General features: G+C 43.3%; 8 protein-coding genes, 1 long non-coding RNA gene and 1 pseudogene across 16 annotated transcripts; 5 read left to right on the plus strand and 5 right to left on the minus strand.

Annotated features, from left to right (window-relative positions):
* The first annotated feature begins 651 nt into the window (after positions 1-651).
* DMTF1 (cyclin D binding myb like transcription factor 1) lies at positions 652-56,725 on the plus strand. 4 transcript variants are annotated; one of them, XM_074942576.1, is made up of 17 exons: positions 652-791; positions 11,676-11,792; positions 12,814-12,936; positions 14,043-14,137; positions 16,227-16,341; positions 19,723-19,799; positions 21,352-21,509; positions 23,595-23,627; positions 24,840-24,949; positions 28,438-28,666; positions 30,243-30,394; positions 36,042-36,257; positions 45,502-45,587; positions 48,138-48,296; positions 49,991-50,374; positions 54,340-54,487; positions 55,379-56,725. In XM_074942576.1, the coding sequence occupies exons 2-17, from the start codon at positions 11,684-11,686 to the stop codon at positions 55,486-55,488; spliced, it is 2,304 nt and encodes a 767-aa protein (XP_074798677.1). In that variant the 5' UTR covers positions 652-791; positions 11,676-11,683; the 3' UTR covers positions 55,489-56,725. The 4 variants fall into 4 exon arrangements, with proteins under 4 accessions (XP_074798677.1, XP_074798680.1, XP_074798679.1 ...); XM_074942579.1 differs by having other exon boundaries at positions 14,049-14,137; XM_074942578.1 differs by having other exon boundaries at positions 12,817-12,936.
* LOC141987392 (E3 SUMO-protein ligase ZBED1-like) lies at positions 38,455-40,417 on the plus strand (annotated as a pseudogene).
* Positions 56,553-84,046, minus strand: TMEM243 (transmembrane protein 243). Its single transcript, XM_074942580.1, has 5 exons — positions 83,960-84,046; positions 82,640-82,950; positions 60,663-60,713; positions 58,849-58,953; positions 56,553-57,202 (listed from the first exon to the last, which is right to left on the minus strand). Exons 2-5 carry the CDS (start codon positions 82,715-82,717, stop codon positions 57,080-57,082), a joined length of 357 nt encoding a protein of 118 aa, XP_074798681.1. The 5' UTR covers positions 82,718-82,950; positions 83,960-84,046; the 3' UTR covers positions 56,553-57,079.
* On the plus strand, positions 65,429-66,838 carry MSANTD7 (Myb/SANT DNA binding domain containing 7; the record flags this gene model as incomplete). Its single annotated transcript, XM_074969771.1, is given in 3 exon segments — positions 65,429-65,978; positions 66,557-66,630; positions 66,632-66,838. Coding segments are annotated over 3 exon segments (831 nt in total), but the record flags the coding sequence as incomplete, so codon positions are not given.
* Positions 84,047-85,246: 1,200 nt separating the features above from the next.
* LOC141987401 (uncharacterized) lies at positions 85,247-105,527 on the minus strand. The gene is made up of 3 exons (XR_012639519.1): positions 105,516-105,527; positions 96,864-97,101; positions 85,247-85,559 (listed from the first exon to the last, which is right to left on the minus strand). It is a non-coding gene; the product is annotated as an uncharacterized LOC141987401 (long non-coding RNA).
* A 1,443-nt stretch (positions 105,528-106,970) lies between these two features.
* MEIG1 (meiosis/spermiogenesis associated 1) lies at positions 106,971-121,633 on the minus strand. 3 transcript variants are annotated; one of them, XM_074942587.1, is made up of 3 exons: positions 121,496-121,633; positions 113,424-113,595; positions 106,971-109,314 (listed from the first exon to the last, which is right to left on the minus strand). In XM_074942587.1, the coding sequence occupies exons 2-3, from the start codon at positions 113,559-113,561 to the stop codon at positions 109,186-109,188; spliced, it is 267 nt and encodes an 88-aa protein (XP_074798688.1). In that variant the 5' UTR covers positions 113,562-113,595; positions 121,496-121,633; the 3' UTR covers positions 106,971-109,185. The 3 variants fall into 3 exon arrangements, with proteins under 3 accessions (XP_074798688.1, XP_074798689.1, XP_074798687.1); XM_074942588.1 differs by lacking the exon at positions 121,496-121,633 and adding an exon at positions 120,743-120,878; XM_074942586.1 differs by lacking the exon at positions 121,496-121,633 and adding an exon at positions 118,356-118,544.
* DCLRE1C (DNA cross-link repair 1C) lies at positions 121,017-152,575 on the plus strand. Of its 2 annotated transcripts, none has more exons than XM_074942581.1 (14): positions 121,017-121,179; positions 125,070-125,121; positions 129,165-129,249; positions 137,889-137,948; positions 138,607-138,662; positions 141,219-141,320; positions 142,364-142,436; positions 142,898-143,038; positions 143,673-143,774; positions 145,747-145,883; positions 146,273-146,327; positions 147,574-147,662; positions 148,663-148,763; positions 150,119-152,575. In XM_074942581.1, the coding sequence occupies exons 1-14, from the start codon at positions 121,071-121,073 to the stop codon at positions 151,120-151,122; spliced, it is 2,166 nt and encodes a 721-aa protein (XP_074798682.1). In that variant the 5' UTR covers positions 121,017-121,070; the 3' UTR covers positions 151,123-152,575. The 2 variants fall into 2 exon arrangements, with proteins under 2 accessions (XP_074798682.1, XP_074798683.1); XM_074942582.1 differs by having other exon boundaries at positions 150,295-150,455.
* A 2,280-nt stretch (positions 152,576-154,855) lies between these two features.
* Positions 154,856-169,670, minus strand: SUV39H2 (SUV39H2 histone lysine methyltransferase). 2 transcript variants are annotated; one of them, XM_074942584.1, is made up of 6 exons: positions 169,615-169,670; positions 167,364-167,509; positions 165,569-166,240; positions 162,698-162,844; positions 160,686-160,815; positions 154,857-157,626 (listed from the first exon to the last, which is right to left on the minus strand). In XM_074942584.1, exons 1-6 carry the CDS (start codon positions 169,631-169,633, stop codon positions 157,520-157,522), a joined length of 1,221 nt encoding a protein of 406 aa, XP_074798685.1. In that variant the 5' UTR covers positions 169,634-169,670; the 3' UTR covers positions 154,857-157,519. The 2 variants fall into 2 exon arrangements, with proteins under 2 accessions (XP_074798686.1, XP_074798685.1); XM_074942585.1 differs by lacking the exon at positions 167,364-167,509 and having other exon boundaries at positions 154,856-157,626; positions 169,615-169,659.
* A 10,944-nt stretch (positions 169,671-180,614) lies between these two features.
* Positions 180,615-197,235, minus strand: HSPA14 (heat shock protein family A (Hsp70) member 14). The gene is made up of 14 exons (XM_074942589.1): positions 197,114-197,235; positions 195,408-195,488; positions 195,243-195,325; positions 193,302-193,350; positions 192,169-192,262; positions 191,969-192,059; positions 189,610-189,714; positions 188,526-188,687; positions 187,498-187,653; positions 185,685-185,787; positions 183,618-183,833; positions 182,889-183,062; positions 181,107-181,177; positions 180,615-180,763 (listed from the first exon to the last, which is right to left on the minus strand). The coding sequence occupies exons 1-14, from the start codon at positions 197,168-197,170 to the stop codon at positions 180,685-180,687; spliced, it is 1,521 nt and encodes a 506-aa protein (XP_074798690.1). The 5' UTR covers positions 197,171-197,235; the 3' UTR covers positions 180,615-180,684.
* Positions 197,236-197,595: 360 nt separating this feature from the next.
* CDNF (cerebral dopamine neurotrophic factor) lies at positions 197,596-215,079 on the plus strand. Its single transcript, XM_074952715.1, has 4 exons — positions 197,596-197,637; positions 208,637-208,764; positions 210,997-211,138; positions 214,527-215,079. The coding sequence occupies exons 2-4, from the start codon at positions 208,735-208,737 to the stop codon at positions 214,703-214,705; spliced, it is 351 nt and encodes a 116-aa protein (XP_074808816.1). The 5' UTR covers positions 197,596-197,637; positions 208,637-208,734; the 3' UTR covers positions 214,706-215,079.
* Positions 215,080-216,874: the final 1,795 nt, after the last annotated feature.

Raw genomic sequence — 216,874 nt, forward strand, 5'->3', positions numbered from 1 at the left:
CAGGGTTCACAGTTTGGTTCAATGGCTCTCAGCACCCCCACTAGAAAAACTGCTGCAGCACCTCTGTGCATAGGAAGTGCTGAGGGAACAATTTGTACAGTGGGGGTGCCGAGAGCTATTGAACCAAACTGTAAACTCTGTATATGATAAAAAGAAAAGGAGGACTTGTGGCATCTTAGAGACTAACAAATTTATTTGAGCATAAGCTTTCGTGAGCTTGAAGTGAGCTGTAGCTCACGAAAGCTTATGCTCAAATAAATTTGTTAGTCTCTAAGGTGCCACAAGTACTCCTTTTCTTTTTGTGAATACAGACTAACACGGCTGCTACTCTGAAATCTGTATATGATGGAAACCACAGCAGCACCCCTAGTTCCAGCACCTATGCACCCAGGGGTGGGATGGGGGGGTATCTCCTCTCAGCAGAGCCCACAGAGGAGTGGAATAGAGTCTCCCTTTAGCAGGGGTTGGGAGTGGGGGTGTTTCTCCTCTCAGCAGGACACACACAGAGGAGTGGGATGAGATACAATCTCCCCTCAGCAGGGCACAGAGATGGGGATGGTGTGACCTTTCTCGCGCTCTCCCCCAGCCCGCCCAGCTCCGTGAGCTTTGTGGCGCCGCGCCGCGGCGGAAGCCGGTGGGCGGGGCGGCGGCGGCTCTTCCGGCGGCTCGCTGGCTGCCTGCGCCCCGGCCCCGCTGCTGCCTCCCCCGCTCGCTGCCGCTCTCGGCGCCTCCATCCTGGTACTTCAGAGTCTCCATCCTGGTTTCTCAAGTGCCCGGACCCAAAACAGGAAGTAAGTGCGAGGGGACCCGCGGGCTGCCGGGGCCGGGAGCAGCCGGCCGCAGGGCGCGGCGGGAGAGCCCGGTGGCGGGGCGGCAGCGGGGGGCGGCGCAGCCCCTTCCTCTCACCGACGGCTGGCGGGGATAGGGAGCGGGGCTCGCCGCGGCCTCAGCTGCTGCTGCTGCCGCCGCCGCCGGGCGAGAAGAAGCCGCGGAGACAGGAAAATGGCGTCGGAGCTCGAATGGGACCAAATGGCGGCGCTGCCGGGCGGGGAGCAGCGGGAGCCTGGCCGGGGGGCAGAGGCGGCTTCTTCCCCCACAGCGCCCCCCCCGAAGCTGGGGGTGTGGGGGAGCAGCCCCCCCCCCCGGGGGCTGTAACTCCTCGCCAGGAGGGCGGAGCTGGTGCACGTGTGGGCGTGATTGTCACCGGGCGTGGGGGCGTTATTATTGCAACAAAACAGTGAAAATGGCAAAGCAGGTGAAATATAAAATGAAAAATGCAAAGTGGTTTTTTAAAACGTATGGTAGTGAAAGCGCCCCAGAGGAGACTCGTGGTGCGGGGGAGAAGGCGCTTACGGATTATTGTTTGCGCTTTCGGAAAATATTTTTTTTTTTTTTTTGCCTTTTTCCCAGATTTTTAAACTCGTGTCTTTAAATGTTAAAAGCCCGGCTGCAAAGCATGAGTAACATTTCTTCTTTCCTGGGTCTGGTGTTTTGTTTTATTCTGGTAGGTGACATGATTGGGGGTTTTTTTGGCAGTAGGTGTTACAGTAGGTTTCTGAAAGAGGAAATCTACAAAGAGTGAGGATTTTCACTTAAATATGGAAAATTGCCAGAACTTATTTTTTCAACTAACTTGATAATTATGCTTTAGCCATACAACCAAATGCATCCTGTTAGGAGAACATATGTATCCCTGTTTTATGGAAATTATTGTGCTTTGTTTTAGTTGTGTAATGAGTTCTGGCTATGATGATGCATAATCAAAACGTTTATGGTAAATGCAAATATATCCCTCACACCACGTCTCATTAAGCAATTCAAAGAAAGTATAGCAAAGTATATGTGTACACTGACTGAGGGAGTTACTGAAATTTTAGTTCCCAGTTAGAAGTAGATAAGGGCATTCACGTAACCTGACAAAGGTTATTTGTTGACAAACTTACAGACAGTGTAATGTGTAGTTTGATACATTGACAATATTCAGGTAATAAGCATCTTACAAACATGAAAGATGTAGTGAAGTGCCTTCATAATGAAGTAAAAAGATACAGCTTGACAATGACTTTGCCATGTAGATGAAGACAACTGTAAGGAAAACAAAACACTGGAGTTTGGATGATATGTGCTAGGGGTCGGCAACCTTTCAGAACTGAATGCATCCGATGAAGTGAGCTGTAGCTCACGAAAGCTTATGCTCAAATAAATTGGTTAGTCTCTAAGGTCCCACTAGTACTCCTTTTCTTTTTGCAAATACAGACTAACACTGCTGCTACTCGGAAACCTTTCAGAATTGGTGTGCCAAGTCTTCATTTATTCACTCTTTATTTAAGGTTTCGCGTGCCAGTAATACATTTCAATGTTTTTAGAAGGTCTCTTTCTATAAGTCCATAATATATAACTAAACTATTGTTGTATGTCAAGTAAATAAGGTTTTTAAAATGTTTAAGAAACTTCATTTAAAATTAAATTAAAATGCAGAGCCCCCCGGACCGGTGGCCAGGACCCGGGCAGCATGAGTGCCACTGAAAATCAGCTCGCATGCCGCCTTCGGCACACGTGCCATAGGTTGCCTACCCCTGGTATATGCCATCTGAACGTTGACTGAACTTTATAAATATAGGTTTCGGAGTAGCACCGTGTTAGTCTGTATTCGCAAAATGAACAGAGTACTTGTGGCACCTTAGAGACTAACAAATTTGTTAGTCTCTAAGGTGCCACAAGTACTCTGTTCTTTTTATACAAAGAAGAAAGGGTTTTTATATTTAAACATTTGTGTAGTCAAATAAAATCAAATTCTTCAGAGTGGTACTGTAAATAATAGGAGTATCAGCTGAATCAGTAATATCCCACAGAGGTGTGGATCTTGCAACAGTTATCAGGGCTGGAACCTGAAACTGGCTCCTTGCAGAGACAGTTGTAGGATCAGGGCTGAAATATTAACCATTTGTGTCAATACTTCAACATAGGTCACAGCACTCTTCTTATTTATAGAAGTTAATTCGTATGTTCAGCTATGCCTCTCAAAGCATCAGAGCTGTGGCTTTCCATTATCATAATTACAGTAGGTATAATACTGAACAACTTTTCATATTTGCCAGTGTATTATGAAATATTAATGTATCTAAAGGTGAAGAGACAATTTTGAACATTAATAAAGAGTTGTAATTGAAATACTTTTTCTTTAGTGTTTGTTAGTGTATACCAATCTATCAAGCTTTTCTTCACACCTATCCCGGTACTATTTGAGAGCCTCAGAAATGGCCAGTGGTCCAATTTTCCATTGTTCTATATGATGGATGAAGGCATGCTCTCTGCTTCATATTGCAATGGTTGGCTAAAACTGTGTACTGGCACACCAGTACATCTGGAATACCTCATAAACTATTGGTCTGACGCAGTATGGTCACTCTTATCTAGCCCAGTATCCTGTCTTTCGACAGCGGCCAATGATTTAGTTGGGGATTGGTCCTGCTTTGAGCAGGGGTTTGGACTAGATGACCTCCTGAGGTCCCTTCCAAACCTGATATTCTATGATTTTGTGAATGCCAGGTGCTTTAGAGGGAATGAACGGAACAGGTAATCATCAAGTGATATGTTCCCTGTCACCCATTTCCCAGCTTTTGGCACCATCCCTGCCATCCTGGCTAATAGCCATTAATGAACCTTTTTTGAACCCTATTATAGTCTTGGCCTTCACAACATCCTCAGGCAAAGAGATCCACAGGTTGACTGTGAATTGTCTGAAGAAATATTTCCTTTTGTTTGTTTGAAACCTGCTGCCTATTAATTTCATTTGGTGACCCCTAGTTTTTGTGTTAGGAAAAGGAGTAAATAACACTTTCTTATTTACTTTCTCCACACCAGTCATGATTGTGTAGACCTCTACTATATCCCCCCTAGTTGTCTCTTTTCCAAGCTGAAAAGTCCCAGTCTTGTTAATCTCTCCTCATATTGATGATTAATCTCTCCTTGTTCCTCCTTTGACTTCATGAAGTTGTCAATTTTATGCTGGTGTAAATTAGAACAGTTTGTCTCAACATGTGTCTACTGTACCTTTTATCTCTGTGATAACCCATCTGTAGAAATGTTTGTTATAAATGCTGCTTTTGAACTCAGTCGACTTCATTTCAAATCATTTAAAATAAATCATGACATATAGAGTGAATTTCCATAGAAAACCTCTTACATGGAATCTCTGTGTTTGGGCCGACACCCCCCCACCACCTCCACTTTTGCATCTATTTAAGAAGATTTCTTTGTGACAGATTTTTTTGAATCTGAAATACTTAACTGCTGGGTCTAAGTTTGCTGTTACTGCACCATATGCTATTTGGACAACCAGAAGCAGCCATTGTGAGCAAGAAGTCATCTTGTTTATGTAGTAGTTTTTACAAATATGTGCCAGGTGACCAGTGAAAACTGCTGATTATGATTGCATATGTATTTATTAACTTACTGACTTTTTAATGAGAACACATCAAAAGAGTTGATATAGCTTTAAAGTACAAGGTGTTGTAGGTTGTGTTATAATTAGGGCTGTCGATTAATCGCAGTTAACCCATGCAATTAAAAAAATTAATCATGATTAATCGCAGTTTTAATTGAAATGCTAAACAATAAAATACCAATTGAAATGTGTTAAATATTTTTGGATGTTTTTCTACATGTTAAAATATATCTATTTCAATTACAACACAGAATGCAAAGTGTATGGTGCTCACTTTCTATTTTTATTACAAATATTTGCACTGTTAAAATAAACAAAAGAAATAGTATTTTTCAGTTCACCTCAGACAAGTACTGTAATGCGCTCTCTAGCGTGAAAGTGCAACTTATAAATGTAAATTTATTTTGTTACGTAACTCCACTCAAAAACAAAACAATGTAAAACTGTAGAACCTATAAGTCCACTCAGTCATACTTCTTATTTAGCGAATCACTAAGAGAAACAAGTTTGTTTATGTTTACAGGAAATAATGCTGCCCGCTTCTTATTTACAATATCACCTGAAAGTGAGAACAGGTGTTCACATGGCACTGTTGTAGCTGGCATTGCAAGGTATTTATGTGCCAGATATGCTGAACATTTGTATGCCTCTTTATGCTTTGGCTACCGTTCCAGAGGACGTGCTTCCATACTGATGATGCACGTTAAAAAAATAATGCATTAATTAAATTTGTGGAGAATTGTATGTCTCCTAGTCTGTTTTACCCCCATTCTGCCATATATTTCATGTTAAAGCAGTCTCGGATGACAACCCAGCACATCTTTGTTTTAGGAACACTTTCACTGCAGATTTGACAAAACACAAAGAAGGAACCAATGTGAGATTTCTAAAGACAGCTACAGCATTCAACCTAAGGTTTAGGAAGCTTAAGTGGCTTCCAAAATCTGAGAGGGATAAGGTGTGGAGCATGCTTTCAAAAGTTTTAAAAGAGCAACCCTTTGATGTGGAAACTACAGAACCCAAACCACCAATAAAGAATATCAACCTTCTGCTTGTGGCATCTCACTCAGACGATGAAAATGAACATGCATCTGTCCGCTCTGGATCGTTATCAAGCAGAACTCATCATCAGCATGGACGCGTGTCCTCTGGAATGGTGGTTGAAGCATGAGGGGACATCTGAATCTTTAGCACTTCTGGCACGAAAAATATCTTGCGATACCGGCTACAACAACACCATGGGAATGCTTGTGACATTGTAAACAAGAAGCAGACAGCATTATCTCCTGGAAATGTAAACAAACTTGTTTGTCTGAACTATTGACTGAACAAGAAGTAGGACTGAGTAGACTTGTAGGCTATAAACTTTTACATTAATGCAGTTTTTTTTACATGATTCAACGTTTGTAAGTTCAACTTTAATGAAAGAGATTGTACTACAGTACGTATATTAGGTGAATTGAAAAATACTATTTTTTTTAAGAGTGCAGATATTTGTAGTAAAAAATAAAGTGGGCACTGTACACTTAGTATTCTGTATTGTAATTGAAATCAATATATTTGAAAATGTACAGAACATCCAAAAATATTTAAATAAATGGTATTATATTATTTAACAATGTGATTGATCGCATGATTTTTTTAATCTCTTGACAGCCCTAGTTAAATGTCGGTTACAATGGTGATAGCCTTGAATAACTACACTGATGTCCTATCGATTCAAATGTAGTTGCTCCAGTTTAATTTTACTGTATCTAATAGCATCTTGTAGCAAGAAATCAAACTTTAAAAAGAAATATATTTTTTACCCGGTGAAATTAGCAGTGTGGATCCATTGAAAAAGGACCCATTTGTGGCACTTGATGGGAGGACTAGATCTGAAATCAAGTTAGTAGGTAGAAGGCTATTGCCACTGCTTTGTTCATTTCCTGATGATTAAAAGGTCATATTTCTTCTTAAATTAGTTCAGAGTAAGCATTAGATCCAATAATGAGTGTATAAAAAGAGTTTCCACAGAACTTGCTGTTGTCCCCGGTACAGTTACATAGTGAAATCTCATGACTGAGAGCACTACAGAACTTTTGTTACTGAAAATCACAATTCTCAATTTTGATGACTTAATGTAAAATCAGCTTTGTCAGAGATTAGGTGAACCTACTGTACACCCCATAATTTTCTGAAACAGGTTAACATTACTGCACTGTGTAGTTTCAGTGGACTAGCTGCTATGAACAATAATCCCTGAATCTTTACTATCCATATTAAGAAAAAAAACATTAAAACAGTCTGCCCATAAGCATTGTTTAACCCACACAATATGTTCGGTTTCATAGAGAACTGTTTAAATCCCGTATGATTTTTAATTTGCAGCTAAGATTGTTCGGGTGCACTTCTTAACAAAGCAATCCATAAAATCTAGGAAATCACTTATTTAGGTAAAATTAGGGTCCAAACCATTCACATGCTATGTATCTTCACAACCACTCATAATAAATATTCGTACTATTCCCCTTTATCCACCCAACATTATATTATCTTCTAGTACAAACCTACACCCTTCCACATAGCACACAAAATCAAACACAGTATGTACTCACATTTCTTAAGTTTGTTTATGGAAGATGCATAAAAGGATGAGCAGGGTAGCAAACTGTATGAGAGATTAAAAAAGATGTTGTTTTGGAGATGGAAAAATTGTATGTTGGTAATGTCAAAATTGTAGATTATCAGAAATAATTATAGGGCCATGACTGTTTGTGCGTTTGACTTTTTTGAGTAAATGGATTGTGGATGGAAGTAGTTTTTGTGTTGGAAAAGATTTATGTTGTGTCTGCGCTGAAGGAACCTTAACTGTGGTGTAGTGCCAATGGTAAGATTCAGCAGTCATCGTGATAAATTGAAGACCTCCAGGAAGAATGTTTTCCCTGCAGTCAGTATCAAGGAAGTCTTCATTAGAATGCATTGTCTCCTGCAGCATCACTCTGCACTCTGCTGTGTTCTGTATAAGAATGGTAGTCTATCAGTGAATTGTCTGTCGGGGTCAGTAGTCAATTATAGTGTACCCATTCCTATAGTATCTGAGAATATCAAACAGAAGAACTTAGCCTAGGGTTAAAAAAGTAGCCATTAAAGTTCTGAAAGCTATTTATTTAATAAACACTTTTTCAGAATTGTTTAATCTTGAATTTCTGTTAGATTAGCTACCCCATACCTGTGGTATGTACACACTTGCACTCTATTGTCTGTCTAAATTTACATATCTCGAAAAAGTTTCCCTTACTTTCCCTTCACCTTTTAATCCACAATCTAAAAGAGTGCACTGATTGGAAGTGTTTCATGATATTCAGATTTGATTTTCCTTTTCAAGTTGCTTCACAATAATAGTTTTGCTGTTGGGCCCTCATCCAAACCCTATTGAAGTCAATGGGAGTCTTTCCATTGACTTCAATGCTCTTTAAATCAGGCCCTCGTTTAGCATGGTTTGGTTATAAATCATGGTTACCTAAGATCAGAAATTATGATTTCATATGTGCTAAACCTCAAATAGGGATGAAAGTGAAAGTAAAAAACCAAAACACTATCACCAACATAATTTTCTCTAGAAGATCTGTGCCTCAAGTCAGTATGTCCCCATCTCTTCTCTTTAGCCTTGACTTTGGCATACATCATTCTCAGGGGTAAGACGTTTGGCAACAAGCATGGTATTCTGCTGGGTCTTGGGTTTATGTTGGGGAGTGCTACCTTCATTGCATAATCCCATCTTGTCAGGTGACTCCATGGGGATTGGGCTCCATGGGGGTTTTGTGGTAGACAGGGAATAGCTGGGAACTCTGATGGTTACTGTAGCATCATCTTTAGCTGACTCTGAAGGTAGCCATGCAGATATTTCAGTGGGAGGAGGTGCTGCCCCAGTCGTCATTAACTTATCATATGGTTGCTGCTGCATAGCCATGAAAGATAAAGCAACAGTGGAGAGAGAGTTGCTGTCTCCTGTCTCTGCTTACCTTGGGGAAACTCCATTTCTTGAGGACTGTTGCATTGGAAGGCTGTACCCCACTCCCAAGATATTTCTTTCTCCTCCCCCACCTTCCAGACCTTCAGTTTGCTGGATTCTCAGACACCTTCTCTACAATTTTTCAGCAGCTTTACAGGGACAATAATGCTAACTGCTCTGCATTCTCAACAGTTACTCTACTCTCAAAGTTATATTGCCAATTTAGGAGCCTACCCCCATGCCAAAATGTCTCAGAGAGATCTTTCCACTGCTTTCCAACCAGTCCTAAATGCCCATGGGAAAGGAAGGGTGGCAGGACGGAGGAAACCTCAGCTGTCAGATCTCTTTATTCGGTTTTCATTGTGGATGCCTACAATAAAAACCCTGTTCTATATTTCGCAGCATTTATAGTGCTAGAACTTCCTCCCTCTCCAAGATCAATAAAAATGAGCCTTTAGTGAAACACGTGGTTGAAATTTGCTTTTACGTACAAGTTGGTCTCGTCTGTCTTCCACACTGTAGTGGGATCCATTGAAGTCCTGGAAGGAAAAACAGCTGACTTCAGAGAGAGAGAGAGAGTGTGTGTGTGTGCGCACGCACGTGATGGGGGGGGGAAATAATCATAAGCTAATGGCTGCTAAATAAGGATGCTTCATTTCAAGAAACTTTGCCGTGAGGATTGTAACTACAACACTCCCATGTGATCCCATTCCTGTTGAAAACTGTCTAGAAAGTACAAATGTGCTGTGGCAATAAAGAGTCCTATTCTTCCATCAAAAGAACAAGTGAGGAATTTTCCTCTGTTTGCCAACCTCTCAAACATTAAACTAAAGAATCAACATTCAAGTCTAAGGAAGGTATAGTCCACCCATTAGTAAAACGTGTTGAATATTTCTCAGTCTCCATGTGGGCTAAGGATGCATGTTCCAGTCCCTTAAAATCAACAACATAACTTTTTCAACAAATACTGCTTGCAGTTTAGTTTGCTCTAGGTTATCAACAGCATTCAGAATTCTCACCATAATGAAGAGCTAATACAATTTCATCCTAGGAAGCAACCATTATTACCCATATTTTAAATGGCTGGTTGTTTTAAAGTGGAATCCTTCCAACAAGCACCAGAATGGACTTGCATGATTTGTGACGCTTTCTAAGATGATGTTCATTCTAAATGCCAACGATGGTCTTATCCTCTCTAGTAATTACAGCAGTTGCTGACAGTCTTCAGTAACTAATTAGACAAAGTGATTCTGTCTAAAATAATAGTAGTTTCTTGCCAAAGCAATACCACTCAAGGAACTCTATCAATTTAAAATGTAGATTGTAAATGCCTTATGGTAGGGGCTGTCTGTATAAACCCTAGCACAGTGGGACCCTGGTCTGGTTGGGATCATCTGGAGGAGTTACTGTCAATAATAACCACTTATAAAACATGAGTTAAAAATTGTTGCCGGTACTATACCGCCCCTCTGACCCTTTTTCAGTGTTTTGGTTTTAGAATAACATTTTTCTAGGTTTTAAAAAAGTATTTTTCTGTCTACTGTTGCTGTGTGGAAGAGCCACTCACAAAAAAGAAAGGTGGGGGCTGGATGGGAAACGGTGGCATCCTCCTTCCAGTGACAGGTGTGGTCTTATTTAACATCCTAACTAGAGATCGGGAAGCTAAAGTAAACAACCCATTAATAAAGTTCTCAAATGAAAAATTTCACAAGTAGTAGAGAGGGCAAAGAAATAATATAAAGAAGACTTGAAGACCTTAGAAACATGGGCAGAGAGAGTACATGAGATTTGAAAAAAATGAAAGGTAATACATCTAGTGAAGAAGAATCCAAAACATTGGTATTCAGTGGGATAGAGAAACCTGAGAAGCACCTGCAAGAGACCAGGAGCTGTTAATGGACAGCAAATTCATCCTTCAGTATTCTATAGTAACCAAAGAGGCCAGTACATCTTTGGCTGCATATGCAGATCTATATTGTAGGTAAGAGAGGTAATTGTCCTTCCTAGTACTGGTCTGGTATGACCACAGCTGAAATACTGCATTCATTTTTGGGCACCCTGTTACCAGAAAGATATGGACAAACTGGAAGGAGTTCCGAGAAGAGCAACAGAAAGAAATGATCAGAGGCCTAAAGGAGTTTACTTATGAGGAAAGATTAAGGGTCCAATCCTTCAAAGATTTGCACACACAACTAACTTTAAGCATGTGAATACATCTTTGTAGTACTGAGACCTTGAAAAGAGCCAATTGCATATAGCTTGGCTAAGCAGTGGCTAAGGAGGATAATGTGATAGTCTATGCATGATTGAAGGGTGTAAACATTAAGGAAGAAGAGGAATTATTATTATTATATGGCAGATTGGGATATGAATAAGAGTAATGGGATGAAATTAGGAAAGTGAAAATCTGTACTTGCTGACAGTGAGATGTATTGTGGAATAGTCCCATAAAGGAAGTATCATAGAGTCATAGAATATCAGGGTTGGAAGGGACCTCAGGAGATCATCTAGTCCAACCTCCTGCTCAAAACAGGACCAATCCCCAATTTTTGCCCCAGATCCCTAAATGGCCCCCTCAAGGATTGAGCTCACAACCCTGGGTTTAGCAGGCCAATGCTCAAACCACTGAGCTATCCCTCTACCCGTGGAAGCCCTGTTAGTTGAGACTTCTTAAATTCAAGGGGATGAAGCAGTAGCAAATGCACTGTAGGGAACAGTCATGCACTGGCAGGAAGATGGACTAAATGATCTGTTAGGTCCTTTTATTTCTAATACTTATGATTCTTCTGATGTTTCAAATGAAATACTTTCTATTTAAATTAATAAAAAAGTCACTTAGGGAGCTTATGCAGAACCTGACTTCCCTTCTGAAAATGGCAAATGCACCTAAATTGTGAAGTTGGGCTCCTGTGTGCATATTTTAGGCACCTAGATAGCTTTGAAATGATCTTATAATTTATAGAACTGTATATGACAAAGGTACAGGAAAGCAGTTCTGTTGTGGAATAGTGTTTAAGCATGGATGAAAAGTCAAGTCAGGTATACTTTTCAAGCCTCAACTTGCTGAAGCCATACAATGAGTCAGTGTCAGAGCAAGGATAGAACCCCGGTCTCCTGACTCCCAGGTCTCTAGAGGACTTTTGCACTACTCATTAAATGCAAGAGAAAGAATATGTCATATATTGAAAGTAGAGCCTGCTCAAAGAAGACTTTAATTTTTTTTCTTCTGTTCAGGTTTGAGTATGAGCACAGTTGAAGAAGAGTCTGACACAGTGACAGTAGAAACCGTGAACTCTGTGACTTTGACCCAGGACACCGAAGGGAACCTTATACTTCATTGCCCTCAGAATGGTATAGAGAATTATACCAGTGTTTGTATTCTCTCTGTTTTATTGGTTCTAGTTATTTTGAAACCCTTTTCAACCTCCCTCTCCACCTGTGTCCCTCCAAGTGAGATGTTATCAGTTGGATTGTCTTTGTTGTCCATGCTGAGGTTCTGTCTGCTTTGGGCTAGGGCAGGATATTTTGTGTTCTAGGGCCTCCCTTTCTCAGGATTTCCCTTTAGCTCTCTTTAAAGCTCTGTGTAAGACCTTTCCTTTCAGATAACATTTTTCTTGGGTATGTTGTCCTGCTTGTTGTCAAGTTTTCCTTTCAGCTGACTTGAATTTTTTTAAGTGGCAGGTTCCTGGGCCATTGACTCTGTTTTTAGTTATTTCCTGAAACTAGTACAGCATCTCTTACACCTTTAACTGGTGCATTATAAAAGCAACATTTTAAAAATACAGATCTTGACTTCTTTTGGTCACACTGGATTATTAACACCTTTTATTTTATAATTTTACAAATCTACCAGTATACACTTTAATCCTACAGAGAATTTACAAACTTGCTTAACTTTAAGCACATGAGTAGCTGGTTGACTTCAGTGGGACTACTCACATTCTTGGAGTTGAGCACCAGCATGGATATTCGCGGGCTCAGGGGCTTGCTTTGCTTCTGAGAGCGATTCAAATGTTGAGACCAGAAGGGACCATTGTGATCTTCTAATCTGGCCTCCTGAACCACACAGGCTTTAGGACCTCCCTGGATTAATTGCTGTTTGAACTAGAGTATATCTTTTAAAAAAACATCCAATCTTGATTTTAAAATTTCCAGTGACAAAGAATCCTCTGGTAAGCTGTTCCAATGGTTAATCACCCACACTATTAACATGGTTTAGCAAGAGTGAGGTTCAGTTTAAATAAGAAAGAAAACACTTGAATGAGAGCACTGAGCAAGCTTTCACATGTTTGTTTTTAGCTTCAACAATGTTTGGTCAACACAAGGTTCATTATGTTAATAGAAAGGGCTCTGGATGTGTTTTTGTTACTAGAAGCTGATGAAGTAGACTCAGAAGACAGCACTGAACCTCCACACAAGAGACTTTGCTTATCATCAGAGGATGATCAGAGTATTGATGATTCTACTCCATGCATTTCTGTTGTTGCAGTTCCAAGTAAGTCACTGAACACTAATCAAAGTGCACATTATATTTATGTTCTGGCACTCTTGAAGCATTGAAAGACTTGCCAGAAACAGACAGGAGTGGAGGAGCTTCGTCTCTGCCCTAAACGCCAGAGGCGTAATAGGAACATGATGATGACCCTTGGAGCAAAAAAAAAATTAGGAATATTTTAGAACACTTTATTTTGTCAGTGTTTCTATCAATATTTTACACTTTAACCCCCATAAGTCATAGACCACTTTACAACAAGCTGTATACATACAGTATCAATGAAGTAAACCCAGCGGTTGGATAGAGAGGAGCAACCAACTAGCACACTGTACGACTCCGGGAGGCAGAGTTGGGAGGACACCAACGCAAACACTCTGTTCTTACTAAAAGAGTACAGGATCTTTATGTCCAAACAGAACAGTTGGGCTTTCCATGTTTGAGGCCATATCTGAAAGATCCACACATATGTAGAGAACTATGTGGTGCTTGAGTTATTTACCACAGTATGATAGAGAATTGAATCAAGCTTGTCAGGGTTTGAACCTGTGGTTCTAGTGAGTCTGAGTATTCCAAAACACTAAACTCTCTACTCTTTGGCTCTACTTTCTGTCCTGTTTATATGAAGTATAGTATCTAGAACTTTGTTAGGACTTTATTAATTGTTATTTTTACAAATGCAAACACTGTAATGTTGGAGTTACAGGAAAAATAAGCTTTAAAAGTTGCTGCCAACTGGTTTGAAAGTTATACACTAATAGTCATTGGAGAGTAATGAAAACAAAATATAGAACAGGAAAAGAAACCTTCGCATTGTGCTGTTTGCACCCAGTTATTTAAAACTAATTATATTTTTTGTTTTACAACATGAATCTACCAAAAGGTGGTAGATGTCCTAGTTGTACATGTCCTAGTTTTAAAATCCTTATTTGAACTTCATAAAGTGAAGTATTAGCAAGCATCTTCGTGTTTTTACTAGACCAAAAAATCAGTGTCAGAGCACGGCTTTATTCAGATTTGCAGACCAGGTACTGTGTTGTGTAAATCCTGTACTCTACATATCAGATATTCCAGAAATAAACTACACTACTAATTTGCATGTTTTGAAGTTTCAGAAAATGATCAGAGCTTTGAGGTGACCATGACTGCTACCACTGAGGTAGCCGATGATGAGATTAATGAAGGAACTGTTACTCAGATCCAGGTATGATAAAGCTTCAGGCTTGGTCCAAGGGCTTTTAATTAACTTGCCTCTGCATATTCATATTAAGAAGCAAAAAGTTTTGATTAAATAGTCACTGTGTGTTGTGTTTGTGAAACTGACCTACAGTGACACTGGTCTTGTTTAGAAGATTCTGTCCAATAAAAATACATTTTAATTTTTCAAAGGAAAACGTGATTTGGTGAAATTTTCTGTACACTGATTGGTGCAATAGGTTATGACAGGTGTAGCACACATGCTTTGGTTTGTTTTAGAGAGAGCCATATAGAAAGATAAGATGGCTGGGCTTTTAAATTTACCACTACTGCAGGTGTGGTGTTCAGGGGAAAATAAGTTTTACAATCCTTCTGGTAAAACCTTTCAGGTAGTACCATTGTCAAGAAAAAGAAATGTTTAAGCCTAAAAATACTCAGCTCTCATACAGCGCACTTCACATTAAAAAACAACTTAGATGTTGGGCCCAGTCCTTTTTCCACTGAAGTCAGAGTTTTAACTTCAGTTGGAGTAGGACTGAGCCCATTATCTAATTAATCCTCACAACACCTTTGAGAGTTAGGATAGTAAGTATTCATACCCCTATTGGGTGTGGAGTTTACAGCTCCCATCTCTCCAGAGAAGTTCCAGCAAGGATAGTTAGGGCCAAATGGACCTATTTGCGATCACTCTGCTCTCATCTGGCCACTGCCAGCCCTTTGGGGGCAGAGTTTTAAAATTCCTAGCTTCCCTGGAGGCTACAGCAATGCTTTCTGAGGCCTGGTCTGTACCTAAAACTTTGGTCGACCTAGCTACATTGCTCAGGGCTGTGAAAAATTTCATGCATTTTGTGATGTAGTTAGGTTGACTGAAGGCTCACTGTAGATGCAGCTAGGTTGACAGAAGATTATTCCATTTACCTAGCTATTGCCTCTCAGAGAGGTGACATACCTGCATTGACAGAAAAACACCTTCTACGCTACAGTTACACATTGCAGGGCAGTAGCTGTGCTTCTATAGCTGCTGTAATGTGTACATACCCTAAATTTCTGAATGTTTTTCTTTACTTTTCTTTTCCTGCTGTTGTAGCCTCTATTTAAGTTGCATATCACCTGCCTCCACTCACTACAAATACAGTTCTGCCATATCCAGTGTCTTCAAAACTACCAGTTATATTTTCCACCACACCATCTCACCTGTCTTCAATCTTCTGGTCCTTGCTAGTACTTTCCCCCTCTTATGTCTGCACTGTTTATACCCCATGCATGTCCTAACAAATTACAGTTTTAAGGTGGAGGTTACAGTTGGGTTCTAAACTATTTGAGTGTCCAGTTTTAATTGGATACTTTATAAGTTGTGTTACTAGGTTTTTTTTACAAATATTTAACAAATTGAATAATAAAATATACTAAAAATTAATAATGCAATGCTAAATGACAAATGTAATTGTCATAAAATTAATACATCAGCTGGACATAAATAGCGACTGATTTAAGCCAATATCTGAATAAAGAATAAACTTTTTAAAAGAAAATATTTTCTTTACAGGGCACAAAAGCTGTGTTGTTAGAGATTGTATGTATTCTGTTCATTTGTGAAGCTTCTTGTAAATATCAGTCATTTCTGATGATGGTGTGTAAAGTAGGCCCACTGCAAGGAGAGAAAGACAAGGGAAAACACAGATCTTAGTTTGTAAACCTTCACATTATGCAGAATATAGAGTAGCGGTGGAGGAGTGTAGATTACAGTAGATAAGCAAATGATTCGATATAGCCTACAATTAACAAAAAATAGAGTTTATATCAGTGCCATTACTGTGAGAAAATTGGTGTGCATTTTGTAAAGAATGATGGGGAAGAGATATTAGTTTAAGCTGGCCATGAGTATGTTGGGTAAAAGTGTTGTTTAAAAAGGGAAAATATCCTGGTAGTGCCCCACCTAAAACAAATACACTTTCTTAGCAGCCAGCAAAGTGAACTAGTATGACATAGCCATCTTTTTTTCCACTTTTACTTGCCAGGTATTGCATATTAAATTCAAGGTCGGGGAATGAATGTTAAATCGGTTAACAAGGTACTCTTCAATTCTTCTTTTCAAGATTCTTCAGAATGAACAACTGGATGAAAACTCTCCTCTAGGCAGTGAAGAAGTGTCAGCTGTTAGTCAAGCCTGGTTTACAACCAAAGAGGATAAGGATTCTCTAACAAACAAAGGTAGGATATTTAGGCCTAAATTCTCCCATTGGTTGCAAAAAGGTGAGCTGATCTGTATGATATGTGTGTGAGGGTACTTTTTAGGCTGCATAAAATGCCCTGTATTTTGGCGCAAGATGCCTGCATTCTTGTTAGCGGGGTGAAGTCTAAAGCTAGAAATACAGACGCTTTCCTTACTGGGCAATAGTAAGTCTTCCATTGTCCCAGACAAAAGACAAGATAAAAAGTGAAAGGGGATCCAGAGGGATAGAGAGAATGGCGACTAGGAGTAAAAGTGTTTCACTGTATGTTACCAGTAATTTCAAATTAAGTTATAAAGGAGAGTAAAAATAAGGAGGCTATTTATTTAACAAAATGAAAAATAATGCCCTATAGAATCTACTGGAGGTTGTGTATGTGGCCTCCTTATTCTCACCCTCCTTTAATTTTCCAGAATGTTACTTGAAACACAATGCTAAATTAATCCTGCACTTGATGTTGATGTACAACAAAAACATGTGATCAGTTTCTACTCCTCTTGTTCCCATCTTGATGTAGAGGGATAGAGTGGTGCCCCACCCCGATGTAGCTATAGTAAGGGAGGGAACAGGTGCTATAATGCTCTCACGAGTGGCAATGTTTTAGTAGCAGTAGTAATTATTTAAGGAGATCCTGCTTAGGGGCTTGGTAGTGTCTCAAGTCCTTTAAAAGCTTCACATGATTTAAACTTAGTGCTGCAGAGTGCTTCAGAACTTAGTTGTTCCACATTAGAGCTGGTTGAAATTTTTCATCAGTGTTTTTTTCAACAAAATTTGGCCTTTTAAGAAATATGAATATGTTTGTGATGCATTTTGAAACAATTTTTTGTTAGCTTTTTTTATTCCCTCCTCCCCCCCCCCCACAATTTTTTCCCTCCTTCTTTCAGTGGGGAGGAAAGGGGTGAATGAAAATTAGTTTCTTTTTTTTTTCCAAATAAAATTGAAACAAACTTTTGTGGAAAAATTTTGAACAAAATAAATATGGTATTGTTTCCTTTTAATTTTTCACAGAAACTCCATAGGTCTGAAGTTTACTGCAGAGAGAGGATGGCGGCTTGTAGGGAGGGAGCAATGACTGGGAAGCATTGGGAATGGGAACCTCAGAGCTGGGAGAAGGAAGAAGCTCCCATCATATTATCTGTTCCTGTCTATCACTTTCATTCACTGTCCTGATTGGATGCATGGTTGCTTTTAAGAGCCACTAGTTTCTAATCTCCACGGTGCTCAATTCAAGAACTGAAGTGGGCAGGGGCAGAGTAGCAAAGAGACTGCTTTCCATTTCTGGAGGCTGGGGGTAAAGTAGTTGAGACACCCCATGACAGTAGCTGGTAGACTCTAGGGTGAGGAAGCAGAGAGAATATACACCTCCTTTCCAGCAGCCAGTGGGGAGGAATATGGACTTCACATTTATCAAAGTCAACTAGCCTAGAGCAGTGTTCTCCAAACTGTGGCCAAAGGAGTTCTTGCTGATGATTTGGTGAAGAGCTGACTGGTCACATGCTGCTGGGTCTTCTCGTTTCCAGCTGTTCAGAGTGAAAGCACACTAAACATTTTCCTCATGTTCCTTTCCCCTGTAAGTAATTGTCATGGTTCCCACAGGCATGCTATATGGTCATGAATTGCAGGTGGCCTGTGCAATTGTCAATGGAGTGGAGGATTGTCTGTGTGATTGTGAATGGCAGAAGTGATGCTGGAACAATCTTTCCATTAAATTATAGCCCATATTATGAAAAAGTTTGGGAACCCCTGAGATAGTGGCAGAAACCTGTTGGCAGGTGCCACCTTTCTCAGAGAAAATATGCTTATAGGAATCCCAGGAATTCCCCCATCACGGCAGTTTGGAGGTGGAACCTGAGCTTCTCACCTGGGCAGTGTGTACCACCAACTTTTATGCCCCCGGCTAACAGGTGTCTAAATAGGTTTTTCAAGTCCTGTGTCAGATTATATTAAACTTGGCTTAAGTTGGCTAGAAGTAGGCAAACATAGCAAAGGTATAATATAAGGTTTCCTTTCCTCAATTTAGATGATATTCCATGTAAAGTGCAGCCCTGTCTCCTCTTCATGATGATTTATATGCTTAGATGGTCATGTAAATGACAAAGAATTGTAACTATAAACTATAGATGTAATTTACCTCTGGAACCTCATCTAGGTCTCTGTACGTACCTTGGGAGGAAGAGAAAGATTGGGGACATGTTGTAAGAACATTTTCCTACCCTGCAGGAACAGAATTAGCTATAATGACGCTACTTTTGATTTATAATTAGATTTCAGTAAGCAAAAGCTCTTTGTCAATTTTCTCCAAATTGTTTTGCTGGTAATTATCAGGCTGAGAAGGAAACACTTGGTTTTTCTGAGCAGAGATGGGCATGTAGCCAGCATTCAGTACCTGAAGTGGGTCAGGAGCGTATCCTTAATTACGTGTGATCTGTCACTAGTAAAGATGTTATGAGCACAAAAGAGAGAAAATATCTGTAGGCAAGAGTAAAGAGGCAGTTATTTTTAATGCCACTTGGCTATTATATCATGGTATTTAAGGTTTGCATTCTTATCTCTGAATAAAATTGAATTGGTTTTGCTTTTTAAAAAAAGCCAAAAGCTTAGATGGTATTGAAATTACTGCTTAATGTTTGTTTGTATTGATTTGCATTTTTATTCAGGAAATACAACACATGCAACGAGGCCTCAGTTCTGATTGTGACCACTAGGTACTAGTCCCAATACAGATAATAATGACACTGGGCCCAATTCTGCAAACTCTATTAGGCATAGAGCTTATTACCATTGACTGCATGGGGAGCACCAACAGCAGTTAGCACTACACAGGCATGGTTGGAAGTGATAAGGTCCATAACATAAGGCTGCAGTGTTGCCAAGTGTCACAATTTTATTGTGAGTCTCGTGATATTTGTTTTTCTTTAGGCCCTGGCTCATTTAGTCATGTAAATACATGAGAATCTCAGCTTTCATTCTTATTTAAAAAAAAAAAAAAAAAGCTTCCAGTCCTCATGGTTGCAGAAAAAAGCCTAAACACGTGACTTGAATGCACTCTAAAGATTAAAAAACCAGACACCAAATAGAAACAACCCCAATTTTATTTTTAGGTGGCTTAAAATCATCAGAATCTTGTGATCTTTTTTTTTTTTTTTTTTGAACTCTTGGGGTTGGTGATACTGAAGCCATCAAACATGAAAACTAGTTGCTTAGCAAATAGAGTAATTTCTGCTACATAATGGTTCTAATTAGTTTGTAACTACTACATGTTTTTCTTTGTTAATTACTTCAGTAAGGAAATAATGTATTCTGATTTCCCCCACCTTGCTGGCCTCCAGCATTGTGATTAGTTTGTCTTGTCCATTTTAAGGCCATAAATGGAAGCAGGGAATGTGGTCGAAGGAAGAAATCGACATTTTGATGAGTAACATTGAACGTTATTTAAAGGTAGGAATTACAGTACATTAGTCTGCTAGTTTAGCTGGTTATGCTGTTTCTACTATATCCTATTTGAAACTAACTTTCTGTAGAACTTCCAAAGAGCATGCAGATGGGCTTATTTTGATCATTTTATAGTAGAACTGATTATTGCCTGTCTGAAATACACAAAAATGTTTCTAATGCATAAAATCAGTAAATATAATTTTTATTGTAATCATACTTAGGGTTTAAGGCTCTGCCAGATCGTCTCATAACACTTCCAGTTTGCATGCTCAGAATAATTCATTGTAAAATTTTACATCAGTGTGCTCGAGTGGTGTGATCTTCCCTTGAACATGTGTAACTCCCATGGAAATCATGGCCACATCAAGAGAAGAATCTACACCTACAGAAGGAGCTAGATCCAGTCTTCACTAGGGCATGTGCAAACACCTCTGTGTACCTTTTCCAGTACTAACACCTACCTTCACAGGTATTAGAATTTATACTCACAAAATTGTGCACATGTACATGCCTTTTTTATTTAGCTTGGTCAAATTAAAGTCTCAATTCTTTCTTGGGTTAATAATAACCCTCTGGATTAACATTGAAATGGTTTGTGAAATATAATTTACCATACCTTCTCCCCATTTCTGATGTTTGCTTGTCTTTTTTACTTCACTTAAACTAAATTGGTCAGTTTTGTTTTTCTTTTATAATCAAGTTCACTTTCTAGTTCTCATTTGCTATCACAATTAAGCTTTGTTTGGGTTTCCATCAATGTAAAGAAATACCTTACCTTAAAACAGGGGTGCCCAAATACGGCCCATGGGCCGTACATGGCCCACCAGAGTGTTTCAGGCGGCCTGCTTCAACACAGTAATGATGGATCAGCATTTTGTCATCATGTTTACATCATTTTAGTTTACACAGTGTGTAAATAGACAATACTGTATATAGAAACAACCTATCTAAATACATACTAAACAAGCTGAACTTAAAATATAAATCAATACAGGTGACTTTAAATCTAATTAAAATATGTAGAATCTGTACACAAGGTTGTGCTTAGATTTATGTGGCCCTCCTGTGTAATAAGGTTGGGCACCACTGCCTTAAAATTAGCTTTACATTGATTGATTTTTTGTTATGAAAGCATTTCTTCAGATTGTTTGTGAAACTTCTTTCTCCTTACAAAAACCCCAGTGCATGAACTAAACAGTGTCAGTTTAGATTTATTTTGTGTGATATTCTCAGATTTGACATTGATTTTTTTTTTTTACCACAAAATATACATTTACTAGAATTTTCAAACTTGTATGGAAATTAGGCACTTAAATGCATGTTTGGGCCTCTGAATAAATGATCTGTTTTTCAGTGATGTTCTGCACTTATTTGGGCAAATATAGATTCAGTTGTCTAATTTAGGAATCTAAGTTTACAATTTTGACCTATAGTTTTATGAAATATCTCTCATGAATTTCAGAATAATGTACCAACCTTCTCATTTTTAAAAGTTCTGTTTGTCAATGATACACAGTTTTGTCTAAAATCTCTTTTTAAAATGTGATCTATCTAGGCCCGTGGAATAAAAGATGCCACTGAAATTATCTTTGAGATGTCAAAAGATGAACGAAAAGATTTCTACAGGACCATAGCATGGGGTCTGAACCGGCCTCTCTTTGCAGTTTACAGAAGAGTTCTTCGCATGTATGATGACAGAAACCATGTTGGAAAGTATGAAAACCTATAATGATGCATGGCTTGATTGGTATCATTAGGGTCATGTGTTTTGTTTTGGGTTTTTTATTTTATATGCACTTCAAGTAATGAAAATGACATTTTGGGGGGGAAAAAGGTAAATTCCTTTCAACTGAGAGGTAGTTGAGAAGCAAGACTAGAGGCTGTAGCCATGAGATTTATTAGGCCTAGGGGGAAAAAAAGTCAAGCTCCCTCCCTTTTTGGTTCTGTTGATATAAAGTCTTGTCAGAAGTTGTATAAGAGCTTCCATTGATCTCTAGTGTAGCCTTTGTACATGCACAGAGATGAATTACTGGCCATGCAGCCCATTGCTGTTGCTCCATGTTATTGCTTCAGCTATTTTTGTGAATTTATGGAATTAATTTATTGTATATTGAACACACAAGCAACCATGGTTGTTGTATTTGATAACACTGATAGCACATTTGTTAGCAAATACTATTTTACTTTTCTAAACATTGCTTTAACAAAGGTTAACTATTCTCTAAACACTCCTGCATTTTAACAAGTAGATAAACAGAAAACGTAGATGACTTGCCCAGGATGTCACACAAGTGAATGTTGAGTCAGCTTTAGAAATCAGTAGTTCCTGGCTCCTGGTACTGAGCTCAGTCTGTTAGAGAAGGCTGTTTCTCTAAATGGGAGGGAGATGGGGAATTAAAAGCAAACAAAAAAAATCATGGTTGGCTGATTTAATTTTGATGGTATAGCTCAAGAAGTGGACTCTAAAAAAAGCAATCTACAAACTTTTTTTTTTTTTTTAAAGAATGCATAGCATTTTTTTTAATGCTTTTTTGCATTAACCATTTAAGTTATTGAAGAACTTTCACAGTGGTGAAAACTTAGAAACATAGAACATTCAGATGAAAAGCCATTTCTCCTGCATCCTGCAGGTCAGTCCAGGCAGTGGATGCTAATGTCTCCTGCCAGTAGTTCAGTACATTTCCTTGTGTCTTTTTCCATCAGGTGGGATGATTCTTTTTGACCTAAGCTTTGCAATCTTTTTAGATTTCTTTTTCTGGTACTTTGTTTAAATCAGTGGGATTAGTTAGCTAGGTGCTAACAAGGGACTCATCTTGTTTTTCCTTCCTTTCTGTAACTTCCCAGAACTTTCTCTGAAACATGATCCCATTGCTTGTCCACTACTGAAGGGAGATGTATGTTCAAGATAAAAACAACATCCCATTAGAGGCAGGGATTTGTTGGCCAGTTATCTTTTCTGTGCCCTTTGCAGACACCTCGGATTTATATAAGACCTTCTCTTTCCTTCTTAATTCTTAGTCCCTTCCTTTCCATAATTTTGTATAAGAGCTTCCAAAGGACTGATCCTGCATCAGGATATGCTAGCACACTGTTCCATTGACTCCAGGGGAATTTCACATCGGTGCATGGAGCTGCATTGGTGCAACCTACTGTAGGATTGGCGCCTAATGCATCTGTGATCGTATTCACTCTAAAAGGATTACCAGGATGTGGAGAGCATTGTGAAGTGGGCACAGAACTAAAAGCCAGGCCATGAACTGCTGAGTACTAATCTTGTCTCTGACGTGATTTAGAGGGCAATTCATTTAATCCCCCTGCCTTGGATTCCCTAACTGTAAAGTAATGGAGATACTTATCCCCCTGGGGTGATGGATAGGATTTTAGTTAACGTTTATAAAGGTCTTTGAAGAGGAAAAGTGCGATTTGAGTGCTAAGTGTTAGTGGTGTTTATTGCCACAAATGTATCATTACGACAGTCACCGAATTAAGTAGAAGATGTGCTGTGAAGAACTAGCCCTTCTTTAAGGCATAAGTGGGCCTAATTCTGATTTCTTATACCTGAGAAGTAAGTCCATTGAAATTGAAGGAGTTACACCACCGTGAAACTAAATGTGAAGAGATCCAAATGTGTTTAGAAATGAACAAAGATAAATAATTTACCTTTAATGTGCTTTTAAATATTCAGATTATTTCCCTCAGTTAGAAATTTTCTTTTTGTTAACCATGCACAATGTACTACTAACAACACAAAAGTGAGTGTTTCTGTTCTAAGTAATGTTCTTCTTATTTATTGCATAGGTATACTCCTGAAGAAATTGAAAAGCTCAAGGAGTAAGTTTTGCATTCACAAGATCTTATCTAATTTATTTATAACAACAGTTTTTAAAAAAAGAATTTTATAAAGGTTTTACTATGAATATTTCAGTTCAGTGATCATAGGTAAATTGACTGCAATAACTCTTTTCTACAAAGTAGTAGTGCACCAAAGTAGTTTGAAGAGCAATGAAAGCCACTTTCTGGCCAATTCCTACTCGGATATATTTACAGATGTAAATACAGCACTTAGGCAAACTAAGATTGATGTATTCTATTGAAACCAATGATACTTCAGATTGTCATAAGTATAACTGAGAGTAGTTTGGTCTTCTTTCTTTAGAGAGCTTGAGCAGTGGTTAGCTGTAAGGATGGTTGAATGGTCAAGCATAAGATTCCCCTTATGAAAACAGATGTTGGGAGACTTCACCAAGACATCAGTGAGGGTCCTTGAATCTGGAATACACACCCTTGGTGTGACAGAACCAAGGATATTCTTCAGGCTTATCTGTTTTCCCAGGCTTTTCCTTAAGGATTGATTGGGTTGATTAGGATACCGCTTGCATTGATGGGAAGAATGGAGGATTTAAGGTGGGAGTTACTTTGTTTGGATATAGATCCAGTTGAAGTGTCTATGCGTTTTGTAAGGCACCTAGAGTTCCAGATGGGTTCATAATAAATTGAAATGAATAAGTAACCATGGTTAATATTTTAAGCCACTCTGAGAAGTGGTGAAGGAAGGGGAATGCATAAGCTTTAGAAATAGGAAAGTAGTGAGGCAAGATGCAGTGTAAACTGGCTTCCTGGGGAGGTGAGTTATAGAATTCCCAGTTTTTCAGCACCTATTATACCAGGCTTCATGAATATTCTCTGTACTAAATGCAAAGTCTCCCCATGGGAATAGATAAGAATTTGGAATGGGAGTCGGACCTTTCATCTGAAAATCTCAAAACATGTTTCAAACAATAATTAGTTAAGCCTCACAACATTCCTGTGAGGCAGGTAAATTTTACAGATGGATAAACTGAGGCATGGCCAGGCTAAATGGCTTCCAGCATAATGTGACAAATAAGCAGCAAGAATTAGGAATAAAACTTTGCCATTCTGACCAGTCCCATCTACTGTGGGACAGTGCTCACACTCCAGTAATATAACATTTATTATTGCCTACCACACAATATAGGTGTGTCAGTCATTTGAACAAAATGCTAACAGACTGTATTCACTTAGGTTAAGAATAAAGCATGGTAATGATTGGGCAACAATAGGCGCTGCACTGGGAAGAAGTGCTTCATCTGTAAAAGATCGATGTAGGCTGATGAAGGACACCTGCAACACAGGTATGGTATTATAACACACAGGTATGGTAGTATAGTGGTGTCAGTAAAGGATATTCTAGTTAAGGCTGTGTCAACTTCTCCATTGTTATCTCTTTCTGTTGTTTTTAGAGATTTCCTATGCTCTAGGAAATTCACTTCAGGCTGAGGCTTAGCATAAAATTTGGTAATTTTTTTATTTTAAGTCTTTTTATTTCTAATTTCAGGTCACAAAGGGCAAAAAAAATTACAATGTATATGTAACTTTTTTTGTAGGCTTTTAATAACAATCTTGAGTTCTGATGTTCCTATGGTACTTTTCATCAAGATGAATTACAAAGTATTTGATACATTTTAATCATAGGATTTTTTACAAACTTTCTCTCTCTATATATGTGTGTCATTTCACTCAGTGCTAAATTGTAGTTATTGCTGAATTAAAATGAAGAAACTATTAAACAGCACATATCAACACTGCACAATATTGTAGGACAGGAAATGAAATATACTTTATTTAAAATGAAGGGGAAAATTAGGTAGCCAGTATATAATTACCCACTTGAAATTTGGCCAGGACTCTGGATTTAATACCCATGTAATTTTCCCATGGGATTGTTAATGACACTCAAGGGCCCTGGAACTGTGGTTTTATGTCTCATCTGAAAGTCAGCATTTTTAGCAGAAGTACTTTGCATCATGCTGGAGCATCGTTTCAGTACTGACCCAGAGTGAATGTGGCACACAGACTGAATCACCAGCATTACTTCCTGTCGCACTGAGGCTTTTCCTTACATGTTTCGCATCCAAACACTGACAGCTGGACTGCTCAGTTTGTGAGATTTTATGATCTTGTACCATGAGGCGTTTTGACGGCAAGAGGTTAATCCATAATGTTGACTCAAAATCATAAGGATATTTTACTGCAGATGCAATGTACATGCTTGGATGCTATCATGATGTGTGCTGTAGAAAGCCCTAAAATAGGTTGATAACTTAACCACCACTTAATGTTAGGAATCAGTGACCCAAAACTGAATACACTGTTCCATAACAATCCCTAAATATAGATTGAAGTGCTCTTCAATGTGTTGTGATTTTTCTCCCCAGGGATCTGTCCCCTTATTTTCAGTGATGTCTCAGTTTTTTACTCAGTTTTACAGACAGGTTGACTTGCCTGAGATCACAAAGTGAGTCAGTGGCTATACTGAGATGAGAGCCTAATAATCATCTCATGGCTGGGTTTCTTTGCTTCACCACTGTCACTGTTCCAAGGAAATTATATTTTTGCCAGAGAGACTTGTGGAATTAAAGTTGTAAAAACATTTGTGAATCAGAATTCAAACCTTTACAACTTGGCTAATCTCCAGGTGTGTAACTCCTAACTAAGATAGCTAACTGGTGACCTAAGTTCTAGGTTTGAAGTCCCCTGCGGGAGGGGAGCTCAGTGGGGCTCCTGGATGTACCAAAAGAGGGTTTTTGGCCACTAGGATGTGAGGCTGGGAAAGACTCTTGGAAGGGAGTCTCTCCTGACCTGTCTGCTGGTATCTGCTTATCTGCTCAGTCTCGCATTCTTGACGTGACTTATTGTCACAGTCTCTGCCAATTCCTGATTCTTGTTTCAGGCCAGAAACAGCTTTGGCCAGACCAGTCGCACTGGAAGATAAGGCTGTGTGTGCAGAAAAATTAGCATTGAGCTAGAAGTGGCTTGATGCAGGGGTGTAAAGATTCATAGTGGGAGATGGTGAGGCTTCCCGTCTGTTAGTTGGGATATGGTGTGTGTCTCCTTCTGGTATTTCTGAGGAAGCAGTATCTTATTTGATTGAGGAGAGCATTAACATACTATGCTGATGGGCATACAAATAAATAGGTAGTGGAGGGAGGAACTTGAATGAGGAGGATGATAATTAGAACAGAGTATGCTTGGTTTTCGCAGTATAACTCCTGAATATTCCCATTTTTACTGCTGACAGGGGCAAAGATGTTGCCTTTAAACAATTAAACAGTTCCCTGCTGCAGTGGACCAATAAGCATTTGAATGAGTTAATGATGTACTGTTGGAACATCTGACCGTCAAAGCGATGTATCTAGTACATGGGGCAACTCCTATATTAGTCTAGGACACTAGGACTGTTTGATGTTATTGTGATGTTCCATTCTGGTGTCATCCAGACCAGTGATCTGCTAGATCACTCCAATCCTTGACTCTGGGAACCAGCCTTACCCTGCTCTGCTGTGAGAACCCCCACTCTTGAGCTGTTCACGCACAGCCTCTGGCATGTAAGCTTCTCCTTGGATTGTGCAACCGAATGACACTAGCCAGTATCTCCAGTCCCAGACACAACCCTAGGAACCTCCGTCTTGCAGTGTCCAGTTATGCCCGCTGTACGCTGCAAGCTTATATGAGTTCTTCAACTTAGCAAAGAAATTGATATGTACCAGGCTTGTTATCCCAAGGGGAGCCTCTGACACACTTCAAACCAAATGCACTGCTTCAGGTAGAATAAACAAAGAAATTTATTAACTATAAAGATAGATTTTAAGTGATTATACGTCAGATTTGGTCAAATGAAATAAAAGCAAAACACATTCTAAGCTGATCTTAACACTTTCAATGCCCTTACAAACTTAGATCATATAATATCGGGGTTGGAAGGGACCTCAGGAGGTCATCTAGTCCAGTCCCCTGCTCAAAGCAGAGCCAATCCCCAATTTTTGCTCCAGATCCCTGAATGGCCCCCTCAAGGATTGAACTCACAACCCTGGGTTTAGCAGTTGTGAGGTGGGGAATGCTCAAACCAGTGAGCTATCCCCACCACAGGCTGGCTGGTTGCTCGCTCTTTAGCCAGGCTCTGTCCTTTGATCAGCCCTTCAGTCTCTTGGTGTGGTGTCTGTAGATGTAGGTGGAAGAGAGAAGAAGAGCATGGCAAATGTCTCTACCTTTTCTCATGTCTTTTCTTCCCTATTGGCTTTGCCCCACCCCCTTCAGAATCAGCTGAGTATTACCTCACTGCAGTCCCAAACTGACCAAAAGAAGGGGGCTGACTCACTCGAGAATCTAACAGATCCTTTTGTTGTTACCTAGGCCAGCGTCCTATGTTCATGTGAAGCCTTGATGAGGTGTGAACTGCCTTTCTGTTCTTGGAGAGTTTTTGCCTGGGCTTGCTTTAAGCCATGAGGATACATTTTCAGCCTCATAACTATATACATGAAATTATATAACCTATAACATTACTGTAACAGCAATGCTCAGTGGATCATGAGCCTTCGGAAGACACCCAACATGACAAACTTTGCATTGAATACCACACAATCATTTTACAAGGATGAACATGGGGGTGCTGGGTGTTCCCCTGAGGTACAGTGCGTTACAGTTATGCAAGTGGTTAAACTCCAGAAAACTGTGAAGTGCCGCTTCCAATCACAAAATGCCGTATGGTTCCATATCTGCTGTGCAGATTAAGATGGCTTGTATTGTTAGTTAACTTGCATGTTTTTGTCCTTTATTTTGTTAGGAAAATGGACAGAAGAAGAAGAAAAGAGGCTAGCAGAAGTGGTACATGAGCTAACCAGCACGGAGCCAGGTGACATTGTCACACAAGGGGTATCGTGGGCTGCTGTGGCAGAACGGGTCGGAACACGCTCTGAAAAGCAATGCCGCTCCAAATGGCTTAACTATCTGAACTGGAAACAGAGTGGTGGAACTGAATGGACTAAGGAGGATGAAATTAATCTAATCTTGAGGTTTGTGTTCTCAGTTTAAAAAGTTTCATAGTAAAAAAGTGACACTAGTAGAATTCCATTGGGGTCCCTTTTGCTGATTTCCCAGGCACTAAGAGATCTCAAGAACACGCCAAAAATGGCTGCTGTGTTCACACTTCCCAGAGATTTCATATTGAACATTATTTTTGTTTTTGTTTTTTTAGTGAATTTTAGTGCTCGTGAAAGGTGTCAGATTGAAAGCCCTGGAGACTGAAGTCTTCTATTATTCCACAGAACAGGTACAGCACAGGCAGCGACCGTGCAAGCTTCCCACACGCTGCCCCACCAATGCGCTTCAGCCCTGAACTGGAGGGGAGTTCAGTCTCCTTGCCCATTCAGTCCTTGGCCTCTCTGCTGAGGTTGCCAACGAGGGTCAAGTGTGGTGGTGGTTTCTGTGATGTGGACATGTGTCCACAAGGAAATAAACTGAGACCACAATTTCATTTCATGTAGGCCACCAGATGGCACCACCTTTGGTCCCTACCTGAGTTAGAGTTGAACTGATAACCAAGTGGTGAAAGGCTCAATAGTCCCCTAGACACCTTCTGAGCCATTCAGTTCCTCTTCTGTTTTGAATACTTTTAACTCAGATTTTTCAGCCAGTCAATTTTTTGTTATGATTTGATCATTTTCTTGGGTGGCAATAAAAGGGGGAGACAGGCAGGGAATCCAAGCATGATTTACAGAGCACTAGTCACTGCTTTATGACATACATTCAAAATGATTAACCTGACTGATTGTAAATTACAATACATCCCGGTTATGTTTCTTAGTATTGGTGTGCAAATAGTATTGATGCATTTAGTCTCTCACAGTCTGTCCAGTCATTCATAATTCATCCCTTTAGGATTGTTCCTTTAGCTAGCAAGTGTAGTCAGTACAACTACTTGGTCTATGAAGAGGGCTTGTGCAGCTTACAGGCAAAAGCCCTTCCCCAGCATACTGTACAAATTGAAGAGAATTCAGAGATGATGATTATTCCTACAGATTGTAGTAGAGCCCAGTGTGCTAGATATTTGCTTACATATATGAAGACAATCCCTCATCTGAAGAACCTGGAGGGATTGATTTTGAGGAAAGATTTAAATAGTTAACTATGTATAGCTTACCTAAGAGAAATCTAAGGGGAGACATAAGTCCATACTAAGGAGAGATGGATGTTATTTAGGGTAAAAGAAGAGTGTAACTAGGAGTGATGGGGTGAAATTAAGAGAGTGAAAGCTTAGGTTGAATATCAGGACGTATTTCCTGCCAATGAGATGTATTAGGGGAATAGTTTCCCAAGGGAAGCGTTGCAAGCATCATTGCTTGGGAGGTTTAAAATTAGTCTGGACAGAGCACTACAATAGGTATAGAAGGAAGAACAACCTTGCATTGGTAGGGAGATGGACTGGATGACCTAATAGGTCTAATCCATCTCTGACATCTGTGATTCGCTTGACATCTGGCAGCATGGAGCCTTGGAAGCCTAAATCGGTTCTTGAGCAAAGATGTCTAACATCCCTTAAAGGCCTGATGGCAGCTTCTGACAGATTCCTGTTTTCTATAACCCTGCCAGGATAGCAGAGCTTGAGGTGTCCGATGAAAATGAAATCAATTGGGATCTACTGGCTGAAGGATGGAGCAGTGTCCGCTCACCACAGTGGCTTCGGAGTAAATGGTGGACAATTAAAAGACAGATTGCAAACCACAAAGATGTTTCATTCCCTGGTAATGTATTAGTTACACATTTTGTTCTCTTCTTTAAAGACTTCAGAAAGTCTGCTTCACAGGTTCCTCAGGAATAGGTATTGTTAAACCTAAATGGAGTTATGACCTTAAAATATTGTGAACTTAGTAATTATGAAAGATGCCATATTGACAGCCCTGGGCTTGACTCCTGGTTGTCAACGGAGCAGGGACAGAGAATGACAGTGTAAGCTTCCTCACCGCTGTCTGTCTGTCCTTTATCCTTGTGCTGGGCGGGAGGGGCGATTGCTTGAGTGAGAGGCTAGTTTAGTCTCCATGCTCATTTGTTCAGTCCTTGCTGTCCCTGTAAAAGCTTCCAGCAGGATGCCAGTTGTGGAAGGAGTTGTGCTGGTAAATGGACACCTGCCTATGACAATTATTAGTATTTATTATTTGTGTTACAGGAATGCTTAGAGGCCACAACCAAGAGTGGGGCCCCACTGTGCTTGGTGCTGTACAAACATATAGTAAGAGACCGTCCTTGCCTTAGACAGTTTACAATCTAAATAGACAAAATGAATCAACAGGCTGCAGTCCCCCTTCCCGTTCCCCACTCACCAGACAGAAGGCTATTTGCTCTCCAGGGTGGGGAATATCCACTGGTATCACTGAAGACTGAATTGAGTGTCAGAAAAGCAAAGGCCTGGGTCTGCAACCCTGTACATGTGAGCTGCTCCCACAGCTAGCTACACTAGGGATCACAGCTGGAACAAGAAGAGAAGATGGGTGGCTTTCTAGGAGCCATGTGCCACTTTACCTATAGATGCAGTAGAAAGTTTACAGTGGGGGAATGGAGAGTGAATCTGGTGTCTTGGAGCTTTCACCAATTGCACTGATCCTTTCTGTCCTGCAACCTCTTGAACTAGTCTGCTCCCATCTTCTGTAAGGGTGGGAGAACGTTTTATTTCTCTTTGCAATGTTATATGCAAATTGACACTAAGAATTGTTTGATTGAACTTTGAAAAATGCAGTATTTTTTTAAACAAATACTCCAAATTTGGGGTTTCTGTAGCTTGTTTATTATATGCTTATTTTTCAAACATACTAAAATGTGATAGATTCCTGAGAAATTGAGTTTGCACAGAGAGTTTAATATTTATCAGTTTTTTTCTGGATATAAACTAAAAGCTGACTAATGTGTTGACCTCTCTCTAAATAGAGATACATATTGTTGCTTCACAAATTCATAGAATCATAGAAATGTAGGGTTGGGAGGGACCTCAAAGTCATCTAGTCCAGCCTTCAACTCCTAGGCAGGACCAAGTATTCCTAGACCTAGATCGTCCCTGACAGGTGTTTGTCCAACCTGTTCTTAAAAATCTCCAATGACGGGGATTCCACAACCTCCTTTGGAAGCCTGTTCCAGGGCTTAACTGTCCTTATAGTTAGAAATTTTTCCCTAATACCTAACCTAAATCTCTCTTGCTGTAGATTAAGCTGATTATTTCTTATCCTACCTTTAGTGGATGTGGAGAACCGTTGATCACAGACCTCTGTATAACAGCCCTTAACATATTTGAAGATTATCAGGTCCCCCTTCATCATTTTTTTTTTTTAAGACTAAACATACACAGCTTTTTTTAACCTTTCTTCATAGGTCAGGTTTTCTAAACCTTTTATCATTTTTGATGCTTTCTTCTGGACTCCAGTTTGTCCATGTCTTTTCTTAAAGTGTGGCACTGAGAAATGCACACAGTACTCCAGCTGAGGCCTTAGCAGTGCTGAGTCTAGTGGGACAGTTACCTCCCATATCTTATATATGACATTCCTGTTTATAAACCCCACAGTAGCCTTTTTGGTAATTGCATCATATCGTTGACTCATATTCAATATGAAATCCATTATAACCCCCAGATCCTTTTCAGCAGTACTACCACCTAGTCATTCCCCATTTTGTAGTTGTGTGTTTGATTTTTTTTTTCTTCCTAAGTGTAGTACTTTGCTCTTGTCTTTACTGAATTTCATCTTGTTGATTTCAGACCAGTTCTCCAGATGAATTGAATTAGATTGAATTCTTTCTGTCCTCCAAGGTGCTTATAACCCCTCCCAGCTTGGTGGTATCCACAAATTCTATAAGCATACTCTCTGCTCTGTTATCCAAGTCATTAATGAAGATATTGAATAGTACTGGACCCAGGACTGACCCCTGCACAACTCCACTAGATACACCCTCCAAGTCTGACAGCGAATCATTGCTAACTACTCTTTGAGTATGGTCTGTCAACCAGTTGTGCATCCACCTTACAGTAATTTCATCTAGAGCACATTTCCTTAGTTTGCTTATGAGAATGTCATGTGGGACTATGTCAAAATCAAGATAGATCATGTCCACAGCTTCTCCCCTATGCACTAGACCAGTAACCCTGCCAAAGAAGGAAATTAGGTTGGTTTGGCATGATTTTTTTCTTGACAAATCCATGTTGCCTATTTCTTGCTACCCTCTAGCATGTGCCAACACCCTTAAGTTCAAAATTATTTCTGCATTTAAACAATTATGTTCATCCAAAAATATACCCTCCTCATCATGCTAAAGAAAACAGCTTTTGTGGGGGGACAGGAAAACAGAAAGGAGAGAATGAAAGAGGTAGAGGAAAACATGAGTACCGGACTTTGTACTTTAAAAGGTAAACTCTGCCTGATCCTGGGACCACTCCAATGCCTGTGTTAGCCTCTGCTCTGTATCTGCACTAATGTTCTGCTTAACAATAACAACAGCGGTGAGAGCACTGAGCCTTCCTCATCCCAACCACTTCAATGGGGTATTGACTCACTCTCCTGTACTCAGATCCATGCTTAGATCTGGATGTACTTTAGAAAATGAGATGGGTGAATACCATCTGATCCTGGTGACTTATTACTGTTTAGTTCGTCAATTTGTTCCAAAATCACCTCTAATGAAACCTCAATCTGGGATAGTTCCTCAGATTTGTCACCTAAAAAGAATGGCGCAAGTTTGGGAATCTCACTCACATCCTCAACCGTGAAGACCCATGCAAATAATTCATTTAGTTTCTCCGCAATGGCCTTATCGTCCTTGAGTGCTCCTTTATCATCTTGATCGTCCAGTGGCCCCACTGGTTGTTTAGCAGGCTTCCTGCTTCTGATGTACTTAAACAAAAAATTTGCTATTACTTTTTGAGTCTTTGGCTAGCTGTTCTTCAAATTCTTTTTTTTTTTTTTACCTTCCTAATTATATTTTTAAAATTTTAATACACAAATTTTAGCATACAAATATTTTATATTTTCGTCCTTTATAACAACACAGCACTGTAACCTGTTTGTGGTGAAAACAAATATAAATTTATTAACAAAGAATACAGATTCACAGATTCAAGTGAGTACTGAGAAAGAATAATGGAAGCAAAAATGGTTACAAATAAAACAAAAGTAAAACACACTTTCTGGAGACTAAAATTTAGGCTACAGTCCTTGTCTAAAACAGTCTGTCACTTGTGCTTTTCTGAAGCACTGCTGATTTTCTGTCATAACCAGGATCCAGATTTTCAAGAATACCCCTACACCATCAAAGGGGTTTCCTCAGTAAATAGATGATAAAGGGGTGCTTTTTCTTTCCTTGTATAAGCCAGTAAACCTTTGAAGTGTGTCCTTTTGAAGTGTACTCCCTGTTGCTTGTTCTCCTGTGTGCTGTCATGTTGAATTTACATCCCCCCAACCTCTTTTTCCTGTTGTCTTAATAGCAAATGGAGCTTCTTTTGTGTTGGTTCCACAATACTTAATTTACGTTAGAGACAGGAAGTTAGCTACCTTCCTTCCAGTCTGGAAGAAACCAGATTCTCCCTTTGTTTGGTTAAAGCATAATATCAGTAACTACCCATAATTCCTCTATAGTTTGAACACATACATTTCACAATGATAATAATGACCAGTGTGTCATCAGCTTTCATTTGATACCTCTGACAACATTTTTATAGATAAATTCTATGACAGCAGTGTTAGAGGAAGCAAGTTTGTTGGGCCTGATAGGAGTTGCTGACACAGAGTAGTGAATCACCAATGGGCCTCTTTGTCACAGTAGCCCACTTCCCAAGGCAGAGCTGGAATGGAGGCTGGTCTTTTAACGCATGCCAGCATAAAACACCCTCTAGTTCAGAAGGATTGTTGTTAGAAGGATAGAAAGAGAGCAAAGAGAGAGAGAATTTAGATTGGAGTTCGGATTTAAACAAATACTTAGATAGAGAGGAACAGACAGAGAAACAGAGAGAGAGTGAAAGAAGAACAGGGAGAAAGTCAGATGGAAAGGAAAGCAAAAGGCAAAGAAAGAGATGAATGGTTTCAGAGTAGCAGCCGTGTTAGTCTGTATTCGCAAAAAGAAAAGGAGTACTAGTGGCACCTTAGAGACTAACCAATTTATTTGAGAGTAAGCTTTCATGAGCTACAGCTCACTTCATCGGATGCATCCGATGAAGTGAGCTGTAGCTCATGAAAGCTTACTCTCAAATAAATTGGTTAGTCTCTAAGCTTTCATGAGCTACAGCTCACTTCATCGGATGCATCCGATGAAGTGAGCTGTAGCTCATGAAAGCTTACTCTCAAATAAATTGGTTAGTCTCTAAGGTGCCACTAGTACTCCTTTTCTTAAAGAGATGAATGAGACACAAGGAGAACAAAAGGTGGAGAACACAGACAGATAGGAATTACCAGACACTAACAAACCCATGGTTAATCTAGACCACTTTCCTGTCTGTTCTGCTGATTGATCTATCTGATGCTGGCCTCTGTCTATCCTTTGGGTTCTTTCTCCCATAAGAAGTACCAGCAATTGCACTCAAATTGTTTGTGCAAACAGTTCTGATAAGGTTCTCATCTTCAGATGACAAGTCTGCAAAGCAGATATACATCGCGTTCTTCCAGGGTCCATGCTGGCTGTGATGTCTCCTTGAAAAAGCGTCATCTTGTCCGGGACTCAACTGAAAAAAGCAAAGCTGGGCTTCATATGGAAGGCTGCATAGTCTCTCACAAGATTCATGGTGTCCTGGCCTTGCAGCATTTCCAGCCTTTATTATATGCTGGAACTCCCTGCTTAGTGTCTCCCTCCCAGTTCCTCTCTGGCCTTTAATCATTTGAGAGAATTGCCACATGGTCTTTGTTGCAAGTCAGTGAACAATAGCTCTGGCTTTAGCTAGGCAGATCAAAGAAGCATGAGCCTGAACTGTTCTTGAAATATGTTTATTCTGTAAATGCTCAGGAAGATCCCCATTTCGTATGGACACATGCCTCACCCACAGCCACTGAAAACATCATGGGATGGGGCTAGTAACTAGTTTTCAAAGGCAGCAGTAAGAGAAGCCATCTGGTTAAGAGTTTGTGGTCCTGTTCTCTGCTCTGGACGCTTAACGTATACCTCAACAGGGGAGCACTTACTCTTTTCCGTATTCCAGCGAGTGCTCCCTTTGGGGCGGAAAATCAGTGATGCTCTACTTGGATGGCTTTGATTACTTTCCCCACCAGCAGCACATGCTCTCTCAAACCTCAGGGGCTCTTGAAGTTACGAAGAGTCCAACGGGTGAGACCCTCAGTTTAGATCTTTCTCAGAGATCTGATGCACAGTGTTGATTCCAAATGCCCCTCTTCAGCATGTCTGAGAATGAATGTTCTTTTTCTCCCTTAGTGCTAATAAAAGGTCTTAAACAGCTGCATGAGAACCAAAAAAACAACCCAGGGCACCAGCTTTCGGAAAACAAATCTGGAAGTGGGTTATCAAACACTCATTCCAATTCAGGGGTTCAGCATGTACAGATTCGAGTGGCTCACTTGGAGGAGAATGCAGGCAACTCTCCGAGTCCTATGGCAGCTTTGCAGATTCCAGTCCAGATTACTCATGTCTGTAAGTAGTTGAAACTCATACTTGTTATGTCCTACAATAAAACCTAAAGGTTTCTTGTTTTAAGATGATTAGGGTCCTACCAAATTCATGGCCATGAAAAACGCATCACAGACTGTGAAATCTGGTCTTTTGTGTGCTTTTACCCTATATTATGCAGACTTCACGGGGGAGACCAGCGTTTCTCAAATTGGGGGTCCTGACCCAAAAGGGAGTTGCGGGGGGGGGGGGGTCACAAGGTTATTTTAGGGGGGTTGCAGTATTGCCACCCTTACTTCTGCACTGCCTTCAGAGCACCCAGTTCTGAAGGCAGCGCCCCGCCAGCAGCAGCACAGAAGTAACGGTGGTAATACCGTACCCTGCCTCCCTTACTTCTGAGCTGCTGCCTTCAGAGCTCGGTGGCCACAGAGTGGCGGCTGCTGACTGAGGGCCCAGCTCTGCAGGAAGCAGCACAGAAGTAAGAGTGGCAATACCATACCATGCCATCCTTACTTCTGCGCTGCTGCTGGTGGGGGCTCTGCCTTCAGAACTGGGCTCCTGGCCAGCAGCCACTGCCCTCCAGCTGCCCAGCTCTGAAGGCAGCAGCGCTGCCAGCAGCTGTGCAGAAGTCCGGGTAGCAGTACCGCAACCCCCCCACAGTAACTTTGGGATCCCTTCACAACTTTTTGGGTCAGGATCCGCACAGTTATAACACCGTGAAACTTCAGATTTAAATAGCTGAAATCATGAAATTTACTATTTTTAAAATCCTATGACCATGAAATTGACCAAAATGGACCATGAATTTAGTAGGGTGCTAAAGATGATGAAGAAATGGAAGTATCTTACAGCATTTAGGTCTGAGTGCCACTCGGATCTTGTGGTTATAGGACAGGACTGAGAGTTGGGAAACCTGCGTTCAATTTCCAGCTGTACCTCAATTTTGATATGTGACCCTGCACAAATCATTTGTAGATGACGATTATAATTGTGTGTATCTGTATTGCAGTAGCACCCAGAGGTCCCAGTCAGGGCCCCATTGTGTTACATGCTGTACACGCGCACACATCCAAGCTTACAATCTAATAATACCTTTCTCACAGGGTCTATACAGGTTCCTATGATGGAAAATACTATGTGTGTTATTTATTATGACAACAATACACAATAATTATCATGCCCTTAGCCCCTTCTACTCTTGTTCAGAAATCAATGAGTATAATGTTACTGTACATGACCTCCCTCGCACACATCTGAGACGGTGTCTGAAATGCTAGAAAACAACCAGCACTGGATATGTTAAAGGATATGCGTAACCAGTTCAGAGAGGAGGAGTCTGTACATTGCGCACACAGATAGTACAGGATTTTGCTTCTATTTTCAGTCGCATTCACCGTAGGGTAATGAAAGACTCTGACCCTGTCTGTATTAAGGAAATTCACATACTTCAGTATGTTTACTCTTACTGTGGATGTGCCAGGCTAACACAAAGCAGGGTTACACTGACTGCAGGAGTAAGACCCACGTTGTGTACATCTGCATTTTGGATTTGCACTAGTATGACAACTGTGCCATGGTATGCAGCAGAGCCAAATGGTTACTACAGTGCAGATTCAATGCCAATTTGAAGGACAAATGAGGATAGTCAATATTGCATCTATAATTTTTTTAAATGAAAATATATATACAACTTGTATGAATGTGCTTGTATTCCTTTGCCCCTCCATCATTGAAATACCACTTAGATTCTCAGATTGTAAATAATTCAGAATAGGGACTGTCTTCATATTAGGGATGTACAATGTTAACCAATAAGCATCAATCTTAACAGTAATGTATTCAGTTAACATTTAAATGCCTAATGTGCACATTGAAAACGCCGCAGCAGTAACATTTCATAGTATATGTGGAACTAGGTTCTGCATTGTTAGGAGTCGGGACCATTGCTATGAAACTGACTTCATAGGCACAGGAACTAGGAGTGCAGAGGTGCTGCAGCTCCCCTACGTTTTACATGGGGCTCTGCTGCTGGCCCAGGGTCCAGGCTGCTGACCCTGCACCCACCCTCAGCTGTGGCCCCAGCCTCAGCCCCTTTACCCCCTGTCCAAGTCCCCCTCTCCTGGAGACACGGCCACGCTCCTGGCCCCAGCTTGCGGGGGTGGGAGGGTTGGACAGGAGTAAGGGGGTTAGCTTTCAGCACCCCCACTATTAAAAATGTTCCAGTGCCACTGACCGACATCACACTTTGGTAGCATTAAACCTTCAAACAACATCATGTAGGTTATAGTGATTTTTGGTAAGTATGGTTCCATAGTGAAGATGGAGCAATCGAAAAGGAGTAATGCCTGGAATCATTTCACAAAAACAACCGAAGACACCACTAAATGTAAGCTGTGTAATATAGAGCTAGGGTGTGTAAACAGCACCAAAGCAATGCTGAACCATATGAAGCTGAAACATCCCTCTGTTTCATGTGAAAAAGAAGACAAAAATCAAGCAACGCTGACAGCGTTTGTTTCTGATAGTTCAAGAAAATGCAACACACAACATGATGAAAGATAACGGAGTTTTTGTGCACCATGATCACTACAGATATGCTGTCTGTAAGTGTCATTGAGGGCACAGGTTTTCGTGCATTGATGAGTTTTGTAGAACCTGAATACCACGTGCCTGTGAGACAGACTGTAACCTCGCAACTAGAGAAGTGCTATGAAGACTGTGTGAAGTCTGTCTGGGAAAAATTGGAAAATGCCAGTAAAGTAGCTTTCACCATTGACTGCCGGACAGCATTAACTACAGAAAGCTATATGACTGTCACTTGCCATTATATTGAAAATTGGGAGCTTCGATCCGCCTTCTACAAACCGAAAGTATAGCAGAATGACACATAGCGGAAAACCTTGCTGAAAAATTAAACACTACAGTGGAAAGATGGGGTCTGGCATGCCATGTCTTGGCATGCGTACACAATCATAGAATCATAGAATATCAGGGTTGGAAGGGACCTCAGCAGGTCATCTAGTCCAACCCCCTTCTCAAAGCAGGAGCAGTCCCCAACTAAATCATCCAATAATGCAAGCAACATTGTGCTCGCACACCAAGGTATGTTACATGGGAATCTGTCAATTGTTTTGCCCATACTTCGCAACTAGCCATAAATGATGGGTTTTCTTCAAGTAGTGTGGATCATGCTGTTGCAGCTGCAAGTAGACTAGCTGCGAACTTCCACCACAGCACTGTGGCTGCAAAAGCACTTGAAAGAAAACAAACACAGCTTCAGGGTAAGCGACACCATCTGATCCAGTCATGTAAAACTTGCTGGAATTCAGTAGATGACATGTTCGAAAGACTCAGTGAGCAAAGGTGGGCTAATAACAGCTGCGCTTTCAGATAGCTCTGTAAGAAAACAATCTAATGCCCAAATGCTTCAGCTACAAGATGAGCATTGGTAATTAATAGAGAATATTTTACCAGTACTTTCGGCTTTAAAATGCACTACAACTGCCATGTCTGCTGAACAGTCAATGTCAATTTCAAATATTTATTCAAGTTGCAACAATCTTCTCCAAACTCACCTCAGAAGCGAAGCTGCTGTCGAAAAGGGAAAAGTCGCTGATTTCAAGGCGGCTGTTCGTTGTTCTCTAGAGCATCACATGAAACCCACCAATCCTGCCAAACCTGCACTTATTGCCTCCTTGTTAGAGCTACATCATAAACACATGCGGTTTCTTTCGCCTGTTGTCCAAAAAGCAAAGCTTCTGCAACTTGCATCGATGTTAGAAATAGAAGAACCTCCAAGTGCTAGGGCTGAACCAAGAAGTGCTGAACCGGGTGAGCCAGTGCCATAAAAAATGTGTGAAACTCAGAAGAGTGCTATAGTGATGCTTTTAGGTGGTGATTATACCAAAAAGGAGAATGAGGAGAATGCAGTAGAAAATGAACTGTAAAATTAATTCAGGGAACTTTGTCCTTCATTGGAATGCAGTCCACTGGAGGGGTGGAAAGTCAATGCACAGCATTTTCCAAGGCTTGGAAAACTGGCAGAAAATTACCTGTGCATTCCAGGAATGTCTGTGCCTGCAGAACATGTGTTTTCCAACGCTGGCCTTGCTGTTAATCGGCTGCACACAAGACTGACACCAGAGTATATGAACATGCTAATTTTTCTTAACAAAAATCAGTAGTAGAGGTGAAATTCTAATCAGACTTTTTGTGGGTTTGGACGGCTAGGGATATTATGTAAAAAGTTAAACAAAAAAGTGGGTTTTACACACAAGATTGGCTGTTTATGTTTTTACTAAAGGCACTTGACAAAGATCATATATATGTGTGGTAGATTCATTGTGAACCAGTGGTGCTGGAACATTTTTAATAGTGGGGGTGCTGAAAGCCAGTCCCCTTACCCCTGTCCACCCCACCCCCCCCAAAAGCTGGGGCCAGGAGCAAAGCCATGTCTCCGGGAGCAGGGGACCTGGACGGGGTAAGGGGGCTGGGCTCGGGATCAGCAGCAGGGCCCCGGGGACATGGGGCTGGCAGTGGAGCCCTTGGTGCAGGGTGGCAGCCAGAGCCCCACATAAAATATGGGGGTGCTATAGCACCCCCCGCACTCCTATTTCCCATGCCTATGTTTTGAACTCGTTAACAGTTAAACGTTTAACTGATACAATTTTAATAGTTTAAACAGTTACTTTTGTTAAACACTACTTCATCCCTACTTCATATGTGTTTGTATGGTACCTAGCACATAGGGTTTGCAGCTTCTGGGCTCTACTGCAATGTAAGTTTTTAATCATTCTTTCGAATTTCTGGAAATTTACTATCTTTTGTTTTCACTTAAACTCATAAACTGTAAATTAATATTTTCTACCTCTTGTTTCACTTTGCCACCGCTGGGGCAAAGAGTTAAATATTGTTTACTGTGCCCCTTTTTTCCTTATTCTTTACGTTAGCTGTTCATTGGGAAGATCATTCAAAAGAATTACTGGGCATTTTAGTGTTTTGAATGTCCTTTTCAGAGGCAGCTAAGGGTAGGTCTACACTACCCGCCGAATCAGCGGGTGGCAATTGCTATATCGGGGGTCAATTTATCGTGTCTAGTCTAGATGCGATAAATCGATTCCTGAGCACTCTCCCGTCGACTCCGGAACTCCAGCACCGCGAGAGGCGCAAGCAGAGTCGATGGGGGAGCGGTGGCAGTCGACTCACCGGTGTGAAGACGCCGTGGTAAGTCGATCTAGGTACATTGACTTCAGCTATGCTATTCTTGTAGCTGAAGTTGCGTACCTTACATCAACTCCCCCCCCAAGTGTAGACCAGGGCTAAGAGTTCTTAGTAGTTCCATCTGCAGCAGATGAAATAGCATAAGACAAAGAAAAGGGGAAAAGAATCACATTCATAAAAGTTAGATGGAAACATATCCTAAGGGACAACAAGGCTGCGAGCTTTCAGCTAGAGAAACCAGGCAGCAATAGAAACAATTTAAGGATGACCTACAAATGAAAAACCAAAAAGGAGTTGTGTCCTCCTTTGCCGCTTTTGTTGTATTAAAAAAACTGTGTACCTCACTTAAAAAAAAAAAAATTCTATCTGGAAATAGCAGGAATGTCAAGTCTGGTTTTCCTGGTTCTGGTGGAGGACTTGCTGCAGGTCTCAGAGAGGTGGATTTGGAGCCAAGACATTAATTGCAGGGGAGGTGTTGATGTTCGGGTTTAAGATTCCCTTCTCTCAAACGTTCACTCAGGGCTTGTCTACACATACAGGTTATATCGCTTTAACTCTACTTCGTTAAAGTGGCACAAGCTCCCTGTATGAATACAGTGATACTGGTACAAAAGTGTGTATACAGCATAGCTTATTCCCATACAGGAAGGGGAATAGATAAGCTATACAAGTAGAATCACATTTACTTCCTGGGTACTTCTAATGTTGTTTTTCCCACCAGTTCTCCAGTCAGAGTTTTCCAAAGCAGATAAGACCTGCATTTCCAGTATAAAAAACAAACACTGGCAAGGTGCAGGGGCGTTGTTTGTGCATCATAAAGAAGCCAGAAGAAGAGCGCACACCCCTTTGTTTCTTTTTGCAGGTCTCCTTTAAAGTGAGCATATTTCTTTTGGCAGAACTGTCACACGACTCAAACAAAAATGCTGAAAAATGTGTGCTGCTGTGCTTCCCTGCTGATACAGTGCCTCGAAACGGAAGGTTTAGAACGTCACTTTTTTTTACCTGCTCCAGAGAGTGCAGGCATGAGTTCAGATTCTGTGCACTAATACTCGGGGGAATACTAATCCCAAACCAGTGGACAGCAGAAAGTGTCCATAATTCTGGAAACACAACTTGGCATGAACCGTGACTCTTGCTTCTCTCTCTCCCCAGATCAGACATTCATAGATTTTAAGGCCATAGCGATTCCCTGAATTAATTACTGCTTCAAGTCCAATAGCTGTGGTTAAACTACAGCATATAGTTTAGAAAAATGTCCAATCTTGATTTTAAAATTTCCGGTGACGGAGAATCTACCATAACCCTTGGTAAATCTTTCCATTGCTTAATTATCCTCCCTGTTAAATTCAGATTAGAAATAAGGCAAATTTTTATCCAGTTTCGACTTCCAGCCTTTGGATCTTGTTATACCTTTTTCTGCTAGATTGAAAACAACTTAACAAATTTCTGTTGCCCATGGAGGAACTTCTAGACTGTGATCAAATCACCCCTTAAATTTCACTTTAAGCTACGTAGATTGAGCTCCGTGAGCCTCCTGCTGCTAGGCATGGTTTCCAAACCTTTTAATCATCTTAAAGCTGTCCTCTGAACCCTCTACAATTTTTCAACAGCTTTCTTGAAGTGTGGAAATTAGAACTGGACACAATATTTGAGTAATGTTTGCACGAGTGCCAAATGCAGAGATAACATAAACTCCATTAGCCCTTTTGGCCACAGCATCACAATGGGAGCTCGTGGTCATCATGAACCCCCAAGTCTTTGTCAGACTCATTGTGGGGTAGAGCGTCCCATCCTGTAAGCATGGCCTATATTTTTTATTCCTAGATGTTTGACCTTACATTTGGCCAGACTGAAACACACATTGTTTCCTTGTTCCCCAGCTTACCAAGCAATCCAGATCACTCTGTGTCAGTGACTTGCACTCTGCATTATTTACCACTTCTCCAATCCTTGTGTCGCCTACACACTTTATCAGTAACGATTTTATGTTTTCTTCCAGGTCACTGATAAAAGTGTTAGAGTGGAGACAAAAACTGATCCCTGCAGGATCCCACTAGAAACACACCTATTCAGTGATGATTCCATTTACAATTACATTTGAAGACCTATCAGTTCAAAGTGTCACACGGTACCAATTGCATGCCGTATAGAAGTCTAAGGTACACTTACACTGCAGCTGGGAATGAGGCTCTCCGCTTAGGTAGACAGACTTGAGCTAGTGGGGTTAGCGTTAGTGCACTAAAAATAGCCGTGTGGATGTAGGGGCACTGGCAGAGGCTCAGGCTAGCCATCTGAGCTCGGACCCACCTGTCCCACTGGGTCTGAGTTCAAGTCGCTAGTCTGTGCCTCCGCCAATGCCCCGGTCTCCACGCTTATTTTTAGCACACTAGTTCGAGCCTCACCAGCACAAGTCTGTCTATTTGGGCCTGGCTCACTCCCAACAGCATTGTGGACATGGCCTAAGTGTATTACATCAACACTATTCATCTTTATCAACCAAACTTGTAATCTCATTAAAAATCTGAAGTTTGTGACAAGATCTATTTTCCATAAACCAGTGTTGCTTGGCATTAACTATATGATTCTGTGTTCATTCTTTATTGAGTGTTTTACCAGGAAATCCATCATTTTGCCCAGTGCCAGGCTAACAGGCCTATAATTAAGGCTACCATTTAGTCACAGGTATTTTTAGTAAAGGTCACGGACACGTCAAGGGCAATAAACAAAAATTCACTGCCCATGACCTGTCCATTACTTATACTATAAATACCCCTCAGAAAATCTTGGGGGGGGGGGGGGCGGACTGCTGTGAGGGGTGCCCCAGGGAGCCACTGCTGGGGAGGTGGCCACTGCTGGTGTGGGGCCAGTGGCACCAGTTGCCGCCGAGCAGCAGCTGCTCCAGCTGCCCAGGGACCGCTATGGGGGCTGCCAACAGCGGCTGCTCCAGCCACCTGGGGTCAGTTGCTGGGGGCCAGCCGCACCAGCCACTGCTCAGGTGGTCCCTGGGGCCATCGGTGTGGCTGGCTGCGGGGCTGCCCAAGTGGCTGACTGCAAAGCCTCTCCAGCAGCAGCCAGTGTGGCTGTCCCCAGGGCTACCTGGGCAGTTGGCGTCGGAGCCAGCTGCTTGGGTTGCCTTGGGGTCAGCCACACTGGCCTCCGCAGAAGTCACGGAGGTTGCGGAAAGTCACAGAATCCGTGACTTCTGAGACAGACACGGAGCCCTACCTATAATTACTTGAATCATCCTGATTACCCTTTTTAAATGTTGGCATGATATTAGCTTTTATCTAGCCCTCAGAAACTTCCCCAGTTTTCCACAATATATGGAAAATCAAAATTAACAGTCTAGATTGCTCCTCAGCCAGCTCTTTTAAAACTTGTGGGAAGCAAATTATCTGGACCTGCTGATTTTATAATGTCTAACTTTAGTAGCTGCTATTTAATAGCCTCCTTCCTGTTCAAACTGCTTGCAGTAACCCAGTGAAACAGTCAAGCTCCTACAGTATTAGCATTTGTACCTTCAGTAGGTTGCAGCCATTACATACAATGTGATTAAATATACTTGAGTGCATCTTGCCCTTCATCCGTTGGTGCATGTACACATTATAGGAGGACAGAGAGGAATGCAAATATAGGGCCAATTTTCAGCTGGTGTGGATCAACACAGAACATAACTGTATTGACTTGTCACTGATTTACACCAGCTGAGGATCTGACCTGTAGGGTGGTCTTATGGATACTTATTCCAGAATATGATTTCTTTTAAAATGTCATTACAAACATAAATCATGAGATCCCTTTAACGTCATTTTGTTTCTTGATCCGTATGCAGTTAATCATACTTTCTTCCCTCTATTTCCATCTCATGTAAGATGGTTTCTTTAAAGAGTATTGTATTCTAGATACAAACTAGAGAACCTTGCCATTAGTACTGCAGTCAGTTTTCTTTCTCTCAGCACTGGGATTAGCAATACCCTGCTTGACACCCTTCTGTGCTGACACATTTTGGTTTACATGTGGCTTTTTGATTTTTTTCCTACTCCCATAGCCTCAACTGATTCTCCTGCTGCTGCTGTCGACTCTGAGACAATAACACTAAATAGTGGAACACTACAGACCTTTGAGATTCTCCCAGTAAGTAACACAGAACTTGCCTTGCAAATCACACTTATTCATTAAATACGGTTAAATTGTTACATTTTTGTAGTTGATTTCCAAAATGGGGAAGGGAGAAGGGAGAATTTAATGGTGATTCTAAAGTAAACTTCTGTTACAAAATCCAGAGCAAAATGTGTACCTAGTTGTAATTAGTTAGAGCTGTGAAGGTTCAATATGAAATATTAACTCTTGTGAAACCATCTTATAGCAGGTTTCAGTGGCAGCCATGTTAGTCTGTATCAGCAAAAAGTAAAGGAGGACTTGTGGCACCTTAGAGACTAACAAATTTATTTGGGCCTAAGCTTTCGTGGGCTAGAACCCACTTCATCGGATGTGTGAAGTAAAAGATACAGGAGCATATATAAATACATGAAGGGATGTGGGTTGCTTTACCAAGTGTTAGGTCAGTCTAATGAGATAAATCAATTAACAGCAGGATATCAAGGGAGGAGATAAACTTTTGAAGTGGTAAGAGAGTGGCCCATTACAGACAGTTGACAAGAAGGTCTGAGTAACAGTAGGGAGAAATTAGTATTGGGGAAATTAAGTTTTTGTAGGTTTCAGAGTAGCAGCCGTGTTAGTCTGTACCCGCAAAAAGAACAGGAGTACTTGTGGCACCTTAGAGACTAACAAATTTATTTGAGCATAAGCTTTCGTGGGCTACAGCCCATTTCATTGGATGCATGGCAGAGGGGCATTGCTGGCACATGATGGCATATATCACATTGATAGATGTGTAGGTGAACAAGCCCCGGATGGTGTGGCTGATGTGGTTAGGTCCTATGATGGTGTCCCTTGAATAGATATGTGGACAGAGTTGGCACCGGGGTTTGTAGCAGGGTTTGGTCCCTGGGTTGGTGTTTTTGTTGTGTGGTGTGTAGTTGCTGGTGAGTATTTTCTTTAGGTTGGGGGGCTATATGTAAGCGAGGACTGGCTATGATATACATATGCTATATATATATGCTATATATGCCATCATAGGGCCTAATCACATCAGCCACACTATCAGAGGCTCGTTCACCTGTACATCTACCAATGTGATATGTGCCAGCAATGCCCCTCTGCCATGTACATTGGCCAAACCGGACAGTCTCTACGCATAAGAATAAATGGACCAAATCTGACATCAGGAATCATAACATTCAAAAACCAGCAGGAGAACACTTCAATCTCTCTGGTCACTCAATAACAGACCTCAAAGTGGCAATTCTTCAACAAAAAAACTTCAGAAACAGACTCCAACGTGAAGCTGCGGAACTGGAATTAATTTTCAAACTAGACACCATTAGATTAGGCCTGAATAAAGACTGGGAGTGGTGGGTCATTACAAAAACTTAATTTCCCCAATACTAATTTCTCCCTACTGTTATTCACACCTTCTTGTCAGCTGTCTGTAATGGGCCACTCTCTTACCACTTCAAAAGTTATTTCTCCTCCCTTGGTATTCTGCTGTTAATTGATGTATCTCGTTAGACTGACCTACCACTTGGTAAAGCAACCCACATCCTTTCATGTATTTGTACCTACTCCTGTATCTTTTACTTCATACATCTGATGAAGTGGGTTCTAGCCCACGAAAGCTTACGCCCAAACAAATGTGTTAGTCTCTAAGGTGCCACATCTTATAGCAGTGTATGTTTAATATTTTTATTTTAATAAAAATCTTTCTTATAAGTGGAGTTTATAACACAAGAGATCCTTGCTGGCAAAAGATCCCCCTATGCCTGTACCATTCATCCCATTATTGGTAGGGCACGGTCTCTCTCTACTATTACTCCTGGCAGTGGCAAATGGGAGCTCTGGGAGGCCATATCCTCACTGAACAGCTGTAGCAAGAGTGGCCTGTCTCCTTGTCACTCCTCTCTGGGAGCAAGACCAGGAAGTCAAGAATCTCTCCTTATCTTTCCCCTCATGGGATACTGGCATCTTTTATCTCCCCCCTCCTCCACCCCGGCGTTTTCATCTGGTCAGCCAGGGCCCAATCCAGCTCACATTGGGTCTTTCCATTGACTTCAATGGGAGTTGGATCATGTCCCAGCAGAGGGGCAGACAAGAATTAACCTATCAGTGGGTGGAAATTGCTGTATTCCAAGTGGATTTAGGATAGCAGAACTTGCTTTTACCAGAGTGAAATTTCACTATAAGATGTGTGAAAAGATTCTGCACCAACGCAGTTCAGGATTTTCACTCCAGTTTAACCATGTCCCCTTGTTAACTTTTCTATCCATAGCTGAACAGGAGAAGGGACTAAACAGAACCCTGCACTACCCTGTAGGAGAAAGTCCTTAGGGCAGAGAGACAGTTGCGAGGACCTCAGATAATTAGTTCTTCACTAATCTAGTTTATTGAAGAAAAATGAGGTTTTTACAGTTACTCCAATTAAATTGTGGTAAGTAACACAGGGAAGGAGTTATTTCAGTACTGTTTCTAGCTAGCTAAACTCCCCATAAGTGAGTGCGCTAAGAGCTTTAAACATGGTTCAGGAAGTGGGGAATTTTTGTATTGACTGTTTTTTCCCTTTCTTAGTCCTTCCATCTCCAGCCTACTGGAACTCCGGGCACTTACTTACTACAGACAAGCTCAAACCAAGGTCTTCCTTTAACACTGACTACCAGTCCGACAGTGACCCTGACAGCTGCTGCCGCTCCTGCCTCCCCAGAGCAGATCATAGTCCATGCCTTATCCGTATGTATCTTGAAGAGTTAGAATGCTGAAACATCTTGGGAAAAGGGTGGGCTAATAATTATTGCCTATCAGCTGCTGTGGTTACAGCAGGCCCCTAGTTACCTCTGTATGCTAAGGTTACAAAATAGTTCCCAGTGCATACACCTTTCTGACATGCTCATAACTTTCCATAATATTCCCTTTGGAGCTGAAATTTTCCATGCTCACTCTCTGTCTAGTCACAGGTAGAGTAAAATTCTTTTGGCCATTTTAAAATTATTGAAGAGTGAGAATTTCCCATTTGAAACAAACCCAACTCTTCAAACCACAGGCTGCAGAAAACTTGCTGAAGTTTAAAATTTGGCATGGGCATAGTCCTTATTGGAGATTAGTTGTTTGGTTGAAGATTAAACTGGTTTGAACGTGATGTCTCCCACTAGTGGTTGACCTCAACAAAATTTAAATCTGTTACCTACAACTTTTTATTTATAGGATTTTCTAAGATCTTATCACTGAAATCTTCACATCTGTGAATTAATTTATCCTCCCACAACCTTTGTAAGGTAGGGAAGTATTGTGACTGGTTAGCAGAGGGTGACAGCTGACAGATATTGGAAGTCACATAGGAAATTTGTTGCAGTTATAGAAATAGAACTCTGATCTCCTGAATCTAGGACTATTATTTTAACTGTAACCACTTAGCTCAAGTAGTATGAGCTTGTGCTTTTGGAACTGAAGGTATCTGGTTTGATCACTGCTGATGACTTTTCTGTCTCGAGTTAAATAATACTTAAGCTTATCACTATCCTCAGAATTATAGAATCATAGAATATCACAGTTGGAAGGGACCTCAGGAAGTCATCTAGTCCAACCCCCTCTCAAAGCAGGACCAGTCCCCAACTAAATCATCCCAGCCAGGGCTTTGTCAAGCCTGACCTTAAAAACCACAAAGGAAGGAGATTCCCCCACCTCCCTAGGTAACCCATTCCAGTGCTTCACCACTCTCCTAGTGAAAAAGTTTTTCCTAATATCCAACCTAGACCGCCCCCACTGCAACTTGAGACCATTACTCCTTGTTCTGTCATCTGCTTCATACATCTGAGAACAGTCTAGATCCAGCCTCTTTGGAACCCCCTTTCAGGTAGTTGAAAGCATCTATCAAATCCCCACCTAATTCTTCCCTTCTGCAGACTAAATAATCCCAGTTCCCTCAGCCTCTCCTCATAAGTCATGTGCTCCAGCCCCCTAATAATTTTTGTTGCCCTCCGCTGGACTCTTTCCAATTTTTCCACATCCTTCTTGTAGTGTGGGGCCCAAAACGGGACACAGTAATCCAGATGGGGTAATCCTCCTTTGTTACAAACAGCAAGGAAGAAATGTTGTCTAATAATGAGATCACAGGATGGAGATTCAGAACCCCCCGGTTCTAGCTGCAATTCTGCCATTGATTCACTTTACCTTGCTATGCCCCTCTTTTTTTACTCCTCCATAAACTAGATATAACAGTTTTAACCAGGTTGCAGATTCATAGAGTTGAAGGCCAGAAGGGACCATCAGAGCATCTAGTCTTATCTCCTATATGTCACAGACCATTAAATTTCACCCAGTTACCCATGTATTGACCGCAATAACTTGTGTTGGACTAAAGATAGGTGAAAAACCCACAAAGTGCTAAATACTATTTATTTTGTATCCTTTGTTAATACTTCTTACAGCCAGAACATTTGCTGAATGCAAGTGATAATGTCACAGTGCAGTGCCACACACCGAGTGTCATAATTCGCACTGTTGCTACTGAAGACATCTCCTCCGTAACCCAGGCAGAACTTACTGTCGATTCACACATTCAGTCAGCTGACCTGTCAGATCCTCCAAGTACCCTGGAAGCAGATACTTTTCCACATGACATCCATCAGTCCAAGCTGAGCAATGAAGAGCAGTCTGCCTACATTGACGATGACTCCTCCAAATTCAGTGGCAGAAATAGCACCGAACTGATAGATGGGGTGATGGTAAGAACTGAAGAGGAGATTTCAGATACAGACCTCAAACGTGAAGAGGATTCCCACTCCAATTTAACTGACACTTATGTCACTGAGGTAAGGAAGTGTATGATGGAAACTATCAGAATATGTGAAACTACTGCCTCTAAGGCCTTGTCTACACTACCCAGGTAAGTTGACCTAAGTTAGACTACTCCAGCTATGTGAATAACTTAACTGGACTTGACATACCTTAGGTCGACTTACCCCGTGTCTTCACTGTGCTGCGTCAACGGGAGATGCTCTCTGGTCGACTTACCGTACTCTTCTTGGAGAGCTAGAGTACCGAAGTCGACCAGAGAATGCTCTGCTGCCGATTTAGCGGGTCTTCACCAGACCTGCTAAATCGACACTTGCTGCATCGATTGCAGCAGAGTGGATCTCCCTAGTAGTGAAAACAAGCCTTCAGGGAGAGAGAAAGTGAAGGTTCAAGATAAAGGCCTGATGAGGAAATTAAGGTGTCCTTATGAATGTGTCAATAGTTCTGCTTTTTAATTCAGTCTTCTAGTGTTTTAGCTCCATGAGCATTTTGTGGAGAGGCTTTTTTTGTCTCAGAACTTCGTAAACCCTCACATGTTGGGAAGTGGAGGTAGTTAGATCAAGGCTAGGGTTTGGGTTCAGATTCAGTGGCACAGAAATCTCACAAGTGGGCTAGGAATCTGGACTCCCCAAGTCCTCATCTTGAGGATTTTGCTTTAATGAAGGTAGGTAACATAACATAGTGTGACCCAGCTAGTATGGATCAAAGCAGTGAACTGATGGTTTATGGTTTTAGGCGATAAACAAGCCAGCTATTTGTCTACCAAGTCACTGTCTTTTCTTTACAAATATATTGTGTGAGCAAGGGAGAGGTGAAGTACAGTATTTCTCACAGTCAACTTTTTACTCTACTAATCTCGCTAGTGTCCCCTTAGCTGCAGCAGACCTTTCATGACTTTTTTGCAGGATTTGATTGGTTAAGCGGAATAGTCCAATTATTAAATGCTCAAACACTTCAGTAAAGATTCAATTGTGAAACAAATTACAATCTCATACAGCTCAACATCTCAGATGCAGCCACTTGTTTATCTAAATAAATATAACACTGGAGCCATTGTATAGGCTTGATCAGGGGTGGGAAAACTACGGCCCGCAGGCCACATCCGGCTGTCCAGCCGGTTTAATTTGGCCCTTGAGCTCCCACTGGGGAGCGGGATCTGGATCTAGGGCTTGCCCTGCTCCCGCGCTCCAGCCAGGGAGTGGGTTCGGAGGCTGCTCTATGTGCGTGTGCCGAGGCTCCTGGAAGCAGGAGCATGTCCCCGCTCCGGCTCCTGCGTTTAGGGGCAGCCAAGGGGCTCTGTGCGCCACCCCCGCAGCTCCTATTGGCTGGAAACTGCAGCTAATGGGAACTGCAGGGGCAGCATCTGTGGACAGGGCAGTGCACCGAGCCGCCTGGCCGCACCTCCGCATAGGAGCCTGAGAGGGGACATGCCGCTGCTTCCAGGAGCTGCTTGAGGTAAGTGCTGCCCAGAGCCTGCACCCCTGACACCCTCTCGTGCCCCCAATCCCTTTCCCCAGCCCGGAGCCCCCTTCCACACGCTGAACTCCTCATTTCTGGCCCCAACCCGGAGCCCGCACTCTGAGCCAGAGCCCTCTCCCCCCCGTGCCCCAACAATCTGCCCCAGCCCTGATCCCCCTCCTACCCTCCGAACCCTTGTTCCCAGCCTGGAGCACCCTCCTACACCCCAAATCCCTCATCCCCAGAGCCTGCACCTCCAGCCAGAGCCCCCCACCCCCCCGAACTCCTCATTTCTGGCCCCACCCCAGAGCCCACACTCCCAGCCAGAGTCCTCACCCCCTCCTGCACTCCAACCCCAATTTTTTGAGCATTCATGGCCCACCATACAATTTCCATACCCAGATGTGGCCCTCAGGCCAAAAAGTTTGCCCACCTCTGGGCTAGATACTACCTTTTATACCAAGCCCATACATCTTGCATGTTCTTGAATTGGAAAAATTGATAGGGATTAAGTAACAAGAAATAAGATCAGCTTGCATTTTATTGGGCTTGTTAGAGTTTGTTAGGTTAAGTTGCACTTCCTCTTCAACAAACTATTCTCCAAAAGGGCTAATATAACAGATGCTACAATTTTTTTTTCTCACTCAGCCAGGAATCCCACTATAATTCAGACTGTTAGGTTTTGTTTCTGCAACGGTGAACAGATACGTACATTGAACCTTCTCTCTGCTGTTCTGAGGAGCAGGATCAGTACATCCTGCATACAGGCCAAGGCTACAGACTTTCCTCAATTTGCATTCTTTTTTTTTTTCCCGTTAGCTGAAATGGATGCAATAATAAGCTCTACATTTTAGGCAGGTTGAGAGCTCTATTTCAGCAGTTGAATCCTTGGATTGTCACACACAAATCAAAATAAGTTAAGTTACCATGTTCAGCATATAAAGACAAAAATGCTAGCAATTCAAAATCTCAACTTTCAAGACATTAGTTATGGGTAAAGGTATGAAAAGATGTTAGATTGTTTGTTTAATTATTCTCGGAAGAAAAAGCAAATCGACTTGGTAATTTTCATTTGTTTATCCTCCTAGCTAAATGGAAGTTTGGGGTCTGTGCAGTTTCACTAGTGGAGATAGAGGGGAATATTTTAGCCAAGAGGAGTACTCAGGAGTGGAGTGACTCTAAAAAGGCCTGTGTAAACTTCACTTTCTGAATAAGACATTTCTCCCTGCCTGCTGCCATTACAGTTGTGTCAGTGCATGGGAGGTATGGACTCACATTGCAGGGGTTTGATAACTATAGCTGGAAAAGTGCCCAGTTGCCTTTCCCTCTATCCCCTGTACCTTGAGGGCCAGCTTTTCAGTGCGGGCCTAGTAACCACTCCTCAATGTTGGAAGGTATGCTATGCTGTGCTTTCTGCAGGCTACTTCCTCACTGAATTAGGGACATCATACTTTGCACTAAGTAGTGCAAGCTAGGATCTGGTCTAATTTAGTGAGGGAGGACCCAGCTGTGATACATGCATCACATACATGCGTTCCTTCATACACTGCTTGACAGCAGCTGATAAGGGGTAACCAGCTGGGTGGCCAGCCACAAAGGTGGTACTAACAAAACTGCCGAGAGGAACAGGTTTTAGTAAAACTGGCTGGACCATCCTAGCTATCCCTCTAAACAAGGGCCTCTAGCCAGCCCCAGCAGTCTCCACGCCAGCTGTGAATCTGAACAATTCGGCTATTTTCATTCTGCCAATTCCAGTCACCCCTGCTGTTCTGCAATCAGCCTTTAGCTGACATCAGTCAAGATCACTCTTACTTAGCTGTGCTTAGAGTAGTTAAAACTTGACAGTGAAAGCAGCAGTTGTAGTTATGACTCAAGGAGAAGTGTTGGTAAGGTGTTAATTTTTTTTCTAACTTCCTTATTAAATTCACAGAAAGCAATTATAGTTGTATAAATAATTCGTGATTACAAGGCCAGAAAGGTGATTTAGTCTAACCTCTTGTGTAAACACAGGCCATAAGACTTGCTTGAATAAAGTTGAACTAGAGAATCATTTACCCCCAAAAAAGTCTTGATTTAAAAGTTTCCAGGGATCCATCCCAACCCTTGGTAAGTTTTTTCAATGGTTAAGTTACCCTCACTGTTAAGTTTGCACTTGATTTCTAGTATGAATTTGTCTAGCTTCAAGTTCCAGCCATTGGATTGTGTTATAACTGTTACACTGAAGAGCCCTCTTATCTACATGGGGACCAAAACTTGATAAGTATTGTAAATATATAATGTATGTCTTAGCACATCTAGAGAAGAGTAGCCACCATAGTGAGAAATTCAGTTTATAGCCATTGTAGTTCACTTAAAACAGTGCTTTTGAATATGTCTGTCATTTTCCGCTCCTTCTAACTACTGCTCGCTGTGAAAAAGATCTCAGCCACAGCCAGCACATAACTCAGTTTCTAGAAGCAAATGTTTCTGTATCCCATTATGGATAAACCTCTCGGATCTTATCCTTCAATCTCTCATCATGCAGGACCTAGGTTCTCCAGCCATAGAAGAACAAGTTGATCAGTCTGCAATAGACGATGAAACTGTCCTTATTGTTCCTTCACCCCATGGTTTTATCCAGACATCAGATGATATAGACAATGAATCAGTCTTACCTCTGACAACATTAACAGGTAATATGAGACAGTTGCTTAGTGCAATTGGCCTGAAACAAGATTCTTTGGTTCAGGGGTTCTTAATCATTGCACCGCAACCCCCTTCTGACAACAAACATTACTACATGACCCCAGGAGGTGGGACGGAAGCCTGAGCCTGCCACTCCAGGCAGAGGGGCCGAATCCCAAGGGCTTCAGCCCCAGGCAGGTGAACCTGAGCCTCACCGCCCAGGGCTGAAGCCAAAGCCTTTGACCTGCCGCCAAGGGGTGAATCCCTTGGGCTTTGATTTCGTCCCTGGGTGGTGCAGGTTGGGCTTCGGCCCTGGGCCCCAGCAAGTCTAAGCCAGCCCTGGCGACCCCATTAAAACGGGGTCCCAAGCCACTGTTTGAGAACAGCTGCTTTAGTTCAATATGGTAATTGAGCTCCTCTAATCATTCTGTGCATTATAGCCTTTATCTATGGAATCTTCATATAACTTACCTTCCAAATCATTGCTGGTTTGAAACTTTAGAAATAAGCCTCTTTAGATGAAAGAAGTTGGAAGCTTTTTTAAAAACAAGGAAGTCATGCATTCATCAGTTTTCCTCCACTGCACCAATGTTAAATGCCAGCTAATTAGTTTTAGACTGCTTATACTGTAGCTGGAAGAATGGTGATGGGTGGTAGCAGTTCCAGCCCTTGTGGAAACCACTCGGTGTGAGGTTTGAGTTAGAGATTGGTTTTTGTTCAGCGTGCAATTCTGTATACCTGCTTTTTAGAGGAAATTGTTTTGGAAAAACTAGAGTAGAGTAGCTACATTTTAATAGTTTTATTTAAACTGTTTCAAAGTACTACCTATGTGCTTTTGAGGTAAGTTTTTTTTTAGCAATACAATAAGTTTGTCCTTAACATGTTATGGCTCATTGCAGATCCTATATTGCAACACCATGGAGAGGGATCACACATTATTGGCTCATGTTTGGACAGTCCTGATTCTGAAGATTCAAAGGATGTTGAAGACTTAGTGAGTTGTCACTAAGAAGCAGTAATCATGTCTGCTTTCTAAATGAACCTGTTTGCATCATGAAATTACAGTTGCAGCCCTGTACCACCTTCCAAAGAAAGTAGTCAGTTCACATGTTTAAAACATTCTCAAGTTGAAATGGCTACAGTGCACTTTTACTGCTCATAAGACGATGTACCTCATTTGTAAAGGGGTACAGCAGCTAACTGAAGCCCCAGTTCAGCCAGGGGTTATTAAGAGTCTCAGTTGCACACTGCTAGGATCAGTCAATCATTTTGACCTGGCTGTTGCCCGTGTGTTGGACTTTATGCACCTTGAAAACTGGACGGAAACCAAGGACTGTAGCCCTTAGCTTGTTAGTGCAGCAACAAGAATTAGTTTGCACACATTTCATGGAGAGTGGATGAGGATTTCTGCACTTACTGGCTCTTCTAAAATACAGAGTTAAGACTTGTTACTTTTTCCTCCTGAAATTTAGCTGAGGATATCTCAGTGACTTGAGAGGGTGAGGGCAAGGGCAGGAGCAGCATTGCAGAAGGGGTCTGTTTTCCCAATCTCATTTGACGTACCAGTATTTCCAGCACATAGGACCCTAGTTACAGATGCTTATAGGGTTGTCTTTCGCTGTTCCTGTTCCTGAAGAGTCCATTGCTGGCAATGGATGGAGTTGCAGAAAGAGCAGAAGTGAAAGATTTGAACTTTTGGGGGTTTTTTAAAGTAAAAAAATAATCACTACAGCAAGTTCAATAAAAGGGAAACTGATGAGAAAGGGAAAGCTACGGAGGTCCACCAGCATCCCTCTAAAGCCTAGAGAACAAAAAAGCCTCTAACCTTCAGATGCCATTCCAAGTCGGGTAGAAAGACTGCCTAGCTATATTACACTTCCAGCCTCTCTCTGAAGGTGAGTTGCATGCAGCACATTAATATCTGGGCGATGGCAAGGAGGTGGTAGCACCCTTTGCAAGGTCTTGAAGAAGCAGCTCAGTAATAGTATGGGCCTATGTCCCTAAAGCAGTGGAAAGCAATTCTTTCGACCCTTCAGGCTCCTAGCAGACTGAGCAGCCTTCTAAGTGTGCATGTGTGTGTATGAGGGAAAATAACTCTAAATTATTTTATTTATTTCTGTAATTAGCTCTTCATAATCAGTTGGTCTTTCAGTCTGTGGTTTTGTTAATGTGAAATTAAGTTGTAGTTTCAACAAAAGGTTGCCTAGGGAACAGAAATAATTGTATAGTCAGTTTAAACAAAAATAAAGTATTTGTCTTCTGTAACTGTAAGATGCCATTTATTTATTCTGTTACAGATCTTTGCGATGCTGCAGTTATTTGTACAATAATTAAAAAAATGCCGTTTTTTCCAAAATGAAAAAGCTTGTGCCCTTCTGAAACATCAGTATAGTTGGAATGTGCATTAAGTGCAAAGTTAGCTCTTAAATAAAAGCAAAGTGTCATGTCCTATGGCAATAATTCTTCCCAACACGAGGGACTTTAGATATACATTTACATGAAAATCATGTACTGATTATCCCTGAACAACCCATTTCTTCATCCCTGTCCAGTTGATTATCCCCTTTGTTTCTAGGATGGAGCTAAGAACAGTCTTGCAATCATTTACCCACTTCATGGAAGTACAGGTTGGCACATATACATAACATGACAATAGAAAATAAGATATAGTAAATTAGATTCCTAAACTTAGGTTCCAAGTCTCCTTGTCGATACCAGTAGATCTAGAAAGGAGAGAGTGATTTTGCATTAGAAATAAAGTCAGGTATTTATATGTAAGATAAACAAACCATCTATAGTTCAGAGCAACAGTAAGTAACTGGGTGAAACTAAGAACTGCTAGGGTTTTATTTAACATCACCCCCTTTAAATCGGACTAAGGAGGAGAGAGCAGTTAATATAGGGAAACCTCACAGAAAACTAAGCACTAAGATAAACCACCCACCTTTCTCTCTCAGCATTCTTGTGGAATGCACTTCCACATTGCAGGGAGATACTAACCACTCATGTATTGCCTGCCAGTATCACAGTCTGCTTACTTACTGTTCCTATAGACTTAAGACAGTTTAATTTTGAGAAGTGTTAATTATGCAAGCGACGAGATGGGTGAGCTTGCTTTGCAAACTGTAAAGCCTGGTCCACATTAGAAAATTAGGTCAGTTTAACTATGGTGGTTGGGGTGTGAGAAATCCACACCCCTGAGCCATGTAGTTAAACAGCCCGAAGTCCTTGCGAAGGCAGCAATAGGTTGACGGCAGAATTCTTCTGTCTGCCTACCTACCCCACCGCCTCTCAAGGAGGTGGAATTACCTATGCTGACAAAAGGGATTCTCCTGTCAGCATGGGTAGTGTCTATACTTAAGCACTACAGCAGTGCAGTTGTAGCATTTTAAGTGTAGACAAGCCCATAGATACAGAAGTGTCAATAAGCCATTAACATTTAAAGTGGAGTTGTTATTTCAATGGTTGTTTGAAAGCTAGGAAATTCACAGTTAAACAAATTTAAAAGAGAAAAATCCCAGTAATGAATGCCAGAAAGTTTTTACATACTGGAGATGCCAACTTTAACTCTGTTTGCCTCGCTTTCCTGTGGCAGCTCCCACCAGTACAGAAGTTAAGTCTTGCCTGTTGTGTATGAAGACACACCATAGCTAGGGGGTCTACAGAATTCACAGACGTGAAAATAGTGTCATGGTCCATGAAATATGATCTCTGGCTGCCCAGCTCTGAAGGCAGAGCAGAGAGCGGGGGCTGCTGCTAGCAGCAGCAGCCCAGAAGTAAGGGTGGCAATCCCATGACCGCCTTTGGGTCAGGGCCCCCAGTTTGACAAACGCTATGGAGAAATCACACTCTTTAATGTAAGTCATGGCATAAATAACAAAATTTCGAGATGTGTAACACTCCATGAAATCTACTTATACTGTGACCAACCTGTGAAAAATGTGTGATTTCTCCGTGATTTAAGTAAACCCCTAACCGTAGCATGGTCTTTTGTTGTAGGATGTGACCTGTACACTCTATGTAGCAGGTGCATAGACAAGCCTATTGTGAATGTGTTAAATATTGGGATGTTGTGGCCTGGATGCTCAGGAGTGGACAATAGGATCACAGAAATTAGAACAGAAGATATTTGATAGAAAGTCTATCCCTCTGCACTAGCAGAATAAAGTCTGAACATAAGATATCTACCTTTGACCAATATCCAGTGCCTCACCAGATTTCAAGTGCACACATGTACTATAATCTTACAGCTGCCCTACTTAGAGGGTAGGTGTAGCTAGTTCACTACTGTATTATGGAAAACAAAGGATCTATTATTACATAAAATACAATTCTGTGTATATTTCACAATAAAAGTAGGAATACTTACAAGTATGCCAGCAGAAACACTACACAAGGAGATGCAGAAAGCAAAAAATATATTCACTGGTTTTGGAGGTAGTTGAGGAAAGATAAAAGCACTGATCAGAGTGACCTGTACAGAGAAATACAGAGAGATTAAATTTTTTCATAGTGTCAAAAAAAAAAAAAACCACACACACACACATCCACACCCACTCAGAGAAGCAGAGTTATGAAGTGACCAAGGAAACAGTTTAGGATTCCACTTTGGGTGTTTCACCCACCCACGCTGGCAAGAGGCATGAGAGAGGTGGGGGTATGAGAGGATGGAAAGGACTAGGGACATAGTTGTTTAAAAATTAAACATTAAGTACCTCTAACCACATAGGCACAATCCTTAGTAATTGTACAATAGTTCCTTTCCAGTGGCCCAGTACAATCCTCATGTCCATGTAGAAGGACAGATGGAAGTGGAAAATTCAAGGGTCACACACACAGAAACTTAAGGGAGAAAAAGCCATCTAGAACTTATGTATTAACCAGAATAGTGCTCCTTCTGGCAGTCCTGAAAGCTATCCTGCTCCCAGAGGACACTAACCATCCCTCATGGATGCAGGTCTTGCAAAATTATCTTGTACCTTGTCACCTCAAGGACCAGGTCCACATAACTGGGTTTAATTTTGAAGGCCAGTCAAAAAGTTCCAACTGGCTATATAGCATGTGGCTAGCCAAATGGCAAGCCAACTAAACCAAAAAAGTACTGCAGCAGTGTGTCTTACTCTTTGCAGCAGCTAATTTACTTCCGAGGTTCTGGTCATAATTTACAAACATGTAAATGGTCCCCAGCTATCTTCCAACTTCCCCACCTATGCTCCATCCCAGCATTATTGCTTGGAAGGGATGTTTCAGCTACATGTCTTCTAAGGCAGGGATCGGCAACCTTTGGCATGCGGCCCGTCAGCGAAATCCACTGGTGGGCCGGGACGGTTTGTTTACCTATAGCATCCGCAGGTTCGGCCAATCGCTGGTGGGCCAGGACGGTTTGTTTACCTGCAGCATCCGCAGGTTCGGCCGATTGCAGCCCCCATTGGCCTCGAACAGCGAACCATGGCCAGTGGGAGCTGCGATCGGCCAAACCTGTGGACGCTGCAGGTAAACAAACCGTCCCGGCCCACCAGCGGATTTCCCTGACGGGCTGCATGCCAAAGGTTGCTGATCCCTGTTCTAAGGTGAAGCTCAAGGAGTTGTGAGGCCGGAGGTTCTCTGTGACGGGCTTGGCATTCTATCCTGGGGTTGTTCAAGGATTCTCTTTCTCTGGACTTTCCAATAACAGGCTGGATTCCCTGAATATTCAGGCGCTACGCATCATGTTGGCTCTCAAAGGCAGGAGAGTCAGCAGCTACCATCACAGATCATGGAGTAGACTCTCATTTTTGTGAAAGCATTTGGTTCTTTCAAGAGCTGGAGGAAAGCACAGTGAGATAGCACAGCAATGGGCACCTCAAACACATGTAAAAATTTCACCCAGCACTAGGCAGTGCTGCTGAAGAGTTCCTTTCTCCCGTGGATTTGGGGAAACTCTATTACTTGTTTTAAAAAGGACTCCGTTCCTGTGAAGCGGCAGCAGAAAATAAAAAACTGCCAAAAGAAAATGGCATTCTCCCTTCCCTAAAGGCAAAGGGTCTCAAATTACTAGCAAGCCAGTGTGCAAAGGATGGAAGCACTTGGGGCTAAAACCTGCGCCCATTCAGGTCAGTGGAAGTTTTGCCATTATACTTCAACAGAATCAGGATTTGAAGCATAGAAAGCAAAGAAATGCAGTTTGGGAAGGTGAATACTTACTATTAGCAGCAAGGATGTTAAGCTACCAACAGCTAAGTTGATGATTCTATCCTGGAAGAAGGAAGAAAAGGAGAAAGTAACACACTTGGTTATCTGATTTATCATCCTAACATTTGATTAATGTGTGTATTACAGTAATATGTAGAGGCCCGGGTGCCATTGTACTATGCACTGTACATACACACAGTGTTTGAGGGTCTCAGCCCCCCAGAAGCTTACAATTTAAGTAGAAAAGACAAGCCAATATTTTTATATTCCATCCTTCATCTATATGCAGTTCTACTTTGAAATGTAACTACATCTCACTGGCAATCTTCCACTGTGTATTGAAGTCAGCAAATCTTGCTCTCAATGACAAAAACAAGCTGCTACTCCTTTCAACTCCTATAAGCCCAGCAGAGCCGACACCATTCTGAATGAGAGAGCTGGAGTCTGTTTCCTGTGCATTAACAGTGGATTTTTAATTTTTTTAAACCACCACTTTCCTGTGTTACCGGACCCTCACACCTGTATAAACCCACTAAAATAGCAGGATTGCACAGGGCTCTCACACACGCATCATTTAACCTGCAGAAGCTTTATTACTAGCAATGATGGAGGAGAGAACCCAGATTGAGACAGGTCTTAGGTCAAGTTTGTAGGGCTCGGGGAGGACCACCTACCATCTTTGTACTTTGAAACAAAGTGAGATCTGTTCCCCAAGTTAGACACCTACATGACTTGGTGGTGTTGGGGAACTTCAACTACTCAGACATCTGTTGGGAAAATAACACAGCAGGGCACAGATTATCCAACAAGTTCTTGGAATGTATTGGAAACAATTTTTTATTTCAGAAGGTGGAGACAGCTACCAGGGGAGAGGCTGTTCTAGATTTCATTTTGACAAATAGGGAAGAACTGGTTGAGAATTTGAAAGTGGAAGGCAGCTTGGGTGAAAGTGATCATGAAATGGTAGAGTTCATGATTTTAAGCAAAGGTTCTCAAACTGTGATCCGCGGACCACCAGTAGTCTGCAAGCTCCATTCAGGGGGTCCACGGATAGTTCCCTCTAAGGTGCGTGCCTGGGTGGCCGCACATGAGAGAATGAAGGGCCACCCACCTAATTAGTGGAGCTGCACAGGCGTGGCTCCACTAATTAGGTGCCTGGGCCCTGGAGAAGAGGCACATGTAAGGTGAGTGGTGGCCTTGCGGGGAATAGGTGGTAGGTGGGAGGGGGCAGTGGGGTGAGAAGAGGGAGTGGGGGGAATTTGGTACGTGCAGGGCTGTGGTGGCCAGAGAAAGGAGGTGACTTTCCCCAGCTCCAGGGCTGCAGCTGCCGGGGAGAGACAGCCCTCCTTCCCAGCCCCAGCTCGGGGGCTGCTGCGGCAGGGGAGAGAGAGCACATCCATTGCATTAGAAAGGTAAGACTAGACTACTGATATTAAAAAAGAAGTTGTGTGCTTTTATTTGTAGAACAAAAAAACATTAATTACTAAGTCTTTTTGTTAATAGCACTTTTATCCAAAGCGCTTTACACTAGTTAGCTAACAGTAAAAACAACATTTGGAAAGATCATTAAGTGGTCCACCAAGACCCTCCGCGATTTTCAAGTGGTCAGCAGAAAAAAAAGTTTGAGAACCACTGTTCTAAGGAATGGTAGGAGGGAGAACAGCAAAAGAAAGACAGTGGATTTCAAGAAGGCAGACTTTAGCAAACTCAGGGAGTTGGTAGATAAGATCTTATGGGAAGCAAGTCTAAAGGGAAAAACAATTGAAGACAGTTGGCAGTTTTTCAGAGACATTATAAAGGGCACAAGAGCAAACTACCCCACTGCGTAGGAAAGATAGGAAGTCTGGCAAGAGCCCATCCTGGCTTAGCCAGGAGATCTTCAATGATCTAAAAATCAAGAGAGTCCTACAAAAAGTGGAAACTAGGTCAAATTACAAAGGATGAATATAAACAAACAAGTATGTAGGGACAAAATTAGAAAGGCCAAGACACCAAACGAGATCAAACTAGCTAAAGACATAAAGGGTAACAAGAAAACATTCTACAAATACATTAGAAGCAAGAGGAAAACCAAGGACAGGGTAGGCCTCAATGGTGGTGGGGGGGGAAGAGAACAATAACAGAAAATGTGGAAATGGCAAAGGTGCTTAATGACTTCTTTGTTTCGGTTTTCACCAAGAAGATCGGTGGTGATTGGATGCCTAACATAGTGAATGCCAGAGAAAATGAAGTAGGATCAGAGGCTAAAAATAGGGAAAGAACAAGTTAAAAATTACTTAGACAAGTTAGTTGTCTTCAAGTCACCAGGGCCTGATTAAATGCATCCTAGAATATTCAAGGAGCTGACTGAGGAGATATCTGAGCCATTAGGGATGATCTTTGAAAAGTCATGGAAAACGGGAGAGATTTCAGAAGACTGGGAAAGGGCAAATATAGTGCCAATCTATAGAAAGGGAAATAAGAACAACCCAGGGAATTACAGACCGGTCGTCTTAACATCTCTACCCGGAAAGATAATGGAGCAAATAATTAGGCAATCAATTTGCAAACATCTAGAAGATAATAAGGTGATAAGTAACAGTAAGCATGGATTTGTAAAGAACAAATCATGTCAAACCAACCTGATACCCTGTCAGAGAAAGCTAACAAGCCTTGTGAATGTGGGGGAAGCGGCAGACATGGTATATCATGACTTTAGTAAAGCTTTTGATACTGTCTCCCATGACTGTCTCATAAACAAACTAAGGAAATGCAACCTAGATGGAGCTACTATAAGATGGCTGCAAAACTGGTTGGAAAACCTCTCCCAGTGAGTAGTTATGAGTCATGCTGGAAAGGCATAATGAGTGGGTTCCCGCAGGGATCAGTTCAGGGTCCAGTTCTGTTCAATATCTTCATAAATGATTCAGATAATGGCATACATAGTACACTTATAAAGTTTGTGGACGATAGCTAGCTGGGAAGGGTTGCAAGTGCTTTGGAGAATAGGATTAAAATTCAAAATGATCTGGACAAATTGGAGAAATGGTCCGAAGTAAATAGGATTAAATTCAATAAGAACAAATGAAAAGTACTCCATTTAGGAATGAACAATCAGTTGCACACATACAAAATTGGAAATTACTATCTAGGAAGGAGTGCTGCGGAAAGGGATCTGGGGGTCATAGTGGACCACAAGCTAAATATAGTCAACAGTAGTCAACAATAGTCAACCTGGATTTGTGCTGGAAATGGCCCAACTTGATGATCACTTTAGATAAGCTATTACCAGCAGGAGAGTGGGGTGGGAGGAGGTATTGTTTCATGGTCTCTGTGTGTATATAATGTCTTCTGCAGCTTCCACAGTATGCATCCGATGAAGTGAGCAGTAGCTCACGAAAGCTCATGCTCAAATAAATTGGTTAGTCTCTAAGGTGCCACAAGTACTCCTTTTCTTTTTGCAAATACAGACTAACACAGCTGTTACTCTGAAAATAGTCAACAGTGTAACACTTGCAAAAAAAAAAAAAAAAAAGTGAACATCATTCTGGGATGTATTAGCAGGAGTGTTGTAAGCAAGACACGAGAAGTAATTCTTCCACTTTATTCCACTCTGATTAGACCTCAACTGGAGTATTGTGTCCAGTTCTGCAAGCCACATTTCAGGAAAGATGTGGATAAATTGGAGAAAGTCCAGAGAAGAGCAACAAAAATTATTAAAGGTCTAGAAAACACGACCTATGAGGGAAGATGGAAAAAATTGGGTTTGGTTAGTCTGGAAAAGAGATGACAGAGGGGACATGACAACAATTTTCAAGTACGTAAAAGGTTGTTACAAGGAGGAGGCAGAAGAATTGTTCTTCTTAACTCTGAGGACAGGACAAGAAGCGATGGGCTTAAATTGCAGCAAGGGAGGTATAGGATGGACATTAGGAAAAAACATCCTAACCGTCAGGGTGGTTAAGCACTGGAATAAATTGCCTAGGGAAGTTGTAGAATCTCCATCATTGGAGATTTTTAAGAGCAGGTTGGAGAAACACCTGTCAGGAATGGTCTTCATAATACTTAGTCCTGCCATGAGTGCAGGGGACTTCTGATGTCCTCTTGAGGTCCCTTCCAGTCCTATGATTCTATGAGAGACACATCAGATTAGAATAACACTTCAAAATGGGGGTGGGGGGGAGGAGAAAGACAACATACAGAACTGCAATATGCAAATCATTAACAGGATAAATGTTTAATCTAAAGAGTTCCATAGAGGAACAGGAGGTTTGTTTGTTTTTAAGTCTGCCAGGACCTGCGTCAGCTGATTCTAGAACTCAGAGCAGAACAGGGGGACAGCTCCCTGTAGTTTAAGAGGTTACAGCTCCCTTCCCTGCTGTCAGCAACATTTGAAAGGTCATTGAAACTCTGCCCTGGTCAACACTAGGAGTTGAGGTCAAATTTACCAGCATTAAATCGATTTAACCCTGCACCCGTCCACACGACAAAGCCCTTTTTTTCCGACTTAAAGAGCTCTTAAAATCGATTTCCTTACTCCACTCCTGACAAGGGGATTAGCGCTGAAATTGGCCTTGCTGAGGCAAATTTGGGGTACTGTGGACGCAATTAGACAGTAAAGGCCTCTGGGAGCTATCCCAGAGTGCTCCATTGTGACCACTCTGGACAGCGCTCTCAACTCAGATGCACTGGCCAGGTAGACAGGAAAAGAACCGCGAACTTTTGAATTTCAATTTCCTGTTTGGCCAGCGTGGCAAGCTGCAGGCGAGTGCAGAGCTCATCAGCAGAGGTGACCATGCTGGAGCTCTTGCGATTCTGGGACTCCAGCATGGACTGAATGGGAGGTACGGGATCTGATCGCTGTATGGGGAGAGGAATCCGTGCTATCAGAACTCCGTTCCAGTTCTCGAAATGCCAAAACATTTGTCAAAATCTCCCAGGGCAAGAAGGACAGAGGCCAGAACAGCAACCCGAAGCAGTGCCGCGTGAAACTTAAGGCGCTGAGGCAAGCCTACCAGAAAATCAGAGAGCCAAACGGCCGCTCCGGGTCAGAGTGCCAAACATGCCATTTCTATGATGAGCTGTATGCCATTTTAGGGGATTCAGCCACCACTACCCCAGCCATGTTGTTTGACTCCTTCAATGGAGATGGAGGCAACACGGAAGCAGGTTTTGGGGACGAGGAAGATGATGATGATGATGAGGTTGTAGATAGCTCACAGCAAGCAAGTGGAGAAAACAGTTTTCCCGACAGCCAGGAACTGTTTCTCACCCTGGACCTGGAGCCAGTACCCTCCTAACCCACCCAAGGCTGCCTCCTGGACCCGCCAGGTGAAGAAGGGACCTCTGGTGAGTGTACTTTTTAAAATAGTATACATGGTTTAAAAGCAAGCATGTTTAATGATTCATTTGCCCTGGCATTTGGTGCTCTCCTGGGTATACTCCCAAAGCCTTTGCAAAAGGTTTCTGGGGAGGGCAGCCTTATTCTGTCCACCATGGTAGGACACTTTACCACTCCAGGCCAGTAGCACATACTCAGGAATCATTGTAGAACAAAGCATTGCAGTGTATGTTTGCTAGCGTTCAAACAACATCCGTTCTTTATCTCTCGGTGTTTTCCTCAGAAGAGTGATATTCATGGTCACCTGGTTGAAATAGGGTGCTTTTCTTAAGGGACATTCAGAGGTGCCCGTTCCTGCTGGGTTGTTTGCCTGTGGCTGAACAGAAATGTTCCCTGCTGTTGGCCACGGGGAGGGGGGAGGGGCTAGCCACATGGTGGGGGGGAGGCAAAATGCGACCTTGGAACGAAAGCACATGTGCTATGTATGTAATGTTAACAGCAAGGTTTACCGTGAAAGAGTGTACCCATCGTTCTATAAAATGTGTCTTTTTAAATACCACTGTCCCTTTTTTTTTTCCTCCACCAGCTGCATGTGTTTCAAGGATCACAGGATTTTCTCCTTCCCAGAGGCTAGTGAAGATTAGAAGGTGGAAAAAAATGCACTCACGATGAAATGTTCTCTGAGCTCATGCTGTCCTCCCACACTGACAGAGCACAGACGAATGCGGGGAGGCAGACAATCTCAGAGTGCAGGAAAGCACAAAATGATCAGGAGGGGAGGTGGCGGGCTGAAGAGAGTAAGTGGCAGGCTGAGGAGAGGGCTGAAGCTGAAAGGTGGCGGCAGCGTGATGAGAGGAGGCAGGATTGATCCTCTAGCAGCCTCAGGATTGAAACTAATATGCTCCAGCGTATGGGTGAGCTACAGGAAAGGCAGCTGGAGCACAGACCGCCGCTACAGCCCCTGTGTAACCAACCTCCCTCCTCCCCAAGTTCCATAGCCTCCTCACCCAGACGCCCAAGAACGTGGTAGGGGGGCCTCCAGCCACTCCACCCCAGAGGATTGCCCAAGCAACGGAAGGCTGGCATTCAATAAGTTTTTAGAGTGCTGTGTGGCCTTGTCCTTCCCTCCTCCACCACCCCTCCCGGTGCTTCTCTCCTCCACCACCCCTCCCAGGCTACCTTGGCAGTTATCCCCCTGTTTGCGTGACGAATTAATAAAGAATGCATGAATGTGAAGCAACAATGACTTTATTGCCTCTGCAAGCGGAGATCGAAGGGAGGAGGGGAGGGTGGTTAGCTTACAGGGAAGTAGAGTGAACCAAGGGGTCGGGGGTTTCATCAAGGAGAAACAAAAATAGAACTTTCACACCGTAGCCTGGCCAGTCATGAAACTGGTTTTCAAAGCTTCTCTGATGCGCACCGCGCCCTCCTGTACTCTAACCGCCCTGGTGTCTGGCTGCGTGTAACCAGCAGCCAGGCGATTTGCCTCAACCTCCTACCCCGCCATAAACGTCTTTCCCCCTTACTCTCACAGATATTGTGGAGCATACAGCAAGCAGTAATAACAATGGGAATATTGGTTTTGCTGAGGTCTAACCGAGTCAGTAAACTGCGTCAGCGTGCTTTTAAACGTCCAAATGCACATTCTACCACCATTCTGCACTTGCTCAGCCTGTAGTTGAATAGCTCCTGACTACTGTCCAGGCTGCCTGTGTACGGCTTCATGAGCCATGGCATTAAGGGGTAGGCTGGGTCCCCAAGGATAACTATAGGGCATTTCAACATCCCCAACAGTTATTTTCTGGTGTGGGAATAAAGTCCCTTCCTGCAGCTTTTGAAACAGACCAGAGTTCCTGAAGATGCGAGCGTCATGTACCTTTCCCAGCCATCCCACGCTGATGTTGGTGAAACGTCCCTTGTGATCCACCAGGGCTTGCAGCACTATTGAGAAGTACCCCTTGTGGTTTATGTACTTGCCGGCTTGGTCCTCCAGTGCCAAGATAGGGATATGGGTTCCGTCTATGGCCCCACCACAGTTAGGGAATCCCATTGCAGCAGAGCCATCCACTATGACCTGCACATTTCCCAGGGTCACTACCCTTGATATCAGCAGATCTTTGATTGTGTGGGCTACTTGCATCACAGCAGCCCCCACAGTAGATTTGCCCACTCCAAATTGATTCCCGACTGACCGGTAGCTGTCTGGCGTTGCAAGCTTCCACAGGGCTATAACCACTCACTTCTCAACTGTGAGGGCTGCTCTCATCTTGGTATTCATGCGCTTCAGGGCAGGGGAAAGCAAGTCACAAAGTTCCATGAAAGTGCCATTACGCATGTGAAAGTTTCGCAGCCACTGGGAATCGTCCCAGACCTGCAACACTATGCGGTCCCACCACTCTGTGCTTGTTTCCCGGGCCCAGGATCGGCCTTCCACCGCATGAACCTGCCCCATTAGCACCATGATGCCCACATTGCCAGGGCCCGTGCTTTGAGAGAAGTCTGTGTCCATGTCCTCATCTCTCTCGTCACCGCGCTGATGTTGCCTACTCGCCCGGTTTTGCTTTGCCAGGTTCTGGTGCTGCATATACTGCTGGATAATGTGCGTGGTGTTTAATGTGCTCCTAATTGCCAAAGTGATCTGAGTGGGCTCCATGCTTGCCGTGGTATGGCGTCTGCACAGAAAAAAGGCACAGAACGATTGTCTGCCATTGCTCTGACGGAGGGGGGGGCGACTGACGATATGGCTTACAGGGTTGGCTTACAGGGAATTAAAATCAACAAAGGGGGTGGCTTTACATCAAGGAGAAACAAAAACAACTGTCACACAGAATGGCCCCCTCAAGGATTCAACTCAAAACCCTGGGTTTAGCAGGCCAATGCTCAACCCACTGAGCTATCCCTCCCTCTGGTATTTTAGGTAAGACTGAATCTCCATTAAAGTTTTCAAGGTGCCCCTGACAGACCTCACCAAAACGATTGTCGGCCGTTGATTTCATGGAGGGAGGGACGGGAGAGCAAATGAATACAAAACAAATCTGGTCTATTTCTTGTTTTGATCCACTCCATCTCTCTTTTACATCTTTGCCTGGCAGCAGACGGTGCAGTAGGACTGCAAGCCATCCACATCTCCTGGCTGCCCAGCAGAAGATGGTGCAATAGGACTGCTAGCCATCCTCATCTCCTGCCTGCTCACCATAAGATGGTACAATAGGACTGCCTGCAGGACTGAAGAGAATGACCTGGTCGAGTCACTCCTAATTTAGTCCCTGCACCCATGTCTACCCAGGCGCTCCTGACTGACCTTACCGAGGCGGCCAGAAGCACCTTGGACACGATGAGGATGGTTTTCAGGCCTATTGCACCATCTGCTGCCACAAGACAATGGGTTGCTGCTGCTGTGTAGCAATGCAGTACCACGTCTGCCAGCACCCAGGAGACATATGGGGACAGTGAGCTGAGCGGGCTCCATGCTTGCCGTGGTATGGCGTCTGCACAGGTAACTCAGGAAAAAAGGCGCGAAACTATTGTCTGCTGTTGCTTTCACAGAGGGAGGGACGGCCTGATGACATGTACCCAGAACCACCTGCGACAATGTTTTTGCCCCATCAGGCGTTGGGATCTCAACCCAGAATTCCTGCAGCAGAGACTGCGGGAACTCTGGGATAGCTACCCACAGTGCAACACTCTGGAAGTCGACGCTAGCCTCGGTAGTGTGGAAGCACTCCGCCGAGTTAATGCAGTTAGAGCATTTTGTGTGGGGACACACATAATCGACTATATAAAAACGATTTCTAAAAAAACGACTTCTATAAATTCGACCTAATTTTGTAGTGTAGACGTACCCTCTGACTTCAGGTCTTGGCTAATTGATTCCTTGTCCATTGTTTGCTTCCACATGCATTTGGCATTTCAGTCTGTGCAAAAAACAAAGAAAGATGGAGTGGTGTTCTACCCTCTCCCCTTCTGTAGAATGAGGGGATGTTAAACTAGCCCCTACTCTAGTTAAATATAACTAAAAGAAAATAGAATGGCAGGGGGGTATTGCGGCCGTAGACCTGCTATCGCTGTATCAGGGAGTCTAGCTGAGTCTGTGTGTGAGACTGACATGAACACTTCTGAATTAAAAGCAGCACTGCCGTGAAGCATCCAATAGAAGTTGGTCACCAGGACCTCATGCAAGTCTTAGCCAAAAAAGTTTACGTGCCTCACTAGCTGTTCAGAATATCAAATGCCAGGGTGTGAAGCAGCATAGAACCAGCTTGTGGCACTAGGTTGGTACCAGCTGAGGGAAAGCTGAGTCAATTTATAAACCAAAAACCCATCCCAATGGGACTGGAATGTAAAGTAATGCAATGCAGGATTGCCTTGGTGGCTGCAGGCTGCAGACTAACAAACTCATCATCACCACCACTTGCAGGCAGTACCTACATTGTCCTGACATGACATATATCCAGCCACTGATCCTGCGTACAAAATCCCAGTCTAAAAAAAGGGTGCTTGTTTTAGAGGAAGCTTACCATCTCTCCCTCCACTTTCCCATTAAGCGCCCAGACCTCCCTCTGAGCTGCTAAGCTCTTCCACTGTGTCCCAACCGGATCTTCTCTGCCAGCACCCTGACTGGTTTTCAGATCCCCCACCATTTACAACGGAACCAGGATTCTAAAGATTAACACCCACACGGACACTTTTGTAACTATGTCTATTCCATGTCCATACAGGATCGAAGTGGAGCAATGACCTGTGGTTACACCATTACAGCTACCAGACCATACAGAAGCCGAAGGTATCTGGAACGCTTGGCTCCTAGGGGAGCACAGTGTAGAACACAAAAAGCAATGCAAAAGGCCACCTTGACTTCACAGGCTGTTGTCAGGGCCCAGAGCAGGCGTAAGCTCTACACAGCTGCTGTCACCTGTCACAGTATTAAGTGGGGATCTGTGTAGACCTAAATCAGAAGCATGCCACTTGCTTTGCACATGGGGCTATTTTGTCCCCCTTTCCCACCCGTATCTCACTCACACTCTTCATCTCTGGGCACAGGCAAAAGCATTCATCGCCTACTGAAGACAGTGTTTTAAATTGATGACTGCTTTCTCCTGGTGATGATTTTTTTTAATATAGGTTTTTAAAGAGAAAAGTAAAAGGTGAGAAGCGAAAGCCACTATTTTTGTGGGGCTTTCAAGAAACAAAATTTTGTGCCAAGAAACTATTCTCAATTCTGCCAATGTGTCATTGGGAGGGCAGGGGGAAGGGGAGGGAGGCACTAAGGAGGGGAGGGTATGGTGTATTCTGAGCTTAAGTGGTCATCAACAAAAGGGGACAGGTGCAGCCATTTCAACCAGCTTTCAAAATAAGCTGACCCATTTGCCTAAATAGAAAAGGATGCTCCTGGTAGAATGTGCAGGAGGGTGGTTGTGGGAAGAAGGGTTGGAGAGAAAATTAAAGTTTCTACTCCCAGAAATGTACAACTGCAGCTGCAACTTGTGTTACTTGAAGGTACTTTCAGCCATTCCAAGATTCACATTCATGGTGCCCCTTTATGACTAAAGGAAAAACCCAGAAAGGATAGTCATTTGTATCAAAGCAGCATGTACAAATCCCGTGAGAGATTGGGGCCCCTTTGTGCTGGGGCCATACAAGAACATTGTGAGAGACAGTCCCTGCCCCAAGGAGTTGACAATCTAAACAAACAAGACAAGACAAAGGCCGGGGGTGGGGGGGAGAGCAACTCGCCCAACAACAACACTACAGGTCAGCAGCAGAGTCAGGAATAGAACCCAGGTCTCCCTACTCCCAGTCCAGTGTCACAGCCATGGGGCCACACTGCCTCCTGGAATTACATTTTAGGTGCTAACCCAGGATGTGTGAACACACCGTGGAGAGCAAGAGGGAGCAGGGGAATGTCCTTCAGTCACTGAGCCAAGGGCACCTCGAGTTTCAGTGATGACAACCCTTTGGAAAGTTGGGGACTAGAGAAAAGAAACAAGAAAAATGGCAGTTTTCCCACAAACAAGCGTTTCTGATCCAAGGCAGAATTCAGTTTAATTTACATAAGACTGGCCATACTGGGTCAGACCAAAGGTCCATCCAGCCCAGTATCCTGTCTCCCAACAGTGGCCAATGCCAGGTGCCCCAGAGGGAGTGAACCTAACAGGTAATGATCAAGTGATCTCCACACTCTGACAAACAGAGGCTAGGGACACCATTCCTTACCCATCCTGGCTAATAGCCATTAATGGACTTAACCTCCATGAATTTATCCAGTTCTCTTTTAAACCCTGTTATAGTCCTAGCCTTCACAACCTCCTCAGGCAAGGAGTTCCACAGGTTGACTGTGCGCTGAGTGAAGAAGAACGTCCTTTTATTTGTTTTAAACCTGATGCCCATTAATTTCATTTGATGGCCCCTAGTTCTTATATTATGGGAAAAAGTAAATAACTTTTCCTTATTCACTTTCTCCACACCACTCATGATTTTATAGACCTCTATCATATCCCCCTTTAGTCTCCTCTTTTCCAAGCTGAAAAGTCCTAGTCTCTTTAATCTCTCCTCATATGGGACCTGTTCCAAACCCCTAATCATTTTAGTTGCCCCTTTTCTGAACCTTTTCTAATGCCAGTGGATCTTTTTTGAGATGAGAGGACCACATCTGTACGCAGTATTCAAGATGTGGGTGTACCATGAATTTATATAAGGGCAATAAGATATTCTCAGTCTTATTCTCTATCCCTTTTTTAATGATTCCTAACATCCTGTTTGCTTTTTTGACTGCCGCTGCACACTTAGTGGACGTCTTCAGAGAACTATCCACGATGACTCCAACATCTTTCTCCTGATTATTGTAGCTAAATTAGCCCCCATCATATTGTATGTATAGCTGGGGTTATTTTTTCCAATGTGCATTACTTTACATTTATCCACATTAAATTTCATTTGCCATTTTGTTGCCCAGTCACTGAGTTTTGTGAGATCTTTTTTTCAGGGACCATAGCTGAATTTGAACCTAGATGAAAATGGAAACCCTAGACCACTGCAACTTCCCTCTTATGATAGCAGGCAGAACTTTAACTTTCATGTTGAATAGTGCACGAGAGATCAAGACTTCAAAAATTTGGCAGGCATCTACCTGCTCACCAGAGACTGATATGAAAGTCAAGCATCACTCACTTGGGAGGTCCAGAGGCAGTGCCCCAGGGAGAAGGCTAGCTCCACTGTCACCCACAGCTAGGCACGTTAACCTGGCTGTCCCAAAGACCAGAGCTCTGGGATTCGCACTAGATGGAACTAACTTTCATGTAGGCCTTTGGCTAGCAGAGGTCTGAAGTGTCAAGCTCTCTCTCCTCCTAGCTGCTGAAAGGGAGAAGGAGCTTTCTGTCATCTCCCCTCCCTTCCTCCAGCATGGATCACTGTTGCCCACAGACAAGGGAACAGCAGTGGTGAAACTGACCAATCTTGTTAGTTTCATTCTGCTACTGCTGTGCAAAGCCAGGAACAGAAGCAATGAGAATGGAGCAGTCTGCAGCCACCAAGGCAATCCTGCATTACTTTACACTCCAGTCACATTGGGATGGGTTTTTGGTTTATAAATTGACTCAAATCCTGCAGCAATTGATGGTTTAGAGGACACACACACACACACTCACCCCTACCTCCTCTAGACCTGGCAAGTGGACTTTTGAAGCCCATTACACCAGTGCCAATTTATGTTAAACCAGGTAAGACGCATTCAGTTGCTATTCTATAGTAAAGCAGCAGCATTTCATACCAAGGTTTGAACTTTTCTCAAACCTACATTCGTTAAAAAGCAAGTTCCGACAGAATGTCTTGGCAAAAGACCAAAGGACACAAAGCGGAGGTGGGGGGGCATGTTAGGATACATGTCAGTAATGTCTTTTCCTGGAAATAAGGACTCAAATCTTGCCCCTTCCATCCAGCTGAACTCAGAAATGCTTTAATAGGGACACTAAGCTTCAGAGGAGTAACCGTGTTAGTCTGGATCTGTAAAAGCAGCAAAGAGTCCTGTGGCACCTTATAGACTAACAGACATATTGGAGCATGAGCCTTCGTGGGTGAATACATACGTGGGTGCATGCATCCGATGAAGTGGGTATTCACCCACGAAAGCTCATGCTCCAATATGTCTGTTAGTCTATAAGGTGCCACAGGACACTTTGCTGCTTTAATAGGGACATTGTCAAGTTTAGATTTTTTTTTTTTTAAATAAACTGGCTAATCTAAAACTCAAGTTTCTGATACAGCCCCCTTTAAATAGTATGGACAGGGTTTTTTTGGTAGGTTTTTCCTTTTTTTTTAAATTTTACATTTCCCCGCCTCCATGCTGATGTGCAAGGGTCTTTATAAAATGCCATCAGTCCTCCCCTCCGCTATGTGCATGCCTGCCATCTCTTCAGTGTCAGCTTTCCTGCTCCGATCATGACTGGCGAACATCCGCTTGCATAGGGGGCCCTGCAAAGTTAAGCTGCTCGGGCTTTGGCTTCAGCCCCGGGTGGTGGGGCTCGGGCTTCAGCTTTCTGCCCTGGACCCCAGTGAGTCTAATGCCGGCCCTGTTCTCGGATATATTTTGGCTGACCCCACCCCCCAAAAAACCTGCTCATGGCCCCCAGGGGCCCCAACGTCCCTGGTTGAGAACCACTGGTCTAGTGCAGGAGTCCTCCATCCTCCCCATATTGGGACACAACTAGGATGACCAGATGTCCCAATTTTATAGGGACAGTCCCGATATTTGGGTCTTTTTCTTATATAGGCTCCTATTACCCCCCACCCCCGTCCCAATTTTTTCACATTTGCTGTCTGGTCACTTTAGACACAACAATTCCTCCCCTTCAGCAAGGTGAGAGTGACTGTGACCCACTGGCGCTTGCATGCAACCTCCTAGCTATGACTCCCCAGCCTAATGCAACAGTTGTCAGACCATGGTCTATGGCCTGCCGTGGTCCTTGGGGCACTTGCTGATCAGCAGAGAGCCTGCTGGCTGATAGGACAACGAGTCTCCTTATCTCCAGCTGCTTTATTGAGAGACACTGAACTTTACTTTCCACACGTAAGCAGTTACTGAAGTTGCCACAGGGAAGTTCTGTGATTGCAAATGGGAAGGGAGGTATTCTAGTGGTTAACGCACAGAACTGGGTGATGAAGATCTAGGTTCTAATCCTGCCTCTAGCACAGACATGCAGAGTGACCCTGGGCAGGTCACTTAACCTCTGTGCCATAGAGTCCACATCTATAGTACTTAGAGATCTGCCCGCACTGTAAGCTCTGCAGGGCAGCGAGAGTCTTTCACTCAGTATGTACAGTGCTATGCACACCTACGGAGCTCAGTGCTAAATGTGCAGCCACCTCTGAGGTAAAACAGCTGCTCTGTTCCAACAGTGCACAGACCTGTAGAAAGATACCCTAACCAACTGAAGCTACAGGGAGATTTTCAATAGGTAGAATAGAGGCGTAATCCAGATTTGAACCTGGCTCACCGTACTCTTGCAGAAGCATGTCAAGGGATCACTGGGGGCCACAAACAGAAACTATTTCATGTCTCTGCTTTTGAGCCACATTGAAGATACTGTTTAAAGCACGAAGAGGGAAAGCCTCTCACAACAGCAGTAAAAGAACAAGGTCAGGCATCTCAGATTCACACAGTGGGAACTGCTATGAAGCTTTAAAAAAAGAAAACAGAACCCACGTGTCATGTTCCCGGCATGCACTCGAGAAGCTTGTTTCTCTCTAACAGTCTTGCAGAAAAGTTGCAATGCAACCCTGCTGTATTCCTTAGGATTCCGAATGAGAGAACAGAGAGAAAGCAGGCTGCTCACTAAAATAGAAAGGCACAACTCAACCTGCCTCTAGGCCAGCAGTTCTCAACCCGCGGCCCAATTAGCACACAGCTACAGCTCAGCTGTGTGCTTAAAAAAAAAAAAATACAAAATTTGCTGCTCTGATCTGGAAGGGGGAGGGGATGACTCAGGGGGAGACAGGGTCTGTCCGCCTGCTGGAGCGTTCCTGCTAGCAGGGGGCTTGGCAAGTGCCACAGGGGGGCAGGATGTGGGAGAGCGGATCTCTGGCCAGGTTTATCGGGTGCGGGGGGAGGCTCTGGGAACTAGGGGTTTGCTGGGATGCTGAAGCACCTCCAGGGTTCAGGTGGGGCTCCGCTCCTAGCCCTGTGCCAAGCACTCCGTTCCTGGTTCGCCGCTGGGGGTCCGGGTCCCAGCTGCCAGCCCCATGCGGCGATGTCCGGCTACCAAGCCCTGCACCCAGGGCTCCACTCATGGCCCCACTCTCTGGAGGGGTCTCTGGGTGAGGGACCCTGGGCATAAGGGACTATGGGAGGGGCTTTTGGGGGGGGGGGGGCGCTTTGGTTCTCAACCTGCAGCCCACAATGATAAATAGGTTGAGAACCACTGCTCTAGGCCAGGGGCATCAACCTTCGGCACGCGGTCCATCAGGGTAATCCGGCAGCGACCCGTGGCTTCCTGAAGCTCCCATTGGCCAGGAACAGTGAACCACAGCCACTGGGAGCTGCCGGGCGGGGCCATGCCTGCCAACGGTCAATGTAAACAAAATGTCTCGCGGCCTGCCAGCGGATTACCCTGATGGGCCCCATGCTGAAGGTTGATGCCCTCTGCTCTAGGCTGTCTGCACAACTAACTGCCACTAGATCCAGAGATCCCATGCTTCCATACAGAGTGCAAGCAGGATCAGGAAAAAAAACCCCTGAAATCTAAAGTGACGGTGACAATTTTAACACCATTTTAAACACACCACAGTATTAAAATGCAAAATCACGTCATGGTCCTTTCACATGGGCTGGGCTGAAAGAATGGTCATTGGCCAAGATTTTTCAACAGCAGCTAGTAATTTTGGGTACCTAACTGGAGGCTTTACGGGGCCTCATCGTACTCACCATTTTCTTAAAGTCAGGCCCCTTTAAAAGATCTCAGGTTAGGCACCCAAAATTAGCAGCTGCTTTTGAAAATAAAAATAATAATAAAAAAAAACTTGCCCATTCTGCCTACAGCCAGGGAGTTAGACAAAGCTTTTCCTTCTGTTTGTGTATCACAGTCTATTCAATCCTAAAATGATGAAATTGCAGGACATTTTCGTGCGTGTGTAATCCATCAGGCTCAGGCACCCATGAGACAGCTGGTCAAAGACTCCAATCCCACATCAGTAACTACAGAAAACGTGAAGTCAGACTGAAAGTTAAAGCAGCAACAAAGCAACAAACAGTCTGCCGGGAACAGTTCTCTAGCTTGTGGCCGGTTTAACAACTAAATCTAGCTGATTAACCAATTCCATTTCAAGGTCTAAATCCTCAATTCAGGAACGGTATTGGCAATACCTCCCAACATTGTATCAGCCATAAATTTTATTCACACACTTCAACTTTTTGTGCTGTCAAAAAAAAAAAGTTCAATAAGATTGGTCCCAAAATCATCCCTGAGGAGTTCTACTAGTAACCTCCCTCCGGCCTGACAGTTCACTTTTCAGTATGATCTGTTGCAGTCTCCCCTCCAAGCAGTTCCTTATCCATCTTTCAATTCTCATATTAATCCCCATCTTCTCCAATTTAACTAATAATTTCCCATGTGGAACTGTCTCAGATGCCTTACTGAACTCCAGGTAGATTAAACCTACTGCATTTCCTTGGTCTAAAAATATTAGTTACCTTCTAAAAGGAAGAGATCAGGTTGGTCTGGCACAATCTACCTTTTGTAAAACCATGTAGCATTTTATTCCAAATACTGTTCACCTCTATGTCCTTAACTACTTTCTCTTTCAAAATTTATTCCAAGGCCTTGCACGCACTTGAGGCCAAATTTACAGGCCTGTAGTTTCCCCAATCGCTTTTCCCTCCTTTCTTCAAAATAGGAACTGTATTAGCAATTCTCCAGTCATAGGGTACAACCCCCAAGTTTACAGATTCATTAAAAATCCTTGCTATTTACATGTGCCAGTTTCAATATTCTTGAATGAAGATTATCTGGGCCCTCCGATTTAGTCCCATTAAGCTGTTTGAGTTTGACTTCCATCTCAGATACGGTAATTTCTACTTCCATATCCTCATTCCCATTAGTCATCCTGCCACTACCCCTAAATTCTTCATTAACCTTATGAAAAACTGAGGCAGAGCATTTGTTTAGGTGTTGGGCTATACCAAGATTATCTTTAATCTCCACCCCATACTTAGTGGTCCCACTTCTTCTTTCTTTATTTTCTTTTTATTTATATGGCCCATTTCGGCTCTGCACAATCTTCCGATGATTCTGTGCCAGAGGAGCAAAATAAATCAGAGCAGGAGAGATCCAGAAATCCAGGTCAGGATGAATCCATGCCAGAAGGGGAGGGATTGGAAAGGGTCATGGTTTTGGCATTCTCGGCCAACTAAAGAAAAGGCTGCTAACTACAGGCTTTCACCCAAGAGTACCAGATGCTGTACTTTCAGTTAAGAAGTCTGAAGTTATGGTGCCATAATTCAAGCTTAGCCATTTTGTCCTGTACAATGGCCAAGTCCTACCAAACTCTGTTCCAGCAAATGTCAAGGTTTTAAAGAGACACCTGTCATGCCTTGGGGATCCCACAGCATTTTAATAAAGGACTTTGGTACCAGCAGTGCAGGGATCATGTAGGCAGATCCCACAGTTATCACACAACCCATCACAAGACAACTGGTGGGGCTGGAAAGCGAGGGAATGGGAAGTGGGAGAAGAGCAGCACCCTAATTGATATATGGCAAGTAGAGCAGTAGCTAGGCCCGGTCTACCTGATGTCTGCTTGGTGGCCCCTCAGCAGCTCCTGGTGAAAGTGTATCCATTTTATTAATTTCACAGCACATCACCCATGTCGCTGTCAGACTTGAGAGAGGCTGCAGTGCACAGGAACTCCTCACTTAAAGTCGCCCGGGTTAACGTCGTTTCGTTGCTGATCAATTAGGGAACATGCTCGTTTAAAGTTGCGCCATGCTCCCTCATAACGTTTGGCAGCCGCCTGCTTTGTCCACTGCTTGCAGGAAGAGCAGCCCGTTGCAGCTAGCTGGGGGGGGCTTGAAACCAGGGTGGGCCAGCAGCGCCCCCAACAGATCCCCTAAGTTCTGTGTGCGACAGCCACCCAGCAGGCTATCCATTGCCAGCAGTTCAGCTGTCCCTCCCCCCATTGCCGTGTGCTGCTCCTGCCCTCTGCCTTGGAGCCACCCCTGGGAGCCTCCTGCTTGCTGTGTGGAGGTAGGGGGGGGGGGTGCTAATATCAGAGTGTCCCCCTCCCCCAGCTCCTGTACCTTATGTCCACAGAGCAGGGTGGGGGGGACACCACAGGGCTCTGGACGGAGGGAGCTTGCTGACAGCAGCTGCTGTCTCCACTTGCTGATCTACTTAAAAAGGCAATGTACTTAAAGGGGCAATGCACATCTCTCTCTCTCTCTCACTCGCAGGCACGCACAGAGTGTGTGTCTCTGTCTCTCTCTGCCATGCTGTCTCCCCTCCTTCCATTCGTGCTGCCTTGCAGAGCATGAGGCTACATTAACTACAATGGGTTAACCCTTGAGGGCTCAGACGAGTGCTAGTTCATTTAGCAGTAAGGCATCCCCTGGGAAATATCCCACCCTCCGACTTCACCACCTCAACCCAGCTTCACAATCATCATTGCTGTGTACAGTATTAAATTGTTTGTTTAAAACTTATACTGTGTATGTGTGTGTATATATGTCTTTTGTCTGGGGAAAAAAATTTTCCTGGAACCTCCCCCCCCGCCCCGCAATTTACATTAATTCTTATGGGGAAATTGGATTCGCTTAACATCGTTTCACTTAAAGTAGCATTTTTCAGGAACATAACTACAATGTGAAGTGAGGAGTAATTGTACAGGAATTGAGAAGTATCCCGGTCAGTAGTTTGGAAGCCCAGTGGGCCTCCCAGGTTTCTCCTGCAGAAGCGACCAGAACACTTCATAAAGCAGCAGTGTACGAAATGTAGCTAGGTTTGTAAATTTGGGTACAGTTAGTAAACACAGTTATTTGGAATATAACTGTGTCTCTGTAGTTTCCTTATAATCTTAGCGTCATGTAAAGTGTAAGGCAGAGCCAGCGCCCGGAGGTATTCAAGTCTAGACATGGTCCCCCCAGATCAGATTTGAGTCATAGTGGAATTTTACCCTGTTTGCTGTCCATACTATATCCATCCTAAGGGTAAATGATGGACTTCAGTGCTAATAAAAAAAGGAGTGTCGGTGCTATATTCTCACACACACTTAAAGCACGGGATAGGAAGTTAATGTGGTGTGAAGAGTTTAAAAAAAAACGAAACAAAAAAACCCGGAGGCCCTGATCCTGCAATCAGCTCCACGTGAGCAGAGCCCTGTGCCCATGTTGAGCTCTTCAATAGGGCTCCGCACCAGGGTTCATTGCCGTGGCCTGCAGGATCACGGCCAAAGCCGGGGAGCTGTTAAACAGCAAATTGTAATAAAAACCCTTTCATTGTCTATTACCCTCCTAGATGAGGAAAAACAGAGCTGAAAGGGACAGATATCTCCTCTTAGATATTCACTGCATATTTACCCCTTACATTTTGGGCACCTCTGAAGTTAGCTTGACTGGCACTTTTTGGTTTCTCCAGGCAATGGAGAAGGCAGAACACAACTAACGCTCTTTCTGGTGCTAAGTTCAAGAGCCCAAAGGGTTATTTTTCCAGGGCTCTCACAAAGTCAGGAGCTGTGTATAATTTTGAATAAATTCACAGCTATCTAGGAGTTCTCAGCTGTCTCTCAGCTGCATGCCATGCCCACTCAGAACTTCGTGGCAGCAACAGGGATCGAACTCAGATCCTCCTGCTCCAGAAGGCCAGGCCCTACCACTTAAGCTACGAGGATAAACCATGAAAGACTAGGTATTCGGCCAAAGTCACTGTACTATAGAGTCATTCTCATGCTCTCTCTGTGGCCCTATGACTGGGTAAGTATTTATCCCTAGTGGAACTGTCACTGGGCCAGAGAGAGAATGACTCTGTAGTCCAGTGGTTAGTACACCCACCAGGCAGAGGGAGACCTGGCATCCAGTCCCCCTACTCCATTTAGTTTCATTTTTTAATCCAGAGTGGAACAACTTCAACAGGAGGGACTGAGGGAGCCCCATATCAGAATAGCCCAGAGGTTAGAGAACTGTCCTCAAAGGATTTGAGCTGTGTTTCCCCCTCCACTGGAAGCGGGGAAACATTACACCTGGGATGTGGGAGACCCAGGTTAATGCTCTACTCACTGGGCTAGAAGTTATGAAATGGGCACCCCACCTATTGAAGAGGACCCAATCCTGTAGGCAGCCTCTAAACCCATCAACCAGATTGGACCTGGCAAGCAATTTAGGTGTCTAAACACTTATCTTCCCCCAGTGCATGAATCACTCTGCGGCTCTGGACACCAAGAGTGAGGCAGCAGCGTGCAAGCCCAGAAGCAAAAACTTAGGCACAGAGGAAACTTTTACCCTGAAAACTTCGGCACTAAATTTAGCCACCTACAGGGTTCAGGGAGTTTTACGGATTACAGGGGAACCAAAACTGGGATTTAGGCTCCTAAGTATCTTTGCTGATCTGGGGCTTAGTTACTAGCAATATAAATAGCGTTACAAGAAGTTGTTCCTGCCACCTAGCATCTCCCAGGGGTCACGTTCAAAACATTTGACATTCTCTAATTAATCCTCACCAAAGCTCTATCAAGTAGGTATCGTCACCATTTCACAGGTGATGAAACTGAGGCAGGGAGGTTGAGCGATTTGCTCAAGAATTAATGCTGCCCTGTTCCAGTCGGCTGCTCAGACCACAATTCACAAATTCATCGTTATCTCAAGAAAAAGGCAGGACGAGAAAAAGAGTCAGGGGACAAATTTCTCCCCATTCCCCCAACGCTTTGAAATAATCCCACTAAACCAGAGAACTCTAAAGTAAATTTGCCATGGCAAAGTATTTTGCCAAGTTGCCATAGCACAAAGACCCCATTATTAGAAGATCCCACAACACTGAGCAACTAACACCATGTGCTAGACATATGCAGTTGGTAGGGTTACCAGATGTCCTGATATTAGGAGCTTTGTCTTATTTACCCAACTATATCCTCCCCCCGCAAAAACAAACAAACAAAAAACCAGGGTCATGATTTTTCACCCTTGCTATCTGGTCACCCTTGCAATTGGGCAAGTCACAGCCACATTACACAACACCACCACTGCACAATCACAGCATTCATTTTCAAGATGACCCTCTGCAAGGCACCCTATCGCAACTGCTGACATGGGACCCTACAAAGGCTCTGAAGAACCCTTCAAATTCTGCAAATAATCCCAGTGGCTCTGTGCCTTTAGATCAAACAACAAAATCTCTATTCAGCCGCCTGCTTTCCAGAGGCCCTAGTACATCTGTGAAGTGCCCCTGTGGGTGTGGAAATACTTCTTGCCAGAGAAAGTTCAACTTTTATTTAAAAAAAGGGGGTGGTGGGGTGCAATTAGTGACTACCAAGAGATTGAGTAAGCTACTTATTGCACATGAAAATGCCAAATACTGCTTTCCAACAAACTCTGAGTAATTCTACCTCTGCTTCAGAAAGGAGCCCTTCATTAGCCAGCTCTTGGAGGGGAAAGGGGGCAGCAGAGAGATCTCTCCAAAGCAGAATCAGGTCTTACCCTTGCTGAAGTTTCTCCAAAGAGAGGTCTGTTGTCCAGTCCACCCGTGCCATAGGTTCTAGTTGTATAGTCTTCCATTTCCTCCCCAAAATCGGTTGTGTCACTCACAGAGAGAGAGATTATCTCAAAACAAAACCACCCCCGTCTCAAGAGGCCTTAAGCCCATGGCACAGTATGTGTGAGCAAGAGTTATTTATGGAAAATACATCTCTCCTGGCTTTGGGTGCTACATACAACACATGGCTCAGAGCCAAGGATCCAAGCCTCCCCTCCAAGCCTTCGCTTTCTTCTTCATGATCAGAAGCTGCTGCCTGCCAGAGACAAACACAAACGAGAAATATTGGACCTAGGGCAGCCTGGTTGATTTATTACCGTGTAGTTCCCCTAATGGAACTAATCAAGGCTGTTAATAGGGAGACCGTGCCAGGAGTCCTTTTCTCCCCCACCTCCAACAAAAGCTCCATTCTTTTGGAGATCAATTAAACAAAGCTGCCTTTCTGCAACTGCTGCCCCTACCCCACCATCATGGCTCCAAGTTCAAGGCTCACGAGCTGGGGGTTGGCAGAGCGGTGAGTCTTGTGGGAAAGGAAATCTTGCCCCAGCTTCTTTCCCCTCCCACCGGATTCGCTTCTGGTGCTCAACCAAGCAATCAGATTAGACGAGGTGCAGGGTATTTATCAGAGAAGGGGGTGCCGAGTATATGCCAAAGGTTACAACAGAAAATAATGCTTTTCTTCCCCGCTGCTAGAACTTGTTTGCTGGGGGGAGAAGGGGGAGTGATTATATAAAAAAAAAATCCAACAGAATTTTATAATAAGAGGAAATTAAGTGGTTGATCCACGATTTCTGTTCCCCATCCATTTTAAATCAGGCCGCCACAGCCCGCAATAAACTTTGATTCATGTCCCACTTGCTTCTTCTAGTCTATAGTCAGACACGAGCTCCCCCAAGAATAACCCTTCTTTTCCCGGAGATCTGCAGCGGCCTGAGCAAAAGGGGAGGGAAAAGAGCCCGGCACCAACCCCTTTCCCCACCCCATTCATCCATCCCTTGAAAGATTGATTCGTCTCTTAAGGGAAAACACACAAACGCTGAAGACCAAAAACAAAGCAACCCCGATCAGAGAAACTGAAATACCAGACCCTCCTCTCCTCCTCCTGCCCCGACAGCGAACCCCCGTACATATCCCAAGCGTGAAGCCCACCCCCTTCTACACACAGGGCTGACCCCCCTCTGGGGAACATGTGTCCAAGACGCCACAATAGCTAACGTTCGGAAACAGAACGTTGGCGTTGCTAAGATTCCATCGGTGCTACTTACCCCCGTAGTGTACCCCAGGGAAGCTACAGCAGATACAAGCACCCCCAACCCTGCCCTTCACTGGTTAATATCCTTCCAGGCGCTGTCGCAAACCAGCCCTCCCCTACCTACAAGCCAGCCTCTCCCGTGATCTCACTGCCAGCTCGATCCAATCACAGGCAGGAGAGGACCTGCACTTGCTGCAATTCTTTATTTCCCAAGCTTGCAGGTTTGTTTATTTTGAAAGGGAAATAACTGTTTGGGACATTGGTACGTGAGTAGCTAATCAGTAACCGGGCAACGTGAGAGTCACATTATTTTAAGATTTTTTTTTTACCCTTAAGTTCAGCTTTATTATTAATAATAATTAAATTGATCATTGCTAATAGTAACAATACAATGATTTTCTGAGTATTGGTCTTTTCAAAATACATGCTGAGATGATGGCCCTATTTAGCCCATCTGTTACAATGGGATGACCCCTCTAGCTGCAAGGTGAATTTGACCAAGGGTGCCACTCCATGCATCTGATGAAGTGGCTTCTAGCCCATGAAAGCTTATGCCCAAATAAATGTGTTAGTCTCTAAGGTGCCACAAGGACTCCTCCTTATTTTTACTAAAGTTTATGCAGCTGTCACTCCTTTAAACTCAGTGGAGTTATACTCTGCTAAAACTGGTGTAACCAATAGAGAACTTGGTCCATGGTCTCTCTCCACTGTAGATTGTTATATTATTTATTGGAGAGAGATATAGTAGTCTGAGCACACATCTGGGAGCCAAGAACTTTGACCCTTGATACAGTGGTGCCTGGCAATCAAAAGAGAAAGATGATAAAATAATTTTGAGGTCTAATCTTGGCTTTGATTCTGACTGTCCCTCTGGAGCACTCAGGAAGTCACTAAGGTCCGGATCCTCAAAGGTATTTTGGTGCCTGTCTCCTGTTGAAGTCAATGGGCGTTATGTGCCTAAATACCTTTCATAATCTGGGCTTTAGGGCCTGATTCTCTACTGCCCTGCAACTTCTGTAGTCCTCCCTCTGGGAAAAATGCAGTGTTGCCAACCATTGTGGTTTTATCAAGAGTCTTGCAGTATTTGATGTTGCTGTTAAAGCCTCAGCTCTTGGAGGCATGTGATTATGTGAGACTCATTGTACAGTTTTAGTTTTTGTTTTTAATTTTTTTTCCATCATGGTTGTGAAGAAAAGCTTGAAAACATGAAGACTCAACATCAGAAGGCAAATTAAAAGAACCCCAAATTTATTATTTTTTAAATCTGATGCTTTTAAGCCAATCTCATGATTTTGGGGGGCCTGTGCCAAAGTGAATAATGTTGTGTAAAATGTTACCAGTGTGTGTATAACATGGTCATTGGCAAGGACAACTTGTTTTACTTTAATAAATGTAGTTGAGAGAGGGAGCGAATATTGCCGGGGCTGAGATTAGTGACATATTAAGTTTGGTGCTCAAATGTTCCCTTGACATAATTTTCTTCTTCATCCTAATAGACTCCTGTTTCTGACCCACTCTCAAATCATTGCTCTTCCTGTCCAGTCCTGGCCCTTTAAAAGACATCAGGGGATTTCTTGTCCATTAGGTGAATTCCACTGAACACCACTGGGTTCCTGTAAAAATAAAAAAGATACTTCATTCTTGCAGGACAGGAGGAAATGTAAAGGGTCAGGACTGTAGATGAGCCAGGCCAGAAAAAGGCCACCAGTAGCAATCAGCTGTTCTGTATCACTGCCTTTTCATGTGCTGTATTCAGGTCCCCTCTCACTGTGGACTCCAGAGCCCAAAGACCCTTCCTTAATCCATCTCTGTCCCTGCATCAAAGAATTTGTACATTTAACAAGCTCTTGGACAGCCCATCTATGTAGGTTCCTCTCTCTTGGTGAAGCAAGTCGCTTTTTTTGCATGATATTTCTTGTGGTTTTGTAAGGGGAAGGCTGTCGAGCAGGTACAAATCAGGTCATTGTTCCTAATAAGTTTCTTTGACTCAGTACAAGTGTTCTGTACACAGGAGCCACCCAGCCCTGTGGTATATTTGATCAGTATCTTGCATTAGCCACTTACAGTCATTATGTTAGAACATCAAAGCACTATAACTGGAAAGACAGATAAAGTTGGGATTAAATTCTAGTGATACTATAAAGTAAAAATCAAACTATCTTTTACCCTGCCTCTGTTCTGATCCAAAGTACAGTGAGAAAAGTCATTAATCTGGTATTCTCTTCCTTAACCTCTCTAGCGCTCATACACTGTTGACCAGTAAAGTGGATTTCTGAGGCCAGCTGGACACACTCTTCATGCCATTTTGATTCATTTGTAAAATTGCTGGCCAGAGAAAGGGGGGCCCTGGCTGATAGATGAAAAATGAAAGGTTGAGAGAGTGTTAGGTTTCACAGCATACACACAGAGAAGTTGGATAAAAACCTAAAATACTCTTGCTCGAAGGTTGCAATGTAATACTACTTTATTTCTTAGACTTCAGAACCTTGGCACACAAGGACCCAAAACAGAGAGAGACAGAACAGGCTGCTCTCAAAGGCAGCGATGTACAATTCATCCCCCTTACTCAAAGCTTGCTGGCACAGACTGACTCTGATTACATGCTTCCCTACAGAGCCATCTGCTGCAAGCAGAACCAGGAAGACCCCTGAGAATTTAAAGTGATAGATCACAATTATAACCGAGTTTTCAATACACCACAAAGAAGGGCTCTGTGGGGCTCTCATTAAATAAGTTGCACAGATAGTGCACTGTTAGCTTTTCTATGGTTATTCAGCTCTTCAGCTCTGGATAACATCTCTGGAGGGGTCTTTTGCACTGTCTAGATTAAATTAGACATAACGTGCAAGTATTTCATTTGATTAAGGAGACACAGGGGCAGATTCTTGGCCTTGCTCTCTAGCTGTTTTCTGCCTATCCTGCAGTGCAAGGAAGCCTTTAGCTTGGTGGATCCACCACTCTTGAGTGTTCCCAAAAGATATTTTTGTTGTTCCTATGCCCCAGCAATCTCCAGCTGCTGGGGTGGCCCTGTGATACTGTGGGCAGCCAGGCATATATTAGAGCAGCCCTGAAACTGCACTAAATTATGTTGCAGAGCCCCTTGGTCCCCAGGATCAGGAAGAGGGGGCATACAAATGGTTCAAAGCCATCTTGCCCCCATGCAATCGCAGTCATCCACCAAAGTACCTGGCCAAGAGTGGTTACCGTGACACCATCTAACAGACCAACAACAAGTAATGTATTTCTCCTCCTCCTACAGAACAAAATATACTGCAATTTTATAGTTGGGGATTAAATGTTTAAAAGCCAGGACATGAAATAATTGTAAGCAGTGTCAGGATGAGCTCCACTCTGACATCTGGTGGTGAGGTGTGGCAAGTTGAGAAAAAGAACTTCAGGGGCCGATCTCATTTGCATAGGCACACCCACCCCACCTAGAATGAGGCCATAGCTGCCCAAATGGTCACTTTGGCTGCTGTGGGATCCCCAGTGTCTCTGTTATTGGGGCAGGAAGAATAAATTGTTATTACCCTGATTATGGGAACTGTGCTTGGAGCTGTACTTGGCCTTTTGTTATGATGGAGGGACTCACCATCAACTAAGTAGCACTCACTAGGCAAGGGTCATGGGTTCCAAAACTCTGTGAATGGAGAGAGGCTGGGGACAAGTATTAATACTTGGTGGTATGGGCCCCTGGGTAAGGGCCTTACATGCTAATTGCACTTCCTTCTCTCTCCACTGTGGAATATCAGAGCTAATTTTGATTCTATTAGGAGTCTAGTTACAGGCTGCTGAGCTCACTTTGAGATAATGGTGTACCAGCACTGAGGCTCCCCTACTACAAGCTGAATTCACCAAAGAGCTGAACTGACTAAGAGCTGAAATCACTGAGCGTTGTGTTAAGTAGTGGGGGAGCCTGAAGATATATCGTGGAGCAGTTTGTGGGATGGCTGGAGTGCCTTGTGGACAGGCTGGTGGAGCAGTTCATAGGACGGCGGGAGCTGCTTGTAGGAAGCGGAGCAGTTCGTGGACCGGCTGGCGGAGCAGTTTGTGGGACGGCGGGAGCTGCTTGTGGGCCCCGGAGCAGAGCAAAGCAGTTCGTGGGGTGGCTGGCGGAGCGGAGCGAAGGCCTATGGAGCTGTGGGGCGGTCAGCTTCAGATCATGTAAGGTGCCCCTTACCTCTCCCCTCCCCCCCCATCTCCACCCAGGCTGGGAGGTAAAGCTCTGCAGATAAACTTTCGAACTCTGGGGCTGCCCTGACCAGGGACAGAGACTTTTGGGTCATTGGACTTTTGGGACTTTGGGTGATTTTGGGTTGCTGGACTCAAGAACCAAAGGAAAAGGGCATGCCCCAATTTGCTTGGGGTGGGTTTTTTTCTCATGGGTTGTGTTACGAATCCTGTTGGTGGTGTTTCCCCAACATAATGCTACATTGTTTCTCTCTGTTATTAAAAGGCTTTTTGCTACACTCAGACTATGTGCTTGCGAGAGGGGAAGTATTGCCTCTTGGAGGCGCCCAGCGGGGGTGGTATATATTTGTCCCAGGTCACTGGGTGGGGGCTCGAGCCAGTTTGCCTTGTGTTATTGGAATGAATCCTCTAGATATTGAACCCGGCCCTTGTTGCTGCCAACTCTGACGGGCAGAAGGGTTACATAATTATGACACTTTGCCCTTCTATCGGGCCATTCACTGAGTATCTCCAATACATGTGTATCGATTAACAAAATTCTGGACTTCAGGGGTCCCCTTCTTTAGAGTCGGACCCTGCAGCTGCTCTATGTATAAAATTCCCACTGAAGCCAATGAGAGTTGTGCACCTGGAGCAACTGCACAGCTAGACTGTTAGGTGTTGGAACCCTTTGGGTAGTAGAGCTCCTTATTAATATTTGTGCTTATTTCTAGAGAGAGGCCCAAACCATAAAGCCTGCATCCATGCAGCTTCTGTACTTCCACGAAGTTGGCCAGATCCCAGGTTTTACTTGGTCTATTACAGAGTTAGATCTCATCTGCATAGTTCATAAGCAGGCCCAGATCCAAACTCATTTCACATCTTGGGAATTGGCAAAGGCGATGCCAGAAAATGTAGTGGCACAGAGATCTCCTCCTGGTGGTAAATGGCAAAAGAAGGAAGAAACTCTTGATAAAACCACACAAAGTGGAAGAGCTGTAAAGCTGCCTAGTCATTTCAAAGACTGTATGGTTCATTGAAATCACTCAATTTCCAGTATGGGAAGAGCGATGTTATAAGACTGCTGTAGATATATAAAGAGCTCACAGATGAAGTGCCATAGATGGTGCTCAGGAATATACAGCATAGCTCTTCGGTTTTGTAGGACCAATACAACTTGTTACCACGGGTATTGCAAATGGCTTCCTTTGTGCAGCTCTTTACACCAGCTTCAACAGATGTGATTTTGTGCCCATGTCTATTTATCTGTAGCATAAACTGACAAAAGCTGTTTCTGTGCCACCCGCTCCTAATCTTATTTCAGGGCTTCGGCTTTGTACTGAAAGTATTTAAATAAAAAGAACTATGTTAGTCTGGGTCACGCTGATTAGAATTTACAAGAGGCTACCTTACTCTTAGAACATCCCTGTTGATTAGTAATCATAACATTCAAAAACCAGTAGGAGAACATTTCAACCTCTCTGGCCACTCAGTAAAAGACTTAAGGGTGGCAATTTTGCAACAGAAAAGCTTAAAAAACAGACTCCAACAAGAAACTGCTGAGCTTGAATTAATATGCAAACTAGATACCATTAGCTTGGGTTTGAATAGAGACTGGGAGTGGCTGGATCATTACACATCTTGAATCTATTTCCCCATGTTAAGTATCCTCACACCTTCTTGTCACCTTCTTGGCATCCTGATTATCACTACAAAAAGAAAAGGAGTACTTGTGGCACCTTAGAGACTAACCAATTTATTTGAGCATAAGCTTTCGTGAGCTACAGCTCACTTCATCAGATGCATACTGTGGAAAGTACAGAAGATCTTTTTATACACACAAACCATGAAAAAATGGGTGTTTACCACTACAAAAGGTTTTCTCTCCCCCCCCCCCCCACTCTCCTGCTGGTAATAGCTTATCTAAAGTGATCACTCTCCTTACAATGTGTATGATAATCAAGTTGGGCCATTTCCAGCACAAATCCAGGTTTTCTCTCCCCCCCACCCCCACAAACCCACTGCTGGAGATGGCCCACCTTGATTATCATACACATTGTAAGGAGAGTGATCACTTTAGATAAGCTATTACCAACAGGAGAGTGGTTCGGGGGGGGGGGAGGGGGGAAATTGTGCTAACCTTTTGTAGTGGTAAACACCCATTTTTTTTCATGGTTTGTGTGTATAAAAAGATCTTCTGTACTTTCCACAGTATGCATCCGATGAAGTGAGCTGTAGCTCACAAAAGCTTATGCTCAAATAAATTGGTTAGTCTCTAAGGTGCCACAAGTCCTCCTTTTCTTTTTGCGAATACAGACTAACACGGCTGTTACTCTGAAACCTATCACTACAAAAGTGTTTTTCTCCTGCTGATAATAGCTCATCTTAATTAATTAGCCTCTTACAGTTTGTATGGCAACTTCCACCTTCTCTGTACGTGTGTGTGTATGTGTGTATGTATATGTGTGTGTGTATATATATATATATAAAATCTTCTTACTATAAGTTCCATTCTATGCATCTGATGAAGAGGGCTGTAGCCCACGAAAGCTCATGCTCTAATAAATTTGTTAGTCTCTAAGGTGCCTCAAGTACTCCTGTTCTTTTTATCTAATCTAAAGTATTCAGCAAGCTCTAATTACCATAAGACCCAGATATCAGATAAGGTTCTCTGAGAAAGTGACTTAGCAGTTGCCACTTTAAAAGAAAGCAGGGTCTCTAGAAGCACTCTGGAGCCCTTTTCAGTGTGAAACTTTGGGATCCTATAGGGAAACAAAAGAGAAGGATTCTGAAGCTCTTGGGTTTCACATGGTTGGTATGAAAAGTAAGCAATTTCCTTCGCTCGTCAAGGCATGTGAATGTTCAGGAAGCAGGACACTCCTTGAAGTCAATGGGAGTTGTGCAATGGATTTTACTGACAGCAAGCAAAATCAGGCATTTAGCACATGAGGCGAGAGGCTGTTCTGGACTGACTAAAAGTGCAGCATGGCCCTCACAGTCTAGGCAGAGTGATAGGCTCTGGTGGTGGCTTATCTTGGTGTGCTCTGTGACCCCTAGCATAATTTAGACATCCCTGGGGGCCTGTCTACATTACAACAATTTCCCTGGGCTGCTCTTTTGGCTGCCAGAATCACTCACTGCAGTGCTGCATGCTGCAGATTCACCCTTCCCACTCCTAGCTTGGAGGAGCTGTAGGGCTGTCTGCCTCAGTTCCTGTACAGAGGCAATCCCTGGGCAGTGTATAGGGTTTTTAGAGCCTCTTTACGCTTCTTCGACCTTTTCTACATGGTGTAAAAGGCCTGGAATCATTTGTGGGAGTAGGAGACAAAGGGAGTATCAGAGGGAGCTGAAGTGTGTCAGGGCTTGAGCAAGGGAGCTGCAAAATGTTAGAGATGAGATGTAGGCTAGGATGGGACCATGCAGGGCTTTGAAGGGGAGGAATCTGAATGTGATAGGGAAGGAGACTGGACGCCAGTTAGACACTTGAGAAGGAGGTGAGAAGTGTATGTCAATTTCATGGTTTCATGTTCCATCCAGTATGTTCATTCTTAAACAACATACCCTCTCTCTACTTTAAGGTCTGGCATTTCACTCATGGACCCCCTGATTGTATACTGAATGTTTTAGCAGGTGACACATTTAGTTAGTAGGTAGCAGCTGATGCATGATGCATCTTTTGAACAGGTATTATATTGGACTCAGTAGATAATAGTTTATAACAGTTGACTCAGTAAGTGATGTGCCTGATTTAATAATATATCTGGCTCAAGAAATTATGTGTCAGCGTCAACAAGTGACATCTCTTGGTTAGTAAATGATGTAGCTGATCCCTCTTTCTCAATATCTGGATCATTAGGTGAGACATCTGCTTCTCTAAAAATGATCTCTTCTGCTGAGTGATTATACTGTATCAACGTCACCTCACTTTGTAAGTGAGAGTTGTGTGTATATGCCAGGGTTCTATTTCACTAGTTACTGTATTTGTTTCAGTGCAATGCAGTCACATCCTTTTAGAATGTTGAAATGAATGGCTCTTTGTAATAGCATTCCCTAGGGAAGGAAAGAAAAGAGTTTTAAGAAAAAAAAGAGTTCTAAAGTTTTTAGAGAGAGAGAGTCTTGGACCCAATCCTGCAATCAGATCTGTGTGAGCAGTTCCAATTAACATCAGAAAGGCTCATTGCTGGCACAAGAATGCACCCCATGGATCTGAATGCAGACTCAGGACCTCTCTGTTTAATTGCCTTAATTTTTGCCCAGTCCAACCAGTATGTACTTCTGTGTTTCCCAGACTTCTGAAATATAAGACTCCTTCTTCAGGAAAGTGAAACCAATTTGGAATCCCCTACAGCCTTGCCTTGTGTTGTTAAAGTGCTACTCATTTCAATGGATACATTTCCTGCTTCCCCAAAGCAGGAAGCCTTGATAATGATCTTCATAATCTATTTTTTTTCTTACTTGCTTAGATGAGCAGTAAAATATTTAACAATATGGATGCTGACAATTAAAGAGCCATCACTGGCATCTGAGTTAACACTGATGGCAGTTCATACCATGCAGCTGTTATTTCAGGCTCTCTGCTAACTCAGGCAGCCATCTCCATGCCAGCTGCAGTTTTGATGGGTTTTATTTGCAACTATAATAGCTTAGAGGTTTACTTAAAAAACAAAAACCTCACACTTGACTATATACATCTGTCCATTCCATAGAATCATAGAATATCAGGGTTTGAAGGAACCTCAGGAGGTCATCTAGTCCAACCCCCTGCTCAAAGCAGGACCATCCCCAACTAAATCATTCCAGCCAGGGCTTTGTCAAGCCTGACCTTAAAAACCTCTAAGGAAGGAGATTCCATCACCTCCCTAGGTAACCCATTTCAGTGCTTCACCACTCTCCTAGTGGAAAAGTTTTTCCTAATATCCAACCTAAACCTCCCCCACTGCAACTTGAGACCATTATTCCTTGTTCTGTCATCTGCTACCACTGAGAACCGTCTAGATGCATCCTCTTTGGAACCCACTTTCAGGTAGTTGAAAGCAGCTATCAAATCCCCCCTCATTCTTCTCTTCTGCAGACTAAACAATCCCAGTTCCCTCAGCCTCTCCTCGTAAGTCTTGTGTTCCAGTCCCCTAATCATTTTTATTGTCCTCCACTGGATGCTTTCCAGTTTTTCCACATCCTTCTTGTAGTGGACACAAAACTGGACACAGTACTCCAGATGAGGTCTCACCAATGTCGAATAGAGAGGAACGATCACGTCCCTCGATCTGCTCGCTATGCCCCTACTTATACATCCCAAAATGCCATTGGCCTTCTTGGCAACAAGGGCACACTGTTGACTCATATCCAGCTTCTCGTCCACTGTAACCCCTAGGTCCTTTTCTGCAGAACTGCTGCCGAGCCATTCGGTCCCTAGTCTGTAGGATTCTTCCGTCCTAAGTGCAGGACTCTGCACTTGTCTTTGTTGAACCTCAGATTTCTTTTGGCCCAATCCTCTAATTTGTCTAGGTCCTTCTGCATCTTATCACTACCCTCCAGCGTATCTACCATTTCTCCCAGTTTAGTGTCATCTTCAAACTTGCTGAGGGTGCAATCCACACCATCCTCCAGATCATTAATGAAGATATTGAACAGAACGGGCCCCAGGACCGACCCTTTGGGCACTCCGCTTGATACCAGCTGCCAACTAGACATGGAGCCTTTGATCACTACCCATTGAGCCCGACAATCTAGCTAGCTTTCTATCCACCTTATAGTCCATTCATCCAGCCCATACTTCTTTAACTTGCTGGCAAGAATACTGTGGGAGACAGTGTCAAAAGCTTTGCTAAAGTCAAGGAATAACACATCCACTGCTTTCCCCTCATCCACAGAGCCAGTTATCTCGTCATAGAAGGCAATTAGATTAGTCAGGCATGACTTGCCCTTGGTGAATCCATGCTGACTGTTCCTGATCACTTTCCTCTCCTCTAAGTGCTTCAGAATTGATTCCTTGAGGACTGGCTCCATGATTTTTCTAGGGACTAAGGTAAGGCTGACTGGCCTGTAGTTCGCCGGATCCTCCTTCTTTCCTTTTTTGAAGACGGACACTACATTAGCCTTTTTCCAGTCATCCGGGTTGGCTCCCCCAACCCCAATCGCCATGAGTTTTCAAAGATAATGGCTAATGGCTTTGCAATCACATCCACCAACTCCTTTAGCACCCACGGATGCAGCACATCTGGCCCCATGGACTTGTGCTCATCCAGCTTTTCTAAATGCCCCTATGTTGGCTTCCTTCATGCTCCTCCAGGAGGTGGCAACCCATATTTGGGGAAACACAGATGTACTTCATAAGTACCAGAATTTAATAAATAAAAATAATGAAAATATTTTCCTCCTCATTTAGAAATCTGTTCTGTCTGGTTCAACCTTTTCCTCTGAAATGTGGGTCAAGCCATGTTTCATGTATATCAGAGGAGATGGCGTGGTGGCCTAAGTTTCAGGTTTGTATTGGCTAGGTTCACTGGATCCATAGATATAACTCTCCGTAATGTTGACTCAACTCTTTGTTTTTCTGGGACAAAAAATCTGATCTCCTTTGAGAGCTGGGTAGGATCGTTTGGTCAAAACTAAAGTTCTGTCTGCTTTTCACAGACAAAAAAACATCACAGTGCTTGACTTTGCTAAAGTTTGCTCTGGTGTCCTTAGTTTAAAAAAATCCCCTCCTCCACTATTATTTAGCACACCTCTGCCCTGATTGTCTAACTAGCTGCTACCCTCCATTCCAGAAGTAGCTACATTTCATTGCTGAAGGGGTTCCTGGTTTTGTATGCTGAGCATGATCCATTGTCCACTGAAATCAAAAGGAGCTTTCGCGTTGTTTCCAAAAGAGGCTTGGGACCAGAGGCTGTCTGTTAAGAGCTTTGGTATCCCTACAGATGAACAGCACTATATACATATAAGACAGTACTTAGCTTCTCTTGCCTCTATTTTATTTATTCTGAAGGGCAGCTGTATGTTTTTTTCTGTACTCAGTCCATGGTGTTTCATTTGCCTAAAGATTTAATTCATCTTGTATATTAGTGTTTTGGAAGGACAGGGCTATACCAGGGTTAATTATGTATCACTGTCACTGATGCAGCTGCCTGGATAGTAAAACTAATTGTCAGATTCCAGAGAGGTGGAGGTCAGTTTAGCCAATCTCATCTTTATTTATGCTCTCCAACATCGCTCTCTGCCACTTCAAAAGTCCCTTCAATTAAGGCAGACAGCCCTCCAACCTGAAGCAAATACTCACCAGCAACCACATACCACACAACAGAACCACTAACCCAGGAACCTATCCTTGCAACAAAGCCAGTTGCCAACTGTGTCCACATATCTATTCAGGGGACACCATCATAGGGCCTAATCACATCAGCCACACTATCAGAGGCTCGTTCACCTGTACATCTACCAATGTGATATATGCCATCATGTGCCAGCAATGCCCCTCTGCCATGTACATTGGTCAAACTGGACAGTCTCTATGTAAAAGAATAAGTGGACACAAATTAGATGTCAAGAATTATAACATTCAAAAACCAGTCGGAGAACACTTCAATCTCTCTGGTCACTCGATTACAGACCTAAAAGTCGCAATATTACAACAAAAAGACTTCAAAAACAGACTCCAACGAGAGACTGCTGAATTGGAATTAATTTGCAAACTGGATACAATTAACTTAGGCTTGAATAGAGACTGGGAGTGGATGGGTCATTACACAAAGTAAAACTATTTCCCCATGTTTATTTCCCATCCCTCCCCCGCACTGTTCCTCAGACGTTCTTGTCAACTGCTGGAAATGGCCCACCTTGATTATCACTACAAAAGGTTTTCTCCCCCCCTGCCCTCCTGCTGGTATTAGCTCATCTTAAGTGATCACTCTCCTTACAGTGTGTATGATAACATCCATTGTTTCATGTTCTCTGTGTATATAAATCTCCCCACTGTATTTTCCACTGAATGCATCCGATGAAGTGAGCTGTAGCTCGTGAAAGTTTATGCTCCAATAAATTTGTTAGTCTCTAAGGTGCCACAAGTACTCCTTTTCTTTTTGCAAATACAGACTAACATGGCTGCTACTCTGAAACCTACTATTAATATTGTTTTCCTGTGGCAATTTCTCTCATGTTTTCAGCTCTGATAAAGGAACCACCACTCTTTCATTGCCCCCTTCCAAAGCATGTTCACCTTTGTGACAGTCTTGAGTGATGAGAATTGAGAAATCAGTTTTGCACCATTAATTCTGCCTCCTGTCCAGAGCTTTTATGCCCCTTCTGCTATTCCATTTGGCATGATTCTTTTTAATAGCATGAAGCTTTCACTGGATCTTTCTAACAAAAGAACAGAGGGCACAAATTCCTGGAGGATACCTGAGCTATTTTCTCCTACACTTTTGAGTCCAAGTAGAATGTGGTTACAATGACTCTAAATACTAACTTTTTGTAACAAAGGTCCAGATCATCCCTCTCTTGAGGAAATGTTCTGGAGGAGGAAATCTACACAAGGGTCTCCTCACTGAGATCCCACCTTATTGTCCCCAAAAGGGGCAAGGTTTGCCTCTCCCTGTGGAAAAGGCCACTGGGCTGGTCTCCAAACCTGGCACAATCCCAGAGATTCTAGATTGATGCTCCTCAGCTCCTGGCAGCATGGCTCAAGGACTCTCCAGGCTGCAACTGCCTCTGGGATCCCAAGTGAGGGCAAGCTGTATTATCTTCTGACTAACCTGTGTAGGACTGGAAGTAGAACATTGTGCATTTCTCCCAATTCCTGCAGTCATGACCACTCTTTCCCTGGCCAACTCAGTCTTCATCCCCTCCATCGGCATAGAGGCTGAGCAGAGGGGCATCTGCAGGGATCATGGTGCAATGTCGGGGTAAGTCCTTTTCCCATGCAGAATGGGGATGATCCATGTGCACCTCCCTGTGTGGATTTGGGGGAACAGTCCGGTCCATGGGCTGTTTCTAAATGTTATTGGGAAAAAAATAGTATTATCTTTTGAAATTCACAGCCTCAATCTTTATCAGCATCTGCAATTAGGAACTAGGAGTGGCTTGAATTGCCATCTGAGGGAGCCACTGATATTGTCAGAGTGAAAATGAATTGAAATTGAAAGGAAAAGCAGCAAAAATATTTCAAGCAGATTCTATTTTAACCCCCTTTCTAATCTAATGAAAGGCCCCCTCCCTCACTTACTTCTCTTATCCCCTAGTAACTTACCTTGAGTGCCTTTTACATGTTAAAAAATGTTTGAAAAATACAAAGAATTTACACACACAACTTTGAGTTAAATGGACTTAAATGTTAAAATAGACACACAGCTCCAGGACATTCACCTTTCATGTCAATAAGTTCACAAAATAGGAATGCTTCTTTTAAGTGTTTTACTTTCAATAGTTGATAACACCAACTAGAGATCAAATGTATAGGATTAGATCATCACTTGGTGGAAACTGGCATCACTCAGCCAACATACACCAGCTGCTATCCTGACCTGTAATCTTTAATTGTCTTTATGATGATACTGTAACATATAGTGGCCTTCTACATATAGGCCCCAAGGTCATCAGTGGGGATTTAACCTGAGAACTTCAGCACACAAGTCCCAACCTTTCATCATCTGAAATAAAGGAAAATTCCTTTAGCTGTAAGCACTAAGCTATTATAGAAAAGGAGTACTTGTGGCACCTTAGAGACTAACCAATTTATTTGAGCATAAGCTTTAGCTCACGAAAGCTTATGCTCAAATAAATTGGTTAGTCTCTAAGGTGCCACAAGTACTCCTTTTCTTTTTGCGAATACAGACTAACACGGCTGCTACTCTGAAACCTTTCATTTTGGAGAAAACTTTTAACAAGGGGTTTCCCAGGAGCCTCCTTCAAAACATCCCTGATATGAATGGAAAGAGATTTTTATAACTGTCATTAGTCATTTCCATACTTGAATTCCATTAGGAAACATACCTGATGACATATTTGGAGAAAAAACAAAACTTATGATATATCAATTTTTCACATTAGCCTACCCAGCCTGGCAGACCAGGAACAGTGCGAAATAACAACACACTTACTGTGAATCAAGTGAAATCTGTCCTGTTTATTTTAGAAAACAGTTTATTTTTGTCTAAGGCACTTTGACAGGTCACAGAAATAGAGATTGCGGACAAACAATCCCCATTTTGGGTTCAAAGGGCTTCTTGCAGATTTTGTTAATGTCTGTTCAACTACAGAAAGTGTAACTAACAAAAGAAAAGGCTCTCTCTTCAGAAGTGAAGGTTTGCCTCCAGAATTAGCTATCTCTGGGCCTATTCCCATCTTCTCTCCCATCCTTTATGCCTAGATACTTTGGCAATCTCTGCAATGAGGTCAGCTGCAAGGTTAAGCCCCCAATTATGAAGCACGAACTTTCCATATCAGAAAAAGCAATGTCACCAATTTTGCCCTAGATAACCACCGAAAGTGAACCATGAAAACTTATTTGTCCCTTATTGGCACTAATGTGCATGTTAATTGGCTGGCAGAACTGAAGTTTCTTGGATTATGTCTCTTCAGGCTCATGTTGCCTCAACAATTGTTCCCTAGTTTGGATAGAGGCTCACTCACTTAAGATGGGATCAATAATTTACACACATTGAGGAGAGAAGGGTAAAAATTTCAAAAGCACCTCAGTGACTTAGGAGCCTAAATACCTTTGGGAATCATATCCTTAGGCACCAATCTCTCATTGAAAGTTAATAGCGCTTAAGTGCCCAAAATCTGGATTCCTCACTCCTGTCTCTTCCCCTTCCCTGGCTCAGACAGCCTACAAGCACTCACCATTCCCTCTGGTGGTTAAATGCTATTATGCATTTAGTTTCAAATATATTGCTGTCATGACAAATATCAGTAAGTGAAAAGCAGATTTTCTCTGCTCTTTAAAATCTTATTTACAGTAGGAAAGCTATTACCCTGCAAGGATTACATACAAATGTACCACATGAAAAATTGCTTCTCTCTTTGTTTCCACTGTGCAGTATCAGACAGAGGATAACATGAAGCTTTTCAAAAATGGATGCCTAAAGGTAGGCCCCATAATTTATATTTAGGCACCTACATTTATATTTATGTCCTATTTTCAGAAGTGCTGATTGCAATGGCAGCTGCTGGGTACGCAGTCATATATTCAAGAAATAGGTCCATGTCATGTGGGAGGTGGTGGACAGGGAGCAGAGAAACAGGGAGTAATTCCATTGCTGAGGAGCTGGATTGTAAACTCCTCAGAGCAGGAAGTGTGTTTTTATAGGTGTTAGCTTTTGTACAAACACAACAGAGCTCCATTCCTGACTGAGGCCTTTTGGGGGCTACTGTAATATAAATGCTAAATAATAATGATAATAATAAACAGTCTGATTAAGTCCTAAACTAGTAATAGCAACCATACTGTAATTAAATGTAACATCCTTGTAAGGGGGAAAATACCAAAGAAACCCACCACAGTAGCATTTAACTGCAAAAAGGGGAACTACACAAAAATGATGAAGCTAGTTAAACGGAAATTAAAAGGAACAGTCAGAAGAGTGAAATGCCTGCAAGGCGCATGGAAGCTTTATTAAAAACACCACAGTAGAGGCACAAATTATATGTATACCCCAAATTAAAAAAAATAAAGAGTAAGAGGACTAGAAAAAATGCCACCAGGACTAAACAACAGAGTAAAAAGAAGTGGCTAGAGACAAAAAGTTATGCTTTAAAAATGGGAGTTAAATCCTACAGAGGAAAATAGAAAGGATCATAAACTCTGGCAAATCAAGTGTAAAAGTATAATTAGGCAGGCCAAAAAAGAATTCAAAAAGCAACTGCCAAAATAAAAAAAAAAACTGCTGTTAATTTTTGTAAGTCCATCAGAAGCAGGGAGCATGCCAAACAATCACTGGGGCCACTGGACGATTGAGGTGCCAAAGGAGCACTCAAGGAAAACAAGGCTGTTGCAGAGAAGCTAAATGAATTCTTTGCACCAGTCTTCACTGCAGAAGTGGGAGGGAGCTGAGCCATTCTTTTTAGCTGATAAATTTGAGGAACTGTCCCAGACTGAGTTATCAGTAGAGGAGGTTTTAGAACAAATTGATAAATTTAACAGTAATAAGTCACCAGTACCAGATGGCATTCACCCAAAAGTTCTGAAGGAACTCAAATATGAAATTGCAGAACTACTAACTGTGGTGTGTAACCTACTGCTTAAAACAGCCTCTGTACCAAATGACTGGGGGATAGCTGGCTGATTTTTTAAAAAGGCTCCAGAGGCAATCTTGGCAATTACAGGCCGGTGAACCTACCTTCAATACCAGGCAAATTGGTTGAAACTATAGTAAGAACAGAATTACCAGGCACATCGATGAAGACGTGTTGAGGAAGAGTTAACATGGCTTTGGGAAATCATGCCTCACCAATCTATTTGAATTCTTTGAGGGAGTCAAGTTACATGTGGACAAGTGTGATCCAGTGGATATAGTGTACTTGGACTGGACTTTCAGAAAGCCTTTGACAAGGTTCCTTACCAAAGGCTCTTAAACAAAGTAAGGAGCCACAGGATGAGACAAAAGGTCCTCTAATGGACCAATAACTGGTTAAAAGATAGGAAACAAAGGGTAGCAATAAACAGTTTTCACAGTGAAGAGAGGAAAATAGCAGCCCCCCACAAGGATCTGTCCTGGGACCAGTTCTGTTCAATGTATTCGTAAATGAACCGGAAAAAGGGTTAAACAGTGAGGTGGCAAAGCTTGCAGATGATACAAAATTACTCAGGGCAGTTAAGCCCCAAGTTGACTGCGAAGGGTTACAAAGGCATCTCACAAAACTGTGTGACTGGGCAACAAAATGGCAGATGAAATTCAATGCTGATAAATGCAATGTAATGCACATTGTAAAATATAATCCCAACTATACATACAAAATGATGGGGTCTAAGTTAGCTGTTACCACTCAAGAAAGATCTTGGAGTCACTGTGGATAGTTCTCTGAAAACATTTGCTCAATGTGCAGTGGCAGTCAAAAAAGCAAACAGAATGTTAAGAACCATTAAGAAAGGGATAGATAATAACACAGAAAATATCATAATGTCACTATATAAATCTATGGTACTCCCACACCTTGAATAGCGTGTACAGTTCTGGTCACTCCATCTCAAAAGAGATATATTAGAAGTGGAAAAAGTACAGAGAAGGGCAACAAAAATTATTAGGGGTATAGAACAACCTCCATAAAGAGAGATTGAAAAAAATGGGACTGTTCATCTGGGAAAAGAGACAACCAGGGAGGCAGGGCCGTCCCTACCTGTGGTGGTGCTCTATGTAGCCCAAGTGCCTGCACCTCCCTGTGGGGGGAGCAGCCACTCTGCTGGGGAGCTGGCCCCTCCACAGGGGGTGGGGGGAAGCTGCGCTGAAGGGCTGCAGGGCTGTGGGGGGCAGCAGCAGGGTAGGGAGGCCCAGGGCAGCATGGGGGATTAGCAGGGGGTCTGACACTGGCAGCAGGAGTCGGGCCCGCCCCCACCGCACTCACTGGTGGCAGCGGGAAGCAGAGCGACCTGGCCCCAGCTCGCTCCACTCTCCCAGCTCCCAGCCCTGTCGCTTGTGGGAGGGGGTTGGGAGGAAGTGGTCAGGCCCGCCCCCGCACTCCCCAGTGGCAGCGGTAGCGGGAAGCAGAGCAACGCGGCTGGGAACTGGCGGAGCGGAGTGGGCTGGGGCCGGGTCGCTCTGCTTCCCGCCGCCACCGCTGGTTAGTGTGGGGGCGGCCCAACCCCTTCTGCCGGCTCCTGTACCCCTGCTAATCCCACAGGCCGCGTTGCTCGAGGGAGGGAGCTTGGGGGAAGGGATGGAATGGGGGCAGGGCGGGGGTGGAGCAGGGGGGCTGCCTGGGGGATGGGGCTGGCCGCTGGAGCCAGTGCCACATATGCTGCATGCAGCTGCCTAGGGCACCATAAAATCTGGTAACCCAAATTACATGGTGCCCTACACAGCTGCGTATTCTGCATATGCCTAAGTAGTGACCATCTTTAAAAAAGGGAAGAAGGAGGATCCTGGGAACTACAGGCCAGTCAGCCTCACCTCAGTCCCCGGAAAAATCATGGAGCAGGTCCTCAAGGAATCAATTCTGAAGCACTTAGAGGAGAGGAAAGTGATCAGGAACAGTCAGCATGGATTCACCAAGGACAAGTCATGCCTGACTAATCTAATTGCCTTCTATGACGAGATAACTGGTTCTGTGGACGAAGGGAAAGCAGTGGACGTGTTGTTCCTGGACTTTAGCAAAGCTTTTGACACTGTCTCTCACAGTATTCTTGTCAGCAAGTTAAAGAAGTATGGGCTGGATGAATGCACTATAAGGTGGGTAGAAAGTTGGCTAGATTGTCGGGCTCAACGGGTAGTGATCAATGGCTCCATGTCTAGTTGGCAGCTGGTATCAAGCGGAGTGCCCCAAGGGTCGGTCCTGGGGCCGGTTTTGTTCAATATCTTCATAAATGATCTGGAGGATGGTGTGGATTGCACCCTCAGCAAGTTTGCAGATGACACTAAACTGGGAGGAGTGGTAGATACACTGGAGGGTAGGGATAGGATACAGAGGGACCTAGACAAATTGGAGGATTGGGCCAAAAGAAATCTGATGAGGTTCAACAAGGACAAGTGCAAAGTCCTGCACTTAGGACGGAAGAATCCAATGCACCGCTACAGACTAGGGACCGAATGGCTAGGCAGCAGTTCTGCAGAAAAGGACCTAGGGGTGACAGTGGACGAGAAGCTGGATATGAATCAACAGTGTGCCTTTGTTGCCAAGAAGGCCAATGGCATTTTGGGCTGTATAAGTAGGGGCATTGCCAGCAGATCGAGGGACGTGATCGTTCCCCTCTATTCGACATTGGTGAGGCCTCATCTGGAGTACTGTGTCCAGTTTTGGGCCCCACACTACAAGAAGGATGTGGAAAAATTGGAGAGAGTCCAGCGGAGGGCAACAAAAATGATTAGGGGACTGGAACACATGACTTATGAGGAGAGGCTGAGGGAACTGGGATTGTTTAGTCTACAGAAGAGAAGAATGAGGGGGGATTTGCTAGCTGCTTTCAACTACCTGAAAGGTGGTTCCAAAGAGGATGGATCTAGACTATTCTCAGTGGTAGTGGATGACAGGACAAGGAGTAATGGTCTCAAGTTGCAGTGGGGAGATTTAGGTTGGATATCAGGAAAAACTTTTTCTCTAGGAGGGTGGTGAAACACTGGAATGTGTTACCTAGGGAGGTGGTGGAATCTCCTTCCTTAGAAGTTTTTAAGGTCCGGCTTGACAAAGCCCTGGCTGGGATGATTTAATTGGGGATCGGTCCTGCTTTGAGCAGGGGGTTGGACTAGATGACCTCCTGAGGTCCCTTCCAACCCTGATATTCTATGATTCTAGGGATGGCCCTGTAGGGAGGACATGACAGAGGTCTATAAAATCATGAATGGTGTGGAGAAAATGAATTGGGAAGAGTTACTTCCCCTTTGACAAAACAGATGAACCAGGGGTCACTCAATGAAATTAATAGGCAGCAGGTTTAAAACTAACATAAGGAAGTACTTCTTCGCACAACAGATGGTCAACCTGTAGAACTCGTTGTCAGGGGATGCTGTAAAGGACAAAAGTATAAATGGTTCACAAAAGAACCAGGTAAGGTCATAGAGGATAGGTCCATCAGTGGCTATTAGCAGTGATGAGCTGCCAAAATCTTAAGAACCGGTTCCCTATAAAAAGTTCTGATTTAAGGGATGTGCCTCTGTCCTGCCCCCCAGGCTCGGTCCTGCCCCCTCCTGCCCTGCCCCAGGTTCTCTCCTGCCCCCCTGCCCTCCCCAGGCCCGTTCTCCATCCCAGGTGCCTGCTGGTGGCGCAGGAGTCCTGCAGCCCTTGCATCAGTGGAGTCGCTCCCGGCATGTGGGGCAACGGCTCCCTGCAGGCAAAGGCTGCCATCTTCCCGACTCCTCACCACGGGATGTGAGCGCCCCCGAGTGGCGGAGGCCAGACAGCCCCACAGCGCAGGAGCAGGAGAGACTAGGGGGGCTCGCCCCAGCATGCCCAAGGCAGCCCCCAGCCATGTCACCAGCCAGCCCTGCCCGGCTCCTGAGGCAGAGGAGGCTGCTGCTGCCAGGGGCCTGGCTCCCCGGTCCTACACAGCACCCAGTCACATGGTGCCTGATCTCCCTGCCCAGCACAGCCGCTCGCGCTTCCTGGGCTGGGCAGGAAGCAGCTTGGTGCTTCGCCACAGCTGCTCAGCGAGGCGGCATCAGATCGGCCTCTGCGCATGGGGCCCTGGTGCGGCTGCCTGGATGGCTGCACAGCGCAGGTACCAGCCGCAGCGCGGCCCCTGCCCCGAGACAGGACGCGGGGCCCCACAGTCCTTCCATAGCCCTGCACCCCCCACACGGTGCTGCTCCATCGACCCCCGTCTAGCACCAAGCCCCTTCTCCAACCAGGGCCGGCTCTAGGATTTTTGCAGCCCCAAGCAAAAAAATTTTTGGCCGTCCCCGCTTTTCTTTGTGCCCCCCCTGGCTCCGCCCCTTCCCCAAATCTCCAGCCCCGCCTCCTCCCCCGGGCGTGCCACATTCCCCCTCCCATTGCTTCCTGCGGCTCCCCCTGCAACCCCCCGCCCAAGCTCACCTCTGCTCCGTCTGCTCCCCTGAACACGCTGCGGCTCCGCTTCTCCCCCCTCCCTCTCAGGCGAGGGAGAGGCAGCGCATTCAGGGGAGCAGGAGGAGCGGAGGTGAGCAAGGGTAGGGGAGGAAGCGCAGGAAGTAACAGGAGGGGTAAAGGAACCGCTCCCCGCCCCAGCTCGCCTCTGCTCCACCACCACTGCCTCCCCCGAGCATGCCGCCGCTTGGCTTCTCCCTCCCTCCCTCCCTCCCAGGCTTGCCGCGCCAAACAGTTGTTTCACTCGCGGCAAGCCTGGAGGGAGGGGGGAGAAGCAGAGGGGCGGTGGCGCCCTCAGGGGAGCAGGTGGAGGCGGAGCGGAGGCGAGCTGGGGCACATTTTTAGGGGCGGCATGGCCGGCGCTGGAATGCCGCCCCTAGAAATGTGCCGCCCCAAGCACCTGCTTGTTTTGCTGGTGCCTAGAGCCGGCCCTGTCTCCAACAGCCCCCTTCTATAACACTGAGCCCTACACCATGCACCCTCCCTCGTGCCGCGAGTCGAGGCCCCCTTGGCCTGGGGGGCTGCCCCAGCCAAGCCCCAGCCTGGCTGGGACTTTCTGCAGTGGTGACTGCCTACCCAACCCCCACCCCCGCGCCCCGGCCCCTGACCGCCCCCCCCCCCGAACCTCCGCCCCCTCCAACCACTCCCTGCCCCTTATCCAATCCCTCCTCCCGGCCCCGGCCCAGCCCGCTTACCATGCTGCTCAGGGCAGCATGTATGGATGCCGCGTGGCCCGCTGGAGCTCACAGCCCCACCCCCTTACCATGCTGCTCAAAGCGGCAGGCGCTGCAGAGCTGCCCAGGAGCGCTCCACAGCGCTGGTGCCGGCGCCGCCGCATGCTGAGGCTCTGCGAGAGGGGGGAAGGCGGGGGAGGGGCTGGAGGAGCCTCCCCAGCCGGGAGCTCAGGGAGCCGTAACAACCGGTTCTAAAACTGCTTCTAAATTTAACAACCGGTTTGCGCGAACCAGCTCCAGCTCACCACTGGCTATTAGCCAAGATAATCGGGAACGCAACCTCATGCTCTGTGTGTCCCTAATCACCTGGTACTGGACGAGGGGGATGGATCATGTGACAAATTGCCCTGTTCTGTTTGTTCACTCATTCTGAAGCATCTGGCACCAGCCACTGTCAGAAGACAGCATACTGGGCTAGATGGATCGCTGGTCTGACTCAGTATGACCATTTCAATATTCTTAACTACAGCATTAATTGTAATCAGAAAATGGTCAATGGCATAATTTACTTCTCTCTCCCAGCTTGAATTATTTCCTTCTAATGTCACATTCTCATTCAACTGCTTAAAGCAGCGATTTTCAGCCTGGGATCCGCGGGCCGCATGTGGCCCAATTAGCACACAGCTGTGGCCCAGCTGTGCTAAAAAAAATTCAAAATTTGCTTCTCTGGTCTGAAAGGGAGCGGGGCTGGCTGTGGGGAGACAGTTTCTGGCAGCCTGCTGGAGTACTCTTGCCAGCAGGGTGCGGGAGAATGGGTCTCTGGGCAGTTTTGTGCGGGAGAAGGGTGCTCTGAGCAGTGAGGGGATGGGGAGCGCTGGGAACTAGGGGTTTGTGGGGGTGCTGCAGCACCCCTAGGTTTTAGGCTGCCCGGCCCCACACAGCGGGGTCCAGTGTCTGGCCCCGCACCCAGGGCTCTGCTCCTGGCCCCACTCTGTGAAGGGGTCTCTGGGCGGAGGCTGCTGGGCATAGGGCACTGTGGGGAATCTTTTTGGGGGGGCACGCTGTGGTTCTCAACCTGCGGCCCATAATGATAAATGGGTTGAGAACCACTGGCTTAAACCATAGCTCAGCAGTGGTGCTAGCCTCTCAAAATTCACCAGAACAAAATTAATGGAAGCCAACAGTATGTTGTTTTCCCATACTACTCATCAGCTTTGATTAGGGATTTCTATCCAACACCATTTCTTGTTTCCAAAAGGGTTAACAGTAAATTTAAGACTCCATGGGCCCAGTTCTAATCTCATTTACACCAGTATAACTCCAGCAGAACTCCAGTGAAATCACTAGATACACTGATGCAAATGAGACCAGAATTTGGCCCCTATGATTTATGAACACATCATTACAGAAAATGAAGAATACACTAAATAGGAACAAATTGTACATGTAAAACTATAAAGTCATAAATCCCCACCTTCATTTATTAAGAGTCTTTAGTTTTCACAAACAAAACTAATACTGTTCGTTATATATAAAAGACAAAATAGAGAATAGGAACATACATATAATGCATTAAAAAAGGAGGGGGAAAAACACACATTAAAATCCATTAGCGTTCACAATTCATATAATATAGGCTTGATGTTTAGGTATAGTCAAAAAAGGGACTGCATAAAAGCAGCATTTTCTTATTCAACAGATGCATTCTCTATATGTATTCCAAATCCAATATTCTTACTTCTCTGACAAGACATGCTGTGTTTTCAGTGGGGAGCTCTGTTTAAAAACTGATGACATTATATGCTCCCAAAATAAGTTTTTACTCCTTTTTACTGTTGGTAGTACTGCAGAGCCAATACAGTTCTAGGCGTGGGAGCTGGATTCTGTTCTGGCTCTCACATCACCAGAGTTCTTAATTGGGCAATAATTATAGAATCTTTACTTTTTGGTGACTAGAGATGTAATAAACTATAATGCTTATCTGTCATGCAGATAAGGAAATTGAGGCACAGGGAAGTTAAGTGACTTGACCACGCTGAGTCTATGGCAGAGCAGGGAACAGAAGCCACGGGTGAAATCCTAGATCAATTAAGACAATAGCAAAACACATTTTAACTTAAATGGCACCAGGATTTCACTCCAAGATTCTTGAGTCCCAGCTCTATGCTCAATCTAATGGATAACAACTTTACCTGTAACATAACTCACTTGAGTTAGATGATAATGTGGGAACCAGAAAGAACCCAGACTGATTGCCAGATCCCAGGTTGAATTTGCAGTCCATGTGGGTTTGGGAGTCCAGCTTTTGCATTATAAACTGAGTACATCTGATATGGACTAAATTTGAGATGGACATCACAATGCCATTTTGACAGTTATTTTTGCATGTAGAATCCAGAGGATTATATCAAAAGGATTAATGGAAGATAAGGAGCTACAGTAAACAGAACTAAAGATTGGAGCGTTATTTAATTTACATCAGTTCATGTAACCCACAGGTGCCAGAGTTTAATAGCTTTCATTGCATGGACACAATACCAAGCAAGGACAGCTGCAAAAAAATAAAATGGACTATATGATAAACCACTGCTGTTAGAATTCTGAGGTCTGAGCACCCTCACCAGCAAGTTGAGCAACACTGGAATCTACAGTTTCATTCATTTATGTGATCTTCAAAAGGATACAGCATTGTCAAAAATGTGATTTTTTTTTTTTTTTTTAATCCCACAGTACATTGCCCTTAAATTTTCAGGGTAAAGGACAGACACTTCTGCTTCTCTACTTCTAATACCACACCACAGAGACACAAATCTCTTTCTTTTATTCAAAATTGTGGTGTTTAGGTCTGGAAAAATATTAATCCATTTACTCTTTAGCTACTACCAGTATAATCCCATCTCTTTCTGTCACTAAAACCAGAATTATAATTGATGTACTTCCAAAAAGATATTAGATTTCACCTGACACCTTGCTGCCCAATATTTCCTTCATCCCATCATGTGTTTAACTCCTCATAATCCTCTTTAGTTTTTGCTGTCCAACATCCTGTATCGTTGGCTAGTGAATTTTACCAATTCACTAAATACTTTCTCCTTTAAGTCATGAATACTTATATTAATTAAAAAAACCCACAGAGCTGTGGGATACTTCACAATTTACCCCTCTTTGCTAAGAGAGAGAGATATTTATGATGACCGTTTCCCATCACTTAACCATCTTTTAATCCATAGCATGGTTTTGGCCCCTACTCCCAGGTCATTCAATTTCCTTTAACAAACACTAATCCTGGGTCTGACATTGACTCCCTCGTGATCTTGTGGATGTCACTTAACTTTTCCGCCTCAGTTTTCCCATCTGTAAACTGATGATGATAAGTTTACCTATTTATCTATCTCCCACGGTTGTGGTTAGAATTATTTAGCTACTGTCAGTAAAATACATTGAAGATGTAATGCACTAAATAATGATTAGCACTTCTAATTATATGGACCTCATCAAAAGCTCTGTGAAAATCCAGTGCTGAACATACATTATTACTCCTCCCCCCAAAAATGTTCAGCTGTATTTAAAAACAGCACAAATTAGTTCAGAAACCTTGTTTAATTCCTTACATTTTATATACATCAAATAGGTTAAAGCAACATACTTACAACAAACAAAAACAAAAACACTGTAGTTGGGATTAACAAAATTAATAAGCATAAACTTTCACTTTATGGACTTCTTTGTCTTCACATTCTCTTTGCTTGTTGTAATAATAGAAAGTATTGTCCCTTCTTTGAAGTTTCTTCACAAATCCTGTTTCTGGCCAACGATCCACCTGTAAACAGAATGAAAAGAATATACATTCATCTTCTGAACATGCTGCCACTGAGAGAAAACATCCATGCAGAACACATCACAGGAGACGAGATATCTTTATATGGATTGTATTTTGGTGAATAAATTGGTTTGTAGCTGATTGGTGCTTTATGATTAAATTGCTTAACTCTAATAAAGATTAAAAAACATAAAACATCAGAAACTAGTTTCTAGTCAAAGTTCTGTATGGTATAAAAACACACAAACAAAAAACCAGCAACACTTCACTACGTCAGAAGAGAGCATGAATGATCCAAAGGGGATGTGATGGAAACCGTAGCACTTGAGTAATCTAAAACTGGACTGGACAAAGCTGTTAGAAAATATGGTGTAGGGAACAGGAACCACCATTGTCTGGTATAATGGAGGTTATTAGACTTAACAGGTCTTTTCCTCTCTAATGTCTATGACTCCCCTTGATTACCCAATGGATGCCTTCCTTTTACTGTATAAACAAGAGTTAGTCATTCAAAAATCCAAATGGCTGAAAGATTCCACTTCTTGTGGAAGGATTATGTGCAAGTAAAAGGTTCTTCGGCACCTTTCTAAGCACGAAAAATAGACACATCATTAGTTTCATCATTTTCAAACAAACAAATGAGCCATATGTCAAATCAGGAAAGTTAGTGTCAATGGACCCAATCCTGCAAGGTGCTGAGCACCATCACCCATAGCCTTCAATTCAGTACTTCACAAGATATTTATTACATTGTAAAAAGTGCAGACATTCAATCCTGTTAATTAAAAAGCTTTTGGAAGTTTCTATGGCATTAGGTAAGCACCTGCAGCATGAACAGCTGCAGTATTTCCTATTGTCTTGAATCCTAAATATTAATTTCTCACTTCTGATCAGCAGGTATAGATGTCATTAGGGATATCAAACCAGATTGCATTTGAATTATATCTCATAAATGGTAGTTTTATTACTCAGCCTAGTATTTACATGTACAGATCTGCTGGCTGTTTGGGTTATTTTTCTAAACGTAAGTACCATATAATATTCCTTGTATCTCCACTCTTAGATCTTGTACCTTCCATAATATGACAGCAAAAATGAGCCATATTTCAAAATGTGATCAGTTACAATATAACTGATGCTAATTCCACCGAAGTTTGATATAAACAGAGCTCCATAGTTTTTAAGTTGGAAATTATTTTGTTGGGAGTGTCCCTCTGCCAATGGGATCATAGTTTGTTTTGTGGCTTGTACCCTGTAGCAGTCTTGACTTTTATCTTATACAATTTATTAACTAGAGGGATCCTACCATTCTCATTAAAAGATCTACCTAGACTTCTGTGTAAGTATTTATACTATACTCTTCACCACAGAATTTGAGCCCAATACAAAAGAACAAACTGCATCTTCCCTGTATCAGAGGGGTAGGCGTGTTAGTCTGTATCCACAAAAACAACGAGGAGTCCAGTGGCACCTTAAAGACTAACAGATTCATTTGGGCATAAGCTTTCATGGATTAAAAAAAAACCCACTGCTTCATATGCGTGGAGTGAAATTACAGATGCAGGCATACATATACTGACACATGAAGAGAAGGGAGTTACATTACATTACTAGAACCAGTGTTAACAAGGCCAATTCAGTCAGGGTGGATGTGGTCCACTCCCAATAATTGATGAGGAGGTGTCAATACCAAGGGAGGGGAAATTGCTTTTGTAGTAAGCCAGCCCAGTCCACACAAGAGATCCACTTCCTGGACACTACAGTGCAAATAAGTGATGTTCACATAAACACCACCCTATACCGGAAACCTACTGACCGCTATACTTACCTACATGCCTCCAGCTTCCATCCAGGACACATCACACGATCCATTGTCTACAGCCAAGCCCTAAGATACAACTGCATTTGCTCCAATCCCTCAGACAGAGACAAACACCTACAAGATCTTTATCAAGCATTCTTAAAACTTCAATACTTACCTGGGGAAGTGAGGAAACAGATTGACAGCGAGACAGGTACCCAGAAGTCACCTACTACAGAACAGGCCCAACAAGGAAAATAACAGAACACCACTGGCCATCACGTACAGCCCCCAGCTAAAACCTCTCCAGCACATCATCAACGATTTACAACCTATCCTGGAAAATGATCCCTCACTTTCACAGACCTGGAGAGGCAGGTCCGTCCTCGGTTACAGACAGCCCCACAACCTGAAGCAAATACTCACCAGCAACCACACACCACACCACAGCACACCACACCACAGAAACACTAACCCAGGAACCAATCCCTGTAACAAGCCCTGTTTCCTACTCTGTCCCCATATCTACTCTAGCGACACCATCAGAGGACCCAACCACATAAGCCATACCATCAGGGGCTCTTTCACCTGCACATCTACTAATGTGATAATATGCCATCATCTGCCAGCAATGCCCCTCTGCCATGTACATTGGCCAAACTGGACAGTCTCTATGTAAAAGAATAAATGGACACAAATCAGATATCAGGAATGGTAACATACAAAAGCCAGTAGGAGAACACTTCAATCTCCCTGAACATTCAATAACAGATTTAAAAGTAGCCATCCTTCAACAAGAAAACTTCAAAAACAGACTTCAAAGAGAAACTGCAGAGCTAGAATTCATTTGCAAATTTAACACCATTAATTTGGGCTTGAATAGGGACTGGGAGTGTCTGGCTCACTACAAAAGCAATTTTCCCTCTCTTGGTATTGACACCTCCTCATCAATTACTGGGAGTGGACCACATCCACCCTGACTGAATTAGCCTTGTTAACACTGGTTCTCCCTTCTCTTCATGCATCAGAATATTTATGTCTGCATCTGTAATTTTCACTCCATGCATATGAAGAAGTGGGGTTTTTTACCCACGAAAGCTTATGCCCCAATAAATCTGTTTGTCTTTAAGGTGCCACCGGACTCCTCGTTGCATCTTCCTTTACACCTCTATTTTCAGTAGGTAATAATTCAGCCATGCATTTTTAAAAAATTTAGTTCAGTAGTAACTTTTCAAAGACCACTTTGCATGGTTACAATAATATATGTAGGTAAAAGAAGCAGTAGCTCACCAATTTTAAAGGCTTGAGTGTGCCTATCGTACTGATTTAAAACATGAAACTTGGTGAGAGATTGGACACCAATATAGTTTAATTTGTTTCTGGTATTTTGAAAATACTTCAAACTGTTGATTTTTAAATAATGGAAGGTGGCAACAAGACATCAGTAGTACCAAAGGTTTTCTTTAATGCAAACTGTATATTTCAAAATAATGACATAGTAGGTCTGAATAGATTTTTAAAAGGGATTTTGAGGAACTGCATGATTTAGGAGGTAAATAATGAAATATAGAGCCTATCACCTATAGGTTTGTTAGTTTGAATCCAGAGTAGATTTGTAGCTGTCTGGCATCTGGTGACTAACCAGTAGCTTAGGTCATATGCAATGAAGTTTTCAAGGTACAGGATAGAGTTCTTGATGTTCTCAGTAGAGAAGTATTTGCATTACAACCACCTCCACCACACCCAGCATCAACTTTCTCTACTGTTGACATTTTCAAGAGAGAGGCCGAGTACTGCATATACAAGGAGTCTGAACCAACTCCCATACAATTCAATGGTAAACCTTCCACTAATTTCAGGGATGCTGGATGGAGCCCATGGATATTGAACAATCTTCTCATCCTTAAAAAGGGGATATATCACATCAGGGGGTGTACCCATTGGCAGAGTAGTGTGTGGAAGCTGGCCATGAGCTGCCCATGCCATACCTTTCACCAGCATTACATTCTTTTTTTTTTTTAATGAAAAAAATCTCCATTATGTAATAAAAGCTCTGACATGTTTAAGTATGTAACTGATGAAGAGGCAGCACATTGCAGGCTTGCTAGAGTTGCAGTGTCAAGTAAAATAAATGTATTTGAAAATCAGTTATTCTGCACTTCTAAACTACCTAAAGAACTAAAATTGAATTTGATTAAAAACAAAAGCAAATGAAAGGAAATATACTGTGTGCCTCCATTTTTATTTCACTATTTAATAGGGAATAGAGAATTAAAATACATAGCCCCTGTACAGTTACAAATCTTACCATATCAACTTGCTTCACTTGTTTATATTCAATTTCATCCCTGTATCCAGCTTGCTGAAATCTGTATAGATTCTCTATCTCATCTGACCATTTTTTGGCACGACTTATAGATTTTGGTTTGATGTCAGCGCTAGCCATGGCTCCAGGAACTCCACCAGATATTTTGCTGAAACTAGGTTTTAAAAATGATACATATAAAAACTGGAGCAAGCCATATTGTTGAAGTTCTACATAAAAATGGGTAGAACAAAACTGGCAAACATAGTAAACAAGTTATAGTCAGCCAAAAAAACAAAAACAAACCCACCCCACCTCAAAACCCCAACGTAAAAACTAGTATGTTAAAAATGTCCAGAATCACGTTAAATACATGCTGTTTTCTTGAGTAAATCCATATTGCCTGTATTTCAGTTTCCAGATATGTAAACTATTATACCGCCATTTTCCAGGGTATGCTCAAATTACTGATGACAGTGCTCTTTGGAATTCACATGGCTGAAGGGATCCCAGGGCTAACTCCACTGAAGTCAGCAGAGCTGCTCAAGGGATGAATTTGACCTAAGTTTCCAAATCTAGACAAATTTCAATATGTAACAGGAACCAGTTTTGTCTTCTAGTTCACCTCGTAATGTCATTGTATTAATTTTTTGAGTATATCTTTGTGACACTGAGCTAGAAAGGGTTAAGTGACTAGCAGGCTAAATGACCCAAATTCAACCTTTAAAGACATATTAGAAAAGTATATAAATGGTAACTAAGGCCATTCCTTATAAATAGCTAACAAAGCCATGTTAGATAGATCTTTGAAATGTAGACTTGTATTGTTAGAGAATTAGAAGAAGATACTGTTCATATTTGTCTGTTTACCTATAGCTGTTAGATGTTAACAATGTAACCAGAAGGTTCCTGTCCATTACTATATTTTATTGATTCAGAGATCAATAATTCAGAGGGAATATAACATTTAGATGAAACTTGGGTGTAAAAATGTCATTGTCAATATTTCTCTTTGAAGTTTGTAGTAAACTACATGTCTTAATGGCAGGACCAGCTCTAGGCACCAGCAAAGAAAGCACGTACTTGGGGCGGCACAATTCCAGAGGCGGCATTCCGGCCATTTTTTTTTTTTTTTTGCTTGGGCAGTTGCGCTCTCGGAGCTTGGGTCGGCAAATTTTTTGCTTGGGGCAGCAAAAAACCTAGAGCCGGCCCTGCTTAATGAATAATTACCTTATGCTGATGAATATAACTAATTACGTGTGTATACACAGGAAACAGGAATTTTTACATCAGAACCAGATCTGCTTAAGCTTGGTCTGGGGAAGCTTGAGTCGCAAGGCTGAGGTCTCCAGCTCTAGTGTGGATTACCCTGCTAATTCTCATGGAAGAATCTGAACAAACTCTATACATGAACTGCTGTTTGGACTAGAACCTGATGAACTTATTCTGGAAAGAACTTTTTGCAACTCAGCAGCTCACTATGAAACTTTACTATGAAACTGATCTAAGAACTTTATTCATATCTGTATGTATAACGATCTTTTGACCACAATACTCTCTTTTCTTTTTTAAATAAATCTTTTAGTTAATAAGAACTGTCTGTAAACGTGTATTTGGGTAAGATCTGAAATATTCACTGACCTGACATGTAATGTGTCCGATCCGTTGGGATTAGCACAACTTTATAGATATTGAACAAGATTTTCAGTAATCTTCCTCATATTTGACTTGGCTGTCTGGGTGGGAGCCCAAGTCTGGATTGCTTTAAGGGAACTATATTTTTGGCTTCTGGGTAATCAGTAAGGTATTGTAGAAGATGTTTTGTTGCTGGCTTGGTGAATCTAATGATTAGAATAACCATCAGTTTTGCTTATCGTCTGCCCCATTCTTTGCAGTTTGCCCTGATTGAATAATGAGCTGTAGCTCACGAAAGCTCATGCTCAAATAAATTGGTTAGTCGCTAAGGTGCCACAAGTACTCCTTTTCTTTTTGCGAATACAGACTAACACGGCTGTTACTCTGAAATCTCAGTGTGGCCACTCCAGGAACCAATGGTCGCAATCTTATTCTGCTAATAGAGAGCACTTTTCATTTATGCAGGAAGAAAAATACATCAAATGCTACAACATCTGATGGATTTCATTGGTCAATGGGCCAAATTCTTCTCACAATTACTTAGTGTCACCATGCTGCAGCTGCATAATTAGGAAGAGTTTGATGTATTTCCAAGAATCTAAGCCTTCATTTAAGAAAGTTTCTAGACTTGATGCTGATGAAGATAAAAATCCTGTTGGGTCATGTGCTCCCATGGCTCATAGGCTGAAAAAGAGTAGCAATTGACTACAAAACCTGCCTCAAAATCCTACACACAACTGAAACCCTTTATTTAGTATGTGGTTCAATTCAGAAGTCAGTCCCCTCAAACCACTACGGAAGAGAAAATAGGAGTTATTGCTTGCATGGCAGCAGTTATTTGGGAGTGGCTAAAATCTGCATTTGTATCTGGCATAATAATTTACAGTGGATTTTTTGCACAGAAAGACCATCAGCAATCAAGGAAAAGGGGCATAATCTCAGTTTGCATGGGGCTGAGTGAAGATCTGTACATAAGTATACAGACACTATGGCCCTTTTCCAAATATGCTGCCATATATGTGGGGTAGTTCAGCCCTCTACAATTATTATCTCTCTTTAAATGCCAATTGTCAATAATTACAAAGAGTTTTTCTCCTCGCACTATGGGACGCCACAATACAAATTAACCTACTTGGCACATATTGGTAGCTGAGTCTTGGAGATATTTCTCCTGATTGCACTTTTTTACTACAAAGGGAAACATGACCCAGTGTGAATTAATAAGCACTTTGGAATCCTTCTGGAAGAAAGATGTATAAATTGTAAGCTATAATATAGAACTGTTATACTGCTGACCAACTGAGCCTGCAGAGAGACAGACCAAAGGAATGCTAGCAAATGAAGTATATGATTGGATCTTAATGAGGTATTAACACTAAAGGTCTATTATGGCCATTAGGATTAACCATTTCTCTGCTAAATGATATATCAGGCTCATCTAGCAAATGCACTTGTCCAGTGCAACTGGATATACATGGCACATACTGACTATCCACTAATTCAAGCAGACTTTCCATAAAAGCTCATGTGAAAACACAGGCAAAACATACATATAAGGGCGCAGACAATAGAAGCTCGGAGCCTAAATACCTTTGAGGCTCTGGGCCAAAGTGCCAAGTCAGTGCATGCAAGTAAAAAACAAACATCACCATTTTCAAGCTGGTATGTCAAACCTTTTATTTAAGTTTAATAGATAAATCACTTATACTGATGTGCAGTTGAGACAGCCCAGAGTGATGTGTCAAAAAGCTCAATTTGCCAACAGACACCACAGGGTTACCATTCTTACTACTCTTCTAATTTAGGGGAAAACTGTGCAATTTCACATCCCAGTGTGTGGTACTGGGAAATACTTTCTCTGTAATGGCAATCACTGTACATCAATGAATAAATTCTGTAAGTGGTGGAATTCTGCATCTTCTTGGGTTATGTATAGTAGTCAAACACAAACATCCTAGAATAGATGCATGCGCACCATGAAGCAGATTACTACTTCTGATTGCCTGTGTTTTAAAAGTGTTCTGCTGGTTCCCACTTTCACCAAGTCTGTTATGTAACCACATCTCTCCCCCTATTTCAGAAAGGAAAAGGAAAGGACAAATCTACCGTGACACAAATCAGTGCATAGAGGTCAGCACCGTTTGGAAACCAGCCTATCTATCCTCTGAACCTTGTAAGTTCGTCTTATGTTTGAACATATTTATGGTACCAATACCCAAAGTAGGAGTCAGGTAGTGATGAGTAGAAGCACCACCAGCCAGGTCAGACCATTTCAATTCAGTGGGGCTCTACTGGCAAAGGAGTTGCCAAGGGGTGAGAGAGAGACAAGATAGAATCTGCCCGGATAGGACCCCACATTGTGTTTGACTCCCTGTTCTTAATTATATGTATTCTGATAGTGCCTAAAGATCCCAAATAGGGTTGAAGCCCTATTGTACTGGTCACTGTACACACACACAAGATGGTCAGACACACAACCCCATGCTCAGGGTGACCTTCTACCTGTGGCTGCCAGAAGTCAGGAGGGGAAAACAGGGGTGGATCTCTCCAAAACTGCCCTGTTCAGTACACTTCCCCTGAAGCTCTGCTACAGGCCACTGTCAGAGACAGGATAGTGGGATAGATGGGCTATTGGTCTGACCCACTAAGGCAGTTCTTATGAGCCCTGCCCTGAAGAGCTTACAATCTAAAAGACAAGATGGACAAACAGATATAGACAAACAACAAAAATACAAGGCATCAAAAGTACAGTGCAATTCTTTCTCGGTCCCCCTCTGCATAACAACCCCTGTCCCCGCCAACCCTTGCAGCCTTGCCAACTCCAAACATGCAAAATCCATGAGTCAGGCCCCACCAAAATCATGAGAGTTGCTTTAAAAAGCATCAGATTTTAAAGAACTGTAATTGTTTTCTTATCATTTGCCTTCTGAGCTGCTAGGAGGAACCCTTGGGTCCGCTTTTTAAGCTTTTCTTGGAAACCACCAGTCACAAAATTTGTGTTTTTTTTAAATGAAAGAGGAGACTCTCCCCTAAACCCATAACCACAGGAGCTGAAGCTTTAAGGAAAAATCTCCCCTTAACCCCAGGTCTCCAGGAGCTGTGCCTTTAAAGAAAATCCCCTCCCCCAGTCCCAGGACTCCAGGAGCCGGGGCTTTTTAAAGGAACCCCAAGGCCACGCTGCTCCCCTGAGCCGGGGAGGGAGGGGGCGTTCAGCAGCACCCGCTCCCCTCAGGGCTCCCGGGGCTGGGCGGGCTCCACCTGCGGTGAGGGTCGGGACAAGGGGCGCCGCGGGCCACTCACCAACGGTCTTGCCGGGTCGTTCCCTCCCTCGGGGCGGGCGCCGCCTCTTCAGGTCTGACGGCGGCGGTTGTGCGGTTGCCTAGCAACCTCCGGCGCTCGAGCCAGGCCGAGAGAAGCCTCCCCGGCGCTCCTGGCGGAGCCGGGGCCGACCGGCAGCGAACCCCGGGAGCGGGGCCAGTGCCACGAGCTGCGCACGCGGGGAGGGGCAGCGCAGTAGTTTGGCAGAGGAATAAGGACTGTAAGGCGTGCAGATGGGTGTGTGCTGTAAGAGACCCGTGTGTTATGTCTGACACAGCTCGGGCGGCTGGGGACCGTCCCCACCGTGCTCTCACTGCAGTCAGCCGGAGCTTTGCCATGAGCTGAAATTGGAAGATCAGGCTTCTGCATAGAGCTTGCACCCGTGCATCCCAAAGCACTAGGTAGGAAACGTTTCAGAGTAGCAGCCATGTTAGTCTGGATCCACAAAAAGAAAAGGAGGACTTGTGGCACCTTAGAGACTAACAAATTTATTTGAGCATAAGCTTTCCTGAGCTACAGCTCACTTCATCGGATGCATGCAATGGAGAATACAGTGGGGAGATTTATATAGAGAGAGAACATGAAACAATGGGTGTTACCATACACACTGTAACCAGAGTGATCAGGTAAGGTGAGCTGTTACCAGCAGGAGAGCAGGGAGGCGGGGAACCTTTTGTAGTGATAATCAAGGTGGGCCATTTCCAGCAGTTGACAAGAACGGGGGGGGGAGGGGGGGGGAAATAAACATGGGGAAATAGTTTTACTTTATGTAATGACCCATCCACTCCCAGTCTTTATTCAAGCCTAAATTAATCGTATCTAGTTTGCAAATTAATTCCAAATCAACAGTCTCTCCTTGGACTCTGTTTTTGAAGCTTTTTTGTTGAAGAATTGCAACTTTTAGGTCTGTAATCGAGTGACCAAAGAGATTGAAGTGTTCTCCGACTGGTTTTTGAATGTTATAATTCTTGACATCTGATTTGAGTCCATTTATTCTTTTACGTAGAGACTGTCCAGTTTGACCAATGTAGAGGGGCACTGCTGACACATATCACATTGGTAGATGTGCAGGTGAACAAGCCTCTGATAGTGTAGCTGAAGTGATTAGGCCCTATGATGGTGTCCCCTGAATAGATATGTGGGCACAGTTGGCAACGGGCTTTGTTGCAAGGATAGGTTCCTGGGTTAGTGGTTCTGTTGTGTGGTGTGTGGTTGCTGGTGAGTATTTGCTTCAGGTTGGGGGGCTGTCTGTAAGCAAGGACTGGCCTGTCTCCCAAGATCTGTGAGAATGATGGGTCGTCCTTCAGGATAGGTTGTAGATCCTTGATGAGGCATTGGAGAGGTTTTATTTGGGGGCTGAAGGTGATGGCTAGTGGCGTTCTGTTATTTTCTTTGTTGGGCCTGTCCTGTAGTAGGTAAATTCTGGGTACTCTTCTGGCTCTGTCAATCTGTTTCTTCACTTCAGCTCACGAAAGCTTATGCTCAAATAAATTTGTTAGTCTCTAAGGTGCCACAAGTCCTCCTTTTCTTTTTAGGTAGGAAATATACCCCTGTAAAGGAGGGAAGTGTTACCTGCCTTTTCAGCAGCGCAGCCGGAGGAAGAGAGAGATTATAACCAACATTTTCAAAAGGGCTAGCTCCGTTTTGAGGTGTTGGCGTTGTGGACATTTAGGTCTTGAATTGGGCAGGCAAAAGTTGTGCGGCCACACTTATTGGTCACTTTTGAAAATGGGAGTAAGTGACTTGACCAAGGTTATACAATGAGCCAAAGGCACCGTTGGAAAAAGAATGCATGTTGTCTGACTTCGTGTCCCCTGCATTAATCCCTCCCTAACAGATATAAAATTCGATATACCACCATGGTGATGACAGCAGCATAAATAGCTAAAAGATTAGTGCCTGACAATAATTACATTTTTTTCTCATTTTGAACAGGGCACTGAACATGCTGTGAACGGAGACAAAAGCCCAGATCCTCAAAGATATTTAGGAGCCTAACTCACAGGAGTTGGTCTGGGCCAAAGTAATAAAAACAGTGCACAGCAGTTCTTGAGAATTCAATAGTTTGCCCCTCACCCACAAAATAAACGGATGTCATAATAACAAATACTACTGGACAGTGTTGGAGCAAAACAATTACTGATATAACTTACTTATAATTCACAATTACTGAATTAGTTAGAACTACTCACAACCAATTACTAATGGATTAATTATAATTATTCATGATAGTGCAGTGTTTGTTGCTTTGTAAATGCCTAAGGCCGGGAATGAATTCCTAATGCAGTAATTATCCATACTCAACATTATTCAGTTACCAAGAGTCATTATTAATGATGTAGATGCTAAGGGTATCAGTTATTAATTACCTAAATTCCTTATTGATAAATCACTGCACTCAAGAGTGAGCGGGCCTGGAGTACACAGGCATACCCTTCTCCCCATCCTGCCTGGCGGCGAGGCCCTTCTGTCCCCATATTCACACGGACAGAGCAGCAGGTCCAAACCTCACGGCAAGATCCGGAGTAGAAAAACTTGAGTCATTTCTGTTACTGGCCCTTTAAGAAAAGGCCCCGCCCCGGCCTTTTGCTCATAGGCGGACGGGTTGCAAAGGCGGCTCTGTGATTGGTTTGGGCCGCAGCCAATGGGAGAGGTAGGGATGGTGGACGGACGGAGTCCGAGGAGCAGGGCTGCGCCATGAGCAGCTTCGGAGGCAGGATGCGGGAGTATCCCTGGCTGTCCATAGACCGCTTCGACCGGGAGAACCTGCGGGCGCGGGCCTACTTCCTGTCCCACTGCCACAAGGGTGAGGGCGCGAGAGGTCCCGCCGGCTCCGCGCGCCCGCCGCTTCGCTCGTGCTGCGCGTGCTCTTCCCTCCGCGCGCCCCTGGCGCCGCCCCGCTCCCCCCCCCCCGGGGAGAGCCTCCCCCGCCCCACACGGCTGGCGCCGCCGCCCTCCCGGGGGTGTCCTGCGTGGCGGCTGCTGCCCTCCCGAAGACCCTGTCATCCTCCCCTCCCCCGGCTCTGAGCTTCAGCTTCTCCCTTCCGCTCCCCGTCCCATCCCGGAATCGTTCCTCCCCCTCCCCCCCCGCCCCACTTCCGTTCGGAGCTGTTTAACCGCACCTCAGAATCCCTCCTCAGCGTCCTTAGGCTGTATGGGGCCCCTGGCAGTACTATTAGACTGGTGCCCTGTGTTCCACTGAAGGCAGTCCCCAGCCGGCCCCGGTGTGTCAAGGCGGCACAGGCACCACCCCCGCCTGTGGACCCCCAGAAACGCCCCCCCTCCCCCATTGCTGACACCCTTCGAGCTTCCTATGCAGGCAGTGGCTCAAGGCAGGCCTCGCGCTGTCACGTGGGGGTCGCATCTTGCCAGAGCCCAGGGCCCTCCTGCAGCCCCGCGCCATGCCTGGCTCACCGAGAGCCTGTTGACAGGAAGTACCAAGCGGTAATAACAATAATACGTGTGTGTGTACACGTGACAGAGCGTGTGTGTGAGAGACTGGGTGTTGGGGAGTGTGAGACTGGGGGACTGTGACCCGTGAGAGGCAGAGTGTATGTGGGTGTGAGAGCCAGTCTGTGTGAAAAGAACCGGAGGACTCGTGGCACCTTAGAGACTAACAGATTTATTAGAGCATGAGCTTTTGTGGGCTACCGCCCACTTCATCGGATGCATAGAATGGAACATAGAGTAAGAAGATAGACAGGTTTCAGAGTCGCAGCCGTGTTAGTCTGTATCCGCAAAAAGTAAAGGAGGACTTGTGGCACCTTAGAGACTAACAAATTTATCTGAGCATAAGCTTTCGTGAGCTACGGCTCATTTCATCGGATGCTCACGAAAGCTTATGCTCAGATAAATTTGTTAGTCTCTAAGGTGCCATAAGTACTCCTTTTCTTTTTAAGATAGATATACAGAGAACATGAAAAGGTGGAAGTAGCCATACCCACTGTAAGAGGCTAATTAATTAAGATGAGCTATTATCAGTAGGAGAAAATTTTTTTTTTGCAATGACAATCAAGATGGCCCATTTAGATAGTTGACAAGAAGGTGTGAGATACTTAACATGGGGAAATAGATTCAAGATGTGTCATGACCCAGCCACTCCCAGTCTCTGTTCAAACCCAAGTTAATGGTATCTAGTTTGCATATTAATTCAAGCTCAGCAGTTTCTTGTTGGAGTCTGTTTTTGAAGCTTTTCTGTTGCAAAATTGCCACCTTTGTGTGAGTCTGTGTGAGAGAGACTGTGTGTGTGTGTGTGTTAGGGAAGTGTGAGAGACCATGAGTGGGAGGAGTCCAGCTGTGGCCAGCAAGGGGAATGGTGTCCCAAATTTTTGGGTGCACTGCACAGCCACGTATGCTGCATTTGCCCTGGTTCCCGCCCCGCTCCTCCACTTTCCTGTGGCTTCTCTGTGTGGGGCTGTTGGTCTCCACTTCCCCATGGCCTCTCTGTGTGGGGCTGTTGATCCCTGCCCCTCCACTTCCCCTCTCTGTGTGGGGCTGTACCACTTTGCTCCAAAGTTTGCCCCGAGTTCCTGTACCCCAGAACTGTGCTGCAGCCCCCCCCCCACCCCGTTCCCATCATGTCCTTTCTGGGCATGTTACCCTGCCCACCACCCTAGTGAGACTAATTTGAAGTGTGTGTTGTTGATAATCAAGTAATACAGCTAATGCGAAAGTAGAGGTAAAATGTAACCGGTTGTATCACGAATGGAAAATTGAAAATCAGTTTCCCTTTAGCACTATATCCTGCTGCATTCTAAGGTTTTATTTTTTTAAAGAAATAATCATACTTTTTTTTCATGCCATGCACAAGAGTAACGTGTCATTGTATCTAAGAGGACGTTCAGACTGAATGCTGTATTGTGACCATAGATTTTTCTGCATCTGATTGGGGAGTCACTATTTTTTTTTTTTTTAATTTTTATCTTCAAGGGGGCAGGAATTTCTCTCCTTCCTTTGTGCAGAACAAACTTCTGTAGTGATGTACACTACATACACCTCAGGGCATTCTGTGCCAAAAAACAAATAAAAATTCTGCACACAATATTTTAAAATTCTGCAAAATTCCCGTTTCATTTGTCAATAAATAAATGCAGAGGCTTCAGCATGGCAGTGGGGAGCACTGGCCACTGGCTGCAGGAAGATGGGAGATCACCCTGCAGCCTCCCTGCCACTGGGACATGGACTCAGCGGTGAGGCTGCACCCAACTGTGACACAGCACAAGGCCTGGGCCTGCCCCAGAAACACCCTGGGGCGCTGCCTCTCTGCGCCAGGCACACCAGGTGTGGGGTAGGCAGAGTCAACCAGGCAGGATCCAAGTGTAGAGGGGCTCAATGTGGGGTGATCCAGGTATGGGGTGAGAGGATTCTGTGTGGGACAATCTGGGTGCAGGCAACTCAGTGGGGGACAGGGTATAGGTGTGGGGGGATCTGGATGTACAGAGGCTTGGGGGGGGGGGTTCCAGGTGCAGGGGCAATGGAATTCTGCAGGGGCTTCCAGGTGAAGGTGGTTGGGGCTCAGCAGAGGGGTCTGGGTGTGTGGCTTTAAGTGGGAGGGCTAGGGGAGTGGAGCTTGGTGGGGTGCAGGTCTGGGTGCAGCTAGTTGGGGATCAGTGGCGTGGGGGTCTGGATTTAGGGGCTCAGGGTGGTGTAGGGGTTGGGGCATCAGGGTGGGGATTTGAGTGCAGGGAGCTCAGTGGTGGGTGGTCTGAGTGCAGGGGTGGGGGTCCGGAGGCAGATGGTCTGGGTGAAAGGGGGTTTCCAGATGCAGGGGTTGAGGTTCAGTGGGGTTTGGGTATGGAGGGCTAGGGGGGTTCTGGATGTACTGGGTGAGGCTTGGCAGCGGTGTCTGGGTGTAGGAGGTCCAGATGCATGTGGGTTGGGTGGATGGGGGAGCAGCTCCCCATACAGTGACCCCTCCCCCCACAGCTGAGGAGCGATGGGAGCAGAAAGTAGGGATGGATGCGGAGCTTCCTGCACCTGGGAAAGGTTTCTGGGGGTATGTCTGACAGCCTCAGCCACCCCTTGCAGGGGAAGAGGAAGTCCTGTCTTTTCTTGCCTCCAGTCCAGCCGGGACTAGCAGCTGATCCTGGCTCAAGGTAGGAGCCACTGGCTGGGGTGTCTCCAGCCCCACGGTGACTTACTCTCTGCCAGCTGCTCTAGGTGCCTGAAATGATGTACCTGTGCCTCTAGAGAGTGGTGCGTGGCTCCTCTTGCAGCTTCCTTTTGCTTCCCCGTCAGAAAGTCATTTTTCTATGGGTAAGCAAAGAAATCTGTGGGGGACATGAATTCTGCGCATGCACAGTGGTGCAGAATCCCCCCAGGAGTAACTACAAAACCAGACTTCTTTGTATAAATCCATCGCCCTTATCATTGTTTTTGTCTGTGTCATGTTTATTTGGGGCTTCATCATGCAAACTTAAGTGGGACTGTTGGGGAGAATAAGCATTTGTAGAATCATGCAATGAACTCGCAACTGGCACAGGGCGTTGCCTTCATGGAGCTCATTGTAGGATCAGGGCCTGAGATTGTTAGCTCTTCACAGGGCGGGAATCATAGTCTTATTTTACTGTATAGCACTATGCTATAAATAATAAACCTACCTGTGATTTTTTTCTATTACTCTTAAATATAAAAGCTGTGATGTATGGTAACTTTAAAAAAAATAAAGTTGTTATGAACTTTATATCTTACTGTTAGATCACATGAAAGGGCTGAGAGCACCTTCCTTGAAAAGAAGACTGGAGTGCAGGTAATGGTTTTCACTAAAGTAATATCATTGGAACTTGTCCCTTAAGTGCTGGGGAAATTCAGGTCTACACACTTTGTTTTTTCTCAGTAAACTTTTCTTGAAAGATCACTGGGACCTGGAGACAACCCCACTGCTGTGGTTCCCCCCCCCCCCCCCCACCCCAGCACTTGCTCTTGCAATATGACACTTTCCCTTTGTTTCTCTGCCAAAGCTGTTACGAATTACACCTGATAGGTCACGCACAAGAACTGCTGCGAATTATACCTGATAGGTCACGCACAGTTCGAGTCTAGGCTGAGGCACACAAACAAAGTCCACAACTGCAGAGTTTCCAGAGACACTAAGTTTATTACGCTCGAGCGTGATGCCCCCCTGCTAGTCAGGAGGGGACCCCGAATGCAGGTTATACAGAGATTATATACCTTTTAGCAAAGCACATTGCCCTCGTGCATTGGAAACCTTAGCCAATAGACAAACCCTTCCCTTATCTACCATCTATCCCTGCTAGGTACGTTCACCATGCTAGACCATTACTTCAACTACACAACATGGTCTTAAAGCAATGCACCAGTAGCCTTTCTTATCAGGATGGGAGGCTCACATCAAGGCCAGGAGGCAGGGAGTTAGGAACAGACAAAGAACAGAAACCGGGAGTCGAGACAGGCTGGAAACAAGGGGGAGGGTTTTCACAGGAATGCAGTATCTAAGGAACGCTCCTCCTGGTGCACGATGTGCTTGCTTTTAGACAATGGTGGGCCCCAAACCAAAATGCTATGCTAACATATGCTAACTTTTCCTTAACAAAACCTACCCCAACCCTGCATTACCTAAAACAGCTGTGTTCCTACTTCTCTGATCAAAGTGGGCAAAAGTTCAAATACTACACATACTATGTTATAATTGGGTAGAAAAGTGTATTACATATTACAGTAATGTCCAGAAGCTCTAGTCAGGATTGGAGGTCCCATTGTGTCATGTGCTGTGCAAACACACAGAGTATACAATCTAATTTAAAACAAAACACAAGTAGGTATAACAATCTGAAGGAGTACGATGATGGTAACAGGGATATAGGTGGTTACATAGACTACGTACCTGCTCAACTTGCTGTTTTTGAAGATTTTTTTTTATAAGATCTGTGAAAAAATGCAGTATACCAACCTGAGTTCGGATTGGCTTCCACACAAATCATCCCATCTGAGTACTGATTAAAATCTTATCACATCATACATTCCATATATGGCACATTGTACAATTTCTAGAATACTTTTATTTGAGCTTTAAAACAATCTGATGGTTTGTATTTTGTATCTCTTTCCATATAAAGGTAGGTGTGTTTGCTACCGTAAGCCCCACAGTATCATATTCAGAGAGGGAAATAATTCTTAAAATGACCTAAATACTTTTTTTATACCTAAACATGTAATGACTTCTAGGGTTAGGTAAAAGTGAGTGCTGGATCCCATTTGGAATCTACCTGTACCAGCGATATAAAGTTTCTAGCCCTGCAGGGTTGTTAGATAACAGACTTTAAAATTGTGAATAAAAAAGCTCTTGCTGGACCAGGATGGAATCTACTTAAACTAATTCTAATTCACCTTTTCCACGTGGACTCTGTACATGGCAAGTCTGGTTCCTCATCGTACTAGTTTAGAGTATGTCAGTGCAGAGTTCTGATGGGAGTCTAGATGACATTATAGTCTGTGAAGGTGGTCCGGGATGGGAAGGGGACTGGGATTGAGGTGTACCTTTTGGCTCCTGCTGGTGCTGCTGCTGCAGAGGAAGTGTAGGTGTTAGGGAGGGTTGGGAGGAGGTCAGACTAGACAACAGTGTACAAAGTTAGTAAATGTGGATGATGTGGTGATGTTACCAGGGTCCAAAGGCTGTAAATATCCATTGCCTCTTCCTGCTAGGAATCTGGACCTCTTCCCATGGGACATCGCTATTTTGCCAGCCTGCATGGCTCGGGGGAAGGAGTACATGCAGCTTTGTACCAGTGGGATGTCTGAGCAGACACCCCTATGTTCAAGTGGCCTGGGCTGTATCTACCCCACTATTGCTGCTGTCTGGTGCTAGAAATCTGGAGCCTGCTTGGGTTGAGTGTAGTTTTACCCAGGAGCGGGTTCCTCATCCTTCAGGCCTTTGTTCAGAATCTTTTGAATTTATTTGTTGCTCCCTCACCAAAATGTGGGGAGCCACGGCAAATGTAACCACTTATTAAATTATATCTTCAAGACAATTGTCTACAAATTTCGCCTGACCACTGCAGTTACCTGCTCATAACCTTTTTTACTATCAACTAGATATGGGCCAGGATCCAAGCTCCAGATATGACCTTTGTATTTCTAAAATGACAGAGCTAAACTTTGGATTCTAAACTCTCTGAAACTCAGCAGTTCAAAATCCAGATCTGAATCTGAAGGTTAGGTTGATGTGTTTGGATTTGGCCCATTAAGGAGAGAGGAGTGAGCTGTGATCTCTGATCTAACTCCAGACCATTTGGGTTCAGATGCGTGCTTACTATTTTCTCCCATAATGTCCTCTGTTCCCTGTTACCAAGGCAACAGAGCAAATTTTGGCCCTTCCCACTCTGTCACTGTTTCTTCTTCCATACTAAGGCCAGGTCTACACTACAGCGTTAGGTGAACGTAAGGCAGCTTACGTCAACCTAATTGTCAATGTACGCACTGCAGCCTTGCTTCCACCGATGTAAGTGCCCTACTACACTGACATAACTCCACCACCATGAGCGATGTAGGGCTTATGTTGGTGTAATTCGGGAATGCAGTGTCCTTGTAGACATTGCCTTACTTGCATCTATTGGCTGTAATTCTTGTCAATTTCACCTCTCTTCTGGACCTGTGAAATTGACAAAAAAGCTGGCTCCTGGCTCCCCAGCGAGGCTGCTCCTGGTCTCCACTTCAAGCCGAGCTACTGCCTGGGCTCCCCATGGGGAGCCCTTCTGCCCTCCTGGCTCCCCACTCTGATCTGGGCTGCTGCCCTGGCTCCCTGCTCTGATGCAGGCTGCTACCTGGACTCTCGGCTCCCCACCAGGAAAGGGGCAGACCCACCAGGCTTCTCGGTTTTCTGTCAGGAGCCCAACTTCCCCCAGCAGGGAGCTCCATGCCTGGAGTCTGGTTGCTGCCTTGCTCCTGGTGGAAAGCCCGGAGGTAGCAGGGTTGGCTGCGCTGTTCCCGGTGGGGATCTAAGAAGCCGAGTGAGGTTGCCCCATTCCCAGTGGGGAGCTGCATGTAGAGCTGAGAGTCCTGACTCAGCCTCCCACACTGCCCCTCTTAAGTTGGTGGAAGCGCTCTTGGTGAGGACGCGCACCACCGACAGAAGAAGGGCAGTGTGGACTAGATCGACTTAAGTTTATAGAATAGACATCCCCTAGGTGTGAGTGGAATAGCAACAGACGCTTTCCTGGAGTACAAATAAATAATGTCTAATGTTTTGCCATTTCCTACCCTTGCAGTGATGTATTTTAAATAGGCGAATGTCACATAGCCATTTGGTAGTCCTCTGCTAAACTCTGTTGCTCCCTAGAACCCAAATTGGGTTTACAAGTTGGTAGCTTACTTGATCCCTTCTTAAAAGCGAACTGAGAAACTCAAGAAAGGAGTTAGAGATCTTATGGTTTTCTCTAAAGCCTGGAATGGTGTAAGAAACTACATTCTAATGCTCGAATTAGGTGTTTGTGATAGTTATCAACTATTCCAGGAAAGTATGGGGACCTTTAAACTCAGATCTTGATAGGTAAGCAAAGGAGGAAAGGATTTTTTTTTTTAAAGCAAGTATTTGTAAGTTTAGATACATGTCTTAGGAAGACCCACACACCTGGTAGAGTGACTCTGTTTGACCTGTGGTCTGCCTCCAGCCTGTGGTAGGACAACTTCATGAACTCTACTGCTTCTACGGTTCTGTTACTCCCCTTCTAACTAGGGGAAAGGTCCAGAGGATATGCGGAGTGGCACATGACACTTGATTGTTCCCTGTTCTCTATTTTGAAAGCCTTATTGATCTATTTTCTTCTCTCTGTGCAGCTTGAAAGTTCACTTGTACTGTTCACCGGTAACCAAGGAGTTGCTGCTGACTAGCCCGAAATACAAGTTTTGGGAGAATCGCATTGTAAGTTAACTTTTTAACATGAAAGCAAGTGTCATTGTTATATCAATAAAATAAAAACCGTCAGGATCTTATTAAAGGGGAAAAGGCAAAATACCACATTTATTGTGAATACAGAAAGAATCATAGTAAGCAGTTACTTATAGCTATAACATTCCATTCAATCTCATATTTATTCACACATTCATTCATACACAGACACACACACACACAGGTTCTGCAAGGTTGTTATCATAGTTACCAGCCTTAGAGTTGCTCATGCTAAGCCACTGGCCAGGTAGCCTGGACATGAGGAGGGAGCAGGGCCTTGTCAGATGCTCATCTGATGCTCCTGGAAGTTGGTTTGCAGAATCAGACCCCAAAGTTCTCACTTTCTAGAGTCCATTTTTATAGGAATTTCTTCCTATGCCAGTCTATAGGAATTGCTTCATCATGCTGTTGCTGAATCAATCAGCAGATGGCACATTCCTGATGGCTCCGTGCTGCCAGATGTTATCTTGTTCTTTGGTTCTCCCATTCTTGAGGCTGTTGGGTGGATTCCAGTCTGCCCTCCGGGGGTCCTCTGGTTATTTCCACTTGACGCCTTCTTCAGCCGATGGACACTGGATTCTTAGGCTGGCACCTCCCTGATCATTCAGTTATTATCCACACCAAGCATCCATCCACATACATCCTCTATCTCTATTTTAATCACAATTGTTAACAAAGCGAGATGAATACAGCAAAAAAGTCTCTGGGTGCTGTTTCTGTTACAGAGTATTGCTTTGAGTCTCTCTCTGTGTGAGTAGTTGTTGTTTACAAAGAATTGCTTTGAGAACAGACTCTGTCTTAGAATGTACTAACACAATTAGCAGCTTGCAAGTTTCACACAGAGAGGGAGAGAAACAGTACCAAAAACCAAGAGACCTCTTAATTAGTAAATACCCTGGAATTTAAACTATGGGGAATCAAACTCATTTGTGATTTTAATACAGAACTTCTTTAATATGATCCAACATAATTAATTGTTAATCAGATCAGACTTTGTTCCTCCCCAAATCCACCATATTGAAAAATATAATCTACTCCAAATTGTCCAAAGCAATAGTCTTTAAGTAGTGATGCTGGTGTCCAGTTCTACAATGATCTGTGGGTTTAATTTTCACCCCACGCCATGTCATCCCCTCCCCTTTCAGGTTATGTCTGCACTACAAATTACTTTGGTATGACTTATATCGCTCAGGGGTGTGAATAAGCCTCTTCCCTCCCCTTGAGCGATGTAAATCACACCGACCCTAAGCACCGGTGTAGACAACACTGTGTCAGCAGGAGAGCTTCTCCTGCTGACATACCTACCTCCTCTCATGGATGCAGGAGTTATTAAGCCAACAGCAGAGCTCTCTCCCATCGGCTTAGAGTATCTTCACCAGAAGCGCTACAGCAGTGCAGCTGCATTGGTGCATTAGAGTTGCTCATGCACTGGTGCAGCTGCACCACTGTAAATGATGTAGTGTAGATCAGTGGTTCTCAAAGCCGGTCTGCTGTTTGTTCAGGGAAGGCCCCGGTGGGCTGGGCCAGTTTGTTTGCTCCCACTGGCTGCAGTTTGCCACTCCAGGCCAATGGGGGCTGCGGGAAACAGCACGGGCCGAGGGATGTGCTGGCCGCCGTTCCCTTAGCCCCCGTTGGCCCGGAACAGCGAACTGCGGCCAGTGGGAGCTGCAATCGGCCGAACCTGCGGACGCGGCAGGTAAACAAACTGGCCTGGCCCGCCAGGGGCTTTCCCTGAACAAGAGACGGACCGGCTTTGAGAACCACTGGTGTAGACATAGCCTCAGTGTCCGTTGTATGCTCTTTGGAACAGCATGTTTGTTTCTATTCAGCCAGTAGTCCTATCTTTCTTTCCACAAACTTAGCAATTCTCTTGATTTTTCTTTTAGTTTCTCTTCCTCTCCTCTAAACATGATGCTGTCCTACCTTCCCTTATGTCTGCAACACTCTCTGCCTGCCCTGATTTATTTGTGTCCCTTCTTTTACTTCTCTCTTTCTCTTGGTTTAAGGTCTCCTTTTTTATGTGTGTGTGGGGGAATCTTTGAGGGAGCGCAGTTTCCCTCCTGCTTTATAATGTCTTCCTTCCAGCCTCAAAAGCTTCATATCATGATACAAAATCACCCCAGAGCCTATTTGTCTCCATGAATTTTAGCTGTAAACAGAGTGAATATAAACACTATGCATTGGGCAAGTGTTGGATTATATAAATGTGACCTACTTGCAGTTTGTCTTTTCAACGTGGCATTTAGCTACAATGAACACTCATCACACTGTCTAGATGGTACTAGTCTTTCTTTGTACTCGTATGAACCTGTATTTTGAAAGCTCCTCAGACAGGGATCCTGTCTTATTTGGCAAATGCTACCTTTTATAAAGTGCTGTAAAACCTACTGTATTCTTTATACTAAAGCATTATAAGTACTTAATATGGTATTTTACATATTTCACAGCATTGCATGTACATCAAGTTCCATTAGCTTTCTGTAACACTTTTATAGAAAGTTTTGTTTCTGTTACTTTGACTTTGTGTATCTTCAGTAATCTACAAACAAAGGAACTTGGTGACATACTAATATGATGGTTGAAGTATAGGATTTTTATTTATTTATTTATTTAATTCTACAATCTACCTAGCATTATGGGTTTTCAAAGTATACTGTACTAGGTTCTTATTTTTGAGGGAAGGTTACAGTAGGTGATTTGAAAATTTTAGGTTTTTTGCAGATTGCTGTATTTCTATGTAATATCTAAGATTATACATGGAGGTTTCCTGTAGTGCTACGTATTATCCTGATCTTCTGATTTTAAAACATCCTTGTAATAAGAGTTTTATAGTTGCACCTTCTAGATTTGCATGCCTGAGTACACAAATTTTAAAAAGCAGAGGAGTTGCCGATGTTGCTCCCTGTAATGACTTACAGTGTTATAGTGAACTGTGCAGCTAGAGCCCTGCATCTGATCCGCAATCTGCAAAAATGGTCCGTGGATATCCGATATGAAGCAGATATCTGCAGATTTGCAAGGCTCTGTGTACAGCCACTAAATCAGAAAGTAGTTGAGTGGGTGTCTTGTTCACAAACTTTGTCTCATAACAAATGGTAAGCTTTCTCTTTGCATCACTGTGCATTACAGTGTAAAGTTGATTAAAACTGGGTTGATATTCATTAGAATAGGAGAGCTGTTCAAAATATCAGCTTCTGTCTAAATAATTTTTTATGATTTGTGATCTGAGCTTGATGAGAAGTCTGAGAGTGTGAATAAGATATCTAGAGAGCATCTTTTGATCTATTGAGAGCTTAAAATTAAAATTGCCAAGAATATGGCCAGAAATCTATCCTTTACTTGTGCCTATGAAAGCAAACTTTCTTCTGCCGATCGTAAAACCATTTTTTGTGAAATTTAGATGCAAAACTTAGATTTCTGATAATTCCAGTGGGAAATAGGTTTATCTCTGGAGTGAAAAGAAAAAAGAAAAGGAGTACTTGTGGCACCTTAGAGACTAACCAGTTTATTTGAGCATGAGCTTTCGTGAGCTACAGCTCACTTCATCGGATGCATAGCATATCGTGGAAACTGCAGAAGACATTATATACACACAGAGACCATGAAACAAAACTTCCTCCCACCCCACTCTCCTGCTTAACAGCTTATCTAAAGTGATCATCAAGTAGGACCATTTCCAGCACAAATCCAGGTGTTCTCACCCTTCCCCCCCCCCCCCACACACACACACATACAAACTCACTCTCCTGCTGGTAATAGCCCATCCCTCTTTGAAACCTTTCTTTATAATGCGCATGATAATCAAGGTGGGTCATTTCCAGCACTAATCCAGGTTTTCTCTCCCCCCCCCCCCACACACCCCCCTCCAAAAACCACACACACAAACTCACTCTCCTGCTGGCAATAGCTTATCTTACAATGTGCACAGCAATAATCCAAGTTTAACCAGAACGTCTTGGGGGGGGGGGGTTGTAGGCTACCTTGCATAATGACTTAGCCACTCCCAGTCTCTATTCAAGCCCAAATTAATAGTATCCAATTTGCAAATGAATTCCAATTCAGCAGTTTCTCGCTGGAGTCTGGATTTGAAGTTTTTTTGCTTTAAGATAGCGACCCTCATGTCTGTGATTGCGTGACCAGAGAGATTGAAGTGTTCTCCGACTGGTTTATGAATGTTATAATTCTTAACATCTGATTTGTGTCCATTTATTCTTTTACGTAGAGACTGTCCAGTTTGACCAGTGTACATGGCAGAGGGGCATTGCTGGCACATGATGGCATACATCACATTGGTGGATGTGCAGGTGAACGAGCCTCTGATAGTGTGGCTGATGTTGTTAGGCCCTGTGATGTTGTCCCCTGAATAGATATGTGGGCACAGTTGGCAACGGGCTTTGTTGCAAGGATAGGTTCCTGGGTTAGTGGTTCTGTTGTGTGGTATGTGGTTGTTGGTGAGTATTCGCTTCAGGTTGGGGGGCTGTCTGTAGGCAAGGACTGGCCTTTCTCCCAAGATTTGTGAGAGTGTTGGGTCATCCTTCAGGATAGGTTGTAGATCCTTAATAATGCGTTGGAGGGGTTTTAGTTGGGGGCTGAAGGTGACGGCTAGTGGCATTCTGTTATTTTCTTTGTTAGGCCTGTCCTGTAGTAGGTGACTTCTGGGAACTCTTCTGGCTCTATCAATCTGTTTCTTCACTTCCGCAGGTGGGTATTGTAGTTGTAAGAATGCTTGATAGAGATCTTGTAGGTGTTTGTCTCTGTCTGAGGGGTTGGAGCAAATGCAGTTGTATCGCAGAGCTTGGCTGTAGACGATGGATCGTGTGGTGTGGTCAGGGTGAAAGCTGGAGGCATGTAGGTAGGAATAGCGGTCAGTAGGTTTCCGGTATAGGGTGGTGTTGATGTGACCATCGTTTATTAGCACTGTAGTGTCCAGGAAGTGGATCTCTTGTGTGGACTGGACCAGGCTGAGGTTGATGGTGGGATGGAAATTGTTGAAATCATGGTGGAATTCCTCAAGGGCTTCTTTTCCATGGGTCCAGATGATGAAGATGTCATCAATATAGCGCAAGTAAAGTAGGGGCGTTAGGGGACGAGAGCTGAGGAAGCGTTGTTCTAAATCAGCCATAAAAATGTTGGCATACTGTGGGGCCATGCGGGTACCCATAGCAGTGCCGCTGATCTGAAGGTATACATTGTCCCCAAATGTAAAATAGTTATGGGTAAGGACAAAGTCACAAAGTTCAGCCACCAGGTTAGCCGTGACATTATCGGGGATAGTGTTCTTGATGGCTTGTAGTCCATCTTTGTGTGGAATGTTGGTGTAGAGGGCTTCTACATCCATAGTGGCCAGGATGGTGTTATCAGGAAGATCACCAATGGATTGTAGTTTCCTCAGGAAGTCAGTGGTGTCTCGAAGGTAGCTGGGAGTGATGTTTGAAACCCCAACACTGCAGCATTGTGCTAAGTCATGAGAGTAGCAAAGTGAAACTGATCATCAGCCTGTTTTAATTGTCCAAGCTGAATGAAGTGTAAACAGTGTATCAGTATTAATTATAGTTTTAAAATCTTTTGATAGTCCAAGGTGTTATGAATTTCACTATTTGTGGTGTTAATACTACAAAAGTGACACATAGCTATTGTTCCTTACGTATCAGCTCCTTGCATTTTTGGCATATGTAGCTATATTTTGTGGCTAGGTAATGTACAAGTTTGATATACTTCTATGTATTTTGTTTAGATTTTGGCTAACTAGCTGGGAAATCCAACACCACAGCTCTGATGTACACAAACCATTAAATATTAAACTGTAAGATATCTGTGGCTTATAGACTCAGAGCTCACTCACTATCTGTTTAGCTTAACAAAGAGAAGGCAGAGGGGTGACTTGATTACAGTCCATAAGTACCTATGTCAAGGTTCCTCCCCCACTCTGAACTCTAGGGTACAGATGTGGGGACCTGCATGAAAACCTCCTAAGCTTACTTTCACCAGCTTAGGTTAAAACTTCCCCAAGGTTCAAATTAATTTTATCCTTTGACCCTGGATCTCCACTGCCACCACCAAACTCTAACTGGGTTTACTGGGAAACGTAGTTTGGACATGTCTTTCCCCCAAAAATCCTCCCAACCCTTGCACCCCACTTCCTGGGAAAGGTTTGGTAAAAATCCTCACCAATTTGCATAGGTGACCACAGACCCAAACCCTTGGATCTGAGAACAATGAAATAGAAGTTAAGAAATCCCCTCTGTAAAATCAGGATGGTAGATACCTTACAGGGTAATTAGATTCAAAACATAGAGAATCCCTCTAGGCAAAACCTTAAGTTACAAAAAAGACACGCAGACAGGAATAGTCATTCTATTCAGCACAGTTCCTTTCTCAGCCATTTAAAGAAATCATAATCTAACACATACCTAGCTAGATTACTTACTAAAAGTTCTAAGACTCCATTCCTGTTCTATCCCCAGCAAAAGCAGCATACAGACAGACACAGACCTTTTGTTTCTCTCCCTCCTCCCAGCGTTTGAAAGTATCTTGTCTCCTCATTGGTCATTTTGGTCAGGTGCCAGCGAGGTTACCTTTAGCTTCTTAACCCTTTACAGGTGAGAGGATTTTTCCTCTGGCCAGGAGGGATTTTAAAGGGGTTTACCCTTCCCTTTATATTTATGACACCTACATGGGGAACAAATATTTAATAATGGGCTCTTCAATCTAGCAAAGAAAGGTATAATACAATCCAGTGGCTGGAAATTAAAGATAGACAAATTCAGACTGGAAATAAGGTGTACATTTTTAATGGTGAGAATAATTAACCACTGGAACTGTTTACCAAGGGTCATGGTAGATTCTTCATCACTGAAAATTTTTAAATCAAGATTGGATGTTTTTCTAAAAGCTATACTCCGGGAATTATTTTGGGGAAGATCTATGACTGTGTAATACAGGAAGTCAGATGGGTCCCTTCTGGTCCTGGAATCTTTGAATCTATTTATCATAAAAAACCTAGAGTGATGTGTAGGCTAGTTGCTTAGCTAAGAAACTGGGATATCAAGTGTTGCAGCTCTTGCTTGGAGACATGATGGCCCCCACTCTCCCAGTTTTCCCCCAGTGTTGGGTTTTTAACCTGTAGAGGCCAAATGATCCTCTCTGGTTTTTGGCAGGAGAAGTTGAAATGCTTGGAAATACTGACCAGAACTGAACAGAAAATTTGAGAATAGGAGAGGAACCTAATTAGCAGTATCTTTCTCCCCATCAGTAGTTCAGAGGGGCTTCTATACATTATGTTAGTTTGATGTTCCAAGGGTATTTGGAAGGGGGATGGGGCAGAATAGGGGGGGATAACTCATCTCCATGGCATCTGCATGTTAATATGCAGAAATTCCAACAGCTTGCTGATTTCTGAAAAGCTGCTTTGTGGCTCCTTCCCTCAGGGGTGAGGGGATAGAGTCCAGGAATCAATGGGAAGCTAAAGGAAGCTGTGCTGATGTGGTGGTCATGATGCAGAGAGACATCTCCCCGGGAAAGGCTCAGGATCTGGGAAATTTTGATATCACTTGGCTGGGAGGGCTGCACTCCCTGTCTTCTGCACAGAAGACATACCCACCACACCCAACGACTTGATGCTTTGGGAACCCCACAGCCTCAAAACCCCACGGAGTTCATAGAATATCAGGGTTGGAAGGGACCTCAGGAGGTCATCTAGTCCAACCCCCTTGCTCAAAGCAGGACCAATCCCCAATTTTTGCCCCAGATCCCTAAATGGCCCCCTCAAGGATTGAACTCACAACCCTGGATTTAGCAGGCCAATGCTCAAACCAGTGAGCTATCCCTTCCCCCAAAAGTTCTCAGAGTAACTTGTTGGTGCCTCTTGGATTTTTCGTATAGGGAATGATATGGCCCTTAATGCAGAAAAACAATAAGCCACTCTCTGTTTCCAGCTCTTGTGAGACTTGTGATCAAATTGTGGTAGTTTATGTTGAAGCCCCAGCACCTGGAGTCATATTACTTTGTGAGATGCTTAACTTTTATTGTCAAATATGCTTCTAATCTGCAGGATTGAAGCTTGAAAACATGTCCCCAGTGTGTTGTACAAGTTCAAAACCCACAAGAGATGAAGAACTGAGCCATTTAAAAAAAAAAAAAAGTCCCAAGCTTATCTCATGATTTTTTGGGGGCAGGGGATAAGGGGGAGTCTGATTCATGATTGTTTGTTTTTGCAAGTTTTTTTTTTTTTTTAAACGCTTGAGGCTGGCGTCATTGCTTTCTCAGCCAAAAATAAGCCTTATAATACTGAGAGAGTCAACACAGCTTCTTAAAAATGTTGGAATGTCAGGTGTAACAGTGTCTCTTGATCCAGGTGTGCTTTGCTTAGTTAGCTTCCATCCATTACATATTTACAGTTGTCAGAATGTATTTTTTTTTTTTATTGAAATTGAAAGTACATGAGTTTTTGGGGAAGTTTAATTTGTTTTCCCTTTTCTGCAGACTTGGATTGTCTGCTGTGGGCATGTAGACGTTTAAGATGTCTGTGGCATGTCAGCCAACAGCTAGACATAATCATACATCAAACACCATGAGTACTACATTTTATGATGCATTTTTTCTGTTTGTTGTAGATTACCCTTGAAGTTGAAACTCCAACTCAGATTTCTTTACTAGATGAAGCGTCTGGTGAGGTAACCTTTTAAAAACAAGTATTTTTAACAACCAATTTAAAGTTTTAAAGAATTTTAAGTTCATACTTAAATAATAAATGTCACTTTTTTGCTCCCTTTAACTGGATAGAAATGAGATTCCCCATGCTCCAACCCATGTTTAGCTACTTAGAGACCCTTTCCCCACTGTGCCCCACGTCTGGATCACTTATTGTCCCCATCTGCTTAGTGTTGTTCTGTCTTTCTCTCTGCTGTATCTGAGGTCTCCAACCTATTCTTTCTTTTCTCATGATTTTTTCATAGCTCATTTCAAGGTTGGTTGAAACATATGCGCATGCACACAACACTTTGTCCTGCACATCCCGTCCGGGGCAAAACAGTGTGTTTTGAGATTGGTCCCTCAGTAAACAAGTTCTGAGGGTACAAAGGAGAAGGGGATTATGATTTGTCCTAGAGCATCTGTGGGAGCTTTACTCGGCTGCTTGGAGTTGCCCAGAAAATCACTGCCATACAAGGCCTGAGACCAGGGTGCGGGGAGAAGACACCCTCACTTTTCCAAGAGCACTTGAAGTGGCTACATAAATCAGTACACTTTGATCACTGTCACGTCCAGTGTCACCAGTATTGCCCCACAGACTGAAACTAACACTAAACTGTTAAAATGTCTCTTGATTTCTAGAAAGAAGAAATAGTGGTGACGCTTCTACCAGCTGGTCACTGCCCAGGATCAGTCATGTATGTGCTTTCAGTAGATTCTGCATATTTTTAAATGTACAGAACAGTTCTTTGTAGAAATAGATTCCATTTTTCTAGCTAAAATAAATTAGTGAAGATTAATTGCTAGTACTTACATTTATTATTAATAATATTATGGTTGCACCCAAACCCCCCCCTTCAGGATTGGAGCAGCATCATGCTGTGTGAGATCTACAAACATAAAGAACCTTGCTTTTTCTAGTGGTTATATGATATGTATATTCCTAGGAGCATGTTACTTTGCAGTTGCTATGTTCTGGAACCTTTTTTTAAGTAACAGATTTTTTTTCTGTGTGCGTTTTTGTCTTTTAGCAGATGCACTTTAGGGCTTTGGTTTGGAAAATATGGCCCTTAGGAAATCAGTTGGGAACTTGGATCAGTTGGTTTCAATTACCTAGTTTTTATTTAAAATTTCATATTGTGCTAGATAAAACTGTGGAAGTAGTTTCTGCATGCTGCCCCTGCCCTTTCCTTCTCTCCTCTCAGAAAGCCCCTTTGTTAACTGCTTCTGTAAACATTGTTAATAGGGTCCTACCGAGTTCACAGCCATGAAAAACACGTCACGGACCGTGAAATCTAGTCTTTTGTGTGCTTTTACCCTCTACTGTACAGATTTCATGGGGCCAGACCAGCATTTCTCAAATTGGGGGTCCTGACCCAAAAGAGAGTTGCAGGGGGGGTCGCAAAGTTCTTTTAGGGGGGTCGCGGTATTGCCACCCTTACTTCTGCGCTACCTTCAGAACTGTGCGGCCAGAGAACAGTGGCTGTTGACCGCACAACCAGCTCTGAAGGCAGCGCCCTGCCAGCAGCAATGCAGAAGTAAGGGTGGCAATATACCATGCCATCCTTACTTCTGTGCTGCTGGCGGGGCTCTGCCTTCAGAGCTGGGATCCCGGCCAGCAGCCGTCACTCTCCAGATGCCCAGCTCTGAAGGCAGCACTGTCACCACCAGCAGTGTAGAAGTAAGGGTAGCAGTACCGCAACCCTCCCTACAATAACCTTGCGACCCCGCCCCCCACCAAAACTTCGTTTTGGGCAGGACCCCTACACTTACAACACCATGAAATTTCAGATTTAAATAGCTGAAATCACAAAATTTATGATTTTTAATATCCTATGACTGAAATTTATCAAAATGGACCACGAATTTGGTAGGGCCCTAATGATTAAGTCTGACTTTGAACAATAGCATGAAGTCATAGCCTCTCGGTCAGGTAGCTCTGGAGGCAAGTGGCAGAACAATAATTTGTTCTGTGTGGAGGGGTGGGAAAACCATGCAAAATTAGGAATCATCATACATCAGTTTGACATGGCTTGAGTTGTAGGAGGGTTCCCTGCAAACAGCCAACTCCTGCTTCTGTTGAGGGCAGTGGGTATTGTGCCATTGACTTTGATGGGAGCAGAATTGGGTCCAAAGAACCCAGCCCTGAGAGGTGCTGAGCATTTGAGCTCCCTGTGGTTTCAATGAGAGTTGAGGAATTCAGCACATCTTCAGTTGAGGCCAAGATCTTTCTAGATTTTTAAGGCCAGAAGGAACAATTTTGATTATCTAGTCTGACTCCTGCATAACACAGTCCACAGAATTCCACCCAGTAGTTCTGCATCAGGCCCAGTAACTGGATGCCTTTCTGAAAGAAATGGTCTAGCTCAACTAATCTTGATTTTTAAAGAGGTCAAGTGATGCAGAAGCTACCATGTTACTTGATGAATTGTTCCAGTAGTTAATTACCATCATTGTTAAAAATCTGTCTTATTTTCAGTTTGAATTTCTATAGCTTCAGTTTACATAACTAGGTTCAGTGGCGGGGTCTGCTGGATGAAATAGCTGTCTAGCGTCAGATATATTCTCCCTAGTTAGGTACTTCTAGACTCTGATCCTATATTAAGCTTCTTAAATCGTACTGCAAAACACAGTTGACATCAGGGGTGTTTGCTTGGATAAGGATGGGAAATTCTGACTGCTACTAAAAGAAGGAAATGATACTTTTACCTGTTGTTTGGTTTGTGCGTGTGTGTGTGTGTTTTCTCTAGTTTTTCCTTGTTACAAGATTTTTCATTTGTCCCAGTGAGGCAGAACACACTTTTTTCCACTCCAACAAATAAATACCTTTCAGGACTGCAGCAGTAGTTAAAAAAGCAATGCAAGAACTTAGTAAAATAAAGCATCCTCTGCTGCAGTGTGATATTAAAATTAAACAACAAGTTCAAGTTTAGATTCAATGGTAAATTTCTGGGACTGGTGGCTACAAAAGGGCCCAAATTCTACCCTTGCTAATACCCGTGCAAACCCCGTAGTCTGCAGTGAGGTTGGACGTGTGTGAAAGCAGACTTTGATTCACTGGACCAAATTTAGTATTTTGTGGTTCAGTTTCTGTGAAATTACTGCAAGGATAAATCTGGCCCATTATCTTTTGTGCATCATGGGCTTTCTCTGAAACTCTGCATTTGCACAGATTTCTCCAAATAAAATTATCATAGAGCTCAACAATTGCAGTACTTTGTGTTGCTGTAATTAACTAGTGCTTTTATTTCTAGGTTTTTGTTTCAAGGCCAAAATGGCACTGTACTTTATACTGGAGATTTCAGACTAGCAAAAGGAGAAGCAGCTAGAATGGAGCTCTTGCATTCGGGGACCAGGTACAAAAATTCATAACAATCTTAAATTATTTTTTTCTGGTGAGAGTTCATCTGGCTTTGAAATTTAGAAAGACTTAGACACACTCTGGTCATGGACATTCAAGACTTACGACATCTTATTCCTTCAGCTCCCACGTAATTTGTGGTTTTAAAAATGTAGTCCTTAGCAAGGTGTTTCTATGATAATTGACTCAGAAATCATTTCTAATGACTCCACATTCCTCTTGATAATGAGGTGGCCTTCACGGACCTGAAAACTGCTGCCACAGAAGCTAGTTTAAAAAGATCACTATGTTAGTACTGTAAGAAGAATCTGAAATAAGTCACAGATCTAACTTTACTGTGCTGTAAAATGTACTAATACAATTACAGGTATTGCAATTTGAGTTATGGCTTATTTAAAATTTCTTCAATAACCTTAATATAGAACCTCTGAATCTGTGATTTTGATAACAGCAATGTTAATGACAGTCTTGCATGTGTTAAAGAAAACATAGGAAGCCCCTGTATTTCCCAAATCACTGTATCTTTAAAAAAAAAAAAAAAAAAAAAAACGAGGAGTCCTTGTGGTACCACAAGGACTCCTCGTCGTTTTTGCTGATACAGGCTAACATGGCTACCACTCTGAAACCTGTATCTTTAAAATCACCAATAGCTTGTTTCTATGTTTACAGTCTGTGTGTTCATACTGCACTTACGAGCTGAGATTAGCAGTTTCCCCAATGATATAAATATCACCATAAGTAATAGTACAATACAAGATCTGTGTGTTGAATTGGTATTCTAATACCTATTTTATATGGTGTTTGGACTACAATATTGAAGAATTGCTTGTACTCTTGCCCAATCTGTGGGCAGTTAACTTGTGTTACTAAAATCAGAGTTTAGAATCTGGTCTCTTGACTCACCATTTTCCATAATGGAATTCTTGTTTCCATTTTGAAATAGACAGAAATTTCTGACTAGATCAGTCAGTCGATGGGGCACGCCTGGGTATCGCGATGCAATATTTGACATGACAATATCTCAATTCTCTCTTTCAGAGTGAAAGACATTCAGAGTGTATATTTAGACACCACTTTCTGTGATCCCAGATTTTATCAGATACCAAGCAGAGTAAGTCCAATCGAGCTTTAGCTGGAGGCACATAAAGCCATTGATGTAATTAATCAGTGTTTTGTCTTTGTATAATCCTGAAAGGCAACAGTTTTTTTAAACACATTATCTAAAACAGTGTTTCTCAACCTTTTTGTGCTGGTGACCCCCTTTGGATTTAAAAAAATGAAAATTTAAAAAATTGTGACACCCCCTCCAGCCCCTCTCCCCGCCCCCCAAAATAGTGATGCCATACCTTAAATTCAGGGCTCTGGGCTGAAACATGTAAATTAGTTTTGTGTGGTCTCTTGTGGCATGGGACCCAAGGCTACTGCTCAGTTTGTGACCCCTGAACACGCCCTGTGACCCCTTCGGGGGTCATGACTCCCAGGTTAAGAAACACTGATCTAAAACATTTCTGAAGTCCAGTAACTTGGATACATCTACAAAGTTAAACACACAAACTTTTCTAACCTTTTTAGGAGGAATGTTTAAATGGGATATTAGAGTTAGTGCGAAGCTGGATCACTCTGAGTCGCCATCATGTTGTATGGCTAAATTGCAAAGCTGCCTATGGATATGAATATTTATTCACAAACCTCAGTGAAGAACTTGGAGTCAAGGTAACACTTTAATAATAACTGCTTTATAAACAGAACCTCAGTGCTGATTGTGAGCAGTATACTGACCTGGAAAATGACCATTCAGAGGACTTCTGCAGTATCTGAAAGGTTTGCACACTTTCATTCACTATACTAATGGTAACCTGGTAAATGAGCTTTTGTGGTGCATAGTAACAATGCCTACTAAACCACTTAGTGGCTGCTATCTACTCGGACTTCTGGGTTCTACAGTCAGAAGTTAATCCTGATTCTCCAAGAGACACATTCTGCTGTTTACCCTATGGCAGCCATGGGGTGCCCTGTAAGGAATTCTATGGTGGGGAGTTCCCTAGGCTACATGTGAGAAGTAAGATCCTGATATTGATGGGCAGTGGATGTCACTGAGCATGTTCAGGGAGTCCCTGTCCTTCCTAGAATATGTCTACCTGTTGTAGATGTTAGCCAACGACTTGCCAAATTCTTAGCTCTACTTCCCTTGCTGATAATGTCTGAGTAATCGCGCATTCTACTTTTCTTAGTCTCTGCCAGTATTTCTGGTAGCAGATTTACTCCTGAGGAGTGGTTATTGATCTAGTCCAAGTCCAGATTGTTAAATGCATGAAGCTACTTACACGACTCAATATATTTTCTTTAGGTCCATTTGAACAAACTGGATATGTTCAATAACATGCCGGAAATCCTCTACCATGTTACCACGGATCGGCACACTCAGATTCATGCATGTCGACATCCACGGGTGCGTATCATTTTGTAAATCAACTGTGAACTTCCTTTTTAAAATGAGTGATTGCAGACACTAATGTTTACAATATTAACCTTCTCAAGCAGAGAGTTCCCCGAGGAAACTCAGAGTGGCAGTACAGTACTGAGGGGAGTAAGAAGTTGAGCCAGTAGTTAATGGACTAAAGTAAAGGAACTGTTAGTCAAACAAGAAAAAAAAACTTAGTTTCATACTTAAAACCTAGTTGTGATACTTCCAGGGGATACCCAGGGCTGTGAGGCACCTCAGAAACCACCTGCCCTTAGCGTGAGGAAGCCTTGTTTGTGCCTGCTGGTGGTAAGCTCCCCAGCTCCACTGGTCATGGGCAACACAAGCACTTCCCTTTTAGCCTGCACAGGTTGCGCTCGCTCTCTCTACACGTTAGCAGTAGGTACACTCTAACCATCAAACCCTCCAAGTATCTTCCTGGAGCATCCAGCCCCTGAACCTTCATAGTATTCCTGGATTTGTGGCTTCCAAAAAGCAGTACACCCCAGCTAACCAGTTCCACTCAATCACCACTCTGCTTACCACACAACACTTACAGTGAAATCAAGTAGAAGATTATTTAACAAGCCACAGAGATTCAAGTAATAGCAGGTAGAAGTAATTGGAAACAAATGGTTACATATAAAATAAAATCATAACATGCGTTTTAGAACACAGACTTAATTAACTAGATGCTGTCATGTCTTGTAGCGTAATGCTCGCCCAAAGTCCTTTCAGTGTTATACAGCCAGGCTGGCTTTGACCTTCCTTTCATAAGACAAACAAGCAGTTAGCTTGTCTCTTTGGTGAAGGATTCAGGGTGTCTCTTGATACTCAGACTTATCAGAACAATCCTTTGTCCTTATTCCTAAACAGGACACCCCTTGCTGATTGTTTCTTCCTGTGGCTTGGCTTTCCTTGTTGATTTTGCAATCTTTTGATTAGCCTCAGGCTCAGTATAAAAATAGACATATGTGGTGAGGTGGGACAAAACACATATGACCTGACAGGGAGATAAGCATCTGTTACCATCTGCTTGAAAGGCATGTTGCTGAGGTATGTCACCTTCTGGTCACCTGCCTTAATCCCAAGACCTTAACATAATTTTCTGTATAGATTTCTTAAATATTATCCGTATATACCTTTTGCAATGATTATGACCAGTAGGCTACTGGCTCTCAGTTGAGACCTTACATGCCACCCTTTGGTGAATATGCATATATCTGACCCAGGGGATCCCTGTAAAACCTTCTGCACCCCCTATACACCTCAACAAATCCCAGGTGTCACTAGTATCTAGAGTAAAAACCCCAGTTTCCTTCTGGAGGAGGAAGACCAAATTCAGATTAAACAGGGTGTGTGTGGTGGTGGTGGGGAGGTTAAACTATTTATAGTTTAAGGCCAGAAGAAACCATCAGTTCATCTAGTCTGACCCCCTGTATATCAGGTCACCGACACCACCTAGTACCCACACGCTAAACCCAACAATGGAAATTGGACCAAAGTATGCCACAGGAGACTAAACTATTGTAAGCCAACGCACATAAAGCAGAATATATGATTACCTGCTCTGTGGCCAAGTGGTGTATGAGTGCACTTGTTCAAAAAGCTCATGACCCTCAGAGCCAAGTACAGCATCTTGAAGCTGAAGTTCTGAACTGGAAGAGGATAGATGGGATTAGACAGCCTACAGGGTCATTGCAGGCAGGGCCCAATACCACATCTGAGGAAGCCAATCTGATAATGGGAAGGAACCCAGATGGAATGGAGAGGACATAGTCTTTCAAGATTCTCATTCCAGTAGAGGTGGAGGAGGTTCGCTGGAAGGTTGGTCTGCTCAGGTATGGTATTGCTCATGTTCCCATTCAAATTGTACGTTAAGACCTAGTTAAATGACATAGGGATTGAAAGGGCATGATTGCATTGCCTCTGTTTTTCATTTGACACTCTTATCTGATAGGATGATGACTATCTTCGAGGGAATAGGTTGCCTTGTGGAATGACTTCCCGAAATGGAACCCCTTTATGTATAATTAGTGTCAAACCTTCCACAATGTGGTTTGGAGAGAGGACAAGAAAAACCAATATAGTAGTAAGGTGAGCAGAGTATTATCAAGGCATTTGGGTTACAAATCAAACCATTCTTTGCGTGCTCACTAATGATTTGCCTGAGTTGTTCACAGCTATTTAGTCATCTCTAGAATTTGAAATAATTCCAAAAGTCTGCTTAAACTGCAGCTAAAATAAGTTTGGCAATTTTGAGTTTGCTTATTATAGTAGAATGTGCTTACATAGCTGTTAACTGGTGAGTGCTCAAAGAAGTGCAGTTGAGGGTGCATATTCAGTATCCACTTTGCTGTGCCTTAAAATGGATTTCCTCAGAGCACGCTTGTTTCCCTTTTAATTTGATAGTGTTCACTTACTGATAAGAAACTTGTAACTGCTAACTGGAAAAGTAGTATTTATTTTGCCATGTCTGTTTATAGGACTGGGGAGAGTTCATACAGAGCTTGCTTCTCTTTTCACTCCTCTTACAGTGAGGTATGTACAATGGTGTTTGCTTCAGGAATGAATGTTAGAAGTAATTTTTGTTCACTTTAGAGTAGGGGTTGTTGCATTCTGACTTGTCAAGTTTTGGTACAAGTTGCCTGGTGATGAGAAGGACAGTATGTTGAAAAGATAAGGAGCAAAGCACTGTAAAAACAACCATGCTCCAACATAGTTGTGGCAAGCCCATGTTGTAATCCTGCCTAATACCAGGGCTAACATCATTTCTGTAGCAGTTATATATGATTAAGATCATTAAAAGGCCATACTGGGTCAGACCAAAGGTTCATCTCGCTCAGTATCCTGTCTTCTGACAGTGGCCAATGCCAGGTGCACCAGAGGGAATGAACAGAACAGGTAGTCATCAAGTCATCCATGCCCAGTCATCCATTCCCAGCTTCTGGCAAACAGAGGCTAGGGACACCATCCCTGCCCATCCTGGCTCATAGCCATTGATGGACCTATCCTCCAGGAACTTATCTAGTTCTTTTTTTAATCCTGTTATAGTCTTGGCCTTCACAACATCCTCTGGCAAGGAGTTCCACAGGTTGACTCTGCGTTGTGTGAAAAAATACTTCCTTTTGTTTGTTTTTAAACCTGCTGCCTATTAATTTCATTTGGTGACCCCTAGTTCTTGTGTTATGAGAAGGAGTAAATAACACTTCCTTATTTACTTTCTCCGCACCTGTCATGATTTTATAGACCTCTATCATATCCCCTCTTAGTCGTCTCTTTTCCAAGCTGAAAAGTCCCAGTCTTATTAATTGCTCCTCATACAGAAGCTGTTCCATACCCCTGATCACTTTTGTTGCCCTTTTCTGAACCTTTTCCAGTTCCAGTCTTTTTTTGATTGGGCTACTACTATAATTAAGCATGGCTGTTTTTTTTTTTTAAATGTTACAGAATACAAGACAAAACTGTTGCGTTTCTAATGGGAAACATCTAGGTATTGCATTTGGCTTGTTTATTCTTTTCTGTTGCTCTGGGGAGAGAACAGAGCATACAACTTTTCCGTATCCTGGCTGTCACTGTTGATCTAAATTGTGCCAAAATATTCTGTCTCTTATTTAAATTTATAGTTTAGTTGTCCACTTTGACATGGTTCCAAAATGTGAGCTGTGCTGATTGGTCAGCTTTGAGGCTCCTTTGGTGTATGTGCTGTGATATGCACTGCCATGGGGCAGTCTTACGAATATATGTATTTCAATGTAAGTAATAAGCTACTTTCCCCCTTATTTAGATTAAGGATTTCTTGGGTTATATCCGCCCTGTGAATGTGTATCCCAACGTAATTCCAGTGGGTTCAACAGCAGATGAAGTTGTAAAAATGTAAGTGTGGTTTGGCTGGTTGGTGTAGGGTGGTGCTTTGGTTTGACTGCTGTAAAGCAGATGATGGCAACCTGCACTGTGCCTCAAGCAGGAAATCTTCCAAATCTTCCATAGCCAGCATGATTTTCCTTTTCCTCCCATCTGTTCATACTCTCCTTTAGTCTCCTATACTCAACACCCTCATCCTGTTTGGTTTTCAAGGAGCTGTCATGTCTACATTCTGCTCTGTTACTATTCTTAAATGTGGTGTGTGTAATTCTCACCCACTTCTTACATATTTGAATTAGGTATATTCATTTTTAGGCATCCCCATTGATGCTCTTATGCTAGCTGTATTAGGGACATCCCTGTCCGCTGAACGTAACTCATACCGTCTCTCACCCCTTTTAGTAATGCTACTTTAGAGAAACTCAGTAGGACACTTCCTTTTAAAAATTAAAATAAAATCTCCACAGGGACTTGAACTCCTACCTTCTCTGTACAAAGTTCCAGTGTTCCCTACTATCACCAGTGTCTCTAATCCTGCCCCTCCAGCTGAGCAAATGCAGGGGTCAGAAGAGCTTTGCAATACTAGCACAGAAAGCTAGTGTTGGAGGGGAAAGGGCCAGAGTGAGGATCTTGATCTCTGTTACAGAGACCCTTTTACAAAGAAGTGTTTTTACTCAGCAGTATTGAGTTTCTCCGAAGTCTGGCTTGAATTCCCATCTTCCTTTCCTCCTGCCCTACCTTTGTGGCTGGTGCACACTTTTTATGCATTTAACTTGATAGCATCAGGAGTGCTGCCCTGTGATCCTGTTGAACTGCATGCTATCAAGGAAGCTATACATTTTAACCTCTGCTCCTGAAGTCATCAGTAACGTTAGCACCTTTATTTTAGTAGCTAGCATGAAAGCAGTGGTGTTGAAAGAGTTAACCAATTTACTTTTGCTCCTGAACTTCTTGCATAATATTTTTCCATGTCTGAAGAGTTCTAAAGATCTGTTTTCCTTGTTCTTATCAGCTTAAAGCCACTATGCAAGTCATACAGTATAAAGAGCGAGCCCAAATATAAACCACTTGGAACACTGAAGAGATCCAGAACAATGGACTTAACAGACACAGGTACGGAAAGAGGATCCTGCAGGGATGGATGATTATAGCAAAGGAGACAGGTTTGGGTCAGTGACGCATGCGTGGACCTGTTACTATAGTCCCAATGTCAGTTGAAAGTGGTATTTCTGGCCACCTCCATCTGATCAAGCACAGGGTAGCAAACAAGCACTGACAGATATGAAACACTGTTTTGTTGACTCTTTAGCATGTAGCTACTCCTGATAGGTGTTTTATAAATGCCCATGGAGAGGGGAAAATATAGATTCAAATGAAGTTGGGCTTCAGGTAATGTCAGGTCAACAGAGGACTGAATCTTTATGAAACAGGAAACCAGTGATTGAGGTTAAACCTGACAGTGCACTCAACCATTGCTGCAGGTTCTAAAGTGTCTGGCCAGGTGAGGTAACTTTTATCTTGATGTATTAAAAATAATTCCAACATTATTTGAACTGCAGTGACTTACTGTGCTCCCAGTTACAAAACCACTCTCTCAGTTTAGCATGAATGCAGCTCTCTCACCCATAATTATTATCCTGGTACTTGTGAAATGGGAGTTAGTCAGGAACAGCAGCAGCTTTTAAAGACAAATACTGTATCTGATCCACACAATAGTGTTTCCAAGGCTGTATTCAAGGGCTGCCCCTGCTTTCATAGCTTGTACTCGGTACTGCAGCTTGTTAAAAGATAGTTCACAGTTGAAATACATGAGCAGTTTTCTAAATTAAAAGCTTTTAATTTATAAGACTCCCCAATTGTATGACTTTTTTCCAAATAGATCTCAATGCTATCTGTGACTAAAGGACTCTGCACACAAATCTGTGTCGCTCGTTACAAGACACGCCGTCCTTCTAGATATGTTAAGGGGCGGTTCGGGGAAGCAACTTTTTCTTTCCCTCCTGTGCTCACTCAAGCAAAATAAACTTGTAGCTAGTGAGTGGCACACCTGTTCTCTTGAAACTACTTTCTGAGACGGAGATTGCTTGTTCTGTGCCCACAACAGGGCTGAGCCTGCAAATACTTATGACAAATAACAATACCCGGGGCAATCCCACTGAAATGCGGGTAGAGTCTTATCCATTAAAATGCTACAACTCGGCACAAGGAACCAGTTGTGACCATTGGCCAACGAGTCTATGATGATGGTTGTGATAAGTGTTTATTTACTACATGTTAATATTAATACAGATCTGCACAGTCATCCCCAGGCATGATCAATTGATTTGGTGTCTGTCTAGAGATAGAACTCTGTTTTAAGTAATGGAATTTGTGTATAAATATTTGACCGAGTTTGTGTAGTCCCTATAAATCCCTTTGCTAAATTCTCTAAGACTGCTCATTACGATCCTTTTTGCTCGTCTTGACAGATGAGGGCAGTGATGATCTCTTCGATACAGAATTGACTCCTGTAAGGCATAAGATTCCAAAACATCAAGTAGAGACAACGATGCCTGAGACAAAAGCTTCATCTGAAAATTCTGAAGGAAACCATAGTGAGAACCTGGGAAGTTACAAAGCAACCACTATGCCTATGTCTTCGCAGGTACACTTCATAGACTGTGAGGAATCAAATGGTGAAGATGATGATGATGAAGAATCTGAAAAAAATACAGTTTGGGCTCAAGTTGTAGTCCACAATCCAGACTCCACTTTGATACTGGGAAATCCAAATGAAGAAGCCCATTCAGACTTGACCTGTGCATTGACTAGTGGCCAGCAGGAGTCTAATGCAGATATGCCACAGTGGGATGTTTTCTTTAAGCGAGATATTAAAACGACAGATGATAGCTCTGAAAATGAGGACCATCCCCCATCTTCCATAGATGCTGGTAGGTCCCAGTCACCAAACTTGTTCAGTGATTCAGATAGTTTAAGTGATTCTACCCATATCTCCTCACAAAATTCTTCTCAGTCAACCCACATATCGGAGCAGGGCAGCCAGGGCGTGGACAGCCAAGCAGACACAGTGCTTATCACCTCCCAACAGGCACATGGTGCGGATTTCAGCTTTTTGAACAAAGGTGGGAGCAGGGTAACAGTTTCTGTGTCACATTTCATGGCCATGGATAATCAAACTGAATCCCATAGGTGGAAGCCTTTGGACCAAAATACACCTTGCCCAGATAATATTGACTCTGATTTGAAAGGGAAAAACCAAGAGATGAATGCAGAAGCTGGTGCTGCTGAAACACAAAACACACTAATTGAAGTAAATAATGAAAAATCGAAGACTCCTAACTCAGAATTGGAAAGAGACTCTCAGAGCTCCTCTGACTTTGAAATCCCTTCAACCCCCGATGCTGAGTTACCTAGACCAGATAAGCTGCATTATCTGTACAAGAAACTAGCAGCAGGTGAAACGATATACTGACTGAAGGGAATCTCTTCTGAATTTAGGAACTTCTCTTTAAAATATAGACACAGACACACGCACGAGTCAACCGAAGCTGTATTCAGAAGTATATAAAAATTGTACTTATCCCCACTGCTCTGTTTGGGGCAAACTTACTACATTTCCTTAGAAATCTCTCACTACTGATTGTCGAGACACTAGGATGGTGCTGTACATTTTTCCTCCACAGTGAACTCCTGAAAAGGAAGATATTCCTGTAAGAGAAATGAAAATGCTCTACTTGGTAGGAGGAAAACACTAAGCTGACAAACTGAAAAAGTTGTTAAAACAACAAGAAAAAAAGTGGACAGTGCATCTTAGGTTGGTGAGACATGCAGCTGTGCAGTAGAGAAGGGAAGGAGAAATAAACCAAAGAAAGTGAAAGGAGCACTAAGTGAAGTTTAGTTGAGTGATATCAAGCTGTCTTTAAGAGTCGGCAGGTAGCTAACCAGATCTTTGAATTTGTAAATATGTCTATATTGAAGGCAATCTTTATAAAGCTATTTTTAATAAACTTTTTATAAAACTCTTAACTCTGCACATATTTAACATAGGAGAGTGATTCTTTCAGAGAGCAAAGTACACTTGCTACTTCCCAGTCAACAGACTAGGAAAGACTGTAGTCTTAGAAATATACTGGATTTTGCTTACTTTTCAACAGACCTTGCAAATGGTTTGGGCCTACCCAGGAACTGTTGTTAAGGTCAAAAGGTAGATTTTTGGCTGTAAAGAACAATTTAAGTGAGATGTTGCAAACCAGCCGTAAACATCACCACCTACTCATCCTCTCGTCATTAGTCCTCCACAGCTCAGCTTTCAAGAAAAGAAAAGTTCCAAACTGTCTGTCTAGTGATTAAAACATTACTGGCTGAAAAATATTTCCTAATATTTAAACTTCTGTTTTCACACAAGCTGTTTTTCTTATTCTTCCATTTGGTTCCTGGTACATGTCTGCTTGCGTGTGTGGTTTGGAAAAGGTAAACTTGAAGCTGTCCCTAAGTGAATTTCAATGTATAATCACCGTAGTGCTGGGATCAAGTCTTGACGTAACCAATTCCTGTGAATTGTCACCCCCCCAGAGTTAGACTAGAAGGGACAATTAATAGATCATCTATTTTAACCTCCTGTATGTCACAAGTCAGTAAGTTCACAGAGTTACCTCTGTATGGAGCCTAATAATTTGTGTATGGCTAAAGCATATCTTCCAGAAAGGCATCCAGTCCTGAGCTGAAGATTCCAAGAGATAGAGAATCCTCTCTTTCGTAGTCTTCCAGTGGTTAATGACCTTTACACTGTTTAAAAAGTTGTCTAATTTAAATCTGACTTTGGCTTCCAGCCATTGGTTCTTGTTATGCCTTTTTCTGGTAGATTTAAGAGCTCTTTAGTACCTGGTGTTTTCTCCCTGTGCAGTACCGTAAAATTTAATAGTCGTCTCATTGTTTTCGATAAGCTAAACTGATTGGACTCTAATTCTCTCCCTGTAACACATTTTCTCCAGCCTTCAAATAATGTGTGGCTCTTTTCCGCCCCATCTCCAGTTTTTAGGTTTGTTTGACAAAATCTGTTTTCCATAAAAGGGTGGCAACTGTATTCCTGTCTTTTTAATTCTTTAGCAAATGAATCCTGAATCAGCTTTTCTAGTTTGCCCTGGATTCATGTCAAGCTAACAGGCCTGAATATACTGGTGTTATGCTACTTGTCTTTCAGTACTCACACACTAGCAGTCTTCTGAAGCGTTGGGTTGTGGGTTTTTTGTAATCTGGAGCTCTCTTCAGTGAATGCTCTAAATAACAAAGATCTGACAGACCGTCACTGTAGACCTTATGTCACGAACACCTGAAATGACCCCTACATTTTTTTTTTTACTCTTAAAACAGATTACGCTAGCTCCTAAACATGTACCCTCTGCTCTCAGCTAGGGAGCTGCTGTAGTGCTTTTTTGATTCTACTAAGTATTGGTTTTAGACTTTCACAGAGGGAAGTTTTGGCTTTTTTTCTTTCAATGTGTGTTAGCTCAAGCAAAGTTGTTCTGAAAGGGACAGGAGTCATTCAGGCTTTGGAATCTATGAGGTGTTCATGTTTTGAGTGGGGAGAGAAATAGAATCCATGAGACTGTGTGCTACAGGCCTCAGCCATAGCCAAGAGAGGAGCAACAGATAACTTTGAATATGAAGTAGGACTGACGAATCCACAGATGGGGAAAACAGATAAAATCCATGTTCTTATGCATAAGAAATAACTTACAAATCACTGAAAAAAAATTTCAGAAAAGTTGACTAAGCCTAATTTAGGAGCACCTGCAAACTTATCTATTCTAGGGTGCCATGCCCCTTCTGCTGTACACAGTAAGCTGTTGGAAAGACTCAGGGCAGGCAAATGTTTGAAAGCCTTGCTAAAATTCTACTTCCCTACTTGGTGCTGCTCTCAGATAAAACAAATAGCACTAAGTTTCAGGGAAGGTAGGCTTGTAAACAAGGTTTCACTGGAAGAGTTCAATCAGAGGTAGTTCCTGTCTCCTTTCATCTTAAACCTGTTGGCTGTGGGGGACTCGCTCTGTGTGTGTGGGGTGTCATTCTAAAGCTGTTACAAAATGCTGTATTTTCAAATGCCTCAGTAGACATGTATTAGGAAAGCAGTTTGAGCAAGTGATGCTGTAAGGCACAGCTGGAGAGTAAAAAGCACTCTTGGGATATGAAGTTGTGGCCAGGAGAAGATAAGCATAATTTTTAGGGGGGCCCTGGTTTAGCTATGGGATCAACTGAACTCAAAGTATGCAGCCCTGGAGAAAGAGACTGACCCCTCTTGCTGCAGAAGAATTCTGGTTACGCTGTGAGCCCCAAAGAATGTTACAGGGGTAAGGAAGGGAAATAAAGGGTTTATTTTTTCTGACCTGTTTCTCATGCTTTTAAGTAAAGAGCAAGGGTGTTTTAGAATCCTGTGCACATTTCTGTGCTGTTACACCTATTGTGTCCCTGAAGAGGTAAATTGTAAACTGAGTCCTCATCCAGCTGGGTTGTTCTGGGACAGGGGTCTCATCTCTCCTGGGTGGTGCTAGACTGATGATTATGTATGTTCTCAGCATGCCAGAGACCTCAATCTGGGTACAGGGCCTGGACTCCATTCAGATTCTGGAGACTTAAAAGCACCTTATGGATTCAGCATTTAGATCCTCTCATACCAGTCTGGTGTCCCTTTCAAGAGAGGGAGCTCAAATAAATCTAACTAGCAAACACCCCCCACCAGAGCTGGACTTTGATGCTGTACACTAGTAACCCACAACTTCAGACAAAGTAGTTGGGCTGTTATAGATGATCAGCTCACTAAGACCACTACATTCTCTAAACTTGCAGAAGTGTTATCAATTACTCATTTAATTAGAGGCAACTGACAAGGGGCTGGAGAGGGAAGAGAGTGAATTTACTGTTTTATCACACTGTATAGGGCTATGAATACCTTCACAGAAATGCTGGTAAAATGAGGTCACTCAGACATGCAAAAGTAATTCATCAGGACTTTTTCTGAGCTGCTAGCTAATGCTGTATGAGAGTACATGAACAAAATTTAAGACCTACAGAAGGGATGGTAGTTATTATACACTGCCAACAAAAGAAAAAATTAAATTTAATTTATTTTACCAAAAGAACTATAGGAAACTAACTGCTATTACAGAGAAAGATGTCACATTTTATGCAAAAGTAACGTTCCTGAGGTTATAAACAAATACACAGCCCCAACCCATAATGGAAATAACCAAACAGAGTTGGTATAACTGAGAACTTAAATACACAGTAGCTTTTGCTTGGTGAGGATGCTGCAGCATTTTTAGTTTTGCTACCTCAAAACCAGCCGGAAGCCAGTTAATAGGTTACCAGTACCCAAGTGCTATTCACACAGCTGCAGTGGTAACCATGGTAATGCCTACAAAAAAGCAGAAAAGGCCAAAGCAAGATTGGTCTAGGCTTGCTAAGAAACTGAAAACAGCTTTTTCAATGTCACTTTTAAAAAAAAATTAATGTCCAATTAACAGAAGGCAAATTGAAATGCACTGTAAATTGGTAAACACAAAACAAGCTTTGAGGTCCTAAATAAGTAACAGGATACAGCAGTAGACTTTATATCTAATAATTTCCTGTTACTTGCCAAGATTTGAATTCAGGAGAGGTAACACACAGCCCCTAGAGAAGAGCACCTGGTACTATACACACTGACTTGTAAAAAGACAGGACCTAAAATTCAGATTTTGACAGCTGTAAGACCTTTATCTACTTAAAATGTAGATATCTGTAATTGCCTATCCCTGTAGTTTGGTTAAGGATACCCATGAGCAGGGCCAAAGAGGAAGGAGCGGAGCAGCCAACCAAGATGTCTGAGGCCTTTCATGTGTCTTGTAGCGTGGACAGGGGGCAAGGAAATGAAATGAAGGATTACATGGGTGCATACAACCCCATTTATTGGGGCAGTATGTAAATGGAAGAGGAATGAATTTGGCTCAAACAATTTTTTTTTTTTTAAAAAGGGCATTTAAGATTCCCTTAAGATTTATAAAATACTTCTGTGGGAGACACCTGACTAATTCTATCCAATAACAATAATACCTTTAAAAATAACTAGATGCAGCAGTTTCATTCAAGTATGGACTCCAGGTAGCATAGCAATGTTAGATGTGTTTAAACCTAAGCAATTAGTATGCCATTCATTAAACAATATAAAATCATCTACTTCAAAATTATAAACTTCAGTTTACAAGCAGATACATAGCTTTGTACATTGCTAATAGCCCCAAATGTGTATGCCCAATCACAAATTGGATAAGCCTTGGTGTACAAAATTTCACTATCCTACAGAGAGCCAGTTCTGCAGTTCAAGTACATTTGTGCTTTTAAAATTAACAAATGATCATATTGTCCTTCAAAGACTCTTGGTGCAGTGCCAATAACAAACATGAAATTTAAGGCATATTTTTAACAAACCAACTAGATAATCATAGGCTGAACACTTGACCTCAACCACCTGAGCCAACAGCACTGTACCGTATAAAAGTAAGTAGCTGTCTTCATGATATACATCAAATGTCTATTTGATGAGAAACAGTTATGCCTGATCCCTTAAAGATTCTGTACATCGCTTCCAAGAAATATGCAATGTTTACAATCAATGAGAAAAATAAGACTTGAACTTTTGTCCCTGGAGTACAATTACTTTGTGGTTCCACCCATGGTCTACAACTAACTTAATTGCTGTTGGGTGCTTCTCTGAAGTCAAGAACAATTTAGCATTCATCATCACATTTTCAGTAAACATCTGATATTTTTGAAGATTAACAGAAAAAACAAATATTCAAGAAGCTGAAGAACAGTAAGTTTTTCAGCCTTTTACATTCAAGATTCAAAGAATGTCCTACTACTATCTACAGTAAATGGGCAAATTCACCCTTTCTGTAACTTCACTGAAGTTATGTTATTACAACAGGAAAAAAAAACAGGCATAATATGTTTAAAGTCTACCACTAGGTAGAAAAAATTCATAATATGTAAAAGTTTGTAACATAATAAAAGACAGCTGTTGATACAATTACATTGCTGGGATACTTTTATATCTATGCCATATACCTGGGTATCAATGCACTAGGTTCATGAAAGAAATATTGGCTAATTTTATTTACTCAATTCCTGTCTATCGCTTTCCAAACTTTCACCAATAATTTGTTTGTGATGACTACCCAATCTTGTGTCCAGCATCTGCTAACACTGATCAGTGTGCTTGTGTGAAGTTCCATGGACACTTCAAAAAAACAAAAGCCAAACAAACTATTTCTTAAGTGTATTCTATGAACTTTCATACCTATGCAGAATTTAATGGTAGTAGATCCCAATGGAGGATCAGGGCCCCAAATTTTACTGCTACTTCTTGAAACCTTTTCAGAAAAATGATAAGTCAACTATGATTTCTAGTACATCAATGGTATTAGATTTCCATTTCATAAAGCACAAGATATGGAACACCCTCATATCGAAATCAGCTCTTCACAGGATTGGAGTCAAACACTCACTTGAATATTCAACTTTGACTTCACATTAACATGCATCTCCATCAGCTCTTAAACCACAGTGTGCAAATAATTCCAAGGAGATCTAGTTTTTAATCCACATAGCCAGTTTTCATACTTAAGAGCAGTTGTAATATCACATCTCTTTCTTTGGCTAATGACATTTTCAAATACAAATTTAATGCTTTGTTTTCATTATACTGATTCACTCATATGTAAAAATACTCCAATTTGTAAGTATAAGTGAACTAGAACAGCAGTCTTCTTAAAATACATTTAAAAAAAGACACAAAATGAAATAATTTATTTGTAACTTTGGCTATTGAGAATTCAGTTGAGATACCCTCTGCAACACACAGCTCCACACTTGCACACAGTTCTGATCCTCTTTCTCGTTGGGCTGACAGCATCAGAGTCTGAAGTCACATCGAGAGAACCTAAACACATAAGAATATACAGAAACAGAATGGATGGTGGTTGGAAAAGGATATTATTTGGCCCTTGGCCATTATCTTTGAAAACTCGTGGCGAACGGGGGAAGTCCCGGATGACTGGAAAAAGGCTAATGTAGTGCCAATCTTTAAAAAAGGGAAGAAGGAGGATCCTGGGAACTACAGGCCAGTCAGCCTCACCTCAGTCCCTGGAAAAATCATGGAGCACTCAAAGAATCAATCCTGAAGCACTTACATGAGAGGAAAGTGATCAGGAACAGTCAGCATGGATTCACCAAGGGAAGGTCATGCCTGACTAATCTAATTGCCTTTTATGATGAGATTACTGGTTCTGTGGATGAAGGGAAAGCAGTGGATGTATTGTTTCTTGACTTTAGCAAAGCTTTTGACACGGTCTCCCACAGTATTCTTGTCAGCAAGTTAAGGAAGTATGGGCTAGATGAATGCACTATAAGGTGGGTAGAAAGCTGGCTAGATTGTCGGGCTCAACGGGTAGTGATCAATGGCTCCATGTCTAGTTGGCAGCCGGTGTCAAGTGGAGTGCCCCAGGGGTCGGTCCTGGGGCCGGTTTTGTTCAATATCTTCATAAATGATCTGGAGGATGGTGTGGATTGCACTCTCAGCAAATTTGCAGATGATACTAAACTGGGAGGAGTGGTAGATACGCTGGAGGGGAGGGATAGGATACAGAAGGACCTAGACAAATTGGAGGATTGGGCCAAAAGAAATCTGATGAGGTTCAATAAGGATAAGTGCAGGGTCCTGCACTTAGGATGGAAGAATCCAATGCACCGCTACAGACTAGGGACCGAATGGCTAGGCAGCAGTTCTGCGGAAAAGGACCTAGGGGTGACAGTGGACGAGAAGCTGGATACGAGTCAACAGTGTGCCCTTGCTGCCAAGAAGGCCAATGGCATTTTGGGATGTATAAGTAGGGGCATAGCGAGCAGATCGAGGGATGTGATCGTTCCCCTCTATTCGACACTGGTGAGGCCTCATCTGGAGTACTGTGTCCAGTTTTGGGCCCCACACTACAAGAAGGATGTGGATAAATTGGAGAGAGTCCAGCGAAGGGCAACAAAAATGATTAGGGGTCTAGAGCACATGACTTATGAAGAGAGGCTGAGGGAGCTGGGATTGTTTAGTCTGCAGAAGAGAAGAATGAGGGGGGATTTGATAGCTGCTTTCAACTACCTGAAAGGGGGTTCCAAAGAGGATGGCTCTAGACTGTTCTCAATGGTAGCAGATGACAGAACGAGGAGTAATGGTCTCAAGTTGCAATGGGGGAGGTTTAGATTGGATATTAGGAAAAACTTTTTCACTAAGAGGGTGGTGAAACACTGGAATGCGTTACCTAGGGAGGTGGTAGAATCTCCTTCCTTAGAGGTTTTTAAGGTCAGGCTTGACAAAGCCCTGGCTGGGATGATTTAACTGGGAATTGGTCCTGCTTCGAGCAGGGGGTTGGACTAGATGACCTTCTGGGGTCCCTTCCAACCCTGATATTCTATGATTCTATTTATTAGGCATTGCTATTGTGCAAGAAAGAAAAAGGTAGTCTCTGCCCCAAAAAGCTTACAATTTAAGACCCCAATTGAAAAGACCTATGCATGTATCTAGCTTCACACATGCGAGTAAGTCCCACTAAATTAAATGGGACTACTTGTGTGCGCGCAAAGTTAAGCATTAGTATAAATCTTTGAAGAATTGTTACCTAAAATTATTATTTACTAGTAGCTGAAAGCTCATGCTGTTGCATGGGTGAAATTCATGAAGTCTAAATGGCTGAGAATTTAAAAGGTTGAACAGTAATAGACCATGAACCCTATTGATGATTGAACCTGGAGAAATAAAGAGTTCTCAACCATGCTTGTATCTGTTTTCACTGCTTCACACTGACTCCACAGACATTTTAGGCTTCAAAGTAACAATCCTGGAATCTTATTGTACAGATTATTGTGGATTGGCTCTGAGCTCATCATGGATGATGCTGTATATGCTAGATGCTGTATAAACACAGACTAAGGTGGTGGTCCCTGCTCAAAGAGCTTGAAATCTAAAGTACTAAAAAGACAACAGGTGGATCTAGACAAACAGATAAGGAAGCAAAAGGAAGTAATGAGAGAATACTGGTCAGGGCAATAGGCAATGGTCTCAGCATACCAAATGCATAACTAGGGCCCTACCAAATTCATAGCCGTGAAAAACAGATCACGGACTGTGAAACCTGGTCTCCCCCCATGAAATCTGTATAGTATTGGGTAAAAGTACACAAAAGACCAGATTTCACGGGGAAGACCAGCGTTTTTCAAACTGGGGGTCCTGACCAGAAGAAGGTAGTGGAGGAGGGGGAGTTGCAAGTTTACTGTAGGAGAGGGGTCGCAGTATTGCCATCCTTCTGCGCTGCCTTCAGAGCTGGCTGGCCAGAGAGCAGCAGCTGCTGGCCAGATGCCCAGTTCTAAGGCAGCATCCCACCAGCAGCAGCGCAGAAGTAAGAGTGGAAATACCATACCCTGCCACCCTTACTTCTGTGCTGCTGCCTTCAGAGCTGGGTGGTAGGAGAGTGGTGGCTGCTGGCCGAGGGCCCAGCTCTGAAGGCCTCAGGGCAGAAGTAAGGGTGGCAATACCACACTATGTCATCCTTACTTCTGCGCTGCTGCTGGAGACAGCTCTGCCTTCGGAGCTGGGCTCCCAGCCAGCACTCTCCAGCCACCCAGCTCTCAATACATAAACCAACCTTTTTTTGTTTGGATTAAAAATAGTCCCATGCAGGGCTCTAATTTTCATTTAATATACTTTTATGTGCATAGGGATGCCGTGCATCATTCTTTAAACCTGCCCTGCACAGATTATTGACTGGATTAAGTGGGAGCTGGAAGGAGGTGTTGGCAGAACAAAGTGGGTAAAAACAGAGAAGAGAGTGGTGTCTCCAAAAAGAGGAAGTTAAACACTTTGATTTCAGCAAACCCATGCAGAAAATTGATCAGGCTGCAACAAAACCAGCTAGTACCATATATCCTGCACACAAAGATTTACACTGTACATACCTTTCATCTGATAATCAAAGGTGAGCTCTTCTCCAGCCTTGATGGTTCTCGTAGAAAACAGCGCTATCCGAGGAAGACGTAGATCAAGGTTATCAATGAAAACATTGAAGACCTGAAGATTTGGATCACACTGCAAAGCAAAGTTATAGTTTTGTAATTCAGGTGTACATTTGCTAACAAAATAGAACTGGCAGACACAGTGTAGGGAATGGTAAGTAAAACATATTGTGCGCTACTAGTGAGAAGAAAGCGACACTATAACAATTTAGGGGCTGAGTCTCCTCTCAGGTTCAGTGGAGTTACTTGTGATTTTTGCCATTGTAAGTCAACAGAATTACATCTGTTGAAACATCACTATTAAATGAAAGCAGGACCCTGTTAAGCAACAGTACTGACACCATGGCTGTGCGGGTATAGTACACAGAGAAGGTGAGTGAGATAATATCTTTTATTGAACCAACTTCTGTTTGTGAAAAGAGACTAGCTTTTGAGCTACACAGAGCTCTTCTTCAGGTATAGCACACTAAAACTATAACAACCTAGTAAAAAAAAGTTGAAGCTTGAAAGTGATGGCAGCTGCGTAGATTGGAGTGGGTGAATCAAAACAATTTCATGGCAATCTAAAGTAAGTTCAGACTTAAACAAGAATTACTAAAGGATGAAAAGGTGGGATTTCAATTTCAAGTTCCCCAGCAAGCTTACAAATGGTGCTGAGGAAAGGAGGAAAACTGCAGGGGAGAGATATGCTATGGAAAAGGCAGGAAAATTCCTTCTCTCCATTACTTACAACAAAAATACATTCAGACACTCTCCTCTTCTTCCTGTATTTCACAGAGGTTAATAGTTCATATAATTTTAATCAACAGCCAGGGGTTAAATTATGCAGTTATTTCCTATACTGTTGGTATTCAATTATCTGAAGAGAAAAATTTGTTTTGGGTGTCTGGAAACAAGTATTGAATATGCTGGAAATACAGATTATGATCCCAACTCTGCTATCTGATCTACTTAGGCAAACCCTTATCCCTAGGCTGAGTTCCAATGAGATCAGTGGGTCTCTGCTTGAGCTCAGAGATCCATCCACATAGATCAGATTTCAGGATCTGGACCATTGATCATGTTATTTTACATTTTAATGAAAATCCCTAATTCAGAAACTGCTGATACCTTCCTCTTAGGTAATTCTGAGCCTGAAAGAATAAGGAACAGTGAAAACTCTCTTTAGTTTTACTTCAACAGGTAAAATAAAATTGCTATTTAACGTGATGTCTTGTGGAGTGATCCTGTTAATAAAAACCAAACTTGCACTCCCAATGTTTGTGAAAACTAAAGAATAATTGTTGTTTCAAACATTGTCTTAAATCTAAGCTACTTTATATTCTTTCATATTTAATTTCGCTCCAAATAAGGTATGTATCAGTATTTCTTCCATCCTATTTAACTGATCATTAGGTTATGTTGTATGTCTAGAAAGATGCCTTTCTTGCAGCATCCAAGAAAAAAGCATTAATAAAAGTTAGGATTGTGGGGTTTGTGGGAATATTTGAGGCCCCTTTCATTTTTATGCACTCTGTCCATTCTGACAGGTTTCAGAGTAGCAGCCGTGTTAGTCTGTATCCACAAAAAGAAAAGGAGTACTTGTGGCACCTTAGAGACTAACAAATTTATTTGAGCATAAGCTTTTGTGAGCTACAGCTCACTTCATCGGATGGTACTTCTGTCCATTTTAGAATCCCTCACATTCATTGTTTCATAAAAATTTTAATTTAGACTTTTAAAAACATGAGACAAAGTGACATCAATTTTTCCTCAAAGATTTCAAGTTCACGTGACTGTGCTGCTGTAACAGCATTAATCCACTCTCAAGTCATTTTCTTCGGAGGGGGAAAAAGAGGTTGGTATGAAACAAGTCATTCCATGAAAGTTACGTGTTTGATATCAAGATATTTACAAAAGGAGAAGGCATTCTTGGTGCAACCTGGACAGTTCTCAAATACAAAAAAAGCCCTTACACTGTGATTCACAAAATGGGACACATTTCCATATTGAGCTGCATCAACCGTATATTCATCCGAGTCATAGTCCAGGTCAAACAAGTATGTATTTCCTTGGTTGTCATACAGTTGACCTCGTCTCTCTGCTTCTTCACTTGTGATCACCTAAAAAAAGAAACCTGCATCATATTATTAACTGTTACTGAACTGAAACAAAACCACAAAGAAGTTAGAAAAAACTTTTACATTTTCTTGAACAGAAGTAGGTAGACTTGTCTTTAAAAGGAAGTAAGAAGGTTGCTGTGTATCTGTAAGGAATAAGGAACACTTGAACATAGCTATTTAAATTGACTAATTACTGATTGTTTCTACAGAAGAAAACTGAGGAGTACTTGTGGCACTTTAGAGACTAACAAATTTATTTGGGCATAAGCTTTCGTGAGCTAAAACCCGCTTCATCGGATGCATGCAGTGGAAAATACAGTAGGAAGATATACATAGATATATACACACACACAGAACATGAAAAAATGGGTGTTGGTATGGCAACTGTAAGGAGACCAATTAATTAAGGTGGGCTATTATCAGCAGGAGAAAAAAAAAACCTTTTGTAGCGATAATCAGGATGGCCCATTTCAAATAGTTAAGAAGTATGAGTAACAGTGGGGGAAAAAAATTAGTAGTATTTATAGATAGTGACGGTATTTTCTCTTCAGGCAATATAATATTGGACAGTTTCCCTGGATATGTATTTACAGAAAAAGTGATGTTCCCATTGCTTTCTATACAATGTAGAATAAAAACTTATAAATATATAAATGAATATAAAATATATATATGAATATAAAAAGACCTGCTATAAAATAATTTATCTTTGCCCCCAACTTTTCTGAACTCCTCTATAAGTAATCTATATAACTACATTTTAGAGAACTTTAAATCACTGACTCCCTAAAGGAGGATGTGGTCATTAGACAATTACAATCTACCCTATCTACAGGGCCTTGTCATTTCTCCTAAAGAGTTTATATTTACTACTTAAACCTCCATATTACTTTTCTACCTGTACAAAATAGTTCACTTCAAGCAGAACCACAAAAAGGTTCAGGGAAGGTGGAACCAGTCATGTTCCCCCCAGTTCCCTCAGTGTATGAGAGAATCAATATATCAGGTTACACTTGTAACTTTAGCTACTCTCAAAACTTCTCCCCACTCCCTGCTGAGTTACTACGTATGGTACTAATTCTGTAATATAATTTACCTATGCAGACCCTAATGCCCAGATAAAGTCCCACTGATTTCAATGTGACTTTTTTGCAAATGGATCGCTTTACAGTACTGGGCTTATAGCTATATCTACACTACAGACTTTTGCCAGCACAACTATGTTAGTCAAAGGTGTGAAGAGTTGTGATCCCTGACTGACAGCAGTGCTGGCAGAAGCCCCTAGTGTAGACAATTATACAAGCAAAACTGCACATTTACTGGTATAGCTTATCATTAGTCAGGGATGGCCAGCACACATTAGCAGAATGGAGATATGCAGAAGCTGTCTGAAAGAGGGCTCCTGCTTCAGGCTGCAGACTATGCAATTTTATCCCCAGTCTTCTACTTTAAATATATACTTTACTTTTGTTATTACCAGAAAAAGATTTTGTTGTGCTAACTCTACCAGCAAAGAAAAATAGTGAACATTTTAACAATCCCTTGAAGATTTGGGAGCTTACCACTCAGTTATACCTTCCGAGTAACAAAGTATAATCACATACAGCCGGGGGAGGGGATAGGAGAAGGCAGCAAGGGAAGGACAAACAACTAATCACCACCTTCACTTGAAGTCCTGCCTCTCTCTCTTCCCCCACCCTCCAAAAAAAGTTTCCTCATAACATCACACAGGATTCATTCTATTTTGAGAAACTGATCTCCTGTACATTCTAAGTGAGTTTTTAGGAAGGACCTGAATGTGAATTGGATAGCTTGGGGAGGGTAAGCATAGAAGTAGCACACAGAAGAAGAAAGAAATAGCTGTGCAAGGGGACAAATACAATACTGATGCCGGCATCAGTTGTGGACCACAGATTGTTGGGGAGAGATGTAAGCACAAACTGGATCATGTAGAGCCCTGAAAGGAAGGACAAATTTAACCTGATACTTCACTGGTTCACGGTCGCACTGTGTGACTCAAGGGCCATGTCTAGACTAGGAAAATTCACTATTTTAAGACATGTTGTTATCTAACACATTTTAACTAACTATTTTAAACAGGACTTTGCACCTAGTGTAGACAGGGCAAGTCATTTTAACATGTTAACTGGTATTGACCAATACATTTTAAAGCACAACCTATTTTCCAAGTTTACACGTGGTGAAATACAAGGGCTGACGTGATCAGCATGACAAGTGATAAAAATAATTTTTGCAGTAATTTGGCCTGGGATGAGATCAGTATTAAGAGAACCTTAGAAGAGAAGGCCATAGTAGTCAAGATGGGAAGACAATCAGGATACTGACAAGGAATTTGATTGGCAAGAGGTAAAGAAGGGTCTGATTTAAAAAGAAAAAAAAAAAAAAATTGTGAAAGAAGAGACAAGACCTGGTTCGAAAAGTTAAGATATAATAAAACAATGCCAAGGATCTTTTTTGCACTACAGCCCCTTTGCATTGCTTTGGTGCAGAAAACACCCTGGGTCAGACAATATAAAGGTAATTTGACTTTCAAATGAGATGTCTTCAATGTATTTCATTAACAGCAAATGCATATTTATCTCTTATGTAACAGAATCCAAAAGTGTTGAAAAAGGAAAGAATATTTTTTAAAAGTGTTAGGAGAACACTTAAATCTTTTATTATATACTTATAAAATAATTTATCTCTGAGATAAATACATACCTCTCCAACATACTCCATCACAAATCTCTTTGTTTTAATTTTCTGGAGGGTTTTTACTCCCCAGCCACGTCCATTGTTAGTTCTGAAGATGCAAAGAGAATATGGTGTGCCTTTCTGTACTATCCTGTTAGGGCATTCAGGACCACATCTACAATATGAGTTGCATTCATAGATAGGCAAGCCTGGTTGGATTTTTAACTGCTTTTGTTTATTGTAAGCCAAGAAAAATCCAGCCTCTTCTGGACAACACTTCTCAGCAGGGCAATCAGAGCATTCACAGCCAGTTGTGATTCCATTCATTACATTTATTCCTGGAGCAGGTTTATATTCATTAATGTAGTAAAAGTCTAAAGGAGGGCCCTCAAGATCCACAGTGTTTTCTACAAGAATCATTCCTTTATGGTTCTTTTTCCGGTTGAGTTCTTCCTTCCATCTCTGTAGAGCTATTCTTTGTTTAGCCTTCTTTACTATGTACTGTGCTACTACAGGGTTCAAAGCTTTCATATGGTTTTTCAATATTACCGCTTTGCCTCGCTTTAGCCGAGATAAATATTCATTCTTGTCGCTATGGAAGTACTGAAGGAGCAATGGGCATTTAAGATTTTTCAAAGCTACCCAGGTATTTGAGGATTCTGGCCATCCTTTCCATTTCACAAGGAAGTACTCTGTGCCCTTGAAATAGAGAAATAGATACAGATTTAGCCATAGCATTTCCAACAGTTAACCAAAAATATCTTGAAAATAAAGTGTGGTTGTTCAATGATACAACTGCTTTGGTATCACATCCATAGTAAATAAAATTTAACAGAGGAGTGATCATCATTAAGGAGGTGGTAAAAATGCATAAACTGAGGAGCAGTCAAACTAACATCCGTAACACCCTCCTTATGATTGAGGCATAACACCACATAGTTAAATTCACAGCCATCTGGACCTAACAGTAGAAGATCAAGCATTTCAAATGCAAGGTAACTGGGTATGTACTTTGTGCACCACTTGTAAGGACATGGATAACCATACAGCTGGATAGAATGACCCAAAACAATAAAATTATACCAGCATGGGTTAGTTTGTTAGCACAGCCACAGTTAAGGTCATATATACTAACTTTTATAAGGAAAGAGAATAAAGTAACACCCTACACAGAACCAAAAAATAAATAAATAAATAAAAATCTAAACTTACTAAAAAACCTAACAGTACTATTTGTAATAGTTACACAAGCCATCCTAGAGGAATAACACAGTCAAAACAATTCTTAATACTATATTTACTACTAAGAAGAAGATGATGTATTGTAAAATGTAATTATTTCAAAGGGAGGTTTGTTTTCAAAGGGAATAGAGCAATAAGGTCAAATCCTTAAACCAGACACACACTGGTAGGTTTCTGCATGCACATAGTGCTTAACTGGGATCTGGCAATGGACCCAGTTGTAGCATGTGGCCTTAACTGTTCAAGGAACAGACTGCAGTACTAACAAGGAATACATACTGTGCTGTTGTCTAAGCACAGTAAGATTTGCTTTAGCACTGATATACAAGGGTCAGACATTTTGTGCTCTGTTATTAACATTTCCATTATTTCAGCAGAACCTTCCTTCCTTACAGAGTCAGAGCTAAAGAACATTTTATTTAGGCTTCAACATTCTGAAATATTTTGTTCAATGTCAGCAGCAGCATAACAAGAGCCCTCAGCTAGCCTCACACTTTAAACCTTAAGAAAAACTACTGCCTCTCACTTTCAAACTGAAATATTGATCAAATTGTTCTGTAAGACTAGACATTTATCTTACCTCTTCTACCTTGTAGTCACATAAATATTCCACCTCATAACTCTTTAGATTCCTGTTGGTGATTCCAAGGGATTTACATGTGAGATTTTCCTTCCTACATAATTCCTGGATGGTCTCAAGTGAAGCTAGACAAGGCACATACCAAGCTACAATAAGAAAATAGGATTCTTTACTAATTTAATGTCTCAGCTCAGTTGAAAAAAATTAAGCACTTGATTTTTAGTTTGCTCCCGAGCCCCCAGATTGTAATTTGTAAGAATTGTCCACAATATATTTGTAGAACTACAAATGTAGCACACAGGCAGACAGAACCAATGCTACTCCAGTTAAGTATAAAGTAAGCCTGTAATAGTTCTCTGCCTGAACCTCAGCTCTGCATATGATTCATAGATATTTAGGTCAGAAGGGACCATTATGATCATCTAGTCTGACCTCCTGCTCAACGCAGGCCAGAGAATTTCACCCACCACTCCATACTATGTGTATTCATGCAATGATTAAAAAAAAAAAAAAAAAAAAAAAAAAAAAAAAAAAAAAACTACCTAGGACAGTGCTTCTCAAGCTATCTGATGTGGGGGACCAGCAATTTTTCCCCCAATGTGTGCGCAGACCAGCAGCCGATGGCTCGCGGACCGGCGCCGGTCTGCGGACCACCACTTTGAGTAGCACTGACCTAGGACATACTAATTCTTCATAGGAAAAGATTCTCAGTATAGTTACCAGTTTTGAAACAAAACAGAAATAAATAATTACCCTGACCTGAAGGTACCCATGCTTTTGACTGCAGTTATGTAGAAGCCCTTCACTTTTTTTTTTTTTTTTTTTTTTTAAACAAGACCACGAAGTATCTGCAGTTAGCCAAGTGGAATCAACACTCTTGTACTTGCTATGCAACCATGGTGATTGGGATGAGACAAAGGCAAATCCCTCTTCCAGAAAGATCTCTGATTTCTTGTCAATTGGGCCAAATTTAGGAGGGTTACAATTTACATTGTAACTATTGTGAAGTTGTAAGGGTGCTGACTATGGAACAATAATTGCAACAGTTCAGAACTCTGTTAGGAGGGATCATCCAAAGTTTATAGCAAGTCACAAGTCTGGAGCCCAAAGCAACAGTTTCCCCCCGTGTTTTAGTAAGAGTCAGGGTGTATTTGACAACAGCTGAATTCCTTCCTCTGCGTGAGCAGGGGATTGTTCACTTGTGTCACAACCAGGACTGCAATTAGCACATAGCCACTGGAAAGGAGAGGAGCGGGAGAGACACTGGAGGTTACCCAGGCTGGGGGAGGCCTTGGCTATTTCTAACTTCATGCAGCAACCTCTCCCGCCAAAAGCCTCCCGCAGGCATAGAGCAGCGATGCCACCCCGTGCTTCCCCTAGCAGCGGACAGTGTCCCTCTCTCCCCCAGGCCCCACACTCTGTCCTCCCGCCCCTCCCCCCGTCAAGGTACGCCGACGCCCCCCGGGCACCCTACACTATCCCCGCACCCCTCCCCCAGGCACCCCACACTGTCCCTCGCCCCTCCCCCAGGCACTGCACGGCGCTGCCGCCCCCTCGGACACCCCACACTGTACCCTCACCCAGGCACCCCTCACTGTCCCCCCGGCACTGCACGGCGCTGCCGCCCCCCGGGCACCCCACACTGTACCCCCACCCAGGCACCCCTCACTGTCCCCCCGGCACTGCACGGCGCTGCCGCCCCCCCGGGCACCCCACATTGTACCCCCACCCCTCCCCCAACACTGCAGGCCGCCGCCGCCCCCCCCGGGCACCCCACATTGCACCCCCGCCCCCCCCGGCCACTCCACACTGTACCCCCACCCCCAAGCACTGCACGCCGCCGCCGCCCCCCCCGGGCACCCCACACTGCACCCCCGCCCCCTCCACACTGTACCCCCGCCGCCAAGCACTGCACGCCGCCGCCGCCGCCCCCCCCGGCACCCCACACTGCACCCCCGCCCCCCCAGGCACCGCACACTGTACCCCCACCCCTCCCCCAATAACTGCACGCCGCCGCCGCCGCCCCCCCCGGGCACCCCACACTGTACCCCATGCACTGCACGCCGCTGCCGCCCCCCCGGGCACCCCACACTGTCCCCCCGCAGGTTCCGCGGCCACCGGGGCCCTGCTGTAGGTCTCGGGGTGTGCGGGGGCGGAGGCCGCACAGACCCTGAGGCGCGCTGTAGGGGGGCAGCTCCTCACCCCCATCCCCGCTGACCCAGGAAGCGAGCACCCCCGGCCGGCCCCTCACCTCCTCGCCTGCCCGCCATCTTGCAGGGGGCTGCATTCAAACCCTGCGGAACTTGGGCCGCCGGGGAGGGCGCCAGCTGCAGGCTCCGCCCACGCCGGGATGGCCCCGCCCCTCCGCGGGTCCCCAATGCTGCACCGGCGGCGCGGCCCCGCCCCGCGCGCGTGGGCAGAGAACCCCTAGGGCGGGGGGAGGGAGGCGCCTCGCGACCCTCCCCCAGGCCGCCCGTCGCGGTGGGAGACCCCCCGACCCCCACCCTCCGCGCGCGCTCCCGGCCGGCTGGCGTCGCTCCCACGCGCACCCCCATCCCCCCTTCAGCGGTGAGCACCCCGCTCCGGGGAGGGGCTCTCTAAGGTGAGCGGGGGGGAACCCGCCAAACGCTGACTGGAGTCTCGCCCCTCCCCCCTCCCGCCCGAGCTAACCGGGACTAGCGCTGAAACGTGCTCTGGGGGAGTACGATCATTTGCCTCCCGTGGGGGCCCTTCGGTCTCGAGTCCAGCCCCGCTTCACCAACGAGCGCCCCCCCGTGTCTCTGGGACTGCCCGCGGGCAGGCCGTGTCCCTGGGCGGGGCTGAGCAGCTTTGGCGGGAACGGAGGGTGCTCGACCCCCGCCCCGCTTGACCGCATGGAAACAACGCTGCCACCCAGCCCAGCATCTCCTCCTCCTCCGCCGCCGCCGCGCCTGCCTGTAAACCGGCGTGTGCACGGACTAGCAACGGCCTGCTGCGGCCCAGTCCGTCGCCAGTCAGACCCGGCCTGCTGCCTTTCCTCCAGTGGCCCTGGTGGACCGCCTCTTCCCTGGAAACGCCCTGCGGGGCCGCGGGTTGTGTCCGTGCTCCAGACCCGCTCTCCGGAGGCTTGGGGAGAAGGGGGCTTCTCTTCTGGTTTGGCCCGCCTGAGCCCCGACACCTCCCTCCCCCGTGAGCAGGTCGGGGTTGGTGCGGCTCTGAGCAGGGGGTTGGACCAGATGGCCTCCTGAGGTCCCTTCCAACCCTGATGGTCTGAGACTCCCCGATTCACTGCTCTAGTCCAGGGGTGGCCAACCTCTGGCTCCCCACCCACATGCGGCTCTTCAGAAGTTAATATGCGGCTCCTTGTATAGGCACCGACTCCTTCGGGGCTGGAGCTACAGGTGCCAAGTTTCCAATGGGCCAGGGGGTGCTCACTGCTCAACCCCTGGCTCTGCCCCAGCTGCTGACCCCCCATAGGCGCTGACTTCCGCTGTACCTGGTGGGTGCTCGACCCTGCCCCCATTCTACCCCTTTGCCAAAGTCCCTACCCCCTTCCTGCCCCCATTCCACCCCCCTTCCCCCAAGTCCCTGCCCCGCCTCTTCTCCGCCTCCTTCCCTGAGGGCACTGCGTCCCTGCTCCTCCCCCATCCCTCCTGGAAAGTCCTAAGTGCTGCCAAACAGCTGTTTGGCGGCGGGAAGCACTGGGAGGTAGGCGGAGGAGTGGGGACGCGGTGCGCTCGGGTGTGGGGGAGGAGGGGAGCTTGGCTGCCAGTGGGTGTAGAGCACCCACTAATTTTTCCCTGTGGGTGCTCCAGCCCTGGAGCACCCACAGAGTTGGCACCTATGCTGCCCCCACTCCACCCCTTCCCGTGCTCTCCCCTGAGCCTGCCGTGCCCTGACTCCTTTTCCTCCCTGCCTCAGAGCCTTCTGCATGCCACAAAAAAGCTGATTGGGAGATGCAGGGAGGGAGGGGGAGGCACTGATCCATGGGGGCTGCCAGTTGGTGGGAGGTGCTGAGAGCAGGATGTGGGAGCTGATGGGGGCTGCTGACTTATTACTGTGGCTCTTTGGCAATATACATTGGTAAATTCTGTCTTTCTCAGGCTCAGGTTGGCCACCCCTGTTCCAGTCCATCTTGACCACAACCCACATCAGCAGGTGGAAGAAGAAGTGTTGCTGTTCTGTTGGACTCAAATGCAGCACTTCTTCCCCTTGCAGCCTGGTGAGCGTTGACACCATGTGCCTTGGTGCTGTTCACTCTTGTGCTCCTCCCCCTAGCAAGGTGGAGGACCAGCAGGGATAACCTTAACCACTTAAGAGAGCTGAGGGTGGGAATAATCATAAGATTGTTTTCATTTCACAGAGAGTTTGCTTTATTCACTGGTTTGAATGATTGACTTGTGGCTTGGCTGTTTCAGTTAATAAAAATAGTTCCAGGTCCCCTCATTTTTGGAGACTATATAACACCTTCATTTTCTGGTTGAAACAATGATAAGCATGAGCGTTGAGCCAGATTTTTAAAGGTATTTATGCACCTAAAGACACAGCTAGGGACCTATATACCTTTAAAAATCTGTCTCTTTTCCTTGTCCCCAGGAATTAAAGATTGATCTTTAATTAAAGATCATCCTCTGATGAAACCTCTAGGAATATGTCCAACCAAAATCGGCAACCGTATATGATACTTTTGCTCCAAGGCTCCTGATATTTGGTTGCACCAATGCTTTTGCCCACTTACCAAGCTTGCGGGGGGGTTAAAATAGGGATATTATGATCAGTGCTTCTGGATTTGTCACAGGATTCATTTAATAGTCAGTTCTGAGTAAAATTTTAAATATCTTATTGTGACATGCATTACAATATCCTTCCTTGCAAGAAGGGCTTGCTTTTGAACCAGGCTTCAAATTAATCCAAAACAGTGAAAGCTGGCAGTTCAGTAACATCAGGGTCTCTCAGAAATTAGATGCATATCCCATGGGTACTATTTTAAATAAATAACAGAGCCTTCTGCATTCAACGCACACATACTTCAGGAATAAATGGTGGCTGAAAAGTTTGCTTTCTACTGCACAGTTCATTTATATGCCACAACTCTCATTCTTACCATCAAAAAATGTTTGTTTTTTTGTTGGTTTTTTTTTTTTGAAGTAGGAAGTTGCATGTCTGGGGACAGGGAAGAGTTGTTTTAGAATTAAAAAAACTGTAAAGAAAAAGGTAGTCACTTTTAGGATCTACTAGCCTGTAAAATAAATTTCTACGGAAATGGTAGAAGTCTCAACACTTGGAACATGTAAACTAGCTGAATGTATTAGTAAATGTACAATAAAAAACAAACTTGCACTGACAGCAGGATGGACTAGGTCTGACAATTAATTATCTCTTACTCTGAAAATGTATAAGGTTGGGGTATCCTTGTGGGACAGTGTTGCTGCTTGTGCTGGGGTAGGTGCCAGGAATGAAGGTTTTAGCTTCTCTGAGACATTCAGCATAAAATATAGTGCATTGAAAAGGCACTAGAAAGTTAGCATTATTTGAAACTATTAGTTTATGGAAGGCACTTTGCTCCACAACTGATTGTTTCCTCTTTTCTCATTACCACAAATTCATCTCCTGTCCAGTCCTTTTTTCTTCCTTCCCTCCTTGTTTTGTCTCCTTCCTGGGTTCTCCCACTCCTTTCTGCCTCTGTCTTCCTGCACTTCGTTTGCCACTGGGCTCTTTCCACACCCAGAAAAGCATTTTTGCCCTATTATAAAGCCTTAGACCTGGGCAGTCAGTGGATAGGTACTGTGAAAGTAGAATGAATTATATTGAAATTATAATTCATTAAAGAAATGCTGCTTGAAGGGTTTGTTGAAATATAGTTGTCAGGAAGAGAAACATTAAGGAGTGTGAGACAATGGGTCCTCAAACTAATTAACTTAGAGCTCCTACTGAGCTAGGAGATTGGTAAACATTAGTGTGCAAATAAGATATGTATGTATATTTGTCAGTTTCTGCTTCCTTTTGTCTCTTATGTTAAATTGGCTTTCCCTTATCTGTTTAAATAAGTTAGCTTGAGCTTTTGCAGGAGGCTCACATATCTGGGTGCATTGGCAAAGCGCTTTGCTAATAAACAGAGTGGTCTGACAAATTTTGAGAGTCTTGAATCTGACTTTGACAGTACCAATTGTTCACCCAAAAAAAAAATTTAAAAGGGGCTTCCAATTCTTGATCTGTCCAGCAGGAAGGTCCTGGTATCATTCTGGGGACTCAGGTTAATTTCAGAATTCTTATTCTAGTAACAGAGCACTGACCTCCAGTTTGCTTGTTCATTTTTGGGGGGGTCAGGGGATGACAGAGGACTAAACCAGGGCAGAAGTCTTTGTACACTGCTCTACACATATATAAAGATTTTTATCAATAAGTTCAGCTGCCATTGAACAGGAAAGGAAAGGGATAAAAAGTAGGCAATTATTGCTTCTAACTGCAGGCAATCTGTTGCTTCTAAAAAACCTTCTGTGTTTGCTAAAGGAGACAGTCTCAGAGGATTTAGAAAGATTGTTTGTGAAAGAACGTATCTAAATTAGTTTATTCATTGTGCTTAGCCAAAGCTGGAATGCTGAAGCTGTTACAGGAAAAAGAGCCAAGATTTTGTTGGATTTTGCAGGACGTCTGTATGTTACCCACATTGTTAAAGCCCTGCTGGTCAATGGCATGAATTTCCCCACCAGAATTTCCAGACCAGACCAGTAACAATTCCATTATATTTGAATACCCTTCAGAAGAGGATCTATTTCCATTTAGCTAGATACCCTGACAAACAATAGGAGCGTATTAACAGTTGTGTCCCTACAATACAGTAAGTCTCATTGCTATTAGCTTAAACTAAAATAATCAGTTCTGTTTTCTTTGTCTGTTGCAAAGCTAAATACATTCAGGAATCACACAGCCACCTCTAGAGTAGGTGCACAGCCAGCACACTGCAGTGGTCGAGAGGTGCCCAGGGCAATTCATTATCTTACCCTGGGATCTGGTTGCCAGCTGTCTAATCTCACAAACCCAAACACCCCAAGGCCCTGCCCCCACTCACTCCAGCCTCTCCCCCCCATTGCTTGTGTTCCCCTTCCCTCACTCACTTTCGCAGGGGTGGGGGCACAGGCTCTGGGCTGAGGGGTGGGGCTGAGGGATTCAGAGTGTGGGAGGGGGCTCCAGGCTGCCTAGTGCAGGGGATTGGGTTGTGGGCTCCAGGAGGGAGTTTGGGTGTGGGAGGGGTTCAGGGCTGGGGCAGGGAATTGGGGTACAGGAGGGGGTGAGGGCTCTAGGAGGGAGCTTGGGTGTGGGAGGGGGTTGGGACAAGAGGTTGGGGTGTGGGAGGGGGTTTGGGGTGCAGGTTCTGGCCGGGCGGTGCCCAGAAGCAGCAGCATGTTTGGCAGGAGCTCCTAGGCTCACGGGTGGCCAGGTGGCTGTGTGCGCTGCCCCTGCCTGCAGGCACCGCTCCTGCAGCTCCCATTGGCTGTGGTTTCCTGGTTCCCAGCTCATGGAGTCCATGCCTGGGGCAGTGCACGGAGACCCCCTGGCCACACCTCTGCCTAGGAGCCGCTGCTGGACATGTCGGCCGCTTCTGGGAGCGGCACGGAGCCAGGGCAGGTAGGGAGCCTGCCTTAGCCCTGTTGCACTGTCGACCGGACTTTTAGCAGCCTAAAATCTCCCAGATTGGCTTCAGTAGCCTCTGGGAGATCGAGTTTTTAAGGTCTTATCCTAAAATTTTGTACACCACAAATGGAGCCCTCAAAGGATCAAGACAAATTTGCCAGGATTTCATCTGCAATTCATTCCACTGAGTCTAGTAACTACAAACCCAGTGTTTAGATTGCTAAACCATTATAGTCCATTTCTTGTTAGGAAGGTAGGAAGAATTATTGGGAACACTGATCAAGTGCATTTATTTCGCCACTGAATAAAAGTTTTAGATCGTACTATCTGAGTACCTTGCATCCAATGAAGTGAGCTGTAGCTCACAAAAGCTTATGCTCAAATAAATGTTAGTCTCTAAGGTGCCACAAGTACTCCTTTTCTTTTTGCGGATACAGACTAACACGGCTGCTACTCTGAAATAGAGTACTAGTTGTCACAGATCCACAGGATTGGTGCTATACCCCCAGCTTTGTAACAGGCTCTAGGAGGAATCCTTTCAGTATACCGGACCCCCAAGGGTTCTCACTCTTCCTCCAGGGTAGGCCATGCTACCTCACAGTCTCCTTGAGACCTGTGGGGTTTTAGCTCTCCTGATTCACACTGTGAGCTTTGTTCAGTGAGTCCAACTGACCGAGGCTGCTGGCAGAGACTTGTACCAAGTATTTGCAGTGACACTCAGATGGTGGTGTTAAAACAGTAGCGTTTATTAAGTCAGCTGGAACACAACATAGAAAGCCCTTGGGGGTTAGCACAGAGAACTGAAAGTTAAAGCATAGACCGGGGTGGGCCACGTCTGGCCTGTCAGACGTTTGGATCCAGCCCTCAAGCTTCTGCCAGGGAGCAGGTTTGGGGGCTTGCCCAGCTCCACCTGTGCCATGGCTCCATGCGGCTGCCAGGAGCAGCATGTCCCCACTCCGACTCTTACGCAGAAGGCCAGCCAGGGGGCTCCACACGCTGCCCCGCCCCAAGCCCCACCCCCGCAGCTCCCATTGGCTGAGAACCACTGCCAGTGGGAGCTGCAGGGGCAGCACCTGCAGACGGAGCAGTGCACAGAGACACCTGGCCGGTGCCATGGCTCAGCGTAGGAGCCGGAGGGGGGACATGCCACTGCTTCTGGGAGCTGCTTGAGGTAAGCGCTGCTGAGATCCTGCACCCCTGACCTCCTCCCACGCCCCAACCCCCTGCACCAGCTCTGTTCCCCCTCCTGCCCTCTGAATCCCTTGGTCCCAGCCCTGAGCACCCTCCTGCAGCCCAAACCCCTTATCCCCAGTGCCCCCAGCTGGAGCCCTCATCCCCCTGCACCCGAATCCCCTGCACCAGCCCAGAGCCCCCCCCCACACACCCTAAACTCATTTCTGGCCCCACCCCAGAGCCTGCACCTCCAGCCAGAGCTCTCACTCCCTCCTATACCCCAACCCCCAATTTTGTGAGCATTCATGGTCCGCCATACAATTTCCATACTCAGATGTGGCCCTTGGGCCAAAAACTTTGCCCACCCCTGGCATAGATCATCCTGGTTAGCCCAGAGCCTAACCAAGCTGTAGTGAACTCCCATGTTCAGGCTCTGTCTCTCTCAGTCTGACCTCCTTGGTCAGTTCCCAGGTGAGAGCCTCCTACCTCATCCCAGCAGCAACCTCTTGTCTCCCCTCCTATACACACTTTCCCAATCCTTTGTTCTTGAGCATCTTTGCTCAGCTTCCCTGCTAAGAAGCAGGGAAATCTATCTCCCTCTGGGTCATTAGTTGCTAGGTGTCAATGCCTGGTGATTGGCTTTTCAATTGTCTTCTTGGATTTTCCATTGATACGGGGTTGGCTCCGCCAGTCCTTTTTAATGACCCATTCAGACAGCTAGGCAACATTCATACCTGTATCTCCCAAACAGTCTTTTTTCCTCCACTGAGAAGGCTTTCAAAATATAGGGGAAACTGATGCACACATAGGCTTCATAAAAATTACAGAAAATTCCCAGTGTCTCATCTCTTCCCTCTTCGAGACCATTCTGAGCCGGGTCACTTGAACCAGTGATTCTGAATGGGGAACATCTGATGGGAGATTGGGCTCCTGTCTACACCTGCTATGCAGCTAGGTTAGTGAGCCCAGGCCTGCTGGAATTGATTCTAGAGGAGGGCTGGCTCCCATCTCAGGCATAAAATCTACCAGAGGATATTCCTTGTTCTTCTCCCACTGCCAGCACCACTTTCTCCCTGTCAAAGTATGGTTTCATCATATTGACGTGATCAACTTGGTGGCTGTGAGCTGGGGCAGACAGTTCCACCACATAGTTCACTTAATTGAATGGTTTGATAACTTAGAAGGCCCATCACAAATGGATGAGAACCATCATTTGGTCTTTGTGCCGGATGAGCAGGTATGCACAGAGTGGTCATACCATTTGTCTGAGGGTGATGTGCAGAGACACAGGTGTACCAGACCCCACATTTCTCCCATAAGCACCACAGAAGGGCTGACATGAAATTATTCCCCTGCTCTGTAAGGACCTCGCTGGGGAGCCCTACTCTACTAACAATGGTCAGCAGTGCGTCTGCCTTGCAAGAGGACAGAGCCACTGCCTTGAGTTTGCCACTCACTAGGTCTGCCACCACCAGAATGTATTTCTTCCCTGACCGGGTTGCCTTGATAAGGGGCTCCACAATGTCCATCGCCACCTTCTGGAAGGGTTCCCTCTACGATGGGCAGTTGTCTCAGGGCTGCTTTACACTTACTCCTACCCTCTGACAGGGATCACAGAACTTGCAGTACTGCTTGACTGCATCAAAGGTCTAGACCAGTATGTTCTGCAGCAACTTTTGCCTGGTGCACTGGATCCTCTGATGTCCTGAGAGGGGGACATCATGGGCCAGCTACAATAGCCTCTGGCAGTACCTCTAAGGAACCACAAACTGTCTCCTGATGACCCAAGCCTCAGTGCTGGGGAGGAACCCATTCCCTATACAGGAATCCGTTCTCCCACAGGAATCTTACCCTGCAGTCAGCCTTAAGAGAGTTTGCAGCACTGCAGCCTGCCATGGCCCTCAGTTTGTCTAAGGGGGGACAGGGGAATATCCTCCTGCAGTCCTGTCTGAAATTCAGCTGCTGGGGCAGGGAGTATGACCTGTCCCTCCTTGCTGGCAGGGACTGAAGTCACAAACCTCTTGGCTGTGCCTTGGTTTCCCCCTCTCTGTCTTAGCCCAATGCAGCCCTGTCCCAGGGAAGCACACTCTTCAGTCAGAAGGTCGCTAGCCCCAAGCTTGGTAGTGTGTGATTATGGGTCTGGACAGGGTGGTACTCTATGGTTCTGGCTCCTGGTAAGGACCAAGCCATTCTGGGCACCATCTGGCCAGTCATCCAGATAATTTCCCATGAGCACCTTTGCAGGTCCTACACCCCAGCCTTTGTGCTCCCTTCCTGGGCACCCCATTTCAGGCACATTCTCGCTATAGGCACCTTAACTGAGGGTCCAAGCTCCCCCTCAGGATTATTCACTGGGCACAAACTGATCTGGGTCCACCACATTGGGCCTTGCCAGCATCTGTGTCCTGGTACCCCAGACCCTTTTCCCAACCTCCTACGGGCATGATAAAGTGATTATGCTCCAGGGTCTGCTCTGCGTACACCCTGTGAATTGGATACACTGGGGCATGAGAGTTGAGACCAGAGGCCTGAACTTCACACTCCCCCAATGGAATAGCCTGGCTTGGAAGCCACCAAACCCAGCCCTCCCCACCTCGTGCCACAAGTACGCTGTCAGCCCCAGAGGCCTCGTTCCAAGAGGGTCTGAGGGACACAGGCAGCCGCGTAGCATCCTCAAGACCTGCTTCCCCTTCCAGCAGTGTGTCCTCATGACCAGGTTTCCCACTGACAGATTTGAAGTGGTGGGAGTTGGAGCTGAGAGCAAAGGAGCTAGCTGACTGAGAAGGAACGACCTGACCATGGGAATCAGCAAAAGCACCAGCGGAAGCAGAGAAAGCATGAACTGAATATGGAGCAGCAGAGGGAAAACAGAACCTATTGAGGGGTAAGAGGAGAAAGACACTGTGATGCTAATTCCCACAGGGAGCCTAGATACCAAATTGTTGCCTCAGTTCAAGGAAGGGATGGATAGAGATGCCTACGTCACAGGCTTTGAAAAGACTCGCAATTTGTACATGGTTGACCCTGTGGACTAGTTCCGCTGTCAATGCCCAAGCTTTAGAGGCATACAGCCAGATTGATAAATTGATACTGGGGACTCTAAACAGATCAAAAAAGGCTCTACTGCTTATGTTTGAATTGACACCTGAGGTTTATAGGAAAAGGTTTTGAGGTATGCAAGATACCCAGAGGTTCAGTCAAGGAGGCAGTTCTGTGGCATGACCTACCCTGGAGGAAGAGTAAGATCCCTTGGGGGTCTAGCACATTGCAGGGTTCCTCCTAGAGACTCTTCCAAAGCTGTGGAGATAGCACCGATCCTGTGTTTCCGTGACACTGTTACCCCTGTTTTACAGATGGGAACGCATCACAGTGAGTTTCAGTGACTTATCTATGGACAGATGGGAAGTCTGTGACAAAGCAGGGAATTGGGTGTGGGTCTCAAGTCTTATCCTAGCACCTTAAGCACTAGATCAGCCTTCCTCTCCAATCCTTATATTTGTGGCCCTTTAAATGTCAAGGTGAAGTACTACTGCATCAATCAGGGTTATAACTTTAACCATTTAACATTTCTCCCACTTGAATTGAATTGGTACTGATCTGAAATCAATGTGAACTGATATCTTTGAAAATTGCTGGTGCTAAGCCTCTCAACTTGGATCCCAAGTACTGTAAAAATTGCACTTGTCTGGTTAACTCAATTATTATACCTAGTGTACTCTGTAAGCCGCAAAACACACTAAAGTTTCTATCCACCATAAACCAAGTAGTGCTCTGAATTTACCGTACTAGGTTTGAAAAAGCTGTCTGCATCCATGCCATTAAGTATAGTGTGCATCAACATGTATATAAAACCATTTTATTGCTATTCCATAAGTAAACAAATACACACGAATGTCTTCCCTCATACAGGTTTTCCATGTAGTGATCACAAAGCCATTTGACATTAGCTTGAACAGCGAAATCTGCACACAAGACTCTCAACTCCAAAAGGGATCACACCTTGCCAGTCTTTAGAAGCAGTTTCATTACTCAAGTTTTGATACAACTTGGTACAAACTTTAAGGACCCAACTACAAACAGGTGACTGATTTTTGCTTGTTCACTGGTTGGCTGTTTATGACTGATGTATCAACAGTTCCAAAAGGGTCTATGTCTCTATTAGGTTAATGAGATAGGAAGCAGGAACCCCTAACTTAAAATCATATGATTTGAAAAGTCTTCATTCTGTAATAAACCTGTTACTGAATAATAAAAACATTTGGATGTGTCACTTTGGGAAACTTAAATATCGACAGATAGATGGGGATTTGCATTACTCTCTCTATTATCTGAAAGTTTGGGGTGACCTTTTGCATTTGTAACTTAAAAAAAAATAAATAAAAGATTTGGTGCTGAAATGCTGTTATCTAATTTATTCCAGTCTGCAATGGCTCATTAAAAGTATTTTTTTCTCTCCCTCTCTCTCACACGCACTCACTCACACACACACGTACATTTGGGAAACAAGCCAACAAAAAGAGTCTCCTTTCAAATGAAACTATGATGCCACTTCAACAGTGATGACTTCACATTTTCCTGTATCTTGATCTGTGCAGGTAACATGTAAGGATCCATCCCTAAGCAAGAGAGAAATAAATATTTACATATTGTACACCAGAAGTCTTGAAAATAGATCTTAACATAGCATATATGAAAAATTTTATTTAGGGACATCAAGAATCAACATTAACATGGCTTTTGGGAAAGGCAGAAAAAGATAAACCACAGATTCCCCACAAATTCATCCCCAGGTTGCAAGAGCCCCACAAATAATTAACTGCTGCTCTTTCTTAGAGAGAAAATATAATCAATTCTCAGATGAAGTTCAGCAGCAGAAAAAGTCTATTTCTCTCAAATGTAGTTTTCATAGACACTCAGTGAGTTAATGCACAGACAAGGAAATATTTGGATTTCTGGTACCTTTTCATAGTGAGAATAGTTAATATGTCATGAAGACCTCCTTCCTTTTTATCTAAATCCTGGAGTACAATCTGTTTAAAAAAAAATAATAATAAAAGGCTAAAATTGATTATATGCACTGATACAAAGTAAGCTAAGCACATGAACAGATCTAGTGTCCAAATTCCAGAAATACATTAGTCGTTAGGAATGAAATCCCTTGCTCTAACGTTCTAGGCCACTGCCCACTTGCCTATTCTGCTGATGCTGTCTCTCAAGTCTAGGATTTTAAAACAAGAACCTAAACTCAGCCGACAAATTGGAAAACAGTCTGATGAAATTCAGTAAAGACAAATGCAAAATACTACACTTAGGAAGGAGTAATCAATTACCCAAATACAAAATGGGAAATGACTGCCTAGGAAGGAGTACTGTCCTCTGGATAAAGAGAAGCAGTAATGGGCTTAATTTGCAGCAAGGGAGATTGATCTTGCATAGTAGGGAAAAACTTCCTAAGTAAGGGCAGTTAAGCACTGGAACATATTACCTAGGGAGGTTGTAGAATCTTTGTCACTGGAGGTTTTATGAACAGGTTAGATAAACACCTGTCAGGCACAGTCTAGATTATACTACTCCTGCCTAAGTGCAAGGGACTGGACTAGATGACCTATTGTGGTCCCTTCTAATCCTACATTTCTGTGATCCTAACTCTCCCAAATGGAGGCGACAAAATCACAAGTACTGCATTTTCCAAAAATAATCAAAATTGTACATGCTGAATGTTGTTTATTCTGTTCAGAATTTATTACTGGTAATTTAAGATACAAGGTAGGTTGCAAAACAGTAAGTCCATGTGTACGTGCAAGAGAGATCCATACAGGAAGGGCTCAATCCTTCTGTTGAGGTCACTTCACGTAATAGGTAGCTCCTTGAAATGGGAAAGGCTATGCAAGGTCTGATCCTGAAAGGGGCAGCGCACCTTCAACTCCCATTAATTTCAGTATCAGTTGAGCATGCTCATCACCTCTTTTGATCAGGTCCTAAAATACTCACTATGTGAACTTCAAAACACTCCCATTCCCTTCCTAAAAAGCTCAAGTTATGGCAAACCTTTGTCTTTGGCTACTAAGTGGTATGAAAGTACCTCCAGCTAGAGGTGATCAGCACCATGCAGAGTGCAGACCAACTAAGTGTGCTTTTTGTAGGAGGCATTTCTTCAAGGATTCTGTTGATTTGCAGTCAAGTGCTCTATCCACTAGGCTAACATTGAATCCTCGCCATTACTCATCCAGGGAGTATTAGATGTACCTGACTGATTTTTAATACTTCTGATTTAGAGAAGTTGAATACCATGTAACGTACTGTGTGTTTTTTTCCAAAGCAGTATTTGAAACTAAGATCCTATTCAATCTAGTTGGACTTGAATAGATCCTGTAGCACTGTGTGTGCTATTTACCCCACCATTCCTGGCCAAAAAGTTCTCTCTTACCACTGTGAAGTACGTTGCTGGGCTGGTTGCTTGCTGCATTTCAGCAGTGCTCTATATATGAGCAGCCTGCAAAGCACTTGCAGGATTCTTCAGCTTGATAAAGGTGCTAGGTAAAGGTAGAATTCCTTTTTTAAAAAATACTTTGCTTGGAAAGTCAGTATGATCTGTTTATGGGAATGATTTAAAAGCAATTTCTAGAGAGATTGGTGTAGGGACTTCCACTCCTCCCAACAAAAAGTCTGTTCTTGTACATCCACTGAATTTCCAAATAATTCACAGCAAGAATTTTATATTAACTTCTTGTATGTACTCACCTGTGCAAATTTGTCTTCCTTTTTTGCAGGACTTTTCCCTAGAGACTCATATAGTTCAAGACATACAGAGGAATTATTTCCTGGGGCAAGTAGTGTGTGCTGCCTTCGTGCTGGCAAGGGAGTTCCTGATGGAAACAGCACTGTGAATTTGTCAGTCCCCGATTCATCTACACCCTAACAAACAAGAAAAGCTGGCATGACATATCTAATCTCTGAACTTTACAGGAGTTCACATTTAAAGACATTTGAGTCTAGAGTTTTATTCAGCTCTACTCAATGGGAGTTAAGCTAGCAAAAACTGATTTTTAATCATCAGATGATAGCTACATACAGTGGTCTCTGCTTAAAAGTATAATTCAGCATTAATACTCACTACAAAGGCAAATGCTGCAGCATGGTAGTATCTGAAGCATTTCCTATTGCAGCTATAGGAAATACTGCACACAGAATGGTAAATTCAGCTATTATAGCATAGCAAGGATTTGATCCAAAGCCCAATGAAATCAACAGGAGTATGTCTATTGATTTTGATAGGCTATGGATCAGGCCCTACATATTGATTTATTTAGTAGGAAGTTGCAATGTAATTGCTAGTGCTAGCATGGTTATTGGAGACTACCACCACTGTAAATCAATGAACATAACATTTCCAAGTGAGTCACCACCAATATTGATCCATTTTTGCATTAGTGGAGTAACAAAGTTTCAATATTAAACTATGAGACTTACCTTAACTAGAATATCTTTGGCAGAACACTCAATAGATAGTGCCTCCTCCTCTAACGAGAGGTTCTCTTTCCCTACTAGGATCCCTGCTTCTGTGGCTGCCCCAATGGGAATGACCTCATCTGGTGTGATAGAATTCAGCAGCTCCACAGCTGGGAAAAGGTCTTTAATCAGCTGTTGTAGCTTTGGAATTCGAGCAGACCCACCACATAGAACTACCTAGAAAATATTATTCCTTAGTGACTTCAGAACTTTACAGAACATAAGTGAACATACAGCTACATTGTGGAAGGTTAAATTGGTCTCTAATGTTTAATGCTCTATGACCCACTGTGTAAAAAAAAAAAAAAAAAAAAAAAAAAACACACACACAACAGAAATACTACAATAAAAAAATATAAATGAATTATTTTTGCCTGACCTCTGGACCCTTAGCATTTGTCTCAAAAGAAAGGCAGCTTGCAAGCATGAAATCATTTCTGGAGCAGGCCTCCTATTGTATCAGTGAGCTAGCTAAAAAATAGCATTCCATAAAGAAAAAAAAATTGTTAAAGAACCAATTAACTTCCTCCCTTTCCCCCCAAACAACAACAGTGTCTTAGCAGAGGCCAACCTGACCTGGAAATGAAGCAAAAATTCATGACAGCCAACTATTTACATAAAACAGCGCTCAGGGATTTATCAAAAATGTTCACTTTTAAAAAAGACGTCACTTAACATTCCATTTTTATTCACTGAATTTAGTTTCCTTTTTAAAAATTTAATGTTACAATTTTCACTTTGTTTTGTGTTGACTCCTCTGCTCACCATTTCCTTTTGTTAGAAATTTTTTTTAAAACACACTACGCTCAGTTCAAACTTGTAGGCACTATTTTAAGTTAGCTTTTCACAGCTTTCAAACCCCTATAGGATTCCTTGATGTGCTCTTTTGCCTGAAGTTCCCATTCAAGGATCAGTTCTCAATGTGCTAAGAGCATCTGTTAGTTATTGCAGAACTTTATCTTAGATGCCATCCCTTCTCTACCCTATCACTGAAACTAAACAGACGTTACATGTGCTACACTGACTATGGAAATCCCAGTGGCATGTAGTATTATCCTTTGTGCTGAATAACTGAAAGACTTATTGGCCTCTACTATTCTGCAATATTACTGTAATCGATCTTGGGTTCTGCAATCAGAAGTACTGTGCAAATCTAAAAATTAAAAAAAAAAAAAAAAAAGAATTTACTACTACTACATAGTTACTTTGTACTTTACATACCTCTCCATCTTTAAGGTATTTAACTCTAGCTAAACAACTCATACTTCTGTGATTTGGGTAAATATTAACCTCTGCCTCACTGGCCCATTAAATTGGGTTAAGTGATTTACTCAGACGTGAACTAGAACTCAGGAGTTCCTTTAAAGACGTGCGAAAAAGCCCCTCTCACACACTTAGAGCACAATCCAATTCCCGATGAAGACAAATGCAAAATTCCACAGACTTCAGTGGGTGTTGGAACAGTCCCTTAGCCCTCAGTTATATGATGTACATGGTTTAAGTTTTAAGAATGTTTAAAAACCTAAAATAAACCTATGAAATTATAATAAATCTCCAAGTATATCAAAAATCTTTTAGACAACATTTTAGATAAGGTAAGTACAGCACCCATCCGAGCCTAGGCGTATAAAATATTAAAAATAAATAAATCATATAACTGATTTTAGTTTCCTTGAATTGATCAAGGATTTATCATCAATGTGCTACATAGATGAAAAGGACAGTTTTAAACCATAAGGCTTTAGTCACACTTTAGTTCTTTTATAAACCCAAAGTCTTGTGTGCGATACATTCTTCCCTTAATCTGAACACAACACCCCTCAGCAGTAATAAGAGCTACACACATGCAGAGGGTAAATTGTGCCTTTAACTAGCATGACATTTAGCAGCCAGAAAATGCTTCACATACAATGGTATACTTTGAGCCCCAGAAATTAACAGCTAATGGCTAATTCCTTGTTAATATATTCCCCAGGTGTTCTTCCAAATGAGTTCATAAACATCCTGAGAATAAAGATTAATTGTTACCTTGTTAATGTCATCTGCTGTAAATCCAACTTGTTGCAAGACTTTTTTAATTGCTTCTACACATTTATTAAAAAGTGGAGAACAAATCAGTTCAAATCTGGCCCTGTTTAACAAACAGAGAAAATGCTAAGTAAACAGCAAATACAATCTCTCAGCTGTTGGAAGAATTAGCAGTTAAAATGGAAGAGAAAGATATTTTCCACACCATACTCTGTTTTCATAGCCATGAAGTGGCAGGATTAAGTAACAGCAGGAGCAATGTACTGGTGTGAAAGAGTCTCAGAAATACTATGGCTTCACAAATATACCAAGAAAGCTGTGGATTCCACTTTGATTTTGTTTTTGTGAAGAACAGCCGAAAAAATGCAGCAGTTTAGACATGCAAAAAAATTGGGTGTTGTTCCACCCAAAGTTTCACCAATACACATTAACCCTGCTGAGATAATGTGGTGGAAAAAGTGCCTGCATGCTCCCTGCACTATAACTCCATCAGTAGCAGTACACCAGTAGAGAATTACAGGGCCAGTTTTTCCTCCTGTATAGACAAACCCCAGATGGTCCACAGAAAACCATCTCCATATGCAAGTTGTGGGGGTACAACAAGGTGGTGAGACAAAGTGGAAAAATTGAATCTAATTTTGATTTTTAATCTGAAGATGCATTAAACACTAAAAACACATTTATCTGCAGAGGTGAAACAAAGTAAGAAGAGTTCTTAAGAATTAACAGTCAACCTCTTGCTTTATGTTCACAAGCAAGTAGTCTGAGGACCTCAATATGTTTTACTACCTTTAATCAGGGCTTGAGAATACTACTCACCAAAGGAGACTGGGGAAGCTTTACGTAGTTGAAAGGTATACAATGAATCACTTTAATTAAAACAAAATATTAGTCCATAAAACTGAACTAGAGCAATCCAAACAGTTTTTATGTAAGTCTGCAGATAGACTGCTCCTTTGTCTCTGCTACTGTGGTGGGTTTTGTTTTCTTTTTTTAATTTGTTTTTATACCAGGCTGCAGCAGCAGCAAAATGGAACTGCTGCTATTCTGTTAAGAAAACTGCCAAGCATCCTATTTTATTCTGCTTCTACTGCCAACTGGGAAAGCAATGAGCAGTAGCAGAATTGACAGGGGAGGACAATCCTCCTCCAAAGGGGGGGGAAAAAAAAGCAAGCCTCCAGGGAGAGGTAAGAGTAGTATAAACAGTCCACTCTCACACCAGAGAACTGAGGAGGGGTGGAAGGGAGAGAAAGTTTCTGCCCCTCTCAGCAAAAGGGATAGAACTTACTCTGTGCAGGGTCTTGGAACAGAACACCTGGTACAAATCCCAGCTCCCTACACCTCCCACTTATCAGGGCTCTCTATACACTTTTCTTTGATATCTAGCTCTGGCCAGTAGGTCTCTGGTAAGGTTTTCAAGCCCCGTCTTCAATAAAGTCATATGCTATGTCATTATGCTGGATTAGGGCTAGTCATCCTTCAAGTAAAAGTCTGGAAAATAGTGCATATGAAATAAAGACAAAATTCTGGGGGACCTTTCAAAAGTCAACAGTCAGAACCTGCAGTGCAATGCTAGAAGCCTTCGTTAGTACTCAGAGCCCAATTCTTGCAGCCTTTACTCATCTGACACTAAAGCCAACAGAGCTATTCACATAAGCAGAGACTTCTAGATATTGCAGGAATGAGAGATCAAAAACCCAGTTTTCATCTTCAGTACCCCTCCACCCCAAAATTCAATTTTACACACACACGCAATCCTAGAAAACAATCCTAACAAAAATATCAAAAGTAATTTCAAAAGGATCACCCTTACCTGGACACATTACAATCAAAATCCAGACCATCATATAATGAGTCTACAAAACAGTTTGAACTTCCCAAGGTTGACAAAGAGTGCTTTGCAACATCAGCGCTGTTCATTAGCTTCATCATAGCTCTGGAATTTCCTCTTACATCATGTTTGTAAGATCTGTATTAAAAAGAAGTCTTTACGATGACTGAGAAACTGTTTTAGACATAATGCGTTAGATATGCTTTCAAGAAGTTAGTATTAAAGTGGCTCCTTTTCCCATTCTTCAGTAAACTGTACATTTTGAATGGCCTTACAAGAATAAAGAAAAATGTCTGCTTCAAATTCAAGCAAAGGACACATTCTTCCGTGCTATTTGGGGAAAGCCAGGAATTAGTGTTTTAACAAGTAGAGATTTCATCAGTCTCTCCTCAGAACAATCTCCTAAATGAATGCAATATGGGAAGAAGATGCCTGAAGCTAATCAATTTAAAGTTCAATCATCAGAGTTGTTTCAAGAAACAAAACAACATTAAACAGAAGTTGTAACAACCTCATCCAAAAGATCTCAAAGCATTCTATAAACTTGACTAAGTGATTAGGAATATATAGCAATTGCTTCAACAACTTCTTAATAAAAGCTGCCGTTATTTAAAAACAAAAACAAAACACCCCAGAGTTGGAATGAGACTGCTAAAAAAAAAAAAAAAAAAAAAAAAAAGCAGCTTACAGCAACACTGCACTACAGTTTGAGTCAGAAAAGGAATGTTATCCATCTGAAACTTACAGGGTGGTTTTATGTAGGCCCAATGAATTCACCCTAGCCAACTTTTACTAAATGCATGGGATTATTATTCAATATTTATATGGTGGTAACACCTAGAACGTGGGTTCTCAAACAGGAGGGGTCACAATGTAATTGCATGGGGGGGAGGGGGTTGTGAACCTCCACCCCAAACCCCACTTTGCCTCCAGACAATTTTAAAAAAAGGTAGTCCCAACATTAATAGCAATGTATGTTTTTCTGTAGCTGTAAAATATTCAGCACTTACCTCTGAAATTCAGAAGCTAAATGTTGTGCTAAGGCTTCTGTGAAACAGACACCACCTATACTATCATCTGTGTTTGTGGCAAGAACACGATATATTCCACTATTTACTTCTATAACTGTCACAGAGAGCGATGTTCCTCCAAGCTTAAAAACCAACACATTGCTGCCAGGTTAAAACAAAACAAAACAAAAACCTGAAAACTAGATCAGTAAAATATATACATTTCCTCATATTCATTGTTTCTAACTAAACATATACACACAATGTAAATTAAGTTTTTTAAATTGTTTGTCAATAACATTTGATTGGAAGTACTGAAATACATACATTTATCATATCTATGGCTACTATTTTACAGTATTCCTCCAAGAAACAGAACAATAGTTGATAGCATGCTTACAAGTAGCAAGCAGCCTATGACTAAACAGAGCGTAACTGGGAACTAACATTTACTTGATGTTATGAGCCCTAGTTATACTTACAGCAGGATAGAAAACTGACACCTAGGCAGATCTCAACTTTTTAATTTTGTACAGCACTTGAATACTCAGGTAATAGAAGCTACATATTTTAACTTAAAACTTGGATAGAACAGTACTATGTTTACTATTGTCATAACTTCCTTAACAAATTGAATTACATTTTAGTTTTTATTTTCAAGTTAAGTAGTCATGGTCTTTTGTCAATCCAGTCAGCTCACTACTGAGCAAGACAATTTTTTTACATATTTTTTTCCATATCCAGTGTAGCACAGTATGGGTTTTTAAATTATGGTTATCCATTCAAAGTCATTTAAGTAATTGAAAACAAATCTGTATTGAAAATGAAGGCTATAAAACTTTTCAAATTTCCAATGACAAACTTTAATGTTAACTATAATATTGTGTTCCCTGGGCATTTCCTAGCAAAGTTATGATTTTTGCATTTATTGTTATGACAACACAATGACGTCTTCCAATTTTTGTAGTCACAATAAAGCCTTAATTACACACCACTATTGTTTATCAAAACCTCCAGTTTTCAAGCAACCACAGTTAAATCTATTTTAAAAAGCACACACAAAAATGAGATAAAAGCATTTTACCTTTTCCCAGTGGGTGAATCTTGTCCAATTCCATACGCCAAGAGAGCTGCAGATGGCTCATGAATTAATCTCAGAACATTAAATCCAGCTGCCCCAGCTGCTTGCCTGTGATAAGACAAACCACAGCTAAAGATCTGCATTTCACTTACTGTAGTGGCACATATTACTGAGGCCTCTTCAATGTACATATACCACAGAGCCATGTTACCCAGATATAAAATGATATTTCCAAGGTTTTGGCCTAGTCAAGGAACACTATTAAAAGTCCTGTCTATAATGCAAATAGTTACTGGGTCCCCTGCCTTAATTGTATATATGAAGTGTCAAGGAAAAATGTATTGTAATGCATGAGAGTCTCTGACACAAAATATAACAAAGTGAAATTGGCTGTGTTTTATTTGGCAGCAGAAGTTTTAACTTTAAGAACAAAATCTAACTGATAACATTCCAGAAAAAATCCCCATAAATTGTTCTCAGCACTGATAGCAGGAAAGTTTGGTTTTATATCTGATCCAAATCACCTTGATTGCATCCCCCCCCAAAAAAAACCTCTGGAAAATTCAATGTCTCTGAACTGCCTACAATTAAATTTCTTCCAGATAACAGTCTATTGCCTTTACGCTTGAAACAGAAGTACTAAGTCATTGTGACACACTCCAATATGCATCTTGTAATAGCCATGTAACTAATTTAGCGTTTCTCAGATTAACTGGCAAGTATGAAATGTCCTCAGTAACACAAAAACCTCTAAGTGCTTTGCTCAATGACTCTTAAATACCATTTGCTGGTTTAAGACTCATGTGAAAGTAGAATGAATTATATTGAAATTATAATTCATTAAAGAAATGTTACTTGAAGGGTTTGTTGAAATATAGTTGTCAGGAAGAGAAACATTAAGGAGTGTGAGACAATGGGTCCTCAAACTAATTAACTTAGAGCTCCTACTGAGCTAGGAGATTGGTAAAAGTTAGTATGCAAATAAGATATGTATGTATATTTGTCAGTTTCTGCTTCCTTTTGTCTCTTATGTTAAATTGGCTTTGGCTTATTTGTATAAATAAGTTAGCTTGAGCCTCAAAGGGGGACTCACATATCTGGGTGCACTGGCAAAGCGCTTTGCTAATAAACAGAGTGGTCTGACAAATTATGAGAGTCCTGAATCTGACTTTGACACTCACAATGCTTATTTCCAGATGGATTTTTAATAGACATCTGGCATCTGATTTTTTTTTAAATCTAAAAGTTGGAGCATTTCGATTTATAATAGTAAAATACTTTTTTTTTTTTTTTTAAATGACTTAGGCTTGTGTAATATAAAAAGGACTGACAGCCCTGGAGAGAGAACCCCTACAAAATAAACAGTGATACAGAAAGTGGCCCTGTGTTGTCCTGCCAGGGCGTCTCAAACCTAGCATGGCGGGATAAGAGTTCAGTCTCCATGCTCATACAGCATCTAACCTCCCTGGTACGATCGCCCATAAAGGTGCTATTTGGTGCCAATTGTGATGCTCAGATTTGTGATGTAAAAACCTAAGAAGGAACAGCACTGAAGTCATTTGCATTTCAAGTGGAACAACAGTCACCAGGTGATAAAACCTCTGGGGTGAAGTCTTTTCTATTGAAGTCAGTAGCAAAACTCCCACTGTCTTCAACTGGGCCAGGATTCTACTCCTGATTATTACCAGGGTGGTCCAAATTTGAACCAGCAAACTAGGGTTCCAATCTTGTAACTATAAAAGGAGTACCTGTGGCACCTCAGAGACTAACCAGTTGGTTAGTCTCTAAGGTGCGACAAGTACTCCTTTTCTTTTTGCGAATATAGACTAACACGGCTGCTATTCTGAATCTTGTAACTGTTAGTGGATGTTCAGACTGCTACACCTGTGAAGGCTCTATAGACGCACAGCAACCTGCCCATGCACTATCAGTTACAGGATTTAGGTCCAGATATGGAAGTCTCCATATCCCATCAGTAGGGCCCTACCAAATTCATGGCCATGAAAGACGCATCAAGGACTGTGAAATCTGGTCTTTTGTGTGCTTTTCCCCTACGCTATACATATTTCCGGGGGAGACAAGCATTTCTCAAATTGGGGGTCCTGACCCAATGTGACCCTTGTGTGTGTGAACCTTATGACACCCCTCCTCCCCCAACTCCTTTTGGGTCAGTCCCTACAAATACAACACCGTGAAATTTCAGATTTAAATAGCTGAAAGCATGACATTTATGATTTTTAAAATCCTAGGACCATAAAATTGACCAAAAAGGACCATGAATTTGGTAGGCCCTACCATCAGTAATCCCTTGAGCCATTCTGTCCCCCTGTGTCTAAATGAAAAGAGAAGTCATTCTTCTTACCCAAGGGCATTTTTCTGGTTCTCTCCAAACTCAAATGGCACAGTAATAACCACATCATTGACATCGGAACCCAAAGCAGACTGAGCAGTTTCTGTTTACAAACAGAGGCAGAACATGTGGATTAAAATATTACTATTTTTAAAAGACGCCTTAATATAGCCAAGGTGTTGATAACTTTTAAAGTTTTACTCCCTATTTACCTTTCATTTTACTGAATATGAGTTTTGCAACTTCTTCTGGGCAAACAAGTTTGTTATCTATTTCATACTGGAGTTTTCCATTCTTCTCAGTGACCTAGGAATAAAGCCAACATATGTGCATGTGACATGGTAGGTCTCTGTTTGTTTGTAATGAAAATTAATATTTATGTCTAATTTGGTTTCCATTCCCAGAAAAGAAAACTAGACCAGGGAAACATTTTCATGTTTGTGTTTGGCCCAAATGGTATGAAGACTCCACAACAGATTTGACCAAGGAGGGGGGTCATATCCAGGCCTGAATCACGAAGCCAAACCCATGGCATATAAGATTCAAACACAAGGGAAAAAACCCCTAAGGATTTGGACCTCAAATATCATGGAAATGTTGAGGAAGGTTTGCCTAAGACACAATTTCTCCCAGGCACACAGGGAGAACTTTGAGACCCTCATATTATCTAGCTTTTGCGCCAATTTACATGAATTTATCGAGGTGGGTGGTCAACGATTAACACAGCCTGGCTGTCACTCCTCTGGGAAGAAGGAGGTGAGGCAAGGGCTGGATACAGGGGATGATTGATCTGTTACTCAGACTCCCCCATGCCTGTGAGCTCCTGAGATAGAGATCAGGTCAGTATCTTGATTTAATAAAGTTTTTTTTTAAATCTTTCTTTGAAACAAAGCTTTCCAGTAGCAAGGATAATGTTGTCTTAAGATTCAATAATGTGGTTGCTTGTGTAATAAACATTTTAATTTCATGCTTCCTATGCTGAGCGTTTTCTGCATTTATTTATAATGTTAATAAAAGCTAGTTACTATTCTCTTTGACTGCATTAAAGAATCACCATCTCTGAAGTTCTCCTTCAGGCATATTACCCAAGGGAGAACCCACATATAATGGATGGCTCTAACTCCACAAGAGAGACAAATAGAGGGTTTAAAGCAGGATATAGCAAAACCTCTCATTAAAAAAGAAGCTTCTATCACACATGGCGTCCTGTAGCGCTTCAGATAGTGATCAGACCCATATGGCACAAAGACACTGTAATGAGGTGTTTGTGATACTAAAATAAATGATGGAACCAATGCAAATTTTTTCAGCTCTAGGGAGAAGAAAAAAACTGGATCATACTTACTGGACATTTGCTTTCTGCAATATATTTCTCAGCTTGTGGGTCACCAGAGCTGTCAAAACAAATTAAGAGTGATGTTTTGCAGGTGGCATTGGATGTGTGGTTCCACCTACCTAGTTGTTCATTTTTTCAGCTTATGACACTCCGTCTATGAAGATCCACTTGTATTTTATTTATTTTAGTCAAAACTCCTGTTGCAATTACTATTAATAAATAGCAGGTCTGGGGCCCCACCCCTGTCATGGAAAAACTCAAGGGAAAGGGACAATTTTTCTAAGGCTTTGTCTACTCTGGAACTTTGTCGGCAAAACTTTTGTCATTCAGGGGTGTTAAAAAAAAACAAAAACACCCTCGAACGACAAAAGTTTTACCGACAAAAAGCATCGGTGTGAACGGTGCTTTGTCAGCAGGAGTGCTTTGCTCAGCTACACTGTGCACCTTTTAGTGGCATGGCTGTAGTGGCACAGCTGTGTCGCTGAAAGGTGCGTAGCGTAGATAAAGCCTAAGTTACATTTTGAAAAAAGAAAACAAAATGCACCCTGGAAAAATATCTATAACTTCTGATTTACTACCCTCATGGATAAAAAATAAAATCTGAACAATTAACAATATCTCCTGCATTCAACGTGATTTTTATTTCAGGACCATATGTCAATATCATTTTCGTTATATCAGTTGTAAATAATCATAGCAGTTACAAGCTGATTAACTTATTCTAAAAGATGAGTAAAAGTTTAACTGTTAAAATTCTACACCAGAAGGAAAATAAAATAAAAATCAGACTATACACAGGTAGATTCTCTCCCTCAGCCTGCCATTTAAAGAATTTTAATTTGTTTTTAAATCTGTTACAAACCTTTCTTGTTGATTTGTCACCTCTCTGATTACAAAGTTGAGCATTTTATTAGGCAGGACTAAAAACCAAATAAAGTAGAACCTTGCTAATTTGCAATGATGAATGAACGACACGAGATTGCTTGTGGCATTCATGGAGGTGCTGACCAGAGTGGAATACCGCTTTTGGACTCAGGACACGAGCACTGAGTGGTGGGATCTGGCTGGTGAATCTTGCCCATATGCTCAGGGTTCAGCTGATGGCCGTATTTGGGGTCGGGAAGGAATTTTCCTCTAGGGAAGATTGGAAGAGGCCCTGGAGGTTTTTCGCCTTCCTCTGTAGCATGGGGCACGGGTCATTTGCTGGAGGATTCTCTGCTCCTTGAAGTCTTTAAACCATAATTTGAGGACTTAAGTAGCTCAGACATAGGTGAGAAGTTTATCGCAGGAATGGGTGGAAGAGATTCTGTGGCCTGCATTGTGCAGGAGGTCAGACTAGATGATCATAATGTTCCCTTCTGACCTTAATATCTATGAATCTATGATTCTTGTGTTCACTGTAGTTCACAAGATGGTCTTTGTTAATTTGTGGATTTACTTGTAGTTTACTTTAAATTCAAAGTAATAATTCAGTAAATGTACTGCAGCATATTTTAACCTTTGTAACGTTTTCTGCATACAAATAAATAAGTCTTGGTAGTAAGAGCCCACACTACAGTTGAGAAGTAGGCCAAACCCACCATTATTTTGGACAAGTTATGAAGTGTGAGGATTACCTACTGGCAAATTCTTATTCCAGTTTGATTCTGCAAACAAATGCAGGCAAAGAATACTCTAAAGTCTCTAACTTCTTATTCCACAGTTCATTGAAGAACGGAAAAACTACCAAAGACAATTTTTGGGATCTAGTGACCTCTCTTATCAAAGCCAAACTATTAAATTGATTAACCTTTAGATCTTAAATTATATATATATCATTAGCAGACCAGCTTTAGTGAGAAGACTTGTGTACAAATATGAGTTAAATAAGCATTTGCTATTTTCATCCCCAATTTGTAATATACACACACTCCTCAAACGAAATATTTTCTTTCATATCTATTCACTTACCTTCTCCCAAGAATCTGCTTTACTTTCACTACTGTATTTGCAATATTTCTTACTCTACTTTGTTTTGCTGCCAAACCAACCACCTGCAAAATGGAAAAGAAGTTATGAAATGAAAAATGGACATTCCTCTCTGCAGAAAACTGCTACAGCGGTAAGAAAAATTACCTCTTCGTTTTTTGAGTAAGCAACAACAGCTGGTGTGACTCTATCACCTGCATCATTGGCAACCACATCTGCACGGCCATCCTAAAAACAAAATACACCACCCAAAGGCAGAGAGAAGTCATTCAGTGAAATATTAACATACCTTCCTACCTTAGCAATGAAATATGCAGCATCAACATTTATTACCAAACACAGACAGTGGTGCCAATTAAAAACTTGCACTCTATGAGTGAGTTTAGCATTTCATCGTTCCATCCTGCAGAGCGAGATCCTCTATTGGGAACATAAGAACGGCCATACTGGGTCAGATCAAAGGTCCATCTAGCCCAGTATCCTATCTTCCGACAGTGGCCAATGCCAGGTGCCCCAGAGGGAATGAACAGAACAGGTAATCATCAAGAGATCCATCCCGTCACCCATTCCCAGCTTTTGGCAAACAGAGGCTAGAGTCGCTATCCCTGCCCATCCTGGCTAAAAGCCATTGATGGATCTATCCTCCAGGAACTTATCTAGTTCTTCTTTTAACCCTGTTATAGTCTTGGCCTTCACAACATCCTCTGGCAAAGCGTTCCACAGACTGACCATACGTTGCGTGAAAAAATATTTCCTTTTGTTTGTTTTAAGCCTGCTGCCTATTAATTTCATTTGGTGACCCCTAGTTCTTGAGTTATGAGAAGGAGTAAATAACACTTCCTTATTTACTTTCTACGCTCCAGTCATGATTTTATAGACCTCTATCATATCCCCCCAGTCATCTCTTTTCCAAGCTGAAAACTCCCAGTTTTATTAATCTCTCCTCATATGGCAACCATTCCACGCCCCCAATCATTCTTGTTGCCTTTTCTGAACCTTTTCAAACTCCAATATATCTTTTTTGAGATGGGGTGAGCACATCTGCACACAATATTCAAGAGCTGGGCATACCATTGATTTATATAGAGGCAACATGATATTTTCTGTATTATCTCTCTCTCTCTCAATGGATTCCCAACATTCTGTTTGCATTTTTTTGACTCCCACTGCACATGGAGTCGAGGATTTCAGAGAACTATCCGCAATGACTCCAAGATCTCTCTATTGAGTGGTAACAGCTAAATGCCCCCACTGAACAGCTCTGCTGCTAACAGCAACAGACGGACACTAGAACGGCTTTTTCACACACTGTGAGGCCAGCGTGACTTGCCCAGTCCAGAGAACTGCACCCAGGGACCCCTGCATAACTTGTGTGCCACAAAACCATCTTCCAGAAAAGCATCGTCCTGAGGACACCAAGGGAGGGAGAATTTCTCACGGCCCACGTCCAGGACCTAGTCATCCCAGCCCTTAACAGGCTGTGGCCCTGACTGTGCTACACACGCACCCTGCTCACAGGGGGAGGGATAGCTCAGTGGTTCGAGCACTGGCCTGCTAAACCCAGGGTTGTGAGTTCAATCCTTGAGGGGGCCATTTGGTCCTTGAGGGGGCCATTTGGGATCTGGGGCAAAAATTGCGGATTGGTCCTGCTTTGAGCAGGGGGTTGGACTAGATGATCTCCTGAGGTCCCTTCTAACCCTGATATTCTATGATTCTGTGAACGGTGGCCCTGGCACCCCACCCCGAGCCGAGCCGGCCCCCACAGCGGCACCAGAGAGGGCCCCACCCCCCAAGCGGCCGGCACCAGAGAGGGCCCCCGGCTACCCCTCACCACACCCCCCAGCGCGGCCTACCTTATAGACAGCCACACAGGCGCAGGTGGAACCCAAATGGACGCCTATAGCCGCCATGAGCCCCTTACTCCACGCCGGCGCCGCCGCTTTCCCCCCCCCACAATGCACCGCGACGCCGCCCGCGCCAATCAAATTCCGCATCGGCCTCCCGACGAAGCTTTCGCTCGGGCCAATCCCAGAGACAGGCTCAGGTTTCTCCCTCGCACTTCCGGGTGCAGACTGAGGCGGCGAACCGCCAATGAAAGATCGAGCCGGGGTTCGTCGTCACCGAGCCCAGCAACCCAAGCACTTTTCTTCCTCCTGGCGGCGGCGGCGGCGGCCGGGAGCGGAGAAGGGGGCGGGGTCAGTCGGCGGGGTCTCGTCTCGAGCCCGGCCTCGTCTCGAGCCCCGCGGCGCTGCCAGCACCATGCCGCCGCCGCCCCCCGCGCGCGGCCACTGCGCAGCTCTGGCCCTCGCCCTGCTGTGCGCGGGCCCCTGGGCCGCCGCCGCCCGCGCCCCGTGGGGACAGGCAGCGCAGTGCGAAGGTGAGCGGGGCAGAGGGACTGGGGCACGCTGGCGTGACTGCACCGTGTGCTGCTGCATGCCCCCGGCTGCTCTCTTCTGCGTGGCTGCGCAGGCGCTGCGGCCTGCGCCCTGTGCCTCTCGGCGTTTTCTTAACGGTGCAATCGTCCTAATCCGGGGAGGGAGAGCCGCCCCCCAGGACTGGTTAATCCACCGTGAGAAGTGCAACCCCCCATGCATGGCCCCGGCCCCCGCAGCGTCACCGAGAGAGTCTCTTTGGGGTTCCTCCCAGCTCCCCTGGGGCAGATCTGCCTCCGCTGCCTGGCGCCTACTCGCTTTGATTTTCGGAAGTGCTTAGTCAAAGATCCCATGAAAGCAAGTGGGAGCTACCTGTGCTCGCTCAGCCACTTTGGAAATCAGGTCAGACATGGCAGACAGGCTGGAGCCAAACACAGAGGCCTCGTGTGGTCGCGCCTGTTGCTCTAGAGCAGTGATTTTGAATGCTGCTTGCATGCATAGTTAATGAAGCGTCTGTGTCACTGGCAGATGGTAGTCACCGGCATCCCAGGGGAGCCAGCTGAGGTCACTCAGGGTGAACTGCAAAGAGTGGGGCAGGCAATCCCCCAAGCTAGTAGATATTCCAATACTTAGACTTACCAAGCCAGCACAAAGCAGCTTCTGTTATACTCACTGGTTACTCAGAAATCAACAACACAGTCCCCTTAAAGTAACCCAGCCTCAGGCCTCCACCTACACACCCAAGTCAGGTATGATGATTTCTGAAAAACCTCATTTCAGCATGTAAAAAAGTTCCTACCAATCCCAAGGGATCAGACACATTACCTCCCAGGTTAATGAATATTCCAGATTTTACCCAAATACATGCTTTCTTACAGCCATTCTTATTAACTAAAATTTATTTAAAAAGAAAAGGGAGAGAGAGTATGGTTAAAAGATCAATATACATATAGACATGAGTTCAGTTCTTGAGGTTCAGATTCATAGCAGAGATGGTGAGCTTTGTAGTTGCAAGGAGTTCTTTTAGAATTTAGTCCATAGATTATAGTCCAATATCCTATTCAGTGTGTTCCGGTTTAACTGGGATCTCAGTCTTGCAACTCAAACTTCCCCTGATGAAGCTTAAGCAGATCTGAGATGAGAGGATCAGGACCCAAGGATCTTTTATACAATTTCAGGCCTTCTTCGATAGGTCGAAGTCCCTTCGCTTACAATAGGCAATCAGGGCAACTTCGAAGAAGGTCTATCACCAGTACTTAGCTACACAAATTAATATAAGGCAATCGCCTGTTTTTCCACCATTCGCAGATGACTGGCTATACATTTCAAAGAGATAAATACAGCGATATCCTGTGTTTACAGTTCATTTAAATGCTAAAATGTTCTTTTGATCTCTGAATTAACAGAATACAGCATAGACAGGGACTGTTTGATTACATTGTTGACCTCTACCAATATATATGTAAATACACAAAAACACAAACATTATCTCCCCACATATTTTTAAGGGTTGAATTTGAGTCATTCATCCTGCAGGACACTTAAACCTTTCTGGTCATGCGTCACAGGTAGAAATCAAGGTTGGAATTCAGTTGTCAAAATTAAGGCCACAGTTCCATGGAGCCAGGCCTCCATTTATTAGAGGGCTTTTTTATAAGCACTGGTTGCTCTGGCCTGTTATACCTGGCCATTGATGGAGAAATAGAGTAAATAAAACAAAATCTTGGCCACCTTTTAGGAATCTCTGCCTGGATCCATGTGGCTCTGTCGGTTACACCAGGTTGTGTATCTGCTTGATTTAATGGGATCAACATGAAAGCCTGTAGAAAATACTGCATTATAAATAATATTCGTAACATTAGCACCATAAATATGCTAACCACTGTGCAAATATACAAGACATAGTCTCTGCTTCTAAGAACTCACAATCTAGCAATCAAGCAACAGGTGAAGGGTAGGGCAGAGGGATAAAACACAGTGAAAGTTTTCTTCATGCCTCCTCCCTCCCCATTACGTTAGTTAATGGCTTGTAGAAGGGAGTCTTAAGGAGGGGTTGACAAAGAACATTTTGAGCATAAAGAGGTAGTGTGGGAAAAGAGGACAAGGGTGTCAAAACTGGCACGTGCACAGGGTTGCAAAAGTTGGAATTGGGGCGCAAGGAGGGATGATACCTGTGTCGTTGACAGTCGTAAAAATAACCCCTATGCCCAGTTAAGTCAGACTCTGTGCAACAATGGCAAAAATTCGACTCAAGTCATACCATTTTGCCATCATGTCTCTCCTTGCTTGTAGCTTATGAAACTGTGGCTCATCTCGGCCACAGGAGTACAATAATATGTGCTAAGTAAAATGTGTAAATAAAATTTTCTAACCTACAATCTGTGTGCTGTCATGAATTTTCTTTAAAAGCTCTTATCTCTCACTGTACAGCCCCTTGTTTTCTTTAGGTCCTGTATGCTAAATATACACACAATCAGTACATAAACAGGTTTCAGAGTAACAGCCGTGTTAGTCTGTATTCGCAAAAAGAAAAGGAGTACTTGTGGCACCTTAGAGACTAACCAATTTATTTGAGCATAAGCTTTCGTGAGCTACAGCTCACTTCATCCAATGTAGCTCACGAAAGCTTATGCTCAAATAAATTGGTTAGTCTCTAAGGTGCCACAAGTACTCCTTTTCTTAGTACATAAACAGTAGATCAGTGTTGATATGATGCACGCAAAAGCTTTCTCTATCAACTTTTCTTCTTGCAGTAAGAGGGACATGGTGACACACCAGTACTGTTAGGCAACAGAAAACAAACATAGTTCCCCAGAGCCTATATGTGTGTGTGATGCTTTAGAACACGCTTGATTTAAATGGAATGTGTCAACTAAAAATTTTAGGCCCGTTTGAATCTTTTTTAAACAAAATCCAAATTGTAAAATGAATAAAAATGTTTTATGCTCTAAACACTTTAAAAATGAAAACCTCAATGCAGCATTGTATTAGTGCATGAGAATTGAGGCCCTGATCCTGCAAACCATTCCCATGCAAAGGCCAAAGCGAATGTGGTTCCACAGAGGCCCAGGGGTCTGCCCATGTGGAGCAGCTTTCGGGATCAAGATCTTAAGTGTTACACTGCAGTGTAATAACAGCATGGTGCTAGTGCATGCCAACCAGAAAGTGAAATTGAGCAATCTAATTTCATAATCCAAACCACAAGTGGGCAAACTACGGCCCGCGGGCCGGATCTGGCCCATCAGGGCTTTGGATCCGGCCTGCAGGATTGCCACCCCAGTGGCACCGCAGGCCCCGCACTGCTCCCAGAAGCGGCCGGCACCACGTCCCTGCGGCCTCTGGGGAAGGGGGTGGGGGCACAGGGCTCCGTGTACTGCCCTTGCCTGCAGGCACCGCCCCCCACAGCTCCCATTGGCTGGGAACGGGGAACCGCGGCCAATGGGAGCTTCGGGGGAGGTACCCACATGCAAGGGCAGCGCGCAGAGCCCTCTGCTCCCTCTCCCCCAGAGGCCACATGGACGTGGTGTCGGCCGCTTCCGGGAGCGGCGCAGGGCCAGGGCAGGCAGGGAGCCTGCCTTAGCCTCCCTGTGTGCCGCTGCCACATCAGAGCCGCTCCAAGTAAGCGGTGCCGGGCCGGAGCCTGCACCCTGAACCCCTGCCCTGATCTCCCTGCCACACCCCTCCTGCCCCCCAACCCCATGCCCTGAGCCCCCTTGTACATCCCGCACCCCAACCCCTTCCTGCACACCGCACCCCTTCTCACACCCAGCACTCCCTCCCGCAACCTAACCCCCTGCCCCAGCCCTACATTCATGGCCCTACATGCAATTTCCCCACCCAGATGTGGCCCTCGGGCCAAAAAGTTTGCCCACTCCTGATCCAAACTGACTAAAAGGCTACAAGTACCATAACTGGGGGAAAGTAAATGAAATTTTAAGAATTCTTTTGTCTTTAACCATCTGAGATGTCAACAGTAGCACAGGCAAAAAAATCCTTTAAACATTTTACTTTCAACAAAGCACCATCACTTTAATTTCTGGGCTACTGCAGTGACAGACTTCTCAGTGCTGCCATTCCATTGGCAAGTTAGTACTTCAGAAGGTGCATAGGCAGCTCTGGAGCTGCCCTGTCCTGGGACTTACCTGGCACACGGGGCAGCTACCAAGGAGTTACACTTAAATAAGGAAAATGGAAGAGATGCCCAGCTTGCAATAGCAATGTATTGTAAGTGTATTAAAGGCTTAATGGTGTCCACTCTCCTGCATGGGGAGGAGGGATGGTCAGGAGAGCATTGGATTGGGACTCGGAAAATCTGGGTTAAATTCCTGGGTCTGCTACAGAATTCCTACCTGCCCGTGGCAAGTCACTCTCCGTGGGTATGTCTACACTGCAACTGGAGGTGTGATTGCAGCATGTGTAGGCAGGCCCAAGCCAGCTAGTCCAAAGCTAGGTCGAGTGGCGATAGAAGTGGAACTGTGGCAGCAAGCGCAGCAGCTGCTCACGTATGTACCAGGGGTTCTAGGTGGGTGGGTGGGGCTAGGCCATGCCGCCATGGCTTCACTGCTGTTGTTACTCAAGCTGGCTTGGATACCAAGCAGTGAAGCTGCAGCAGTGTGGACTAGCTGCTAGAGTCCCCAGGGTCCCGGGTGGGCTCGTACATCCTGTGCTGCAGCGGCTTCACTGCTATTGTTGTTCAATCAAAGCAGGTTCAGGTACGTCTACCCCTGCTGCAATCAGACCTCCCCAGTGCAGCATAGTCAGACCGTAAGATTCGGTTTCCCCTCTGTAAAATGGACACCGTAGTATTTCTGTATGTCATAGGGGTTTGTGAGCTAAAATCCATAAATACTTGGGAGATGTTCAGATACTACGATGAAGGAGTCACATGTGTCTCTGAACAGAGAGATTCAATTTCCTTTAAGTCTCCATAGGGAGCTCTCACACTGAATTGCAGGGAGGTGGAGTTTTAGTCAAGAGTTCTGCTGAAATCTGTTAGTTCAACTCAGATGGCCAACTATCAGCACCAGCCTTCAGTATAAACTACTGATGGCAGGCTCTCAGCAAAGCAAACACTTCCCAGTCTGCAGCTTGCAGACCTATTTCCTTCCTTAGTAGCTAGACCTGTGTGGGAGAACACAAGTTGCCACAGGCCTGCATAATCTCCAGGCCCCCTCCCAGGAGTGGGAGGCAGCTCATGGCATGATTCTTCCCATCTGGCACATTGGCGCTCCACAAATTCAAAGGCCAGACCTGCCAGCGAGACGCACTGTTAGCACATTGTGAGCCCCTCTGCCGTAGGAATCCAAGCTACTACTGCACTGAAAGCCCAGGGTCAGCCTGAAACGCTGAGATTCAAAGAGCTCCCCCTTGGATTTTAGCCTGTACCTGTAGTAAAATCACAGTGATAAAAACAAGCAGAAACATCTGTTAGATATTTAGCTGGGAAGCAAAGACATGTATGCAGTGCCCAGCATCAGAGCTGTAGTGGTAAAAAAAAGAAGTAGGCGAACTAATCTAACCTAAACTCCATATTCCCCAAATGAGAGGCAGGTAAACTCAATTTACCTGAATTTACCCCTGACTGCACTACTGCCCAGCCCACTGCTGGTGCTCAGTAAACAATATGTGCTCTAAAATGTCCCTGGGGGTAAAAGAACCCCTTTTAATTATATTTTGCATGTGCTGCCTTAATTCCTTGAAAATTAAGCTTGTAGGAGGCTGTGGATGACAGCTGTATCATCACTGTCTATGCTCTTATATCCCAGGAGGTAAGCAGGGGCAGACTGAGTCAATACTTAGGAAACCCCCAGGGTAAACCCAGATGCTGCAGGAATTGGTGTTGGTGAACCAGTAGGTGGCACTTTCCTCTCTGAGTTTGTACAGAACCAAGTTCCTCACTATGGTATTAGGAGCATCGTGCTACCGGAGGTGCTGGCTTTTTAAAGGGATGTAAAACTGAGGTTCTGATCACTTGTGATCATGAAAGTTCTCATGGAAGTTTTTGTAAAATTAGGGCTATTAGCCCCCCCCCCGGGGGGGGGTTTAAATTCCACACAGCGTAACTACATTCTGCCCACGTCAGAATACTTTCTTCAGTTTCAGATGGACACGAGTACTCTTCATTTCCTGTCCCAAACTGCTGTGTGGTGTGTCTGTTAACTTGCTGCTCCCCAGAGTTGGATGGATTTCAGTGGAGTGTGAAGTGATAATTCTCAGAGCACTTTTGTGATATAGTTGTAAAGTATAATAACAATATTACATAGAGTTGTTCATCAATAGATCTCGAAGCGCGTTACAAAGGAAGTCATTATCATTATCCCCATTTCACAATTGAGGTAACTGGGACACAGACAGGGGAAAGTGACTATAAATACTTTATAAAACCTGCCATTAGTGAATTAGATGCATTAAATGTTTTGGTTAATTAATGATAACTTGAATAGGATTTTTTTTATGAGCGGGGTGTCCAGTGATACTAGATCATCAATCTGGCACAACAGCCATTAAAAAAAAAAAAGTATTAATGCAAAGCTTTACAAGCAACATCTCTTGAAGGGATGTGTTTTTTCCTGTAGGTGGCATGAACATATCATACAATTACCACCTGATAAGTCTTTTGCAGCTTGGAGACTGTTTGACAGCTTGGGGATTTTGCAGTAAAGTTTTAAGCATTGGGAAAGCTTGGTGCCAAAGGGTTTATTAACCAACATCACTGGGCTTTTTGTTAGGTTATTACAAAACAAACTATAAAATTCCCTTTGCTGTTGTCCAAGAGTTGAGTTGTTGCTTTTCTTCTTTTTCCTTGAAAGGACGTGGCTAGCCTGGTAAGTGGTAACCACACCTCCTTTATAGTACACTGAGTCACAAGTTTTAGTCACTGAGATGGAAAAATTCTATTGTCCGACAGCCTGAAACAACCAAAATCCAGACCTGTAACAAGAGTCATTAAATTACTGTCCTAGACAAAGCTGCTTTCCTGCACCAAATAATCCTGGGATAATTGACCAGTGAGACCAACTGATTTTGTTTGCTTGTAAACAGCACTGAACTGAATAAAATAATCAATGACTTGGTAAATCCCTTCTCTTGCTCCATTCGGTCAGCAGCTCCCTGCCTAATTCTTCACTTTGGAAAGAGTGCACATGGCTAATTACACAAGGCCACCAAGTTATCTTCCATATCTCCATACTTGATAGCTAGACTTGAGACAAGTTACCATTTAAAAAAAATGTTTGTAGCACATCATCATATTCATGCGGACATTGGATTATCCTAAGGGGTAGGCACTGGGATGTTGCAAAGAAAGTTACACCTGCACTTCACATTAATAAAACAAAAGAACAAATAAGCAGCATGTTCCCCAGATTACCCTACTGGAAACTTTCAATAGACTCCATTAAAATCATTCAAGTAGTCACTGCTGGCCTCTGGTAGTTCTTACTGGAGGATCAACTGCCCCAGGAACTAAAAGACTCTGTTCCAAACCTATACCCTAACTCAGCAAAGCACTTAAGCATGCACAGAACTTTAAGCAAGTACTTTACTGAATAGGGGTGCTTTGCTGAACTGGATCCCTAGTTAACAACTGGAACTAGTAGGAACCAACTGAACATTTTCAACTGGTAGTAGTAACTGGCGATGCCAGGACTTACTCTGCAAGTTCAAATATTTTTAACTTATGAAATGAGGGGGGGAAATCGGCCTCTTTAAGTTTATGTTCAGTTGATGTTGTCTGCATGCAGTATTAAAATCTGGATTTAGGTGCCCAGGAGCAGATGCCAAGGTTTGAAAATGTTGGCCTTTCACCTCTCTGGGCCCCAGGTTCCCCACCTATTAAATGGTGCTAACAACATGTCACAGCAGTGTTGTGAGGCTTAATTAATTAATGTTTATGAAGCATTTTGAAACCCTGGGCTGGAAGGAACCGTATAAATGCAAAAGTATTGTGTTAATGACATAGCTCCAAGATGTGAGATGGGTTATGGGAAATGGTAATGGGACATTCCTCGAGTGCCTCCTGTTGCTGCATGCAGTACTGCAGGCCTTTTTCTGCAACTGGAGCCCCCTGTATGTTGCTGACCTTTCTTGGTGGGTCTTCAGTGGCTTGGCCCTATGGTCGGGTCACACAGTCAAAAAGGAACCCCTTCTGGGGTAGCAAAAAGCCCAAACTGTCTGCCCTTGTCAGGGGTCTTCAGCTGCAGCTCTAGGGCCTTGAAATTCAGTCCTTTGCTTGGGCTTCGAAACGAGCCTTGTCTTCTTCTCAGGGCTTAGGTCACTTCACCAGTGGCTGGTTAAGGATATCTTAAGGTTCAGGTTCAGCAGGTTTCCGTACTGTTTTGCCCACAGCTGTTAGTATCTGGCTTAGCAACACCTGCTTTTGTTCTTTCTGTACCCACACTGTTGCATGATGTCATTCAGTATGTTAGGATCATTTTTACTCTTCTTTTTTCCTCTCGGAAAAGCTCTTTTTAGTTGGGGTCTGGCTGTGGCCTTGCCTTACAGCCTTGTTGTGTTCCTGTGTCATCTGAGCTAGGGTGGGGCAGCTCTTAATTTCAACTGTTTGGCTCGTGGCTCAAGCTATCATTCAGGGTGCAACCACTACAACTCTTCTCTAAGTGTAACCCACACACCCTGGGTGTGGTGTTCTGTCCCCTCTAGTGGCACCGGGACCACTTAGAGCTTAATGAGTCTGCTACAGCCTTAGCTAAGAGCCATGTGGCTTTTAGCTCATGCAGTAGAGGCTTATGCATTAAGCTCCAGAGATTCCAGGTTCAGTCCCACCCGATGACAACCAGAGTCTGTCAATGTTACATACGAATGGCTCCTTCAGGCTCTCCAGCTCTTTACCTTTATCCATGCTGGACCTGAAGCAAGTTGGACCTTAAGTTCTGGAGCTTAGTCTGCTCCTTTGCATCATCAAACACTTGTTCTCCAATCTCTTTTTTCAGTTCTGGCCAGGTCCTGTTCCCATTGTATAGCTTGAGCTCACATCCTGTCTCTTGAGGAGTACATCCCTTCGAGTTCTTGCAAGTGCTCAACCTTTGGGCCTGTAGGATATTGAGTTGAGCCATGATTTCCTCTTTGAACCTGTCTTCTACTTTTCTCCATTCCAGTAGGGATTGGGTTTGTTGACTGGTGTAAAGGCTATAGTCTACACAATCTCTGTATTGGTGGCTGTTGATATTACATCTGTCACTGTGTGGTGAATCCACACACTTATACCATCTTCCCAGGTGCTTGAATCCTTACTCCATTTGCTTGTGGGAATACAAGCTTTCTGGTCAGCGGTCACCATGCTTGTGTGCTTATCACACCTCTGTGCCCTCTTCTGGACCATCAACCTCAGTCTTCTCATTTCCTCCATTTGTTCCAGGAGGTGGTTGTTGGCTTGGATGTTGAAGTCATCCTGCTGTCCTGTGACCATCTCCTTCTTGCTCCATTGTTGCTGTAGTTCCCATCTGAGCACTGCGTTTCAGTCTTGCAAACTCATTGGCTGGGTCTCCAACATCTGAATCTGGGTCTGAAGTGTTTGCAGAGCCTCCGCATGTTCATTAGGCTACCTCTGTAGCAGGCCCTGCACCTCAGAGACATTCTGCATAGCTGTCTGTAGAGTCTATTGTAATTTCAGGTTCCAAAATTGCGGAGATTTCCGCTCATCTGTCCTCTTCTGGATCACCACAATCTCGGCCTTGCTGTCACTATGAAGAGCTTCCATCTATATATATAGTTGTGAGAAACTCTTGCTTCCCTTTTAACTCTTCAGTGAGCATGACTAGCTCTTCTTGGAGCTAGGAGATCTCAGCCTGCTCAGTTACCTGCAGATTTTTCAGTTGCTCCTTTAGCAGCATCTTTTCCTTTTTCTCACTCTCCCATTTTAAGTTCCTCCTGTTTCAGCTCAGTCATCTGCTGCTCCAGGACAAGCATGAGCCTCTCTGTGTCCTGAGCTTCAGCTACTGCCTTTCCCCATTTCTTGTAGTGAGAGTAGCAGTTCTTCTCCAAAAGTAGCAGATGTTCCACCTCCTTCTGTCTGTTTTCTAGATGAGCGATTGCCTTCTCAAGGCTCTGTTCAGTCTGGCTCCTTCACACATCTGCTCTTTGAAGTGGTCTTTCTTTGCCTCCACCTGGGTCTTGAGACTCCATGTCCGGCACCGCTCTTCTTGTAAGAACTCTTGTGCTCTCTGTGGACAGCCCCCCAGTATCCACAGGTGTGAGAAACTTGCTGTCCACCTGGCTCGGCCTTCCTGAGCCACCATTCATACTGGGGGTGGTGTGGGGGAGGGTTACTTGTCCTCACCTGTCCAAAACGTTTTCTTTGCCAAGTAGAAGTGTCTTAACCTCATTGGCCAGCACAGAATAATAAACTTTCCTCTACCTGCTTTGTTCATGCTGTGCAGTCATCTCCTCCAGCAATGCCTGGGAACGTGTCTGTAATTCATGGATCTGTGCTTTCTGCACTTATAGCCAACTAGCCAATTCTAGGCAAAAATCCTTCACCTGGGCCTGCATTAAAGACTGAGGCAATCAGATACTATGGTAATGGGGGCAGGATGCGTACTTAAAAGGGACAGAACACAACAGCCTTTCCTTGTCTTCCCTGGCCAGTCCTGGGCAGTATCGTCTCACCTAAACTGATTTTTTTTTCATGGTGATTAAACACAATTAAATTTTCTAGTTGAGACTAACTTAATCGAACCAAGATCAAAATGCTGATGTATTCTGATCTCCTGTTATAATAAAAGACTTAAAGAGTGAGAAACATCCAGAGCTGACAGGACGAATTCCATTCCTACATATTCCTTCCATTCCTGTTGTTGGCAATACTGGGAGCTAAAATGCTGAAATAAACCTTTTGTTTGTTTTTTTAAATTCTTCATTTGTTAAAATCTGTCATTTTCTGTTTTTATGATGTGCTAATGGATTCCTGTTTTTAGCCAAGTTATTAAAATTCCTGAGGCTTTGCTAGACCCTACTGGGTGGCTTATATATTTTATTTTCTTTTTACAGTGTGTAAAGGATTTTTGGACAGATTTTACAACTCATTAAAAGAAAAACATTCTGACTTCACTGTGGCCACCATAGAGAGAGAACTGGTTAACAGCTGCATGGATACAAAAGGAAAAGAACACCGCTTGGTACTCATCTCTTTTGTCTTTAAGTTCATGATGCTTTGAAAAAAAAAATACTGATTAGATGAGATAATATTGGTTCATCTGCACTGTCATTTAGTATTGAGCTATAGGGCACTGGTTCAAATCCAGCTACGTCAACAGTGGCTGAAAATTATTACCAACTGCTAGCTTACGTAAAATAAGTTTGAAGGTTTTTGTTTAATTTCAGGTGTATAAGTGTCCACATTATTAAGACCCTGATCCAACACTCTTTGAAATTAATGGGAATCTTTCCCTTCATTCATTGGGCATTGGATGGGACCCCAAATGCACCACCACAATTGGCATTAGTCAGCACCCTTTTGGGCAGTTTAGCTAAGAGGGCAAGGCGGGGGACTGAGTTGCCCTTTCATTCCTAGAAGTGATCCCTCCAGATCAAAGCTGGTGGGACCATGTGGGAGAGGTTTGCCCTGCTGCCACCCATGATATACCTGTTCTGTGGATAAACAGATGATTTCTGTTTCCTGGGCTCAGGGGTAGCACTAATCACAGGCCTACACCCTACAGTTCGATGGGGACGCCACATATTTCAAGCCTGTGGCAGGTGCTTCTCAGTATTACTGTGCTGTGTCCTGCACAGCACTGAGTAAGTAGAAGAGCTGTCATTGTGCAAGGATGTGGGCTAAGGCTGCAGAGACCAAAGGCCATTAGGCACCCTCCATTTTGGAAGTGGGGGCCTCTGGACTGCAGAAGAGACTGGGGCTGGTGGAAGCCTACTGCAGTATCTAACTGCTATGTTATGTTATGTTAGTTTTTAAAGCCAAGTTCTCCTGCCATGCCTTAATGTTGAGTCCCTCACAATTCAGAGGCTTTTCAGCTGTTTCCCAGTGTTCGCCGGGTTGAAAAAATGCCCTTCATTCTTCTTTCTGCTCTGCTAAGCAGCCAAGTGATGATAAGGAGTGGTAGAGGAATCACTGAGCCCCATAGGGAAGAGCTTCTGGGCAGGGCACAATGCTGCAGTGCTATTCAGCACCTCACCAGCCTGGCTTTAGGCTAGTGACAGTCCCGATGAGAGCTGTGGTGTCTTTAGCTTTGTTATGCACGGGTGGTCTGTATTCTGCCACTTTAAATCTTTAAGGACCGCTGTTTGCAAAGACTGGCAGCCATTTTGTTTTCAGTTCATTGAAGAGTCTTAAACGACACACCCACACTGCATGGTCACACAATGGCATCACTGTGTCCTCTCTTGTTTCGTTAGCCTCCTAGAGCCAGGTTTTGTTATTATTTGTATTACTGTAGTACCTACACTGCATAGGAGCATGTCATGGACCAGGACCCCATGGTGCTAGGTACCGTACAAACCCAGAACAAAAAGACTGTCCCTGCCCCAAAGAGTCTACGGTCTAAATGTAAGACAAGAGACAACAGGTGGATACAGACAGACAGATGGGGGAGCACAAGGAAGCAAGAAAACTGTCTTGGTCAGCGTGATGGGCCATGGCCTCAGCACAACAACCGCCTAACCATTCTCATGCTGAATAGTACCCCATATGCCAAGTAGTCCCGTTTTCCTCACTGAGACTATTCAACATGAATAAGGGTGGCAAAATCTGACCCCTAATACAAAACAAAGGTCTTCTGATTGAAAGTATCTATTTGCTCTCTGCCTATTGAAAGACGTAACAAAAATGGGCCATTGTTTTCCATCAGATGCACCCCATTCTAGAAGGTGTTATGATGAGATGGAAATGTCCCATTGGTAACAAATTATGATTGATTGTGTTAACAGGGTGATATAATTCATGTCCTGGAGACAGTATTTCATATTGTCAGTGGCTTATTTAATAACAATACTTTGTACAAAGTAGTAATCAGAGTCAGAGGAATCTGTTATTTGCACAAATCTGTTATTTGCACAATAACAGCTTCCAAGCTGCCTCATATATAAGGTACATCAAACACAAACATACCTCGTCTCCTGTGAGATGTGCCAGACCTGCAATATCCCAGCATTCCACCAAGCATAACAAAGCATCCATTTAACACACCACTATGGGGAAGGTCTTTCTGTCAAAAGAGGAAGTGGTAGGAGTCTGAGTTTTAGGGTACAATCCTTCAGGGTGCTAAGCATCTTCAAATCCCATCAACTTCAATGGGAGTTGGAGGTATACAGTACTTTACGTGAACCCCTCAGCAGTTGGCAGGAGCCACTCCCGGTTTTCGCTTAGTGCTGATGATGTGTCCTGCTTGTTTCAGTGCTATTACATTGGGGCAACAAGCGATGCAGCCACGAAGATCATCAGCGAGGTCAGCCGCCCAATGAGTGCTCATGTGCCTGTGTCGAAGATATGCGAGAAACTGAAGAAGAACGACATTCAGATCTGTGAGCTCAAATATGGTAGGGCCAGAGTCTGGAGCAAACTGGTGGGCCTAGAGATCTAGTTGCATTCTGTACCTACTTATTATCCCCATGAATCCCCATTGGCTCCTGCCTACATACCATATTCATTATCAAATGGGTTGTAGAGAGGAAAATAAATAGGTTTGTACTCTTTTTGCTTCTCAGAAATTAGGAGAGAAATGCCCTCCCCCAGTTAGAAATATCAGGAGCATTAAGTCTTGTCTTCACTATTTTTGCTGGAGGATTCTTTGGCTGGCTTAGGTATGAGGGTGGGCACTCTCTCAGCCCTTATGTGAAGGGGCAGTTATGTGGAACTCTTTAAAGAGAGAGCTTTTTTGCATGTGTTTGAGTGAAGTAGCTATTAACAAAAAACGAATCATTTTAAACATGGTGAATTAAAAAATCTCTTCTCTTTCTTCAGTTAGGCTGCACTTCCTTTGTGTAACTGATGTTGAATACTTACTTCTTTCCACCTGTCCATGTAGTTTTCTGTGGTAAAACTGAATGTATAATGCAAAAAACAAGCAAGGAAAAAAATCCTTGTAACTTATCTGTGTCTTAAAAAACCTTTCAGGCCTGTATGCACCAGGAAGAAGCAGAAACAAAGCACAACCCCTTTGTCCTTTTCTTTGCAAGTCACTTTGAATTTGAAGAACTGGCAGGATGCTGACCCCATGCCTGTTATCCTTCATTTGTGTTTTAACGTCTCTGTACCAGAGGCAAAGGCATCCTGTTGCCCAGCTGAGCAGAACCACTCACATGGCACTCTTGGGTATATTTGCAGGCAATTTTTATGCAGGAATTGGAATGGATGCCAGTCAGGGCTTGAGAGCTTAGGAAGTGAGCTCTGCTAAGCCAGTTCCACAAGGAATCAGCCTGCTCACACAAGCCATTTAAAATAAAGTCTCTACTGCTGGATGCCAAGCCACAAAGAGGTGGTGAGAAATGGCCAAGGAAATTGCTAACTCATGAAAATGCACCCTCTTCCATTCTCTGTACCCAATTCAGCCAGTATTTCCATCCTGCCTTTAGGACACTGAAATGTCCTGTTCCCCCTCCCCTGAGAGTTACTCTGACCCAACGTCCACCGCACCAATATGTTGCTAAAGCTCAGAGTCCTCAGGGCGTGATACAAAGCCCACTGAAAGCAGCATGAGTCCTGCCGTTGACATCAGTGAGCAGTGTTGTCTAGCTTTGCCAATTCCAGCTGTGAAGGTTTCTATGCCGAATAAGGGCTACTGTTGAGAAGCTGGCCATTTAACAGGCCCAATTCTTTCCCCGGTGCGGTTGTGGGAGCTGTTCCATAGTCTCCAAAGCACAATTCCTTTTTATTATGAAGTGTTGAAAATGGTTGAAAATTCTAAAAGAGTGATTGCCCATCTTTTTTTTTTTTTAAAAAAAGGGTTTTGATTTTATTTTTAAAGGGATGTATCATGACTCATCTTCCTCCACAAACTGCTCACCGGTGGTCTCTCTCCAGGTAGACGTGAAATACTGTGCTGTTCAACATACTCATAAATGATCTGGAATTGAGGGGTGGACAGTGAGATGGCAAAATTTGCAGACAATAGAAAGTTACTCAAGATAGAACTGACTGCAAGGCGTTACAAAGGGATCTCACTCAACTGGGTGATTGGGCAACAAAATGGCAGATGAAGTTCAATGTTGATAAGTGCATAATGCACATTTGGAAAACAATCTCAACTATACATACAAAACGATGGGGTCTAAATTAACCATTGCTGTTCAAGAAAAATCTTGGAGACATCGTGGATAGTTCTCTGAAAACATCTGCTCAATGTGCAGTGGTAGTCAAAAAAGCGAACAGAATGTTAGGAACTATTAGGAAAGCGATGGATAATATTGTCACTATATAAATCCATGGTATACCTATACCTTGAATACTGCATGCAGTTCTGGTCACCCAATCTTAAAAAAAATATATTAGAATTGGAAGAGGTACAGCGAAGGGCAACAAAAGTGATTATTGGTATGTAACAGCTTCCTTATGAGGTGAGATTAAAAAACGACTGGGACAGGTCAGCTTGGAAAAGGGATGAGTAAGGGGGGATACGATAGAAGTCTATGAAATCATGACTAGTGCGGAGAAAATGAATATGGAAGTGTTATTTGCCCCTTTACAAAACCCACAAACCAGGGGTCACCCAATAAAATTAGTAGGCAGCAGGTTTAAAACAAACAAAAGGAAGTACCGCTTCACCCAATGCACAGTCAACCTGTGGAACTCATTGCCAGGGGATGTTGTCTAGGCCAAAACTATAACTGGGTTCAAAAAAGAATGAGATAAGTTCATGGGGGAACGGTCCATCAAAGGCTATTGGACAAGATGGTCAAGGACGCAACTCCAACTCTGGGTGTCCCTAAGCCTCTGCTTGCCAGAAGCTGGGACTGGATTTCAGGGGATGGATCACTGGATAATTGCCCTCTTCTGCTCATCCCCCCTGAAGCATCTGACACTGGTCACTGTCAGACAGGATACTGGGCTAGATGGACCATAGGAATAGCAATGATGGGACAGACCAATGTTCTTACTTGCCTTAAAAACAAAGATCGGAATTACATCACTATGTGTAGCAAGGGTCCTGCTGGGTACATGTGTCAGGTGAATAAGGCAGAAAAATGGTTGCCAAATTTCTTTGTATGAGTCCATGTCTTGTTACATGAGGGCCATAAGGCTCTGTGTCGAAGCTCCTTCAAAGATCGAATCACCATCCTTTTTATATAGACCTTGTTTTGAGCCACAGAAGGTAGGATGTTCAGTAGATAGAGGAAGATCTGTCCTTTTAATCAGATTTGGTCAAAAAACAATTCCAAATTTTGCAAAAATCATTGAAAAATGTTATTGAAATTTTGAAAAAAAAACAATAAAAAGAACATTGAACAATCTGTAACTGGTTGAAAAAAACCCAACAGATGGATTTTTGTTGAAAACTTCAATTTTCAATAGTTTCAACCATGTACTTCTTATACAGGTGGTCACTTTGAGAAGAAAAGTTGGGTCTGATCCTGTTTTCACATGGTGTGAATCAGGAATAACTCCATTAAAGGCAATGGGGTTTCCACTTTTACATCAGTGTGTTAATGAGATCAGAATCAGAATTTATAGGCCAGGTCCTCAGCTGGTATAAATCAGTGTAATTCTATTGTTTTGCACGTGAGCTATGCAGATATACAATAGGTGAGGATCTGGCCCCTTATATTTAACTTTTTGTCCTTCACTCAACTACCAACTGAGTTATAGGAGACACTTTTGGAACATTTGTAGGAACTGGAATTTTTTTCTTTAGCAGCACAGAGGAGTTGAGGACAAATATGAACTCTCCTGTGGTCTCTAAAGTATGTCTCATGTTCTTTGTTTTTGCAGAAAGGAAACTGGACTTAAACTCGGTGGATCTCTCCAAGATGAGAGTGGCTGAGCTGAGGAAGATCCTGGATAGCTGGGGAGAAGTGTGCAGAGCATGCATAGAGAAAACAGACTTTGTGAACTTGATTAAGGAGCTGGCACCTAAGTATACACTTACAAACCCCAAATCAGACCTTTGATTGATACTTGTGCCAGCCCAGTGCTTGCTATGGTAGGTCACCTTTCTGTGCACAAAGAATGACTGACAATGGAATAGCTGGGTTAAAAAACTTATCATTTGGTTACAACTCACAAGTGCCAAAAAACAGAGTTATTATTAATAATTGCTTATGTAGCACCACGGAAGGGCATAGTACTTTACAGACAAGACAAGGTCACTGCACCAAGGAACATAATATATAAGAATCAAATTGTATTTGTATTGCAATAGCAAATAGAGTCCTCAGCCCCATTGTGCTAGCACTGTACACACACATAACAAAAAAATGATCCGTGCCCCAGAGATCTTATGCTCTAAAGTAGAAGAGGAGAGACCAACCTGCTCCCCCAAACAAACCCAAAACAGACCTTTAGCTAAACCAGTGTAATGTTGTGTGTAGACAATATTAGGGCTTGTACTGCTTTGATCATATTGGTTTAAAAACCATTAAATATTATTAACAAAATACTATTATTTTCCATGACATCATATATACCATTATAAGCAATTTGATAATAGTATAACTGCATCCACAGTAGAGGGTTGCATCAGTTCAGCTACATCTGTTTCTAAACCAATGTGTTTAAATCAATACACAAACTGTGTGGAGACCAGCTCTTCTGTCTATTCAAACCTGGCTTATATTGGTATAGCTTGTAATGTGTAGGTACAACTTGTACATAAATAAGCCATGTTTAAACCAATGCAATAAGTCTCCATGCAGAGGCTTGCACCAGTTGAATTCAATTGGTGAAATTTCTGTAGAAAATCTTCTTTGCAGCCTCTGCCTCATTCATTACACACCTTTTAACTCCTGCAGGGAATGAGGCAGGGGCCTTACAACCAGCATTCTGTAGTGAATGAGGCTGTTATCTCATCCACTGTCCCTCTTGTGCATTTCCAGTCCTAGGTCGACACCTTGATATATTCAGGGAAAAGCAATATTTTTATTTAAGCAGTTTGGAAACAGAAATTAGAGGCGGAAAAGACCTATTTGATTATTTAGTATATTCCTGCCAGTTGAGGTACTCCAACAGGTCCGCAAGCCCTGCTGATCAACTCCTCACCCTCCCTCCCATAACTCCTCCCCCGCCAGTGCCTCCTGCATGCCACAGAACAGCTGTTCCCCTGTGTGCAGGAGGCGCTGGGAGGGAGGGGAAGGAGCAGAGATGGGGCATGCTCACGGTGGCGTGGAAAGAGGCGGGGAAGAGGAGGGGCAGGGGTGGAGAAGGGCCAGGAAGAGGTGGGGCCTTGGAGGAAGGGCTGGAGTGGGGGCAGGGCCTGGGGCTGAGTTGGGAGTGTTGGGGGTCTGGGAAAAATTGTAAATCAAAATGGGGGTTCTCGGGTTGCTAAAGTTTGAACATTTTAGAAACTTGCAAACAAACCAACCTACCCTTTTGGTCCATTCTAATTCGGTTCCTTCCTAGGTATTGACACCCTTCAAGTATTTGCAGCTGGCTAGCATATCCAACTTATTTGCTGCTTGGCCACAACAAGCATAATTTTGCTCTTTTAAGATGGGGTTTTCAAAGGATTTCAATGGAATTTTGGCCCCTAACTCTCTTAGACTCTTTTGAGAATTCCTCAGTTTCTTCATTCTCTCACATATTTTGTTTGGCCTTCTTTGAATTCCCTGAAGTTAGTGAGTTGTACCACTAATGTTGACAGAGAGTGCCACTAAATCAAGAAGTTTTGTCCAAGTTTGTTTGAAGTCATTACTTTACATGTATGCACATAGGCCCCAGACCAGCAAGGCACTTAAGGCTCAATTTTAAGCATGTGAAAAGTCCCATTGAAATCAATGGGACTATTCACATGCTAAAAGTGAAGTAGGTCTTAATTGTTCTTCTGGATTGGGGCTAACTGATTATGATTACCGAGTTCCAACTGATTTTGCAATATTAAAGTGACCTAATACTCAAACATTTACATTTCAGAAAAGAAGGTTTTGTGTACACTGGAGAAAGCTATTTCAGTGCTTATCTTTAGAAGTGTTTGAAATATGGAAGATAGAAGTTACTATGAATTCACTGCCAGATATTTTCATCTTGATTGCATAAATCCCTGCATTTAATTGAAATCCAGTGGTGATTTGCACGATTAATGTTTTATGTTTGCAAAAAATATTTAAGCCCAGATCCTCAAAGGT

Source organism: Natator depressus, chromosome 1 (genome assembly GCF_965152275.1).
Source record: "Natator depressus isolate rNatDep1 chromosome 1, rNatDep2.hap1, whole genome shotgun sequence".
Lineage (NCBI taxonomy): Eukaryota > Metazoa > Chordata > Testudines > Cheloniidae > Natator > Natator depressus.

Excerpts from the sequence above, each read along its gene's own strand:
- DMTF1 (XM_074942576.1), top strand. The coding sequence starts at position 11,684 with ATGAGCACAGTTGAAGAAGAGTCTGACACAGTGACAGTAGAAACCGTG. Across the intron at positions 21,510-23,594 it reads GACAGAAACCATGTTGGAAA|GTATACTCCTGAAGAAATTG; the intron begins GTATGAAAACCT and ends TTTATTGCATAG. Across the intron at positions 50,375-54,339 it reads CTGACACTTATGTCACTGAG|GACCTAGGTTCTCCAGCCAT; the intron begins GTAAGGAAGTGT and ends CTCATCATGCAG.
- TMEM243 (XM_074942580.1), bottom strand. The coding sequence starts at position 82,717 with ATGGAAGACTATACAACTAGAACCTATGGCACGGGTGGACTGGACAAC. Across the intron at positions 58,954-60,662 it reads TAACATCCTTGCTGCTAATA|GTCACTCTGATCAGTGCTTT; the intron begins GTAAGTATTCAC and ends TTCTCTGTACAG. Across the intron at positions 57,203-58,848 it reads GTGTTTCTGCTGGCATACTT|ATCTACTGGTATCGACAAGG; the intron begins GTAAGTATTCCT and ends TCTCCTTTCTAG.
- MEIG1 (XM_074942587.1), bottom strand. The coding sequence starts at position 113,561 with ATGGCTAGCGCTGACATCAAACCAAAATCTATAAGTCGTGCCAAAAAA. Across the intron at positions 109,315-113,423 it reads AAGTGAAGCAAGTTGATATG|GTGGATCGTTGGCCAGAAAC; the intron begins GTAAGATTTGTA and ends TTCTGTTTACAG.
- DCLRE1C (XM_074942581.1), top strand. The coding sequence starts at position 121,071 with ATGAGCAGCTTCGGAGGCAGGATGCGGGAGTATCCCTGGCTGTCCATA. Across the intron at positions 129,250-137,888 it reads AGTTTTGGGAGAATCGCATT|ATTACCCTTGAAGTTGAAAC; the intron begins GTAAGTTAACTT and ends TGTTTGTTGTAG. Across the intron at positions 137,949-138,606 it reads TAGATGAAGCGTCTGGTGAG|AAAGAAGAAATAGTGGTGAC; the intron begins GTAACCTTTTAA and ends CTTGATTTCTAG.
- SUV39H2 (XM_074942584.1), bottom strand. Across the intron at positions 162,845-165,568 it reads TGATGGAGTATGTTGGAGAG|GTGATCACAAGTGAAGAAGC; the intron begins GTATGTATTTAT and ends TTCTTTTTTTAG. Across the intron at positions 160,816-162,697 it reads CCCATTTTGTGAATCACAGT|TGTGATCCAAATCTTCAGGT; the intron begins GTAAGGGCTTTT and ends TTTGCTTTGCAG.
- HSPA14 (XM_074942589.1), bottom strand. The coding sequence starts at position 197,170 with ATGGCGGCTATAGGCGTCCATTTGGGTTCCACCTGCGCCTGTGTGGCT. Across the intron at positions 183,063-183,617 it reads CCAAAGATATTCTAGTTAAG|GGTGTAGATGAATCGGGGAC; the intron begins GTAAGTCTCATA and ends CTTGTTTGTTAG. Across the intron at positions 180,764-181,106 it reads ACTATTCTCACTATGAAAAG|GGATGGATCCTTACATGTTA; the intron begins GTACCAGAAATC and ends TCTCTTGCTTAG.
- CDNF (XM_074952715.1), top strand. The coding sequence starts at position 208,735 with ATGGATACAAAAGGAAAAGAACACCGCTTG. Across the intron at positions 208,765-210,996 it reads AAGGAAAAGAACACCGCTTG|TGCTATTACATTGGGGCAAC; the intron begins GTACTCATCTCT and ends TGCTTGTTTCAG. Across the intron at positions 211,139-214,526 it reads GATCTGTGAGCTCAAATATG|AAAGGAAACTGGACTTAAAC; the intron begins GTAGGGCCAGAG and ends TTGTTTTTGCAG.